The sequence below is a fragment of the Leopardus geoffroyi genome, chromosome B3 (genome assembly GCF_018350155.1).
Source record: "Leopardus geoffroyi isolate Oge1 chromosome B3, O.geoffroyi_Oge1_pat1.0, whole genome shotgun sequence".
Taxonomy (NCBI): Eukaryota; Metazoa; Chordata; class Mammalia; order Carnivora; family Felidae; genus Leopardus; species Leopardus geoffroyi.
In genome coordinates, this window is record NC_059337.1 from 63,359,512 (window position 1) to 63,647,869 (window position 288,358).

Sequence of the window (288,358 nt, forward strand, 5' to 3'; positions counted from 1 at the left end):
TTTCTGGGTCATGAACGTAAAGCCGCACTGTTTGTGTGTGTGTGTGTGTGTTGATTTAAAAAAAAATTTTTTTTTAAGGTTTATTTCTGAGACAGAGCATGAGTGGGGGAGGGGCAGAGGGAGAGGGAGATGCAGAATCTCAAGCAGGCTCCAGGCCCTGAGCTGTCAGCACGGAGCCCCACGTGGGGCCCGAACTCACAAACAGTGAGATCATGACCTGAGCAGAAGTCGGTGGTTCAACTGACTGAGCCACCCAGGAGCCCCTGTGTGTTGATTTTTATGCATCTCCACGATCTCCTGGCATAGTTTAGTTTTCTCCGCACCCCCTCCCCCATGCCGAAACTCATATCATTTGAACAAGTTAAACAAGGTCATATGACAACACCTGGGTTAACTCCTTTCGCTTAAAAATTTCAAGGGATATCATTATGTATTTAGTCTAACAAGATACTGACAAATGGGAAACTTACTTCCCCCTCGATTTTTAAAAGGGGGACATTCTCTAACTAGCACTTCAGGCTGCGAAGCACTCCACGATAGACGGGAAGAGGGAGGAAAGGGTTGTGAATCAAGGAAATGGGAAGGGAGAACATTCTCCAGTTTTCTTGATTAATATTTACCAAGGAGGTACTGAATGTCTCTGGGTTGGGCAGCTCTAGGGGGGTCCATGGTGCCTCGCAGAGAAGTGGCCTCATCACCATATACTCTTTGAAACAAGGTTTTTAAGTTAGTGGTTTTCTTTTTTTTTTTTTTTTTATTTTTTTTCAACGTTTATTTATTTTTTTGGGGACAGAGAGAGACAGAGCATGAACGGGGGAGGGACAGAGAGAGAGGGAGACACAGAATCAGAAGCAGGCTCCAGGCTCTGAGCCATCAGCCCAGAGCCCGACGCGGGGCTCGAACTCACGGACCGCGAGATCGTGACCTGGCTGAAGTCGGACGCTTAACCGACTGCGCCACCCAGGCGCCCCTAAGTTAGTGGTTTTCAAAGCATATTCATGGTTCAACTGCACCAGGACCACCAAGGGGTTTGTTAAAATGCAGATTCCTGCCCTTGACCCCAGACCTACTAAGTCAGGGAATAGGGACTAAACTGAACATTTTATTTTATTTTTTAAAAATGTTTATTTATTTATGAGAGAGAGAGAGAGAAAGAGAATCCAAAGCGGGCTCTGAGCTGCCAGTGTAGTGCCTGATGCTGGGCTTGAACTCATGAACTTGAGACCACGACCTGAGCCCAAGTTGGGTGCTCCACTGACTGAACCACCCAGGTGCCCCTATAATGAACATTTTAAATAAAACATAAAATAATCCCTATAAACAGTAAAATCTGAGAATCCATTTTAGGAAATTTATTTCATAACTTTGAAGTACTAGAAATATACTAAACATGTACTAAACTTAAAGTGCATTTTACTTTGAGTAAAAACAGGGTCACCTGCTTCAGAACTTGTTGTTCTTTTTTTTTTTTTTTTTCAACGTTTATTTATTTTTGGGACAGAGAGAGACAGAGCATGAACGGGGGAGGGGCAGAGAGAGGGGGAGACACAGAATCGGAAACAGGCCCCAGGCTCTGAGCCATCAGCCCAGAGCCTGACGCGGGGCTCGAACTCACGGACCGCGAGATCGTGACCTGGCTGAAGTCGGACGCTTAACGGACTGCGCCACCCAGGCGCCCCTACTGTTCGTTCTTTAAGGCTTTATTTACTTCCCTGTTCACGTCTCTTGGTTATGTGGATGGCACCGTGGCCAAGCAGGATTGGGAGGTGTGGGAGGGAGTGCAGTCCATATAAAAGGGGCAAATGAAATAAAATATGGACTTCTTTTCAAGTCTGCAGATTTTATATAAGTACAAAGGTATGATAACTTCAGTCTTTCAAAGTCACTAATGGTTATTTGATATTAGATAGTAATAATATACACTAAAGTATTAAAAAAAAAACCCATTCTGTTCTTTTGAGATTCAATTTTTACTTTTCCAGTTTGGATGACTATTTAAAGATGGATCCGAACACAGTTCAAACATACAGGATATTTGGGTGCAGCGGCTTCTTGAATCACACCTAAAAATCCAAGAAAAGCGAATTTCTGAGAGTTTTGTTTTTAACAGACAGTCAGCACCATCTAGTGGATACAAATAGCCTCTTTTCTTGAATTTAGTCCAGTGAGGAGGTGAAGAGAGCAGGCTTTTGGAACTGGCTTGAAAACTCAGTACCAGTCTTAGTTTCTGAGTGACCTCAGAAAAATTACTTAACCGGTCTGTGCTCTGCTTCTCAACTATAAATCTGCATAATAATAGTGCCACCTCATAGGATGTTATGAAGTGAGATGATACGTCTAAGGTATGTCCTAAATGCTCAGTAAATGTTATTTTTAAATAACACTGAGCCATAAACTCACAGGATATGGGAGCTGTTCAGCGGCACACGCTTTAAACTGCCTTCCAAAAGAAATGGCTATTGAGTCTAGTTTATAGAATGTATGATAGGAGGCTTAATGAGGTTCCACTCCCAAGTGTGCCGTCACATTTTGCTGAAGCTTATGGTAAGAAAAGGGAAATTGGGGCAACAAAGCTGGAATGGTAGCTGGGTCCCAAATGGAATACAATGCGGGCTCTCTCTCATTCATTCAAATCTGACTCCACTTAGCAGGAGAAGGTCAAGGGTAGAGAGAGATTGAAAACGAAAACCAACTTTGAAACCAACACCGCCCTAGGTCACCAACCTGTAATGAGACAGGGACATTTTAACTTAAAATATCTTGACTCTAGGAGAAATCTTCATGAATTATTGAAAGGCTTTCAATACTTTCTAGAATGTGTCTGTGCTTTTTGTTTGTTTTTTTAGAATTTTTTTTTTAAATTAAAAAAAAATTTAATGTTTATTTATTTCTGAGGCAGAGCATGAGCGGGGGAGGGGCAGAGAGAGAGGGAGACACAGAATCCGAAGCAGGCTCCAGGCTCTAAGCTGTCAGCACAGAGCCCGATGTGGGGCTCGAACTCATGAACTGCGAGATCATGACCTAGAGCTGAAGTCGGACGCTCAGCCGACTGAGCCACCCAGGCGCCTCTGTCTGCTTTTTGAACACAACACTTCAGAAAACAGCACAGGGTGCTCTCTGACGTTATCTGAATATGAACCGTTTTGAGGGCGTCACCTGCAATAGCCGACAGAAGTCAGGAAATTAACAACAAAGACACAGTGTATTGTGTACTAACACACGACATATACAATTTGTTAAAATTTGCCCTCAAGGCGCATATAGCCTCTCTGCAGTTCACAGGTAATAGCAGGAGGTAAATAAAGAAAGTGACAATGACAGAAAATGAGATGAGTTTCCTGCGAAATGAAGTCAGCGGGGACTTACTTGTAATGGTAAAGTTACAGTGAACAAACGCTGTTTCCATTGAGCCTGAGTTTTCTTTTCACTTGCTTCTTAGGTATCTCCTGTTGTATATATTTTAAAAGCAAAAGTTAAAAAAAAAAAAAAAAAGGCAGATGGGTCATAGCCTTGATTTTTCTTAAGTTGATTTTCTCTCCCCACATCCCCAAGAAATCTGAAATGTGTTATTCTCTTAAAGAGCACCATTAGTCACCAAAAATACAAATGGAAAGAATGGCCTTTATTCACAGAATATTACAATTGTGCAGACACTTGGAGTTTGTTTAGTGTCCAGCTACTCCAAGAGTAGCCAGTGGATAAGAAGCATTGGCATCACATGGGAGCCTGTTAGAATCTTGGGTCCCACCTGACACATTGAATCAGCATTTAACAAGAGCCTCAGTTGATTTATCTGCACGTTAAAGTTTGAGAAGCCCTAGAATTTTAGATTCATTTGCTCTCAGATACAGCCCCATAATCAGTATTTTATGAAATCTCCTCAGGTGATTCGAATGCAGTAGAGTTAAGAACGGTAAAACTAGTCCACATTTGGGGCACCTGGTTGGCTCAGTCGGTTAAGCGTCCAGCTGGCTCAGGTCATGATCTCGCCGTGCGTGAGTTCAAGCCCTGAGTCCGGCTCTGTGCTGACAGTTCACAGTCTGGAGCTTGGTTCAGATTCTGTATCTCCCTCTCTCTCTGCCCCTCCCCCACTGGCACTCAGTCTCTCTCTCTCTCTCTCTCTCTCTCTCTCTCTCTCAAAAAAAAAAAAAAAGCACACAAAAAATTTAAAGCAACAACAGAAAAACTAGTCTACATTTCTCAAATGAGGAAATTATGGCCCACGAAAGGTTAACAGATTAACCCAAGATAACCCAGCTATGTAGTATTAGAATACAAATGATGTCATCTCTCCTCTTTATATAAAAAAAAAACAAACAAAAACGAACAAAACTAAACACAGTCAAGGGAACAGAGGATAGGGAATGTGGAGCTGGGGCTTATTATTTTATATAGGGTGGTCAGGAAAGAACTGCCTGAGGAAACAGGTTCTATTCCTGAGGGAATAGAGGAAGTGAGCCATGTGGATAGCTGGGCAACTGTATTCCTGGCAGACGAAGCAGAGGGCTGGAGTGTGTTTGAGTGTATGTGTGCGCATGCACGTGGTGGGGGTTGGGGGAGTGGTGGGAGGTTATTCCATCTTGGAGGAACAACAACAAAAAATAGTGTTCCAAATTCCCAACATATTGATCTTTGGGATGCAGAAACAAGAAATCAAAATTTCCAGCAATTCTCAAAGGCTTAAGTTATTCTTAAAATATTTTCAACCTTCTTCATATTCTTGTTATCATGCTATCTGAATCATTTTTATAAAAGTGTTTATAAGTGGCTATGAGAACTGTAGCCTATAGCAAATATTCAAATACTGGAGAACACAGAACATGATTGGGTACCATTTGAATAACCTAACATACAAGTCTTCAAGTGAGGTTAACAGCACTTTGCAGAATCATAGGGTGGTAATTGCCAATTGAAGGACTCATTTTTGAGTCAAAACTTGCTATTTCTTGGAACACAATTCATAGAATTTGTATAAAATATACCATGAATATGAACTAATTAATATTTATTTTATTTGCAAGAATGACTCAGCAGCAGACAGGGCCGGGAACACACGTGTGGAAAATGGCACCAGTTCCACGCAAGACTGACAAATCAGATTGTGACATGCTCCAATCCAGGTTCCGAGAATGTTGACCTTAACTTCTGACACAGTGCTCACATTTCCTGCTTTTGGTTTCACCTTGACATCAGGGGATTTCTTCGGCAGCATTTCTATGTTGATTGATAAAGTTTAATTTTCATAGGAGAATTAGAATATACTTCTTCTAATTTCTCAACTTTTTTTTTTTAATTTGGAAAAACATCCACATTTGCTGAAAAAAGCTGGGAAGAAATTCCTGCGCAGAAACACTAACAAGGACAGTGACGCTAGAGCTAAGCTTACCAGGGAGATGATGGTAGGAATGGAAGTTTGAGAGAGAACATAGAGCCTGGTCATTTAGGACCCGTGGGCATTGTAAAAGCTGCATGAAGCAGAGGAGCCTCAGAGTGTCCTGAGCGGGGGAGTGACATGGTCTGCCTTTGGATTCGAAAGCATCATTCAGGCTGTGGTTTGAAAGTAGTAGAGGCAAGGAAAGTTAGGAAGAAGGTTGTTGCAAAAATCTAGGTGAGAGGTGATGGCAGTATGGACCAGTATGGAAGCACAGAAGGTGGTGAGCAGCAGTTAGACTCTGGATATATTTTAGATGTAAAGCTGGTAGGGCTTATAACAAATTGATTGTAGCGTGTGAGAGGAGTAGGAATTGAGGATGACTTCAAGGTTGTTTGGTCTGAGCCTGGCAGGAAGGAGTTACCATTTACTGAGATAGAGAAGAGAGTGGAGTGGTAGTGGGTGTGATCGTGGAGAGGTTTGTTTTTTGACATGTTACCTTTGAGATGCTTCTTACATCTAAGTGGAGATGTCATATAGTCAGATAAACGTGCGGAGTTCAGGGGAGAAGTTCGGGTTGGAGACAGAAACGCAGGATTTAGTACTATATAGATGGCATTTACCGCCAGGTTTTAAACCCAGCACTGCCCTAGATTGTAACTGTGGTTCCCTGACCAACTCACTTTACCTTTGTCTATTTGCTTCACTGAAAAGCACTCAAAGAATACACATGCTACCTACCTAAAGTAACAAGGCTGTGTATGCGGAAATGCCTTGTCAACTGTAAAGCGCTGTCCATACTAGAAAGCAGAAATTTGATGGTGCTGGGGATGAAGAAAATCAGTTTGGGAACCCATGGAAATAGTCTTTATGTGCCGAAGATGAGAGAATACCCCCCAAAAGAAAGTGCAAATAAAAATCATTACTAGTTTGGACTGTAGCCCAACTTTGCAAAACTAGTATTTTTTATTTAAATGAAATCCAAAATTTAGCAAGAACTTCACGTAATCTTTTTGGGTTGCACAACAATCTTGTGAGGAATTACTGTCATTCCCATTTTACAGAGGAGGAAACTGAGCTCAGGGAGGATGCCAGACCTACAGAGCATCATACTAATGGTAGACAGCCACATAAGTATCCAGACATCCTCCTTCCGAGTTCAAAGTGAATACGAACGATCCACTCCCCAGCCACACTGTTCTCGGATAGGCGGAGGAAACAGCAAGACTGCCCCAGCTCCCGGGACTCCCCTCAGCTTTCCTCGCCGCCCTTGGCCCCCCCCCCCCCACATCTCATTTCCGCATGGTACAGCCCTTTTCGCTTATCGCGATACCGGAAGCTTCGTGCTTCTGGTTGCCAGGGGAACAGCGTCCCTGGAGGCAGGAGGGCTTTGGACGCACAGCTCCTTCCCCTTCCAGAAAAGCTGTGGTGACGGGAAAGAACCCTCCACTTTGGGGGACAGGGGGTGACGCTGTCAGCCGGTGCGCTTCTGCGCCCGTCAATGCTTTGCTGTCTGGTGACTGGCTCCCAGAGTTTCCGCCGCGAAGGTAAGGCACCGCACCTGTTAGGACACCACCTTTCACGCCGCGCGACTGGCGGAAGAGTGAGCGAGGCGGTGTCGTGTCAGGGACAGCCCCTGGGCTGTCAGGGAGAGGGGCAGGGCCAATGAGAGGGCGGGGCGGAGTCGTGTCCGGCTGCTGGGCCCGGAGACTGGCTGTTAGCGCGAGGGGGCAGGGCCAGCAGGGGGGCGGGCTCAGCCGGGCTGGGCGGGGCCTACGGGGGCCACCCCACGGCGACACAAGCATTTGCCTCCACGAAGACTGTGTCTCCAGGATTTCCTGGAGCCTGCTGCAAACTTTTCCTGACCTTAGGACCTCGTATCAAGGACTCCCCCTGTTCTGTGCCTTCTGTTCCTTAAGAGCTAAAAGTTAGGGGGCACCTGGATGGCTCAGTCTGTTTAACGTCCAACTTTGACTCACGTCTTGATCTCAGGATCCGAAGTTCGAGCACCACATTGGGCTCTGTGCTGACAGCTCAGAGCCTGGAGCCTGCTTCAGATTCTATGTCTCTGTCTCTCTCTGCCCCTCCCCCTGCTCATGCTCTGTCTAAGAAATAAATAAACATTAAAAAAAAATTAAACGTTATAATTAAAACCAATCGCCAGTCATTTAAAATAGACCTCAAATAGCAAAGGATATACATAGGCATGCTACAGGGAAAGAAAAGGTGACCAGTAAACACTTGACTGAAGCCTTGTCTGGTAATTAAAGAAATGTAAATCAAACTCACAGATACCTTTGACATTTAGATTGACCCCAGGCCAGAATGGGGAAAAAGGAACTTTCATCATACCCTGTTGGTAGTAGTGTAATTTGGTACAGCCTTTTTGGTGGACAGTGTGGCAACCTAACAAAATTTGAAACACAAGAATTCTTTGACTCAGCATAGTTTATCTTCTGGGTATGTAAATGTAACTAAAGAAAGATTCGTACAAAGGGGTTAATTTAAAATTGTGTGTGTGCCATTTGTGTGTGTGTGTGTGTGTGTTGGGGAGAAGTAGGTAGGTAAAAAGGATAGGTTTGCATATGCCTAAAAAAAAAAGTGAGACCTCCCCCCCCCCCGATCTATTCCAAGTGGTTCTTGGGGTGAGGAACATTTTGACTTCATTTTTTTTTTTCATGTTTCTTTATTTGAGAAAGAGAGAGAAAGTGCGTGCATTCACGAGCAGGGGAGGGGCAGGGAGAGAGGGAGAGAGAGAATCCCAAGCAGGCTCCCCGCTGTCAGTGTGGAGTTCGATGAGGGGCTCGATCTCACACACTGTTGAGATCATGACCTGAACTCAAATCAGGAGTGGGTGGTTTAACTGACTGAGCCAGGCAGGTGCCCAGGAAATTTTTGACTTTAAAAAGTTTTGTATTCTGGGGCACTTGGGTGGCTCAGTCGGTTGTGTGCAAGACTTGTCTTCGGCTCAGGTCATGATCCCGTGGTTTGTGGGTTCAGCCCTGCATCTGGCTCTGAGCTAACAGCACAGAACCTGCTTGGGATTCAGTTTCCCTCTCTTTCTGCCCCTCCCCTACTTGCTCTTTATCTCTTTCAAAAGAAATTAAAAAAAAACTTAAAAATAAGTTTTATATTCTTCTATATTATTTGACTTTTTCCTTCACATGGGCAAGTCTTTCTTACATCATAAATGTATAAAGTAAAAAAAAACCTAACAAAATAATTTTTAGACATTAAAATCATGAAAATAAATATAATTCCACTTAAAAAAAAAAGCCTGGCTATTTATTATTTCTAAACAGAGGAGGATTCATTTTCTTTCAATTCTTCCTTTCATCCAAAAGTAGCAAATTATGGCAGCCATGTGTCCCCATTTTGGTTTTAAATGATCCTTGGTGGTTGCATTTCTCACAAGCCTGTATGAAAAGGTTTAAATTAATCTTGTTTGAAATGAATGTTATAAAAAGTTGGTGCGTGGCAGTAGTGATTTGTTACAATTTAGAATCTGGTCATATATCAGCCCTTTAAAGGAATATCATGAAGTGAATCATATATTTTTTTTTAATTTTTTTTAACGTTTATTTATTCTTGAGACAGAGAGAGACACAGCATGAACAGGGGAGGGGCAGAGAGAGAGGGAGACACAGAATCTGAAGCAGGCTCCAGGCTCTGAGCTGTCAGCACAGAGCCCGACGCAGGGCTCGAACTCACTGACCACGAGATCATGACCTGAGCTGAAGTCGGATGCTTAACTGACCGAGCCACCCAGGCGCCCCGAAGTGAATCATATTTTATTTTTGAAATATCTTTAATGCAGTAAGAAAATGCTCATCTTATGATGTTAAGTGAGAAACATATGAGTCCGGTTTTGGTGGAAACATATAGAGGAAAAATGGAAAAGAAATATGCTAATGATGTTAACTCAGAGTGGTGAATATTGGGTGATTTTTATTTATTTTTGAATACACTTTAATATGTTCTAGAAATTTTTCTACAATAAATAATTATGAATTCAAGATCTACTTAGTAGAGAATCTGAAAATACAGATAAGCCAAAGGTAAAATAAAAGACCAAGAATATCCATGAATCTGCCAATCCATAAGAACCCACCTCTGTTCAGTCCTTGACTTGTGATCATCTATGAGGTCCTTTTCTGTATATTCCTTTAATTAGAGAATCGGACATTTCTCTCCTCTCTTTCCTTCCTTCCTCCCTCTTTCTTCCTTCCTTCTTCTTTCTTTCTTTCTTCCTCCCTTTCCCTTTCTTTCTTCCTTTCTTCCTTCCTTCCTTCCTTTCTTTCTCTCTCTCTTTCTTTCTTTCTTTCTTTCTTTCTTTCTTTCTTTCTTTCTTTCTTTCCTTCCTTCCTTCTTTCTTTCTTTCTGAATTCCTTGTTTATGTCCTTAACTAGTTTTCTATTGGAATATTTCTTTTTCTTACTGATTGGTAAGAGTTCTTTAAGTATGTAAATTCATTAACCTTTTGTGTATTATCTGTGTTGCATATGATTTCCCCAGTTTCTCTGGTGCCTTTTAATTTACTTTAGAGTTCTTTTTAGTTTGTTTGTTTTCCATTCAAGAGCATTAAATGTTATGTAATCAAAACTATTAGTCTCTTCCTTTTTGATTTACACTCTTATGTTTAATAAGTCATTAACTTATTATTACATGAATTATCTTTATGTTTCCTTCTACTCCCTTGGGGATTTCTTATTTTACATTTATTTTTTATTTAAAAAATCAATTTTTACTTTTATTAAAATGGTATAGTAAAAAATGGCAAACTCTGCTATGACATTTACAAAGGAAGAAAAGAGAAGCAATTCCTAGTCTTACTCTCCAGAAGCAACCATTATGAACTTGTAAATATTATGTTTATTTGACGATTGCTTGGTTTTGTCAGTTTTTGGATGTACTCTTTGATTTCCTATCATGACAGATTAGATATTTTATACTCCCTCTCCTTTTACATATTCCTCCCTACATACACTCAATATAGGTAAGGCACAGTATTTGGTTAAATCAACATTTAGTGCTTCTGTAATAAGTATTTATCGTTTGATTACTTTCTCTGACAATGCTTTATTTTTCTTGTGGAGTTTCTATGGGGCTACTGTGCTTTCTTCTTTAACACTCAAGCACATCTTTAAGATCCTAATTCAACGCCCCTCCTCCACTACGTTTTTCTACATGGGCGAAGTCCTAAGATTGTTCAGTTATATACCCACCCATCCTGGGAACTGTATTTTGTTTAATTTATTATTTTCCGGAGCAAACATAATAGAACAAACCTCTTACTAAAGCAAACTGCAAGGTTTCTGGAGCCTTGTCGCTGATCCATGTCATTGACGGTTCCCTGTGCTTCTATTCCCCTTCCTGACAGGTATTATCCTGGCTCTGCAAATGCTTCCATCTCATTGCTCCCTCTGTAAGCTACAATAAGTCTCCCTTGACAGGCTGCTTATGGCATTTACAAGACATTTGGCCTTTTGGTGACTTATGCTTTTTGATTGTGACGTGATGGGCCAGGGTGATCCGTCATCCCACAATAATAATGTCAGCGCCTTCCTGAGTGAGCCCAAATCCTTTTGCAGAGTTTGCATAATGTGGAGATCAATGCCTTTTTCATTTGCTAAGATGGAAAGAGTTGACCTGCTGATCCCTTAAGCGTCAGCTTTGGCACACTGAATGGCTGGAGGCCAAATCATATTATTCCTCTGTGTGCTTTGGAGGAACATCAGGTTGTTTCTGTTTGTGCTGCCTCCTGTGTCCAAAACTTCCCTGGACTCTTCCTCTGCTGTTCAAAGAAAGAAAGACAGATGAATCATTTTGTAGGGTACAAAAAGGACATTGTTACACTTGCTTGGGCCAGAGGCCCAATTGCCTTTCCTCTTTCTGTTATGAGAGAAATGGTTTAATTCATAATTAGAAGGTTAGTGAAATTAGGCAATTTACGGAAGGATTGTTGGAAGATCTGTTTACGTGTAAAGTTAAGTATGACAAGCCAGAATCTGGAATTCTCTCTATTTCTTCCATTTTCTCAGCATGCATGATACCCCACCATTACTGAGCAAATCTGAAACGGTCCTGATCAAATGCACAGTTTGGAAGGATCAGTGTGCCTGCAATGCCCTTGTTCTCCTACTAGTTTAAGCCATCCTGCCTAATAATTCCTGCTTCAGAAAACAGCCCTGGGAATAGGGAGCCACAGTGATGACAAGCCTGTGGATGGTGTCACACGAAAAATAGAAACTGGCAATGTGTGTGGCCAGGTAATAAGTGTCTGTCCTCTGTCAGAGAAAGTAGGTTTTTTTCTCGTTTCTGAGGGCGAGGTAGAATCATGGGTTTTAAAAGTGGAGGATTGATAGGAAAAGAGCAGTGACCTGGAGATAGGTACTCCATAAAAATGTGGCACCAAAGGGGAGAGGAGAGATCAGAGCTGAGAGGAAAACCTAGGCTGAAAGGTGAGCTAGAACGGGAAGCGCTAGTAAAATAAGGTAGGCAAAACCAGAAAAAAGTTGAGGTTTTATCAAATCATTACGATGAAGCGTGAATCTAGGTTGAGAGGCATGATGCTCCCTGAGTATCTTCTCAGGCCAAGGACAAAGTAAATGTTTCTTTCTGAGACACAGGAAGCCATTGAGATAGCAGTCTGTATTCTTTTGTCCAACATCCTGGGTAGAATGTTTTTCACCTATAGTAACGTAAAACCTGTGGCCACAGACATCTTTTGATGAAATTAGGGTAGCGTGACTTTGGTAGCAACGTAATCCTTATTAACAAAGGTTCTGAGTTAATTGCGCATTAGCACTCATGAAACATTTATACATATAAGATATAACTTGCTTTAATTTTTTTGTTTGTTTCAGGATATCAATGGATATTATAAAGGGAAATTTAGATGGAATTTCAAAACCAGCCTCAAGTTCAAGAACGCGTCCTGGGAGTAGAGGTTCAAATGCTTCTTTGGAGGTGCTCTCACCAGAACCAGCATCCTTCATGGTAGTTTGCTATTTAGAAATAATGTTAAGTCCTTCTCCTGAACTCTAGCAATTGATAAACCAAGGCTGTAGTTAACATCCCATCTAAAGGATCTTCTTTAAATTATTATTATTATTATTATTTAATGTTTATTTTTGAGAGAGAGAGAGAGAGAGAGAGAGAGAGAGAGAGAGAGACAGAGCATGATCTGGGGAGGGGGTTGAGAGAGAGGGAGACACAGAATCTGAAGCAGGGTCCAGGCTCCAAGCTTTCGGCACAGAGCCTGACTTGGGTCTTGAACCCATGAACTGTGAGATCATGACTTGAGCTGAAGTTGGTCATTTAACCAGCTGAGCCACACAGACGCCCCTAAAGGATCCTCTTTAGAGGGTGTGTTCTGAGAACACTCACAGATTTCATCTTGGATTTTACTTTAGACCATTTAATGTGAAAATTCTGTGTCTTTCTTTACCTCCTGCTCCCCCTCCTTCTTTTATTTTTCTTTGGAGTGTGGCTTATTTGTTCACAGTTATGCTTTGTTAATGCTCATCTGTAAGCTTTTTTTCTTTTTTTTCATAAGAAATCTTTGTATTCCAGGAGTGCCTGGGTGGCTCAGTCGGTTGAGCGTCCGACTTCGGCTCAGGTCATGATCTCACGGTTTGTGAGTTTGAGCCCCACGTTGGGCTCTGTGCTGACAGCTCAGAACCTGGAGCCTGCTTCGGATTCTGTGTCTCCCTCGCTCTCAGCCACTCCCCCACTTGTGCTCTGTCTCTCTCTGTCTCTCAAAAATAAATAAATGTAAAAAAAAAATTAAAAAGAAGAAATCTTTGTATTCCAATATCTACTGTGCCAACATTGACTCTTAATATGAAGATGGTTCAGTAATTTTATTTTATTTTTATGTATTTTTATTTTTTTATTTTTTTTAATTTTTTTTTTATTTAAAAAAATTTTTTTTTTCAATGTTTATTTATTTTTGGGACAGAGAAAGACAGAGCATGAACGGGGGAGGGGCAGAGAGAGAGGGAGACACAGAATCGGAAACAGGCTCCAGGCTCTGAGCCATCAGCCCAGAGCCCGACGCGGGGCTCGAACTCACGGACCGCGAGATCGTGACCTGGCTGAAGTCGGACGCTTAACCGACTGCGCCACCCAGGCGCCCCAGTAATTTTATTATTTAATTTTAATTTTTTTTTACACAACAAAAACGTATTTTTTCATGGTTCTAGGAGTCCAAGATCCAGGTGCCAAGAGGTTAGGTTTCTCCTGGGGCCTCTCTCCTTGACTTGCAGATGGTCAACTTCTCTCTTATCCTCACAGGGCCTTTTTCTCCATGCTCCCATACTCCTGGTGTTTTTTCTTCTACTTATAAGGACACCAGTCTTATTGGATTCGGGTCCTATCCTTTTTTTTTTTTTTTTTCTTTTCAAATTTTTATTTAAATTCTAGTTAGTTAGGGGTATCTGGGTGGCTCAGTCTGACAGCTCAGAACCTGGAGCCTGCTTCGGATTCTATGTCTCCTTCTCTCTCTGACCCTCCCCCACTCATGCTCTGTCTCTGTCTCAAAAATAAATAAACATTAAAAAATTTAAAAAATTCTAGTTAACGTACTGTGCAATATTGGTTTCAGGAGTAGAATTCAATGATTCATCACTTACGTATAACATCCAGGCATTCATCATAAGTGCCCTCCTTAATACCCATCACTCATCTAGCCCAACCCCCACCTACCTCCCTCCATGAACCCTCAGTTTGTTCTCTATCTTTAAGAGTCTCTTATGGTTTGTTTCCCTCTCTTCCCCCACCTCCATATCTTCATCTGTTTTGTTTCTTAAATTCCACATATGAGTGAAATTATATGGTATTTGTCTTTGAGTGACTTATTTCACTTAGCAAAATACACTCTAGCTCCACTCATGTCGTTGCAAATGGCAAGATTTGCCATTCTTGTTGATGGCTGTGTAATATTCCATTGTATATATATACCACATCTTCTTTGTCCCTTCATCAGTTGATGGACATTTGGGTTCTCTCCATAGTTTGACTATTGTTGATAGTGCTGCTAATAACATTGGCATGCATGTACCACTTTGACTCTGTATTTTTGTATCCTTTGGGTAAATATTTAGTAGTACAATTGCTGGATCATAGGGTAATCCTATTTTTAACTTTTTAAGGAACCTTCCCACTGTTCGTCAGAGCGGCTGAACTAGTTTGCATTCCCACCAACAGTGCGAGAGGGTTCCTCTTTCTCCACCTCCTCGCCAACACCTGTTATTTCTTGTGTCGTTAAGTTTAACTATTCTGACAGGTGTGAGGTGGTATCTCATCGTGGTTTTGATTTGTGTTTCTCTGATGATGAGTGATGTTGAGCATCTTTTCATGTATCTGTTAGCCATCTGGATGTCTTCTTTGGAAAAGTATCTATTCATGTCTTCTGCCCATTTCTTAACTAGATTATTGGTTTTTAGGTATTGAGTTTGATAAGTTCTTTATAGATTTTGGATACTAACCAAAAAGTTTCAGTGATTTAAAAAGTATAGTTTGGGTTAAAGACCATGTAATGTATATTTCGTCGGTACCTTACCTGGCCATGATTTCCTTTTCTTTTCTTTAGTGGTCTATTTTTCTTTTCTTAAAATATCTAAACTTGATGTTTTTTTTTAAGAATCAGTTTTTTCATCTGCAATGTGGTACTAGTTTTAAGCTTGTGGTAAACAAAAATTTGAAACCTTACGGTAAAAAAAATCTTTGCAGGCTCATGAATCCACACTCATTTATTCTTTTGATTTATGGACCAGACTCTACCTTACGAAACTCTTAAAGCATTTGTTATGATTTAGCGCAGGAACTAGAGACCACTCTAGGCATTTCCAGCAGACAGGGATTAAATAATAGAAATTCAGTTTCTCAAAATCAGTGGAAGGCCAGCATCAGTGGAGGGCCAGCGGGAAAGGGAATCATGGGAAGAAACTTCTTTTGGATTGTTAGTTCCTAGGTCACACCTCCATGGCTGTAATCTAGAGATCAGAAAGCTTCTGCCTCTGACGCTGCCACAAGTCTCTCAGAACCACAAAACTGGTGACTGGACATACAGCGATGACAGCCTTTGAGATTTCTTGCTACCTTCCTATCAGGAGCTTGGGAAATGGCTTCTCCCTCACGTCTGCAGTCTAAATCTTGTGCAGATATATCAAACTGGATGATTCTAACATGCATCCAGAACCACAGGTGGCTTGTTAAAATACCATTTCTAGCTGAGCTCTCTGTTTTGTTTCATCTAATCCTGCCTCACTACTGTGGGTTAACGCTTGTTAGTTGTGTAATATTTCTTGATATCTGGTAGGATGGGTCTCTCCATCTTATTCTTTTCTAGAACTGTCTTAGCTATTCTTGGCCTTTTTGTTCTTTTTGTATTTTAGATTGGTTTTTCAGGCCTTGCAAAAATTACTCTTGGACTTTTGACTGAAATTACTTTGAATTTATAGATGAATTTGGAGACAGTTTGTGACTTTGCGATATTAAATCTTAACTATTCACACTTTCTCGGGGCGCCTGGGTGGCTTGGTCGGTTGAGCGTCCGACTTCGGCTCAGGTCATGATCTCACGGTCTGTGGGTTCGAGCCCCGCGTCAGGCTCTGTGCTGACAGCTCAGAGCCTGGAGCCTGTTTCAGATTCTGTGTCTCCCTCTCTCTCTGCCCCTCCCCTGTTCATGCTCTGTTTCTCTCTGTCTCAAAAATAAATAAACGTTAAAAAAAAAAAATCTTAACTATTAACATTGTATCTCATTGATTTTTGTTTCTAATTTAAAATTTTTATACACTGTAAAATTTATTCTTTTTCAGTGTATAGTTCTGAGTTTGGCAAATGTGTAGAGTGATACCATCACAATCAAGATATAGGACAGTTCCATCACCCCTCAAAAATTCCTTCATGCTACCTACCTCTTTGCCTCTACTCAATCTCCCTTACTCTTAATCCTGGAAACCCCTGATCTGTTCTTTGTACCTATTGTTTTTCCTTTTCCAGAAAATCATATGAATGGAATTAAAAAGTATGCAGCTTTTGAGTCTGGCTTTTGTTTATCGGCACAATGCATTTGAGACTCCTCTATTGTTATATATATCAATTGTTCACTCCTTTTTTATTGACAATTAGTGTTCCATTGTGTGGATATACCACAGTTGGTTTACACATTCACATGTTGAGCAACATTTGGGTTGAGCAGGTTCTGGTGATTATGAATAAAGCTGCTATTAATACTTGTATACTGAATTTTTTTTTATTTAAAAACTTTTTAAATGTTTATTTTTGAGAGAGAGAGAGAGAGAGAGAGAATGGGGGAGGGGCAGCGAGGGAGGGAGACACAGAATTCGAAGCAGGCTCCAGGCTCTGAGTTGTCAGCACAGAGCCCCACACCGGGCTCAAACTCAGGAACCATGAGATCATGACCTGTGCTGAAGTTGGACGTCTAACCAACTGAGCCATCCAGGTGCATCTGAATTTTTTTTTTTTTTTCCTATGGGAGAGTAGGTTTTTATTTCTCTTGGGTAAATACCTGGGAGTTAGATTTCTGGGTTGTATGGTAGGTATATGTTTCACTATAAGAAATTGCAAAATTGTTTTCTATTCCCATGAGAAATATAGGAGCGTTCCAGCTGCTCTGGATCCTCACAGAAGTTGATATTGTTAGTTTTTTAAAAAAGCTATTCTAATAGGCATATGGCAGTATCTCATTGTGGTTTTCACCATCTTCCTGGTGACTAATAATGATAAATGAGCTTTCAGGTGCTTATTTGTAACCCACGTATCTTTTTTGGAAAAGGTATTGTAGTTTTTCTTTTTTTGCCTAACTTTTAAACTTGTCTTTGTCTTCTTATTGTTAACTTTTGAGAGTTCTTTATGTTTTTGAGATAGAGTCTTTTCTTAGATACGTGATTTGCAAATATTTTTTCCTCGTCTGTAGCTTGACTTTTTGTTCTTTTAACCATGTGTTTTGAAAAGCAAACATTTAAAATTTTGTTAAGTGCAATTTGTCAACATTGCTTTGAGACTTGTTTTTTGTTTTTGTTTGTTTTTGTTTTTGTTTTTTGGTTGTATCCAAGAACTCTTTGTCTAACCCACGGTTCCAGAGATTTTTTTCCTGTGTTTTCTTCTGAAAGTGTTATAGTTTTATGCTTTACGTTTAGGTGATTTTGGCCTCTCTTGTTGTCAGTGAGAAGGCTTTTGAAAAAAATTTTTTTTTTTTTTCCTCAACGTTTATTTATTTTTGGGACAGAGAGAGACAGAGCATGAACGGGGGAGGGGCAGAGAGAGGGAGACACAGAATCGGAAACAGGCTCCAGGCCCTGAGCCATCAGCCCAGACCCTGACGCGGGGCTCAAACTCACGGACCGCGAGATCATGACCTGGCTGAAGTCGGACGCTTAACCGACTGCGCCACCCAGGCGCCCCAAGAAGGCTTTTGGAAATCCGATATTCATTACACTGTGGGCTGTCTCATTTAGATACTTTTCTCTGGTTGCTTTAATTTTTTTTTTCTCTTTGTGTTCAGTATCTACTATTACTCACCGGTGTATGGATTTGTTTATTTTATACTTCTGGAGACTAGCACTTCTTCACTCTGAGGATTTGTGTGTTCTGTTTATTTTGAAAAATATTCAACCATTGTTTTTTTCAAAAGTTTCTAGTATTGCCCACTGTTTTTTCTATTTCATCATCCTGAAAGTCACATTAAGTGTCTTTTGAAACTTTCCCTTCTATCTTTATGTCTCTCATTTTTTTTTTTTTTAATGTTTTCTGTTCATTTATTTTGCTGTGCTTCATCCTGGGGGAATTTGTAACATATATTTAAAATTTTTTGAATCCTTTCTTATGCTGTGTCACATCTACTCTTTGATCCACTGAATTTTTAAATTTAGTGATATCTTTTTAATTTCCGGAAGCTCTTTTTAGTTTATTTTCAAATAAACTAAAGACGGTTGGTGCTAATGAAGTGGGGGAATTTGGGTAAAATTGTAAAACGGGCCAAGATTGCCATTTGTTCTCCAGTTTTGTCTTTTTATTTCATTGCTTCCTGCTCATTCGAAGAGTTAGAATCATGTGGGATGATATATGTGAGAGTCTTTTTGTGTCCTGAAGTGTGCTATCCAAGTATATTGCTAATATCTAGTTATGTGTTATATATTCTCTATTTCCCTATATAAGAACCGTTCTCAGGGAAAAGTCAGCCAAATTCATTTATGCCAAGATATAAACAAGCATCAGGGCTCATGTGATCTCTTCTAGCAATTTCAAGATTTTCACAGAACTATATAGCCTTAAGGATTTACTGGTTATTATGGAATTTAAGGCTTTAACCTGGCCTTTCACAGAGTATGTTTTTGAACAGGGAACCCTCTTTAACACCTCCCAGATCACATAGAGGAGGCATTGTTTTGCTTATTTATAAATTGGGCCTCAGCTAGTTTCATTCTATGCTGGATCTAGTAACGCTTATACCATAGTGTCATTGAGGAGTGAATGAGGCCGTGTGTATAAAGTACTTAGCACAGACCCTGGCCAGTAGGAATTCCTCAGTAAATGTTGGCTCTGATCATTATACCACTGACTCAGCTCAGTTCCGCTGGGACTTATGTCCTAGTCTAGGTAAACAGAGATGCTCGCGTGCAGTCTTGTATCCCTGGCAGTTTAATTCTCCACACGATCCACCTTCTGCCGTGAAGATTCAGAAGGGGACACAGATTCCAGTGGCCGAGAGTTGACCACCCTCCAAGGGCCGAGCCCTGATGGCCTGGAGCAGAGGTTTCCTCCATTGGGAGGGGAAATGCATTCCTTCCAGAAGGGCTGAATCTCTCTGAGGTTTTGCCTCTCTCTTGGACTATGTTCACTTCTAATGTAACTCTCACTGCCACTCATGGCTGTCAGGGCACTACGATCCCTGCTTTTTCCTGATGCAGCCGTGGATGTCTTTTCTTGCTCTCTCTCAGGAAAACACAGCTGCGCCAAACTGGTGTTTTCAAAATGAGCATTGCTGAAATGGAAAGAGAAACCAAAATGACAGAAAAATTGTGAATAGCATAAAAATAATTACCAAAGCACATGGTTGTGACTTGAAGAATATCATTAGAAACACATCTCGATTCAGACTCTTTGCTTTCCAACTCTTCAATAGCCACATGTGGCTGGTGGTCATTGTATGGGAGCGCAGCTCTAGACCTTTGACTTTCCATCTGAGTGTAAGCTCCAGCAGCAGGGACCATCATGCCTCATGTCCAGAGCTGGCAGAGAGGGGTTCTGGGACGGATTCCTGACCCTTCTCCATTATTGCTGGAACTTGCCAGAGAATGGGGCATGTCTTTTTGGTGCAAATGTTATTATATTTGCGTAATTAACTTATAGTTAATTAAAAGTTCTGTTTCTAGAATAGTTTAACACTAGCGTATGTATGTGTGTATGTCCTCACGTGTATTTACGTTAGTGTTAAAATAGTCTACAAATGTTAAGGTTTTAAAACCTTACCTGTTTATGAAAGTTATTTCTTTGGAAATAATGTTTAGGTTGATACTGCAATCAAGTTGAACTCTGGTATAAAGGGCCACTCTGAGAGGAGTAATGCAGAGGAAAATGGAAACAATAGTGATGATAAAGGGGAAAATGATTCTGAGAAACCAAAATTGGCTGAAGAAGGCTCAGATGAAGATCCGAACTTGGTTCAACACCAGATAATCCCTGGATGCGCAGGTGGGATACTCACCAGGTGATAGGCTAATGATAATTACAGATATTATAGTTAAAATATTAGAGTTATATCTGTTTTTTATCAGCTAAAGAAATACTAGTGAAAAAAAGAGGTATACCTTTGTGAGCACCAGCTTTTGTTTAGAATAGTACTGAGTCCTTAAAAACACGTAGAAAAATAATAATTTTCATTTAATGAAATTGTTACTGTGGGTCATTTCACATTAATCAAGTAGGAAGTATTTCTGCCACTTATGACAGGATTTATTGATATTTTTGATGTCTCAATGATACAATAAAATTTATCCCATAATTTCTAAATGCCTTTTTCAGGATAATCCCATTTGATCTTAGTAACTTTTGGATTTTAAAAGACTCCTTTCCCACCCCCACCCCCCACCCCGGTTATTAAATTAATACTGGTCAGAGTGGAGAGCATGTCTCCAAATGTGGTGTGCAGAGCCCTGGGGGATTGCTGAGCCCCTTTTAGGAATTTTGCAAAGTAAAAACTTCTTCCGTCATAATATTGATATATCAGTAATATAATTCATTGTAATACTGAAATAATGATACCTGCCTTTCCGCCCACTACACGGACATTTGCGGTGATGGCACAATAGCGACGGTGAGTAAAATTGCTCCTGTGTTAGCACGAATCCAGGCAGCGTATCACATTGTACTAGTCGGTCATTGTGTTCTTCGTGACCAGCCACTGGGAGGGAAAAGAAATAGCCTGTGTCACTCAAGAGCATCTTTTGTCGCGCAGTAGAAATCGTTAATCTCATGAAACCTGGACTTGAAATACACATCTGTTTAATTGCCTGTGAGGTAAAATGGGAGGTATGTATGTAGCAACTCTGCTCTACACCAAAATGGGAAGTTTGTGTTGAGGAACAGTACTCGTATGATAGTTTAAGTCGAGAACCGAACTGGCCGCTTTGTAACGGAGCATCATTCTTACGTGAAAGAATGACTGACGGACCAACTAGTATCATTCAGACTTGGGTATTTGGAAGTCATTTTTTTTTTTTTTTTTTTAAGATGAAGTGAGCGTGTCATCTCAAGGAAAATAATCGACAGTATCTTTCGTCAGTGATAAAATTTGGACTTTCAAGTGAAAATTAGAATTTTAGAAAACTTGTGTATGCCACTGTGAGATTGACAGCTTTCCAAGACTTAGACTTTTCCGATAAAATTTGATGGCAGTATGAACAAATGTGATTTTTTAAAAATACTGTATCCTGAAACGTGTTAACATTTTGAAGGTCTGCGTAAGTCAGTGAACCACTATTTTCCAAATGACCAATGAAGGGTAAAAGATCCATTCAGCACAAATGATAGATGCATGGATTTTAATGGAACAAATACAAAAAGCTCACTGATAGAGTTACGTATTTCACATTACAACCACTCTTTAAGAAACCACTCCTTGTCGAGTTTTGATGTAGTATCGAAGAAGAATATCTACAATTATCTGAGAAGATTATTAAATTTCTCCTCCCCTTTCCAAATACATATTTGTATGAGGCCTGATTTTCTTCATACATTCTAACTGAAACAAGAGATTGCAATAGATTATACAAGCAGGTATAAGAATCCAACTGTTTTCTGTTCAGCTAGATATTAAAAATTTTAAACAATGCCCTTCTTAATTTTTTGGAGTCTATACTTATTTGTCATAAAAATGTTATATTTATGTTAGCATGTAATTACCAATAACATGTTTATTATTTTTAAATGAATAAATAAATATATATTTTTCAGTTTTGATTTCCGATATGGTAATTATCAATAGATATAACATAAAAGCTACTTTGGGTTCTCAATAATGGTTAAGGTTGTAAAGGGAAGCTGAGGTCATAAACTTTGAGAAATGGTGACTTAAGAGTATATTTGGGATGAGTTTCGCTCTCAAAACTGGGCCTGGTGACTCAGGATTATAGTTATCAGGAAATGAGGCATTATAGTTGCGATTAGCTATTGGCCCAGTTTACACTGAACTTATTTATACTGTTTCGGAACTGCATGAGTTACTTCCAGATGTCTGCTGTATGGACCACCTCTGTATATGGAGTGCAAGGATTGGCATTTGGGAATTATAACTAAAGGCTGTTGCATTTGAAATATGTAAGCAACAAGATCTCTAGAGCCTCCTTATCAATAAGATCAGTATTCTTTTTGGATAAGCTAGTTCCCTTCTGAAAATATCCCCTTTTCCTTGAAGAGGAAGTGATGTACATTATAGGGAAACACACTGGACTCTTTGGATTTTAAAAAGTTGCAGAATTTGGTCTTTCTTAGCATAATATGCCACTTCCTAAACTGGAGTGGCTGAGACTTCAGTATTTGAGCATTTATGCTCATTGCCAGATTAACATCTTTCATCAGACTTCACAGAGGACATATTACCTGGTGGTGAAGAGTTTTGACTCTCAAATCAGACAGATCTGGGTGGAAACTGGCCCTGCCATTTACTACTTATATCATCTTGGACGTGTATGTAACTCAGTTACAAATTATTCTCAGTTTACTAATTTGTAAAATGGGACAATAACTATACTCCCTGACAGGATTATGATGAGGATTAAATGACACAATGCCTGTAAACAAAGCCCTTAACACTGAGCATATCAGATAATTCTATAAATGTTAGCTGCTATTATTAACATTATCATTAATCATAAGTTAAAACTTGAGTGAAGAAAGTTCTAAAGAGCACTTAGCTTTAAATAAGTTACTACCAATTATCCATTTTTAGGTACTTCAAAAAAAAAATAGAACAAATGGGAGGGGCATAGATTAAAGCTGTCTAGTTACATAGAGTACTTTTCTGAATTTGTTTCTCTGTGTTGGAATCATTTCATTTCTTGACATGTTACATTTTACTGCATCGATTTCACAAATAGCTACATGCCTTCTCTTTTTAGTCTGAAGCAGTTTTAGGATAGGGTCTTTGTCTTATTCCTTATTCCTTACTTATGAATATAGAAGGTATACCAGAATGAAGGAGAAATATTTTGGGATTGAAAATGAGATAAGACCCACCTATGAGTTCAATACCATAATTTATTAGCTATTTGAAAGAACAGAGTTCTTTCCAAGTGTTGGCGGGGATGTGGAGAAAAAGGAACCCTTGTGTACTGTTGGTGGGAACATAAATTGGTACAGCTACTGTAGAAAACAGTATGGAGGATTTTTTTAGAAAATTAAAAATAGAAATACCATATGATCCGGGAATTCTAGTACTGGGTGTTTACCCAAAGAAAATGAAAATGTTAGTTTGAAAAGATATACACACCCCTATATTTATTGTAGTGTTATTTACAATAGCCAAGATATGGAAGCAACTCAAGTGTCCGTCAATAGATAAATGGATAAAGAAGATGTTGTATACATTTTCTCTCTCTCTCTCTCTCTCTCTCTCTCTCTCTCTCTCACACACACACACACACACACACACACACACACACACAGGAACATAAGGCAGCCATAAAATGATGAGATCTTATCGTTTGTGACAATATGGATGATGGACCTAGAGGGTAGTATGCTAATTGAAACAAGTCAGACTGAGAAAGACAAATACCATATGATTTCACTTATATGTGCAATCCCCAAAACCAAAAATGAATAAACAAACAAACAAACAAACAAACAAAAAAGCAGAATGAGACCTGTAAATACAGAGAATAAAGTGATGGTTGTCAGAAACAGGGGGTTAGGGAATGGGCAAAATGGGTGAAGGGGAGTGGGAGATACAGGCTTCCAATTATGAAATTATTAAGTCATGGGGATAAAGGGCACAGCATATGGAGTATAGTCAATGACACTGTAACAGCATTGTATGGTGACAGACGGTAGTTATACTTGTGGTGAGCATAGCCTGCGACAGAGTTGTTGAATCACTGTGTTATACACCTGAAACTGTAGCATTGTGTGTCAACTATACTCAAAAAAAATTTCAAAAAGGAAAAAAAGAAAAGATAGTTATTTTAGCTGTAAAACCGGTTGTTAATTATATTTCATAGGTTGTTCGATAATCATATGAAAAAATATGTGTGAAAGCACCTTGTAAAATATGTCAGTTATTCTCACCAGCCATAAACACTTGTTGAATGAAAGAACAAACAGTAAAAACAAAACGAAACTTTCTGGTTGTACTAAACTTCAGGCTCATTCCTACTTTCAACACAATATAGATGAACCTGAATTAAAAGAATTAGATTCTCAACTTCAAGATGCTATTCAGAAGATGAAGAGGCTTGATAAAATATTGGTGAAGAAACAATACAGAGAAAAAGAAATTAAGAAGCAAGGTCTAGACCTGAGAATAAAGCTGTGGGAAGAACTTAAGGTAAGAGTTGTCTCACCATTGCTGATATGGAAGAAATAATTTCCTCTAAGATGAGTAAGACAAGCATGGACTGTGGTAGTATTAATGTGGTCTGCCTTTATTGACTTATTTTGTAGAAGTAGGATGGTGGTGTGTATATGTATGTGTGTGTGGGGGGAGGTGAGGGAGATCGTTTTCTGGAACTAGACAAGGTAACTTTGCAGAATTCCAGATTTCAGGCACCACACTGCCATGTTTGTTTTCCATGGGCAGCACAGCAGACCTCTCTTACCAGTGTCAGGCTGGGGTTCCTCTGTTTCTGGAGCAGAAAGTGATGTGGTCCCTACTTTCATCAAGTCTGTTTGCTGCTTCTTCAGCAAGCTTACGGTGTGGAGATAAACACATAAATATACACAAATTTAACCCCCTGGTCGCCATTATTTTTTAAGTAAACTTTTGTGACCAAGAAGTGGGGTGTTCACTGTTTCACATGCTGGTCAAGATCTCTTAGAAGCTGTAAAGTGCTTGTGGTCTGTGACCATGCTCTATTTGCTTCTGTCTCAGTACATCTCTAGTGCTCGATTAACTTTCCTTGGCCTTCTTGGACCTTTATTCTCTGTAGTATTGAGGGGTGGAAGTTGACCATATATTTGCTCTGACTTGACATTTAGCCATTGGTTCATATTTGAACTTTGTCCCCTAAAGGAGAGCACTTTTAGGTAAGGAGCACTGTAATAACAGATGAGTTGTTTTTGATAAATTCTTCCTTCCTCAGTCGACTGACTTCAAGGACATTTCCTAGATGATGCTCTGCATTAATAATGAAGTGACGAAGAATACATTTTTACGAGATTCCCAGGAAGACCATGGAGTAGAAAGCACCATACACAATGCAGTGATTTAAACTAGAGAAACGATTTGTATAAATTTGTCATAAAAAGTTAGCCTATCACTTATTCCTGTTGAATCTCAAAGCAAAGTTTTACTTGTTTGGAAACAGGAATAATAATTGGACCCATAATAAAATATAGTATCAATCCTGAAATGTCTGAAACTATAATTTCATGATGGACCTTTAGGCTACTCATTAGTTATGGAAATATTAAACAGAAGCTGAAGAAGATTTAAGTGAGATAATGATTATATAATGATAGACATATATTACAACTCTGTTTGGGACTATTCATTGCTAGAATTTGTGCAAACAGGGATATTAATAGATTTCCTATTTAAAGGGATAGAAATGACCTGTCCCTTTTTGTTCAGGTCAATTGTGGAATTACAAATTACACAATTTGTAATCCATGTTGAAACTGTACAAAATATTGAAGAGTGTAGTTGCCTTCTTTTCCTTGTTTCTCTTTTATTAGTCTGCAAAAACTAGTGAAGCTTTGCAAAGTAATGAGGAGATGGAAAATACAAAAAAGTTTCTAGCTTTGACTGCTGCATCAGAAGAAACTGTCGGTGAGTAAAATTTATCTTTTTTTTTTTTTTTTTAAATCTCAGAGTCATAGAATATTTGAATTAAAGTAAAAATCCCAGTTAAGTTATTCTTTCTTTTTCTTTGTGAGTTTAACTCTTCTCTATGGGAAATGATCACATTAGGTAGGATTATATGGAACTTTCCTGAGCATCGGTAAGTTTCAGAGGCTTCTCGGGTTTGTACCTGTTCAAGAGTGAGGGGGACAGGGCAGTGAAAAATTGGGAAATAGACACAATATGTCTTTGCCTTTACTTCCTGTGCCTCTAAGAGGCCTTGAGACACCCAGTCTATGCAGTCTCCTAACTGCCTAGAATCCTCCCACGATGTGTCACTCAGGCTTCTGCCATCCCTTTCATAAAAATCCGTCCTATTTCCTGTCCTCTTCCAGTCTTGTTTTTGAGACCAGCCAAATCATTATGCATGTTTCTAATTTGCCATCTGTGTGTATGTATATTTATCATTCTTCCTTTCCTCCTCTTCCTTCTCCTCCTCCTTTATCTTCTCTTCCTCCTTCTTCACCCAAAGAAGTGTGATAGAGTCATGTAGCCTTTAGCTTCCTTATACAGTGGTGAAAATTTGGGGGATTGGGAAGTGGTTGCTAGGTTTTTGGCAGGACGCTTTGGAAATCCTTTAGCCTGCATCACGTAAGTGGTTATCCAATACTGTTGGGGGGTAAAACTGACTCTAAGCAGGGGCCCCTGATTTCTCTGAGACTCCTGGGATCCATTTGTCTTTTGCAAAGTGAGTGTCTAACATTGCAGAGCCTCAAGAACCTGACTCAGACTATTGCTGCTGGTTAGCATGAGTTTTGATGTGAATGAAATTCCTTGAGGTTTGTTTCTTTCTGGACCCAGCGGTGAGAGCTCAAAAGCTGATTGGGCCCAAGGGATTTGGATTTAGAATGCACCAAATGTTTCTGTCCAGGAAGTGGGTGCCCTATCTGGGTTGTCCTTTCTATGACTAAGGACTTAAAAAAAAAAAATGAATCTGAGTTTCTCCTAGACAGATGTATATCTAGATTGGCTTTGTTGAAGTTTACCATTTATATATCCTAATTGAAACACCAAAAACTAAGGGCACCTGGGTGACTCAGTTGGGTGAGTGTCTGACTTTGGCTCAGGAAGGTTCATGAGTTCGAGCCCCACCTGGGGCTCACTGCTGTCAGCACAGAGCCTGCTTTGGATCCTCTGTTTCCCCTCTCATTCCCTCCCCCACTCATGCTTTCTCTCTCAAAAATAAATAAAAGGCATTAAAAAACCCCCCCAAAATGATTTGCCTATTAAAATAATAGATCATTTACTTTCTACTTCTTCTATTTGGTTATAGAAATAATACATGCATAATCTGTATTAGAAAATATTGATAAACTGGAAGAAAAAAAATCACCTTAATTCTTAACTTGCAGAGATAATCATTATTAATATTTTTGTTTACTCTTTATCTTTTGAGACATTTTCCATGCAGATATCTATATATATTTTAAAAATAAAAATGAGATCAAATTATATATATGGTGTTTTGTAATCTGTTTCCTACTAATTTTTATCTCACGGGCACCCTTAGCTGTCAGTAAGGACAGAGCTGTGTGATAGTTTGTTTCCAAGATGTTTGCCATAGTTCCTTCCCTCTATGATGTTCATTCCAGTCCTCGTATAGGGATGGGGTCTCTTTCTTCCTGTATTTTCAGTCTGGGCTGGGCTAGGACTACACTGACTGATAGATTACAGCAGAAGTAATCCTACACCACCAGTTCCAGCCCTTGCCGTTAAAGGACTGGCAGTTTCGGCTTCTCTTTTTAGAAGGCCCACTCAGAGGAAAGCCAGCCATCCTGTAAGGAGTCAGACTACCCTGAAGCTGCCATGCTGTGAGAAAGTCCAAACAAGCCATATGAAGGCTACCCAGAGGACGTGATGCTGGCCAGTTCTGACCTACAGTGAGTTCAGTAGTGTTCCACCAGAACTCACGTCTACCTGGAGCCTCAGTATGTGACCTTATTTAGAAATAGAATCTTTGCAGGGGTGCCTGGGTGGCTCAGTTGGTTAAGCATCTGACTCTTAATTTCAGCTTAGGTCATGATCTCATGGTTCCTGAGATTGAGCCCCATGTCAGGCTCTGCGCTGACAGGAGCCTGCTTGCGATTCTCTCTCTCTCTGCCCCTCCCCCACTTGTGCTCTCTCTCTCTCTCTCTCTCTCTCTGTCTCTCAAAAATAAATAGATAAACAAACAAACAAAAGGAAATAGAATCTTTACAGATGTGATTAGTTAAGATGAGATCTTACTGGATTAGGTGGGCCCTAAAGCTGAAGTTTGGTGTTCTTGTAAGAAAAGAAGACACAGAGACACAATCACGTGGTTAAGAAGAAGGTGATGTGAAGATAAAGGCAGAGCTTAGGATGATGTAGTTACAAGCCAAGGAATGGCAGGGGTCGTTGGGAGCCACCAGAAGCTGGGAAGAAGCAAGGAAGGATTCTTCCCTAGAGACTTCAGAGGGTCACGGCCTTGCGGACATCATCATTCCAGATGTCTAGCTTCTAGAACTGGGAGAGAATAAATTGCTATTGTTTTCAGCCATCCATTCCACAGTTACTTGTTACAGCGGCCCCTGGAAACTAATACACTGACTGGTCAGCATCTCAGTGCCGGCACCAGAGATGTGAAAGAAGGAGCCACCTTGGCCATTGCATTCCTAACAAATGTCATGTAGAGGATAGCCAAGGCCAGACACATGGTCTCAGGTGAGCTGCCACAGACATCTCCAGCCCAGTGCAGCCCCCCAGCTGAGGCCTCCTTCATGGTGGAGCAGGGGCATATCATTCCTGGTGTGTCCCTCATATTACTGACCCACAGAATCATGAGCATAATAAAATGGTCACTGTTTTGTGCCACTAAGTTTTTTTGTTTTTGTTTTTTTCTTTTTCTTTTCACTTTTTGTTGTGGAATAATGTTAAACTTACAGAAAAATTTCAAAATAGTACATAGAGTTCCTGTTTGCTCTTTACCCAGCCTCCCCTGATGTTAGTATCTTGTGTAACCATAGTACAGTTGGCCTTTGAGAAACATGGGTTTGAACTTCATGGGTCCATTTATATGTGGACTCTTTACAGCACAGTACTATAAATGAATTGTCTCTTATAATTTTCTTTTCTTTAAAAAAAGTGATTTTAATGTTTATTTTTGAGAGAGAGGGTGGGACACAGGGTGTGAGCAGGAGAGGGGCAGAGAGAGAGGGAGAAACAGAGTTCAAAGCAGGCTTCAGGCTCTGAGCTGTCAGCACAGAGCCCAATGCGGGACTGGAACCCATGAACTGTGAGATCATGACCTGAGCTGAAGTTGGTTACTTAACCGACTGAGCCACCCAGGCGCCCCTCTTACGATTTTCTTAATAATATTTTCTTTTCTCTAGCTTACTCTATTTAAGAATACAAGATATAATACGTTTAACATACAAAGTGTATGTTAATCGACTGTTTACATTATTGGTAAGGCTTCTGGTTAACAGTAGGCCATTATGGGGCGCCTGGGTGGCTCAGACTGTTAAGTGTCCAACTTTGGTTCAGGTCATGATCTCATGGCTCGTGAGTTCAAGCCCCACATTGGGCTCTGTGCTAATGGCTCAGAGCCCGGAGCCTGCTTCAGATTCTGTGTCTTCTTGTGTCTCTCTGCTTATGCTCTGTCTCTCTCTTTCTCAAAAATAAATAAATATTTAAACAAACAAAAAAAACTCAGTAGGCCATTAGTAGAGTCTTTGGGAAGTCAAAAGTTATGCATGGATTTTCAACTACATGGGGATTTGGCACCCCTAACCCCCATGTTGTTCAAGGGTTGACTTTACAGTGATCAACATTAAGAAGTTAACATTCGTATAATTCTATTAAACTACAGACCCTCTTAAAATTTCACCGGTTTTTCCTTTTTATTTTCTAGTATCCAACCCAGGATCCCCTTTTGCACTTGGTTGTCATGTTTTCTTAGTCTCTTCTTAGTCTCTTTTCTTTCTTAGTCTCTCTCTTTCTAAGTCTCTTTCTTAGTTATTCTAATCTGTGATAGTTCTTTGATCTTTCCCTGTCTCTCATGGTCTTGATGCATTTGGAGAATACTGGTCAGCTATTTTGTAAAATATCCTTCAGTTTCAGTTTGTCTGATGTTTTCCCTTGATTAGATAGAGTTAATGCATTTTTGGCAAGAATACCCCAGAAGTTATGGGTTCTCGATCAATCATGCTCAGGGTACCTAAGGTTAAGTTCTGATGTTACTGGTGATAGTAACCTTGAAAACTTGGTTAAGGTAGTGTCTGCCATGTTTCTATATTGTAAAGTTACTAATTTTCCTTTTATAATTAATAAATATCATGGGTGAGATACTTTAAGATTATGCAAATATCTTTCCTCAAACTGTTGTCCATTAATGTTAGTATCCATTAGTTGATCTTGCCTGCAATAATTATTACTGTATGACACTAAATTTTGGGTGATTCTTTTCATGTAACAATAGTAACTGGAATGATTTGCATCAGCATTTTAAAAAAATTTGAGTTGGGGCACCCGGGTGGCTCAGTCAGTTGAACGTCTGACTCTTGATTTCAACTCCGGTCATGATCTCATGGTTAGTGAGATCTAGCCCCATGTTGGGCTCTGTGCTGACAGTACGAGGCCTGATTGGGATTCTCTGTCTACCTCTATCTCTGCCCCTCCCCTTCTCATGCTTTCTGTCTCTCAAAATAAGTAAATAAACATTAACAAAAATAAAAAATAAATTTTGAGTATAGTTGATACAATTTTACATTCATTTCAGATGTACAACATAGCGATTCAACATGTCTATACATTATTATTATTTTTTTAAAGATTATTTTGAGAGAGAGAGAGAATGAGCAGGGGAGGGATAGAGGGAGAGGGAGAGAGAGAATCCCAGGTTGCTTTGTTCAGATGATGTGCGTCTGACACAGGGCTTGATCTCACCAACCACGAGATCATGACCTGAGCCAAAATCAAAAGTCAGACGCTTAGCCAACTGAGCCACTCAGGTGCTCCCTACATTATTCTAAGTTCACCACAAGTATAGCTACCATCTGATCTGATACATCACTATTACAATGGCGTTGACTATATTCCTTATACTGTCAGCATTATCTTTAATGACTGTATATTCCCTACATAGATGTACCATAATTTATTTAACTAAAATTCTGCTATTAAACATTTAGGTTATTTCTTTTTTTCAATTTTTTTCAGTTATACATAATGCTGCAATAACATCCTTAAGTAATTATTCCATTGTTACCTTCTGTGGTAATTGAGAAGCTAGGTTGTGGGGAACCTGGGTGGCTCAGTCGGTTGAGTGTCCACCTCTTGATTTTAGCTCAGGTCATGATCCCAGGGTTGTGGGATCAAGCCCCAGTCTCACTTCTTGCTGAGTTAGAGCCTGCTTAAGATTCTCTCTCTCTTCCTTTGCCCCCTTCCCTGCTAATACTCTCACACTCTCTCTTAAAAAAAAAAAAAAGAAAAGGACAAAAGCAAAAACAAAAAAAAAGAAAAATTAGGTTGACAACTAGGTTGAAAAAGAAAAAATGCCTCCCAAGAGATATCCATGTCAAATTCCTAGAAGCTGTGACTGTTACCTTATTTGGAAAAAGGGTCATTGCAGATGTGATTAAGTTAAGGATCTTAGGATGAGGACATAATCCTGGAATATGGAAGAGAGCTCTACATGAGCTCATAGGTATCCATCATAGGTATCCTCATAAGAGAGAGGGAGAGGGAGAAGAGGCACTCAGAAGAGAAGCCACATGAAGATTGAGGCTGGGATTGGAGTGGTGTGGCCTACAGCCAAGGTGATGATGGCAGCCACCAGATACTGGGAGAGGCAAGGAATGAAATCTCACTGAGGGCCCCTGGAGAGAGCGTGGCCCTACCGACACCTTGACTTTGGACTAATGGCCTCTAGAATTGTGAGAGAATAAATTTCTGTTGTTTTAAGTGACCAAGTTTGTGTTAAACTGCGACAACAGCTACAGGAAATGAATACAACTTCAAAGAGAAATCACTTAGTCAAAGGGCTTGGGCCTTTTAAAAATTTTATCCGTATATAAAAATATTTTTAATTTTTTTTAATGTTTATTTATTTTTGACAGACAGAGAGAGAGAGAGACAGACAGAGCATGAGTGGGGAAGGGGCAAAGAGAGAGGGAGACACAGAATCTGCAGCAAGCTCCAGGCTCTGAGCTGTCAGCCCAGAGCCCGACGCAGGGCTTGAACTCACGGACAGTGAGATCATGGCCCGAGCTGAAGTCAGATGCTCAACCAACGGAGCCACCCAGGTGTCCCTAGATTTTTATTCATATTGACTTAATAAAAGGTTTTGCCCATTTAGAAAAATATTGTATCAAATACAAATCAAATATTGTATCTGAGAATTGTTTTTGTATACCCATGATAACAATGGGTTTAATAGTTGTTTTAAAGATTTTTTTAAAATGGAGTCGCAATTTATACCTCTGTGATAATCAAGGAGGTTGAGTATTTATTCTTTTAGCCATTTTGTGAATTAATTGTTCTTTTATGAAATGAAGTATTCCTTTTTATTGTTTAGAAGGACTCCTTTACATATCAAGAATACTAATATCTGACAGTCATAAATATAAAAAACATTATTTCTAATTTATTTTTAGTTTTGTGGTATTTCTTGCTCTCCCAAACTGAATATTTTTTTTATTTAGCTAAATCAGTCATTTTTTTTCTTTTAAAAATTTTAATGTTTATTTATTTTTGAGAGAGAGAGACAGAGAGAGAGAGGGAGAGAGAGAGAGACAGAATATGAGCGGGGGAGGTGCACAGAGAGAGGGAGACACAGAATCTGAAGCAGGCTCCAGGCTCTGAGCTGTCAGCACAGAGCCCGGCATGGGGCTCAAACTCATGAACCATGAGATCAAGACCTGAGCCAAAGTTGGAAGCTTAACCGACTGAGCCACCCAGGCACCCCAGTTATTTCTTTTCTTTTATCATTGACTGTTGTTCCCCTTAAAAAGTCCTTTTCCAGTGTAAGATGACATAAAAATGTACAGTTATTGTTTTATGAAAATTAAAATAGTCTACTTCGAACTCATTTTGTTGTCATATATGAGGTAGAGAGTTGATTTGGTGGTCCCCCCCACCCCCAGTTTGTTACCTAGCATCAAAAGATCACAAATAACAGAAATAAAATCAAAGAGTCACTACGGTAGTAATTAGTAGAAGTTTATCATGCACGCGTGAAAAAAGTCAGCTTGCAAACTGGGAACACTGAAGCCAAAACATGGACTGAGGCTCAGGAGTATTTTGTTATAAATCAGAATGGTTACTTCATATCAATTTTGGAAGACACTAAGTTTTACTTATGATTTCTAGAGGCCTAAGCAAGAGATGATCCAGGTCAAGTTACTCTTGCAAAAGAAGCTAAATTACGTTTTATTTGTATGACTAAACTGGTGTTGTCTGATCAGATCATTTCTAAGGTTTCTCTCTATTTGTTTTTGATTTTAACACTGGTTACCTCAGTACTTTTACTGCATAATCCATCATTCCCTCATTTATTTGGAATGCTAACTTTATCATGAATTGGGCTTGTTTCCAAAATTTCTATTCTCTTCCATTATAATATTTCTGTCTGTTCTAATGTTAGCATTGCACTGTTCTTACTACTGTAGCTTTATAATACGTTTTATTAGGGCAGGTAGATTGTCTTTTTCGGGAAGTTTTTTTGCAAGAACATGTTTTTCTTAAGCCTGTTTTTCTTGTTGAGAGTTGTTCAGTTGTGAGTACACTAAGAAGAAAGACTGCGAAGCACCTCTAAAGTTATGGCTATTTATAGAATGCTTTTTACTCCCTTCAGTGTCTGAAGGCTATGGTATGAATATAACCTGTCTTGAAAAGTACAGTTTCTTATATTTTCCTTCACATCTCTCAGTAATTCTGTATCTTCATAGAAGCAGGACTTCCAAATAAAGAACATGGATTTCCAAATAAAGAACTGGATGTTACAGTATCTCAGCATCTATATTTCAGAAAGCTGGAGGTAAATGCTGATTTCTCTAATGGATGGGGCATTTGTAAGAGGCATATGTACCTCCTGTGGTTGACTCTGGAGCAGGGACTGTAAAATAGTAAGGGGGGCTTTTGACATGAACCTTTCAGGCATAGAGTTCACTATTAAAGGAACTTTTGGCCCTGCAGGGCAAGACTTTTGTTATCAGTTGTCTTTTCTTCATTTTTTATTTTTTTTAAGTTTATTTTTTAATTTATGTTGATACAGATATAGAGAGCAAGCAGGGGAGGGCCAGAGAGAGAGGGAGATGGAATACCAAGCAGGCTCCGTGCTGTCAATGCAGAGCCTGATGTGGGGCTTGAACTCATGAACCATGAGATCATGACCTGGGTCGAAATCAAGAGTTGGACACTCAACTGACTGAGCCACCCAGGTGCCCCTGTTGTCTTTTCTTCAAAATTAAAGCAGAACTATCAAATACGTTTCATTTTTTTTGAAAGTTTGTTTTATTTTGAAAGAGAGAACACAACCGAGTGAGTGGGGGTAGGGCAGAGAGAGAATCCCAAGCAGCCTCCACTCTGTCAGCCTAGAGCCCACTGTGGGGCTCGATCCTGTGAGCTGTGAGATCATGACCTGAGCTGAAACAAAGAGATGCTTACCCACATGAGCCACCCAGGTGCCCTACCAAATACGTTTCGTTTTTAAAGCTCATGCCATGTACATTTGGCTTAAACCTATAGAGCTCACATCTCTGGAGTCACATGACTACTATAGGCCCTGAAAACATTTACAGTGATGTTAGATTAGTACAAATGTTCTGACATGGAAATTAATTGGATTTTATGAGCTGAAAACTGGAGTTACCAGGGACCTGAAACCTATGTTCAGGGAGAACCACTGGTTTAAACATTATCATGTTAGAGTTTCAGTTCTTAGATTTTGAGTTCTTAGTCAATTATTGTGTACTGGCAGTGTTTATCGTGCTCAGAGCAGATAAGATGCAAAAGTAGGGTTGATGTAAAAGGAAATGGGAATAAAAGATACTATTAGGTGAACCAAATGCCTATTTCTTTTCACTCTTGCTACTTACTGTCTTGAGATCACGCCAGACTAGTACACCAGTGAAGAGATGATATTACTATGTTCCTGGCTCTTGAGATTTAAGTAGATTCTTTTTGCTTTTTTGGTGACTGGTCTTTTTTAGAAGGCAGATTCCTTAATGAAATTTCCTGGTGTTTTTTTTTTTTTTTTTGCATCCTAGGCATAAGTTTAACAGTCACATATTGATTTGATTTCTAACTATCTTAAAAACCATAGGAGATATTTACTTTGGACTGCATCATTAACCTGATTACATGCTTTTTCTTCATATTTTACATAACATAGTTATTACTTCATTCTAGAAGAGGAAATTTTTGGAATCCTCAGTTTAAGAAAGGTATTATTAGTAGAATATTTTCACTGCACGTATGAAAGAAATGAAGAGAAATGCAAGAGTCCAATTTGACCACATAGCAGTGATTTTACAGTTTCAAATTCCTGCTATTACAACACAGCCACATATTATAAAGTGGTGCAAAACTGCTTACATCTGTTCTATTTTGAGATTAGTTTCTTTCCCATGTTATTCACTGAACTTTGGCTATCTCAATTAGAAATATAAAATTGAAACAAGTAATTATTTTGATCAAGTCTATATATAGCTCTAAGTTTTAAGTTTTCAAGTAAAATGTTTCTATGAAAACAATTCAATTCTTTTGCCCTGTTCCGCTCCATAAGTTTTTCTTTGTTACCAGGAAAGCACAAACCCTTGTAAATTATCCAGTAGGTGGCAGCATCTAGTTAAAATATGCACTTTAAAAGAGTGGACTTTAGAGCCAGACTGATTTAAACTTGAACTTTAAACACATATCTACAAACATACCCAGACCTCCTTTCTGCCTCTTTTCCCTTTGGAAAAAGGGAGAAATTCTTAAGATAAGTGTTCTTTTTAAAAATTTTTATTATTCTTTTGGTGGGCAGGAGCAGTGAGAGAGAGAGAGAATCTCAAGCAGGCTCCACACTCAGAGCAGAGCCTGACATGGGGCTTGATCTCACAATCATGGGATCATGACCTGAGCTAAAATCACAAGTCAGATGCTTAACCGGCTGAGGCACCCAGGCACCCTAGGATGAGTATTCTTCCTTGTCTCCCTAGTCCTTTGCTTAGCCTTTTATTTAAGAGTAATTTGAGGGACTTTGGGCAGGTGGAACAATGACAATTTCCAACCTGTTTTTCAGCTCCCCCAAACACCAAATACACCCTAGCCTCCTGCTAACATCATAAAGAACCAACAGCAAAACAAATGAAAAGATACTTATTGTTGACTTGTATATTTAGTTTTATTGATAGGTACTAAACACAAGTGGGGCCTTGATGCCAAGAGAAAGATAAAAACCACATTAGATTTTTTTTATCACATTTTGACTCTATAATCCAGAGTTAATAACTTCAAGTTTAAGTACTGTTTGAAGTAGACAATAAGTAGACAATATTGCACTTGTTAGAGATCTTAGAAATATTTTACAAGTCTTTCCACCCCATTTTTGAGAGAACTCTGGTGAAAATCAAAACTCTATCATACTCGGAGTTTCCCCTTAGTTTTTAGAATTTCTCTGATGGATAGAGATAGAATTCATACTCTCTGAGGCAGTGATAGGATTGTTCCTCATCAGTGTTTTTAATGGAGGTCATTGCTTCTTCCTTTGTTACCCTGACCTCTTGTGTTTCCAGCTCCAAATTTGTAAGTGCATGTAAGCACAACAACAGTGGCATCTTAATCAATCAGGCTTCTAATGGCTGGTAAATACCTCTGTGATTTTCTGTGAAATACAGGTATATGCTACTTCTGCTCATGGGTGTTAACACTGAATATTCTAAGAAAATTCTCCAGCTCTGATTTGCAGAGGATTGAGGGAGAAAATCACTTGCGTTAACCAGTATAGCTAAGGAGTTTTGGCTTTTAACCTCTGCTACAGTCTCAGTATTGCCTACTGATGTCTTTTGCATTCTCCAAAGTGGCTATTGCAAATTATTCTGGTTGTTTAACCTCCTACTGTCTTCTGCAAGTCCTTCACTTTGGCCTGCTTACTGTCCAGAGAAAACAGTCACCTCGGTGGGAATCCCTTTCACATTCTATCCTTCTGTCCGTAAAGTACACTCTGACTATACTCCATCCCCCATCTTTCTTACCTCAGAGTGAGACAAGGTGCTGTTCTCCAAGGCCAAGGTCAACGATGTCCCATCCCTTTCACTCTGCCCCTGGCTCCTGATCCATCCATCATTCTGTGTCTCATGTAGAGCTTCTATCTCTCCTTCTCTGTCTCCTTGTCTTCAGTTTACTATGTTTGAATCTTCTGGTCCTAAAACAGAAAAGAGCCATCAAACCAGCCAAAGATACAGATAGAACCTCCTCCCTGGGTTCTTCACCCTGCTCCCAAACAGGTACCACTCACTTTCCATCCTCTCCTTAAAGGTCAGACTTCTTGAAAGAATAATCCACACCTACTGGGGCTACCTGGTCAATTTCCATTTACTTCTCAACTCCTCGGTGGTCTGTATTTTCTCATTTCACACAACAGAAACTACCTCATCAGGAGTCCTCTTAGATTCTAAACCTGGTGGCATATTTCCAATTTTTATCCTATGTGACCTCTCTGTAGCATCTGGCACAGGTAGCCAGTCATGGACCTGTAACATTTTTACTGGTATCGTTATTTCCTTCTGGCTTTCCTCTTTTTCTTCTCCCCTCTCCCTTACTTCCTAGTGTTGAAATCTGTTCCTCCTTTTGTATGTTTCTTCCTTCTGGATTAATGGTTTCATCATCCATCCAGTCTTTGTGATGGTTAATTTAAAAAAAATTTTTTTTTCAACGTTTATTTATTTTTGGGACAGAGAGAGACAGAGCATGAACGGGGGGGGGGGTGCAGAGAGAGAGGGAGACACAGAATCGGAAACAGGCTCCAGGCTCTGAGCCATCAGCCCAGACCCTGACGCGGGGCTCGAACTCCCGGACCGCGAGATCGTGACCTGGCTGAAGTCGGACGCTTAACCGACTGCGCCACCCAGGCGCCCCGTGATGGTTAATTTTATGTGTCAACTTGACTGGATCATGGGATGCCTCGATGTCTGGGTTAAGCATTATTTCTGGGTGTATCATACAGGATGTTTCCAGGAGAGACTAGCATTTGAACTGGTAGACTGAGTTGCATACATTACCCTCCCCAGTGTGGGTGGGCATCAGCTGATCTGTTGAAGGTCTGACTAGAACCCAAAGATGGATGAAGGAAGGATTTGCCCTCTTCTGCCTGACTGCTTGAGTTGGGACATTGATCTCTTCTGGCTCTCAGTGATAATGAAATTACCTGATCAATTCTAATTATCTTTAGTTGTTTGCTTTGAGTCTTGTTAGTTTATGATCACCTGGAAAGTGTATGAATTTTTGTGTCCTTTTCAATAATTATTCCTATTCTGATAACTTCATAAAGACTTAGTGTTGAGGGGCGCCTGGGTGGCTCAGTGGTTAAGCGTCCAACTCCGGATTTCGGCTCAGGTCATGATCTCACTGTTCGCGAGTTCGAGCCCCACATTGGGCTCTGAGCTGACAGTGCCGAGCCTGCTTGGGAGTCTCCCTCTCCCTCTCTCTACCCCTCCCTGATGTGCACTCTCTCTCTGTGTCTCTCAAGAATAAATAAATAAATTAAAAAAAAAAAAAGACTTAGTGTTGAAATTTATGAATGCCTTTTATTATCTATTTAAACAATCATAAAATTTTTCTGTCTTGACACACTAATGTTTAAAAATCAATGTATTTAAATGCTAGGAAAGTCTTTTATTTCTGGGTCAGTGTTTCTTGGTTAGAGAGGATTATTCTTTTAATTTAGTACCAGATTTCAATGGCTGAATTTATTCAGAATTTTTGCATCTGTATTTATGAGATTTATAATGAGATTTTCTGTGTGTGTGTGTGTGTGTCCATGTGCACGTGTGTTATGGTGTTGACGTTAGAGGTGGGGTTAGGAGGTGTGTGCCTATGCTTTGTTAGGTTATGTTCACTTCATAAAATGATTGGGGCTGGGTGTTCATTTATTTCTATGCTTTGAAATAGTTTATATAACATGGGGATTATCTGTTCCCTAAAAACTTGAAAGATTTCACTGGAAAAACCATCTGGTTCAAATAATTTCTTGGAGGCAATTCACCGACGCTTTTCTTAGCTTCTTTCATATTTACTATTATATTTCAGTTTTCTCATCTTCTGAGTCAATTCTGGCAATACACCCATGTCTGGGAGATTCCAAAATATCCATTTCACCAAGATTTAACATTTTACTAAAAAAAATTTCATATTGTATTTTATTTTATTTTATTTTTTTTAATTTTTTTTTTTTCAACGTTTATTTATTTTTGGGACAGAGAGAGACAGAGCATGAACGGGGGAAGGGCAGAGAGAGAGGGAGACACAGAATCGGAAACAGGCTCCAGGCTCTGAGCCATCAGCCCAGAGCCTGACGCGGGGCTCGAACTCACGGACCGCGAGATCCTGACCTGGCTGAAGTCGGACGCTTAACCGACTGCGCCACCCAGGCGCCCCTCATATTGTATTTTATAAAGTATTTTTTTTTCAACGTTTATTTATTTTTGGGACAGAGAGAGACAGAGCATGAATGGGGGAGGGGCAGAGAGAGAGGGAGACACAGAATCGGAAACAGGCTCCAGGCTCTGAGCCATCAGCTCAGAGCCCGACGCGGGGCTCGAACTCCCGGACCGCGAGATCCTGACCTGGCTGAAGTCGGATGCTTAACCGACTGCGCCACCCAGGCGCCCCTCATATTGTATTTTAAAAGATTAATTCTCCTTGTTTATTACGTTCCGTATTCTTATTTCTAATTTCATTTGTGTTTTCCTTCTCTCCTTTTAATCTAAAATGTTTTCTTTTTTAAAATTAACTTTTTATTTTAGCACAGTTTCAGATTTACAGAGAAATTAGGATGGTAGTATAACGATTTCCCATATACGTGCAGCCGGTTTCCCCTATTATTACCAGAGTATGGTACGTTTGTTATAATTAATGAACCAATATTGATACATTATTATTAACTAAAACCCACACTTTATTCAGACTTTAGTTCTTACCCAATGCTTTTTCTTCTGTTCCAGGGGCCATCCAGGATGGCACATTGCATTTAGTCCTCCTGTCTCTCTGGGCTACTCTTGGCTGTGCACTTTCTCAGACTTCCCTTGTTTTTTGTTTTTTTTTGTTTTTTTTTTTTAAGCTTTATTTATTCATTTTGAGCGAGAGAGAGAGTGAGCGAGTGAATGTGGGGTAGAAACGGAGAGAAAGAGAATCTCAAGCAGTCTTGCACCATCAGCACAGAGCCTCTTGTGAGGCTTCTGAACCGACAAACCTCAAGATCATGACCTGAGCTGAAATCGAGTTGGATGCTTAATTGACTGAATCACCCAGGCACCCCCTGACTTTCCTTGTTTTTGATGACTTTGGCAGTTATGAGGAGTACTGATCAAGTACTATGTGGAATTTCCAGAAATTGCAATTTATCCATGCTTTTCTTATGGTTGACTAGGGTTGTATGTTCTTGGAAGACTATAGAGTTAAAATGCCATTTCCATTTCTTCACATCATAACTGTCAACATGACTCATCACTGTTGATGTTAACTTTGATCACCTGGCTGAAGAGGTGTTTGTTAGAGTTCTCCACTGTGAAGTTCTTCAATTTTTCCCCCTTTCCATCCTGTCTTCTCTGGAAGGAAGTTACTGTGCACAGCCCTTACTTGAGAGGTGGGCAGTTATGCTTCACCTCCTTGAAGGCAGAGTATTTACGTAAATTATTTTGAATTATTCTGCATGGGAGAAATGTCTTTTCTTCCCATGTATCTGTTTATTCAATCATTTATTTATATCAATATAGACTTGTGGATATTTATTTCATACACTGGATTTTAATCTAGTATTACTTTATTTTGCTGCTCAAAATTTTTCAGCTTTGGTCATTGGGAGCTCTTTCAGTTGACTCCTGTGTCCCTTTGATGTGCCTTCAACAACTGTGGGTTTTGTTTTGTTGTTGTTGAACACTTCCTTACTCTCTGGCACTACAGGAAGCACCAGACTCAGCTTGTGTATTTCGTATCTGAGACCTAGAATCAGTTGCTCTTCAAGGAGCCCTGGTTCCTCTGACTGGAGAAAGATATTAGATACCAAGATCTGGATGCTGGGTGTGCTTGTTTCTAGTGGGGAGTCACTGATTCTGAGCCTCTGAGAAAGGAAATATTTGTGGGTATACTAACCTGTTGTATGCATTATTTATAATTTTTTAATGTTTATTTAGTTTTGAAGGAGAGAGAGACAGAGTGTGAGTGCGGGAGGGGAAGAGAGAGAGAGGGAGACACAGAATCCCAAGCAGGCTCCAGGCTCCAAGCTGTCAGCACAGAGCCTGACGCGGGGCTCAAACTCACAAACTGTGAGATCATGACCTGAACGGAAGTCGGATGCCCAACTGACTGAGCCACCCAGGCACCCCTGCATTATTTTTAAATAGTACTTTTTTTATAAACTACTTTTTTGAGGGGGGGGGGGAGAATGAGCAGGGGAGGGACAGAGAGAGAAGGAAGAGAGAGAATCCCAGTCTGGCTCCACGCCCAGTGTAGTATGACTATGAGATCAAGACCTGAGCCGAAATCAAGAGTTGGACGCTTAAGCCACTGAGCCCCCCAGGCATCCCTAAATATTTCTATGTGTAACCATCTGTATCTATGTTAAGCTAAACATGAGTTTATACTGAGATCTCCAACTTTATTATTTTACCACATGAATCATTCTAGCCATTTCCCCTTCGTTACCTGTAATCTCCACTCCCAACAAGGGGAAATCTGGCTCTCACCATTGGCCCTTCATTCACCCATTGCTCACTTCTACTATACGTGTAGTGATATCAAAACTGTTCACCTGTACCCCTATAGGAAACAATCAGCTGGAGTCCAGTGCTCAGGTGCCATCTCTACTGCCTTTAGGCTTGCAGACTCCACTCATTTCCAAAGTTACTCAAGGTGAACACCTTTTTCCTCTGCCCTCTGACATTGCTTCAGAGATTTGTAACATAGTTAGATTGTTTGGTCACATTCTACATTCCATCCTGGGATTCTATGACATCTAATAAGAGTTCTAATTCTAATTCACATTCTAATAATATTTTGAAAACTTTCATGCCTTAAGATTCACTCTTTGTGCTGTGAAGTTATAGGTTGTCAAACGTGCAGTGTCATGTAACCAGTATTAGACTATCGTGCAGAATAGTTTTACCCCTGTGAAAAATCCCCGGTGTGACTTCCCATTCAACCCTCCCTCCTGCCCCTGCACCCCTAGCCATTCTGGTCTTTTCACTGCCTCTGTAGTTTGCCTTTTCCAGAATGGTATGTAATTAGAATCATACAGCATGTAGCCTTTTCAGATTGGGTTCTTTCTCTTAGCACTCTGCATTTAAGATTCATCTGATGTCTTTTTGTGGCTTGAGAGCTGCTTACTTTCTTTGTCCCTGAATAGTATTTCATTTTATTGATGTACCACAGTTTGTTTATACCTTCACCTATTGAAAGGAGTCTTGATTGCTTCCAGTTTTTGGTGATTATGAATAAAACTGGTATGCACATGGTATGCAGGTATTTTTGTGGACATAAATTTCCATTTAGGTAAATATCCAGGAGCAGGATTGTTGAAACATATAGTAACACTGTTTAACTTTGAAAGACACTGCCTGTCTTTCAAGTTAGCTGTACAGTTTTATATTCCTATCTGCAAACAGTGAGAGTTCCTGTTGCTTTGCATCCTTGGCAGCAATTGGTATTGTTTTTTGTATGTTAGCCATTCTAATAGGTAGATAGTAGTATCTTATTGTTGTTTTAATTTGCATTTCCCTAATGACAAATGATGGTATCTTTCCAGATGCTTATTTGCTATTTGTATATTTTCTTTACTGAGCTGTCTATTCAGATATTTTGCCCATTTAAAAAATTGGATTATTGTGGGGCTCCTGGGTGACTCAGTCCATTAAGTGTCGACTTCGGCTCAGGTCATGATCTCATGGTTCGTGAGTTCGAGCCCCATGTCGGGCTCTGTGCTGACAGCTCAGAGCCTGGAGCCCGCTTCAGATTCTGTGTTTCCCTGTCTTTCTGCCCCTCCCCTGCTTGTGTGCTGTCTCTGTCTCTCAATAATAAATAACTGTTAAAAAAAGTTGAAAAAATGGGATTATTGTTTTCTTCTTTTTAAGTGCTTTGTATATTTTGGATATGTGTTTTGTAAATAATTTCTTCAAGCCTGTGGCTAGTTGTTTCGTCCTCTTTACAGTGTCTTTGGTAGAGCAGAAGTTTTTAATTTTAATGAAGTTCAACATAAAGAATTTTGTTCTTTCATGTATCATACTTTTGGTGTTATATATGAAAACATATCCCCAAACCCAAGATCACATGGCTTTTTCTCCTATATTTTCTTTTAGACGTTTTGTAGTTGTGTATTTTACATTTAGGTTTGTAATTCAATTGAGTTAGTATTTGTGAAAAGTGTAAGATGTCTACAGCTGGTCTGGTCTTGTCTGGTCTTGTGTGGCCTTCTCTGTCTTCTCTTCTCTTCTCTTCTCTTCCCTTCCCTTCCCTTCCCTTCCCTTTGTTTTTGTTTTTCTTCTCTTTTCTTTTCTTTTCTTTTTTCTTTTTTCCTGTTCACATGGACATCTAGTTAGTTATTACAGCACCATGTTAAAGAGATCATCCTCTCTCCATTGAATTGCCTTTGCTCTTTTGTTAAAGATCAATTGACTATATTTTTGTGGGTCTATTTCTGAACTCTCTCTTCTGTTTCAGTGATCTGCGTGTTTATTCTTTCATCAAAATATGTCATCTTCATTACAATTAGTGTTTTCTCTTTTTAAAATTACACTTGTAGATTTTTCTACCTTCAAGAGCCAGCATTGAATTTCTTTGCTAATTCTGGCTCATTTCTTTCTTACTTCTTTTTTTGACCTTGCTATTGCTTTCTCTAGCTTCTTTAGTCAAGTTAGTTAAACTTATTTTATTTTTCCTTAAAATCTGTCTATTAGTCTGCTAGGGCTGCCATAAAAAGATACCACAGGTTGGGTGGCTTAAAAACAGCAGAAACTTATTTTCTCACAGCTCTGGAGGTTAGAAGTCAAAGATCAAGATACTGGAAAATTCATTTTGTGGTGCGGTCGCTCCTCCCAGCCTGCCAATGGCCACCTTCTCACTGTGTCCTCATGGCCTTCTCTCTGTGCTCCAGAGAAGTGGCGGAAGTGGTAAAGGTTATCTCTGGTGTCTTTTCCTGTTCTTGGAAGGCCATAAGTTCTATTAGATTAGGGCCCCATGCAGTGACTTCAGTTAGCTTTTATTGCCTCCTTAACAGCCCTCTTAAGTACAGTCACATTGAGGGTTAGGGCTTCAGCCTACAGATTTTGGAGGGATACAATTCAGTCTGTAACAATATGATAAAAGCATCATTGCTATGAATTTATTTCTGAAAATAGCTTTATCTCTCAAGTGCATTCTTTATGGTGTTCTCACTATTCTCTATTGTTATTGTGTTCTTGTTTCCTTATTGATCTAATAGTTCAGTGGAAAATGATAGTGCCTTTCCCTTGTTCTCTAGAATTTTTTATAAGCCCTATATTTTAAAAGCTAATATAGCGACGTATAATATTACGGTCATTGCTTTGATCTTTTGAATTTATTGAAATGATAGTCTAATAGAATAGTTCTCAATTGTAAGGGACATTTGGGTATGTGCAGTTTTGGTTGGCATAATGATGTGCAATGGGAGAGGGCTTCGTCTAGTTCACAGGGGTAAGTGAGAATTTCTAGATCTCCATGCCATAGGCCAGCCATGAGGAAGTGTGTGTGTGTGTGTGTGTGTGTGTGTGTGTGTGTGTGTGAGAGAGAGAGAGAGAGAGAGAGAGAGAGAGAGAGAGAGAATGAATTTTAGGCCCTGTCTCCCTCTAAACGTGGCACACTGCCTTTGCTGCTTTGCAGCTGTCACGTTTAAATGTGGAGCACTGTGTGTGGAGTCTTCTTTCAGAGTTCCAAGTGTGCAGTGAGGCACCTGGCTTTCCTCGTTTTCTTTGGGTGTGTGTGGGGAGGTGTCTCAATCCAACTTCAGGATTTCACCCACCTCGAAGGGAATGCGTACCAGGAAGCAGCTTCACACTTGTGTCACTTGTATCTACTCTAAACTCATTTCCTCCGGTGCTCTTCTGGGTCCTTCTGCACCGTGTGGGATGGGCTTTGATTTCTTCCTTAGGAGGCAGGAAACAACTTAAAATCACATCCTGCAATCTTTCTCTTGTAAGGCTCTTATTTAAAATGTGCTCAGTCCCTCACACTCTGGCTCTTGATCTCCGAAGGGAGACTCCCCCAACTCCCCCCGAATAAATGTTTCTAGTGAGGAGAGGAATTATTAAAAATTTCCTATTAAATTTAATTTTGATATAATTTCAGACGTCAAGTCTCAAGAAAAGTACAGAGTTTTCAAGACCCTTTATCCAGATTCTCCAAGTGTTAACATTTTACCACATCCTCCTCTGTCTCTGTCTGTCTCTGTCTCTCTCTGTATAGATTTGTCTCTCTTCACACGAGGACACATGTGTTCACACACACATGCACAAATCAGGTAATTAATGTTGATTCAATACTATTATTCAATCTACAGGCCTTATTCATATTTTGCCAAGTGTCCCGCTAAAATCCTTTGTAACAAAAGAATTTAGTTGTCATGTCTCTTTGGTCATTCTTTGTGTTTTACGACACTGGCGTTTTTGAAGACCATAGGCTTGATATTTTGTAGGTTGTTCCCGAGTCTGGGTTTGTTTACATTTCCACAAGCTTAGGTTCATGTTATACATTTTGGGCAGGAATCCCACTGTGTCCTCCAGGGATCCTAGCGGAGAGTGCATGATGTCGATTGTCCCATCACCGTAAGGTTAACCTTGATCACGTGGTTGAAGTGGTGTCCTCCAGGTTTCTCCACTGCAAAGTTAGTATTTTTCCTTTTTTACTGAGTAAGTTCTCTCGTGGAGATATACTCTGAAGCTATTCTGTCATTCTTCAAAGTTTCAGCTGCTGCTTTTATCATCTATTGGTGATTCTTATCTGAATCTAGTATTATTATGATGGTTACCCAATGGCTCTTTTCTCGTCTTTTCTTTTTAAAGTTTATTTATTTATTTTGGGAGAGAGAGCGAGTGCACACATGCATGAGCAGGGGAGGAGAAGAGAGAGAGGAAGAGAGAGAATCCTAAGCAGGCTCCGAACTGTCAGTGCACGACTTGGGGTTCTATCCCATGTACCGTGAGATCGTGATCTGAACCAAAATCAAGACTCCGACACTTAACCGACTCAGCCACCCAGGCACCACCCCCCACCCCCAATGGCTGTTTTCTAGTTCTGACATTTCCTTCACAGTAATCAGTTGTTTCCTTACTGTAAGGAAGAGCTTTCTAAAGGAGGAATTTGGAAATTCAGAAGATGCTTTTTGTTTTTTTCTCTTGAGGAGTTAAGCTTCTGCAATTGAATACCAGACTTCCAAAACTGTTGTCTTTTAAACTCAAAGCTGAGCTATCAGGCCTTTGTTCTAGGCTGTACTGACTTTCTCTCTGAAGTACTGAATGTACAGAATACTGCTGAGAATATGGGTAAAGAGCCACAGAGTCACAAGAATAATTTTAGCCTCGGAAAAGGCCTTAGTTTAAAAATCTCCAAATATCACTTTGCTGTAATAGTTTTTAGTATTGCAAGATTTCATAGTTTTGCATCTTTATAGATCCTTCAGTGTAAAAGTGAGTGAAACTCCTATTAAGAAGGAATTATGGGATCAAAAATAAATATACTACCACTTGACAAGAGCTTTAAACCTTTTTGTCTTTTCCACAAAAGTAGCTTATCCCTCTTCCACTCAAGGCTTATACCACTGATTTGCTAGATTAACTCCTCTTGAAAGATTGTGTGGGATTAAAGTTCGAATGACAATTCCAACAATGCTACATTATTATGAATTCCAAATTAGGGAACTGGAATTGATATATTTCTTTTTACTATCAGAAGTTGTATGTTTTGAATTTGGTGATATTTGTATGTTGGGGTGAATGTATCTTCTGTGTACTTCCTTTGCCTGTATTATCTCAAAGAGGTGCTTGAATCAAGTTTGCTTTAAAGATAGGTGGTGGATCCTGTAATATCTTTAAGATTTATCATGTTTCGGAAGCAAAAATATTTCTTTGCCACAACCTGGCAGTTTCTCACATTAAGACATAGAAAGAGACTTAAAAAAATAGGATACTTATTTATGTTAGCAGTTTCTTACAAATATCTAATGTCTCAATTAGCTAAATAGGAGAAAATAAAATAAATTACATTGAAACAAGAGTTGAAAAACACAATTTCCTAATTTCTTTATGGGTGTAAGCCCAAGAGTGTAAATCCTAAAAGGAAGAAACCTAACTGCTAAGACTCTTCTGGTTTTCTCTTTCAAACACATGCTTTTATCTTTTTTTTTTTCTTTTTTTAATTTAATTTTTTATTTTTTAAAATTTACATCCAAATTAGTATATAGTGCAACAATGATTTTAGGAGTAGATTCCTTAGTGCCCCTTACCCGTTTAGCCCATCCCCCCTCCCACACCCTCTACAGTAACCCTCTGTTTGTTCTCCCTATTTATGAGTCTCCTCTGTTTTGTCCCCCTCCCTGTTTTTATATGATTTTTGTTTCCCTTCCCTTACGTTCATCTGTTTTGTCTCTTAAAATCCTCATATGAGTGAAGTCATATGATATTTGTCTTTCTCTGACTGACCAATTTCACTTAGCATAATACCTTCAGGTTCCATCCACGTAGTTGCAAATGGCAAGATTTCATTCTTTTTGATTGCCGAGTAATACTCCATTGTATATATATACCACATCTTCTTTATCCATTCATCCACCGATGGACATTTGGGCTCTTTCCATACTTTGGCTATTGTTGATAGTGCTGCTATCAACATGGGGGTGCATGTGTCCCTTCGAAACAGCACACCTGTATCCCTTGGATAAATGCCTAATAGTGCAGTTGCTGAGTTGAAGCATAGTTCTATTTTTTAGTTTTTTGAGGAAACTTCATACTGTTTTCCAGAGTGGCTGTACCAGCTTGCATTCCCAACACAATGCTTTTATCTTGATGACTAACCCTATATCTGAAATCTTTACTTTGGGGACCTAAAACAAAAAGAAAAATACAAAGTTACTCAGTGTGCATATTCTCTATAATATGAATGTTGGGATTTGGATACATCAATTCCAGGGAGTTAAAGCGATATTTTAGCACACACTTGTACATCTTCTTTGCACAGAAGTTCTAGGGAAATGCTTTTTGACTATCTGGATTTTCTCCTGTTCATTTTAATGGCTAATGTGTACAAAGATAATTATAATTTCTACTTGGAAGTGACATTTTAAGAAATGTATATGTGGAGGGGATTGAGGAATATTGCAGAGAATATTAGATCTTACTTTTAAACAATTGTTCATGTAGACACTTTCCCACTTATTTTGTGTATTGAACAAGTGAGTTTTTAAATCAACAGATCCTTCTTGCTATGAGCATGAAGACACCTTTTTCTCAGTGTTTCACACTCAAGTCCCTCCAGAAGAATATGAAAACCGTAAACAGAATGTCAATCAAGGTATGTTTTAATTTGTGCGATTTTGCATATTGTCACAAGAAATATAGCTATATATAGAAATATTCACAAATGAAATGATTTGATCTGATTTAATCCAGAGGCAGGTGAAAGTGACTGAATGAATCAAGATGAAACAAGATTGGTCATGCATTAATCATTGTTGAAGTTAGTTGTTGAGGGTTTATCATAGCATTCATTCTACTTTTGGATATTTAAAATTTTATATGATAAAGAGTTAAAGAAAAGCTGGCTGCAAGTAATGGAAAACTAACTTAAGCAAAAAAGAAAATTTATGGAAACAATCCTGGAGGTAGACAGCCTTTTTGATTCCCAAAAGCATATTCTGTGGTTAGTCATTGAGAGGGAAACTCAGTGCCAGAATTGCAGAGAAGATACCAACTGATCCAGCTTGGGTTAAATGCTTATCACCGGTCCAACCAACTCATCAAACCGAGCAAGGGTTTGGGTTACTATAGAAACATGGAAACTTCTGTTCCTGTTGATCACCACCAGGATGGGGAGAAGAGGACATTTCTAGTGAGACAGTTCTGACCAGACAGTCCAATGTTTTTACTATAGTTTATTGAAAGTGTATTTTAAAGAAATCATTATAAATGTAAATGTGGATGCATTTAATATGAGTTATCTTAATATTGTATTTTTAAGAGTATATGAAATTTTGACGGAATGAATAGACTTTATATTTCAGCTCAAAAGACTATATACAAGTTGTAATATGGGGAAAAGTTCTGTTTTGTATCTAAGGAGGCCATGCACCAAAAAAGTAACTCGTACTTTAACTATGGGTAGTTGATTAAGAAACATTATTGATTAAAGAAATAAAATCCCAATTATAAAGCCCAGATTTATTTGCCTAGACACTTGTAACTTAAATTTGAGTGAAACTTTTTTCTTACTCAAATTTATTTTTCTTTGAAAAGAATTTAAATCCAGAGATCTTACTCTCTTCCCGGTTCTTTCTAGGTATTGTTATCAAAATATATTCTTTAATTATTAAATTTGTGTTGAATCTTTGATAATTAGCTACAAATATGCCAACTTACTAGCTCCCTTGGTCCTTTTTATTGATGTACCCTCTCGTATAAGGCAGAGATAACTTTTAAGTAAACCTTGTCTGTGTTGAGCTACTGGTTGGTGTTTTTCCCTCTTGGACTTTCATGTGGCCATTTGTCCTGATTTGTAGGGTAGATTCCATTTGTCACTTAAGAAAAGTCTTCCCTATGCCTGTTTTTAGAGCTTTAAAGAAGCTTTCACATGATCTTGCTTTAAATGCTTTGAACATGACGACAGTGAAGAAAGATATTTAGTGAAGGGAATAAGAGTCCATAAGTATTTTTCTCACCCTTGTTTTGAGCACCCAGGGTCAGAAGGTGACTCAGGCCTCTTTTCAAAGGTTGGGAAAAACTGACAAAGTGAGATGAGCTGTAAGGCTTTGTGCGGATGGGATGTGGAACATCCAGGACACTTATGCCCAGACCTTGCTTAAAAGACAGGTGTGAACAAACACTTACTGTTCAGAGAGGGTGCTGGCATATTAATAGAATCACAGGATAGATGACTCTAGTCTTTGGGGGAAGTTTTGTTTCATATAAAGACTAAAATAAAATATATTAATTAATTAATTTCCTCTGAGTATAGGTGGCACACATGTTATGCTAGTTTGAGATGTACCACATAGTGATTTGACAGGTTTATATGTTAATCCACACTCACCACAAGTGTAGCTCCCTCGGCCACCATGCCACACTATTATGATGTCATTGACTCGATTCCCTACGCTGTGCCTTTCTAAATTTTTTTTTTTTCAACGTTTATTTATTCTTGGGACAGAGAGAGGCAGAGCATGAATGGGGGAGGGGCAGAGAGAGAGGGAAACACAGAATCGGAAACAGGCTCCAGGCTCTGAGCCATCAGCCCAGAGCCTGACACGGGGCTCGAACTCACGGACCGCGAGATCGTGACCTGGCTGAAGTCGGACGCTTAACCGACTGCGCCACCCAGGCGCCCCCGTGTGCCTTTCATCCCTGTGACCCATCCATTCCATAATTGGAAACCTGTATCTGCCACTCCCCTTCACCCATTTTGCCCATCTCCTACCCCCGCCACCCCCTCTGGAGACCATCACTTTGCTCTCCATACTATAGGTCTGATTTGGCTTTTTGTTTGTTTATCCATTTGTTTTGCTTTTTAGATTCCACATATGAGCGAAATCATATGGTATTTGTCTTTCTTGGTCTGACTTATTTCACTTAGCATAATTCCTCTAGGTTCATTTGTGTTGTCGTAAATGGCGAGATCTTACTATTTTTTATGGCTGAGTAATACTCATGCGTGTGAGTGTGTGTATGTATTATATCTTTTGTACCCATAAGAATAAATCTCCATATATATATTAGGTTTCTGGATTTGGAGTTTGGAAGTTTTTCTATGTGTGTTATATATTTTAAATGTGTGCATAAGGTAAAATTGTAGCATAACGGACAATTATAATTATGAAAAATTTTGAACTTTTTTTAATATTAGATTTTACCTATGATGTGGAAGGAAATGAGTCATTGATCAGAGCAGAAAAGAAACCTTTCTCAAATACAGAAAAGATTAAGCTCAGGGGTAAACACAGCCAGGATTTTATTAAACGAAACATTGAGGTATGTACTTAGAAATTTAGAAACCAGAATATGGGATTAAATGAGTTATGAAAATGAAAATAGTTGTGTTCAGTGTCTTTAAATATATTTTTTTTTGATCATGACACATATGTATGTAATTGAAACAGTCTATATAAATGAAAGAAAAATTTTATGGACCAGTACTTAACTTTACTAGTTTTAATTCCATCCTATCTTATTCTACCTCTTTTAAAAATGCTAGCTGCAACTCAATACGTTTATTTCACTACCCAGAAATGAATCCGGTTCCTGCAATTTGAAAAACATTTATTTAGGTAATAGCGTCAGACAATGCTTCCCAGATTTTAAATTGCATATAAGTAAAATTGGCTTTTGAAAGTAATGAGACTGATGTTATAGCTGGTGCATTTAGAAATTTGCATGGAAAATGCTCCTGGCACAGCTGGAGAGGCCAGTTGGTTGTCTGTCCCCTGACCCCTCCAGCTGAGCCTCCAGGAAGCCTATCACTTGTCACTTGCCTTGATTATTTCAACCTTGATCTTCCAGACCCTACAGCCTGACTTGGTGTCCTCAAGGCAAACTAACCAAGGGAAAAGGGGTTCCCCTATTAGACCAGAATGCTGATTAATTAATTTACGGTAAGAAATGTAGGTGCAGTGGGCAGAAGGCTTGTGGCAAACCACTCAGGCAGTCAGGTTACTAGAAAACTGCATTGGTGAGTGTAAAATTATTCATAAGAGTAGAGAGTTAAATAATTCCTCCCAGTTCAAGTCTGGCCGTGTCATTTCCAGGTAGACTAGATTTGTGGGTCAATGTGCCACTGCCAGGACTGGCCTCTGGGCCTCTGGTTTTTCTCTTTATGTTTGTCTGATCTGAAGGAAACCTCCAACCCGATCTCTCTGTGCTGGCCCGTTTTATGTTGATTTATTTAATTTGCCAAGAGCAGTAGCATTTTCCCCACACCCGGGGTTCTTGCTGACACAGCAGCCCCCCCATAGATTTCCCTTTTCCCCTTTTAACAACAGTCGCTGAATCTTTGTTCAAATTTCCTATATGACGCTCTTGAAATGTCAAAGCAATTTCATTTAGGAGACAGCAGGATGTGCAGCTTGCAAGCGGGCACTTCTTTTTGGGTGCGACGAAAGAGTGACTTTACAATGGATGATGTTGTGAAGGGCAAGAAGAACTTTGTTCAGTAGCGTGCCCAGTGCCATACCATGGAAAGGGGAGGGACGCATAAGAATGAGACAAGCGCCCATGGTCTGTTTGGGTGAGAGACAAGTCAGGCCCCTGGAGTTTCTTACACGGATGCCAACAAGAATAAAGACATCACCTGGGGAGAGGAGACACTGATGGAGTAGTTGGAGAATCCCAAGAAGTACATCCCTGGAAGAAAACTGATCTTTGCTGGCTTTAAGAAGACAAAGGGAGAGGACAGACTTGATAGTTTATCTCAAAAAAGCTACTAAGGAGTAATCGTTGGCCACTGCTTATTTATTACAGAACCAAATGTCTCATGACTTCTTTTATGTGTACCATATTTAAGTTAATCTCAGGCACCAGAATTTGGATCAGGAATGGCTGACAGACTATTCCTTTTGGACAGTCCTGATTTAAGTACGATTGGCTTGTGGTTAAGTGAATCTGATCAGCTTTTTGAACTTGGATAGTAATCCTGGTTCAGAATTACCAGAATTACCAGTGCTGTCCCTGTTTTCCCCTTTGAAAGATAGGGTTGGAATCGATTGGTAATGTTCAACTTTTCACAGAGATGGTAACTGCCATCTCTAAACCTGTAGGAGATGGGTTTAATACTTAGAATTCTATAACTTGTTATATTTATTTAAATACTGAGGAAATCCCTTTACTCTCCCAACAGATAGCAAGACTCAGCTGGGTTTTAATGTTGTGTTAGTTAGCCTGTAAAAGGCCAGGGCTGAAGCTGGCAACGTCCACTTTATCTTTTTGGTCCTAACTGCCGATTTAATTAAAGTTCACGGCATCTAAAATGCTACCTTTTGCTTAATTAAACACATTTTCATGTGGCTTATGTATAATACCAAACAAAGAATATTTAACACTTCTCACGTTTTATAGATGAGCTGTAAGGCCAGATATTTTTAAAATTTAGTGTGACCTGTCACGCTATAGTAGCGAACTTTGTTTGCGAATTCTTCACTCAGTCAGACTAAGTTATAATTCAGGATTGTCTTTTAAACAGCCCTTCAATAACGCAACTGTAGAAATACCACATATGTGTGATTGCTAATGGTGCTTTTGCCAACTCATTAGAAGGATTAAAGTAGAGGACATATGCCATCAGCACACATGTGTAAATTATGTAGTAAGGCTTGAGATAATTAAAAATCACAGATAAAAACAAATAAATAAAAGCAATTTCAGTCAGTAGATATATACCACATAGGAAGTGGCAAGATCCTTCCAAATACCTCAGCAGATAAGTTATTACATTGATATATAACGAGAGGTTTGCAAACTTCCCATGTTTTATTGTTTTATATTTAAAATTTTTTTTTCAATGTTTATTTATTTTTGGGACAGAGAGAGACAAAGCATGAACAGGGCGGGGGGGGGGGGGAGGGCAGAGAGAGAGGGAGACACAGAATCGGAAACAGGCTCCAGGCTCTGAGCCATCAGCCCAGAGCCTGACGTGTTTTATATTTTAAATAAAGTGTTGTTGAAATGGCTAACATGAGGGCCTGCTTATAGCTGGAATGTACCTCACAAATGAAAAATGCCTAATCTCACAACTTTTACCTTAATGTGTCTGTACTATAGAAACCTCAGGGCCCACTTTTATTTTCCTGAACATGAATTGCTTTGAATATTTACTTTTTTTTTTTATTAATACATTCTATAGTTGGCTAAGGATTCAGGAATGCCAGTGCTTATGATTGACAGAGAGAAGAAAAGGCTGACTGAACTTTTGAAGGACTTAGATGACAAAGATTCGGGGCTGTCCAGTCCTGAGGTACGTAAGCTCTGATATTCAGTGACTTCTACCCTTCTCCTCCTTCTCCTTCTCCTCCTTCTCCTTCTCCTCCATCTCCTTCTTCTCCTTCTCCTCCTTCTCATTCTTCTCCTTCTCCTTCTTCTCCTTCTCCTTCTTGTTGTTGTTCTTTTCCTTTTTTTTTTTGTAGTTTCAATTTTTTATTTAAATTCCAGTTAGTTAACATACAGTGTAATATAGTCTCAGGTGTAGAATGTAGTGATTCAGCACTTCCCTACATCACCCAGTGCTCATCACAAGTGCCCTCCTTAATCCCCATCACCTGTATAACCCATCCCCTTAACCCCCTCCCTTCCAGCAACCCTCAGTTTGTTCTCTATAGTTAAGAGCCTGTTTTATGGTTTGCCTTCTCTTTCCCCCCTTACGTTCATTTGCTTTGTTTCTTAAATTCCACATATGAATGAAATCATATGGTATTTGTCTTTCTCTGACTGACTTATTCACTTAGCATAATACTCTCTAGTTCTATCCACTGCAAGAACGTGCCTGATTTCGTCTGATCTCTGAAGCTAAACAGGGTCTGGCCTGGTTAGTACTTGGATGGGGGACCTCTACGCTTCTTAATTTTTATTTCTTTTCTTTATCATGTCACTGACATTAGCACACATTTACAATAAGTTTTTAAATTTTTTTTTTTCTCAACTTTTTTATTTTTGGGACAGAGAGAGACAGAGCATGAACGGGGGAGGGGCAGAGAGAGAGGGAGACACAGAATCGGAAACAGGCTCCAGGCTCTGAGCCATCAGCCCAGAGCCTGACGCAGGGCTCGAACTCACGGACTGTGAGATCGTGACCTGGCTGAAGTTGGACGCTTAACCGACTGCGCCACCCAGGCGCCCCTACAATAAGTTTTTAAATTATGGGACAATGTTCTCTGTCTTTTAAAAAATCCTGTTTTACAAATTTATTTTCATTAAAATTTTCAGATTTTTTTCTTGGTCAATTCATTACTGACTCTGAAGAGGATTACTTTATATTATTATAAGAGTCACTACACATTAGCTCTCACAGTTATAACCGCTACCTGTGATGTAATGGGCTTAGTCATTAATGACATAAAAATATGTTTCCCTGTCTCTTTTTATTTTGAATATTTCTTATTATCCCTACACTGGTGTAGTCCTCAGGACTCCTAAAGAGCACCATCATGCTCCTGCCCAGTTAACCTTGAGCATCCAGGTCCCTGAAGAGTCTGGAGGGAGCACAGACTCAGTTCAAGGAGGGGGAACAGCCTGCAATCCAGGGTGCAGGTGTGGGTGTTTATAGGGCTTGGGCTGGTCATCTAAGGGGTGCGGTGGCTCAGCGTTTGCACTTGTTTGCATACTAAACTTACAGCAAGATTCTTTACTTCCACAAAGAAATGTATTCTCCTGTGTACCTTGAAGCCCATAGCCCTGTCATCTAGTTCTTCTTTCCCTATGTTTATGGAGGTGAGGTGTAGTGAGTGCTGCTGGCACCCTGCCCAGATCCCTTTTACCTAGTCCCTTCCGTGCATCCGGCCCCCTGCCCTGTGCCAAGGGTGCATAGCTGCCTTTTTCCATAGAGTATTGCCATGGGCTAGATGGGGGCTGAACTGCCTAGGATGGCAGCTTCTCTCCATCTCCACCCCCTCCCAACTCAAGATGGGATTAGCTCTGTGCTGCAGTTTGTCCCTCAGAGCTTCCCCAGGGGTCAGCTGGGCTTCATCCGACACCACCTCCTTGCCTGGTTTTGTTTCTCTTGTCCTAGCCTGCTTCCATCATCCCCTATCCCTTCTCCTGAGGTGGAGTTCTCCTGGGAGAACTCCAGTCACCCTCTCTCTTCTGAGAGCACTCCCTCAACAAGTCACCTGAACCAGAATCCCTAGCTCAGGTTCTGCATCTAGACCAACCTCAGAGAGGTAGGTGCAGAGGGTAGTTTTGACTCTAGGTCCAAAAACTGCTCAATTGCAGCAATGCCTGTGGCTGGTGGGGGGTGGGGCGTGCCATGTTTCTTCCTAGAAATGATTTAACAAAATTTTTATTATTAATGTTGCCTTTTAAATATTATTTCTGTTAGTATTTATGCCTTGTCCCTCCTTTATTAAATTTTTTAAATGTTTATTTATTTTTGAGAGAGAGACAAAGAGTAGGAGCAGGGGAGGGGCCGAGAGAGAGAGGGAGACACAGAATCCAAAGCAGGCTTCAGGCTCTGAGCGGTCAGCACAGAACCCGATGCGGGGCTTGAACCCGTGACCGTGAGATCATGACCTGAGCTGATGTCAAAAGCTTAACTGACTGAGCTACCCAGGAGCCCCTTAAACTCTTTTTCTATCATTTACTTCTGTTTTTAGGTAGATTATTTACAAATTATCGTACAGCTGGGTTTTTGTTGTTGCTGTTGTGTCCGTAATTGTTTCTCTATCTTTTGTTATTATTCCCTTATTCTTAATCTTTTAATGAGGATATTTAATTTATATGTTTATTATGACCACTGATAATGTTTGGGCCTTTTTTGGACAGTCTATTTGACATTTCATTGATTAGATTTATTTTGTTTTCTTAATTTCTCCCCATTTTCCTCTCATGGTTTGAAAAATTCCTATTTCTTTTTTTTTGTTTTTAGCAAATTATTGATACATACAATAACTTCTTAAATTCTTTTAATGTTTATTTACTTTTGACAGGGAGAGAGAGAGAGACAGAGCAAGAGCAGGGGAGGGGCAAAAAGAGAGGGAGACACAGAATCTGAAGCAGACTCCAGACTCTGAGCTTTCAGCACAGAGCCCGACGTGGGGCTCGAACCCAATGAGCCATGAGATCATGACCTGAGCCGAAGTCGGACACTCAACTGACTGAGTGTCCTTCACCGCTCACACTCCGTCTCTTTCTTGCAAGATTAAATAAACATTAAAATTTTTTTTAAAAAAAGCAAGTAAGGAGTGTATTTTGCTTCAGTAACAATTTTGCTCCAGGTGTAAGTAGCTAGTGTCTTTCTTTATTACTGTTCTGTATTCTTGGTATGGTTTTGTTTTTAGGTTTGCAAGATTGCTGCTATATCTGTAGATAATGTGTCCATTTTCCAGGCAGAAAGAAGAGGGAAGGGGGAAGGGGAAAAGGGACACTCCTCTGAGGCTTTGTGTTTCATTTGGGAAGGGATGGTGTCCCTGGGACTTCCACCTGCGGCTCATCAGCCAAGATGTGTCATGTAGCCACATTCATTTCATACATCACTGCAAGTGACACTGGGGATTCAGGTATCTTACTTTCTTATTTTAATAGCAGAGAAAGGCAAGGAAAAAGGAAATTGGAAAAGGGGATCAGATCAGTCAGTGTACAAGCATATAGGTGGGGAGAGAACCTCCTCTATCTCTCCTCCAGGTCCAATAATATTTTTCTCATAACCTTCATCTTTTTTTGTCATTTTGCTTATATAAGCTCATTTCATAGTTTTCCAAGTTGGATTTCAACCACGTCTATTCTGCTATTTAGCTATGTAGCCTCTTTTGAGGTTGTTGTTATTTTTACAGTTTTTTTGTCTTGTAAACTAATATTTGCTGAGAGTTTTTTCTGTGCATCATCTGAGGGGAAAGGTGGCGTCTTATTATCTGGTGTCAGGGATAGACATTTTATACAGCAATTTTATAAAACCAGATAGATTGTGGCACATGTTGAAGCAGGTTCAGAGGAAGAAGTTAGGAAGTGTGGCAGGAAGAATTTAGGAACACTTTGAGGAAGGGATCCATCTACGATATTCTTAAACCATACCAAACTTCTTGCCCTTCCTCAGATTTGCTGTATCTTTGACACTGTGTGTCCTTTTCTTTGTTCCCCCATCTCTGATAAGCCGATGCACCTGAAAGATGATGACTAGGGTGATAATTATGTTTTAATTCTCCAGAACTCTTGCCCTTGGGTGGTTCTTTATAGTTGCATGCTTAATTGTGTTGGTGAGATACTCTCTTGAATCTCTCTAGGATACTTAAAATTTTTAAAAGATTTCCTTCTGTATTGGGAATTTACCCTTGCAATGAATGGCACAAAACCAAATGTCTCTACTGCCAAAATGGGTTTTACATCATATCTCAAATTACTCATATCTAAATCAGTATTGAATGTGTGAGTTCGGTTGTAGATCCTTGGTTACAAACCTGAGCCCCTCGCTGTAAAGGAAGGTGGTTAAGAGCATTTTCTGGGTTCTGTCTTAGGGAGGTAAGACTTCTAAAAGCTTGAAATTTCCCACACCAAGCAAGGGTGTCTAGAAAGTGCTAGATGGAAAAACATGATGCCATCTACTACATATTACATATAATTTCCCTCTGTAACAGCATAGTGCATGAAACATTTACATTTCTGTTGAATTTAATTTGACATCCTTTTTATTCCCAGTGTCATTAAAAAAGAATTCCATTCAAACAAGAATTTAAAATTTATTAACCAATGTTTAGTCATTGGTTCCATAGTTTTATTTTTTTGTGACTCCCTATTATTTCTCACTTAGATCGTACAGTATTTATATCCCTTTTATTTAGGAAGAATTAACTGGAGTTTCTTATTTATGACCAATTAAGTAATATATTTTCTTATAATTATGTATAGCTTTCATATCCCAGCTTATAAGTGTATTCAAAATGTTTATTACTGTATCATATCCTTGTATGGATAGACTACAATCTGTTCACTTTTCCCTATTTTTAGACATTTGGGACTTTTGCAATTGTTCTTTATTGTAAATGACATGCCAAAAAACATTTGAGTCCGTGTTCTGGGTTGCGAGGGACAGAGGTGGACTTCGTTGAAAAAAAAAAAAGGAATAAATGTATTGGGAAACTTGGATAGCCCACAGACTCGGTGGGAAGTTTGGAGAAACACACCTCTAACCCGGGTAGATATCAAGGTACCCAGAAACATGGCTTCAGAAACTCCTTGGAAACAGGCTGGTTAGGGGCTGCCTCACAGCCACGAGACACCCCTGCTAGATGATCACCATTGCCACCCTCACTGCTATCAACACTGGGTCCTCCAGGTCACTGCTGTTACCATCAATCACTGCCTCACTTCCCCTGTATCTTTGCATCTCTGTCTCTCTCTCTCTCCCTCGGGAGTCCAAGTCCAGGGCATTCGCTTCTGATTGGTGATTCTAGGTCATTTGCTTGTCTTCTTGATGCCAGTGGGTGAGGAGAAGGGGTGTCTGATGAGGCTTTGTCTCCTACCAAGTCTCATGCAGTGTTTGGTTAGAAGGGACATTGGATGCTGGGGTCAGGGGGAGACACGTAATTCTTTCTGCATAAGTTTTTGCATGTATCTCTTCTGATTACCGCCTAGGGATTGATTCCTGGTATTAGAGTCATGAAACCAAAGTGTATGAAATTCTTAACCTTCCTTACCCTCCACTTGCCCCTTTATTCCTAGTGTTTTCATGATTTTTCTGTCCTTGTATTACATGTTTCTCTGTGTGGCCTCACCCATTCCCATGGTTCAACAGTTTGAACCACTATAGATCGGTGGGTGAGTCTAAAATATTTACATACAATCTACGTCTCTATTTTGATATATTAAACTACCTAACATAATCTGTGGATATCCTAGGGACATCTGTGAATATCAGAAGTTCTCAAACAGAATTCACCATTTTCTTCCTCAAACCTATTATGTCTCATGTATTCCCTAGCTTGGTCAATAGGACCACTATACCCCTAGTTCTCAAAATCCAGAATTTGGTTTTTATCTTTGATCCTTACTCCTCCTTCCACGCTTCCATCAAATTATCTCCAGATTCTGTAATTTCTACTTTGTAAGTATCTCTGGAATCTGCTCTATGTTTTGTATTCCCAGGAGATATTCCTTAGTTTAGGAGCTTATCACTTTTGTTCCAGATTATGGCTTTTGCTTCTTAACTGGGTTTTCTGTTTCCAGTCTTGCCCGTGCAAATTCCAGTTTTAAAATGCATAGCCAGCCATGTTATTTCCTTGATTAAGATGTGATTAAGATTGATTATCTCCTCCAGGAAGCCTTCTCCAACCACTTTGTCTCTCTGCTCCTCATGTTCTTAAAGGTTAGTTGACCCTCACTGGTCCCCATGGCGCCTTGGCTTCCCAGCACTCTTCATACCTTGTTAAAATCTTTGCTACCAGAAGACTGAGAACTCCCTAAGGGCAGAGCTTGTGAGATTCCTACTGAATCACCAGTGCCCAGTGCAGTGTCTATGTTCAGTGGGCACTGAGCACAAGATGTTTGAGTGAATGTTATGAGTGGGTTTTAACCCATTATGACATGAATATTAGTTGATTAAGGAGTTAGATGATAAATAGGCTCGTGAAACCCAAACAACTGCATTTATAGACCCTATGTTACTTTTCAGGGACAAATCTTGAAAATACCATGTCGATTATAGGGTAAACATGATTTATTCCTATTTAACATATCACAGACTACTTTTTCAAAATGGAGAAATGAGAATGTTATAAGAACCAGACTGCAAGGCCAAGAGATTTATTCCACAGGGGGAAAAAAAAACCCCACACAATGTAGAATATACTTTATACAGATTTGGCAGATAATGAAACAATAAACTACTAATTTTTTTCTTTCACTATCCCAATGTTAATTTTGTGGATTTTTTTGTAATGTGTGTGTTTGTGTGTGTGTGTTTGTGTATGTGTGTGTGAAGTCCTGAGCATTGATGTAGCAGTCTGAAAGGGATATTTTGGAAAAAGTGTAGCATGGGCGTGACCCGGTGACTCTTGTTTCCTTTTAGGGCGATCAGTCTGGCTGGCTGGTCCCAGGAGAAGGATACACATTTGCAGTCACCCAGCACCAGCAGCTTGCCGAAATCGACACAAAGCTCCAGGAACTTTCTGCAGCCTCACCAACAACTTCCGACTTTTCTCCAAGACATGGAAACCACAGCGATCAGGTAGATTTAATTTAAGGATACACAGACTATTCAGGTTCGTGTGTTAAAGCTAGTTCACATAATCTGACAATTTGCTTGTTAACTAAAGAGGTTTCTTCCCAGTTGTTTTTTTCGTAACTCCGAGTGCAATGATAGTAATTTCTGTAAGTGCGTGCGTTGTGTGTGTTTTCCTTTGGTGACTTCCCTTTCTCTTCATTTTTCTTTCAGTTGATAATTTACTGGGAAGGGTCACTTAGGAAGTATTTATTTTACTGTTATTACATCTTTATGATTTAAGCTAATTCTTGATCACGATGAGGAGACAGGATAGGGAAGAAAATCAGTAAAGCACTCATTCGTCCTCTATTTCTCTTAATTCCTCTGGTTCAAAGTATCAGCAAAGGCAGCCGTTTGTCCCTGATGCTGCCATATTCTTCCAACTCTTTTAATTTCACATCAAGCAGTGAAGCTCTCACTATGCTGATGACTTCTCTCCTGTGAGGATTTTGAAAGGAACATGTTTCCTCCCTGGAGAGTTTCTGAAATATTCTTTTACAGTTTTCTGTTTAGAAAAACAGAAGAGTAATGGCAGCTTTGTAAAAAGAAAATTCTTTTTTTTCACCCCCATATCTCAGTACTTCATGGGATCTGGTTCAGGATTGGGTGGTAGTTTTCACCTAAACAGAAAATGGCCAGCCTTTTGTTATTCTGTTAACCCTCTACCAGTTGTGTAGACATTTCACCGAATCATTTTCTGTACAATCTGAGATGCATGTGATTTTTTTTGTTCCTAAAAAAGGTTTAAAAATAAATATCCTATAGGTAATAATTCTGCTTTATATTGAGTCCTTAAGCCATCAACTGAAGGTTGGGGTTCTGGCTTTGGGCCAGTTGAAACTGCTTCAAAGGGAAAGAGGAGTGTTAAGATATTGCGAAGAATATCTTCGCACTTGGTCACTGGCAAAACCTTTATGGAGCCATCTTGGCTTCCTTAGGTCATGTTGGCAAGGCCTGGGCACAGCTGCTTCTGAGCCCTTTACACAGCAAGAGTTGTGGTAACAGAAACCACTAGTTTCTGGATTGGGGTAAAAGCGGAAAACAGAGCATTGGAATCTCTGTCCCTACTCAAATGTACCCCAGGACTTTGACATTAGTTGCGCTGCTAGTTTATTTAAGTTACTAGGTGCCATTTCCCAAAGGGAGGAAGCCAAGAGGTGGAAATAAAATTGTTCCGGGATACTCTATGTTCTTTTTGCGTTACACCTGATTTTTTTTTGTTATTATGTTGTTGGATTTTAAGAGTATCTGAGATCTCAAAGCTGAATAGTGATTCTAAAGACAGAAAATACCTTTTTAATGGCGATCAAATGTCATTCTTTAAAGAGAGGCTGAGAATTCAGAAATTTGTTTAGCCATTAGGATTTCAATAAAGCAACTATGGTGAGATTCTGTCATCATCATTTAAATCATACTTTCAGAATTCACATTTATAGTTCAGATAAAATTTTTTTTTAAATACTAAAAGGGAAAACCAGTATGTTACTTAGTTGTCACGTACTGAGATAATATATTTTTATGTGAGACAACATAGTTTTAGTGAGAAAAGAGAAAACCGCATTTTGAGATTCCCATTGGATGCAGAAACAGAAATGTAACATCGTATTTGATGAAAAGAAATAATTAATGCCTCTTGAATGCAAAAAAAAAACAACAAAAACTCTTTAAATCTTTTGTTCAATTTCTTCTTGGCGTTTCCTCATTTCTAACTAAAGCCAGCACTGCACATTGAATTTTCAAGCCAGAAATGCTAACATGGCAAATTATTTTGCAGATATTATTTTTGGATTGGAATTCTTTTTGGATAAATACACTGAAAAGTATCTTGGTTAAACCTTGCGTATCTGTGCAGTTGATGAATGGGCTCCAATCTGTTGCTGAACCACAAATATTCATAGCACATATTCATATTATTTTTATTTTTAACCCTTCTGCAAACCATTAACTCATCAGTAATTTTTCTTCATGCTCCTTATGAAAGAATGTCTTTTAAGTAGAATGTGAATTCTGGTTTTCAGCAATTGATTCAACAATATTAATCAAGTGCTTACTGGGTAGGAATTGTAGGGCGCTGAAAGACAAGTCAGGCCAGTGTAGAACTATGGAGTCAAAAAGCCTCACTTTGAGTTCTGGTTTGAGTTCACTTCCACTTACTGGTTCTGAGGACTTGGGCATTAATTAGAAGCACCCTGAACCCTAGTTTCTCTATTTATAAAATAGTAATAATATTCTTTTTTTTTTTTAAATTTTTTTTAGCGTTTATTTATTTTTGAGACAGAAAGAGACAGAGCATGAATGGGGGAGGGTCAGAGAGAGGGAGACACAGAATCTGAAACAGGCTCCAGGCTCTGAGCTGTCAGCACACAGCCCGACGCAGGGCTCGAACTCAAGGACAGCGAGATCATGACCTGAGCCGAAGTCGGCGCTTAACCGACTGAGCCACCCAGGCGCCCCAGTAATAATATTCTTTAGGGCTCTTTTATCTTTTACTATTTTTTATTAAAATTTTTTTTTTCCTTCCAACATTTTATTCAAATTCAAATTAATTAACATACAGTGTGGTATTGATTTCAGGAGTCGAATTTAATGATTCTTCACTTACATATTAGGGCTCTTTGAAAGGGTGGATGAGTTGATTTGTGGAAAGTGCTTACTTAGCGCGTGTCCGACACAAAACTCAACCGGTGATGTTATTGTTATAATAATAAGTGACTTGGGGTGCCTGGGTGGCTCAGTTGGTTAAGTGTCTGACTCTTGATTTCGGCTCAGGTCATGATCTCACGGTTCATGGTATCGAGCCCCGCATCGGGCTCTGGGCCGACAGCATGGAGCCTGCTTGGGATTTTTTCTTTCTCCCCCTGTCTCTCTGCCTTTCTCCCACTCTCTCTCTCCCCATCTCAAAAAAATAAATAAACATTAAAAAAGATAATAAGTGACCTTAGGAACACATTTTCTTGTGGGAGGCACAGGATATATACGTAGTTAAATGTGGTACAAGACAACATAGATAAGCACAATAGAAAGGTATAAAAGCAAAGTGCAGTGGGGTTCAGGGGAGAGAGAGAAAGCACATCCAGAAGGAATATCAGGAAAGTCTAGTTCCACAAGTGAGGGACACGAGGTGGAAAAGGAACTGGTAAATAAGGCAGAAGGAGTTAGAGGCCCAGAGAAGGCTGCCATGATACAGCATAACGTTGAAAATTGGTGGCCTGCAGGGCAAAGTTGATTCACATGTGGATTTCCTTTAGCCCACACAGGGTTTACAGTTTTTTTAGTCCATGTGTAAAAATTGGGTGAATTCATATAGATATCTAAATGCCATCTAAATATCTAGTTTTTCTTGAGAAAATAGAACATCTGGCAACATCAGACCTGAATCCTTGCTTGGCAAACTGCAGAACTCATCCGAGTAGCAACTCCTGCTTTCCGTGGAGCACAAATTCTCCAGTTTGCCACAGTTTTCACGACTCCATATCGTATTGCTAGACCCTGAGGCCTACTGCACGCATTTAGGTTACTGATCCAGCCCCTGTACAAGACATCAAAACATCTTTGAAAGCCCGCTTTCATAGGAGATGCTGTGGTGGTTGACCTTGAATATTCAGATTTATGCAGCTTCACGTTTGACCTTAAAGCAGCTTGCAGGGTACTGGAGGATACGTGTAGACCTAGAACAAGTTGTCGGATGACCGCACGGTGGAAGTAGTACCACAATATGGAAATGATCGTATGAAAAGTACAGGAAGTCTGTGGTAGCAGAGAAAGGAAAGGTTACTTTCTGAAGGCATGATGTTTAAAAAATTCCTTTGGAGATTTTTAAAAATTTCGGTCAAGAAAACAGTTTCCCAAACAAGTTGAAACACTCAGACTTCCTCACTTGTTGGCTGTGGCAACTAATAAGGTGCGAAGTTGGTAGGCACATGAGCCGAGGATGATAAACGTACTTGAGTCAGAATAATTTGAGGGACTCCAGAAATGTGACTCAGAGCTTAAGGAAGTTGTGAAAGGAGCAGTTAAGAAATCTTCTTCTCCTTTTGGGCTTGCTGATTAGGATATTCTCATAGGATACCTTGGCCTGGCTCTTAACTTTATGGCAATATTTTAAAAGCAGAAGTTGGCTTTCACATGTCTGATTTCCTTAGTGTAAAACAAAGCACGTGGTCACCTTCAGAAGGAAGAATGGCGTATCACTGCTGTGGCTGTAATGTGAATAATATCACGTGGTTGCAGTTTTGACATCTGCTTCTTATTTTCATTTCATCTTAGCCGAAGAGAACGAATTGAAGCCATTTTTTCCTTACAATCTGTGGTTTAACTCTGCATACCTTTCCACATCCATCCCCTAACCCTCCAACAAATCAGTTAGTTTTTTCCTCATGTTGTAAATCCCACCATAAAATTGAGCGATGTTCTATAATTTAGTTACTGTATTTCTTATTTGTAGCTGTATTAGGTTCCAGCTTTCTCCAGAAATATCTAAGATATAGGAGTTCTGTAGGTATTCAGTTTCTTAAGTCCTTAGCAACTGGATTCAATAACAAATTCTGTTCAGTTTGGCTCTTGTAAAGAAGTGTAATTTATTCATGTTTCATGCAATCAGTCTTACTAAATCTAGAATTCCAGTTCATGCTTAGATTTTTTTTTTTCTGGTTGGGAGAAGGTCTTCAAAATTGTACTCATTTTAAGAGGCATTTCTTGGTTCTTTTTTAAAAAAAATTATTTAATTTTATATATTTTTAAATTTACATCCAGATTAGTTAGCATATAGTGCACCAATGATTTCAGGAGTAGATTCCTTAATGCTCGTTACCCATTTAGCCCATCCCCCCTCCCACACCCCCTCCAGTAACCCTCTGTTTGTTCTCCCTATTTATGAGTCTCTTCTGTTTTGTCCCACTCCCCGTTTTTATAAGATTTTTGTTTCCCTTCCCTTATGTTCATCTGTTTTGTCTCTTAAAGTCCTCATATGAGTGAAGTCATATGATTTTTGTCTTTCTCTGACTAATTTCACTTAGCTTGATACCCTCCAGTTCCATCCACGTAGTTGCAGATGGCAAGATTTCATTCTTTTTGATTGCCGAGTAATACTCCATTGTATATATATGCCACATCTTCTTTATCCATTCCTCCATCAATGGGCATTTGGGCTCTTTCCATACTTTGGCTATTGTTGATAGTGTTGCTATAAACATTGGGGAGCATGTGTCCCTTTGAAACAGCACACCTAAATCCCGTGGATAAATGCCTAGTAGTGCAATTGCTGGGTCATAGGGTAGTACTATTTTTAGTCTTTTGAGGAACCTCTATACTGTTTTCCAGAGTGGCTGCACCAGCTTGCATTCCCAGGCATTTCTTTGTTCTTAAACCAACTGGTTTAATTGAATATAAAGGTCTTCCTTACATTTGTTTGTTTGTTTGTTTTTGTTCTTAAAATGTTGGTTCAGTTGTACACATTTTGGTAAGGCCAACAAAAAACTAACAAACGTTTGACTGAGGAAAATTGTAGTTGTATTCATCTTTTTTCTTACCCAAAGCATACTATTGTTGACAACAACAATTAACAGTTTTTTGTCTCTTCCTGTTTCAACATTAGCTAAAGCTGAAGAAATATAAAATGTAATCCTATAACATGTTTTATTGCTGAGTCCAGGGGTTTGCAGAGTTCAGGTAATGGCTATCTAGTCTACTTGATGTCAAATTACTTAATATGATGGTTGAGGGCAGGAATCTAGGAATTTTTTATGTATGCTAGTCACAAGCACAGAAGTCTTATTGACCATTGTGTCATTTCCAAAAACTATAGAAGCATGCCATAAGAGTATGGATTTCTCGATTGGGAAGTGAACAAGAAATTACTTCAAATGTCCTTGCTAACTTGTCAAACATTTCCCAAATGAATCTGTGGAGTTCTTCTTACCACCTGTGTTTTACAGATTAAAGTTTATATTTATATTTTTTTATTTTTCTGTGTTAAGTCTCCTGTGTAGTCAAGGTTTCTTTCATTTCATGACAATATTCTAAAATGGTAAAAACAATTTGGCTGAAAGATTTTTTCCCTACCTCTACTACTGCTAGGCAAATGACCCACCTGATGACAGAAAATAGCAATTGCTTTTGGAAAAAGATAGCTTTTGTTTGATAACACAGGGAAAGCTGGCTTTATTTGGGCAGGTTTGTATTTTTCTGTTTAGTTAGTTTCAAAGACCCCTGTTGGCTCAGCCAACACCACAGATATTTTTCTAAGGTTGAACCTAGAATATGTTGGCAATCAATTAGTCAAATCAATAAATATTGATCTCAGGGACAGTTCTCATTTTGTGGCTCCTGGGATATTCTGAGAGCTTTTATTGAACTGAATTTTACTTCTACTGAATAAAAACATTTCTGTATGCCTGAAAACCAGAAATGATATGGCTGGTCAGAGAATCTGCTCAAAACATTCCTACCATAGGAAATCAAGATATTTCCTTAAAAAAATTTTTTTTAATGTTTATTTATGAAAGAGAGAGAGAGACACAGAGTGTTAGTTGGGGAGGGGGAGAAAGAGAGTGAGACCCAGAATTTGAAGCAGGCTCCAGGCTCCAAGCTGCCAGCACAGAGCCTAATGCGGGGCTCAAACCCACAAACCGTGAGATCATGACCTGAGCCAAAGTGGGACGCTTAACCGACTGAGCCAACCAGGCGCCCCAAGATATTTCCTGATGATCATGAAAATGCATAGTACTGGTTGGCACTTTGATTTGACAAGAGAACCTCTCCTGGTACCAACAGAGCTTCTTGAAAATGCCAGTGGGATTTTTGTTGCTGTTGTTAGAATCAATGATTATCTTTTTTTGCTCCCTGTTGGCCTATCTTTCACTGCTTGCTATCCTTCAAATATTTGAACTATATGGTTATGCTATCAGATTACAACTGAGGAAGGCTGTTACATATACTTGGGTCTAACAGTAGAGAATTACAGAACTCATAAGATATGAGAGTTGGAAGAAAGTGTTTTGGAAGAGCTTGAGACAGAAAGAGAAAGTGACTTGCTTAAAAGTATATAGCTGGTTATACCAGCAGAACTGGGGCTAAAACCTAACTTTTGGGCCAGTACCTTTGGGTACAGAGAGTCACATTGTCAGAGCAGAACAGAAATAGCCTTGCTAGAATAATATTTCTGTTTTCTTAAAAATCAAATATGACTTCTGCTTATGAAGTTAATATGTGTTTATTATGGAAAATTCAGGAGTTACAAAAGCATCTAAGAAAAATGAGGTGAAAGAAACAAGATTTTTACCATCAGATTCAATTTCCTTTGAATTTACTTCTCTGCAAACACACACACACACACACACACACACACACACACACACACACACGGTATACCAGTTAGAATTTTGAGCAAGAAAGAGAAAACAGCCAGCTTGGATTTTGAAGATAAGTAAGTTAAGGAACTATTTATGGATTTAAAGGAGCCAATATGGGACATTAGGACACATAGGGACTAGCAACAGTGGGTAGGGGAAGAAAAAGTGTATTGGAACTTAGGGAGAGCTGGAGCTGTGGGAGAATGATAAACAAACATTTACAGTTTTGCCATCCAAAACTGTAATCACAGAAGGTGTAGGCAAAGGATTAACCAATCCTTCCCCCTTCATCATGAGAATTTGAGCTGTAGTTAGCTTTCTAACTGCTTCCCTGGCAATACGATGAAAGTTGGAAAGTTAACAATGTTAGGAGGCAACTTTGCTCATGCTAAAGATGACCCAGGGATTGGGAGAATTATAAAGGCCTGGTGGAGAAGCTCTACTTTCAGTCTCACTTAGTGCAGTGTTTCTTGAGACTGGGCATGTCCCTGGCTGGGACACTGTGGGGGTGTGCCTGTGGGATCATTTCAAGAGATGGTGTTCTTATGAGATATATAGTTTTTGAGCCACAGTAGCTTCCTTGCCCTTGTACCTATACTGTCATGACACAGACTGTGGCAAAAACTCCCATTGACCAGGGGTACCTGACACTACCCTGCCGTGTTTCCTGTCCTATGTTCATCTAAGTAGACTAGCTCCACCTGTGGCCTCTGTCTTTGCGCATGAATATTCAGTTGAATCTAAGATAATTCTCCTGATGGGCCCCTTAGGGATATATTGCTGCCAAAACCTTAATGCCAGAGCAGGAAGGAAAAGGGGAAGATACTGCAAGCTCTCTTTTCTCCTGCTCTCCAGTTCATTGATTGAACCTACCCACAAGACAGCGGTCAAGGAGAAAGAGTCTGATTGGCCTAGCTTGAGTCAGGTGTTCTCCCATAGTTTGTTTATCATTCTTGTGTTGATGGACATTTGCCTCTATGCCTAAAGCTGCTGTGAACATTTGTGTACAAGGCTTCAGTCATACATTTTCATTTCTCTTGGATAGAGTCACCAGGAGTGGAACTATGGGTCATAGGAAAGACAAACACTGAACTCTTTAAGAAACTACCAAACAGTTTTCCAAAGTGGTTGTACCATTGTATACTCCCATCAATAACACTTGAGAGTTCCTCTTGGTCCCTACCTTTCCAATATTTGGGGTTAACAAAATTTTTCATCTGGGCCATTTTTGTGACTGTGTAGTGATATCTGATTGTGATTTTAATTTACATTTCCCTGATTACTTAATGATGTATAGGACTTTTTCACGTGCTTATTTGTCATTCACGTGTCTTCTTTTATGAAGTATCCAAGTCACTTTAAAGCTACACTATCTTTTTTAGTATTTATTCTTCCTTATTTTATTATTGAATTGTGTGAGTTCCTTACATATTTTGGATACAAGTCCTTTGACAGGTTTGTGTGTTATAAATTTTACTCTCAGCCTATGGATTGTCTTAATGGTGGCTTTGAATAAGCAAAATTTAAAATATAAATGAAGTCTGAATTAGAAATGTTTTTCTGTGTCTTTTCTTCACATACCCAAAAACTAAAAATAAAATCATAGTTGTAGATTATTAAAATGCTGTCTCTTAAAAAAAAGATTTCCATTTAAAAATGAAATCCAATTTGGATGTTTTTCATCTCACTATAATTTATAGACTGAATGTTTGTGTCCTCTCAGAATTCATATGTTGAAATCTGATCCCCAGTGTGATGGTATTTGGAGGTCAGGACTTTGGGATGTGATTAGGTCATAAGGGTGGAGCCGTCATGAAGGGGATTAGTGCCCTGATAAACAAGACGTAGAGAGCTCTCTTGTCCCTTCCACCATGTGAGGACACAGCAAAGAAGATGGTCCTCTAGGAACCAGGAAGCAGGCCTTTATCAGACATCAAGTCTGCCAATGCCTTGATCTTGGAGAAATACATTTGTGTTGTTTATAAGCCACCTTCAATGTGGTCTTCTATAATAGCAACTCAGACGGACTAAGACACTGTGTATCCTACTTCATGGTAGATATATCTTTATAAAAGTTGATGAAATGCTGGATGGTTAAAGCTTCAGAGAGACCTAGGGGTGCCTGGGTGGCTTAGTCGGTTGAGCGTCTGACTTCGGCTCATTTCATGATCTTACAGTTCGTGAGTTCAAGCCGTGCATCAGACTGTGCTGACAGCTTGGGTCCTGGAGCCTGCTTCAGATTCTGTGTCTCCCTCTCTCTCTGCTCTTCCCCTGATCACACTCTGTCTCTCTCTCAAAAATAAATAAAGATTAAAAACAAATTTTTTTTTAAAAAGCTGCAGAGAGACCTTTATACCATCTTTTTCAAATGCCTCCCTAACATTAGGTTTTGTTCTTAAATATATTCCTGATAATAATTCAGCCTCTGGATGCTTCTAGAGATTGAGAGCTACCAGAAGTGTGTCCCCTTTTATGGAAAACAAAATGTAAAATAATCGCTTCTTGAAATTGAAATACTTTTTTAATAGTGTCTTCATTAGAACTTTATACAATATAGGGGCACCTGGGTGGCTCAGTCAGCTTCTGACTCTTGATTTCAGCTCAGATCATGGTCTCACAATTTGTGAGATCGAGTCCTGTGTCATGTTGCGTTGACAGTATGGAGCCTTCTTGGGATTACCTCTAATCCTCTCTCTTTGTCCCATTCATAGCTCATGCTCTCTCTCCCTCTCTCTCTCAAAATAAATAAACTTAAAAAAATAACTTCACAAAATATAAATTTCATTGAAACATTAGTGTGAACAGAGTTCTGAGAACCAGATTACAGTTGACTTTTGAACAGTGCAGGGATGAGGGGCGCTGACACCCAATGCAGTGTAAAATCTGCGTTCTTACTTCTGACTTTCCATAAGCTTAACTACTGTTAACTGGAAACCCTACTGATAGTGTCAACAGTTGATTAACACATATTTTGTATGCTATATGTATTATATACAGAATTCTTACAATAAAGAAAGATAAATAAAATGTTATTTAGGAAATCATAAGGAAGAGAAAATACATTTATTTATTTATTTTTTAATATATGAAATTTATTGTCAAATTGGTTTCCATACAACAGCCAGTGCTCATCCCAAAAGATGTCCTCTTCAATACCCACACCTACCCTTCCCTCCCTCCCACCCCCCCCCCCCATCAACCCTCAGTTTGTTCTCAGTTTTTAAGAGTCTCTTATGCTTTGGCTCTCTCCCACTCTAACCTCTTTTTTTTTTTTTTTTCCTTCCCCTCCCCCATGGGTTCCTGTTAAGTTTCTCAGGATCCACATAAGAGTGAAAACATATTGTATCTGTCTTTCTCTGTATGGCTTATTTCACTTAGCATCATACTCTCTAGTTCCATCCACGTTGCTACAGAAGGCCAGATTTCATTCTTTCTCATTGCCACGTAGTACTCCATTGTGTATATAAACCACAATTTCTTTATCCATTCATTGGTTGATGGACATTTAGGCTCTTTCCACAATTTGGCTATTGTTGAGAGTGCTGCTATAAACATTGGGGTACAAGTGCCCCTATGCATCAGCACTCCTGTATCCCTTGGGTAAATTCCTAGCAGTGCTACTGCTAGGTCATAGGGTAGGTGTATTTTTAATTTTTTGAGGAACCTCCACACTGTTTTCCAGAGTGGCTGCCCCCATTTGCATTCCCACCAACAGTGCAAGAGGGTTCCCATTTCTCCACATCCTCCCCAGCATCTATAGTCTCCTGATTTGTTCATTTTGGCCACTCTGACTGGCGTGAGGTGATATCTGAGTGTGGTTTTGATTTGTATTTCCCTGATGAGGAGCGATGTTGAGCATCTTTCATGTGCCTGTTGGCCATCCGGATGTCTTCTTTAGAGAAGTGTCTATTCATGTTTTCTGCCCATTTCTTCACTGGGTTATTTGTTTTTCGGGTGTGGAGTTTGGTGAGCTCTATAGATTTTGGATACTAGCCCTTTGTCCGATATGTCATTTGCGAATATCTTTTCCCATGCCGTTGGTTGCCTTTTAGTTTTGTTGGTTGTTTCCTTTGCTTTGCAGAAGCTTTTTATCTTCATAAGGTCCCAGTAATTCACTTTTGCTTTTAATTCCCTTGCCTTTGGGGATGTGTCGAGTAAGAGATTGCTACGGCTGAGGTCAGAGAGGTCTTTTCCTGCTTTCTCCTCTAGGGTTTTGATGGTTTCCTGTCTCACATTCAGGTCCTTTATCCATTTTGAGTTTGTTTTTGTGAATGGTGTAAGAAAATGGTCTAGTTTCATTCTTCTGCTTGTTGCTGTCCAGTTCTCCCAGCACCATTTGTTAAAAAGAGTATCTTTTTTCCATTGGATATTCTTTCCTGCTTTGTCAAAGATTAGTTGGCCATAGTTTTGTGGGTCTAGTTCTGGAGTTTCTATTCTATTCCATTGCTCTATGTGTCTCTGTTTGTGCCAATACCATGCTGTCTCAATGATTACAGCTTTGTAGTAGAGGCTAAAGTCTGGGATTGTGATGCCTCCTGCTTTGGTCTTCTTCTGCAAAATTACTTTGGCTATCCAGGGCCTTTTGTGGTTCCATGTGAATTTTAGGATTGCTTGTTCTAGCTTCGAGAAGAATGCTGGTGCAATTTTGATTGGGATTGCATTGAATGTGTAGATAGCTTTGGGTAGTATTGACATTTTAACAATATTTATTCTTCCAACCCATGAGCATAGAATGTTTTTCCCAGTTCTTTATATCTTCTTCAATTTCCTTTATAAGCTTTCTATAGTTTTAAGCATACAGATCTTTTACATCTTTGGTTAGATTTATTCCTAGGTATTTTATGCTTCTTGGTGCAATTGTGAATGGGATCAGTTTCTTTATTTGTCTTTCTGTTGCTTCATTATTAGTGTATAAGAATGCAACTGATTTCTGTACATTGATTTTGTATCCTGCAACTTTGCTGAATTCATGCATCAGTTCTAGCAGACTTTTGGTGGAGTCTATTGGATTTTCCATATATAATATCATGTCATCTGCAAAAAGTGAAAGCTTGACTTTATCTTTGCCAATTTTGATGCCTTTGATTTCCTTTTGTTGTCTGATTGGTGATGCTAGCACTTCCAACACTATGTTAACCAACAGGGGTGAGAGTGGACATCCCTGTCGTGTTCCTAATCTCAGGGGGAAAGCTCTCAGTTTTTCCCCATTGAGGATGATGTTAGCTGTGGGCTTTTCATAAATGGCTTTTATGATCTTTAAGTATGTTCCTTCTATCCCGACTTTCTCGAGGGTTTTTATTAAGAAAGGATGCTGAATTTTGTCAAATGCTTTTTCTGCATTGATTGACAGGATCATATGGTTCTTATCTTTTCTTTTATTAATGTGGTGTAGCACGTTGATTGATTTGCGAATGTTGAACCAGCCCTGCAGCCCAGGAATGAATCCCACTTGATCGTTGTGAATAATTCTTTTTATATGCTGTTGAATTCAATTTGCTAGTATCTTCTTGAGAATTTTTGCATCCGTATTCATCAGGGATATTGGCCTGTAGTTCTCTTTTTTCACTGGGTCTCTGTCTGGTTTAGGAATCAAAGTAATACTGGCTTCATAGAATGAGTCTGGAAGTTTTCCTTCCCTTTTTATTTTTTGGAATAGCTTGAGAAGGATAGGTATTATCTCTGCTTTATTTTTTTTTTTTAATTTTTTTTTTCAACGTTTATTTTATTTTTGGGACAGAGAGAGACAGAGCATGAACGGGGGAGGGGCAGAGAGAGAGGGAGACACAGAATCGGAAACAGGCTCCAGGCTCTGAGCCGTCAGCCCAGAGCCTGACGCGGGGCTCGAACTCACGGACCGCGAGATCGTGACCTGGCTGAAGTCGGATGCTTAACCGACTGTGCCACCCAGGCGCCCCTATTATCTCTGCTTTAAACGTCTGGTAGAATTCCCCAGGGAAGCCATCTGGTCCTGGACTCTTATTTGTTGGGAGATTTTTGATAACTGATTCAATTTCTTCGCTGGTTATGGGTCTGTTCAAGCTTTCTATTTCCTCCTGTTTGAGTTTTGGAAGTGTGTGGGTGTTTAGGAATTTGTCCATTTCTTCCAGGTTGTCCAGTTTGTTGGCATGTAATTTTTCATAGTATTCCCTGACAATTGCTTGTATTTCTGAGGGATTGGTTGTAATAAGTCCATTTTCATTCATGATTTTATCTATTTGGGTCATCTCCCTTTTCTTTTTGAGAAACCTGGCTAGAGGTTTATCAATTTTGTTTATTTTTTCAAAAAAACCAACTCTTGGTTTCATTGATCTGCTCTACAGTTTTTTTAGATTCTATATTGTTTATTTCTGCTCTCATCTTTATTATTTCTCTTCTTCTGCTGGGTTTGGGGTGTCTTTGCTGCTCTGCTTCTATTTCCTTTAGGTGTGCTGTTAGATTTTGTATTTGGGATTTTTCTTGTTTCTTGAGATAGGCCTGGATTGCAATGTATTTTCCTCTCAGGACTGCCTTCGCTGCATCCCAAAGCGTTTGGATTGTTGTATTGTCATTTTCGTTTGTTTCCATATAGAAAATACATTTATTTATAGCACTGTACTGTTTATTGAAAAATAATCTGTGTGAAAGTGGACCTATGCAGTTCAAACTCATGTTGTCCAAGGGTCAGCTGTACAGTCTATTGGCCAGTGCTTATACAGCTTCAGGGTTATAGTTTGTGTTGGGATACAGAGTAGGATTAGTCATGGTCCCTGTCTGAGCAGTGACAGTGTGGTAACTGCGATGAGGGAACATGTGGCATGACCCAGAGAATAACTGCCCTTCCTAAGTATGTTAGGGAACATTTTATAGGGGAAATATATTTGTGCTCAAAAAGAGTTGGAGTCTTCACGAGGAGCTGGAGGAAAGGGGCATGGAGTAGTGGAGAACTAGTAGTAGTAAGTATTGCCATGGTTTTGGGTCTGAGACCCAAGCAATGGGAAGCGAGGCTGAAGAGCTAGTCAGGGTACAGACCAGGAATGATCGAGGACTTTGCTCAGTGACTTTGCTCCATGGCATCTCTGCACAGGGTGGAGTTAATGGGAGACTGGTGGCCCTCAGATCAGTTAAGAGGCTCAAGCTAAGTGGATAGTTCTCAAATTTTCAAGTAGCTGTATTCAGGCTGTCCGTCCCCTATTGAATCAGAATCTCCAGTGTGGAGGCTGGGCCTTTGAAAGTTTTCCCAGGCTCTGTGGGTGAGTCTGAAGGCCACTGGAATTTGAAAACCATGGTTTAGGTGAATGATGAGGCAGTAAGAGAGGAGGGCCTTAATTAAGAGGTATTAGGAAGTGATATGGTGACCCTTCAAGAAAAATTGAAGTTAATGAGACATTTATCCCAGAGGCTAAATATTTTTAGCTTCCAAAAAAATTATACTTTTCCCGTCATTTAAAAAAAAAACGGAATTTGTAATAAAATAGTATGGGATTATATTGATTTTGAGGAACATTTAATGATATAGAAAAATAATCAATTTGTATTGATAAGTGAAAAAATTCAAATTGAAAATGACAATATGGTGTGATCTAAGTTCTATGAAAAAGAAGCAGTCACACAAAAAAATATGCTAAGTAACCATTAATTCAAAGTATATAACAGGGCACCTGGGTGACTCAGTCAGTTGAGCGTCTGACTTTTGATTTCGGCTCGGGTCATGATCCCAGGGTTGTCAGATAAAGCTCTGCATTGGGCTCTGTGCTGAGCATGGAGCCTGCTTAAGATTCTCTCTCTCTCTTTCTCTGCCCCTCTCCCTTGCTTGTGCTCTCTCTCTCTAAAAAAATAAAAATAAAAAATAAAAAACTAAATAACAAAACAAGTTACAAATTATTTAGAGCTAAAAAGTAGTGACAATGTCACATATTTTTTTTTTTTTCAACGTTTATTTATTTTTGGGACAGAGAGAGACAGAGCATGAATGGGGGAGGGGCAGAGAGAGAGGGAGACACAGAATCGGAAACAGGCTCCAGGCTCTGAGCCATCAGCCCAGAGCCCGACGCGGGGCTCGAACTCACGGACCGCGAGATCGTGACCTGGCTGAAGTCGGACGCTTAACCGACTGCGCCACCCAGGCGCCCCGACAATGTCACATATTAAAATCACACGATATAAAGTTTAGGTAGAAGGTAAAGTGTAGCTTTAAATGTACTTTTCTTCTTAAAATGAAACTGTATTATTTGAATTTTCTGTTTCATTTATGAATCGCCAATTAACAAAGTCCCTGACATTCAGTGTCTTAGGAATGTTCCAGCTTCATCTTAGGTTAACTGGAGAGAGTGCTGCTCCTATCGCTTCAATAGAAAATGGCAGGTAATCTGCATAATCAATACTCTTTCTGAATCAGTGTTTTTCATCACAGAGCTGAGGTCTCAAGGCACCAAAATAACCCCAAATACAAGAAATGCAAGCATCTTCAAGGAGACACTGGTTACAAGTACTTCTTACTTGGGCTAGATAATGGGCATGATACAAGCTCTGTAAGGGATGAGAGTGTTGGAGGGTTCTGGTTTGAATAACTTCAAACACAACATTCATGACATTATGTCAGTTACCTGCATGGCAGCACAGAGTAGGAGATCTGTGGGAGAAAAGATAGGAAGTGAAGTTATAGATAAAAAGCCAACTTCCTGTCAAATACTATTTTTATACCCATTAATTTTGAAAGATTATGGTTCTGTCCATTCAAATATTGCTGATAATAGTGAACTACTTCCATTATTTAATCTTTATTCCTTTCAGAGGACATATTTAACTCATATTTGTTAGCCACCAAGATTTGTTGCATACCTACTACCTACTGTGATGACTTTGGGGCCGAATGTTATTATCATTTTGCAGATGCTAAAACTGAAGTTCAGACAGGTTAGTTGATTTCCCTAAAGCCATCTTAGTCAGGAGCCAGGTAGAGCCAGGATTCAAAACTCCTGACTTTGCCCATTCCAGTTCACTAAGCAAACATCTGCCTCTCATAGTATGGATAGGCAGGATTTTTTTTTCTTGTTATTTATATATGATGAACTTGGAGTCCAGAGAAAGTGTGATTTGCCCAAGATCTTGGGCTGATATGTATAGAGCAGGGACCAGAGCCCAGGTTGCTGCTTCCTGGCCACTTCTCTTTTCACTCTAACTTCTTGATTTCCAAATGATTGAGTTTATTTTCCTACTTGTTTTATGTATAGTTGGACCCTTCTCCTTCAAAGAGGAAGAGTTTAGGGAATTATAAATATAATTTGTTTTAAAAGTAGGCTCCATGCCCAGTGCAGGGCTTGAACTCATGACCCTGAAATCAAGACCTGAGATCAAGAGTCAGACACTCCACCAGCTGAGCTACCCAGGTACCCCTGAATATCATTTTGAAGGGAAGAAATATTGTTTGAGAAGCAAAGCCAAACCTTTAAAGTTCATTTGCTTTGGGGCGGCATGTAATGGTACATTTCCAGCCTGTGTGTGAATTTTTTTTTTTTTTTTTTTTTTTGATTAGGAACCTGACCTTAATGATGATGATAAAAATATGGAAATAACTCCAGGAGAAAAGGTACTTCGGAACATCAAAGAGCAACGGGATCAGCAAAACCGGCTGAGAGAGATAGATGACAAACTGAGAAAGATGAAGGAAAATGTGGTAAGTCTTCTTTATTTAAAGTTTAGCTATAACCAATGATTGTATTTAAAAAAGCCTCCAGTTTCCTTTGACTGTTTATGACTGGTTTTATATGTTAAGTCCATCGAGGAAACTGACATGGGAATATGTCAGTAAGAATTTGAATAAAAGCTAAAAATATGATTCGTAGAACTTAAAGTAATATTATGCTTACTTTATGTGATATAATAAATCTGTGAAATCCTATCTGAAGTCAGAATGATGATCCATATGCCTAATATTCTGTGCCTGACAGTGACATAAATTTTTTTTTAATGGAAAAATCTGGTAGTTATTCTCCACAAAATCATCTTTATATATCGAACTTGTGCCTTAAGTAGTCCCACTTTTTGTTCATAATTCATAACATATTATTACTCAGTTTTAATTCATTCTAAATCCTTCGTGTGCCTATTTCATGTTTTAATTGATTGTCATTGAAAGACATATCACTGCGGGTGAGAGAAAGCTCTTAAATTAGCACAATTGTGAGTTGGTTGATATTCTGAACCCATTAGAAATGCTCCATAATATTCTGATTTTGCAGCTACCCGTAGTATGCTTCCACCTGGATACTTGCTTTTACCTAAAATTAAACATGACAAGGCTAAACTTGTGATTCCACCTACATCCTCTCTCCCAGGGCTGGTCTTGTCCTAATTGCCAGCAGTACCTACTTTCTGTCTCCTACTAAATCCTGTTATCTTGGGTGATCTTCAAGCCTCATTAAGTTTTAACCAGTATGTCTAATTTGCTGTCATATCTTGCCGCAGTTCTTTATGACTCTTTGGAATCTTCTCTTTTTTTTTGTCCTTGCTTGTATCACCCTTCTGTCAGCACTGTCCCCTCCTGTCTAGCCGCTTAACCCTGGTCAGTCTCTTCTCTTATTATTTTATTTTATATGCTGTTCCATGGGAGTGAGCGTCAGGTAAGTGATTTTGATTCCATTCTGATCTCCTTAGAGCTCTCCAAGAGTGTGGCCCGGTCCTGACTGAGATTCTTCACCCCTAATGACCGTGTCCTGCTGAATTGCTCTTAACCTTTTGCCAGCCATGGACAGCTTCACTGACTCTCAGCCTAAAGGACAGCTAGGTCTACCTAATGAGAGTCAGGCAACAGATCTAAGGGGAATACATGCATTGTGCTTCTCTTTAGAATTCATTTTTGTTTACTCTTCATGGGAAATTAAATGGGAATTATGTTTCACGGAGATCTTCATTTTTATTTTCTGAGGGTTTTTTTTTTTTTTTTTTTTTTTTTTTTCTCCTTGAGTCTATTGATACGGGGAGGAAGTGGAAGAGGTAAGAATGGTTAGGGAGTGTAAAGAGGCTCTTGGCCAATAGTTGTGGTGGTAGTGATAGGGCATTGCAAACTTGATGCGGTAAGTAAAATGATTGTGGTTTGACTCATTTTGAAAATGGTTGGCACTTCTCACCCCATGCCTGCCAATCCAAGGCAGGCAAAGCCTGTCATTCTCCCTAATTCAGTTCTCCTGATTTCTCACCATTTGTCTTATGCCTTGGACTTGTATCCATTATTTTCTACCATGTCTCTATTATTATTTAATTTTTGACTCAAAACCTGGGTCCTTTAGGAAATCTTGTATGTTTTTCCAGTGTCATATGAAGGTTGGATAGATTTACAGAAGTATGATCAATACTAAGAGTTAGTCGTTATCTAAGTGGAAAAGAATCATATGTAAGTAGAGAAGAACAACGACTGTGGGCCTACAGTGGCAGGCACCGTTCCAAGTACTTTGTAACTTATTAACTTACCTAGTCTTTATAACCACTCTGTGAGGTAAACACTACTATCCTCGTTTTCCAGACAAGGAAATAGAGACGTGGAGAGGTTGAGTAACTTCCTCAAGCATAGGTAGCTACTGAGTGGAAGAGACAGGATTGAAATGATTAACTTTCAGCTTTATTGTTTTACAGTCAACACTTTGAGAAACTTGTGTGATAAAGGCATATGAGTGTTGGCATATGAGTCTTTATGTTTTGACTGCTTAGAGTTTCACAATATCCGATGGATCACGTTGTGTCCCACGTGTGTGTCCTTTTCAGGGAACATACTATGTCTGTTTAAAACTCTGCGAAGCTCATGGCACCTCATAGACTTCTGGGCACTTTGTGGATTGGGAATCTGGAGACCTGACTCCTTGTTTCAGAGTTGTCAGGGGCCTACTCCGTCACCTTGAAGAAGTCACTTAGTCTTTTGAAGACTTGGTTTTCTTACTTTAAAATCAAGAGAGTAGGGCTAGATGACCTTCTGCCTGTGAATGTTGGCATATTTTGGGCGAGAAATAATGTCATTTATAACATGTAAAGCTTAGTGTGTGTGCTTCCTGATTGTTCAGTAGTAATTGGTTTAAATATTCTATTGAAAGTTACTTTTGGAAGTTTAGTAACACTTTTTGGGAGAATGTGAGATTGTCTTTCACATGTATAAAAAAAGTTAGCTTGCTACCTATAGAGCAAAGAATATGTTGTCTGTATGATAGCTTCCGGAAACGGCTAATTTTACAGTTTTGTCTTCTTCTTCCTATTACAAGAGAACATTGTTTCAGGATCACTGATTTGGGTGAAAGCAGTAATCTGTGGACATTGAATTGGTGATTTATGGGTAAAGGCCATATTCAATTTTAGGGATGAACTGGGGAAAGAGTGAGGAAAAGGGCAATGTGGAGCCCTGGGGGTAGTCCTGGAACCACCTGAATCCTAGGTTTGATCTGTCAGCAAGGGCTGGAAAAATGACTTAATTCCATGTTTCAGGTGGTAGGCTGAGGCTGCAAATGCACATTCGCTTCTTCGGTCAAGCTTAGTCGAGGCAGTGGGATTTGGCTAAGCCTGAAGGTGGTAGTAGTTGTATTGGTGTCACCGGATCTTGCTATTAGGAGCTGTTAGGAGCGAGGCAAAGTAGGCACGATGACATGGCGGATGGGGTTTGTGCTGAGCCACTTACTTCTCGCCTGGTGGGCTCCCGTGGGGTTGGGAGTATTGGCTTCGACCATGGATGAGAGTTCCTCTGTCAAGCTGACTCCTTGTATGGAGATGATTTGAGATGATAGCATCAAGAGAAAATGAAAACAGCTATATTCATAGAACAGGCCATACAAGACAGATCCCACAGACAACCTCTCCGTCATTTGCATACAGTGGTCTCTGGTACCTGTCCCCTGATTTTCCCACTAGCTCAGAGAGTCACTGTCTGTTCTTTTAGGTGCCGTACGGGCTTCTTTGCCCATTGACTCTTTTCAACCCAGTCTGCTCTATATTACCTCCCTGCGTTGTAGTTTTGTTATGTAAGCTTCTATACATGGGACATAGTGGTTAAGAGCCATACACTGGAGCAGCCTGTTTGGGTTTGAATCTCAACTCTGTACTTACTAGCTGTGTGACCTTGGACAGGTATTTTGACCTCTCTGTGCTCTAGTTCTTTGATCTGTAGAATGGGATAGTTATAATTAATATCCCCTTTATAGGTTGTTATGAAGATTAAATTAGTTAGCATGTATATAAAGTGCTCCGAACAGGGCTTGGCACGTCTTAAGTGCTATCTAAATGTTTATTATTAGTATTGTTATTTTTATTATTAACATTATTAAGATGGCATTTACATATGCTTGTTTCTATGATAACAAAGGGAAGGATATAGCAGAGAGGATGAAATTGAAGATGGAGGTAAGCCTTAGAATCAAGGGGCGCCTGGGTGGCTCAGTCGGTTGTGTCCAACTTCAGCTCAGGTGATGATCTCGCAGTTTGTGAGTTCGAGCCCCACATCAGGCTCTGTGCTGACAGCTCAGAGCCTGGAGCCTGCTTCGGATTCTGTGTCTCCCTCTGTCTTTGCCCCTCCCCGCTCACACTTTATCTCTCTCAAAAATAAACATTAAAAAAAATTAAAAAAAAAGAAAAAATAAAAATTAAAAAAAAATTTTTTTGAATTCCAATACAGTTAATATACAGTGTGATATTAGTTTCAGGTGTACAATATAGTGATTCAGCACTTCCATACGCCACCCAGAGCGCATCACGACAAGTGCACTCCTTAACCCCCATCACCTATTTCACCCATCTCCCTACCTACCTCCCCGCTGGTAGCTATCAGTTTTTCTCTATAGTTAAGAGTCTGTTTTCCTGGTTTGTCTCTCTTTTTAATCCTTTGCTTATTTGTTTTGCTTATTTGTTTTGTTTCTTAACTTGTTTTGTTCACATGTGAGTGAAGTCATATGGTGCTTGGCTTTCTGGGACTGATTTATTTTGCTTAGCATTATATTCTCTGGCTCCATCCGTATTGTTGAAAATGGCAAAATTTCATTCTTTTTTTTTATGGCCGAATAATGCTTCATTGTGTGTGTGTGTGTATGTGTGTGTATATATATATATATATATACATACCACATCTTCTTTATCCATTCTTGTATCGATGGATACTTGGACTTCTTCCATAATTTGGCTATAAGCATAGGAGTGTATATCCCTTTGAACTAGTGTTTTTTTAAAAAATATTTTTATTTTGTTTTTGAGAGACAGAGGGAGCACGTGAGCGAGTGGGGGAGGAGCAGAGAGAGAGGAAAACACAGAATCCAAAGCAGCCTCCAGGCTCTGAGCTGTCAGCACAGAGCCTGATGTGGGCCTCAAACTCACAAACTGTGAGATAATGACCTGAGCTAAAGTCGGACACTTAACTGAATGAGCCACCAGGCACCCCTGAACTAGTGTTATCTATTTTCTGGGTAAATATTCAGTTATTGGAAACTTTTTAAACTGGTTCTTTTTCCCACGAAAAGCAGTTTGTCAATTTTTATGACGATGGCTATGACATTATTTATATTTTTGACCTGCACAATTCTACTTTTAGGAATATGTACAAAGCAATAACAGCCAAGGAAAACTAAACCGAACAAAGTAAGGAACAGCTTAAATGCTCTCAAATAGAATGCCAAAGCAATTTATACAGTCTTATCCATTTAATACTCTAGTAGGATAATAAAAATGACAAATACAAGGATTTTGTCAATAAAGGACTTTTAGTTGGAAATGAGTGATCTGAAACCTAAAAATAAAAATTCTAGATACACGGTTAAGGATCAACTATAACTATGTGATATATATGTGTGTATACTGACAACAATCTGAAGGGAAATAGCATATAAATGTTAACAGCTTAGTTCTATTATTTTCCACTTTCATTAAATTGCCTTTATTCCTTGGCACCTGGGTGGTTCAGTTGGTTAAGTGTCCAACTTCAGCTCAGGTTGTTATCTCCTGGTTCACGAGTTTGAGCCCCACATTGGGCTCTCTGCTGTCAGCACAGAGCCCACTTGGGATCCTCTGTCCCCCTCTGTCTCTGCCCCTTCCCTGCTCATGCTATCTTTCTCTCAAAATAAATAAATAAACATGAAAAAAATTTTTAAAAATTGCCTTTATTCCTAAAGAAAGGGATTCATCATTGAGGTAATTGTATCATTTCATTGTTTTATTTACATACATTTTAACCCTTTAATGTAATGATAGGCTTCTTGAGTAATTTACATAAATAGTAATAATTCATGTTTGGTCTAATTTTTCAGAGGTATTGATAATAAGACTAAGGGGATGTTTTTCAAATAAAGAACATCTTGAGCTTCTAGAAATAGGTAAAAATGCCATTAATGAAGTGGCATAATAATCCTAGCTTTCACAAATCAGAAGAATTCAATTTTAGTTTTTGCATTTTCCAAGAAAGAATTATCACGCTGATCTCATCTCATGGACTCCTTTAATGATAAAATATTCTCAAAGATGTTTTGTTAGTATTGTTAGCAAAAGCTTTCCATGGTTCTAATCATTCTAAATGCATTGACCACACTTTTTAGGTCTTTATTGTGTCTCTTTTGATTCTCAGTTTGAATTTCATTCATTTTTTTTTTTTTTCATCATTTGAAGTCTCTACTATTTCTTTCCACATTCTTTCCCTTTTCGGTTTCCTGGAAACCACTGAGCTTGGCCTTGTTTGGTGAACTGCATTGTCATTATTGCATCGAAATGTTTAGCACTCTAAGCCTTGTTGCTGAGCATTGTGGATAAGAATGTGGTTCACAAAGGATGATAAATTCTTGTGTTCCAATTCCTATTTCGACATGCTCTTGCCGTTTAACCTGGTATAAGAATACATGGACCCCAATCAGAAGGCTGGAGATTTCTTCTGCTCAGTGAATGGTGGAGGGCCTACCTTCAATTACTAAACATGCCATAGAATCAGAATTATAGAATGTGAGAACTGAAGGGTCCTTACAGGTCACGTGGGCCAGTTCCATGGATTAGAAACCAAGGTCTTGAATAGCTAAATGATTTTTCCAAGACTCACAGTTAGTTAGTGGTAGACTTGGGCCAATCCCCAATGCTTTTGACATTTTAGCTTGTGAGCATTTCATTACATTCAGCCTCTTTAAGTCACACCTACTCACGTCAGCCAATTTTCAGCTAAGTTTTGGGGCCACCAACAAATGTGGGCTTCATTCTAAAGCCTTTAAACTGTTACCAGCCATTTATACGTCTTACCCAAATGCACTGGAACTCCAAACAAACCTGACATGTTTGTGGTTAAACTGGAAGGCTAACTAGTATGTTTTGGTATTCATACATTAAGAAAGTCCTGAGTTGGAAAAGTAATTATACTCTCTCTTTGGTGTCATTGTTCAGAACTGTAGATATTATTTAATCTTTCTTTGTCATTTGTAACAGCTTTCAGGAAGGCAGATAAAGTTATAACATTGACACATAAATTATTGGTATTTTTATAGGGTTCACAGCCTTACTTTTTCCTTCTGTAGGTGTTGGTAGGTGTGTGCAATGATGGTGCAAAATATTTGATTGTGAAATTGTGAGAGTGGGATTTGCACATTAACAGTAGAGCAAATCTTACAAAATCCATTCTAGAAATCATAGGTAGAAAGAAACACATTTTGAAACAAGTAAGTAGAGCACAAAATTTTCAGAAGCACTAATTTATTTCTACATCATCTGATGCATCTTGGTCAAACTTTTTGCAGCTGAATAGTATCATGTAATGGTTGTGAAACAGAATGTAGCAGTTATAGGTACATGGCTGGTGTTCAGGAATTATTCTAGAATGAATGGAGCCAGTAACCATTTTAAAGTCAGCAACTATGTATAGTATTCAAATATGTTGCAGAATAAATTGAAAGCACAATTAGCTCTATTGCTTTGGGAATAACATATTAAAGGTAATTGGATGGTTTTTTTCATTAACTTATTTTGTTTCAACCATCATATTAAAAACGTTTGTAAAATATGTTAATAGATTTCAGTTTAAAATATATAAAAAATAAATATTTTATATATATTAAAAATATATATAATATATTTTGGGACAAGAGGGGTTATGTACTTTGTATTATGCCTATATAATAAAATATTTTTAAAAATTTTAAGGATATTTTCTTCTGGATTATGATTCTTCACATGTAATTGTAATATATGCATTATTATAATGCAGACTTGCTATTGTTATAGAAGGTATAGGTATTGTACTATTTCTGAATGATAATGTGCAAGTCTTGAAAGTCATCTTAAAAATGAAAATTTTGGTGCGCCTGGGTGGCTCAGTCGGTTAAGTGGCCGACTTCGGCTCAGGTCATGATCTCGCGGTCCGTGAGTTCGAGCCCTGCGTCAGGCTCTGTGCTGACAGCTCAGGGCCTGGAGCCTGTTTCGGATTCTGTGTCTCCCTCTCTCTGACCCTCCCCCGTCCATGCTCTGTCTCTCTCTGTCTCAAAAATAAATAAACGTTAAAAAAAAAATTAAAAAAGAAATGAAAATTTTGGTGGCAACTGTGTTTTAGAATACTATCTATTTTCTTTTATTTTTTTATTAAAAAAAATTTTTTTTAACGTTTATTTATTTTTGAGACAGAGAGAGGCAGAGCATGAACGGGGGAGGGGCTGAGAGAGAGGGAGACACAGAATCGGAAGCAGCCTCCAGGCTCCGAGCCGTCAGCCCAGAGCCGTCAGCCCAGAGCCGTCAGCCCAGAGCCGGACGCGGGGCTCGAACTCATGGACTGTGAGATCATGACCTGAGCCGAAGTCAAGTCGGACGCTTAACCGACTGAGCCACCCAGGTGCCCCAAGAATACTATATATTTTTTAAAAAGCTTTATTTTTGGGCAGAGTCTCTAGAAATAGATTACAAGGCTAGTTAGATTTTATCATAATTCACCTTTTGCTTTCTGGATTAGTTTTCAAAGTTCATTTGTTGAGGCCATGTGCCATGGATGTGGTTACATGGAACAAGGGTGTGTGCATACCTCAAGAAATAAACAAATAATATACTATTAAAGGATATAATTAAATATAATTATATAAAGTTCAATAAGTGTTGTAAAGATTATGATATGCCACACCCTCACATTTAACCAGTCTAGCATTTATGGACATAAAATTAGAATGCATACATAATTAAAACTTATGACAATTTTAGAAGTTGAGATTAAGCCTATTATTTGGTTGTTAACATGTGACTGTAATACTACTTAATTTCTTTTCCCATACTTAAGGTCATTTTTAGTTTCATTTAGTGTAATAAATTCTTGAATTTATTCCCAATGGAGATGATGAATTCCCAGTAGAGATGTTATTTGTATTCATATGTAGTCTTTAATCCTTTAATTTTTCTTAACCAGCTACAGCCAGTAGGTTTTCTTTTAACAGACCTTCAGGATTCTGGATCTACTTGTTACCATCTAAGGCTACCTCTAGCCAAAGCAGGGACTGTCTAAAGCAGTCATTTTAATGTGGATGGTTAAGGAACTGTTTGTTATTGGGTAGGGGACTTCTACCAGAACGTAAGTGCATGTATTTTTACTTCATCAAGAAAAGTTTTCTTGGTGAAACAGTTGATTTAAATTCTGGCATAGGTTCTTACTGCATGGCAGATGTATTACAAATGGTTTGAGGACTAGCACTGGTCCGCAGACTGTACTTGGAGTAGTGAGTGCAGGCCCGTTGCTGATCTGTGATGTTGAGCCCACGGTTCTGAGCACTGTAGCTCATGGGTCTCAGTCACCAAGATGTGGCTGTCTTCTTCCCTCTTTACCTTCACCTTGTGTCTTCCAGACCTATGTTCCTACTGCATAGTTATGTCTTGGTATCACTGGGTTCTGCCCTGGTCTTTAGTTTCTAGCCCTTTGGCTCATGTATATTATAGCGAACTATGGAGACCTCCATCTCTAGTTTACTGGGTCTGGAGATTTTTTATTAAATTCTTATTCTCTATATCTTTCAGTATGGCTAAAAAAAACCCCACGAAAAATAGCAAGTAGTGGTGATGTGGAGAAAAAGGAGCCCTTGTGCATTATTGGTGGGAATGCAAATTGGTATAGCCATCATGGAAAACAGTATGGAGGTTCCTCAAAAAATTAAAAATTGAGTTACCATATGATCCAGTAATTCCACTACTGGATATTTAAAGAAAATAAAAACACTGATTTGAAAATCATGCACCCTTATGTTTATTGCAGCATTATTTATTGCAAAGATAGCCAAGATATGGAAGCAACCCAAGTGTCCATCTATAGATGAGTGGATAAAGATGTGGTATATATACCAATGGAATATTACTCAGTCATAAAAAATGAGATCTTTCCATTTGTGACAACATGGATGGCTCTAGAGGGTATAATGTTAAGTGAAAGAAATCAGTCAGACTGAGAAAGGCAAATACCATATGATTTCACTCATATGTGGAATTTAAGAGACAAGACAAATGAACAAAGAAAAAAGAGACAGGCAAAAAAACATGGAGAAGAAATGTGGGTTACCAGACAGGAAGTGGGTGGGGGGATGGGTGAAATAGGGAAGGGGATGAAGGGTACACTTATCATGACGAGCACTGAGTAATGCATAGAATTGTTGAATCAGTATATTGTACACCTAGAAAAATTCTTGTTCTCAACATTCTGTCTTATTAACATGATATCATTGGCCACTGACCATAGATGCTAAGTGTTTTAGGAAAAAACATATATGATCCTCAAAAAACTTCCCATAAAATTTGACCTGAAAGTTCTATTTGAAAAACATAGTTTAATGTCGATTTCTTGTCAAGATCATGTATTAACCTAAGTTTATACTTACCTTGGCTCCAACTATATAGAAAATTTGAGAAAACAGTATAATAGCAAAGAAAGATGTCTATCTCTGTGGAATGCAATAGAACACATGTGAAATGCAGTAGAAACCCAAAACTTAGCAGACCTGAAGCTGGAAATTTGACTGATGTGAGGTCAAATTGATCCATGTGAGGCCAGGGACCAGAACCAGATTCATTGTGTGCAACTGGCATTTCTCTGGCCATGGGGGAAAGTCAGAACAACCTGAAACAAACTGAAAAATACTGCCTGGGGTTATGAATTATATAAAGTTTCATACTTAGAACAGTAGGAGAGTTCTACTTCTAGCTATATGGCAGACTAGGGATTTAGAGAAGTTCCTCTTAGTAAAGTCAACCTAAATATGGTATAAGATGTATTTTTGTAAAGTAATTTTTTAAAGCATGGCTGAGCTGGCAGAAAAGGGAATTTCTGGGAGGAGAGAAATGACAAGACAATAAGGGGTAAGTGGCCGCTGGAGCCAACATTTGTCTCTGAGATATGTGTTGATCTTCAATGGCCTAAAGCCTGGATTTCAGTAGATCATGTGTAAGGGTCTGAGGAGACAGGGCCCAAGGCTGAGGTCAAATCAGAGCTCCTGCACAGAGTTGGTTCACCAAGTTGTTAAAACCGAAGTGGGTGAGCAAGAAAAACCTGCTGTGGAGAGGGGATGGTGAAGGTGGGTGTAAGCGGTCTTTGCTTTGGTTGTGGGTGAAGTAGGAAAGAAGTCTCCCATGAGAATATCTAACTGTAAACCTGCATGGAGGTAAGTTTTGAGTTTGAGTTCATACTACTTATGGGGCCTGAGAAACCTCAAGTTGAATGTTTAATTGAAAGTGGTCTTAGGTTGGCAGTACTCCTGGTTTCTGGTCGAAGGAAAAGGAAGTCTCTCTAGAAGAACACAGTTTAAATCTAGACCTTAGAGAGGCCCTACAAATAAAGTTTAAGGACCCCGAACTCACAATAAAGAACCCCCCTCTCCACACATGCATAAGGACATAAGGCACCACAAGCGCGAGTTAATAGAAAAAACACATTATAGAATCATTTCCACATAGACTGCAGCTTGGAACAGACTGTTTCGGAATGTAAAATAAGTCTGCTTAACATATTTAAAGAAATAAAAGGGGCTTTTGAAAGTATGGCAAAGGAAGATTTGAAATGGAACCAATGAAATGAAAATATAATAAAAGTGGAAATTCTTGGAGTTAGACCTTCCCTGATTCCTATACAGGATTCTGGCATTTACACTTATTTTCCCTGTCACTTTTCTGTAACTTTTCTAAAGCTTTCCATCAGCCCTATAATGAGAACATCATCAATATTTTCAAATCAGCTAGAGGAAAATTGTTATGTGGCTTTTCTAGAACAGCTTATCTGCCTCTGAATCATAGGGCAGAAGAAAGAAGAGAGATAGAGTGTAATCACATACAACTGACATTTGCAAGACTGCATCTCTGTTATTTTTCTCCCAGTTTCTACAAGACCTCCCCCCCCACCGCCCCAACTGTTAATCTGCCTTTCTTACTGCTTCTCTTAACTGTCGCTTTTTAAAGTGTTAGCTCTTATTATTTGAAATGTGAACATTGAACAGTTTCTTAACTGGAATCCGTCCCAGATTTAATAAAGAAGTATCTTCCCTGAAACGTTTAATTTTTTAAAAGACTTTATTTTTCTAGACCAGTACTAGGGTTAAAGAAGAATAAAATATGTAGACAGTACAGAGTTCCTCTACACCCATCCTAGTTACCCCGATTGTGAACATCTTGCAATGTTAGTGTGGTACATTGGCTACAAGTGATGAATCAATCTTGATACCATTAAGTAATGCCCATATTTTATGTTAAAGTTCACTTTTTGTGTTGTTTAGTTCTGTAGATTTTAACAAATATGTGATGGCACGCTTCTACTATTACAGAACATATTACAGCATATTTCAGTCCCTAAAAACCCAGCGTTCTACCTATTCATTCCTCCTCCTATCCCTCTGAACCCCTAGCAACCACTGATCTTTTCTCTTTGGTTTTGCTTTTTCCAGAATGTGTTAAAACCTTGGTTTGTGAGCAGAATTTGTTCTGGAAACATGCTTGTAATCCAAAGCACTCGTATATCAAAGTGAATTTCAAGAACCATTGGCTCAGGTGTGATCATGTGACATTCGGCATCACGGACTACTCGTATGGCAAGACATCGCTTTTTTATCAAGTTAAAATTTATTAGAAATGTTTGCTTGTCTTGCAGAACACTCGCAGAACAAGTTACTCACAATGCAAGGTTTTTGGAATTATATGGTAGGTAGCCTTTAAAAAATTAATAGACTGGGGCGCCTGGGTGGCGCAGTCGGTTAAGCGTCCGACTTCAGCCAGGTCACGATCTCGCGGTCCGTGAGTTCGAGCCCCGCATCAGGCTCTGGGCTGATGGCTCAGAGCCTGGAGCCTGTTTCCGATTCTGTGTCTCCCTCTCTCTCTGCCCCTCCCCCGTTCATGCTCTGTCTCTCTCTGTCCCAAAAATAAATAAACGTTGAAAAAAAAAAAAATTAATAGACTATTTTTGAGCAGTTTTAGGTTTACAGAAAAAAATGAAGCAAAAAGTACAGAGAATTTCCATATACCCTCTCACCATTACTCCCTGCTTCCACTTCCGCTATTATTAACATTTTGCTTGGCATCTTGGTTATAACTGATGAGCCAATATTGATACATTATTATTAACTATAAAGTCCATAGTTTACATTAGGGTTCACTCTTAATATTGTACATTGCATGGCTTTTGACAAATGTAGGACAAGTACCCATCATTACAATATTATACAGAATATTTTTATTTCTCTAAAAATCCTCTCTGTTCCACCCTATTCATTCCTTTCTTCCTTTCCATAAATTGCTGGCAACCGCTGATTTTTTTTTTTTTACTATCTTCATAGTTTTCCAGAATGTTATATTTTTACTGTCTTCATATTTCCAGAATGTCATATAATTGAAATCATATGGTATGCAGAATTTTCAGATTGGCTTCTTTCACTTTGCAGTATGTATTTAGGATTTATTCATGTATTTTTGTGGCTTAATAAGCTATTTATTTTTATTCCGAGAAAGAGTATGAATTGTACGGATGTACCCCATTCATCTACTAAAGTGCATCTTTGCTGCCTACAAGTTTTAGCAATTATGAATAAAGCTGCTATAAACATTTGGGTGCAGGTTTTTACGTGGACATAAGTTTTCAGCTTATTTGGGTAAATACCTAGGAGTGTGATTGTTGTATCCTATGATAACCCATGTTTGACTTTGTAAGAAATTGCCAAACTTTCTTCCAAAGTGACTCTACAACTGCATTCCCACCAGAAGTAAATGACAGGTCTTTTCCTCTGCATCCTTGTCAGCATTTGGTATTGTCATTGTTTTCGATTCAAGTCCTTCTAATAGGTGTGTAGGGGTGACTCATTTTAATTTGCAATTGCCTAATGACCTATGAAGTTGAACATGATGCTTATTTACCATACGTAGATTTTCTTTAGTAAGGTGTCTGTTTAGATCTTTTGCCCACTTTGAAATTGGATTGGTTTCTTCTTGCTGAGTTTTAAGAGTTCGTTGTGTATTTTAGATACAAGTACGTTACGAGATGTGTGTTTTGTAAGTATTTTCTTCTGTGGCTTGTCTTTTCATTCTTTTGATCCCTGATCTGTTTTTTTTTTCAACGTTTATTTATTATTTTTTTTGGGACAGAGAGAGACAGAGCATGAACAGGGGAGGGGCAGAGAGAGAGGGAGACACAGAATCGGAAACAGGCTCCAGGCTCTGAGCCATCAGCCCAGAGCCTGACGCGGGGCTTGAACTCACGGACCGCGAGATCGTGACCTGGCTAAAGTCGGGCGCTTAATCGACTGCGCCACCCAGGCGCCCCCCTGATCCGTTTTTAAGGATTATTTATGTATTTTTTGTTACAAATCAAAAATTTCTAGAATATAATTTTAAAATAACATGAAATACCGGAGTTTAAAAAATATTAGTGTGGGGGCGCCTGGGTGGCTCAGTCGGTTAAGCGTCCGACTTCAGCCAGGTCACGATCTCGCGGTCCGTGAGTTCGAGCCCCGCGTCGGGCTCTGTGCTGACAGCTCAGAGCCTGGAGCCTGTTTCAGATTCTGTGTCTCCCTCTCTCTCTCACCCTCCCCTGTTCATGCTCTGTCTCTCTCTGTCTCAAAAATAAATAAAACGTTAAAAAAAAAATATTAGTGTGAGCTGTATGTAACTGCACTTTTCATAGGTCAAAAATGATAAGAGTATTGGCAATTTTGTATGGTTCAATATAATAGAAGCCAAAGCTTTTTCTCTGTAGTTTTCTATCCATCCATAGCAAACCATTAGTATGTCTTTGGGATGATTCTAGGCAGAAATTAAGCTCATATTGGAATCAAAAGAAGATGTAGGTACTATAATCACACAGCTTCAATTTTCAAACACAGCTTTGGTTTCAATTGCTCTGATCACCAAGCACTGAGATATCCTAGTTATTCTAAAACTTCTTGCTACTTAAAGATACATTTTAAATGGGAACTCACCTGGGATTGGCACAAAATTCCTGTGTCCTGATTTTTCTTTCAGGAGATCTGTTCATTTTTCTGCAGAAGCTCAAGCAACTTTGCTTTACAGGATTCTGCTGCTTGAATCGAGTGGGGGCACCAGTGGGCTGCAGAGCAGAATAGTGAATGCCTGGTGTAGGTACTTGTGGACAGTCATTCTTCCCTCCTCAGAGCCATCCACTCAGATATATTTTAAGACTTTTCTCTGGACCTCCGAATGGAAAGCAATGGGCTACTTATTCTTTTGAGGGTCATAGTTCACGATCACATTTTAAAAACCATGGTGGTCTGGGCACCTGGTTGGCTTAGTTGATTGAGCATCTGACTATTGATTTTGGCTCAGGTCATGATCCCAGGTTCATGGCATTGAACCCCATGTTGGGCTCCATTCTGAGCTTGGATCCTGCTTGGGATTCTCTCTCTCTATCCCTCTGCTTCCTCCCCTGCTCACATGTGTATGCATGTGCTCTTTCCCTAAAAAAAAGAAAAGAAAAGGAAGAAAGAAAGAAAGAAAGAAAGAAGGAAAGAAAGAAAAACTATGGTGGTCAATAATGGTGCAAGATTAAATTGTTCTGTGAAATAAGAAAAGAAAATCCTGATTTAATTAAATGAAACAAATTTCTGTGTATTTAGTATGTATAAAAGTCAAACGTGAGATAGACAGTTCAGCTTTTAATCTCATGGAGAGCATAGAACTAGTAAACAAATATAATATAAAACAGAATAAAACCAGTGACAGGTGACAAGAAGTGCAAAGAAAGTACTATATTTGTTCAAATTAGAAAATGATTGTAGGAAGAGATCCGGAAAGGCTTTGTGGAAAATGTGAAATCCGCGTTGAAGCTTGGGGAAGAGGAGGGCTTCACTCTGTATAGTGGGGAGGGAGCATTATAGAAAGAAGATACTTTGTGGAAAAGCGCCAGATGTGGGAAAGTTAGGGCCATTTTAGGGAACAGTAAACAAAATCAGCATTTATGGAGTAATCATATAAAGTTTTGACTTAATGCTAATTACACAAAGATACATGACATTTTAGAAACTCGAATTTTGCTGAAGTGAGAATCTGAGCCAGGCTTTCTGCAGGGCTCTTGTTTGGGAGTGAGTCACTTAGTATGTGCCTCTAGCTGCTGGCTGAGCATCCACGGCCAACACAGCCCAGCTAACTCAACCCGGCATCACAGGGACCTTAATGCTTACGCGGTATCGAAAGCTGTTTCTATGTTTATTATTAATTTGTAAAAATACTTATTTATTTTTGAGAGAGAGAGAGAGAGCATGAGCAGGGGGAGGGGCAGAGAGAGGGAGACCCAGAAGCCGAAACAGGCTCCAGGCTCTGAGCTGTCGGCACAGAGCCCGAAGTGGAGCTTGAACCCACAGACCACCACACCTTGACCTGGACTGAAGTTGGACGCTTAACCGATTGAGCCACCCAGGCACCGCTGCCATGTTTATTATTAAAAAAGCTCTTCCGGTGGTGGCGAGTAAGATTCGCAAAGAGGAAAAAGATAGTGGCGTACAGTGACAACAGTAACTGTACTTCAGATGAATGTAATAGTGGAATGCTCAATTTGATATTCAGTCAGATTGTGACAGGAGGTTGGAATTTTACAAATGGCTGGGGACAGAACTCTTTCTGTTATGAAGGGTCTCCTTTTATCCCGTCTGACGGAAAGGGAACAAGGCAAATAAAATTGTACAAGTGAAATGGGGTCATATTTATTAGCAAGCCATTGCAGGCCGATGAGGTTTTCTGAGCAGTTGTTTGATATGATATGAACTGAGCTTTTAGAAAAGTTTTTGTTGGTATGTTGACTGAACTTTTGTTGTTTGAACTTTTATGTTGAACTTTTACTATCCACAAAGATAATGCTTCAAACAAGTCAGAGTTCAGTAAAAAGACAGGATTCATATAATAGACATTATATTCTCCAGGCTTCTCTTTTTGCACTTTTGTACCCTACATTGAGATTGTGGATTGTGTTGGATTTTTCTGTAATCTCAGTCTTTCTAGTATTTTTTTCAATCTCTCGGAAAGAATTACAATTGTATTCATTATAAAAGATATAGCTATAGTAGACATTACCAATGACCTACCCCAAATCCATTTAGCCTTCTTCCTTATTGATAAAACCCTGGGACAGCGAGCGCCTAGCTGAAAATACTTGCCATCCCAGATTCCTTCAGTATCTACGGGTAGCTACGTAAACCAATTGTGGCCAATGGGATAGAAGTCGACATGTCCTCGTGAAAAGAGAAAGAGAAAGATGCTGACATATGCCTTTTGACCTTGATCCTTTCCCTTCTTCTGGGTTGGAGTAAAGCAATTTTGCCTGGCACTTCAGGTGACATCTTGAGATCACAGGTAGAGGGAGGTGGGGCAGTAATGACGTCCTGAAGCCATCAGCTCATCCCTTGTCTACTTGCCTCTGACCTCTTTGTATGTTTGATTCTTTCTTTTTTTTTCTCTTTCTTACTTTGATTGAAGTATAGTTGATACACAATGTTGAATTCGTTTCAGGTATACAACATAGTGATTCAACAATGCTGTATATTATGTTATGCTCACCACAGTAAGTACGGCTGCCATCTGTCACCATACAACATTATTACAATACTATTGACAATATTTCCTATGCTGTATCTTTCGTCCCCGTAACTTCCTCATTCCAAGACTGGAATCCTGTACCTCCACTCCTCTTTTTTTTTTTTTTTTTAATGTTTATTTATTTTTGAGACAGAGAGAGACAGAGCGTGAATGGGGGAGGGTCAGAGAGAGGGAGACACAGAATCTGAAATAGGCTCCAGGCTCTGAGCTGTCAGCATAGAGCCTGACGCGGGGCTCGAACTCACGGACCGCGAGATCATGACCTGAGCCGAAGTCGGACGCTCAACCGACTGAGCCACCCAGGCGCCCCTCACTCCTCTTTATTCATTTTGCCCATCCCCTCATCCACCTGCCCCTGGCAACCACCAGTTTGTTCTCTGTATTTGTGGGTCCCTATTTCTGTTGGTTTGTTCATTGTTTTGTTTTTTAGATTTCACCTATAAGTGAAGTCATATGATATTTGTCTGTGTTTGACTTATTTCACTTGGCATAATAACCTTTAGGTCCATCCATGTTTTTACAAGTGGCGAGATTTCGTTCTTTTTATGTCTGAGTAATATTCCATTATCTATCTATCTATCTATCTATCTATCTATCTATCTATCTATATCTATATCTATCTATCCATACCGCATTTTCTTTATCCATTTACTTATCGCTCAACACTTGGGTTACTTCCATATCATGGCTATTATAAATAATACTGCAATAAACATAGGGGTGAATGTATCTTTTTGAATTGTTTCCACTTTCTTTGGGTAAATACCCAGTAGTGGCATTATCGGATCATATGGTAGTTCTATTTCAAATTTTTTGAGGAGCCCGCATACTGTTTTCCACAGTGGGTGCACCAGTTTGCATTTTCACCTACAGGGCATAAGGGTTACCTTTTCTTCACATCCTCACCAACGCTTGTTATTTCTTGTCTTCTGGGTACTAGTCATTCTGACTGTCGTAAAGTGATATCTCATGGTTTTGATTTGCATTTTCCCGGTGACTAGTAATGTTGTGCATCTTTTCTGACCTAGTTCTTAATTTAGAATAGCAAACTAAACTTGGTGATATGAGGAAGGTTGTGTGTTTTTTAATTTTTTATGAAAGCAGTTTTAACTGATACAGTAGCCTACTTCCAGTCGGGTGTAAAATGGTTAACATTACATGCTAATGCACGGGAGAGATTAATGAGTTTTGGTGGGGAATTGCCCTGGCGCTTCAACGTGTCTGTCTGCCTTGTTTGACGTGAGTTTGAACCTCAAACGTGAGTTTGAACACCTAGCACCAGTAGAGGCAGACTGTAACCTCTCCCATTGCTAAAGTGTACATGGCAGAGGGCAGGACGTCAAGGGGGATAACACTGATGGCAAGAAGCACTGAGTGCTCAGATGAATGTTGCAGGGGAAGTGCAGTAAACACAGAAGTCATTTTGGAGGAAAACGAGTAATTAGCAATAGGCATTTTACAGAATATGGTGGAGGGAGCAAACCTCCTGCAAACTGCCCCTGGTGAAGACCCATTATTTAAAGGAAATATCGAGTGTTTGCAGAGTTATAGAAATGGTAATAAGAATCTTGAGGGGCGCCTGGGTGGCTCAGCTGGTTAAGCATCCATCTGACTTCGGCTCAGGTCATGATTTCGTGGCTTGTGGGTTCAAGCCCCACATTGGGCTCTGTGCTGACAGCTCGGGGTCTGGAGCCTGCTTCAGCTTCTGTGTCTCCCTCTCTCTCTGCCCCTCCCCTACTCACACACACACACACTCTCTCTCTCTCTCTCAAAAATAAACATTAAAAAAATTTTTAAAAAAATAAATAAAGAATCTTGAAATGATGAACCAACACTGTAGACCAGCACTGTGCAAAGAAATACAGCATAAACCACTCATGTAGCTTTGATCTTCTCATAGCCATTTTAAAAAGGTAAAAGGAAACAGAAGAAATCATATTTAACCCAATATATCCAAAATATTGTTGGTTTAATATGTAATCCATATAAATTTATTAATGAAACATTACACACATTTTTCATATTACATTTTGAAACCCCTTATGTGTTTTATACTTATGATGCAGACTAGCCACATTTTAGGTGTATATGTGGCTGGTGACTACTGTGTTGGACAAGGCAGTTCTGGAAAAGAACAAAGTAATTTATGTGCTGTATAGCTATATCGGTTCTAAAACAAAAAGGAAAAATTTTCATCAAAGTTTCTAGTTTTCCAGGTTGCGGAAGAAATAGGCATTACAAAATTTCTAGGAGACTCTAACAATGGTGAGGAAAAAGGTCTTCTGGAAAGTGTCCAACTATATTTTTGAAGTGAGTCTGACCTGGGCTGTTAGATACGATCTAAAAAAAGTATGGCCAACAAATGAAAATCAAAATGCAAGATTTATTGAAACCGCATGTGTAATCTTGGAAACAGAACTAATACTCTCAATTTCACCTCTTGGGTATTTTAAGGAGTAAGACACTATTTGTGTCTTTTTAGAATTGTCCCTAATGTCGATCAAAAATGGTGGGGATTTACTTAACCTGTTTTACCATTCTGCTGTTACAGGCCTTTGTTCTTCCTTAATTTGGGAAAGATGAGTGAAGACAAATTTGGGGAACACAGGGAAGACTTTATTAGTTCATTTTTATAGCTGTTGGGCTTGATATCAACTGTTTGCTATTGATTCTAGAAGTTAGAATATCACAACAATCTTTTTTTGGGTGTTATTTGCTAATGTGATTATTATTAATCCCAGTTCCCTAATGTTATTCCAAAGGATATCTAGTTCTTTACTTTCTTTTTTGGCCAGCCAGCATCATATACTCTATTTATGAGTAGCAACGCTCTGACATCTCAGTTCCTGCCTCCACTGAAATACCTATCACTGGGAGTGTTAGAGCATAGTAAAAAAAAAAAAAAAAAAAATTAATTAATTAATTAATTAATTAATTAATTTAACATCCAAGTTAGTTTATAGTGCAATAATGATTTCACTGATTCCAGTGAAACCCACTGATTTCCAGATTTCAGTGATTCATCCCCTGTGTATAACATCCAGTAAAGCACATTTTTAAAGGGTCTCTGTGGACATACAAGAAGTAGAGACATATTTTGTCAAGACAAAGGAGTCTCCTGTGCCCAACTAGAAAGAATATATGACTGCCTCTGAAGATAAAGGAGAATTGTTGAAAGAGTCCTCTAATAATGAAGTAATTGTGCAGACCTGGTTATGATTTAAATTTAGCTTCACAGTGAAAATGGGTCTTTAGGGGATTCGGGCCATCTGAAAAATATAAAGAAGAATGGAAAAATCACCCATAATGTCACCTACAAAGGTGACCTATCATGCAAATGTAGACAACCCTTGGCCATTATGCTGCCTGCCATTTTTTCCTGTTCACATACTCCCCACATACTCACACCTCCACCTACAATACCCACCCCCCCAGCCTCCTTTTGTTTCTTGGTCTCTTCATAAAACTGTGATCATACTCTGCATACATGTTATAGCTGCTCTTTGATTTAACAATGCATCATGGGCAAATTATCATGTTAAGAAAGCATTACCAACCTCATCATTATAAATAGTATGCTACTGTGTGTGTATATTTGAGCCAGTCCTCTATTTGTTCATGTCTAGTTATAATTAATATTTTTAAAATTATAAGGCAAAATGCAGCGAGCAACCTTGTCTATGCATTTTTTGAATTACTTTCTTAGGATAAATTCTTGAGTGGAATTGTTAAGTCAGAGCATATGTGTAAAGAATTTAGCTATATGTTGCCAGATTACCCTCCAAAGATGATATTTAATTTATACTTTTAAACTAACTGTGATCCAGAGGGCTACATCTATGCCAATATTATTATCATTTAAAAATGTTTGCCAACCTGATAGTTTAAAAATGATATTGTTGCTTTAACTTGCATTTGTTTGGTTAGTAATGAATTTGGACATGTTTTTATATGTTAATTAGTGGTTTGTATTCCTTCTTCGTATCTTTTTTTTATTAAGGTGTTTCACTTCTTTTACTGAAAAGCTATCTTTATATATTTAGAACATATGCTCTTTGTCACATATGTTACAGATTTAGCTGTTTCCAAAATGCTAACTCTACTTACTGTTTTCCAGTATTTAAAAAATTTGCAAGGTGCTGTTTCTCTAACTTATTATCATATGGAGTCACTTATGAGAAATACATGTTGGCTGTTGTAACTTGCTTTGTGTTTCTTGAAATGATCCATCAAAAGTATTTCTATCCTTTCAGGTCTAAGCCCTGCATCATCTCTAGAGTATGTTTTGAGTAAGTAATGTCAAGGAAATCGCCATCTAATTATGCAGTTGCTAAAGTGCCAGGCGCTAGCTTTGAAGTTTTCTGCTAATAATCTCTTCTTAACTCCATGTCTTTGGATCTACATTTAGATAAGCAGTGACAAGTAAAAACATAGAAGAGGGTACTTTCTTGAGGGAGTCTGCTTTTAATATTTTAATTTAATGTTAACAGCCGAGAATGAACAAATGCAGTGTTTCTTTTTATTCAGTCTGTTCCTACATTATCTGAAAACACATATAATCAACATCAATGTTCTAAGACTATCCTTCAGAAAATTTTGAGACAGTTCCTCAAAGCAACATCCAGCAGTCAGTGAACTCTTAACAGATATTAACATTTCAAATACTTGCTGCCCAATACGGAGATGGAATCATGTGCTTGAATGTTGTGTGTCCTCACCACAGAAAAAAAATGGAAGCTATGTGATGGGATAGAGGTGGTAGCCAATGTTTTTGGAACACATAAACATATCAAATCAACGTGCTGCCTACCTTCAAATCACATCATACTATGTGTCAATTTTATCTCAGTAAAGCTAAGGGTGGAAAAAAGATTTGAAATACCTGTTAAAAATAGGGCTTTCTGGGGCGCCTGGATGGCTCAGTCAGTTGAGGGTCTGACTTTTGATTTCAGCTCGGATCATGATCCCTGAGTCGTGGGATTGATCCCAGCATTGGGCGCTGGGCTAAGTGTGGCTCCTGCTTACGTTTCTCTCTCTCCCTCCCTCTGCCCGTCTTCCCTGCTCACATATCTCTCTCTCTAAAAAATTAAAATAAATAAATAAAAATAAGTAAAATAAAATAAAATAATAAAATGCTTATTTAAACATTTATTAAATAATTTAAAATTTAAATTATTCATATATTTAAATTAAATAATTTAAAATTTATTAAAATATTTGTTAAAAATAAAATAAAATAATAAAAAATAGGGCTTTCCGTAGTGTGGAAAGTCTACCCACCAAGTGATGTTTTCATCCACTGTCGTGCTTTTGGACATGAAAATAACATGGTAAGATTGACTATAAAATATGGTAACATGATAAATTCATGTCTCTAAGAATTTAAAGTCAGAGAGGGGACACAAAACAAATACATATATAAATAATGGGAGTACCTGAACAATAATTTAAAGATCCTGAAGGATAAAGTGTATAAGGACATATTTGATAGTTTGGCAGATAGGAAAGAAAACAGGACAGGTAAAGCTTGAGGTATTCAGAGAGAAAGAGTGGAGTGAGACAAGCAGAGCGGGGGACAATCGGGTACTGGATGCCATGAGGAAATGAATGGGGAATAGATGGCCTTGGAGGGCAGACTGGCAGAGAATGCCAAAGGCATAACCAGCATGGTGTATCCTATAGTAGAGGTCAAGGACCAACTCCGGGAGGGCAGCTAGGACGTTTCTTAGAGTGGGCGTGGCTATTTTTTGCAGTTTAAGAAAACAGGTAACATGTTGACATATACAAATGTTAGGGAAGCACAAGCCACAGAAAAGCAAGACAAAGTGTTCTAAACCCTATGGTTCTCTAATTCTGTATGCTGAGAAAATGTAAGCCCCGCTGACAGTCCAACTTTATTACAAAATGGGCTAAGAAAATAGATATTTATTACAATATTTTCTAGGGTACCTAACTCACATGAGGTATATTTTAACTCTTTGATTAGTTGGATAAAAATGCCTTTGAAGAATGGGTCATAGTGTAATTCAAACCTTGCGCATAAATATGTATTAAGACATGAACTTATGTAGTTATTAAGAATTTTCATATGTATATAATTTGGATCTTTTTAAAGTTGACTTTGTTTTATAATGCTTGCTGTTTTGTAGCCATCAATTTTAAACCATCTATTCCATTTAGACAAATTTCATAACTCTTAAAAAACTTTGATATTCTGATTTCTGTATTTTTGACAGAGTTAGGGAACTCCCAGTGATAACTCATAGTAAATGGAGTGAGGTCACAAGGCCTCAGTGGCTAAGATGACTACATATTAAAGTCCTTAAATCAGAGTGCAAAACAAAAAGATCCCAACCTGTCATGATAGTTTGCAAAGTGGTCGTCCCTATAGTTTGGTTCTCTGAACTTCATGATAACCTTGGAGTTGGTGGTGGAATCATTACTACCTCTGTTGTTACAGGTTAGGACACCAAGATGTGGGACTTAGGTGGTTTGCCCATAACCCACATTTCCTGACTTCTAGGAGAGTTCTGTAAACATATATGGCCTCTACCATCATTACATGCTCAGAGCTCCTCAATTAGATAATAGGAGAAGGCAGTCCTTTTGATTTTCCTCTTTGTATATTGCCGTACTATTTCAGGCTTAGCAGAGTCGGTGTTCAAATACTTGAATAAATGAATTCTTTTTCCTGAGAAAGGTAATAATACGGTCCTATCTTAAATAGATGGTTAAAATACTGAAATCTCACTCTGGCAGATGTTTAGAAAAAATTAGATATAGGGGTAGGTCAACAGCTGTGCCCTCAGCTTGATTCCTCCCCAGAGATTTATTGCAGTAGCTCAGCATGGAGAGTAAAGTGGACAAATCTTTTAATTAGCCCATGATCATGGAGCTCGCCCCGTTCATTTAATGGATCTGTGAGGGCACAAAGAAAGGCTGTTTCAAATCATTTTTATACTGCTTTTGTGACATGTATACTTGGCTGTTCAGGAGCTACTAGACCATAAAATCCAGCCAGTGAGAGCATTGGAAGGCACAGAGCTCAAAGGTTTATTAAGTGGTGTGAAACTATTGTTTTGTGCATGTGTTAAATAATTGCTGTCAGTGCAAGACTGTTAAAAATTCCCGGCTAGTAATAACACGAATAGTACTTTATGGCTTCAAAAGGAGATAAAAGAATTTCCTTAGTCAGCACTTTGGCGATATCACAGCATATGTCAGTTTTGTTATTGTGGGGACTTTACTTTTGGCAGATGCTCTCCCTTCTGGCAACAGAGCTCTAATTACCATATCAATTAAGCCGGGAAGTGAGCGGAGGGCACCGAGCCCAGCGCCTTCTGCTGGCACCCACGCCGGGAGAGCTGCAGGCAGGGTGGGGGCTGATGTGATGGAAAGGGCTCCCACTCCCCCTTCTTTCCATTCACATTGATTAGAGGAACATTAAGCTGCTTAGCTGCTGTGCAAACACAAGGATCATTCTTTTCTTTTTCTTTTTTTCTTTCTTTCTCTTAAAACCCAGGGTCGTCTCTCCAATAGCTTTCTGTGAATTAGCCTAAGCCATCCTGCTTTAATTCGTAGGCACTAATTATATTTCAGCATACATTCTTACACACTAAATTATAAGTATCCTTACTTTAATCAGTTGTAACTAGTCCTTAAATTAAGGGTTTAGTGCTTTCCTTTTATAGGTTAACAGGCTTTGCTGTGTTATATGATGGGATTAAACCCTTTATTTAGGACATGGAATTGAAGATGTCGATGATGCATTATTTTTTCCCTAAACAACTCTGAATTTTTTTTCTAGCCAAAATGTAATTCAAAACTTTATAATGTCCTTTTTAAAATGTGTAAAATAGTGTTTAATGCTTAGGTAGATTTGGGATGTGAACTAATAACCACAATTTGTAGGGACATAATTATAATACAGATGAATAGTGGTTTATAGTTGCGAATCATTTTCTACACAAACTATGTGTTTAAACAACCCTCAACACCGGGCAATTTAGAGATTAATATGAGGTGGTTGCTGCAGGCCACACAGTTAGCTTGTGGTGCAGCTGGTGTTGGAATGAAAGTCTCATCTTCCTTTGGGGGAACTCTTTCCTTCCACTTCATGTCACTTGTTCACTGGACGTTCCCTCCACTGTTAAGCTTATGTACTTAGCAAGCTCTCGATTAAATTATCTTTTCCTGTCAGCATTCTTTATATTTTTGGTAGATTCTATAGAAAATGACCATAATTCGAAGCACTTAAAGAGAACCACTCGCTAGCATTCTGCAAAATTTAGCATTTTACTGGCAGCATAAAATAAAAAACGATTTTTTTCCCCCTTTTGGCAAATAGTTGGTATTCTAGTTCCTTAAAACAACATGCCTTCTAGCGGGAACCTGGTGGCTCAGTAGGTTGATTGTCCAGTGTTGACTTCAGCTCAGGACATGATCTCGTGGTTCCTGAGTCTGAGCCCCATCTCGGGCTCTCTGCTGTCAGTGCAGAGCCCAGAGCCTGCTTCAGATCCTCTGTCTCCCTCTCTCTCTGCCCCTCCCCAACCTGAGCTCTCTCAAAAATAAATACATCTTTGGAAAAAAATGCCTTTTGCCTATCTATCTATCTATCTATCTATCTATCTATCCATCATCTCACAGGGCTTTAAGCCTGTTGAAAGAATTGTGAAAAAGTGGTCTGATGACTGCCCCCTTGAGAACTGGCTATGCACAGTGGGTGAGAGAACTACAGAGACTTTCTCTTTTCAGAGCAGAGCTAGGTAAGCATCACATCCGTTGGGAGACCTATCAACACCAGCCCCCATGAAAACACTGCACACCCGTTCGTCCTTTCTGCTGCCCCGTCTTACCTTATTGAGATTACTTCTTTTTAATGGATGAGCCTGGGGAGAAAGGACCCTCACTTGCCAAGGTCAGAGACTCATCCCACAACTTCACTTCTTGAAGAAGAATATTCAGCCATGGCAACCTCAGGCAGGGCTCCTGGGTCACGGTGCACCGCCCGGAGGTGTCTGGCTAGGGGACAAGAAGGGGCTGAAATCTACTGTGCCCATTTGGTGAGCCCTGCTCACTGGCATGCTCCCGAGTTCACCTGAAGGAAGGGGAGACATTCTCTTTACCTATAAGGCTCTACTGGCCACGCCCTTCAGCAAGGTTGCTTCCACCCAGATGGGCGCCTTTTCCAATTTGCCCAAAGTCATATCCTATATGTAGGTGCTGCCCTATTGATGGGACTGACTGAACAGGGGCAGTTGTATCACCACCTGCCTGGTCACCAAGGCTAGACACTTCACATCTTCTCTTCCGTTTCCTTTTTTAAGTTGAGTAAAATGTCTAGGCACATTGCTCTTCAGGTGGATGTGGAAAGTCACTTTTTCCCTAAACACTTGAACGGACCCTATTAGCTTTGCAAATATAAGGCATATAATACCCTCTTTCTAGGAGAAGAGCCATTGGAGATTGGCCGCTGGACAAAGTCACTGTGGCTAGTATCCCTTACTGTGCACTGCTGGTTGCCAGTATAGGAGCCAAGGACCCTCCTGAGAGGAAAAGGAACCAGACTCTAACCCCTTTCTCTTTCCTGGCTCACGTCTACCAGAACCTCCCTAAAGGACTGTTGTTGCCCCAGCTGTGGTCCCTCGCAAGGAAATATTCCAAGGAGCCTAAAGGAAAGATCACCGTGGTGGAAGGAGGAAGTTGAATTGGTGACCCAGACTTAACATTAGGGCCTCTGGAGGCTCGTGGGGGAAGGTTCTACTGACTGAGCCTGGTCCTTCCTACTGACACGACTGGTCCTTTGACCGAATATGTGAGTGAAGGTAAAACAGCAGTACACTGGGGTCCCTGATATGAGGCACTGCTGTAATCTCTGCAGGAATCTGGGACACGAGGGTTCATGGCAGTAGTGGACAAAAATGGCAACTCTGTGGCTTTACCAGGGGCCATGGCAACTGGAAGGGTGGACCCATTGTGGCCTGATCGAACTTTCCATTCTCTTTCAGCCTGGTGTTTGGAAGCAGAACAGACCACAGAGTTCTTGAACACTTTGAGGGGAGGGATGGGCAAGCAGCTTCTAGGGGGAGATACTGGAATTGCGGCTAATATCATAGATCTGTGGGGTCTCAAAAACAACAAATTGGAGAAATAAGAGATGGGACTATATTTTCCGACCCCACAGTTATGAAGGGAGTCCTGTCAGGGGATTCTTCCTCCTCAGTGCCTTTCAGATCCTTTTCTGCCTCAGCAAATTAATAGGCCCTCCTATAGCCATCCCTCCAGTCTATTTCCACACTGCTACAAGAATGGTCTTTCTAGTGTCATTCTCCTGCTTGCCCGTATTAGAATAGCCCCGTAACCTTTAGGATAATATCCAGATTCCCTGGCTGGGAACGTATGGGCCTTCACCCCTTAGTCACAGCCTCTCTTCCAACCCAGCTCTTATAGAGCTCCCCATCTGCCCAGTGCACCCACCACCATCAACTCCTTGCTGTTCCCCAAACACATAAAGATTCTTCATGCAACCAAGTCTGTGTATATGTATTCCTCGCCCTGTATTTTACTATCTTACCCTTAAAAGATGTATCCAAGTGTCATGTCCTTTATCAATCTTGCTCTGCCACATGTCTGGCTTTTCTATAAAGCTATGGACAGGGACTATGTCTTATTTAGTTCAGAATGAATATACCTGATACCTAACCTCTGCCTAGAAATAGTAGATGGTATTAACTTTCTGAAATGAAGAATACATGTGGAGACTAAGTCTGTGGCAGGAGTGGAACTTTCCCAAGTACCTTGGAAATCATGCTAGGTAGATTTGTCCTCAAGTCTGAGTCCAAGACCTCTTCCCTGCTCCATCTAACAGTCTAGGGCAAGATACCCCATTCCCAAAGAGGAGGAATACTGTTCTACTTTGAAGCCCTGACCGGACCCCATTTTCTAGGGGTGAAGCTATCACACGTGAACATACCCCGTTTTCTCTTTTTTTCTTCTTCCACTGGCTGGAGTTGGGCAGAATGACTTCTTTGGAATGGAAAGTGGCCTGGCCTGGTCCCTCCCTATTTCTCTTTCTATTCCAGTCCTCTTCCTCATCCAGAGGCAGGTAGACTCTGGGGCAATGCTCTGGCCAGAGGTGGCCGGGAATTAGTGGCAGTAGGCTTTGGGTAACTCTTCTCTTTCTTGTGGTCTGGCTCTATGGTGTCTTTTCCTCCCCTCCTGGTGAGCGTGCCCTTTTGTCCCCATGCAGTGGGGAGTTTCTCTGAGGCTTGGATTGGGACATGGCAGAAAATAGGGTAGCTTGGCTTGCGCTGTTTGGAAAAAGTCCTTTCTCATGGCTTCATTCACATCTCAGCTAACATTTGCTCAAGGGTCTCTGAGACTGGGCCAAGGCAGGATTTTATAATTCATCAGAAAAACTCCACTATGAACCATCTGAATCTAACCCTGCCCCCGAAAGCTTAGTACACAGGTGCTGGCCTCCTACCTAGAAGGTTGGTTTTGATTGATAGTTTAGATGTTGGTTAGAGGGAGAGTGGAAGAGACTATTTCTGACAGGAGAAATGAGTGACTTAACAAAACCCATACTGGAAGATGAATGGTATAAACAAAATAATAATGTACCCATATGATGCCTCATTTGCTTCCAGTATTTTTCCCTTGGAGGACTTTGGTGATATACACCATTTGTTTGGACATTTAAGGAACTAATCTTTTTGTTATTATTATAAATATAATACTTTGATTTCAGTATGGCTTTATCTTTCTGATGAGAGGGTTTGCTGTACATATTGTCTAATCATTATCGTCTGCCTATAGCTGTGGTTTCTTTAAAGTGCTTATTTTGTGACTACATATGGTTGTAACAACCTTGGAACCAACTGGTCTGGTTTTCTTAGTAGGGACAAGTTGGTCTATGTTGTATTCAGTAGACATCATCAAGGAGCAAAGTAGGTAGCTGCCTAATAAGATGGTTCTGGGGGTGGTGGAAAGGCCCCTGTACCTAGTAATACGCCTCTTTTCTGATTTCTTACACCTAAAGTTCTTTAGCATAGTTCGGTTCTGAATTTTTGGAATTAGAGACCTCTTGAAGAACCTGATGAAAGCTGTGAAGCTCTTTCCTAGGAAAATGCTTGCATACATGTACAGAAAAGCTGGTTCTTGAACTCTAAAATTAATAACTCTTGCATCAAATGGAGGTAAAGTCTTTCTTTCCGCAGAAAAGAGGCTTAAAATGTAAATAGGGCAAGGCAAGAGGATACCTCCATTAAACAAGCATTTTTGACAAAACTTATTTACAAACATATAGTAGGTTTAGGGAATGCTGATTAAGACCCAGTCTTCTTTCTTGACAAACTTTTATCCCAGTGGAGGAGACCCTCTTGTAGAGAGTTACAGTGGGAGGTATTATGGGCTAAAATAAAGGCAGGTAACAAAGGATGGGGGGACTACATAGGAGGGAAGGACCCACTCTGCAAATGACCAGCATGTATTTGCTTTAGAATGGAAAGGGCTCATTCTACCCCTTTTTGATTAGTTTGAGAGGTGAAAGGGCACTGAGTGTCAACAGCGGGAGGTGTTATCCAGCAAGAAGCTGACAGGTAGAGGACACAGGTTGGGTAGGCAAAGGAGAGACTGAGATTTACAAGAAGCCACACGTAACTTTTACCTTTACTTGAGAGACAATTTGCAGCCATCTGAAACTGAGGGGGTATTTTGCAAATAAAAACAAAAAAATAGAACTGAGGTGATATTTTGCAAATACAAGTAAATTGCACCATGCCAATGAACACAATTTTAAAAATTTCAACTAAACAAAATGCCCATTACTCAGATTTCCCCTTTTGAGCTAAAGGTGCCACCCAGGTCTTGAGAAATTTACTAATTTTTTTGTGAGTGCTGCAGGGTCACAGCCTAGACCTATTTAAAAATGTCTTTTAAAATGGAAGGAGAAATGATGTACATTCTACCCTCGGTGCTGGGTCACCTGGCATTTGCCATCATCTGCTGGGATTTGAAAAGTAATAGAGGTCACTGTTTATTGTATTTTATTTTTCTCATTTAGACACGTGTGTTAGCCACCTTACATGATGGAGGGGCAGAAAGGATTCTTGTTATACATGTGTAGAAGCTATTTATGACAGAAGAGAATGAAAATAAATTTATCCCATTTCTATATTGTCATATTGGAGTGATACACTGCCAAAGAGAGAGGGAGACAGAACATCAAATTACAATTAGTTTGGTGAGATAGTCTTTTATGATTACATACCAAAGCGTTATATGCAGAAAGTTACAGGGAGCATGTTTCATTAAAAATATGTTTTCTACATTTGTTTTCTTTGTTAGAGTGAGACACTTGCCTTTTGAATCTTGTGGGAAAGCCCTGATAGATGGTGTAAGGATGAAAGAAATGGTGTGGACATGCCACCTAGTGGTCACATTGTCACGTCTGTATTTTCTTGCCAATGGCGATTTGAGTATCAGAGGTAGATTGCCTGTAGTGCTGGGGTTTCTGGCAGAATCCTTTTCAGATACAGATGGAGAATTTAGTTAGCATAATGTTGTCCTTGATAGGACAATGTTTTTACTTCTGCTTTATGGTCACTAAAACTGTTCTACTTCTAATTCATTCTTTGAAATTAATTTTATTAGCTGGATGTTTTTTGCTATCCTTTTTGCTAATTTTGTCAGCAAAGATTTGAATTGAACTTAAAAATCCTAGCTTAGTAGTTTACCATTTCATTGAAATGAGCTCACATGTAAATATACAGAAGACATGCACAGTATCGGGAGTGTATTGTGGGACCTCACTAAATTTTGAATGATGGCCAGGTGCAGTGAAATTTCATTAAAAGCCTTTCTTGTTCTTTTAAGCTAAGTTTTTCTTTAGTAGGATAGTGTTGAAGAAAAAGATCAATGGGAAAACTCATCTGAGAAAAAAAAATTTTTTTTCAGATGAGCTATGTTCAGCAAGCACATACTTCATTAGAACCATAGATAGTTGACTGTAATCATTTCTTAATCCTTAAACCACATGTAATCCAGAACTGTGTCAAATATTGAGGTTTTCCAAAACAAACTTAGTGAGAGATATTAAGAAGGATCAAGGAGTGCCTGGGTGGCTCAGTGGGTTAAGCAACTGAATTTAGCTGCTGCCAGGATCTCACAGTTGGTGAGTCTGAGCCCCACATTGGATTCTGTACTGTCAGTGTGGAGCCAGCTTCACATCCTTTCTCTCTCTCTGCCCCTTCCCTGCTTGTGGTCTCTCTCCTCTCTCTTGAAAATAAAATAAACATTAAAAAATGATCAAAATTCCCAGAGGGAATTGGGGAGTTTATGTCCTCAGTGACAAGAAATCTTTGAAGGCTCCTCTGTGTGTGTGTGTGTGTGTGTGTGTGTGTGTGTGTGTGTGTGTGTGTTTAGGGGACATGGGTGGGGGAAAACATTGGTAGTAAAGGACTTAAACTAGGTTATAAAATAAATTTCCCTAGGAGGATTTTTACTAGTATTATTTTGGGGTTCATTATGGGCAATGTTTACATAAAGAACCTTTTTTTTTTTTAAGTTTATTTATTTATTTTGAGAGAGAGAAAGAGCATGAGTGGGGAAGGGGCAGAGAGAGAGGGAGAGAAAGAGAATCCCAAGCAGTTTCCACGGGCAGTCAGTGTGCAGAGCCTGATATGGGGCTTGAACCCACAAAACTGTGAGATCATGACTTGAGCCAAAATCAAGAGTCAGTCACTTAAATGACTGAGCCACCCAAGCGCCCCTTCATAAAGAATCTTAACGTCTGATTAAGTACTAACATTTTGTCATCTCTCTCTCTCTCTCTCTCTCTCTCTCTCACACACACACACACACACACACACACACATTTTTATATATGTATGTATGTGTGTGTGTATGTGTGTGTGTGTATATATATATATATATACATATATACATATATACATATATACATATATATATATATATATATATATATATATATATATATATAATATGTGTTATATATATTTTGTCCAGGGAATTCTCATGGTGGAATTAAATAAAACATAAAGAAACTACAGGAGATCTCTTTAGAACGATGCAGACTTTAGCTAAAAATTTTCCCTAAAGATGTTCTCTGAATTTGCAAGAGCCTGCATAACACATTAATCATTTAGATTGTAAAGTGTCTATTTTCATGCCCAATACTGTGCTAGGTGATAGTTGCTGAGAAGAATACAAAAATATGTATTGTGGAGGCTGGGTTCTCAAGATCCTTGTAAGAGGCACTGTTGAGACAGGTATGGAGCCAAATTGCCTATGTTGAGTTCTCTGCTCTGTTTCTTACTAGTTGTATGACCTTGGAGAAGTTACCTGACCTCTCTATGCCTTAGTTTCTTCATCTGTGAGTGCAGATAAGGATAACTGATCTCGCAGGGTTGAATGCACAGTGTTTAGGACAGTGTTTGGATGTGTGGTGAGGACTCAATCCAGGGTAGGTATTTTCATTCTCATCATCTGATGAGAAAGCCAGAGCTCAGACACCATACATAAGAGGACAGTTCAACACTGTATTTTATTTACTAAAAAATTGTTGAGATCATTTACTATAAGGGTTCACAAAACAGAAAACTAGTGTGGGCTGAGATATTTTGGAAGGGAAGGAATGAGGGATGGATCTGGATTTTGAACATTTCAAGAAAGATTTTCAGCCAGTTTCCCCTATTTGGATTTCACTTAAGGAAAATAATTCATTGTGATTCTTGGTGCTATGTGCTTCTACAGGGCTGAAGTTGACCCTTTGTTTGCTTACCATTTGTTTTTCATTCAGCAACAATTTATGGACTGTGTCCTATGTCCTGTGTGCCAGGTATTGTGTTTGGCATGAAGGATACAATGGTGAGTGAGGCAGACAGGAATCACAGCCAGAATTTCTGTTCTCCAACTTTTGAATAATGTTGCCCATACACCTTAATGTCTTCTCTGAATCACGTTTGGTTTATTTTTTAGATTATTATTGTTATTATTTAGTTGTTTTTTAGTTTATTATTTTTTTTAATTTAGTTTATTTAAAAAAACGATTTAGGATGGAAAGTTCAAACACAAACAACAATGTAGTCAGAAGAGTGTAATGAAAACTTAGGTACCTGTCACCCATCTTTAGCTTCAACAGTTATCAAGGTCATGTCCCCCTTCCTGACCCTATCCCACTTGGAGTTATTTTAAAGCATACCTAAGACATCAGTTCATTTCACCCATAAATACTTTAGTGTGAGAATCTGTAATTGATAAGGAATTTTTAGAAATATAATCACCATGCCATTATCCACCTAACAAAATTAACAGTAATTTCTTAAGCTTAAATGATGTCAAGTGTGTCTTTAAAGGTGTTTAATTTTTAATTAACATACAGAAAAACATTCATAAGGTTCTATGAATTTTGTTATGTTGTATCTTCCAGTCCATCAACTTGATCTGCCTTTATGTTTATTTTGGTCTTTTTAAAGAGATTCTTTCAGCAGGATTTTGTAGTCTTTAACATACAGATCCTGTACATATTTTAGATTTATACTTAAGTATTTCATCTTTTGGAAGTTTTGTGAGTGACATGATGTTGGTTTCTAATTGTGCCTTGCTGGAGTATATAGGAATAGGATTAATTTTTATATGTTGACTCGTCCTGTTATTGCTAAAATCACTTCTTTGTTCCAGGAGCTTTTTCCCCGCCCCCCCTCCTGATTCCTTGGGATTTTTTCCATAGCCATTCATGTTGTCTGTGGGTAGGATTAGCTTTATTTCTTTATTGCAAATTTGTATGCCTTTTATTTCTTTTCCTTGCCTCTTTTCTTATACTGGCTAGAACTTCCCATACAATGTCAAATAGGGGTAATGAGAGTGGATATTTTGGCTTTGTTTCTGATCTTGGGAGGGAACCATTCAATCTTTCACCATTAAGTATGATGTTAGCTGCAGGTTTTATCAGGTTGAAGAAGTTCCCTATGTTGCTGAGTTTTTATCGTGAACAAATGCTGAATTTTGTCAAATGCTTTTCTGCATCAGTCAATAGGATCATATACATATTTTCTCCTTTGGACTGCTAATCTGGTAGATTACACTGATTTTTGCATATTCAACTAGTCTTGCATTCCTTTGATAAACCCCACTTGGTTGTGGTTTATGTACGGTTTTGAAGTTCCAACTGGAAACATGTACTAAAGGAACAACTAGCAGCTTATGTAGACTTGTGTTTCGGATGTGTTGGAAATCATTTGGCTCATTCGACTGTTAACCATCCCATTAGCTTCTGCTGACCTGTTCTCCAAGAACCCACTCAGACCAACCAGGCCTCTGCTGCTGATTTACTTTGCCTCCACCCCCTCCTATCTAGTTATATCTACTATCTACTTACACTTAGTTTCATTCTTTTTCATCCCCTAATCATGGACCAGGATTAATTTTTATACGTTGACTCATCCTGTTATTGCTAAAATCACTTCTTTGTTCCAAGAGTATTTTCCCCCCTCATTTCCAAATGTCAGAGTTACTTCTGACTATCTCCTTCATCCATTTGTGCTTGACATTTAATTTATAGCAGGAGAGTTGGGGTTACATTGTGTTTTAAGAAACAAATATTCATTTCAATACATCTGTGATTACAGTGCTGAACTTTAAATGATATTAAATAATTGGTTTCACAAATTTTGTCCTCTCATGAGGCATGAAAAGGAAAAACTATGGATGTCTTGTCATATGTAGTCTTCTAAGATCTGATTTTAAATTGCAATTTCAGGGGGAAGGTAATGGAAATAAACCGGAGAGTAATATAAATGTTTGCATGTGGTTAACATAATTCGCTTGCCTCCCCAGAGGCTAAATTCCAAAGAATTTGTTTCTGTATTCTTGAGACTGAAGACACAACGGTACAGAGATGCCTGTGAAAGCAGGCCCTCATCCGGGGAGCCTCAGCAGGCATGGCCACCCCACTCACCCCCTTGCTGGGGAGCAGTGAGAATACCACGGGTTGTGGCATGAGCTCAGAGTGCTGCTTTCTGTTAAAACATAGTCTCAGTTTCTTTGAGCAACCCATTAATAGATGTCAAGTTCACATTATAGGTTTTAGTTCCCAAGCAGTGTTAAAAGCAAATGTGTGGGGTTTTATATTTCCAGCTGCCTTTTTTTTTTTCAAAGTAAAATATGTGGGTTTTGGTTTTCAGCAGGCCACATTTCTCCTAATAAAAACAGTTGGAACAAAATGTGTTTTATAAGCCTATAAAAATGTCAGACCATAATGATTTTAGTGCTGCATATTTAAAAATGGGTCACTAATATTTAGGATATTAGCATCTGCAAGGAAAGTAAATTATGGAAAGTAAATTACACTCTATCATCTATATAAAGGAGAAGGTGGTTGGAAACTGGTCCGGTAACTGTATCGGGACCATTTTATTTCAGCTTCTGTGTAATGTGCATGTCTTTCAGCTTTAAGTTATTCCAATTTTGGCCTTAAAATTATTGAACTTCTGTATTTGAAAATGGGCCCCACAGTTCAAGAATCTTTCATGTGTTTGGAGACACAATTCATTATGTGAAAAAGTACCTTCCTGCTGTGGACTTGCCAGAGAGGCATCTCAGTGGGTTCTGGTGCCAAAATGAGTTGTGCTTCCTTCTAATGGCTCACTTTCTATGATCTGATTGACATTCTGAGCATCTTTTTGCCCTGTCTTCTAGGAAGCTCAGAAAAAACCTTTTAGCCCATCTCTAGCCCACACATTTTGTACATTTATCACACCTCTGTAATTCTTTTCATGTGATCTCTTTTACCTTTATATTTTTTCTGCCTAATTTTTCTCACTTAACTTTCTTCCCATGTTACCCTGTAGTTAGTGTTGTAGGCTGCTGTATATCCATGTTAGTATAATATGGCTGAAAATTGATTTTTAAAAATCTGAGTTTGTTTTTCTTAGAACATTTCATCCACATCATTACATTTCTCTAGCACTTTGGCACTTTTTCTTTATAACTGACAATTACAGATTTTTATTTTTATTTGTTTAATTTTCATTTTAATTAAAAAATTTTTTTTAATGTTTATTTAGTTTTGAGAGACAGAGAGAGAGAGACAGAGCATGAGCAGGGGAGGGGCAGAGAGAGAGGGAGACACAGAATCCAAAGCAGGCTCCAGGTTCTGAGCTGTCAGCACAGAGCCAGATGCAGGGCTCGAACTCACAAACTATGATATCATGACCTGAGCCAAAGTCGGACGCTTAACCAACTGAGCCACCCAGGCACGCCTTCAATTACACATTTTTAAATTTCCAAACAGGAAAATTCCTGGGCTGTGTTTAAAAAAAATCTTTACCGCCCTGCCAATATCATTATTATACTATGTGTTAACTAACTTGGATTTAAATAAAATTTAAAAATTTAAAAAATCTTTACTGCCTTTTCAGATAATAAAAGTAATGCTAGCTGGTTATAAAAAACATTATAAGATGTTCAAACATTATAAAAATATATAAGGCAGAAAATAAAGGTCCTCCACAATGTCCTGTTTTCTAAACAAACAAACAAAAAACTACTCCCAAACCAAAAACCAAAAAAACTCTTAACTATTTGGTGTATAGTTTTGTCTTTCCAGTTTTGTTGAGAAATTCTTGACACGCATTGTACCGTATAAGTTCACCGTGTGCGTCATGATTTACATACAGTATGAAATTATTACCATACTGGGTTCATCTAACATTCACCTTCTCATATAGATACAATAAAAAGAAAAGAAAGGAGAAAAAAGTAAAGCAAAAAAAATTCTCGAGATGAGAATTCTTAGGATTTACTTTCTTAATGACTCTCCCATAGATCATACAACAGTGTTAGCTACGGTGATCATGTTGTACATTACATCCCATTATGTATCTTACAGCTGGAAGTTTGTACCTTTTGACCACCTTCCTTCAGTTTCCCCTCCCCACCCCCACCTCTGGTAACCACAAATCTGATCTCTTTTTCTATGAGTTGGTTGTTATTGTTTTAGATTCTACGTGTGAGATCATACAATATTTGTCTTTCTCTGACTTATTTCTCTTAGCATAATGCCCTCAAAGTCCATCCATGTTGTTGCAAATGGTAGGATTTCCTCATTTTTTATGACTAATATTACATTAATATATATATATATATACATATTCCAATGCATATCTATTCTGTATACTTATGTATACAACATACATTTATCCATTCATCCATTGATGGACACTTGGACACTTAGGTTGTTTCCATGTTTTGACTACTGTAAATATTGCTGCTATGAACATGGATTGCAGATATCTTTTCGAGTTAGTGTTTTCATTACTATATTCTCAGAAGTAGCATTGCTGGATCGTAAGATAGTGCCATTTTTAATGTTTTGAGATTCCTCCATACTGTTTTCCATGATGGCTTCACCAATTTATGATCCTACCAAGAGGGTACAGGAGTTCCCTTTCCTCCTCATCCATACTAGCATTTATTATCTCTTGTCTTTTTGATGCTAGCCCTTCTAATAGGCTGAGGTAACTCCACTGTGGTCATTGTGGTTTAAATTTGCATTTCCCTAATGATCTGTGATGTTAAGCATCTTTTCATGTGCCTGTTGGCCTTATGTATATTTTCTTTGGAGAAATGTCTATTCTCCAAAATGCCCATTTTTATATGGGGTTATTTGGTGGTCTGATATTGAGTTGTATGAGTTCTTTGTATGTTTTGGATATTAGCCCCTTATCGGATATATGGCTTGCAAATGTTTTTTTTTTTTTCTCATTTTACAGATTGTCTTTTTATTTTGTTGATGATTGATCTCTTTTGCTGTGCGGAAGCTTTTTAGTCTGATGTAGTTCAACTTTTTTTTTTTTTTTTATTCTGTTGCTTGTGCTTTTTAAGTATCATATTAAAAAAAATCGTTGCCAGGACCAATGAGAGTATTATAGAGTTTTACTTCTGCATAGTCTTGAAGATATGCCAGTCAAATTTGAGGGACAAACTCAGTGTGCTTGAGATGCTTTGTAGGAGGGGACCATGGTTGCTCTGGATATCAGACAAATGGAATTTAGAGGGCAGAGGGTGGTAGTTCAGAGTCTGGCCATGGCACCAGCGTCACATAGGCCTGTGTCCAAGCCCTGGTAGCTGAGTGACTTCAGACAAGCTGCCTCTCCTCCATAAGCTGTCTCTCCTCCATAAGTACTCCATAGGTGCTTTAAAGTACTATTTTGAGTGAGTGAGAGATTATGTAAAGCACTTAGCACAGTGTCTGATATGTAATAAATGCGAAATAAATGTTAGCTGTTATATTATTTTGACTGATGGCTGTTTATTTATTTAGTTATATTTTTTATTTAAATCCAAGTTAGTTAACATATGGTGTAATAATGATTTCAGGAATAGAATTTAGTGGATGGCTATTTATAGAGAAACCCTGAAGAATCATGGTGCAAACAAGATAGAGTTTATTTCTCTGCCACATGTATGTCTAGATGGAAGGTCCAGGGCTGACTATCATTCCGTAGTTATCAGAGACCCAGGTTCTTTGTACCTTGATGCTCACCTGGTTTCCAGCCCCTGGTCTAAGATGCCTGCTGTTCCTGTCACCATCGCAACCATGTTCAAGCCAGGGGGAAGGTCATAACTCAGAATTTGCATATAGCTTCTATACTCACAACCGACTGGCCCAAACTTAGTTATATGGCCATTCCTAGCAGCAAGAGAGGCTGGGAAATGAGTCTTAAGTTGAGTGGCTATATGGCCAACTAAAAACACTGATACCATGTCAAAGTCTTTGAGAGGCAACTTGCGGTCCCTGTCACGGCAGCTACAGCACTGTCTCTGAGGGAAGGCAGGTGTCCTGCATATGTCCTCTTTAAGAACTGGCTCCTGCCCTGTTGTATGTGTATTTATCAAACACCCTTGTCAACTTGTCAACTGGTTTATATTTTTATCTTTTGCTAATTCTTTGTCAACTTGTTTATGTTTTTATCTTTTGCTAATTCTTTGGGATAGTGATGTCAAATGTTTACTAGCTTTTCTATAAAGAACTGTTTCCTTTTATACTAAAATTACTTTTTTTATGCTTTAAGACTACCCTGATGATGTAAGGTTCTGGGCTTCATTCTTAAAATTTCCCCACTTCTCTGTTTGAAGAAGTACGCTTCAGGGGCACCTGGGTGGTTCAGTCATTGAGCGTCTGACTTGGGCTCAGGTCATGATCTCACAGCTCGTGAGTTCGAGCCCCACATCAGACTCTGTGCTGACAGCTCAGCCTGGAGCCTGCTTTAGATTCTGTGCCTCCCTCTCTCTGCCCCTCTCCCACGTGCTCTGTCTCTCTCTCAAAAATAAATGGAAATATTAAAAAACAGTAAAAAAAAAAAAAAAGAAGTACATTTCATTCATTTAAATTAGTCTAGTACCTAGGGAGCTTGCTTAAGAGTTTTACTCTTTCAGATTACTGTGGTATAGACTTCACTTACATGATTGTAAACATTCAGGTGGATGCTGAAAGATTCAGAGCTGGAAAAGCCGAACATTTATTATGACAAATAATAGCTTTGGTACCTTGTGGCTATTACAAATATTAATGTTAAAATTTGTACCCGTGACAAATGGAAAATTATGTAGCCAGGGAAACACGTGTGATGACACTGTTGGGTTAATCCTTTTAATAGATTAATATTTCTTAGCACTGGCTAATCATTAAAATGCTTTAACATAAATATTCTTCTTGGTATCTCTGCTTTTCTTGTATATGGTGGTAAAGTAGCCTGTTCAACTGGGTTATCTTTGTACCAAGCTCTGTGTCATCTCAGATATAGAAGAGCTCTTATTAAAAAAAATTTTTTTTTAACATTTTATTTTATTATTGAGAGACAGAGACAGAGTATGAGCGTGAGAGGGGCAGAGAGGGGGAGACACAGAGTCTGAAGCAGGCTCCAGGCTCTGAGCTGTTAGTACACAGCCCCATGCGGGGCTCAAACCCACAAACTGTGAGATCATGACCTGAGCTGAAGTCAGACACTTAACTGACTGCACCACCCAGGCGCCCCGGAAGAGCTCTTATTTTAAAATTAGATTTCATGGAGGCACCTGGATAGCTCAGTCTTGGTTTTGTCTCAGGTCATGATCTCACGTTTTGTGAGATCAGGCCCCATGTCAGGAGCAGAGCCTGCTTGGGATTCTCTCTCTCCCCCTCCCTCTGTGCCTCCCCTGCGCGCTCTCTCTCTCTCTCAAAATAAACTTAAAAAAAAAAAAAAAAAGGAAATTAGATTTCATGGTTGTCCCAACTGAATAGTAGCTGAGACTGACCAAAAATTGGGTGTTACTTGGGTTGGAAGTTCTTTTTTCCATATCAGTTTGGCGGGGGAACAGTTCAGAAAAATGTACAAGGCTATGTGATATTTGTCCTGATCTGTTTGGTTTCTAAAGCTTGATTGAATATATTCAGGGGTCCTGGTTACTTAGTTTTTAGCCTACCTGGACTCCCAGGCTCTTGCAATAATTATACTGAACCCTTCTCCATCTTTCTTTCTTTCTTTCTTTCTTTCTTTCTTTCTTTCTTTCTTTCTTTCTTCTTTTTAAAATTTAAAAAAATTTTTTTTATTTAAAAAAAAATTTTTTTTTTAACATTTTAAAAAAAAATTTTTTTTTCAACGTTTATTTATTTTTGGGACAGAGAGAGACAGAGCATGAACAGGGGAGGGGCAGAGAGAGAGGGAGACACAGAATCGGAAACAGGCTCCAGGCTCTGAGCCATCAGCCCAGAGCCTGACGCGGGGCTCGAACTCACGGACCGCGAGATCGTGACCTGGCTGAAGTCGGACGCTTAACCGACTGCGCCACCCAGGCACCCCAAACATTTTTAAATTTTATTTTTGAGACAGAGAGAGACAGAGCATGAACGGGGGAGGGGCAGAGAGAGAGGGAGACACAGAATCGGAAGAAGGCTCCAGGCTCTGGGCCGTCAGCCCAGAGCCTGACGCGGGGCTCGAACTCACGGACCGCAAGATCGTGACCTGAGCCGAAGTCGGACGCTCAACCGACTGAGCCACCCAGGCGCCCCAATTTTTTTTTTTTTATTTTTGAGAAAGAGAGAGAGAGACAGAGACAGAGACAGAGTATGAGTGGGGGAGGGGCAGAGAGAGGGAGACACAGAAGCTGAAGCAGGCTCCAGGCTCTGAGCTGTCAGCACAGAGCCTGACCCAGGCTCAAACCCACAACCTGCAAGATCATGACCTGAGCCAAAGGTGGATGCCCAACCGACTGAACCACCCAGGTTCCCTTCTTTTCCATCTTTCTTAAAATCCAGTGTTGGCTGTCTGAGTGTAGAACCTCCTAAAATGTCATGAGAATCTACTGAGCTTGTTTTAACTAACAAGGAGAGAAACAGATTCAAAGACAGAGTAACCAGCTGAGGACGCTCGGCTTAAGAAGGGACCTGCACATATGGATAGCCTAATACCCTTGCTTTTGAATTTTTCTGAGACCTTTATAAAAGTGGGCATGATTCCTAAATTAAAGAAAAAAAAAAAAAAGACAACGACAACAGAACATATCCGAAGAATTAAAAAACCTAAAAGCATGTCAGTGAACTTAGTCTCCACTGTTTCATTTTAGCAGGCCTTGTGGCTTGGTATGGACAGAGGATAGAGGGAGGCAGACTCAGCCATGTGATTTCAGATTGCCTTCCTGTGGGGTTACAGCGTTTCCACTGCATTTGTCCACAGTTCGCATTTTGTCATTGACTTTAGGCAGCAATAACATAAAACACTATTAAAAGAGGAAAATCCCACACCCTTGATAAGACTTGGTAGCTGAATTTATATTTTTAGAAAGCAAAGCTTGGAAACAAATGTATTTATTATTTTAAAAGACTTTCGAGCGTTTTTGTAAAGTGTGCATCTGTTATCATTACTCTAAATATGAATTCTTCTATATTTCAAACAAAGTGTTCACTGATATTTACCTTTCCGATGAGATATTTTATGTGTGTGACTATTTTTAAAGCATGTGCTCATTTGGGTGGAGCTGCTCTTGTGGTGTTTAACCTGTATTTACATATTTTCCTCTTCCTTATGAATGTCTTGTTTCTGACTTTTTAAGACTAAATCCCAAATGCTTCATTTTGGTGATTATTGGATAGCTTACAGATAGAACACACACAAGAAAGAGTGTATTTATTATTAGCTAAATTATTTATTTTTCATTTACTAAGTATAACTTTAGTTACTTTTGTAAGTTTTTAAATATATGGACTGCTAAGTTGTATTTATTAGCAAAATGTGTTAACTACTTTTAGCATTTTGGAGTAATTCTCTTTCTACAAGTTCTTTTTCTGTATATACAAATATACCCATGCATACCTTTGCAATAAATTAGAATCTAGGTGTATATAGATGTATATACACATTATTTAGATTGTACATATAGTGTTATCTTATGAAAATACCCCTTGTCAATAATTACACTTTGTGAATATGCTTTTAAATAACTACCTAATACTATATTACATTGTGTGATACAGCACATTTTACCAATTTCCTGGTTGTTGGACACTTAGATTTTGTGTTACTAGAAAGAATGTTGCGACAAACATTCTTATATATTTCTCTTTCTGTCTTTGATAATTTCCTTAGGATGAATTCCTAGGAGTAGAATTACTGGTCTAAAGGAGTGTGAAAAAATTTTAAAGGTTCTTGATACATAATGCCAAGTTCATTCACTCAGTCAAAAATGTTTCCCTAAGCACCATGGATGTAGCAAGGAAGAAGACAGTCCTTGCTCTCAATTCATAGTCTAGTTGGGGGAGAGATATATGTATGATTAAACTCAAGTTCATGCTTTCCAGAAAGGCTGTGTTAATTTGCATGTCACTGACATTGTCAATGTATGCAAGAAGTTTTGGAATGTGTATATGTGTTCTTTGGAATTAGGGTGTCAGAATACTTTATAGGAAATAAAAGTATTTGTGTTTTGGTTACTGCATATCATGAATCACATCCCAAATAATTTTTGACATTATCGATTTAGAAAACCTAACGCATTTCAATATCCCCATTTCTGTCACAAAGCATTGATCTACATTTGTAGAGTGTTGTCATTTCCATACTTTTATGGGGGCTTTCCTACTGTATTCTCCCAGTCTCTTGATACTTTCTGCCACTGACGAATAGAACACCACTCTGACACATGGAAGGGTTGATAAAGAATACTAAATGCACAGTGCTTAAAACTATCTTATCAGTATTCTGTTCTCCTTTTCAAAGGAGAAAGACCCTTATTTTATGTATAGTCTTTATAAGTGTGGATAAGGCATATAAGAGTGGAACCTAAATATCTATGGTAATAACAACTCATGGTAATGCTATTACATTTAATTTGCAGATTCTCCAATACCTATTAAGCACTGGTTTAATATTCAGGACACAAATAGCAGTTTTCAGGACAGCAGGTTAATCTGTTGTATTCATATAGCTAATATATTACATATCTGGCAATGAAAAGCAATTATTTGTCATCAGAACAGACTAATGACATTAAGGTGCGTAAAAAAAGAAAAGAAAAGAAAAGAAAAAAAGCCCACATTTTTAGTTTGCCTGAAAGTTAGTGGGAGGGCAAATGTGGCTTTCATGGAGCACTGAGCTGCATTTTTATGTCCAGAACACTCAGTCCTTGGGAATAATTATTCTATTCACTGCTCGATAGGTTTCCCACATGTGAAAGCTGCCAAGCTTCTCTGGCTTCTAATTTAGGAGCTAAAAAGATTTCCTTACCGGACTTAAAAGTGATCTTTAGGCAAATGTATGGCCTTCCCTCTTCACTCAAAACTGGCTACAGATAGGCACTGTATATACAAGTAGCCTTGCCAAGTATGGCGAGATAAATTATGTGACTGAGCTGTTTTCCAAAACATGCCTTTTCACAATAAAATACCATATTTTTCTGGTTTACTCGAGTTATTAGTATGATCTCCATACTCAAATGAGCAAGCAAACTATGCCTAATAAGTGATGAGAGATGGTGTAATGTCTGCCACTGTATACTTTCAGTTTTATCCATTTGTATTTCATTTGATTTTGCTGAAGTGTACGATTTTTTAATTTACCAAATGAAATAAATGGAGTGGTTTGCATATTATGCCATGGGAATTCTGAAGACTTGTATGTCTAGGATGAGTTTTTAGAGAGGTAGAGGTTTCAGTTTGTGGACGTGGAAAACTGTGGATGCCTGGTTCAATACATCCTTGAATTTTATATTTGATAGAAGGGTGTCATAGCATTGGTAATCTTTTGGCGCTTAATTCTTCAGTCAGTATCACGCTGCCAAGGTCTATCTATATTTTTGCATGGATCACTAGTGCACTCTTTTTGCGGCAACGTACTATTCCATAGTGGGAATATACCTAAATTTATTTACATATTTTCTTGTATATAGACATGTGGGTTATTTCCAGCCTTTTGTTATTATGAATGCTGTTGCCGTGGACATTCTTGTATGTGTTGTGTGTTTTACATGTGTAAGAGTTCCTCTGGTTTCTACTTTGGAGTAGAATTGATGGGTCATAGAGTGTCTGAATGTTCAGTTTTATAAGATAGTGCAATCCTGTCTTCCAAAGCAGTTGTACCTAAGTTTACATTCCTACCAGAAACACTTTGGAACTCTTGTCATCCATATTCTCTTTAAACACTTCATGCTATCGGACTTCTGAATGTTGCTAATTATGTGGGTTTAGAAGGGTCTTCATTTGTATTTTTGCTGATCACTAACGAGGTTAAATATTTATTCAATACTTATTGCCATATGTATTCCTTCTTTTAAAAAAGGCCTGTTCATGTTTTTGGCCTAGTTTTAAAAATCGCATTGATTCAGCTTTTCTTATTAGTATAGGAATTTTTAAAAAAATATATGTTCTTGATACTAATCCTCTGGAAACTTTATGGATAGGAGATATCCTCTCCTGGTTTGCAACTTTTTCCACTTTTTCTGGGGTGACTTTTAACGATTGGATGTCCTTGCTTTTTAACAGAGTCAAATTCATGAATATTTTATAATGAACTCTTTTAAAGAAAACCTTCCCTGTCAAGATCAGAAGGAATTAGAAAATATACTCCTCACTAAAATTTTTATAGTTTTGCTTCCAGTATCTTAAGTTCTGATCCATCTGGAATTAGGTTTTGTATGATGTGAAATAAAGGTTCAGTTTTCATTTTTATCATATAATTCACCACCTCTGTCATATATTAAGGTCATATATGTGCTTGGGATTTTTTCTGAGCTTTCTTCTGTTCCATGCATCAGTATGTCTATCCCTGCCCTGAGTCATAGTCAGTCAGCTTTGTAAGTGGTCCTAATAACTGATAGTGCACAGCTCCCCTCCTGGCTCTTCTTTTTCAGGAAGACTTGCCTTTTCTTTGCTTCTCTGTGTGAACTTACAAATCAGCTTCTTAAGTTCCATAAACAATTCTCTTAGGATTTTGATTAGCATTGTATTGAATTTTTAGATGAATTTGGAAAGAATGTCATCTTTATGATATTAGGTGTTCCCTAGGAACCTGATATATCTCTCAATTGTTTAGGTATTCTTTAGTGTCTTTTAATAAAGTGTAAATATTCACATGTTTGAATCTTGCATCTTTTTTTTTTTTTTTTAATGTTTATTCATTTTTGAGAGACAGAGAGACAGGGCCTGAGTGGGGAAGGGGCAGAGAGAGGGAGACTCAGAATCTGAAGCAGACTTCCAGGCTCTGTGCTGTTAGCATACAGCCTGACGGGGGACTTGAACCCACGAACTGTGAGATCATGACCTGAGCCGAACTCAGATGCTTAACCGACTGAGCCACCCGGGTGCCCCAAATCTTCCATCTATTTAAAAAAATATTTATTCCTAGTTGCTTGATATTTTTAATGCGATTATACATCATGTCTTGTAAATCATGTATTCTAGCTGCTTATTCCTGGTGTATAGAAATGTGATTGGTTTTTGTATATGGATCTTATATCCAGCTATCTTGCTAAACTCTCTTTTTAAAACATTTTTATTTTAAATGTTATTTAAAATTTAAAATTTATTTTAAATTTTATTTTAAAATGTTTATTTATTTTTGAGAGAGACAGAGTGTGAGCTGGGGAGGGGTGGAGGGAGAGGGAGACAGAATCCGAAGCAAGTTCCATGCTCTGAGCTGTCAGCACAGAGCCTGATGTGGGGCTCAAACTCACGGACCATGAGATCATGACCTGAGCCGAAGTCCGACGCTTAACCGACTGAGCTCCCAGGTGCCCCTCTTTTTAAAAAAATAATAACTTGTTTGTGGATTCTTTTGGGCTTTCTATGTGTATAATCATCATTGACGTTTTTATTTTCTTCTTTTCCATTATTTTTGCCTTTTTTTCCTGGTACTGTTAAGAACTTCATGACAGTGTTGAATAGAATTGATGATAATGGGCGTTCTTTTCTTGTTCTTGTTCTTTTTTTTTTTTTTTTAAATGTTTGTTTATATCTGAGAGTGAGAGAGAGAGACAGAGCAGGAGTGGGGGAGGGGCAGAGAGAGAGATGGAGACAGAATCTTAAGCAGGCTCCAGGCTCTGAGCAGTCAGTGCAGAGCCAGACATGGGGCTCAAACTCATGAGCCATGAAATCATGACCTGAGCCAAAGGCGGATGCTTAACTGACTGAGCCACCCAGGTGTCCCCATTGTTTTCTTGTTCTTGATTTCAAAGGCCATACTTCTAATGTTTTCCAATTAAGTGTGATATTTGTTATAGATAAAAAAAAAAATACACCAGGTTAAGGATATTCCTTTCTCTATTCCTAATTACTGTTTTTATCAAGAATTTGCATCAAATTTTATCAAATGCTTTTCCGAATCTACTGATATATCTTTTTCCCCTCATTTAAACTTCTAATATGTTAAATTAAAAATACTAAAACTATAAAAATATTCTTTTCAGATATACATGCACAGGGTAAACTATGTATTAAAAAAAATAGTCAGAGGTGTCTGCGTGGCTCAGTTGGTTAAGCATCCAACTCTTGGTTTTGGCTCAGGTCATGATCTCATGGCTTCATGAGATTGAGCCCTGCGTTGGGCTCTGCACTGACAGCCTGGAGCCTGCTTGGGGTTCTCTCTTTCCCAGCTCTCTCTGCCCCTCCCTCCCCAAATATGTAAATCTACTTAAAACAAAACAAAACAAAACAAAACAAAAAGCAGTCAATGGCAAGTACATGATTCAGGATAACAGTTAACACAAGTGGGTAGGGAGAAGCACTTGGGAGACATCCGTTGTTGCTAATGTTCCAGTTCCCATGTCAGGTGGTGAGTTTATGACCATACAGTATAGTATCTAAAGCATACAAATATATGCATAAAAACACAAATGATTAAATACAAAAGCTGATCATGCATAGACCATTAAGGAAAGATAAGCCTATGTGTTATGAACTAAGAATTATGATTAATCCATCACTTCTCGGCCTTTTGGCTAAGATCAAGTGAAGAATTATGATTAATCCAATTGTATGATTTAAAAAAAATAAATTCTTATTTGTCTATATCAGACTGTATTGCATTTATTCCTGGGTTGGTAAAAAGTCTTCTTCAAGTGCTGCATTTTTCACTGCTATTGGTTAAGTTCCTCCTCTTTAGATACCTTTTGGCTGTTTGTGGTTGTGAGATTTAATATCATGGCTCACATGTGCTTTAGGGTCTGCACATCCTGAGAGTGAAAAGTTCTGTGATTATCCTGTGCTCTCAATTGTTTAGTCCCCACATTGCAAGATGATTGAATGGCCCTCGTTCTAGGTTGACACTTTGTGTGGAATGCTCTGCAGTGTATAGAGAGCCTGACCCTTTCTTTTGGTTACTTAGACCACACACTTCTGTAATGAACATGCCATGAATTTCTATCCCACCCATCCTAACCATCTCATCCTATCATGTAGGGCTGGGGCATGAGGTTTGTAGCTTTTGGGGAGGACACTCGGAATGTATTTTAGTGGTTACGGACATTTGGAATGAAACAGACTTGGATTTGAATCTTGGCTCTTCTTTTTACCAGCTGTGTGGTCTTTAGAAATTTGAATAACCACTCTGAGCATCAGTAATCCAAAAAATTTGCCTGATATTTTTCTCCCAGGTTGTTGTGTTATAATGTTGTCGATTGTTATTACTATGATGATCATATCAGCATCGTGTACAATTAATTTTTATATCTCCATGCAGCTGGATGAAGTTTCAAGCTACTGATCTGGATTTTCCCTTGAGTGTGCTTAGAGGCACCAGTCGTTTTATTTCCTAAGTTCTGAAAAGAGGCCTAGTGCCAAAATACCCTTACCTTCCTTTTCAACCAGTGCTTTTTCTCTTCTGTCGATTAATGGGGGGAGGGGAGAGACGGGCAGTCATGTCATTCACAGCCAGGCCCTTTCTAAGCAGATACAAGTGTTTGGACTGATCTCAGTGCTGAGAACAATATTAACAGTGATCACCCCAGTACCGAGCACCCCCACAGCAGCTACCGTACTGAATGCCGGACCCTCAGAATCTCCCTAGGTTCCAGTCCAATTTCCTAAAGCAGATTTTTTTTTTTTTTAAATTTTTTTTTTCAACATTTATTTATTTTTGGGACAGAGAGAGACAGAGCATGAACGGGGGAGGGGCAGAGAGAGAGGGAGACACAGAATCGGAAACAGGCTCCAGGCTCTGAGCCATCAGCCCAGAGCCTGACGCGGGGCTCGAACTCACGGACCGCGAGATCGTGACCTGGCTGAAGTCGGACGCTTAACCGACTGCGCCACCCAGGCGCCCCTAAAGCAGATTTTTAAAAATATTTATTTATTGAAGGAGAGAGTGCAAGTGGGGGAGGGGCAGAGAGAATGAGGGGCGGGGCAGAGGATCCCAAGCAGAGTTCTAGCTGACAGCAGGGAGCCCCATACGAGATGCAAGATGATGCGAGATGCGAGGAGAGCCGGCTGGGGGTTCAAACTAATGAGCTGTGAGATCATGACCTGAGCTGGAGTTGGATGCTCAACCGACTGAGCCACCCAGGCAACCTTTCCAAAGCAGATCTTTGATCTTCATCTTCACACCAGGAAGTCGGGGGCTTAGGGAGATTCAATAACTAGCCCAGTGTCACACCATTAGTAACTGGCAAAACCAGGAGGCACCCCCTGGTCTCTGTGACCAAAACCTACATTTGCAGCCACTTCCTATGCGGATGCGATTGCCTGGACAGTGTTTACATGTCCCTAATTTTTTGGATTTCGGACTTGGAAGTATGTGGAGCCCAGAACTCAGTGGGACCTGGGTGGTTGAATCATTGGATTCTCTGTGCCTTTTGGGGAAGCCAGCTCCCTGCCCATGCGAGAGATGCTCTGGAAACTTTGGATGCTCTTTAGCCATTTTGAGAGAGAAAGTGAGAGAGGGAGTGGGAGAGAGAGAGAGAGAGAGGATCCCAAGCAGCCTCAGTGCTGTCTGTGCAGAGTCCAACTTGTGGCTCCATCTGGCAAACCGTGAGATCATGACCTGAGGCGAAGTCAAGAGTCGGACAGTCAACCCACTGAGCCCCCCAGGTGCCCCATTTTGGCCATTTTCTACTAAAAGTTGAATCTAAGATGATTCAGTGCTCCGATTGGTAGTTTCTAGAAATTTTCGCATTATTCACTTTGGGTGCGGAGTATTCAGATATGTGGCATTCATGACTATATTTTGGATTTTTAAGTCAGAAAACTAGAGCATTTATAAAAACCTTGGAAAATATCTGTAGTATGCTGAAATAAAGTGAGAACTTAGTAAAAATATGCATTAATGCAGGAATCCACTGCCCTCACACTAAGCACAAGAGATGTCTGTTGAACCTTGGGAAAAATAAACTTACTCCCTTGGCTTTTATGGGGGTGGCACTAAATTTTGGTAGCTGTGCCCAGGAGTGGGGTAGTGGCATCGAATGAAAACAGTCTGCGGGAGCCTTCAGGTTCTTTAAAACACAACCAACTTAAACATTAACATAGTCTTTAGAGAATGAATCCTGGATTCCCTAATCCCACACAGACAGTCGAGTTTTTGAAAAAGAGGTTCAACTTAAAAAGTTAGTTTACTCTTCTACTTACCAAGTATTTAATTAAACACAATTAACCAAAGGGTGAGGGAATAAAATTTTCTGTTTAATATTCTTTCCTTCTTCAGCACACCCCCCCAATGACACAAGTTTTAGGAAGAATTGTTAAATTTTAGTTTTTGCCCTTGTGCTAGTTCCCTATTTTGATCCAGTTAATATTAAAATGCTCACAAAGCAATTATCATTCATCTTTCAACTTGATGAACAGATTTTCATTGCAGATGAAGTCTGCCCTGTAAATGATTAAACATTAATGAAAACAAGAATCAACCTGATTTGTTTCAACACCTCCATTTCTCTGCGGGAGGTGACATTTTTCTGCCAGTTTGTCCAAGTGCTGCTTTTGCAGCCTCCCTCTTGCTCAAGTAGCGTGTATTTGGCTTTGTTTTGAATTCAGTCGAGAGTATGACTGAGCTTAAAAATGAAAAACAGTATCCTACTTCTCAGATTCTGTTTGTAAGGATGTGGCAGAGTGCTTACAATACATTTGGAAGCTTGCGACTCCCGAGAATTTCTCTGGCATTGCTCAGCATTCAGTATTTGCAGTGTATTTAATTCATTGGTAGCATTGAATAACATGCAGGGTAAAATGGCAGCCCTGTTAGGCTTTCCATTTGAACAGCCTTACTAGGATAGCAGCTGACCAAACGCTGACAGCTCTTTCTGCCCATAAAAGAAGTTGGGTTCAGCATTCCAGCTGAACCAATTGACCAATTGACCTTTCTTCAGTCTTCTTTTGTACACCCTTAGGAGAGGAACCATCACCACTCTTTAGTTTACATCCACTATATGGTTCCTTAATTTATTCCTCATATATGGGAGTACATTTCTTTCCGTGTTCATGTGTGGGGCTTTTGGGCCAAATTTGTTTCCTGTGTTTCTGTTTCTGTTTACCAAACAAAGTAGTCACTACTGGAACAGATTTACTCACTCAAACATTGACTGGCACATAAGTGCTCAGTAAACAGTATTTGAATGAAGAAATGCCGGGCAGTGAATATGGGGACTTTTGGCCTCTCTGCATATCTGATTAAGTGGTCATATATTTAGAGATTTGATTTCCTTTCATATCACTGCTATCTATGTAATGTTTTAAGAATTTCCTTTACCTGGATAGTTTAAAATTCCAGCATTTAAACATTACCTCCAGATTTAGATAAAGGTAAAATTATAGCATTGGCTATAAGCAAGCAGGGAAATATTTTAATTTCCAGTTTCCAGGAAGGTTGGAGGAAAAGACTTTCTTAGGATGAGCATGATTGTACTCTGACAGGAGCACTGAAATTAAATGGCTCTAACTGCGTAACACCTTGGCAGTCACGCATAAGTGCATCTTCTTTCTCTTATCGATTTTATGTATTGTGCTTTGCTGGCAAAAATGCTGATTGTTTATTCACTGATGTCAAACAGCTATAGAACCAGCTTTGTGTCGTGCATTGAAAACCAGACTGAAGAATATCACATTTTCTGGTTATTGTATTTGTTTTTGTATTCTTTTAATTGCACGTGCACATATAACAGTAACCCTATTGACAGTATGAATTCCCGTTTTCTATTTCGGAATTGATCTCGCAAGAGACAGTTGAAAGTTTGTGCTCTGTAAGTAGAGAACGATAAGTCCTTTGAATAACAACCTGAAATAATCTATCATCGTGAGAATACATGCTTTATTGCTTTTTTTTTTTTTTTTGACGTATAGGTTTTGTTTTGATATGATATGTGATATGAAGGGAAATGTTCCCCGTAAACTCCTAAGTATAAGAGTTGGGTTTGCAGAGAGGCCCCTTCTGTTTTGGTTACAGGAGGAATATCATCTATTTTTAACACAGTCGCTCTCTGCCATACAGTGTGGTGACACGGCAGTGCCATCGCACGACACTGTCATTTTACTAGAAATGCCGCTTTAATTTTATCCTTTTATTTTTAGCTTCATAACTTCCTCACAAAGCTATCTGGAATAAAGAGTCAAATGTTCAAGCATGCCATTTACGTTCACTTGAGATTTTTCAAAAGCATCCGCCAGGACTTGATTTGCTTAAAACGTGAAATAAAAATATACCTCTGTTAATTAAGAGAACAATTTCAAATCTAGTTACTCCACAGTAACCTGAGTTCTTGGCATTTCAAATATGCAGTTAAGTTTTGTGTTGACCCAGTTAATGTTCCCAAAGTCAATGGAGTGAGGCAACTTGGATTCTCTAGAATCGGGTGTGGAGATGGAATTTGGGGTGCAAGATGGTTACTAGGAATTGCCACCTATAAAAGGGAAGGGGGGGCAGGGAAGGTTTAGGTAGAGGGAGGCTGATGTTGGCTGATGTTGGCTCAAGTGACCGGCCTTGCTCGGTCACCAAAGGCAGGCCAACCTGGAGAACCTGTGGTCTCCAGCAAGAGGCTCTCGGCTGCTGAGGCCCATGGAAGAGCCGCCTGCTGGAGACTGTCTGCTGACCACACTCACCACAGCTGGGCAGAAAGTCTTTCTTGACGTGAGGGACTGAGCTCCACCACATGGGACTCTTATAACTATTATTAACAACAGTACATAGATTTTATATAGTCATATCGTTGTCTTCATCTGATCAGTGAAAAATGGAGGCCAAACAATTTGCTTAAGATCTTGTGGTTAATTCAGAGCAGAGCTAGGAAGACTAACTTATATGTCCTATTCTCTTAGCCTTTGTGGTAAACTGACATCACGCTGTGATGGCTGTATTATTCTTTCATAAATAATTTCTTTTAATGTTTATTTAGTTTGAGACAGAGACAGAGCGTGAACAGGGGAGGGGCAGAGAGAGAGGGAGGCACAGAATCCGAAACAGGCTCCAGGCTCTGAGCGGTCAGCACAGAGCCCGACGCGGGGCTTGAACCCACGAACCGTGAGATCATGGCTTGAGCCGAAGTCGGACGCCCAACCGACTGAGCCACCCAGGCGCCCCATGGCTGTATTATTCTTAAATGGGTGTCAGTGTATGTGAAGAAAAAGTGAGCTGCAGGTATGGTAGGACTCAAGAACTGGTATGGCCAACAAGAAGGGGCACAGGTTTTAGATTCCAGCTGGCTTGGCCTTCCGGTCTGTGTTCTGTCTGGCTCTGTGACAGGCAAGTCTCTCATTCATTCTGAACTTCAGTGTTCTGGTCAGTCAGTCAACAAAAGGAATGAAGTTGATTTGTTGACCGAACAGGGTAGATGAAAGCACATAATACACTGGTGTTCACAGCAGGAAACACCGTACATGCTAATTTTCTTAAATGTCAAAACCAAGTCAACCTGTAAAATGTCAGTAGAGAAATGAAGATTTGAACTTGAAGACAGGGAGAACTTTTCTCCCTCATATTTTTCTTTCATATTTCCCCCATACCTGTAGTGTTAATATATTAGGAAATGAATTGACAGACTTTTCTGAAGAACTTGCTTCTGCAGTGTGAGGCCATTCCAGACAGACATGGGAAGGGCTATTATTAAAAAAAAGGAGAGGAAGGGGGCACCTGGGTGGCTCAGTCAGTTGAGCATCTGGCTTCGGCTCAGCTCGTGATCTCACTGTTTGTGGGTTCGAGCCCCATGTCGGGCTCTGTGCTGACAGCTTGGAGCCAGGAACCTGCTCCGGATTCTGGTCTCCCTCTCTCTTGCCCCTCCCCTGCTCATGCTCTGTCTCTCTCTTTCTCTCTCTCAAAAATAAACGTTAAAAAATTTGAAAAAAAAAAAAAAAGGAGACGAAGAAGCACGGAGTGAAAAAGACAGATTAAATCAACAAATATTCATGGAATGCTTATTATGCAGAGCTTTTTTTGAATTTTAATGGTGCCGCTCAATATAGAAGGTGAATGGAAGTACCAGATCTGAGCTCATTAAAAACTGCCGCTTCTCCCTTTTCCACTTCTACTAGCCTTTTGGTTTAGTCTCGGTTATTTTTCTAGGTTTACTGCCGTCGGCTGGTAACTATTTCCCACCTGTCTATGTTCTATGTTAGGCCTACCTTCAGCCCTTTCTTTATGGAAATTCAAGCCTATTATTTCCTACTTCCAATTACTTTCATAAAGGTCAAAATACTTGACATTGATGGTTGCCGGGAGCCCGCCAACCTCATCTCTCACTATTTACATTTCCAAACCCAAATCTTCCCCCTCTTTCTGCCTCACTAGGTCTCCCAATAGGCTTTGGCCCTTTTGCTTTGGGCCTTTGCCCATACTGATTCCTAATCTGGTAGTGCTCTTTCTCTTTCCTTCTGGTTAACTGCCACTTGGTGTATATTTTTCTTCCTTTGGGAAGGCTTTTGCTAATCCCTGGACTAGACTGGGTCACCCTCTTACTTTCCTCTAATACTCCCTCTTAGGATTGATCACAAGAGGTAATTACTTGCTGTGTGCGTGTGACGGTCTTCTCTCCTATCAGGTTTAGCTCCACATGGGCTCCGTACTAGTTCTGTTTTGGCTCCGCCAAGCTCAGTCCTGGCAGGGAGGGAGTCATTGAACCTTTTTGAGTGAAGGACTTAGAAGGCTCACATAAGTCTCTCTTGTTCAGCCTGTGCTTCCTACCTCACTGTTTGGGCTCTCTAAGTTGTTTTTTTTTTTTTTTTAATTTTTTTTTTTTTCAACGTTTATTTATTTTTGGGACAGAGAGAGACAGAGCATGAACGGGGGAGGGGCAGAGAGAGGGAGACACAGAATCGGAAACAGGCTCCAGGCTCTGAGCCATCAACCCAGAGCCCGACGCGGGGCTCGAACTCGCGGACCGCGAGATCGTGACCTGGCTGAAGTCGGACGCTTAACCGACTGCGCCACCCAGGCGCCCCTGGGCTCTCTAAGCTTAGACGTAGGTCAGTGTAAATCCCCCTACATTAAGCTCCACATTTCCTACCACAAAGACTAAGAATGAAGACTTTGCTCTGATGTCTCCAATTAAAAAAAAAAAAAAAAAATCCTTACCGTTTCTTAAACCTGGTATGTTTTGTTTTATTTTATTATTTTTACGTATATTTTAGTGCATGTCACTGTGTCAGGTTAAAAAACCATGGTACTTTGATTTATTTAAAAAATTATTTTCCTTACTCGAGCCATTGAATGATGAGAAATGAGATCTGTGAGAGAGGGAGAATCAAGCCCTTCATCCACATCCTACAAGCTTTGCTAATCTAATGTTTTTCCTTGGACCAAAAGCTCTTTTTACAGTGCCCGGTGTTTTATAAGTAAGAGCTCGAGGGGAGAGTGGAAATAGGTGGTTTGCTTACAACAAACAGCACATGTAAACGTTCTCGTAATAAGTGCATTTCTTGGCCATTTTATGCTGGTATGAGTTCAGGCTGGGCTACTTTAAAATGGACATCTTCTATTTTTATAGGAAACACATGGAATGTCTGGAATTCTTCTTAGAAAAAGGAATCCGTGCATCCTGCTGCGAAGCAGCCAAGTACTTGCTTTTTGTTAGTTGTGGTCTTAGACTTCAATTCTAAAGGCATCCTGAAAATCAGACATGATTGACTGAAGTTCAGTATTGCTTCTTCAACTGAAAATGAGAAGGACTATACATTTGATTTGAAAAATTTGAAAATTTGTGTTTCGTTCACTTTGGTAGGTAGTCTGTTCAACTGGCCATTTTGTCTTTGCGTTTTATTTTGAAACCATTTGCTTTACAAAGCTCCCCAGGTGGATATTTATTTTCATTTTGAATAAATTAACACAATGGGTAATTTAACTTAAGCTTTGTGTCTTTGACATTTCAGTGGTTCCTGTATATGAATGGCAGGACTCGTGAACTGAAAAATAGTTGTGATTCTTCATGCAAATAATAATATTGAAATCATAATAAGAGTAACTTTATTTGGAAGCTTTCGTATCTTTTTTATCAATATTAAAACTACTTCTTGCAAATTGCAGGCTTACCGGTTTGCAGATAATGTTAGTCTGAGTCTTGGCCATGTTATTCTGCAATATATGTCAATGGTACCAGAAACGAGACTGGCTGAGTTTTTAGTCACACAGACACTGCTTTATTTTATTTTATTTTATTTTATTTTATTTTATTTTGTTTTGTTTTGTTTTGTTTTGTTTTGTTTTATTTTCAGTACAGCCTATGATAGATCGATAGAGTTGATTATCAAAGTTGATTAAGGTAGAGTTTCTTCCTTCACTGTTTATTCTTTTCATGATTAACCAGAAGCTCCAAATTGCTGATACTTGATTTAATTTTTAAATCTACTGGTTAATAAATATGTGAGATTCATCTAAGAGCATCCGTTTTCACATTTCACATTTCACAGAGTGGAACCTCTCTTGGGAAACACAAGAATTTAAGAAAAAAAGGGAATTCAGTGTTTTTATTGCATAATCATGATCTTGTAGGAATCCACGTGGAAAAGTAGCTGTTGTATTGTGAGGGTTTTTTTTTTTTTTTTTTTTTTTTTTTTTTTTTAAGAGTGGCTTTTGTTTAGCCCTATGTGGTATGACCCAGGGGGGAAAATTCTTGTTTGTTCTTATTAATCGCTCCCCCCTTACATTTTTAGTATAATTAATTAATTAAAACTTTATTCTGCTTTTGTTAACAGACTAAAGTTATCGTCCACCTTCACAATAGCAAAAAACTTGAAATCTAAGGGTGTGGATTGGTGGACAATGAAAGGTCTTCTAGGTCTTGGTGAGATAAAGACTAGTTAATTGACTTCACCATGGTCTTAGTCTATGGCATTGGGGGAAAAACATTTTCAGTTTTCAGTGTTTTCATTACAGACTCAGATGATCTTTCCGGTAAATTAAGTGGTCCTTTACTTGTCAACTTTATGTCTAAATGACATTTGTTGCAAATAAAGAAGAGTCTTTTTTTGTTGTTATTCATTAAACAGATATTTTAGCGTACACATTTCTTGTGAAAAAACAGGAGATGAGTTGGAACTTAACTCATAAAGGAGTTTTGGACTTTACCCCCAATATAGTTAAAGAAACTTATGAACTCATTCAGGCATGGATTTGGAATTCAACAAGTGGTAAATAATAAGGCACAGCCTCTCCTCTTAATATCTTGTTTTGTAGTTTTGGAATGACAGTCAAAATAAGGGAGAGTATATATTTTTAAAGTTCCTCCTCTGTTGTGGGAGGGATGCAAATGTTATACAGTGATTAATTTTCCCTGGATGTAGTGGGGATCATGCTACTTGGCTAGTGCTGGTGATAGGAGTGGCAGGAGAAGAGGATGTAATTTTCAACAAATATTCAAGGAATTTTTATGGCACACTTACTGCATGACAGCACTCTGTGTGTTGGAGAGCCAGTGTGAACAAGGCAATATCTCTGCTCTCATGGAACTTATATTTTAGGGAAAGGAAATAGTAGTACTTTTTAAGGTAGAGTGGAGGGAAGTTATTTCTGGATGTCTCTGTGCTTTCTCCCCTTGGACAAGTCAGTGATGCCTTCTGGAGGGTCAAGAGTACATGCGGAGGTGAGGAGCTTAGCTTTGATTGGAGGAGGAGCACCTCTCCCTGGCAATAGCAGAGAGAAAGGGAAAATGGGAATTGATGGAAGGGTTAGGAATCTGATGGTGGGACGTTCTTCTTTTTTTTTTTAATTTTAATTTTAATTTCTAAAATTTAAATTCAAGTTAGTTAAACATACAGCGTAGTCTTGGTTTCAGGAGTAGGACCCAGTGATTCATCTCTTACATATGACACCCAGTGCTCATCCCAAAAAGTGCCCTCCTTAATGCCCATCACCCATTTAACCCATCCCTCCACCCACCTCCCCTCCAGCAACCCTCAGTTTGTTCTTTGTATTTAAGAGTCTCTTATGGTTTGTGAGAGTGGGACTTTCCAAAGCTCTTCTCTGGAATCTAAAAAAACAAGAACACAAGACACCAAATGAATACACAAACAAAAAGCAGAATCAGGTCTGTAGATACAGAAAACAAACTGATGGTTGCCAGAGGGGCGGGAGGGGAGGACGGGCACAATGGGTGAAGGGGAGTGGGAGATACAGGCTTCCAGTTTTAGAACGAATAAGTCTCGAGAGTCAAAGGCACAGCATAGGCAACACAGTCAATGGTACTCTAAAATAGCAGAGCATGGTGATAGATGGTAGCCACGCTTGTGGTGAGCAGAGCATAATGAACAAACCCGTGGAATCACTGTGTTGCACACCCCAGACTAAGGTAACACGTGTGCCAACTCTACTCAAATAAAAAAAAAAATAATAAAAAAAGAAAAAAAAAAGAAAAAAGAGAAAAGAGCTCTTACCTAAACGCTTTTGTTTTCCCAGCAAAATCGAGTGAGGTCATCGGCCAAGGTGAGGTTCACGTGTGTGTTGGAGTGGTGGAAGGAGAGAAGAGCAGGTGTGAAGTAGTTGGTTGAGACAGAGCCAGATTTCTGGGCCGTGTTGGGGTGAACGATCACGAATCTAAAATAAAGTAATTCTGCTTACTTTGATTTTTCTGTATGAATAGGCTACTACTATTTGGCGCCTTGGCTGCAGGTTGATGTTTGGGTTCATTCAGGACTGAAGTTTTGATGGACTACAAGTCAATTTGATGAATGAATGGATTATTGACCCATTTTATGTAGGTCTTATGAATACCAAATATTTAAAAAAAATCCTTTAAGATGTGCCCATTTAGCCAAAATTATAACAGATTTCTTAATTCTAATTCTTTTTAAGCATCAAGACTTTTGCAAGTTGACATCAAAAAAAATACCTCACCCTTTTCCAATGACATGTCAACTCATTAGCCTGCTTTTAAATGAAATAAATTACATCAGGTAAGACCATTACTGCTGAATGATTTTTAGATTTTGAAGAATAATACAATTTTAGTAATACAAAAAATCTGCTTACTGCCAAGGCTGTCTCAATGTGAAGACCCTCTCCCCCAACTCTTGCATGTTATTTCATGGTTGCACTCCTCTGCATTTATTTCTTTTAATAATCCTTTAACGTTTTCAATTCCCAAAGCTTTTAGTTACCCTTAGGAATGGATCCAAAATCAGCGACAGAAATTAATAGACGTTACCTTTGAACAATACTTTGTTACATTCCATTGCACAATATCTATCTCCATAAAATTCTTTTCTTGCCAGTGAAGTACAGTTTAAATAGCACATAGGATCACCGGATAATGCCTGAAGAAACATTCTTAAAGCCTAGTTATCCCGTTAAGACTTTTGCCTATTTCCTTTTTATCTCCCCTTGGACAATGTTTTATCCTGGAAATTAATTCTGCAACCCCTTTTGTTTCATACCTTATTTTTCCAATACGTTGCACATTGTTACTTCTGCTCAAGTTACCTTCAATGAAAATGGTTTAGTCCATTTTCATTCCTAACCTTATATTATAAGGATGTATTATGAGTGTGCCAAGTCCAGTTCCTATTGTTTTGATTTGAATATAACTGCTGCTACCATAGAGACCTAAGTGTGAATTTTCATTACCTTCCCTTTCCTCTATATCAGAATTTAATTTGCACTGATTTTGGATTGGATATATTTGTCCTAGGTAGGAACACAAATAGACAAACTGACAGATATAGAGATTGTAGCTATTACAAATTAAATTTATATATTATATTCTATTCTCTGGGGAATCAGTTTCTTCTGTTGCGATATCAATTGTTTGTAGTGTATTTAGAAATTCAACGTGTTAGTGGACCTTTGGGTTTTGTTGAAGAAATATGCACAAGTGTTAGTGGGTGTTGTGCTGTGATCTACTTATTTTCAAGTGGGAAAGACTTGTATTCAGTTTAGTCACTATTACATGGTGTTTAGGGGATTTGAAAACCACAGAGTAGGCCTATAAGGAATCTTTATTTTACACATCATGAATCTTTCAAGTCTGGGGCAGAATTAATTTTATCAAAACATATTTTTTTTTTTTTTTTAATTTTTTTTTTTCAACGTTTATTTATTTTTGGGACAGAGAGAGACAGAGCATGAACGGGGGAGGGGCAGAGAGAGAGGGAGACACAGAATCGGAAACAGGCTCCAGGCTCTGAGCCATCAGCCCAGAGCCCGACGCGGGGCTCGAACTCACGGACCGCGAGATCGTGACCTGGCTGAAGTCGGACGCTTAACCGACTGCGCCACCCAGGCGCCCCTATCAAAACATATTTTTAACACGAGAGCTTGCTTGAGTTCAGCAAGGATGTTTTCTAAGGTTATATTTTAAATATGTCATTTTTTTTTTTTTTTTTTTTTTTGCTGGACAAGTTTTTCTTTGTCAGTGAGAAAATGGACAGGGTACGTGAGACAGTAATCTTTTGGCCGTATTTTGAGTCATAGTATCTTATTCTGTGCCATTAAGCAGATTTGTTTACATTTGCAACTAGCAAGGAATTGTTTTGCTTTTCTAAGTGCTGTTTAATAGTACTGGCATTTTTTTGTCAATTAATGGACCTTTTTAAGAAAGTCAATTAATACAAAGCATTAATTGTACTGTATTTTTCCTACCACTTAATGGATTTTTCTTAACCTTATATAGCCTATGCTGGATGTTAAGCTAATCATCCCCGTCTCACTGGGGAGATTGGTTTAATTTTCCAGTACTGGTCAGTGTAGAAAGCTGGAGAACACCTCACTGCTTCCAACTCATTATTCAGCTGCGAGTAGTATTGTGCAAATTAATTGGGAAGAGAGTTGTAGGACACGTGACCACATATCCTTAATTTCTGAAACATCTGTTATTGCAGAATATCTTACCTGCTAAGATATCCTCCTTTTCGGGTAGACACTCATGACAATCCATCTCCTAAAGAACCTTTTAGATCCTGGGTTTTCAACTTTTCTAAATTTTGTATTTATAGCTCGTATTTTTTGGGCTTGATTTGCTTTATTCTAGGCATTTGACACATCTGAACTCCTGCTAACCCGTATAACTTTATTAAAATTTAAAACCTATACAACTTGCCTACATTTTTTGCTTGAGTACATTTGAATGATGATCTTCACTCCCTCCTCACACCCTTTCTTCCATCCCCTCTCCAGCCAGAAAGAGAGGTAAGCAATTGAACATTAAAGAAACAGTCTTTTAGTGTTGTAGTTAACCTTATTTCTGAAGATGGGATACTAATTTTCTCCCAGGTAGCCCTATGACTCATTCATTTGGGTTGCAGTAGCTTTAAGGGGGTGATCTAATAATTTCCAAGACATCCTGGCCTGTCCAAGAGCATAATCTTTACAATGCTTATGCTGTATTAGAAGCTGTTAATGGAATGTGGGAGAGCAGGCTCCTGAATGGCTGATTAAATAATATTTTTATATCCTGAAGTACTGTTAAAAGCAGGCATCTCAGTGGAAAAAATGATTGATTTCCAGCTGGCAGAACTCTATTAGATACGACCTAAAAATTAATGTTGGTGGTTAGGAAGCTGTATCTCTTACAGAGTCAAATTTTCTCTGGTGTGTGACTTGAGGGAAAGACCAAGGTAGTAAGTTAATTAGTTCTGGCGTCTGTGACCAAACCTATAGTGCTTTGAGTCTACCTTGTCTCATTTTAGCAGTTTGGGAAAAAGGAATTTTGCCAATATTGCCTCCCCACCCCCCCCAAAAAAAGGCCACTTCGAAGCTTAAGGTGCATGAACACAGTGCTTGTGGAGTTAGATTCTGATCTTCATATCATTCAAATTTTTCTCAGAGTAATCATGTAATGAGATCCTAGTGTGAAAGATACCCAAGTAATAAGATTGTGTAAAAGAATATGTGATTGATTTAAGTGGGAAATTTTTTACATTAACTAAAGTCACCTCAGAAGAATCAAAATTTGTAGCAGAGTCTTAAGTTCCCAGTCACTTATTGTCTAAAAAAGGCCATCTCATCACTTGGATATAGCATCACTAGGGCTTTACCCCTGTACTATATATTGAAAGAGAGTTTGTAAAGAAAACTGGGAGGAAAAAATCCCAAGGGGAATGTTTAGCTCCTTAGTGTTTTGAAAGTCCCTAACCTACATACCAACAATCTAGTATGGTTTTCACTAGAGACGCCAATAGGTCTCCAGATGCTTCATTTAAAAAAAAAAATTTTTTTTAATGTTTATTTATTATTGAGGCAGAGAGACAGAGCAGAGCGGGGAGGAGCACAGAGAGAGGGAGACACAGAATCTGAAGCAGGCTCCAGGCTCTGAGCTGTCAGCACAGAGCCTGGAGAGGGGTTTGAACTCACAGACCGCGAGATCATGCCCTGAGCCGAAGTCAGATGCTTGACAGACTGAGCCACCCAGACACCCCAGATGCTTCATTTTCTTAATTATTGCTTTTGGATTAAAGTATCCACTTTTCACAGAACTCACTGAGACTTAGGATGCAGCTGTTAAAAATTTATAGAAGACTTTTCTTAGGTCAAATAAATCAAATTTTATTCTAAGTTAAATACTCTTTTGTTTTAAGCCAGTTGGTTGTTACTGATGTAGTGTATCTTTTAAAGACTTTTATCAGCCATCTTTCATTTAGACGAGATCGTGTATTACTTTTACTAAAATATCCCAAAAGTTACTGTTTGCTAGAAGAAATCTGATTACAAGACTTACAATCAAGGAATCGGCTTAGAGTCAATCAAAACTATTATAACATCATGAATTACCCAATGGTTCCTTTCCTCTCGCTCTCCCCCCGCTTCTTTTTTCTTTTCTTTTTTTTTTTTTTTGAGTTTAATTTTTTTCAATGAGTTCAACTAATTTCTTAGGAGTCATTAAAAGGGTCACAGTGAACTCTATTTGCACGATGGATGGGGTGAAGAAAATCGAAAAATTTCTGCTATTTACTGCATGCTTTCTTGGGTCGGGGAGCAGATGTTCTTTATCTCTCCCAAACTCGGCAAAACTTAAGGACGTTTTGCCTGGCTCCTCAGTCTCTCTCCAGTTTTCCCTGAGGAGGCTGGGGCTGCAGTCGGACTGGCCAAAGCTGAGGACAACAGTGTGCTGGTTTTGACTTGGCGCTGGGCTGTCAAGGCAGAAATGTAGGCCCTTCCTTCTCTCTTTCCTCTCTTGATCCTGGGGCTGCCTGGTCAGTCTTGCCCTCGAGGTCGTTTGGGGGTTGGTGAATTTTCCCTTTCCCATAGATGGGTAGAGGTTCTATGGGGGTGGCGATGGGAGATGGGGTCAGGGGGTCCTACATTAACTTGTGTATATCTCATGTTTTGAAATAATCTTTGGTCTTAGAGATACTGCGTATTCAGAACACAGTTCAGAATTACGATTAAATTTTTGCTATTGTAAGAGGACCTGGGGACACTGAATTTTCTACCTTATGGGATTCCAATTTTGGAAGTAATCGTGCAGTAAAAACTTCAGAATCAGAAAGTTACAATGGTATATATACTGACAAAGCATTCACATTTATTCACGTAATGATTTTTGTTCATTACATAACGAGGAAATAAACTGGCTATTCTGAGTAATGCTGAGTAAGGCTATTTCTGAGTAATGAACATCAGTATTCAAGTGTTTGTTTGGACTTACCAGTTCTTTTTTTTTTTTTTTTTAATTTTTTTTAATGTTTATTTATTTATTTATTTATTTAATTTTTTTTCAACGTTTATTTATTTTTTTGGGACAGAGAGAGACAGAGCATGAACAGGGGAGGCGCAGAGAGAGAGGGAGACACAGAATCGGAAACAGGCTCCAGGCTCTGAGCCATCAGCCCAGAGCCTGACGCGGGGCTCGAACTCACGGACCGCGAGATCGTGACCTGGCTGAAGTCGGACGCTTAACCGACTGCGCCACCCAGGCGCCCCAATGTTTATTTATTTTTGAGACAGAGACAGAGCATGAATGGGGGAGGGTCAGAGAGAGAGGGAGACACAGAATCCGAAACAGGTTCCAGGCTCTGAGCTGTCAGCACAGAGCCCGACGCGGGGCTTGAACTCACAGACAGTGAGATCATGACCAGAGCTGAAGTCGGACGCTCAACCGACTGAGCCACCCAGGTGCCCCTGGACTTACCAGTTCTTTTGGGTATATACACAGAGAGTAATTTCTGGGGTCGTATGACAACTCTACGTTTAGCTTTTTGAGGAATCCATTGACTTTTAATATAACTTTTGAATAAGAAGTGGCTGAATATAAACAAGATTTTGGAATTAGATTAATTGGGGTGAGCTAAGTATTGCTATATCTAACTTAAAAGCTGATTATTTAAAAATATGTTTTGAATGTTTATTTATTTTTTAAGAAAGCCATTTTTTTTTTAATGTTTATTCATTTTTTAAGAGAGAGAGAATGCGTGCCCAAGTCGGGGAGGGGTAGAGGGAGAGGGAGACCCAGAATCTGAAGCAGGCTCCGGGCTCTGTGCTGACAGCTCACTGGAACAGCTGACGCAGGGCTGGAACTCATAGACTGTGAGATCATGACCTGAGCTGACCTGAGCTGAAGTCAGATGCTTAACTGGCTGAGCCACCCAGGTGCTCCAATGTTTATTTATTTTTGAGAGAGAGACAGAGCCGGAGCATGAATGGGGGGGCAGAGAAAGAGGGAAACACAGAACCTGAAGCAGGCTCCAAGCTCTGAGCTGTCAGCACAGAGACTGACCTGGGGCTTGAACTCACAGACTGCGAGATCATAACCTCAGCCAAAGGTGGATGCTTAACTGATTGAGCCACTGAGGTGCCCCTAAAAGCTTATTTTAATGCAATATACCTATTTTGCAATTACAGATAATTTGGGGGAGATTTGTTTGTTTGTATAAATTATATTGATTAAAGGAATAGATGCCATGTCTGCTGAGGCTGAAAGAAGAATGAAATTTCCTAGTAGAATATTGGTTAATTTACATTGATCCTTAATATTTCATTACCTAAAATGGTATTCCGATAACCAATGTTAATAGATGCCTCATTGTTTTGAAGAATGGAAGTAAAAGAACACAGCCTAAATGTTTAAAGAGTAGAAATGCATCCACATGTTTTATTTTATTTAATTGCAAAATACATAGTCCATACTCTTTGGCTAAATATCAAATTAAGTTAACCTATGTCCCAGCGTGTTTGTGCTCTCACTGGTTCTACTAAATAGATACACTATTCTTGGATGAGTGGCCAAAACCCTGATAGGGTTTTCAGAATTTTTTTGTTGGTAAAGTCTTTCTTATGAATTTGTGTAGTCATCTATTTCTGTGATAACTTTTTTTTTTTTTACCCATAATTCTTTATTTTTGGCACTTTCTTGTACTGTCATCTGAAAGCACTTCAGCCAGTATCTGCTGGCTGTGATTTTGTATTAATATTAATTTTCTGATCAGAGGGCACAGACTTTGGTTGTCTTCACTTCTATGTCCCCTAGGATTAACATAGGACTGACAAGCTGTGGGTGCTCCCAGTGTTTGTTTTATGTGTAAAGGAAAGAATTGATAGAATTTGGTACTGTATCATTTTAGCTTTAAGAAGGAGGAATGGTGGAGTAAAAATTTTAATGTTTATTTTATTTTTGAGAGAGAGAGAGACAGAGCACCAGCAGGGGAGGGGCAGAGTGAGAGGGAGACACAGAATCCGAAGCAGGGTCCAGGCTCCGAACTGTCAGCACGGAGCCCGATGCAGGGCTTGAACTCACGAACCGTGAGATCACGACCTGAGCCTAAGTCGGACGCTTATCCAACTGAGCCACCCACACACCCCCGTTTGCTATTTTTATAAACATTATTTAAGCCTCCCCAAACACAGGAAGTTTACTACTGAATTCAAGGTGTGCAAGTTTTTCTTCCAGAACAGAAAGAATAGAGTAAGATTCTTTTTTTTTTTGCTTAAGGTTAATAAAAATGAGTTATTTTTGTTTGTTAATACTCTTTTGTCATATCAACTTAACATGATGACGATGTGGATTAACTGTGGTGTGTGTAAAACCACTTTTGTAAATTGTGCAACCTCTATCTGCTTTTTCATTTGAACTCTTCTCTGAGTTGAAGTCGTGAGACCCTTCGTATAAAACTGACCTACATGGAAGACTTCTTTATTTAAAAAAATTTTTTTTGATGTTTACTTTTTGAGAGAGAGAGAGAGAGAGAGAGCGAGCAGGGGAAGGACAGAGAGAGAGGGAGACACAGAATCTGAAGCAGGCTCCAGGCTCAGAGCTCTCAGCACAGAGCCCAATTTGGGGCTCGAACCCATGAACCTAGAGATCTTGACCTGACCTTAGTTGCTTAACCGACTGAGCCACCCAGGTAGCCCTACAAAGAAGACTTCTTGGTTGATCATCTTTGTTGATCTTGATTCAGGTTACTACTGCTCCCTGTTTCTTCACTTAGATGAGATTTCTCACGTGGTAAACATTTTGTGAACTTCCGGACTTACTCTGGGTTTGAAAACCCAAATTTTTTACTTCTTGATGATTTTATTACTCAAACTCTCTTTTATTACTTTTCATCATAGGAGAAGCTATGATTATAGTTTTGGTTTTGCACTTAGGTCTTTTTTCCTTGTGGCTGAGATACTCAAGAAATGTATTTTGGGGGTGCCTGGGTGGCTCAGTTGGTTGAGTGTCTGACTTCGGCTCAGGTCATGATCTCATAGTTCGTGAGTTTGAGCCCGGCATTGGGCTCTGCTGTCTGTCAGTGCACAGCCGGCTTCGATCCTCTCTCTCCCTCTCTCTCTGCCCCACCCCCCACTTGTTCTCTCTCTCTTAAATATAAATAAGCATTAAAAAAAGAAGAAATGCATTTTGTGTTAGGCTCCTCCAATTTCCCGCCGGTTTCGTCTCAATGGTCACGGCAATTGCTTCGCCATCTTTCCTTTAGTGGATACCCTGGGCTCTTCACTGGACTAGATTGCAGAGAACCCATTCTTGGATTTAGCACCCGTGCCCATTATTGCCACGTCTCCCCCTGCTCTAGAGTCTGTTACGTGATTCTCCAATGAGAAGAGCTGATAGCTAAGGAATCGCTGTCACAGCCACAGTGCTTGAAGAAGCATGGAGTCACTGGTGAACAGGGAGCGGGTGACTGACTCATTGTTACTATGTTAACAGTCGGCCATCCCCGCGGGAAGTACCGAGATCCAGATGTGAGCACTGCCGTGTGTTTTCAGGCACTCCTAGTGCACGGCCCCTGTTCTGAGTACCTGTGCCGGGGGCTTTTCACAGAGATTGCCAGGTCCACTTGGTCCTGCATCTGGGTGAGGTCTGCGGCAGGGGCCAGCCAAGCGCAAAGACCAAACCTTAGGCCGCAGATTCGGTGCCGGGGACTCCTCTTAGAGATGGCTGCATGAAGTAAATAAATAGATAAAAATTAAAAAGCAGCATTTTTGTTTAAACTTTTTTCATAGTCTTTCAAAGTTGGCTTTTAAGTACAAAACTTACAAAAAATAATATATGTGTGTGTGTGTGTGTGTGTGTGCGCGTGTGCCTATGTGTGTGTGTACACAATGTAATAGTTCATAGGATTTAAAAAAAATTTTTTTTAATGTTTATTTATTTTTGAGACAGAGAGAGACAGAGCATGAACGGGGGAGGGGCAGAGAGAGAGGGAGACACAGAATCGGAAGCAGGCTCCAGGCTCTGAGCCATCAGCCCAGAGACCCACGCGGGGCTCAAACTCACGGACCACGAGATCGTGACCTGAGCTGAAGTCAGACACTTAACCGACTGAACCACCCAGGCGCCCCAGGATTTTGGAAAGTATATAATTTCATTGGTGCTAATCACTCTGCTTTCAAAGGACTTCTCTTTGAAAAAGAATGGGAAAGAAAGCCAATGTTTACAGAGATATAAATGTGATAAACTTGGCCTGAGACATTGTTCTGGAAAAGAGAGTTATAGGAATTTGGGGACAAGCATAGCATCATGCTGCCTAACAGATCAGAATGTGACAGACGCGAGTTGACATGGAGGCCTAGAGAGGGTACTGTTTTGCATTGTGTTTTGTGTTGTGTTCTGGGGTGAAGAATGAGCTCTGAGCCAGAGCACTAGAGAGGGTCCTGAGGCACAGTGACTCTTCACCTTCCCCGGAAACTGCTGAATCTGCGCTGAGACCCACTTTAGCCCATGGTGGAGGGTGCGGAAGGGTCTTGATGATGCCTTCCACAATAAGGTGCTGCTTTGCTTTTTCTCAGCGTTATTCAGGAGCTGTCTTCTTCAAATTGGTGAAGAATTGCGACCCAGGAGGCCTGGGCTCAGGTTGCCTTTGTTACCAATACAAGTGGGCCCGCGACCTGCCCGCTTTCTTCTCTGTAAATGAGGGCAGACGGTCCCCTGAATATAAGTAGTTAAAAATAAGTGATTGTCTCTTTCCCAGACAAATGTCAGTTTTGATTATGATCTCCTAATAGCTCAGAACACTTACAAAAATGTCACTTAATTCAGCAAATTTTGTGGGTTTTTGTTTTTTAGGTTTTTTTTGCCTATTAAAATAAGTCCACAAGATAGTGACAGTAAGAACTTCTTAGAAGATACTTTGGTAACGGAGCACTTTCCACAACTCTCTTTTGATTCTCACAAAAACTATCTGAGGTCGGTTACTTTGCTTACTTGATAGATGAAGAAATTGAGGTTCACGTGGATTAAGCAATTTACCCAAGTCTCCAGCTAAGTAAATGGCAGAGTCCAAGTTTGAACCCAAGTCCTCTGCTTCATGTGCCACACCCCCACATAGTTGGTCGCTTCACAGGGAGGACATTTGAGATCCTCAGGAAGTGTCCACTGGCAGACAGAGGCCAAGCTTTAGAACAAGACTGTCTAGGTTTAGAACTTTTGGTTTTTAGTTTCATAGGAGTTATAGGTATAAGGAATTTATATCTAATTCTTTTTTTTTTCAATTTTTTTAATGTTTATTTCTGAGGGGCGGGAGGGGCAGAGAGAGAGACACACACAGAATCCAAAGCAGGCTCCAGCGTCTGAGTTGTCAGCACAGAGCCCGATGGGGGGCTCGAACTCACAAACTGCAAGATCATGACCTGAGCCGAAGTTGGACGTTTCACCGACTGAGTCACTCAGGCGCCCCTGTGTCGTACACATTTAAGTAACATTACAATCATAATAATTTAACTTAAAAAATTATTTCCTAGCAGCCTGTGCAATAGAGTTAAGGCTGAGAAACATTGTGGTAAATAAAGCATTATGCTGTAAAAGCCCCTTCCTTCCTTGTGCTCCTTTTTAAAAAATTTACTTATTTTTGAGAGACAGAGGGAGAGAGAGGTGGACAGAGAAGGAGAGAGAGGGAGAGAGAGAGGTGGACAGATGGACAGAGAAGAAGCGGGGGGAGAGAGAGGGAGAGAGAGATGGAGAGAGAGAGGGAGAGAGAATATCAGGCAGGCTCCATGCTATCAGCATAGAGCCCAATGGGGGCTCAAACTCATGAACTATGAGATCATGACATGAGCTGAAATCAAGAGTCGGACATTCAACCCACTGAGCCACCCAGGTGCCCCTCCTTCCTTATGCTCTCATCGGAACTGTTGTAACAAACTCTTCACTGGCTTCCTTGCCTCCATGCAGTCCATGCCCCAAGCCAGTCTACTTGGTGCTAATAAAGCATCTTTATAGGGCTCAAAACCTATTCATGTTCTCCCTTCCTCTGGGTGCAGATGTTCTGGTCGGGCATTTACAGCCCTGGGAATATGCCCAGGTGCTCTTTCAGCCTCTCTAATCTGTACTTCTTATTGTGGTCATGTAACTTTGTCCTGAACCGCTCCCCCGCCCCAGACAGCCACCAGTTAATTACCCAAGTGCCTTTACTGGCACTTTCTGTCTTCCCCATTTCCTACTTCTTTTTGTCCAGTGCCCTCCGGCTGTCAACATCCTTCTTCTCTGTCAAGCCTTCCCGTAAGACTTCACAGAGAAACAATTTCTCTCCCCCATTGTTTTTCTTTTTTATGGTGACAAAATACACATAACATGATATTTAGCATTTTAACCATTTTTTTCAGCTTTGTTGAGGTCTAATTGATGAGTAAAATGGTAAGGTATGTGAGGTGATGGGTGTGTTAATTAGCCAGATGTTGGGACTCTGTTCACAATGTACACATATATCAAGTCAGCCTGATGTGCGCTTGAAATATCTTACATTTTAGCCCTTTTGAAGTGTGCAGTTCAGTAGTATTAAGCACATTCACATTGTCGTATGATCACCACCGTCCATCTCCAGAACTTTGTCATGTTCCCAAACTGAAACTGAGTACATTACAATAATAATTCCCCAGGTCCCCCTCCTTCCAGACCCTGGCAGCCACCATTCTATTTTCTGTCTCTCTGAATTTGACTACTCTTGGTACCTCATGTAAGTGGAAACATACAAGATTTGTTCTTTTGTGTCTGGCTTATTTCATTTAGCATAATGTGCCCAAAGTTCATCCATGTTATAGCAGGTGTCAGAATTTCCTTCTTTTTTAAGGCTGGTTAATATCCCATTGTATATGTATATGTGTGTGTATACATATATATGTATGGTATGTATATATCATATATATACATATACATACACATATGTGTGGTATATATATATGATACATATACATATAAATATATAAATATAAATAAATATATATATATATATATATATATATATATATATATGATGGATACTTGGGTTACTTCCATCTTTAGGCTTTTCTGAATAATACTGTCATTAACATGCATCTGTAAGTATCTGTTGGAGTCCTTGCTTTGAGTTCTTTTGGGTGTTCACCCACAAGTAGAACTGCTAGGTTATATGGTAATTCTGTGTTTAACATTTTGAGGAACTGCTATTTCTGCAGTGGCTGCATCATTTTACGTTCCTATCAGCAATACCCAAGTGTTCCCCGTTCTCGTCATCCTTGCCAACACTTGTTCTTTCCTTTTCCTTTTGAAAAGAACAGCCACCCTAATGGGCATGAAATGGTATTTCATGGTGGTTCCCATTTGTATTTCTCTAATGGTTAGTGATGCTGCGCATCTTTTCGTGTGCTTTTTGGCCATTTGGTTATCTTCTTTGGAGAAACGTCTGTTCAAGTCTTTTGCCCGTTTTTAGATTGGATTTTTGTTGTTGTTGTTGTTGTTGTTGTCATCATCGTTGTTGTTGAATTGTCCCCTCTTGTTTTTTTTTTTTCAACGTTTTTTTATTTTTATTTTTGGGACAGAGAGAGACAGAGCATGAACGGGGGAGGGGCAGAGAGAGAGGGAGACACAGAATTGGAAACAGGCTCCAGGCTCTGAGCCATCAGCCCAGAGCCCGACGCGGGGCTCGAACTCACGGACCGCGAGATCGTGACCTGGCTGAAGTCGGACGCCTAACCGACTGCGCCACCCAGGCGCCCCCCCTCTTGTTTTTAAGCACTTAGTTTGTGTTTGTCTTGTGACACTTAACATAGTCCGGCTGACATTGGCATTGTTTATGTGTGCCTTTGTCTCCCTCCTAGGCTGGCCAAACCCCTAAAAGATGGTCATGATTATTTATTTCCTTTGTCCAGTAGTACCTAGCACAGGTATTGCTTTTCACATAGTAAGGCTTAAAGAAGAATTTGTTAAATGGGTAGTAGAAGACAGTATAGTCACTTATTTGTCAAATAAGTGTCGACTGTGGTCAAGACTCTGTTCTGGGCATGCTCAGATCCATCTGAGCATGGGGTGCATGGCCAGAGTGGGTGGAGGGCAGCAGTGGAGGTAGGGGGAGAATGGACAGAGATGTATGGATAGCACAGTATGAAGTCCTTCTGTGAGATCATGCCCATTAAAAAATATTCTTATGCAATAAGTAGAATTATGACTTACATTTCAAATATACATAGCTGATTTGATATTCTCTTACCTTTCTGTCTTGTTTCTGACCTTTTCTCCAGTCCTTTTCCTTTTGGGGGTACAGCTGATTAGGGCATTATCTGGAAGGCTCAGATGTTATGTTGGGGACATTGGGAGCAATCATGAAGGTACCAGCTACTTTCCACCTTCTTCCTATCATTAGGAAGCGTAGGTTTCTGAGATTCTGTGGGTATTCTAGCTTTGTTCAAAATTTTCAATTTAATATCAACTCAAGCTGTGGAAAGTGACAGCTTTAGCAAGGCATTACAAAGCTACACTACTCAGCGTGTGCCAAATCATGTATGATAACTAATGATCTTGTAACCTGGTTGCTGTGATGTCTGGTAAATGAGTCTTCCGTATTTAATGTGACAAGTGGGTAAGGGTGTGTTGTAGTTTCAGGAAAGCTACCTATGTCTGGAGTACGGCAGTTCAACCTTGGCTTTCCACAGTCACATCTGTTTACCTTAATGAAAGAAATTCTTGAAGTTTTAGTAAAGAAGTTATAAATTGTGCTCTTGAAATATTCTTGAGCCCCTTTACTTATTTCCATGGCAAATACCTTTTATTTTTTTGAAGTTTATTTATTTTGAGAGAGAGAGCGAGCAGGGAGGGGCAGAGAAAGAGAGGGAGAGAGAGATCCCAAGCAGACTCCATACTGTCGGTGGGGAGCCCAATGCGGGGTTTGAACTCACAAACTGTGAGCTCATGACCTGAGCCAAAATCAAAGAGCCAGATGCTTAACCGACTGAATCTGACAGGAAGCTAGAGGTCAAGGAGACTCATACAAGTCAGCCTCCCAGGGTGCATAGAATGCAGGGAAGTGTGTGGAGTGGATCTCTAAGGGCAAATGGAAAATATCCATCCCTTAACAGGAACCCATGGGGGAGGGGAAGAAAAAAAAAAAAGAGAGGTGAGAGTGGGAGAGAGCCAAACCATAAGAGACTCTTAAAAAATGAGAACAAACTGAGGGCTGATGGGGGGTGGGAGGGAGGGGAGGGTGGGTGATAGGTATTGAAAAGGGCATCTTTTGGGATGAGCACTGTGTGTTATATGGAAACCAATTTGACAATACATTTCATATATTTAAAAAAAATAAAAAAGTAAATAATAAATAAAAAAAGAAAATATCCATCCCACATTCATTCTTCCACGTCCCTCCCATTTTTTGCTCCCTGTTATCCTATCATTATAGGATAGGATATGTGTTAGGTCTCTAAAGAAGACATCTAGCTGTCTAGCTGCCTGGGCAATATGAACTATTTAACAGTGGAAGTTCTGGATGCTGCTTCCCCAGAGATCCTGAGCAGCCCAGATAAAAAGTGACATTGAGCCTGGTTGGTTCATAGTCTGTTTCTTCTACAGGAAAAAATCTCAGGGACTACCTCCAAACAAAGCTCAAGCACTGCTTGCTCTCCTTTCCCTGATTTCACACTGGGGCTTCTTCAACAGGACTGCTTGAGCATTGTAGAAAATCAAACACCTCCGATATGCTACGCATGGACGAGGTTCTGGAGTCACAAAGGCAAATAACCCAGATCTCTCTTTAGCTCACAGTCTAACAATGCTACTGGACCTTTAAAAATTACATACTATAAAAGGTTGTAGGCAAGGAAGTCTTCATTCAGGAAATTAATCTTGAAAAATGAATACTTTTCAGGTGAAATGTAACTATAGCAGCCCCAACAAAGGTTCGAAATGACCTGACATACTTCAGTACTTAAGCAGGACAGTTTGGGACCAAATGTCTCTTCCAAGCTAATGAAGACAATTCTGTGTTTAAAGACACAGAAGTTAAATTCCTGCCACGTGACTCTTCCACTTGGGGGTCTGTCAGTAGCAACAGGCAAGAGTGACAGAACCCCACCTTCCTTTCACTCCTGCAACCAGCTACGGTATTCAGAGGCCCCCGGGATTTTTAGGCACTTCTGTTGTATTATATTCAATTTCTGCCTCTTACTGTCTTCGTGAGCAACTTCCAGCAACAGAGTCATGTTCGCCTGGACACTGACGGTGATTGATGCTTTCAGAGGCCTCTGCATCTCAGCCACTGTCTAGGCCTATGGCTCCTCCATATGCAATAGAAATGGTTGCTTTTATTGTTTCAATGACTGATCCTATTGTTGGACCAGTGGAAGGGTAAATTGAACAATCTACGTGAGATTGTAAGTTGAATCCTAAAAGCATTCCGAAATATATCATTGTCTTCCTCTAGGTTGGTCCACGTAGCCCACTCCCATCTGAGTAAGGAGGATGGTGCTTCTCTGGCTTGGCTCTTAAAGGGTAATTGCATACCACCAACCAGAATTTAAAAAAAATTTTTTTTAATGTTTATTTTTGAGATAGAGAGAAAAAAAAAGCATGAGTGGGGGAGGGGCAGAGAGAGAGGGAGACAGAGGATCTGAGGCAGGTTCCGAGCTGACAGCAGAGAGCCCAATGTGGGGCTTGAACTCACAAACCATGAGATCATGACCTGAGGTGAAGTCGGACACTTAACCAATGAAGCCAGCCAGGTGCCCCACCACCAACCAGTATTTTAGAGACAGAGACACTGAAGCTTGGGGGTTTAAGAAATTTATTTGAGGTTGCACAGGTTTTACGTTTCAAATCCAGGATTTTTAGACCCCGTAAAATGATTCCTACATGAGCTTTGGATAGGCATTCACTAAAGGTTTATTGCATGAATGAATGCATGGTCAGTCTTGTGGGGATGTTAGATCAGCAGAAGAAATAGTTGGGTGATTGCATCTGAACAGAAGAGTTACATTTTAAGGCATGTTTTTTTTTTTTTTTTTCTGGAAAAATATCTAGAATAGAAATGCCCTTTTGATATATAATAGGTCTCTAGATCAATATTTTGGAGTCTGAAAGCCAACTGCTGCTGGGGCAAGGGGATGGCATATATCCATGAAGACCTGAAAAAAAAGACTCCCCGTAAGTTTAAATTTCTTTTCCAGAAGGACAAGTTCTCATATAACATAGTCACTCATATGTCCTAAATTTCTTTTTATACACTTTTCCTTCTCACATTGCTAACAAGGAGAAAACAGGTGCTCAGAAAACTGTAGCTTGAAGAACATAAATGAAGTGGAATTTCCTTGGGATTTTTCTGTATTTTAAGTTTTACAAAAACTCCCATACCCTGATATACTTTGATTGATGACACTGATGAAGGATAGGGAGTGTCCACTTAAAGTAATAGCATGTGATCATAAATGTCTTGATGTTTTTCACTTATTATTGGAGAAACCATCTTTTTATCAGCTAGCGTGTCTTTTTCTAGAACATGAGTGGTTTTGTGATTCACCTTTAAGCCTTTGGGCAAACAGCCTCCCTTTAAAGGAAAGGAATTCGCATGGTCAGAATAGGCAAGTTTTTTCCTTGTCATTCATCATTTACCATACTTGGGGGCCATGGAATTTTGTTCCCTGTTTAGGCCATTAGTCAGGAGAGCCGTTGGTCACAGGTCTTCCCGATGGGTGTGGGGTCCTTTTGGACTAGCCCCAGTGAGGCTGTCGTGCCTGAGACTGGTGAAAAATTCATACACTTGTATGCCCGAGAGAACATATGCTCTGGTCTCCTCTCTTAACAGCGTCTGCAGGGGCTGTCTTGGGTCTGATTGGGCGGACTGAACTGGATTTATTTTATGTCAAGGGGCTCTAGCAGTTTTGCTCTGTGGCTGATGTGTTTAAAGTTTCCCTTCAGTTGTAGTATTTTAGGCCTTCGGTATTCTCATTTAGTGTTCTTTTGAAATTTTCTACCTTTGTGGGCAGCAAATACAAGAGAAAGTCATAATTTTCCAATCTGATGAATGACAAGAGCTGCCCTTCTGGTTTAACCTTAAGAACCATGTCTTCCAGACAATTTGTGTGACTTTCAGACCATTTCCTGGGCCCATGGGCACGTGAGCGGACAGCTTCTTCTTTCTTAGGCAACCCACGAAGTTGGGCTTAAACCACCGAGGTAGAGCAGATGACTTTGTTATCTGTTGCACTAACTAATTTAGTGGTTTATATAATCTCTCTACGAGTGGTAGAAACCTTTGGAATTAGTAAGACTTAACCTCTTATAAATATGAATGAGAGGAAAAAGCAATAGGAAACACATACCTGAAATTATATACTGGTCGCTAAGCACATTCATTCTTGACATTCCCACATATACATTCTTGGACTTCTAAAATGCCTTTAAAGAATCTTGAAGTGTTTTACATATGTGATCTTCTTAATTTATATACCTATATTCAATTTGAAATGAGAGTAGGAAAATTGGAAAAATGGAAATAGCTATACACCATACACGGAAAAATAAAAATACACTATTGAAAAAGTACAAGTTCTCATATTCAGAATCTGAAATTTATAACCCTCACTAGGTGAGCTTCTGGAGACCAGAAGCTATACTTTCTTTCTTTCTTTTTCTTTTTTTTTTTTTTTCCAGAAACTACACTTTCAATTCTGTACCATTTTTAGTAATCTCCAGGATGCTGTTTTTCGTATCAAGTTAAAAAGAATGGAATATTCTGAGCTCCATTGTGTTTCTAGTCTGCATCATCCACGTTACTCAAATTGTTATAGATCGTGGAGGATGGGGAGTCTAAGGAGCCTTGTTCCCCCAGAAAATCTAGCACAACACACAGTTAACGCTTAATAAATTCTTGTTGTTAATCAGTTAGTTGTGTTTGAGCTAATCCAAAAGAGGATAGTGTCTGCTTGAGGAACTCCTATTAGTTAATAATTATTAGATATTATAACACATGAAATGTGCTGAAGACGTAGAAAAAAAGGCATGTGACCCATTTCGTAGAAAAGCTTATTTTTCCTTTGGTTTCTGAAGTTATTTAAATGAAATCCAGTGGAAAGGGAGACTGCTTAGAGAAGTAGGATCCAAGATTTTTAAAAAAATGGGAAGAAAGGTTTAAGTAGATGAAATCTTTTGATTGCTAGCCTGCATGTGCAAAATCTATGACAAATTTTTATTTCAACATTCCCTGGTCCTCTATAAGTAGAATTTGCTTCTGTAAACACAGATGCAAGCTCGAAATCTAGAAATAACACTTTGTTAGTAACTCCCAATGTAGCTAATGTGTAGAGTTAGCTTTTAACCAATGCATCCCTTTGTGTCATTTTAATCTGCCCCTGAAGCGTGTCTCTGAGCACACAAAGTGAGACTTTAGGCCTCAGGCTGGAGTTATGCTTCCTTCTTGAATAGCACTGGGCTTCTTTTTAAAAAGATAGTATTTACACTGATCCTCCCCTTTAGGCTTGACTTTACAGAAAGCAACAGTGTGGCCTTTGAGGCTGACTCCGATTTGGAAAGAAACCATGGAGATCATCTAGTCTAGTGGTTTCTTGACCTGCTTCCAGTCACACAGCTGGTTATTGACATTATGGGAATACAATCCATGCCTCCTGTCTGGTGAGAAAAAAATACCATCTCTTCTTTCACCCCTTAATTCATCCTCCAACCTGGGTATCAAGAGTTGAGCTGACTGTTTCAATCCAGTTTCATTCAACTTCATTCTACTTCTTTCCCCATTTAATTGTATTAAGCTTCTTGGATGGCATGGCCTGGGGCAGACAGATTGGTCGAGCGGTGGAAACTGTGAAAGGCAAAAAAGATTTTCTGGGCTTTTCCAACTTGGATCTAACTATTTTTGTGAGTTGATTTCAAACAGTGCAGAAAGATTTTGTATTTCAAATCAAAGTAATGTAATCTCCTCCAGAGGCTTAATAGAATCCTTTCTTTTTTATAATAATAATAGTAATAATAATAATAATAATAATAATAATAGCAATCAAACAAAAATGTAGTGAGCATAGCATAACAAGTGGAATTGTCAAATTACTATGTTGTACACCTGAAACTAATGTAACAGTGTGTGCCAATTGTACTTCCATAAAAAACAAACAACGGTAACAGCAACCATACTAAAAACAACAACAATAGCGACAATGATGTGTCAGGCGTTTGGAATGCATCCTTTTCCTGAATATTGACGACAACCCTGTGAGTTAGGTATTATTCTAACTCTAACTTACAGATGAGAAAACCGAGGTACAGAGAAGTTAGCTTGCCCAAAGTCAGACACGTTAAAGCTTCTTGGAGGAAATAATGCTGTTTTCATTCATTGGAGCTTGAACTGAATGTAATGTTTATCCCGTTTAATGATAGTTGAAAGAAAAACAGGCAGTTTTGAGTTGTATGTCATTTTGCCTTAAACGTTGTGAGAAAACCATACTAGTATTGCAAAATTCACTAGAATAATGGAATAGAGATTGTTTCATCAACTATCATTTCTGGAATCTTGGATTTATGTTAAGAATTTTTTTTTAAGGGCTCTTGAAACATAAGAACTTTAACATCTGTTGATTTAGAAATCCCTAAGTTCTCCGATGAACTAGTTAGTTGTTGAGCCACTAGAACCTGAACTATAAGTAGACAAGGAGACTTACTAGAGTGTTTTTCCTGGGTACATGCCCACCTTCCCCCTTAAATGAGTTCCTCTCTCTGTGGCCAGTGCCCTCTATGACTCCGTGGGACCAATTACCAGAGATGTATATTGTATATTAAAGAGCACAAGAGTGTTCTTACTATTATAGCTGTGGGGCATTCCATTCCTCGTCTGGTGAAACTTTTGTTAACTCAAATTCAAATCATAAGAAACCTAAATTAACAGGAATTGTTTTTATTCAAAGGAGGGAAATAAGAAAACTAATGTTAGAATAGTAAGAAAGCAAAGTGCAGCACAAAGACGTCTTAAGAATGTTCTGGGAATGATGAATTCAGTGTAATATCTGATTGTTTTGCTCTTATCTATATAGGGTTGTACAGTGAATACTCATTTAAGGAATCATAACAGAGATGCTAGAAGATAGACCATTAGAACTAGGACATTCCCCTTATTATTTAGATGAGGACACTGAGGCCCAAGGGGGTGGTCTGCTTGAAGTCATTTTTAAGAATGGTGCTATTGTCATTTTTATTATTTCATCTTGCCTCAGTCATCAAAGATTCACTCATTCGTTTAGTTGCTTACCAAGGCAGGGAGACAAATTAATGCATCTTGGAGAAATTTTACCAAAGGTTGAGACAGATAGCATTTTATGCTTTACCTCTTTGTTGTTAGTAATAAGGGAGAATAACTTAGAATTTTGGATTTTTGAAAAGGATTAATATGTATAGAAAGGACAGGAATAACAAGATACTGCTGTAGAGCCAACAAATCATGTGGTAAATCATGTGGTCCCAATTTTAGATAACAATGAATATTTCCCAAACAAGATTTCCCTGGGGTATCAGTAGTTAAGCTGTAAAAAATTATTAAGCTCTATGCCCAAGTAAACTTGTGAAATCTGACTACTATATACCCCTCTTAGGAATTCACAACTAATGTTAGCTTTTTAAAGGCTCTGATAATTTCTACAGCAGAGAAACAAATTTAACTTTGTTTAAACCAGGGTTAATAGGGATGCCTGGGTGGGTCGGTCGGTTAAGAGTTCAGTGTCCGACTCTTGATTTCGGCTCAGGTCATTATCTCGCAGGTTCATGGGATGGATCCTTGCCTCGGGCTCCATGCTGGTGGTGTGGCTCCTGCTTGCACTTCTCTCTCTCTTCCTATCTCTGCCCCTCCCCTAGTCATGCACGTGCTCTCTCAAAATAAATAAACTTACAACCAAGCAAACAAACACCTCCCCCCCCCCCTGCCCCCGACCCCAGAGTTATCAATTTGAGTTGAAGAATGGAATCTCTGAAAGTGTCCTAGGACCATGCTGTGTGAACTCAGATTGAGAGATGATGATTTAGGACTCCTGAGGGTACAGAAGCTGAGTGGTGGGTTAGCATAGCTCAGAAGAGCTTTGTGCAGGAGGGGGCGCTTGAGCCAGCCTTTTAAAAGCGGCTGAGGTACGAATGTATAGATAGAAATAGGGATACACGAAAGTGTGGAGCCAAGGATGAGCACCATACCTGGCACTCATTTGAGGCTCAGCAGAGGTTCACCGAATGAATGGGTGAGTGAAAACACGGTTTCCATGGAAGGCAGTTAGGATTTTGGCTTAATTAGAATGAAAGATTTGGGAGAGATGGACACAAAATTGAAGCAGTTGTTGGGGAAGAAAGCCTTTCCTGTACACTTTGAAGTTCTCCTAGCTGGTCTAAAATTAAGTTGACATCGGACAGATTAACAGGAGAAAATCTGATTTAATTACATACATATGGGGAATGCATACATGCATGAGATTCTGAAGACAGGCGGGAAGGGAATTTCAAAGGGAAGGAAAGCAATTCACAAGAAGAGGAAAAATGTTTGGTAAACAAATATTTGCTAGGCCATACAGGAGTAATAGGACATGGAGAGGAATTTTAGCAAACAGACTTTGCTAAATTCTTTCCTGTCTACCACACCTAGTTCATATTAAAATGTAGTTATCTCTGGTAATAGCTCTCTTCTGGAGCAGGTTCTCTATCTAAATTCTTTTAGGCCGTTAGGGAGAAGGTCAAAGTTTCTGACCGGGTCTTTTGGGGCTTGATTGTTTTCAGCTCAAAATAATCTGCCTGCCAAAGTGGCACATCTTGGGGCAACTTGCCCTTGGCCCTCGCAAGACAAAATCATCAGATCATGGAGGGTCACACTGAATATTCAGGACTCCATTCAACAGGGAGCTCATGTTGGTGCCTGGGTAGAGGATGACTCCGTAGAATAGTGGTTTGGGAAGAATAACCTGAGAGTGGTGTGGAGCCAGGTAGGGATGGAAGAGACCAAGTGTATGGTGAGAGTCAAGGAGCCACAGAAAACAACACTAACATCTGTGGGTAGAAAGTAGGTCACATTCTGGTTTCTAAACATGTGTAAGTAAAAACAAAAACAGGAAACCCTTTTTAAACATAAGTAATGAGCTAGAGTATTCATCATAGCCATCTTTGATATCTTGAAGGACAAAGGCATAGGGAAGTATTATCATAATAAGTAGGAAAAAATGTACTTGGAGACCAGAAACTGGAAGTATGTTTTACCCAGAAACCTATGTCTTTATTACCAAGATGTATTTGTCCTTTATTGTGCCTGCAGGTTGTGAAATTCAGTATGAGTTATTCTGTCAGGAAACGTCACCAGCTAGAGTCGCTGGAGGCGTTAGACACTGGCTTTCCAATAAAACATCTTCCTTTTGGAAATCTGTTTATGTGTGTAAGCATGTGACTTCTCTTTATACATATTTTTGCTGCTTAAAACTCTTAGGACTGTTGACATAATTCCCTTTCTTAAAAAAAGAGGACTAAGGGTTACCTGGATGATTCAGCCGGTTAAGCATTCGTCTTCGGCTCAGGTCGTGATCTCGCCATCCGTGATTTCGGGCCCCGCATCCGGCTCTGTGTGGACAGCTCAGAGCCTGGAGCCTGTTTCAGATTCTGTGTCTCCCTCTCTCTTTGCTACTCCCCCACTCACTCCCTGTCTCTGAAAAATGAATAAAACTTAAAAAAAAAAAAAAAGACTAGAATAGTATTCAGTCAGATGCTTACATACTTGTCTTCATTTTGTAGTTGAGTTATTGGTTATTTTCTGCTTAGTTCTCTTTCATTCACTCTTAGGCCAAAGAGGTCAATTCTCTTCGGGGTGAAATATTTTCCAATTATAAACGATTATAAAAATCCACCAAAATAAATAAAAAACTTCCCATAAAAAGTCCCAGTCTTAAATAGCATTCCTTTTTATTCTTTTTTTTAAAAAAATTTTTTTTTAACGTTTATTTATTTTTGAGACAGAGAGAGACAGAGCATGAATGGGGGAGGGGCAGAGAGAGAGGGAGACACAGAATCTGAAACAGGCTCCAGGCTCTGAGCTGTCAGCACAGAGCCCGACGCGGGGCTCGAACTCACGGACCGTGAGATCATGACCTGAGCCGAAGTCAGACGCTTAATCGACCAAGCCACCCAGGCGCCCCAAATAGCATTCCTTTTTAAACAATTATGTAAAAATGAGATACATTCTATCCATTATTACTCTGTGGCTTGAATGCTCAGATTATTTTAAGGGTTTGTCTTGAAATGCCCGCCCCTTTATTCTGTGATTCATTGACCATTGACCTTTCTAATTAAATGTATAATGTATCTTTCCTAGAAGTCTCCCTGATACACCCTCAAACCACCTACCACACCACACATTCCATGCTTTTCAGTCTACTTTTACTTGTGAGTGCAGATTTTGTATTTTACCCAATTAGTATTTTGTATTTGTTAACTGCTCTTCCTGGGTTCTTAGTCACTGCATATGTTTTTTCCTAAGAAGGTAAGGTCTTGGAGGTCACTGGTCTGCATCAGTGGTTCTCAGCCACTGAAGATGAGAAGCATCTGGAGAGCCTTAAAAGATTCTGATTTATAGGGGCACCTGGGTGACTCATTTGACTCAGGTCATGATCTCGTGTTGGTGAGTTCAAGCCCTGCATTGTGCTGTGTGCTGACAGCTCACAGCCTGGAGCCTGCTTCAGATTCTGTGTCTCCCTCTCTCTCTGTCCCTGCCCCGCTTGTGCTCTGTCTCTTTCTCTCTCAAAAATAAATAAACATTTAAAAAATTAAAAAAAAAAAGATTCTGACGTATAGATCTCATCCTCTAAGATTATTAAATTTGTAGAACCACTGATGTATATCAAACCTAAATTATGAAAACACTATATTGTAGTGAGTGTTACAAAGCCGTGAACCCTGTGAACATATGGCAAATGTCTTATATTAAAGAATTAAAAATTGTCTAGGAAATTTTAAGCTGCCAGTGCAATGCCAAGTTTCTCTCTTTCCTTCTTTTGTTTTGGATAACAATTTTATATAGATTACTATGTGCATTTAATGGTGCATTTAGTGACTAACTTCTTTTAGTTAACTCAAGGGTAAAACATAGTGATGATAAATTCACTTTTGGATTCTGGACTTTAGATGCCATTCAGTATTATCATCATTTTATGAACAATATACTCGTTCAGTATCTGTATGTTCTACGTAGCAGATAGTGTTAGAACATTTAAATATGCATTTTTAAATTAAAATTAAAAAAGGAGTCTTTTAAAAAACATGTCTCCCTTCATTCTTGGTGTGTATGTTTTCAGCCTTTAAGTGATAATTTTTTTTGAACCACTGTTCTGAAATTTTAGCTATAAATTACTGTCCCATGGCCTGAGGCTGTTCAAAAACACCACCCAAACCAGAGTAACACACGAGTTGAGTCATGGGTTCTGTGAAAAGGTGTGGAAAGGGTAAAGGTGTAATGAGTCCAGGGATGGACATCTGAGCCTCACTTAACCAGAAGACAAAGCCACATGTTCAATATGGAATAAATCCTAAATTATGCCTTCAGAGAGCTATTCCCATACCTCTGAACAGCAGCTTTGTTTTGAAAAGCTTCTTTTGCAAGGACTGCCTGATAATTATGCAGCTCACTGATGCCTGGACGAGAAATGGAATTATATCGTGTTACATGAGCAATTTGAAAACGTGAATTAAGTAATTTTATTTTGTCAACTGTTGAGGGCAGCCAACCTCGAAAAGGAGTTTCCTGAACAAAGAGAGGGTAACTATAAGATAGTTTTACCTTTAGTTACATATTCAAAACATCCTCTCTGCTAAGCTCACTTTTCAGTCTGTGCTTGTAAATCACGGTGCCTTTCAGGGTGGATTTGAACATTCTGTATCTAGAGGCTGCTTTTCACCTCTAGTAGAAATACTCTTCTCAGCTTCTGAATTTGAAACTACTTGGCAAAACGTCTCTGGAGTTCTCGGAGCCGATAGAGCAAGTCATGAGCAATTAAAACAAAGGTCCCTCTTCTTGTGTCTCAGATGCGCGCCTGAAAAGAATCATTTTGGCAGATTTGACTGATAAATGAGCAGTCGTTAGAAAGGGGATGATATGCTGCTTCAGCAGGACATCTTGACTGGTGGTATTAACAGAGGGTCTGGGGTGACCTGTCCCCAGGGAAACGAAAGGGCTGCGCATTTCCAGTCATTAATCACCTCTGGAACAGCTGTTTGAGACCCTCAAGCCTAACTGGTAGGGACATGGAAGGGACATGGCACAGTAGGCCTGGCGGCTGGAGGTTAATGCACTTTCCTGTAGCGAGGGGAAGTGTTGCGGATACGTGCGTGCATTGAGCATGAAATGAGCATGAAATCCAGGAGGGGCACTTATACGCACGCGCATTCAGCCTGAAATAAGCATGCAATCCAGGAGGAGGTGCCCTTGTAGGGCTCACGTGTATAGGGAGATTTCAGAAATTGAGTGTTTAAGGTACTAAAACCTGACAGGAGGTCTACATACAGATGTAATAATAGGGTATCTTGCAGATTATTTTAGGTGACAGAGTTTTAGGCGAGGAAAATTACTGTCACCAAGGTTTGTTACTCATAAACTTCATGACACTAGATCCTTTGTAGGCTTGTAAACCGTGTAGTTACATTCTGCCCCTTCAGACTTTATTTCCATTTATGGTTGGCACACTTGCTTAGCTTTGCAGAGTTTTCCAAGCATACCATACTAAACCGGAAGGTTGAAAAATGTGACATTGATTTTTGAAGCTTAGATCCAATTTAAATAACTTGCCTATGAAAGAATATTTATGTCGAAGCATAACTTGCAAAAGCACTTTGGTAAAGTATGGAGTAAGTTGCAGGCAAATCCAGAAATAAGGGCCAGACACGGTGTTCCCACTTGTAGGTAACGTCTACTGTGTCTTACAAAAGGTAAGAAGCAATTTTGTCCAGCTTTTTCAAGATATATCCAGAAGTCCCAGAATAATTTCAGGCATTTTTGAGACTGATAAGCATTACCTACTTTCTCATGGGTAGTGGGCAGGCTTGTCTCTGATCAGAAAGCAGGCTATACTGTTTTTCTGTTTATCTGGTTCTTCATCCCTTTTTTTTTTTTTTTATGTTTATTCATTTTTAAGAGAGAGAGAGAGACAGAGAGAGAGAGCACGCTCACAAGCAGGGGAGGGGCAGAGAAAGAGAGAGACATAGAATTTGAAGCAGGCTCCAGGCTCCGAGCTGTCTGCACAGAGCCCGACGCGGGGCTCGAACTCACGAACTGTGAGATAATGACCTGAGCCAAAGTCGGGTGCTTGACTGACTGACCAACCCAGGCGCTCCACCCCTCCCCATTTTTTTTTTTTGTCATCAATTTTTTTCAAACCACTCCTTTTGGATACCTCACTATTTAGTAATGCACAAATTAATCTAGTTGGGCCTCTCCACATAGGAACATCATCTGAAATAAGGTTAGGGTTTGTGTGGCCAGATATTTTCCAGAAGTACCCTCAACACTTAAAAACTCAGTTTTAAGGCCTCCAGTTATGAAATGAATAAGTCACTGGAATAAAAGCAGAGCATAAGGAATATAGTCAATGATATTATAATAGCAATGTAATAGGACAGATGGTAGCTATACTTGTGAATATAGCAAAGTGTATAAACTTGTCAAATCACTAAATTGTATATCTGAAACTAATGTAACATTGTGACTGTACTCAAAATAACCAAAAAACCCGTTTTAACTTATTCTAATGACTTCTGCTGTGTTGAAACCCATAAGAACACAAAATTCTTGCTATTTCATTGTCAACTTGCTTTTTAGGTATTTTCTTATACATATAATCCCTGTTCTAATAAAATAGCAGTCACTTCATTTATTGGACCTTTTTTTTTCTGTTCTCTTTCCCACTTGATAATTGAACTTTGCTCTGCCAGCCTGACGTGATGCCTCATTTTGCCACATTTCTGACCTCAGGTGCAAAGGATTAATTATACTGCCAGGACTTTCTCCAAAGGCAAAGTCTGAATATGAATGTATTGATTTAATATTATGACAACCACCTAAGAATGAACTACTTTAAGGACTAAGCCAATTATGTAAAGAAATTGTCTCCATTAGAGGAATTGTTTAAAAAAATTTTTTTTAACGTTTATTCATTTTAAGAGACAGAGAGTGCAAGCGGGGTTGGGGCAGAGAGAGAGGGAGACACAGAATCCGAAGCGGACTCCAGGCTCTGAGCTGTCAGCACAGAGTCTGATGCAGGGCTCGAACCCATGAACCGTGAGATCATGACCTGAGCTGAAGTCAGACACTTAACCAACTGAGCCATCCAGGCACCCCTCCATTAGAGGACTTTTATTTTCTATCCCTGGGAAAAAAAATTATAGTATAAAAAGTTATTTTACAGATATGCTCAGTGGAGGTCAACAAGTGAAATGAAAACAAACGACCAATTTATGCACTTTACCAAAGGAATCAACTCATATGTTATTTATTTTAGATGTACTTAGTCTTAAATTTTTTTTTTCAACGTTTATTTATTTTTGGGACAGAGAGAGACAGAGCACGAACGGGGGAGGGGCAGAGAGAGAGGGAGACACAGAATCGGAAACAGGCTCCAGGCTCTGAGCCATCAGCCCAGAGCCTGACGCGGGGCTCGCACTCACGGACCGCGAGATCGTGACCTGGCTGAAGTCGGACGCTTAACCGACTGCGGCACCCAGGCGCCCCTAGATGTACTTAGTCTTAATGGGTGTTGTTTAAGGATTCTTAGCACTACTTAGAGAAATCTACATCATTTTGATAGTTTATTCTCCATCTCCCTTAAAAAAAGGGAGTTTTGGATTTTCTTGAGTTTTCTTACTTTTAATGAGACATTTTCCCCCAAGAAATGAAAAATGCAAGCTGAGTCACAGCAGGCCTGAATATAAAATAGCTGAAAACGTGTGTGCATTCCTACCCCAAGCAGCATTCTTTATTCCATAGATCACTGTCACTAAAGAATTCAGTGAAGTAAAGCCCCTCAGGTAGAAATGGGCTGTTGAAAGCCGCCCCAAGTCTGTAAGTCTGTGAGTGAGCTGGAGAAAGCCACTCATACGTGTGAGCCCTGCTGGAAAGGTCATTAGTAAATGCCTCTTACTCCGGGCTAGGAATTGGTTTCTTGGCCCACAAGCAGGTTAAAGACAATAAAATAAATAAAAAATAGAGGCAAGGGGAGGGGAGCTTGCATTAAGATACTTCTGTCTCATTAAAATTAGGAAGCGTGCTTATTGCTTTATTCATTATCATGAAGGGATCAGCGGCTGAATTACTTGGTCCTATGGCATTCTGCTTTTGCACCATGAGTACTTGCAGAATGGTATAATGGTGATATATTAATGGAGTTATAGTATCTATGAGTCATTTCAGTTTCACTGACTCTGACGAGTGTAACATTAAAACTGGAGGCTTTAAAGCCAAACATCAAATGTGAGGTTGAAGAAATGAGGGTTGATTTCAAAGGTCTCAACCCACATCTTGTGATCGCCATTTGCATTTTTTTAGCACCCTGTAATCAAGAACGGATCAATCATTTGGTGAATATTATTAAGGCTTACGGGTTGCCACAAATTTGCACTAGCAGCTGGGTGATCTGTTCGGAGCTCTGGATTTTTCCTATTTTACGTTTGCTGGCTGCTGCAAATGCCCTGGAACACCATTGGTGAGGCTCGTGTTTTAACCCTGTGAAATTTTGTCATTGCCCAGGAAGGAGAGCAGACTTGGGTCCTAAATCATGTAAATGGCAAAGTGGCAAACAGACTGGAAGCCATGACTCATAGTTCTTCCATTGGAAAGGCAAATAGAACACCACGATGCTTTTATATCATTTTTATATGTCATATTTTACAGTATTAGTCATAGTGCTTATTCAATTTCAAATACCATAAACCCTGTTAATTGGAGTCAGTAAACAGTTTTGAGGATTTTTTTTTTTTTTGCCTAGTTTAGAACTGGTTACTATAGATGACGTGATGACAGGCAGGTGACAGCGTTTACTCATTGGTGCAATTGGCAATCGTCATCTACCCATGTTGATTCTATAACCAGGGCCTGAACCTTGCTTCTGTGCTCTGATGGTGGGAATAGGCTGATACCACATCTTAGGCTGCCGAGATGTATCCTGTAGAGAGAAACTCCTGCTTTCCTCCTTCTGGAGGATAATGGGAATTAAAAAACATTTACAACGTTTTCAGTTTGAATTAGAAAAATTTTGTGTACGTATTTGTGTTATCTTCTTTACTCCTACCCCTCTGTGGCTATTTGAGGCATCTTTGTCTCCAAAGATTTCCACGCGTGTAATAGATCTTCATTTGTAGTAACGAATCATTTGTGTCCGTGATCCCTTTTGGGGGTGAAGAGACTCAAATAAGGTGATGTGCACTTCAGTGTTCTCGCGGTACCCCAGTGGATGACGTCCAAATGGTTCTCTATGATGCCAACTGGAAAGAGGAATTTTGGAGGAGGATGTTTTATGAATGAGCTCTGCCAACTTTATTTCCTCTCATGTAGCTTTCCTTTCTACCACTTTTTAAAGACTCCTGTGAGCATCCGTTGTGGAAATTGATCACCTGCCCTTCTTCCAAGCATTTGGTTCCTGCCACTAACCAGCTGGATTTAAGGGGGCCTGGTATTATCATTTAGACAGTTTAACGAGTTTGCCTATTAAATTTTACCTGACCGTAGGGTAAAAAGTATGCCAGAGAGGGAAAAAATGGTCTAACTCATGAGTGGGAAATGAGAGACTGGAAATCTAAATATTTGTTATCGAGCTATTTCTGTCTATCCTGTGTGAGTTCTGATATGGCTGTGGGGCTCCGTCAAACCATGAGTTTTGTAGAGAATGAATGTGTCACATTGCTGTTAGAATGGAATTAGAGGCGGTCCAAACCAAGAAGTGGTTTGAAAAGTCTTGAGTTCCTTATGAATGGTTAAAAGGGTGGTTGATGCAAGCTAACAAGACTGTGCAAGGCTTTGGGACTGTGCAGAACACAGGCTCCAGTTTCCACCCTGCTGCCAGGACACTAGGGCAAGGTGCTCAAACCCTCTGGGAAATTCCCCGTCTGTGAATCAATGAGGTTGAATTAGATGGTTCCTATGTCTCCTTCCAGCTCTAAGGTTTCTCTCTTTCTACATCATTACCACAGGTCCTGAAAATAATTGCATAGCCAGATGAGCCTTTATGTTATGAGGCATAATTATTAGGATTTTCCAAAGGCAAATGATGTTTCTCTCTCTCCCTGTCTCTCTCTCTTTTTGCCTCCGTGTTTTATTTTCTCACCTTCCCCACCTCTGCTTATCTCTTAATTGACATTGTGTGGGGACTTAGTATATTTTAGTATAAGTAATGTATGTACATGAGGTCAACACTTAAATATTCATTGAATTATTGTTCCACGTGTTGAATATTCATTTATTTAACCAACATGTATTTTTTGAGCATCTCCTCTGTGCTGGCACCCTACTAGGTGCTGGGATTATGACGCTTGAAAAGACTCACTTGGCCATTGCCCAAATGGCTGCAGTGAGAATAAAATACACTTCCTTATTTTAATTTTGAGAAGGGTTTGGAACTACCATTTTATGACTAAATTAAGTTGCTCTTGACTTTCTTTTTTTTCCCCTTCATAAATTATTGGGGATTTGCATTAAAAAATCATACCTCCGTGTCCCTGTGATATAGTCGCCAATATCTAGAGTATGCTATTGCATATACCGCCCTTTACAATGTGTCCCTGTTTGCATTTGTGATTTCAAAACAGGAAAGGTGCTCGCCCTCTGCTGGCTACTTTGAGAGCCAGTGGAGTTGGTAGGAAGAAACACATCAGAAAATCATAGGACCCCATGAGAAACCCTAGCGTATTATTCACTGCATTGCAAAGTTCTGATATGAAAATCCTGTTTGTCTCGTTCCCGACTCCAGCCTTTTCAAACGCATTTATAATTGTAGAGTTTTGTATAGCAACTTTGAATTCATTTTTGTTGTTACTGCTTTTACTGCCTTTAAATGAAACTGTTCGTTTCATTATGGACCAAGCTTTTTAGTTTCCTAGGTTTCTTTTCACTCACTGGCAGACTTAGGACAGCTATGTTGAAACACATAAAAAAAAAAAAAAATTGTTGTCCGAGGCATGAGGTAAACACTTTCTCCGCTTCATTGCCTCCGGTGCTGAGAATCATTCCTCTTGAAGCCCTCTGGACCCCCGCAGGCCTTGGAGCTTTGGCAACAACCACTAGAGCTTTGACTTCAGAAGAAAGTAAAGTGGTACACTTTGGGTTTTGGTGTCACTTGGGAACCACGAGGATTTGGTAAATTTTTAATCTCATATTTTGAAGGCATTTGCCCTTTTCTTCCCCCCTTTCCTTCCTTTTTTTTTCCTCTCCAGTATTGTGTCACAATATCCCTCTGACTTCATAGACTACATTTAAAACCTAAAGGTGCACCCCCTACATCTTTCTGAATATATAGCTTTGGGTCTTAACTTGGCATTTGCTCTTCCCCCTCAGCTTTATTGAGATACGATTGACATACAATATTGTGTATGCTTAAGGTGTACAGTGTAACAACTTGATATACGTGTACGTTGTGCAATGATTGTCACAGTAAGTAGTTGACATCTCCATCACCTCACGTAATTGGATCTTGTCTCGGCAACTTTCAAGTATATAATACAGTGCTGTTAACTATAGTCACAAGGCTGTACATTGGGTCCCTAGCACTTATGTGTCTTATAACTGGAAGTTTGTATCCCATGAACAACATCTCCTCACCTCCGTCTGAACCCCCCAGCCCATGACAGCCACCATCATACTGTTTATGTGAATGTTGGTTTGCAACCTTGGGAGCTTCCTGGGTATACTCTGAAACCAGCCCCCATACAAAGACAGCAAGGAGAAACCAAAGAAAGAGGCAAGCAACTGTAGTTTGGTAGGTGCCAGTTAAAAATTTTTTTTAATGCTTATTTATTTTTGAGAGACAGAGAGAGAGAGTGAGAGAGAGAGCGTGAGCGGGAGAGGGGCAGAGAGAGAGGGAGACACAGAATCTGAAGCAGGGTCCAGGCTCCGAGCTGTCAGCACAGAGCCTGATGCGGGGCTCGAACTCATGAACTGTGAGATCATGACCTGAGCCAAAGTTGGATGTTTAACTAACTGAGCCACCCAGGCACCCCAGTAGGTGCCAGTTTTAATAAGCAAGAGAGCTTGTCTATAAAGCTTGTTCTGGTCACCCGCAAGATGTCTGTGCCCATCTCGCAGAATCTTAAAGTTTGTACAGAAGCCTTAACTAGGTTCAGTCACATGTTACTGTCCAGATGGTCTCAACAACACCTTCGTCTCTCAAGGCTATGTCCTCGAAACAGCTCCCACTGTGGGAATAATGGGAAAAGTGTATATTCTGAGAATAAAGATGGTGGGAAGGGGGTGAGGAGACACTGATTGCCTGGGTCCAGCCCCAGGGTCAGCTGGTGGCCACGTCCTTTTGATTACCTCCTCCAGCAATGAGTTTGGCATTTTTAGACTTCGTGTATAAGTGAGATCATCCAGTATTTGTCTTTCTCTGTCTGGCTTATTTCACTTAGCATAATGCCTCAAGGTCCATCCATGTTGTTGCAAATGGCAGGATTTCCTTCTTTTTATGGCCGAATAATAGCCCATTGGATACCACATTTTCTTTATCCTTTCCTGTATGTATGTAGACATTTAGGTTATTTCCCTGTCCTGGCTGTTGTGAACAACTGGTATTGGCTTTTATACTTAGAAATAAGAAAAAAATAACAGAGTTATGAAGTTTAAGGTTTCAATTGAAATGGAGTAAATTTGCTAGTCAAAACCACATACATGGGCATGCACACGCACACACACACAAACGTACATCCACAGAGGAAATACTAAAAGAGTATAGTGATTTCACTTCCCTCTTTGTCTCCTTCTTGCTACCTCCTTTTCCCTCTTTTCTTTCACTTCTCCTTGTGGTCCATCTAACCACATTTTTATCAAATGTTTTGTCTTCCAGATGTCTATAACCAAAACACACATAGTGAAATGAATGTAATTATTTAAATGCTACCAAGCAGATAAATTAAAGTACTTATATAGTGCTCAGGTGATTATAACAGGAGGGGGGAAACACATTCCTGCCCAAGATGAGAGCTCCCTGTGTATTTCTGTACCTTCCATATCTTTTGTTTTCTTAATATGGAGAAAAAAATGCCCTGCTCCAATGCCAATGTATAATCACCCAAGTGCTCAGCACTTCATTTGCTCTGTCACTTATTTCCTCCTCTGCTTCTCCAGTAAGATTTCTGGTTGTCCGTTTTTGCTCTGTTATTTCTACTCTTAATTGTACTTCTTGGAGGGCAAATTGCTTTAATGTGCTCTGCTATAGTGTGCTTTAAACACGTTTAAAGGGAAGTGGAGAACCAAATTATTATCAGAATTTTCTCTTCCTTGATGTTCATATCCATAACAAATTGATAGCAAATATTTTCCTGTAGCTCCTTGTGAAAATTTAAAACATCCTTGAGAAAATATTAGTAGATTTTTTAAATACTTTTCATGAATCAGCCTTAGTGAGACCTGACAAAAGAATGAGGGGTCAAGAGCATTATTTCCAGATCTTCTAATTTGCATAGTTAAGCTCAAGGGAACTTTGATTTTTTTTTATTCTACCAGCTTTCTCTTTCTTCACCATGAGACATTTTTCTTTTTCATAGATGCCAAACACCCACAGGTAAATGAAACTTTTGCAACACTGTTTTCCCCTTAGCATGGAAAATTTCCAACTTTGGGTCACATAAAAATCTACCTTCTTTTGTTGTAGTGATGTTTGCTCATAATACAAAGAAGATACTTGTAGGGGATACTTATATGTGTTTTTTAAAAAATCTGTTTGGCTGGCATATGATTCCTTTCTCCTTGTTTGGGAAATTCCCCACTTTGCGAATCTGAGCAGGATTCAGGTCTTGCCTCTCATCATAGAATCTGGGAAGCCCCACGATTCAGTTTCCCAGCAGCCTTTGCCACAGGACGTAGGCTACACCCAGCCTATCATGCATACCCACTCTGAACTAAGGGATGGGTCAGGGAGCATGGAGAATCCACTCAGTGTCAGCAGTGGTGATAGAAATGTCCGTTTCCTGAGGCAGTGGTGGCAGCAATTCCAGAAGTGACATCCTGTCTCTGGTGGTGTGATGTTGGTCCGTTAGTTAACTCAGCTAGCTGAGTGGTCCGGAGGAGGTCACAGCCTGGAACCATGCCTGGTGACTTTGGTTGTGGTTGGTAGCCTCCTATTGTTCCTGATTGTTTTCCAGAGCCCTTCTCTAGCCTTCTCAGTGATTATGTGAGAATAGCTAACATTGTTTCAGGTAATTTGATTTCTGCTTGAAGCAGCCGGTCTCAGTTTTGTTATTTCTCTTATTTGCGACCAAGAAAGCTGATTGGTATGAAATTTGACACCGGGAATGGCTGCAGGAAATGGAACCACGGAGGAATGAGGGGAGTGGGGCTGGGACTGGTTGTCTGGCTTAGTTGGAGCTGAAGGTAGTGAGAAGTGGCAGCCACACAAGGGATGAGACTCTTGCACGCCATAACATAAAGTGGCAAATCAGCATATTTGCTGTGAACTTCTAGAAAGAAGTACTCATTGAAGACAAGAGGCTTTTGGGAACCAGGTGGGAGCTTCCATACGTTGTGGAGGGCTGAGGATTTGAAGGGCTGGGCTGATGTGGTAGCTGCATCTAACGGTGTTGAGCAGCTTAAAGAAAGAATATGACCTCAGATTCGTAAATTGTTTTCTCTAAGCATGGATTACAAACTAGGGGCTTTGCTGTGACTGCACTAAAAGGTATCTCATATCTTTTGTCATTCAGGGTTGAAAAGGTCAAAAGCCAAATGTGGCTTGCCCAAATTGGAGTGTCAGTTGAATTCACAGCCAGATCCTTTATGTTGAAGTTTGGGCATTCAGAGAGAAAAAGTAGGACCCTGAGAACTAGAACAGGGGAATGGTAGGGTAAACTTAGGGCACCCTGGATCCCCAGGGTCGTGAAGCCTACCCTTGCCAGCTGATGCAGCATCTCTGCCCTCTCCGATGAGGGTATTCCTGCCTTGATTGAATTTTCTGTCACGGCAAGGAGTTGCATGACAAAGTCAGTTTTCCTTATGCCCCTTACGCCCCATGAACTTGGATCCCAGCATACCTCAAAACGCCAGTGACAAAGTCAGAGCTAGGAAGAGGCTTATGGTGGTAAATGACTGCAAGATTTTGCGAATTAATATTGAAAAAATCTGGGAAACATATCTGAGAATGGATTTTGAAGATTCTATGTCCGAGAAAGAAGAATAGAATTTTAGATGGGTTGAATTTACTGCTTTGGGAGCACTCAGCCAGAGGTCGTGGATTTAGTTTACTGGCATGAATGGGTGGCACTGATTCTACTTGTTTCCTTGATTGGTTGACCACAACTTGGACTCGAATCCCACTGAGATGCTAGAAATTCCTTTACAGACTGCAGAAGCAAGGAATTCAAATACTCAGGGAGATAAGATTGTTGGAGGGGATGTATCATGGGTATTGAACCCCATATTTTAACTATATCCCTTGAGAGGATCTTAATGAAACTCTCTTCATTAAGGACTTGAGAGATACAGTGATGAGGGGCCTAGGGACCTCCTTGGGAAAAGTGAGTGGCCATCTCTGTAGGCCAGGGTTGCTAATGGAAGATGCTCAAGTTGGAGTGGGAGTCTCTGATGGTACTAGGGATATTAGGGTCCCGGGATGACGGAGCCTCAGTAGGAGCACCTCACCATCCCAAGACAAGGTAGGCAGCTTGGCCACCATGATAGGCAGAAGGACAGGCGTTTTCATTGGAATGACCAGCAGGGGGTCTTTAGAAATGGCCATTGATAATGAGATCCCTGTGACTGAAATAGATAGGCACTTAGTTATGCGACTTGATTTTTACAACCCCAAACTCTGGATCTTCTGGCAAACAGGCTTGAGTTTAGCTATTATAACAGGAAATCATAGCCCCTCACCTAATTCCCAGAAAGAGATTAATTCATAAGCCCAACATCCTTTATTTTTTTATTTAATTAAAAAAATTTTTTAATGCTTATTTATTTTTGAGAGAGAGAGAGAGAGAGAGAGAGAGAGAGAGAGAGAGGAGGGGCAGCGAGAGAGAGGGAGACCCAGAATCTGAAGCAGGCTCCAGGGTTGGAGCTGTCTACACAGAGCCCGATGCAGGGCTTGACCTCAGTAACGGCGAGATCATGACCTGAGCTGAAGTCAGATGCTTAACTGACTGAGCCACCCAGGCACCCCAAAGAAATGTTTTTAAGCTTATTTATTTATTTTGAGAGAGAGAGAGAGAAAGAGAGAGAGAGAGAGAGAGAGGAGAGAAAGCCCCGCATGCACACACGAGCAGGGGGTGGGCAGAGAGAGAGGAAGAGAGAACCCTAAGCAGGCTCCGTGTTGTCAGCACAGAACCTGATGCAAGGCTTGAACCCACAAATCATGAGATCATGACCTGAGCTGAAATCAAGAGTTGGACACTTCTGACTTCTGCTCAGGTCATGATCTCATGGCTTGTGAATTCGAGCCCTGTGCCAGGCTCTGTGCTGACAGCTCAGAGCCTGGAGCCTGCTTCAGATTCTGTGTTTCTACTTCTCTCTGCCCCTCCTCTGCTCACAATCTGTCTCTCTCTTTCTCAAAAATAAATAAACATTAAAAAATTCATTAAAAAAAGAGTCGGACACTTAACCAACTGAGTCGCCCAGGTGCCCCAAGTCCAACATCCTTTAAATGTAAGCAGGGTCAGGGGCGCCTGGGTGGCTTGGTCGGTTAAGGGTCCGACTTCGGCTCAGGTCATGATCTCACGGTCCGTGAGTTCGAGCCCCGCGTCGGGCTCTGTGCTGACAGCTCAGAGCCTGGAGCCTGTTTCAGATTCTGTGTCTCCCTCTCTCTCTGCCCCTCCCCTGTTCATGCTCTGTCTCTCTCTCTCTCTCAAAAATAAATAAACATTAAAAAAAAATGTAAGCAGGGTCAAGAACTTGCCAGACAGAGTCCTGCAAAACAGACCTGAGCAGATTTATTAGAGTAACTGGGGAAAAAGAAATAGTAAGACCTTACAGAGATTAGTAGACGCTTGCTCTGTTCAGGATACAATCTCTTTATTGGAGCAACTCAAGATATGACTCAATATTTGCTATAATTTTTTAAATCTGACACATGCTTTTTTCCTCCAGGCAAATAAGCAGAGAAAACAGTTTGTTTTTATCTGGTAGGAGCAGCAGAATATATTCACGGCTTTGCCTTAGGCAGTGGCTCAATGTCACCATTTTGTCTACAAGTTTGTTGGCCATCACCCAGGGCACTGTTCTAGTCCAATATATTGTGACATGCTAATAAAACCTGGAGAGTAGAATATAGCAGATACTACTGATGTCCTGGTATAAGATACCTGTGTGCTAGCAGGAAGGAAACAAACAATCTAGATTGTCTCCCAGCGTCCATGCAACAGTGAAGCTCCATTCTCGGTCCTTCGTCCTGACACAGTGATGCTCACCATATTGTAGATGTTTTATTTTGTTGTAAGAAATAGTCCTGAAGGGTCAGATGCTAACGTGGTGATGAAAATGAATAAAGGGAAACGTAGTAAGAAAGTTATGCGTCTTGGGCAAAAAATGGAATTGCTGGATAAATTCAAGTAGAAGGCTGCAGGGCGTTGGGGGGCAGTACCTGGGTAGCTGTTGGTTGGGCGTCCGACTTCAGCTGAGGTCATGATCCTGTGGTTCATGAGTTTGAGCCCTGCATTGAGCCTGCTGCTGTCAGTGCAGAGCTGCTTTGGGTCCTCTGTCCTCCTCTCTCTGCCTCTCCCCCACTGGCACTCTCTATCTGAAAAATAAACAAACATTAAAAAAAAGTAGAAGGCTGCATTTGGACGTGGGGCTGTTTATGAAATCTATAATATGCTTTATGCAGGTGTTGCCAAGTGAAATTCCTTCAGAGACCAGGAAGGGTATATAAAAGGTATGAAATGGATGAGGGTAAGACCATAGAGAGAAAGCTTGTTCTGGGTGATTAGAGAAATATACATATTCCTCGTAAAGGCATTAAAGAAGAATTTTAAAACACTAAACTGTCAAAAGAAGTGTATTGGTTTGTGACACTACTATATGATACTAAAGGCAAGAAAAAATGATTTAAGAAATTATTTGAGCAAGGATTCTAAATAGTGCAAATCTTAATCATCAGGTGGGAGATAAACTTTTACCAGAGAATAAAAAAAGATGCACATACACGTGCAGCACGTAACTCTCCAAAAAAAATGATTTCATCCATTAACCAAGTCTTTGTTAAGTTCCTACTAGGTCAAATGCTTTTCTGGGCTCTGGGGAGAGAGTAGTGACGTGATTAGTCAAAATCTCTGCCCCACGGAGCTTGCCTTCTAGTGGGAGGAGTTAGGCAACAAACCAGTGAATTGGGGAGTGTGTGGAAAGGGGCAAGTGCCACGTATGGAGAGAAATAAAGCAAGGAAGCCTTATATGATGTGCAAGAACAGGTGGACGCTGTTGTACTTTTACGTAGGGAGGTCAGGGAAGGGCTCGGTGAGATGACGTTTGAACCAATGCTTGAAAGAGATGAGGGGACGAGTCGTAAAGATGTCTGAGTAAAAGCGTTTCAGGAGGATGAAAAGCAAGGGCAAAGGGCCTAAGACAGCAGAATGCCCATCAGATTCAAGGGACCTCAAGGCAGTGAGCTTGGTGGGAGGGAGTGAATGGTGAGGGACGCAGGCAATAAGGACTGAGAGGTAGTTAGGGGAGCCAAACCCCAAGAAGTTTGACTTTTACTTTGAAAGAGCTGGGGACCATTGGAAGATTCTCAGCAGGAAAGCAGCCAGTGATTTAACTTACATTTTAAAAAAAAGTTTTTTTTAACATTTATTTATTTTTGAGACAGAGAAAGAGCATGAACAGGGGAGGGTCAGAGAAAGAGGGAGACACAGAATCTGAAATAGGCTTCAGGCTCTGAGCTGTCAGCACAGAGCCCGATGCGGGGCTCGAACCCATGGACCGCGGGATCATGACCTGAGCCGAAGTCGGACACTTAACCGACTGAGCCACCCAGGTGCCCCTTAACTTACATTTTTAATGTGATCATCCTGGGTTGAGAAAACTCAGTAGGGCAACAAAGGGAAGCAGAAAGAGTAGCTCGGAGGCTATGTAGCCATCTGGTGAAAAATGATAATGAGTAAGGGTGGTAGCACGGAGGAAGTGGGAATGAATTAGATTCTGGATATATTTGGAGGTAGAACAAAAAAGATTTGCAGATATAGTATACAGATATATAGGTATGGCATGAGAGAGAAAGAAAGGAGCCAGGGATGGCTCCACGTTTCTCACCCAAGCAACCGGAAAGCTGGAGTTGCTAGTAACTGGAATGAAGACTTTGGGAGGAGCAAGGTTAAGGGTAAGATTGGGGATTTGGTTTAAATTTCAGGTGTGTATTTCATACCTAAGTGGACATGTTAAATAGGAAATGGGGTATCGATTGGTTTAAAGTTAGTGGAGCGGTCCAAGCAAGAGCTATAGATTTGGGAGTCAGCCCTGTATAGATGCATGAGATCGCCACAGTAGTGTGAGTAAGTAGAAAAGAGAACCCATCCAAGGACTGAGCTTTGGGGCATCCATCCACAAGGTTGGGAAAATGAGAAAAAATTGGCTGATGAGATTGAGGAGGAGCAGCTAGTGAGAAGGAAGAAAATCAGGAGAGAGTCATCAGCTATGTCATATGCTGCTTGGGGTCTTGAGAGATGGGGACTGGGAACTGACTGCTGTTTCAGACCTGGGGAGGACATTGGTTCCCTGGACAAGAGCAGTTTCAGTGTGGCTTAGTGACTAGGTCCTGATTGGAGTGGGCTTAACAGAAGATAGAGAGAGAGGGATCTGATGACGGTAAGACCATTTTAAGAAGTTTTATTAGAAAGAAAATGGTAGAAATGGAGTGGTGGCTGGAGGGGGCATAGGTAGTAACAAACTTGAGAGTTTCAGCTGATCTGACATTTTAATATCTAGCACTTAAATATGAAATGTATGTTGAAATAAATTAGATCGAAAACATGCTATGGTTTCAGTTTTGAAACAATATTAAAACCTCCAATGAATCTTCCATTTCATATATTTATTAGAGTTATTAAAAACATTTAGATTTTCATCTCCACTGGCATCCCTGTCACATGTTGTTAGTTTTAATATGGTAAGTTAGTTATAACACAGTAATTATGCTATGGAATGATAGATTCAGGGTAATTTATAAATGCACAATTAATTTTAACAAGTTATGAAAAAGTTAACTGGCTTAGTTAACTAGTGAATTCATCTAAACAATACATTTTACTAATAATAAAAACCTAGATTGATTAAGTTTAATCAATTGTTTAGGCATTTTACAAGGATAGTCTATGTGGGGAAGATTTTGGACATTAAAAAATAGTGATTAGGGGCACCTGGGTGGTTCAGTCAGTTAAGCGGCCGACTTCAGCTCAGGTCATGATTTCGCGGTTCACGAGTTCGAGCCCCGCGTCAGGCTCTGTGCTGACAGCTCGGAGCCTGGAGCCTGCTTCAGATTCAGTCTCCCTCTCTGTCTCTCTGTCCCTCCCCTGCTCAAGCTCTGTTTCTCTCTGTCTCAAAAATAAATAAACATTAAAAAAATTTTTTAAAAATAGTGATTATAGTTTGGGAATTTACATCCAGCCAGTGAAGCACTTCTCTGAATCCATTTCTCTCTGTGTTTTTGTTTTTATGCATTTTGTATTTTTCAGCCTGTCATACTTAAATTAATCGCTATTAAGTGGTAAGTGATTTAGGGGAAATTGTGTTTGTACCCTGCATACCTGAAGTTAAAACATTAATTTGAAATTTGATTAGAAGAAAATAAAGACTGGTCGTTATTTTGTCTCACTTCCAGAGACAGTATTTTCTATATTATGAAGTCAGAAAGCACAAAGGTTTAAAGTTCTTACTGCTTTCCTTTCTATTTCTTGAGCCAAAATATTTTAGCATATTTAATTAGGCAATGCTTCCAACAACACCACTGCTCTGAACATCGATCGTACTTGTCAGTCTTGATACGATCCACATTCCATTCAAAATGAGTGACTCAGCACCTCACCTGGTGCAGAGACCAGAGCCCTTCCTAGCTCATCCCTGGAAATCAAAAGAGAGACTGTTAATGTAACATGATTATGATTTATGTCCCATAAAAGGTAGGGACCTTACTTTGGCTTGTTTATTTGAAGTATTTATTTACTGATAAAGAACCTTTTGAGAAGGCTCTTTCCCTATGGACACTTATGGAAAGAAATGGTTTTCTGCATCCTTGTGAAGCCCTCTTCTATAAGCCCGTGAGTAGTTTTCCATAATTAAACCTAACCAAAAAGACCGATTAGTATTTGTTCTATTTCCATGGCAGACCAAATAAAACCTCTATGTCAGACTTCTAGTGACTATCACAGCAAAAGGCCCCCAATACAGGCTTTTGATTGCACTTGGAATTTTCATGAATCTGAAGCATTTTTCCTTGGTCAGTGGGCACAAGGTTGGTGGGGTGTTGGGGGCGGGAGAATCCTTGTTAGCATCATCTTTGCACACAAGTCTGGTGAGTTGTTGCCTGTGGAGGGAGAGATGGAGAGTACCAGAAGTATCTCCTCCCTTTGACCAATTTGTCTGTCTCTCCTTGTTGGGATCTGAAATGTTAAGAAACTCTTCAGGAATTAAAGTATCATTATCTGGTCTGCCCAAATCATAAGTGAAGGCTCATCAGTTGGTTAAACCATCTCCTTCCAAGGCTGTGTGGGGAGAGCGGGGCCCGGCAGGAGCAGGATTCATGGGAGAGAAGAGGGACTGGCCCACATTCTAGGACCGCTGGCTATTAAGGGCACAGAGGAAGACCACGGAGTTTGGTTTATAGGAGCATGTCGCCCCTGCAGAAGGTGGCGGGACACCCCCAGGAAGTTTTCATGTAGCCAACAAACCTTTGCCTTGTGTGTCCATCTTACATGACAGGCCGGGGGACACAGAGATGAGGAGGACCTGATTCCAGCCTTGAGAAATTTGCATCCATCAGGGAACGCAGACACAGAGGGTGCTGTGCTGATGTATCCTGGCAGTCCAGGTTTGGGAGTGCAGAGGGCAGCTGTGACTCACTGGAGAGGGCCTCTTGTTCACACTTCGGCCTCGCGTTTATGAATTACTTTTGCGGAGGCAATTCTGGCTATTAGGCTGCTCTGCTGTATCACATTTTCAGAGGTGAAATAGAGTGAAAGGGCATGTCATGGACCCACGCTGCTGCCAGAGTGCTCCCCACCCCGGAAAATGGAAGCTAATCAGCTCTTCTGAGCATCTGTGTGACGACAGGAGTAGGAAAAGCCTTAGCTTTATAATCTGGCTTCATTTTTTTATTAGTTCTGGGCCTTGGACCAAGACCTGTAATTTCTCTGAGCCTCATCTTCCTTGTCTGTTTGACGTAGAGAATGCTTTCCCAGTTCCTCCCGTTGGGGAACTGGGAAAATGAAATGGGATAATGTGTATCAGCATTCCTGGCATATGGTGGATCGTCCAGGACTGTAAACCCTGTCCACTCCATGGCCCAAGCCCAGTGCAGCTGACTAATGACCAAGCGGGTCCGGACCCCTGCCTAACATGGGGGCCGACAACCAGTGGACCAGGTGGAAAGCGTTATCTCTGCCGTCGAGCCTCTGGCTCTGTGGAAGGGAAAATTAAGTGCACCATTTAAGAGAGAATATACATCAAGCTATTTAGATCTTTCTGAATTCAGATCCAAATGGCTTGCCAAATGGCTTTTTTGTTTGATTTGTAGAGAATTTAACTCCCACAGTTTGGGTCACAGCAAAACTTGGAAGTTATTGTTCACAGTAAATTATCCTTATTCTCAGTGGTAGCATGGCTTCACTTCCAGATTGGCAAATGTAAAAGGACAGTTCACTGAGCGGCAATATTAAGAGAGAGCTTCATGTTTATGTAATAACGTGGGGCTTTGTGTGCTCTACAGAATGTACAGCTGTAATTAGATGTTTCGGATACATGTCTAGACAGGGTAAAGCTTCAAGAGCACTTGCTCAATCCTGGGAAAAGCTACAGGTCGCCTGTTGGTGACCAGAAAAAGCTCTCCTTGATTAGCAAGTTAAACGTGGAGTTAACTCTCTGGCGCTAGGTTCATACCCAAGAGGAAAAGCAGATCTGATGAGATTTGACAGGACCAATCATTTATAGAACTCACCCAGGCCTAACTTTGTGACCTGATTCGAGGGTGCTAAAAATGGTGTCTCCCACGTAAATTTCTACCAGCCTCCTACAGACCCACATTCCCATTCTTGGTATCACTCCTTTGATGAAGTCATTCTGATTTGAAGAGGCTCCTGTAAAATTCGAGCTTGTCCCTTAGGAAGGTCACACAATGACCTGGATTGCTCAGTCTTAGGGAGAGTAATGAGGGAACGCATCTCGGGATAGGTAGGTTTTGATGTGAGGGCAATAGGACATTTGAAAAGGTTTGGAATCGAGGACGCTTTTTGAGGGGGGTGTGCCCAGATGGTGAGGGCTGAGGGGGCAGCATGAGATCTTAGGGTAACTTAGGGAAGGGGGCAGGAAAAAGAGGGGGTTGGCGAAAGGGAGGGGGTTGTCCTGTGTGTGTCTCTGTGTGTGTGTCGCACAGGAAGCAAGGGACAAACCCGCTTCCCCTATATCCCTGTTCTTCACGACTCATCATGAGCCCTGACATTGATTATTTCAAGCAAAGATAAAAGTACCTGGAAACCAGCCCCTTTCTGGGTCCTTTATGGTCACTGTATTACTCTCTGGTACTGAAGACTTAATAGGGTCTGCCCTGCAGTGTAAAACTTCCTGCCGGGATGACTGAGATTCATACTCCAATCTTTCCTTCTTGGGTGTCCTCTCCCAGCATCCAATGGCCGCTGTAGCCCCCACACTAATCCCCAGAGTAGGCATGACAGTTGACGCACGGCAAACTGTTTGTTGTTAGATAATTTGCGAAGCCCCATTCCTGATTTCCCAGAGACACCCTCAAAGGTAGGGGCCAACGGAACTTGGAATTCGCAAGTGCAACGTGCAGACTTCAGTCTCTGACTTCCTAGAGGTCACTTAGCCACTTACTGCAGTCGGCTCCTCAAATTGAAGCCTAGAGCTACTATCTATTTGGTGGCTTTCCCTGGAACTCTGTTTACTCTGCATCAGGCAGGGTGCTGGCTTCACACACAGTATCTCATGCTCGTTGCAAACCGTTAGTTGTGAGGATTCCTCACCGCTAGTCGGGAGTCAGCTAGTCGTTAGAGTTTATATTTTACCATTTAGAAATTTGAGGTTTTGAGGGACGCTGGGGTGGCTCAGTGGGTTAAGCCTCCAACTTTGGCTCGCTCAGGTCATGATCTCGCGGTCTGTGAGTTCAAGCCCTGTGTCAGGCTGTGCTGACAGCTCAGAGCCTGGAGCCTGTTTTGGATTCTGTGTCTCCCTGTCTCTCTGCCTCTCCCCTGCTCGTGCTCTGTCTCTCTTGCTTTCAAAAATAAATAATAAATATATTATAATATATAATTATATTAAACATAATATAATATACATAATATATAAAATAAATATGTAGTATATAAATAATATATTATGTATTATATATATGAGGCTTTGAGAGGCCAGGTAATGTGTCCAGTACAGAACAGCTGAGGAGTGAGAGACCTGGGATTTTAACCTGGAAACGTCACCCTCCGTCTCCTGCTCCACGCTGTTGTTCAGGGTACCTCCTCTCCATCTGGGGGTTTCCATCTTTTCAAAAAGATGGCATGCAGCCTAAGGGACACATAACTTGTCAACTGGAACACAAATGGTCATGGGAAAGCAACGTGGAGAAAGGACGCTGAGGCACATCTAAGCTATAGGGGAACGTCACCTATTTGCACACTGCCCTAGCCCTTCACTGGACGCTGACATGGTAGGGTCTGCTCCTGCCTAACTCCCTCAGACCCCAGGCCTAGTCTTGGACTCTGCCCACATGGAATGAAGGCAGGCCCGCCTTGTTTTTGTAGCAAATGTGCCTTATTACCGAACACCATACCATCACGTCTTTTATTTTTTATTTTTTATTTTATTTTATTTTATTTTTTTTAAATTTTTCAACGTTTATTTATTTTTGGGACAGAGAGAGACAGAGCATGAACAGGGAAGGGGCAGAGAGAGAGGGAGACACAGAATCGGAAACAGGCTCCAGGCTCTGAGCCATCAGCCCAGAGCCCGACGTGGGGCTCGAACTCACGGACCGCGAGATCGTGACCTGGCTGAAGTCGGACGCTTAACCGACTGTGCCACCCAGGCGACCCCCATCACGTCTTTTATACCTGGTGTTTGTCATTTCTCTTCTGTTTATCTTGATGCTCAAACCTAAGGTATTGACCTTGGCCTTCTCTCCTTAGCTCCACGTCAGAGTCTCCCTCCAGCCATGCTACCTCCGACTGTCCTGGGCAGAAGTCCTCCCAGGACTCCAAAGGATTTTTCTCCTTTGACGCGGCCTCTTGGCCTCCTGCTCTCGTCCAGCAGTGCCAGTAGGAACCAGCTGTGAAGCCATGAGCCTCGAGGAGGCATCACTTTTCTTCCTATGGCCTTGACAGTGTTGGCCCTAGCTCTGCAGTCCCTGCACCAGGCTAGCACTGCCCTGTGAGGCTTTGACCAATTTGCAGAGACTGAGGTGGAGCTCTTGGCCCTGTGCTCCTGGGCTCACCCTGTACAGCTCAACCCGTCACGTCCAGAGACCTGCCGGGACTTGGGAGCTCTTGCATATCGTGGCTGTCTCAGTCTGGAACAGCACAGTCAGAGGCAAAAGCTTATATGCTCCCACATAACTTGTGAAAGCAACCATAGAGAAGAAGTGGGGAAAAGGAGCGAGACAAAGAAGGAGGGAGGATGGAATGTACAAGATGTAGTATTGGTCAGGCCGCTGTTTCCTGGCAAGTGTAGCTGCTTGTCTGATCTTATGCTCTCTGATCTTATCTTCAGAGAGAATCCATGATAGTGACTACATTTCATGGTCATCCTTCCACAGGGAGGAGGGGACAGGGTTTTAGTCAGTGGATCCTCTCTCCTCTTGGTCAAAGTCTGCCCCAAGGGCTGACCTGGACATCCAGTTTGCATAAGCTCAGGAGTGGCCAGCTGACCAGACCACACCTTGCTAGCAACTCACACCTCAGCAGCAATAGAGAAGTCGTGGATGGCAGGCCAGAGGGACGTGATGTGCTCACCGGTGACACGAGGAGCCGTGGCATTGACATCAGTAGTGATATCTGGATCTGCAGCTGTTGGGGGAGCACAAGCTGTGTTAGGTCCGTTCAGCATCAGGAAAGCATGTAGATCTGGATGATGGTTAAACTGAATCCGGTCACACGGAGCACTTTGATGTCAGTGCAGGTTGGTTTCTGGGCTTGCTCGTGCTGCTAGGAAGCTTCTTGTCCATTCAAGGAAATATTCAGTCTCCCTTTCCAGTTCCTAGGGCTGCGCATGTCTCTAAGGGGTATCTCTTATGGGGGCGGGGTCCAGATGAGGGTTCTTTCTGATTGGAGGGAGGGCCCAGATAATGCTACAATAGTGAGATACTTCTCACAGCAAGAGGAAGAGCTGTCCTTGGAGCAGCTGATGAATGTGGCACTGATCACATACTGAGGGCCCATGTCTCTGGAAAGAAGTACTTATGGTCAGAGTCCGGAGATCTTATCCAATCCATCGATAAAGCTGTGTAGGGCCGGTAGGCCATGCCATATCTCCACCTTGTTTCAGCTCTTGTAGATGGCCTCCTCCATGCCCTTCTGGACTGGGTGATCATTTATTTTTCCTGACACCTGTTGGATGTACTCCCTTGGCCTGGCCTTAAGTGAGCTCCTGTAGTGACCACAGCTCACCCAGAAAATGCATGTTGAAGATACCAGAGATAGAGTTCTAGGGTTACCCTTTCTTCATTTGGGAAGTTGATGTCAAGAGAAGTGCTTGTATTTCTAGAGGGGGAGCCCTGTGGGCATACAGAGGTTCTTTAGGTTTTCATTATACTGAATTAATCTAATTTGACTCATCTTTCACGTGACCTCCTACAATGGGTGAGGCTTGATCTGGACTCTGGCCCAGGTTAAAGCATTTAACTAGCTAATGGCCTCTTTGACTTCTGACCCCATCATGGCCTCCCTTGACCCAGTCTGTCTCTCTAACATAGTAAAAATAGGCTTTCAAACTGAAAATAGGGAAGACCATGCAAATCCAAATGATTTTCTTTTTTTTTTTAAGTTTTTTTATTTTGAGAGAGAGAGAGAGAGAGAGAGAGAGAACGAGAACATGTGTGTGTGAGTGGGGGGGGGGGTGGGGAAGGGCAGAGAGAGTGGAGAGAAAATCCCATGCAGGTTCCGTTCTGTCAGTGCAGAGCCCAAGGTGGTGCTCAATCTCACGGTGGTGAGATCATGACCCAAGCTGAAATCAAGTCTGATGCTCAGCAGACTGAGCCACCCAGATGCCCCATGAAAATGATTTTCATAATCGTTATTATCCAATAAACCAGCAATCTTGCATAGTAGGGGGAATTAGTTGCTCTAAAAGTGACGTACTGGATATATTTCCTTGGAGAATGGGGGTGGGTAGGTAGTCCAGCTCACCAGAAAAAAAGTGCTCTGTCTACAAACTTGGTCTCTTCATTTTCAGCAACCCGCCAGCCAAGCTTCGTTTTGCTGGGAGTATGAGGAGCAAGGGTGCCAGGCTCCTTGCCTCTAGCTGCAGCGCTGGAACCCGAGCCTTGTTTCTGAACAGGAAGTTGTAGATATGTGACAGAAGGGCCATTCCAGCAACTTGCTCTGAACAAGGGGAATCTGATCTGAGCAGACTTGCTGTCTCTACTGCTAGAAAACAGCCGCTTCTGGCAACCCTCGAATGAAAAATTCCCACCAAATAGAAGACTTAGAGCTCCTTTTCAGGTCATCCTTTTAGAAATCAAAGTAGTGAAATTGGTCTAACTTTCCTTTGAACACAACTGCACCCTTCTGACTATGTCACCCACTAATGCGGAGTTCCTGGCCCCTTTTCAAGTTGCCGGAACTGAGGATTCCACTTCCAGCTTCTAGCTCTTCCCATCCATGCTCACCGTTACCGCACACGCTGGGACCACGCTGCCATCCCACCCCTCCCATCTTCGAAGTGACACAACAGGAAGTCTGCATTCCTGATGCCAGGGAGACCTGCTCTGGCTGCTGGGCTGTTGAAGAACCATTACAGAATGTTCAGGGGGCATGGCAGCCTTTCATGAGGCAAACCCCTCGGGCAAAACCTTCCAGGCCCTGCCTGGCCCAGCTGTTCAGGGAAGATCAGTGGCCTGAGCAAGGGCGGTGTCCTGTTCTGCATGGTTACTTTGATATGCCAGGCCCCACATGCAAGCAGCCTTCCAATACCACCACATCATTCACAAACTCATCTCAGAGCCACTTGCCTTGACCTATTTCACACTCTGTGTTATTCTAGCCACGGATCCTCCCGGCTTCTGACCTGGGGGCTGACTCACTTTCCTGTTTACAGCCTTGCCTCAACCCTCATTCCTAATGTTTTACATAGTTTCTTTGGCAATGACCTTTGCTTCCCTTTTGACTAGAGTTCAGATTCTCCTCTGGCCAGACAACCTGTGACTATTCTGGGTAGAAGTATGCCAGAGCTTACCTGGCTCCCAGCACCCTTGGTCCCTGGTGTGGCCTCCTAAGAGTGCTGTGTCTGCCAGACTGGCCTTTGCATGATTGGGGTAGCCTCAGTGAAAGAGGGGAAGGTGGAAGAATGGAATAGGGAGGGAAGGAGCTAGGAAGACAAGGACGAATAAGCGCCTTCCTTCTGTGAAAATGTAGCACTATTGATGCAGACATTAAAAGGAACACCAATCATTTTACGCCCATGACTTTTAGATTTGCTCCATCTCAAAGAGGCACAGCAAGTGATATGAACTTTTTGAGTCTGTATGGGCTGATTGGGAGCAGATGGGTAGCGCTTGATAGTAGGGTTGCTCTGTATTCTAACTGGAAGTCCAACTTACCATTTTATCCACAAGTGAATATTTCCCAACGAGTAATTCTACTTTTATTTCTCAATGAACTATTCAGTGCGTACTCAGATTGAATGAGACTGGTGAAGTTTGAAAACACCATGATTTCTAATCAATGAAGTTGGCCATACAACTTCATTGAGTGTCAAGTTTCTTTCTGATGCTCTACATATGGTAGATTTATTTCAGGGATTCCTGCTCTGTTCACATCTTCTTCTCTGAGAAATCCCCCTTACCCACAGCACTGCCAAAAACATGGACTTGGGTGACCATGTTCATACCATGGGACCCTCACCACAGGTGAATGGACTAGTGATGGACCCTTGAAGCTGATATCATCAGTTCTTCATTGAGTCAATGACCAGCCAGGCCATCTTGCTTGAAAATTTGAGCCAATGGGCATAAAGATCATTGTCAGTCATTGGTGGGTGCTAGACTCTTAAGGTTATGTTGAATAGAACCAGAGTCAATTCATGCTACATAGGCAAGCTGAGGTTGTGAGACAGCAGAAAGCATTAATAAGCAGAGAAAGCTTGTTTGCAGAGAGGAGGATGCATCAGACAAGCAGGGAGTTAAGGGACTCCCTGAGACAGGGACTCAGTGAGAGAAAGATGAAGCACATGACCTAGGTTCCTGTGGCTTCCCAGCTCCCGACCCCAAAAGGTCTCTCTGTCCTTCATTTCCTACTTGTTGGTATCCATGAGATGATTTCTTAGATCCAAGACCAAATGATCTCTACTGCCTCAGAGAGTTTTCCAGACAAGAGAAAAGTTGAAGGATTAGATCATTGCTTGACTTTTTCTTCTCTCTTCCCTTCCCTTCCCTTTCCTTTCCTTCCCTTCCCTTCCCTTCCCTTCCCTTCCCTTCCCTTCCCTTCCCTTCCCTTCCCTTGTCTTCTCTTTTCTTTTCTTTTTTTAGATAAGGATTGCTGTTCCTTCTGGCTAAAAAACCTTGCTAAAATAAACTACTACTTATGTGTTGCCAGCCAGTGGCTGCAAGGGAAAGTTGTAAACTTTTGACAATTAAGGAAAGGGTGGAATGTTTTCTACTTGCTTATTTTGAAGTAGAGCTTGATGTCATTGGAAGCTATTTTTTACATCCATATTCTTGTTGTTAATCATTTAGGACATTCTGGCTTTTAACTGTTTTCTCACTTGTGATAACCACATTGACTTTATAGGGTGTGTCCTTAGGAACTCACCATTTGTGGAAAAAAAAAAAACCCACAGAAAGCCCAACATTACACATAAGCTTACATCAAAGGACGAGATAGCCTCTGCTCATTTACAGTAGTGGGATTTCTGATTATCTGCACCAGAGACAAATTCTTGATTGCCTTGTCAACAAATTCAGTGCCCAAATAACTAGGGATTTTTATGGCTGGGGAAACTCCAGATATATAGCATAAGGGAAGAGGCAGGGATGAGGGTGGGGTAATTGAGGCCGTGATCTATCTCCAGCAATTACAAGTTGTGCTCCTCATCAGACTTAGCTCCTACGCCAAATTGGTATTTATCTGGATGGAGAAGTGTAAATAGTGGGCACCCTGGGAGTAGAGTTGGGGTTATCCCCCTTTTTTTTCTTCCTGAGATGAGCTGAAAGAGAGGGCAGTCTTAAGTTTGCATAAGACACTAAGGTAGTCTGGGTGATACAATTCAAAGTTCGGTAAAATCCTCTACAGGAAGAGATTTCATACCTGAGGGAATGGACAGAAAAATGACTGCCAGTTGGGAAAAAGATACTTAGGGAATGATAGAGGGAGAACTCACTTGCAGTGAGAGGCTATGGAGCCTAGTAGTTAGGCACGTGAGCTATGGACCCAGACTACATCGATTCACGGCCCGGGTCTACCACTTAGTAGCTGTATGACCAGGCACAGATTACTTAATTTCTTGGTGCCTCACTTTCTTCATCTATAAAACAGAAATAACAGTAGTACCCACCTCATCGGTTTGTTGTGAAGATTAAAGGAATTGATGCACATCATACGCATAGAGCAGTGTCTGGCCCAGAGTAGGTGCTTAATAAATGCTAGTGATTACTGTTCTGTAAGACAGCACCAGGTATGTCAACAAGATCAGCAAGATGCACGAGAACTAGCACCACAAGTATTCTATATTCTTGTTCCGTTGAGAAAATCCAATGTATTTCCTCTTTGACTGTGGAATGTGTGTGTTTTGGCTAAAACAAGAAAGAAGGTGCACGAAAGGGCTACTGAAACGAAGATGGGAACAGAGGGGCTTTCACATAAGGAGGATAAATAGATTGGGTTCTGGTCTGGAAAAATGAAGACTGAGATGCACTAGGATGAATTTTGTGAGAGACAGGAATAGAATGAATAATAACTTGTTTATGAAATACTGGAAAATTAGAACTGGCGTGAAAGACGAATACTTTGAGGTGAATACTTAAACAGATGGTTACTTGACTGTGCTTGCTGGGAGTCGCTCAGTTATGGAGCTCGTTAAGCTCGGGAGTTTCAAAGTAATCCTAATGATGGGGGTGGGTTATGGTCCTTTAACTATCAAGGGTCATTAGGGATGTTTGTGATAGGGTCCAGTCCAGCATTTGTAATAACTTATATTAATGTAGTATGTAGCTGTTTCAAAACACTCAGCAACCTTAATTCACTTGATTCCCACAACAGTGAGCTCCTGAGCTTACACTGTGGGCAAGTCTCTGCAGGGAATCAAAAGGTGAGAAAGATGACTCCTGTTGAAGGTTCTGATCTGTGTTGCCACCCAGAAAACACTGTAATTAAATTAACTTAATTTGAAGGTTTCGTGTAGTTGGTTCACTTTTACTTACTTGTAAGGTCTTGAGACCAGGGAATTTTTGCTTACTTTTTGAGTTCAGGATTGGTATTGTGAAGAAATTAGGGAAATAAAAGTTCTCTTTTTGTTATTGTTTTGCTTTCATGAATTCTATCAAGGTGATACGCTAATGTCAACAGAAAACTTATATTTATTTTTATTATTAGAGTAGTTACTCATAAATATCAATTTTAGAGCTCTAGGTTAATTTAGAGACCCTCTTCTTCAATTCCTCCTTTTGCCACTGAAGGAGGTGGGCCCCTTGGGTGACTTTTACAAGGTGGCAAAGCTTGGACCAACGCCCAAGTTCTAGTCTCTGGTGTTTTCTTTCCCATCAGGCTGCTTCCCCCAGAGGATCAGTGTGATTGTAGTTGAGCTTATTTCTGTGTACACACAGACTCAGATGTGTTATGATTTATCTTGGAGCAGACTTATTATGAAGCCAATGAAGCTTAAGCTTCAGGGCCCCTCACTTGAATGAGCCTTGAGTGGGGAGAGGAAGCTAGGTTGCAATCAGGAAACATTTCTATATAAACGTTTCTGGTAAATGACCTAAAGAGGTAATGTAAGAGATGGACTTGGCTTTCCAAGGCTCCAGTCATTTGTTGTGACCTTTCTCACATTCTAAGAAAAAGAAACTCCTCTAGTACCTATTTTCTATTTGCAGTTTTGTATTCCTTTTCTTAAAGAAGTACCCCTTCCCTGCTGCAAGATTATAAATTTCAGGCTCTGTGAAACCTGATTTGCTTCTGATGCCCAAAGATGTAATCAGTTGGAGATTTCATTGTAATATTTCAGATTTTGATTTTTGAATTAATTTTTATTAAAAAAAATTGAATAGATTTAAATTACTTCTATTTTTATGTTTCATTTTAATTTTAGTTTTTGTTATAGTAAGAAAATAACAAGTTGTGTTAAAATTTTGTAAGCAAAAATGGTAGCTCCCTGCCCCAGCCTTCCCCACCCCTTACTTTTGTTCTCCAGAGTCAAGCACTCTTAATTCTTTTAGATATTTTCCCCTACTGCTTACCTCTATGTTGTTTTTTTAATAACTTGCTATCTTAGTTGATCACTTTTATGTCAATTTACAATAACATAAAATTTTATATCAATAATACAATAGTATTGTATTACTATATCAGTTGTATGTTGACTTCCTGTAATGGTAGCTAAGGATTTAACTTTAACTCTTAAAATTCCTTCTCTCTCCTCTTATTTCCCCCAAATAGTCACATCACAATTTTTGGTTACCTCTATCATCACTATTTATATTATGATGGCCATGCAAATATTATTTACAGCAAAAGCAAGTAGAATCCTATGGTATCCTTTCTTGTTCAACTTTTTATTTGTCCTAAAGTAAATTATCTTATTTTCTTTTGCTTAATTTTCTATTTTAATCTATCTGAGACTAACTCTCCTTTCTTTTCATAGAGCTTTTTGTTTTCCCCAGAGTCTGTCCATAATTGCTTTGTTGTTCCTTTTACTTAATTTTCTGTGTATCTTGCCAAATACATCATCAGAACTACCAAGCATCTATTTTATCAATATTATTTGTGGAAGTGGTCAAATATATCAGATAATCTATCTGTCTTCTACCTCCTCTTTCTCCCCTCCACCCCCCATCCCTGACCCCAGACCTTCTTGCATAATCCTTCGTCCTCCTCTAGTATGGAGTGTTTTTTTTTTCTTCCCCTACTGTCTGGAAATTTCATATGATAAGCCTTTGGTGAGGATGATTTGTGAAGGTGACAATGGGCCCTTTCTAAATCTCAGGGAATTGTCTACCCATTTTAAGCAATTTTATGTAGGGCACCTGGGTGGCTCAGTCAGTTAAGGGTCCAATTTTGGCTCAGGTCTTGATCTCGTGGTTCATGAGTTTGAGCCCCATGTTGGGCTCTGTGCTAACAGCTCAGAGCCTGGAGCCTGCTCGATTCTGTGTCTCCCTCTCTCTCTGCCCCTCTGCTGCTCGTGCTCTGTCTCTCTCTCAAAAATGAATAAACCTTAAAAAAAAGTTTAAAAGTAACCAATTTTATGTAACAATTTTAAATAAGCAGATTTTGAAAGTGTATTTTAAATATCTACTACCATTCAAGGACTGCCTTTATTTTCTGGATGACTAGATTTTCATAGTAGGGTGAAGGGAATTCTCCTAATAATGGATAAACTACCACATCTGGATGCCTAAAGTGTCTGGTAATTAAAAGAAGCATTTGCTAATGTATAATCCAACTCCTATTTTCTGACATGTATATTCATCTTAGGGTGAGTTATCTAAATTTTGAATCCCAGATAATTATTAAGAATATATTCTCAGATAATTTCTTGTGTACTTGTCACTATGAAAACTAGTTTTTAATATATGAAGTTAAATGTAATTTTAAGGCACAAAATATGTTTTAAAAGCTTGTTTTACATACTGTTTTTTGTTAGCTGCCTTAGAAGCATTACACGATAATAGGGAATTAACTATCCAATAATACCTTCCCTCCTTGATACTTTATACATGTCGAATATTTGGTTAATTCTCCTGGATCCTAAGTAGGGCAATAGCATTGTTTTAGTTTACTGAAGTAGAAATTAAGGCCATTGCAATTCATGATTAGGTCTTCTTATGCGGACTTCTTATTCTCAGATAATGCATTCTCCTGTAAAGGAGGATACATGTTTTCCTAAATAATCCACTATATAAATCAGGAATGGTGCTGACTCTTCAGAGAAGGAGAACTTATTTTCAGTGTTTTTCAGCATATTTTAATCCTATTCCTTTTGAGATTGATGCGATTCAAGGGGCATGCTATTCAGTTGAATTCTTGTGAAACATAGCTCTATACTTTCATTTGATTTTTTTTTTTTAATTTCCTAAGAACATCACTGGAAGAAAACAGTGTTTCTGAATCCTTAAGATCTTAGTTGAAATGCTCAGCCCTGATAGCCTGTACATAGCCTGCAATGTCTGTGATCAAATCCTCCTCCCAGAATGCACTGCTATTGGAATGCCCCTGGCCTCTGTCTAGATCTAGTTTTGAAACAACTACACATCTCAGGATGCATCACCCCTTCACCCTTCCTTTTCTGTCTTCAGTCATATTGTCCACTCAAAGTTGTGGACAGACATAGGAGTGGTAAATCCCCAGGGGCAGGTGCAGTTTGACCTGTTTGCCCGAGATTTTCCCCCCAGATTTTTAAGAAATTGGGTGGTGATGGGGTTCACACTGAGGAGTAGTAGAAAGCAGAGAAACACCTACTGTAGATTATGGCAGGATTCCTAGCTGGTTATCAATGGGCTGGTTGCTTACTTCCCTACTTGATGTCCTAAGACTTATAAAATTGAAAGTGCTTTTCTAATATCTCCATTTCAACTTACTTCCACATGTAGAGAGAGTGTTAGTGGTTAATTTGGTGTGGTAACTTATTTCCATCAGTTTTCAGGGATTTTCCCAGGATTTTAGTAGGCATGACGGATTCTAAAGCTGTTCTCTGGGGATGCTGTACGTTTCTCCTGAAATTGTGGATACTTTAAAATGAATGATTTTGCTATTTGAGTGTTTTGTGTAAGGGATTTCTTGGCACTTACACTTATACTGTATTACTGGAAACTATCAAAAATAAATGTGTTTACTCAATCACCTAACTATGAAAACATTTGCTTTGTTTCATCAGTTAGATTCAACATCACCTCTCTCTGAGGAACGGTTAAAGTGTCTTCTGGATGAATGCACACTCAGACAAAAATCCATGATTAGACTTTCTTCAGAAAGAGAAAAGGAAGACGTAGAGGATTCAACAGCCCAGTCCCCCCATCTTTCCAGATCTGTCCTCTCTGAGCTACTAAATGGGTCTGAAACAAAAGTCACCAGCACAGAGGTAAAAGATGCAAATATGTCTGAGAATGCAGAATGTGAAACATGTACAGGTTACTATCTCACCAAAGCCTTGACTGGGCATTACATGTCTCAAGCACTTGTCATCGAAGCAGAGAATTTGAGATGCCTCCAATTTCCCAAGGACAAGGTTATTAGTGACACAAAGGACTATTTTATGTCGAAGACTATTGGCATTGGGAGACTGAAAAGGCCCTCTTTCTTGGATGATCCACTGTATGACATCAATGTGAGCCTTTCATCTGAAGACCATCATCTGGAAGTCAGCTCTCCAGAGAAACCAAAAATGGGTAAGGCGTAGAAGATGTGTATTTTGGTGAATAATACTTAGCATCTCAATATAAAGGTGTTATAGTCTAAGGTAGAACAGGATAGGAAGTCATAGATGGTGTCAATATCATGCAACATAACAAACTTATCAACGTTTGTATGAGATCAAGTTTGGAATTAGTGCTCTTATGAGATATATTATTCCTAATGGTAATTAATACATATTCTGGGTGGCTATACAGGAAACGGTGATGATTTCAGAATGAAAGAGAATTTAGTTTGGACAGATACAAATAATTTGGATAGTTTGCTTAGTCTTTTAACTTCCAAATTTCAGTGATGAGAATTTATTCCAAGGGATGAATTTGTAAAATGTGAAATGCGTTTTATTAGTGGTTTTATTAGTTTCTACACAAGTTCACATCCCAGCTACTTGTATGCACTCAGGCATTTTGTCTTGATCCGGTGTTGCATTTTACAGTGGTACAATGGTACAGGTTATAAACACTACGGATATTTTTTGACATAAACAAATATTTAATTATTTATCTAAGTTAGAAGTCTAACATAATCTGTGTTGTATGTGGTAAGTCTATTTAAATAGCCTCAACTTTTCCTCTAATGTACATAATGCTATTGATGATATATTTTCTATTAAATCTATATCTTTCTATAATTATCTATATATTACCAATGAAATCTGTAATCTATTAATTCTGAACTAACTCCCCAGTCCCATATTTCTAACTGCCTGCTAGCCGGCTCCATGAGGTTATGGCCTCAAACTGATTTCCTCATCTTTCCTTTTCAACTCAGATTTTCCTCTTTTCTTTCTGTTTCCTCACTCACCCAGGTTCTGTTTGAGTCATCATTGAATCTCCTGTCTCTTTTGCTCCCCACCTTCAACCTTCAGTATTGTTTGCTCTACTTTTGCAGTGTTTCCCATGCTCATCCTTTCTTTGTTCTTCCTGCTGCCTCAGCTGGACCAGAGTAAAAACCCTCTGATCTGATCTGGTCCATCCTCCCCTCCTCTGATCTCTCACCTCCTCCAGCCCCTGCTGACCCCCACTAAACAAACCCCTCCAAAGTACAGCTTTGATAGCCACACCTCCCAGCTCAGAAAACTTCTTGAGCTCTCCATTGCCAGCTGAATGAAACCCGAATTCTTTCCCTTGATGTTCAAGGCCTCCACAGTCTGACTTCAATCTCTTTGTAATCACTCTCTACCTAGTTCTCTAAATGTTATTCAGGTTATGGCTAATCTGGTCTCAGGATTTCCAGTGCTTTCCTCTGCCCCTGTATTAGCCCCTACTCTTTTCTTCTGAAGAATGTTCAGGTACCCCTTCAATGGCAGATGAATTCCAACCCCATCCTTTCTGAATGTAACCTTCCTTGTTTCTCTCTTTTAAACGTTTGATTTCTCCTCTGAACGTCCAAGAACATTGGTCCCCTATCAGATCATTTCACACATACTGTCGTGAAGTTGTTATGCACACACACACTTTCTCTTCCTTAGAATTGTGTAGTATTTTTGAGGACAAAGATCCTATCTTTTGATTTATTGTTACTTCTGTGATGTCCAAAGTGCCATCCTCAACCAAGTGCTTATTTAATAAATGAAACAATTTAAATTATCCAGTTTTAGAATAATATGCTGAAAATAGAGTTCACGCTTATTCTTCACAGGGTGAATGAAAGCAGGTGCTATTGCTTAAGAGCTATGTAAGCCTTGGGGCACCTGGGTGGCTCAGTGGGTTAAGTGTCCAACTCTTGATTTTGGCTCAGGTGATGATCTCACAGTGGTGGGATCGAGACCCATGCAGACAGCCCAGAGCCTGCTGGGGATTCTCTCTCTCTCTCTGCCCCTCCCCCCCACTGTACTCTCTCTTTCACAAAATAAATAAATAAATAAAAAAGGAACTATGCAAGCCTCACATTCTCTATAAATATTTGGAACTTTCCCCCTTTTTTAATGAAATTTTACAAGCTATGAAGTTTTTACCCAACAGCAGAGTTCGTTTTTACAATATGCAATTCGATTAGACGGCTGCATATCCCCACTAAGGATCTTCATTTAACAAATGAACTATTAAAACTTTGTTCTATTCTCAAATTGTAGTATATTTTCTTTCTTTTTGGATAAAGGGTTGTCATCAGAGAAAGTATCTCCTCTTTGTCTACTGTAGGCAAACCTGCTAACTTTGTGGTGATTTATTGTATTTGGGATCCCATTCCCTTGGTAAGGGGGTTTAGAACAGCACTTTGCTAAACTATGTCTTTGCTTCTATGGGAACTTGAGTCACACTGATGTATATCTGCTTCTGAGCAGAACATAACAAGATGGAATGAACTAGAACTTAACATGGCTTGCTGGGAAGAAGCTGTGAGGGTTTACCTACAACTTCATGGAACATACCTCTGAAGGCACCAGATAACCCTAATGTACGATTAGCACAACTCTTGTGAGTTTGGAGGCTTGAGATGGCCTACATGTGAATATGTGAGCCACATTTTATTTTCTGTTTATTACATTTTTGTTTGTTACATTTCTGTTTATTACATTTTTGTTTGTTACGTTTCTGTTTATTACATACTGTAAGGCATAGGTTCTGCACGATCATTTTGAGTGCCTGTCAGCATATCAGAGGTTGGAGTTTTTCACTTTACTAACCTCAGTGTTCAAGATCGAAATACTTTGCTAATCAATTTTATTCTAAAATACTAAGTGGAAATTTTATGCTTTCTACCAAAGTGAACACCAAAACTGAATGCCAAACCAGTTTTCTTGGCAAAAAGCCCTTTACAGACGTAACTTTAATGAGGAATAGCAGTGTTTTCAGCTGCAACATTATATTCAGGTCTTTCTTAGGAAATAGACACACGTGAATGTGATTCAGAGCAGATTTCTAGAAACAGGCAGGAGTGAATGAGAAAAACCATTTATCATTTTCTCTTTCAGTAGCAAGTACTATTGTATGTAGTAGTCTTTTTCTTGATGAACCGAGGTCTGTCACAAGTATTAAAATTCTTCTAGAAGGCAGAGTCAGATACAACTTCAAAAAGAGAACCAAACTGAATGCCATTGAGGTCCAGTTTAAATCGTGGTATTGAAAAATAAGGATTTGCCTCACAGCTGTATTAAAAGTTCCATTTTTCTTGTGCTTTCAGCTTAGCGGTAACTACTGATAAAATTTGACTTTCTGGATACAAGGTCCAGTGAATTCAGTGTTGCGCTCACTCACTGTGGGGGCTTGAGGGGACTGATAAATAGGGTTTTCTCTTCCCCACCCAGGTCGGAACCAACTTAGAGATAGATGGACTGTGACGGATGCAGAATAAGGAGGTTGGCTTCATTGCTGATGAAATGTAGGGCGTTGTCGTGACCTGTGTAGGCAGCCAAATGGTCTTCCGAATGCTACGTCCTCCAAGTGAACTCACACACCCAGTCACTGGCAGAGGTGAAAAGACTCAAGTCTCACCTGTGGAAACCTGTCCATGTGGAACCAATAGCCTGGAGGAGTCAAGAAGCACCCTTGGTGGGGGAGGGGTGGCGTGCTAACTCCTGTGGACGAAGGGGCTGAGCTGAGCTCTTTCTTCCCCCAAACTCACTGGTCAGAGAACTGGCTCTTTTCCCTTGTGGAGAGTGGAGGAGGCTGGAACGAGGCTGGATGTTTCCCCAGCGTAAGTTTTTCCACATCCAAGTGTGAGGAGAGCAGGGAGTAATTGTTCTTTGGTACCACCTAACCTCAGAGGCACCATGGAGTGTGCTGGCACTTCAGAGAAAAAGTCCTTCAGGTCTATGGTTAGTCTAGTATTTGATCAAATTATCTTTTTTTAAAACTGTTTATTTTTGAGAGGGAGTTTGGGGGGGGGGGTCAGAGAGAGAAGGAGAGAGAGAATCCCAAGGAGGCTCTGCCCTGAGCCCTATGTGGGGCTGGAACCCATGAACCGTGAGATCATGACCTGAGCCTCAACCGAGAGTTGGATGCTCAGCCGACTGAGCCACCCAGGTGCCCCTACTCAAGTTCTTATGTTGACTTGCTTTCCAGATAATCCAAACCAAAAGGCATCTGTGCATGGACAGCATTCTCTTTTTCCCACTAAGTGTTTGAGCTCCTTGTCAACAGAAGTTCATACAGTAAAGAGGAAAATATGAATGACAAAAACAAAAATAATAGAATAGGGCAAAAAGGGACATGAAGCCTGTCACGTAGCAAAAAAAAAAAAAAAAGGGTCAGAACTATACTAACTCTTCAAGGAAAAGAAAATTCAATTTCCTTCCCATAGGACCCATATGATGAACAGTGCTTTTAAAAATTTCTGTAACAAATGAGTCAGATAAGGTTGTTTTAAAAATAACAACCCTAAATGAAGACTAGGGCCACTGTTTTGGTTTGCTCAGGAAGTGTCCTGGTTTTACCACCGAATGGTTCTTGTCCTTGGAAACCTTTAGTCTCTGGCAAACTGGATGATTGGTCACTGTAAACTGAAAGTGAGAACAAGAAACCAGAGAGCAAATTAATGAGTTAAAGCTTGTAGTAGTGTGGGTGAGTAGTAGGATCCCAGACTAGAACATAGAGGAGCAGAAGGAGGGCTGCTGTGCCCACCCACCTGCATGATGTCACCTAGTGGTTGGGAGTGCGGACTCTGAGTGAGGCAGATCTGGGTTTGAATGCTTGCTCTATTAGCAGTGATCTTAGGCAAGTTACTTAATCTCTCTTCCCTACACCTTGGTTTCCTTATCTAAGATAAGACGGCTTTAATACTTACAATAAGGATCGAATGAGAGAGTCCACATAATTAGGTCAGTGACTAGACTGAGTTGGCTTATACTGGTCCCTCCTTATCTGTGGTTTCAGTTACCTGTGGTCTGCAGCATTCCAGAAGCAGGTGATTCTTCTGACAGTAGGTCAGAAGGTTAACGGTAGGCCAACACTATGTCACAATGTCTGTGCCATTCACCTTCATCTCCTCGTGTAAGCATCTTATCACTTCACATCATCACAAGAAGGGTGAGGACAGTACAAGACATTTTGAGAGCGACCATGTGCACAAAACTTTGATCGCAGTATGTTACCATTGTTCTATTTTATTGGTTATTTCAATCTTGTATGTGCCTAATTTATAAATTAAACCTTACCAGAGGCATGGATGTATAGGAAAAAATCCTAGTATATGTAGGGTTTGGTATTATCTATGATCTCAGGTATGCGCTGAGGGTCTTGGAACATATTCCTTGTGGACAAGAGGGACTAATGTATTGAACATTTAATCAGGAGATTTCCCATAAAAGCCTGGGCTTCTGACTTTCCTGATAAATCAGCAGGAACCTACTAAATCATAATTTACTAACAAGATCGCCCAACGATACTCACTGTGAAGTTTGAGAAGCACTGTTACAAACCATGGAGCATTACTTCTAACCGCTCTGAGCATCAGGATCATCTGGAAGTTTTTTGCTGGTCTGTTTTATACCTGTGTCCGGGGCCCGAATCTGACTTACTGAAATTAGTGTGCCCGGTGTGGAGCGTTCAGTCTGCCGAATTAATGCAAGCTACAAGATTTTGCCTTGCATATTTGAGAAATAGGTGTTTCGGTTTAGTTGTAACAAAGCTCATTTATGTTCTCTGTTGGGGTCCTCAGAACAAGTTCTACCAACAGTGGTAATGTACCATCTGAATATGCTTCAAGTTTACTTGATTGTAATTTTTACTTAGGTACCTTTAAATTTTATTTTAATTCCAGTATAGTTAACGTACGGTGTTGAATTAGTTTCAGGTGTAAGACACAGTGATTCACCATTGATTGTAACTTGATTGTATCTTGAGGTGGTTGTAGGTGGATCGGCTTTTGTGAAGGATGTTGGGGTGATTTGAAGGGGGTGTGTGTTAGTATACGTCCTTACTCAGACCACCTGAACAGTTCCCAAGGAACTGGATTGTTTTGAGAAAGTTTTCTTTGTTGTCACACAGGCTTCCCAGTTTGTAGTGGAGCCCTGAGATTCTAGAATAGTAACACTATTAGCTAACCTTTTTTTTTTTTTTTTCCCATTAAAAAATAGTTTGGCTTGCTCTTAGGGAAATACTTGACTCATCCTTGCCTTGATGAAGTTCTGTTTCTCTCAAACTGTGAGTGCCTTCGGGCTTCCTAGTTATTGTTTGCTAAATTACTTTTGCAAGGCTACTCACTGCTTTTCAGATGCTCTTAGTAACTTAACCGCCCAAATTTATTTGATCAAAATATCAGAGCTGCTCTATTGCAAGTGTCCAGTGTTAATCACCTTTTGATGTAAAACTTGAGGATATAGTAAGTTTATATTTGTTAAGCTTCTTTTCAAGTTACTTTCACCTAATTTTCTTTCAGCCGGTTCTTGATTTGAGGTGGACTTTTCATATAAATATGTGCCACTGATTATTTTCTGTATCTACTGATAAAATACCACTTGATCATTTTGTTTAGTAGTGTAAACAATGGCATGCTGGAGTGTTTTGATATTATAATGTATTACCATTTTATCAGTTAATGAGAACTTGTGATTCCATTGCTTCATTCATATTGGGTAAAATGAAAAGATTAAGATCGTCACTGCAGACTAGATCTATGGACCAGAAATACTGGCATCACTAGGAGCTTTTAGAAATGCAGAGTCCCAGGCCCTACTCCAGACCTACTGTATTAGACTCTGCATTTTAAAAAGATGATCCAGTAGGTGATATATGCTTGTTAATGTGTGAGAAGCTCTGGTCTACTAGTCACTCTACTCCAGGGTTGTGGAAAAAAAAAAAACAAACAAACTAATGGTGAAAATAATGTCAATTTTTTGATAATGTGCTCAATCCCTACTTTTTCTTCTTAAATTTCGTTTTAATGGAGATACTACCTTCTCCAGATTGTTTTACCTCTCTGAACATCCCTCCTGTACTGCTTTTGGGTAACCTTCCCATTTGACACCCAGAGCAAGCATATCCTAGCTTGGGTTCTCTCCTCTTGCATGGCTTTATTTGGAGACAGAAATAGCCAGTATGGGATCATCTGTGCTTTGTATACTTTTGGTTTTCAAATCTCTCTACTTGGCGTCTGCCTCAGAGCTGTCTGGCATTTTAAGCTATACCGAGTCCATCCCTCAGGCAATGCTTCTTACCTTTGGTAACATATTAGAATGACTAGGTGAGATTGAAAACAGACTAATGTGCCTGGGTTCCATCCCAGATGAATGAAATCTATTTCTAGGGGTTGGCTCTGGACATCAGTATTTTTTTTTTTTTTTTTTTTTTTTACGGTGGTTGACATCTTCATTGCTTTGGCAGTGAGAGGTGGGTGCTCAGAAGCTCTTCGTGGGGTGGGCCTGCTTTCTCTTTACTATCATGGGCTTGTGGCTGCAGGGGTTGGCGCTGACTCTGCCAATGGCAGCCATGCGCAGATCTGAGCGGCACTTGTACTTGCGGATCATGTGCCTGATGCTGCTGAGGGGGGCCCAGGCATTCTTGTTGACGGTGGTCCACACGTAGGATGTGGCAGGTTTTCACTGGCCAGATTTCCGCTTCATGACCACCACTACTACCCTTTTGCCCTTGGCTGCCGGCTTCACGCCCACAGTCTGGCGGTGCATCAGCCCCTTGTAGCAGAGGGAGTTGTGAGCCTTCAGCTTATTGGACTCTGGATGTACACCTGCTGCTTCCTCTTGATCAGGAAGCTGGAGCAGTTCTGCACGACCACCCATTGTAGGCGGGCAGACATGGCGGCAGCTCCTTTCACTATGGCAGCCAGAGGTGGAAAGACTGGATACCAGTCTTTTTGCAAGTCCGTGATGGAGGACTCAGTTGTGTTGGGTGATTCAGTTGTGTAGCCATTGCTTCGAAATCACTGTGCCAGGGTTCCACTGTGCTCATTGTATTCATTCATTAAGGACATTGCTCTAGGATATAAGGAATAAGACATAATCACTGCTCTGCATTATTTCATAGTCCATTGAGGAAGGCAGGAACTTAAGCAGAGAACCACAGCAGGGGTGAGACAAGTGTAGTAAGAGCTTCTGGACAGGTGCACAGCAATACCACAGACAGGATGATGAACGTGGGGAGATGGGGAAGTGGCATTTAAGTTGAGCCCCCAAGGATGATGATCTTTTACTGGGTGGGCGAGAAGCGGAACACTCCAGATAGAAGAAATAGTATTTGCGGAGGCCTGGGTCACGGTCTTATCCTTATCTCAGGGGTGGGATATTGAGGTCTGTTTCTCATCTATCCCACCTTCCTCCCTGCTTAATATTTCTTCTCCGTGTGTTCACAATATCACTGCATTTCTCACTTCACTCTCTGAAACTCCAGATCATTTGTCATTAATTAAAAGATTAAAAAAAACATTACTGACATATAATTTATATACCTGTATTCATTTCCTGTGGTTGCCACAACAAATGATTACAACAGAAATTAATTGTCTTGAAGTTCTGGAGGCCTGAAGTCTGAAACTAAAGAGTCAGCAAGGCCATGCTCTGCCTGGAGACTCCAGGGAAAAATGCCTCCCTGCTTCTTCCATTGTCTCAGGCTATTGAGAGGCTATTGCTTCTTTGGTTTCCTTGCTTTGTGGTCACATCATGCCAATCTCCGTCTCTGTTTTCACATTACCTTTTTTCTCTATGTGTGTCTCTCCAATCTCCCTCTGCTTTTCTCTCTTATTAAAGGTTATTTTTTGAGAGAGAGAGAGCTCGTATGTGTGCATGTAAGAGTGGGGAAGAGAGAGAGAGAGAGAGAGAGAGGGAGAGAGAGAATCTCAAGCTGTCAGCAAGGAGTGGACTTGGGGCTTGAACCCATGAACCGTGAGATCATGACCTGAGCTGAAATGAAGAATCGGATGCTTAACCAACTGAATGACACAGGCATCCCCATACCTCTACTTTTCTCTTCTAAGGATGTTATTGAAAACAGGACACATCTGGATAATCCAGGATGCTCTCATCTGAAAAATAGTTATAGTTTTAGTTATATCACCTAAAAACTGTGATTATTGTTTTCAATGTGCAGATGAAGAGGAGACTGAAGATGTGACAGAAGAATGGAAAGAATCTTGAGCGATGACTTTCTGGGCGTGCTTGCTTTGAAGGAAGTTGGTAAATTAAACTGTTTTCTGAATTCTTACATTCATTGACTGCATCTATAGAGACCATTCCTCAAATACTGATTTTTAATATTTGGATTCTCTCTTCCTAGGTTTTGCTTCTTTGATATTTTTGAGACATGGGGTGCATTTGGTCAGTGATTTTTTTTTCTTCACTGAAATGCCTGGTGAAATTGTGTTTTATTGCTAATCTTGCAACATCAGGGATATGTTATAAAACCAACATTTTATGTATGTGTGTGCTTTGTTAAAACTAGTTGAAGTACTATGATGACTTTGTATTTGATTTTATATGTTACAACTTCATTGTGATTTAGACAGATGGAATCACTATGAATTCTTATTTGGGCCCTGATTTTCCAGCTTTCTTCCCGTCTGGTGCCTGTTAAGTACAACTTGCCATAGAAAGAAATGAATTTTCTCAACAAAACAATGTTAGCATGGACTTTGCTTCCTTACTAGCAGTGGTATTTTGCTCAAGCAAGAGTTTGATTTACTTGAATTACTTGATTTTTATTACCATTTATCATCTTGCAGAATTTGCCTTTTAGAATGCAGCAAATAAATCATCCAGATTGGAAGGAGTTTATATGTCAGGATTTTGAGCAGAGGTTCTGTGCTTCACTTTAATTGAACTGCCTTAATCACATTCTCTCTGAAGCAAATTCTGTGGCTGCGGGATGGACTCTGATGATTGCTATAGTCCAGGATTCATGCTTACTGTCCTAGATGGAAGTTAGGTTAATCTCCCTGGAATAACCTCTAGAAACTAGGGGCAATCGTAAAGAGTCAGCAGTAACAATGAGTGTTGAGGAGGAAGTGAACATATATCCACTGCAATTACTAACTTTCTACTTTCTCCCAATGAGAATACTATGGTAAACCCTCTAAATTTAAGTAGCTAGGAGACCAGAGGGGATAGATACTAATTAATTAGTAAAATATTAAATAATTTGTTCTTGCTCCTCTCCATTGGACTTACAGATGTCATAGAAAGAGACCACCACTTTCTAGGTGTTAACTTAATACACAACTATTATGAAAGGACCATATGAAGAGGTCTCCTATGACCTCTTCTATGACCTTCTTAAGGTCATACTTATGCGGCAGGGATGGATGATATTCTTAATCAAAGCGCCATAAGCACCACATAGAGAGGGCAAAGGGAAGACACTCACACTTTTTTCTCCAGAGTGCATTAAAAAAAAGAAAAAAGTAGAATGCAGCAAATAAAGATGAGCTACTTCAGAAATGTTCTGGGGTACTATTGAGAGAGAGAGAGAAGTTTTGTCTAGTTACAAGTCAGTAACTTGGATTCATGAGAAAATTTTATGTCAACACTTTATACAATGAATTAGCACTAAGTCCAATTTATTTCTGATGAAAAAAATGAGTTAACTATTGTGCTACCTTTAATGAAGGTTGGGGTAATAGGTATGTAGCATGATTCTTTTTTGCTCACACACATTTTCATCTGCTGATAGTTGAGGATGTTAATGATTGCTTATATCACATTTCCTTGACTTTGGAAAATAAACTCTATAGCTATTACATTTAGAGGAATGGATAAGTGATTTCTTTTTTGAGCCTCCTTTTTCAGTTTACATTAAACTAACAATGGTTCATATTGATGTCAATGTGTGACAGTGCGATTTATCTTGTCGCTGAGTTTTGTTGGGGGAGGGTACCAGCAGATGTTAAAGTCGTGCTGTTGGACGCTCCTAAAAATGACACATGCATTGTAAAGTTTGGGTCAGGGGAGGGGTGTTATGGGTGGGAATTTGCAATGGTGACAGAGAGGAGCCATTTTTGCCCATCAAACTTTATGAAGAGCTCAGGTTTCTAAATCTCTGTGCTTCTGGTATTTGAGTGTGTGCAGTGGGGCTGGTTGGGGGGGGGAGTTTTGTTGGGGGTGGTGAGAGCTTATGGCTTTCTAATGTGTTTCTGCAAATGGTATTTGAGGCATACTGAGCTTTTCTGTTATAGGAGTTTAAGAGAAGGGAAGGAATACAGAATGATCTCAAGTAATGGATTTTTTTCATGAAAAGAGGTGACACAGTTCATTCCTTAGCATGTCAGCTGAAGGTACTTCTAACAAGGATTGGTAAGCTAAATTTAGAATACAATTCAGATGAGATCAGGTGCATTCAAGGGATACAATATAATTCAACGCAAAGGTTCCAGAATTTTTTAAAAAAATGTTACCCTGATAGGGAAAGTGTTCTTATTAAAAATCAGTGTTATTATTTTAAGGTTCCCTCTAGACCTGAGTCTTTCCCCCAGAACAAGATCGAGAAGAAAAACTATGAAAGAGCAAGAGCTAGCTCCTATTAGAAACAAATTTAGGATCTTAAAATTGAAGTTTTTTTGCTTATGATTTGTCAGGAAAACTACCCGCACCACCTTTATTGGAAATCCCCACAGGACCTAAAGTTTATTGCCCTTTAATCCAATTGTTTCTAAAACACATGATCGTAAACTCTCTTAGCAGGAAAACTCTCTTAGCACCTTGATGGCATAATCTTAGTTCTTAACAAGCCTTTTATTTCCGTACAATCTACCGATTTGAAGGTCAGTCTCAGAGTAAACACGAAGGATACCTGGGAAAATAGCTCCCGTTCCTGGACACTTTTTGTGTCCTATCAGGATCTTTACAGTTCCTGTAGGTTTGCTCCTTAAAAAGTGAATTGGGGTTGCCTGAGGGGCTCAGTTAAGCATCAGATTCTCGATCTCAGCTCAGTCTTGATCTCAGGGTCATGAGTTCAAGCCCCGTATTGGGCTCCACGTTGGACCTGGAGTCTACTTTAAAAAAAAAAAAAAAAGTTAATTAGAATTCTCTCCTAAGACTTGCCATGTTTGTGCTCCTCTGAGAAGGGATGATGTCCTGTTTCAAAGAATTATCTTTCAGATCAGTTTTCCAAACTCTGTAGCCCTTTTTGATATCTTATAGTTCTTTATTCTTTACCTAGGCACCATGAAATGATTTGGTAATTTATACTTCTGTATGATTATGCTGCCTTAGATGGGAGAAGTATTTTTTTTTCTTTTAATGTTTACTTATTTTTGAGAGAGACAGAGACAGAATGCGAGTGGGTTAGGGGCAGAGAGAGAGGGAGACACAGAATCCGGAGCAGGCTCCAGGCTCTGAGCTGTAAGCAGAGAGCTTGACCAGGGGCTTGAACTCACAGACCACGAGATCATGACCTGAGCCGAAGTCAGACGCTCAACTGACTGAGCCACCCAGGTGCCCCGGGGGGAAGTGTTTTTAGAATGAGAGGGAAAATCAACAAGAATCTGTCTCAGCCAGTCATGTGTGGTGTTTCATGGACCCCCAAAGCCAGACCTTTAACCTACTCACAAGATTTCTGATTGTACTTGTTGTTATTAAAACTGGAAATTAGTCAATATTTTGCTTTCATTGTTAGCTCACCCATACTCAAGTTCTGCTTATTGTAATGCTTTGGTCTTCTCTTTAAAAACTTGATACTTGATGTGTATTTTTTGGAATTCTTCCAAATCCTTTTAGTCCTGTTTTTGACCAAAGGTAAATTCATCTTCTGACAGGGGATGTCTATAAAGTTTGGCACAATTTGGTAATGCCGGTTCCTCCCTCATTCACACTTCTAACGCTTCTCGACATGTAATTGTGTGCTACCTATCCAGTGCCGTCATGCATGGGCCAGAAAATGTAGCCGTGAGCATTGTGTGCACCTCGCTTAATTTTTTTCCCCTTGTTTTCATTGTTCTTTTTAGAAACAGAACTGTACTCTGAAATGGACTCAACGTTTAATTACCTTTCTAAAACATAAAATTGTATCCTATTGGGGTCCACCTTTTGAGTCCTTGCTTTGTTTTCAATAGGGCAGGCTAATGTTTTGTTCTTATTCCACAAATGCAGCAAATGTGTTTTCCAAGCAAATCAGCCACCTTCAATTGGATAGAAACTGTCAATGTTACTAATATTTACTGTAATGTCTTGTGTATGTTGTATTGGTTTAGGAATGGAGTTTACCCACACCTCATAACAAAGCCAGTAGAGAATAAATAAACATGGATACAGTAAGTATAAATATAAATTTCCATATGATTTATTGTCGTTCCTTGTACGTAACAGTAATATACAAACTTACACTGCTTTTAGAATGTAAAATGGATAAAAATGTGTACAAAAAAAGCACATTCCTAGAAAAAGGTATTGGTAAATAGTAAAAACTGGGGGGTAACAAGCGAAAAACAAATCAAAAACAAAACAAGAACCCCAACAATTCTTCAATTCAGTGTGCAAACATTTTATAAAAATAGAAATACTAACTCTACAGGCAGTATTTCCTGATAAATTATTTAAATAGCGTATCTACACAATCTGAGATCTATTCCAAAGGCAATGAGAAAATAATTTATAAAAATAAAGCAATGGTATATAAGATAGAAAAAACATAACTTTCAGAAAATGTATTTAACATTTCAATGCTATTTCCTTATTGGGAATACTTTTCTGCAAAGAGTTTTTATACTATGTACAACATTGACTTTTTTTTTTTTTAAGGTACTACAGTAGCTTTAAGTTTGTAAGACACTTAAACTCTTTCTGCTTGATCCAAAAATTCTTTACTCAGTCACACAACAAATGAGGTAATATTTGTATATAAGTTTCACTTTTTTTTTTTTCTTTCCTCTTTTGGAAAAATGACAAAGTGTAGATGCTTTTCTTCTCCCTGGAAATAGGCACAAGGGATAGGGTACAACAGTATTAAAGGACTCTTGGCTTTCTTTTTCAAAGTTACAAACACTAGCAAATGGGCAACTGATTCCACTTGAAAAGACAAAAAAATCCCAAATCATTCACTCTGAGCACAAAGCAAAGAGCAGCCTGCTCTGCTGATTTTCCTTGTGCCGTTCTTGTGAGAGATTTGCTGATAAATCTCCACTACCTGCTGTCAAACACTTTCCACGTGAAACCTAGATTCCAGGTAGAACAGAGTTAATAAATAATCTGTATTTACAATCTTACAGTCATGAAGACTCCTAACGAAGATGATCCAGATAGTCCTTACGCTTCTTCCTGTTCCATGAATAGTCTTTCAGACAGATCCTCCAGAGTAAGTAAAAATAAATATTTTATATTGTAAAGTGTTTGTAAAACAAAAAAACCCAAAAAAACAAAAAACAAAAAAAAAAAAAAACTAACAAAACCCCCAAAAAACAAAAAACCAAAAACTACAGTCTAAGATAGTTGGAAAACTCCATGACACTCAAGAAAAAAAGAGAAAAGGAATGTTTTAGTTGAGAATTTTGTGCCTTTCTAACCATAAAAATACAAGCCCAGCTGCCCGTCTCTTTGGAGGCAGCCCGGTGCTGAGATGGTAGGTTTTGTTATTTTCCTGCTACATCTGCACAAGCTACGTCTGGAATAAAACCGACAATTTCATGGTAACCAGGCAGTGGCAGCCAGCACAGCCTTACAATGGTTTAATTCTCATTCCCTAGTTTGGTCACTGCAGGTGATGTCTAAGGGATGGGGTTCTGGGAGGGAGTCCCAAAGCCAGTCTTTCCCTCCCCTCCCTGCTTCTATTGAAGTGCCTATGTACGCGGTTAATCAGCTAACACTGGTCAGCATCATGAAATCCAGCAAGTCTTTCAATCCCCTGAAAATGATTTAGTACCGAACATGTAACAGCTCCACCTTTTCTTCATACAGTCATCTCTTGGGGCCACGCCCTCCCCTTAGGGCTTTGGCCCCTGCTCCTCCTCTTTCTAAGGGTCAAGCATGGTGGTTTGCCAGTTCTAGTGAGTCCTCCCTTCTCCCACACGCCTGAAAACGCTTTGGAGTCCACTGCTCAGAGATGGCCTCACGCTAGCACCCTACCCTGACAAAAACAGAGTGGGGCAGCCACCTGCCCACTGACGCGGGGGATGCTTTTGCTTTTTGGAAAGCAAACCAACGTAATTATTTCTGTTCTTGGAAGATTGTCTTTGCATTCAGAGGCTGTATGCTGAGTCTGATTTGGAAAACGGCATTTTCTTGAGACAAGTCCCATATCCTAGGAGTCCACAATGATACGCAAGCAGAGAAAAGGCAGGGAGGAGTGATCCTAGGGGTTTTCTTAAGCCCGTGGTTCCAGAAGGTGCAACACCAGCATTGGTTAGGATCAGTCTTTTGATCAACAGTCGGATGATTAGGAATCTGTTCAATAAACAAACACATAAATAGATAAGCCAATTGATTCATGAAGGCACTAGCGTTAACAGTTAACAAATGAACCTTAGCGTAGCTCTACTTTTATAGTGACAAAAGCTTAAGACTGTCAACTTATTAAATGTTAATGAGCTTGACGGAACAGGACCTTCCAGAGTGTATACACTATGCTTTCTAAAGCCTTCAGTGTTTAGGGAGTGTTCCACGTTCAGACTCAAAGATTACGTCATAATTTAAATCTTGAGTAAAATCCGTCTTTTTACTGACTGATCCTGGTAGGCATCAGGTCTTGGCCCAGTAAATATTAGACATTGTGTGGTAGGCCCAGCGCTGGACTGGAGGCTCAAGTAAGCACAGAGAGAAAAAGACTAAAAATAAACTGAGGTTCTAGTGAGAATTAATTGAGCCCATCAGTCTGACGGTAGTATACCCTTTCTACCCTTAGACACAAGGAAAGACTGGGCAGGCCCTCTTATGCTGGAATGTTGGGAATAAAACTAAGTAGTGTGTAAGGCACAGAAACAGGTCAAACTTGAAAGTAGTATTCATGGGGTCCAAACTGTACACAAGTTTGTCCACAGTTTATCTTTCTACTGGGAATGAGAGCACAGAGACTGCTACGCAAACTGAGGTTCTTAACAAGGAGTCCAGATTTCATAAGCCACAGCCTATAGGCCTTGTTTTTATCGTGGTCTTCAACAGCAAAATAGAAATAACCCGGTCTCTAAAACCATCTTTTAAACAGATGCTCCCAATGGGCACTCTCAATACTAGTCTTAATTAGAGATGTCAAACATGGGTTCACTGTATCGTTGCTCCTACCTCTGCATTCGTATTTCAGGTCGGAGAAGAACACCATTTCTTGAGAGAAGACAAACAACCCCAGTCTACCTCCAGCATAGGTTTTGTCGTAGATGGGTCCTGAGTCAGCCATGATTTTCTTCCCTTCGTACATCACCACTCTGCAGGGAAGAGAAAATCTCGTTAGTGACACTCCTAATTTTTGACCACCTCCTCCTTCCCCATCAGTGTGTGACTAACTGAAATGTAATCAGCACCATCTTACCTAATGAAACCCGTCTTCGGTCGGTGGCTGAGACGCCATCTGTAGGCAGTGAAATCTTTCCAGCCTATGTGACGAGGGTCATGCCACAGAGTGCGCACCTGAAGGAAAAGAAAAAGGTTGAAACATGGCTGAATCAAGATTTCTATTTCATTCTATAGGAAGGAGTACTTGAAGGGTACCAAATGGGCCTAAATTAGAGGGCTGCAATGTTGGATTTTTTCCAAGACCTTTCATTTGATGTGTGGCCTTGAATCAAGGAATCATGATGCGTTTCCTTGAAACACAGGAAGCAGAAAGAGGAAGGAAAGTTTGGTTTGAAGAGGCTGAAACGGTCTTTGGATTTGAAGGGAACTCTTGGTTACAGGGAGCTCCCCTCCCAGAGGCCGCCATTTGGTTTTTACAAAGCAAAACTTAATGCTGGGGTTGCTGGGGCTGGGAACTTGATATCTAAGACTGCCTGGGGCTAGTCTTGGCCAAAGCACAGGGTCCCTAGTGCTTGTCCAGCACCTTCCTTGGGGTCCTTGTTCTCACCTGGCCGGGGGTGTTTCCCGTGTGCCACAGGGCGTTCCGTAGGTGCTCGCCTGGCCCTGTTGTGGAGTTCACCACTTTCACAGAAAGGCCTGAGTATCCCTGAGCCCTAGTGGGGTTGGTGTCCCAGTAGGACTGGGTGACTTGCTTCCACATCACCACATAAAAGCGGCTGCTAGACTGGTAGCCAAACACAAATCCAGCATAGTCATCATCCCTCTCAGTGTTGATGAAGAAGGTGCCACTGAAGTCCACTGCATTAAACTCATCGTAACCTAGAAAATGAAAATGAGGCCAGATGTGGGTTAACAGCTGCAGCCCTTCAGAAGCTCCTGGGTTACATTCCCAGACATCCATAATACTTCAGGGAGACACCTAAGTGCCAGGTTTTACATTTGCTTCTTTCCCGTGTATGCACTTGTGTTTTGTTTGGAGAACTCCTTACCTACAGCAAGTCCTGGATCGCAGTTGACAGTCTGGACGAGTTCTTTACCCTGATGGCGCACCACCCAGTTAGGGTCATTTTGGGACGTCCCTTTGGGATCTAGAGGAATCATCTGGAATCGGCGGAAATCGGTCTCACTGATATCAATGTTTTCGGGACAGATGTCATCGATGTCTGGCACATTGTCATGGTCAAAATCATCTTTGCAAGCATCACCTCGACCGTCACCTAAGGTCAAAAAAGGCAAGAGTTCAGTGGAATTTTGAAATCTTGCTGGTGTCAGAAATTCACTCTCTTGTCTAAGTTGGCATATAGTGTTTTCATCCTCGCAATTATCCATTTGGTTTTGCTTTTATGGTCTCTGAGAGAGCCATGGTGTCAGTCTCTTAAAGTGGCTCCCCTAACTCACCGTCAGAATCCTTCTGGTCAGGATTGGGCACGAGTCTGCAGTTGTCCCTATCATCAGGAATGCCATCGTTGTCATCATCATGGTCACAGGCGTCTCCCTTGCCGTCCTTGTCATGGTCAGCCTGGTTGGCATTGGGCACATAGGGACAATTGTCCAGGTTGTTCTGGTGGCCATCTTCATCAATATCCTGATTGTTGTCACAGGTGTCTCCGATGCGGTCTGAGTCAGAGTCGAGCTGAAAGAGACAGAAGCCAACGGTAAACTGAGGTGTAAGTCATGACTGTTAAAGATGATTTACAGAAGATTCTCCCATGTTTAATATGGCCAGTGGGGTTTCAGGTCTGTAAGTTTCTGCCAGAAGAGAGCCAACCCTTCCAGGAGATTAAACGATATTAAAGAAATAAAATTTATGGTAAGACCCAAACTCCACAAACAGTGGACCCTCCGTGCCATTTGCTCTGCAACGTTATCCCAAAGATCCAGAACTTTATTGTTCTGGCCCCAAAGCTATTTATCCTATTGCTTTTTGTTTTCCAGGACCTCATAAGAATAAGCGCTATGAAGAAAAAGCTCAATCTATCATTTCTATAATCTTATACAATTTTCATTTTTAAAAAGCTGGATTCTGGGGTGCATGGGTGGCTCAGTTCACTGAGTGCCTGGCTTTTCATTTTGGCTCAGGTCATGATCTCATGGTTCGTTGGGACAGGGCCCCACGTTGGACTCTACACTGACAGCCCAAAGCCTGCTTGGGATTCTCTCTCTCCCACACTCTGTCCCTCCCCTGCTCGTGCTCTCTCTCTCTCTCGCTCTCTCAAAATAAACTTAAAAAAAAATCTGGTTTCTAAGTTTCTACAACAAAGCATTTGAGAAAAGAAATGCCTTAGCTTACATTGCTAGAAAATTATGGCCAATTACACATGAAAAGAAATATTTTCAGACATGGAATCTGTTCTGGCTCATGTATATTTGTAGCACTCTCTCACATAGGTAGAGAACAGAACGATCTGTGTGTCAGTCTTCAAAATTATCTGGCTTTTGCAAGTATTTTTAGTTGGAGGTTTTTTAACAGCCAGATTATATCCTTAGCCATGAAAATGGACATTAATTTTTTAAGAATCTTGTCTTCCATCTCAGTCTTAGAAACGATTAACATTACCAGAGTAGTCAGGTTTCTGCTTTGTGTAATTTATGTTGACCCTGGTAGATCACACAAAGTAAGTCACATGGACCTCACAGAAGACCAGAGTGAAGTTACAAGATGGTCACAGGGAAGATCTCTGGGACTCTGCAAGGAGCTCTCATCAGGCAAACTGTGTGTATGAAAATACCACAACTGGGCTAGGAGACCTCAAAGAGCCATGGGCACAAAACAGTTTGAACTCTTTAAGTGCTGTTTTCTTAGAAGCCTAACACGAGCTATTCCTGTACTCGCCTGGGAGGCTGTGCAAGGGGTCCACCTACCTGATCTGGATTGTGTTCCAGGGGGCAGTTGTCACACTGATCTCCGACCCCATCCATATCCGTGTCCCTCTGGTCCACGTTGTAGACGTACTGGCAGTTGTCTCGTTCATTGAGGATACCTGCAGGGAACGGGTGACCAGTAAGGGCTGGAATCTCTAGCCTCTGACGTTTTGATAAGCCACGCCCCCATATCCAGGCCTGCAGAGAAGATGGCCCCTGGCGCCTTACCATCCCCGTCGATGTCAGCGGCGCAGGCATCTCCTTCCCCATTGTTGTCTGTGTCAGCCTGATCTGGGTTGTGGTTGTAGGGGCAGTTGTCACAGCGGTCTCCCACGTCATCCCGGTCATAGTCATACTGGGCTGGGTTATAGTGGAATGGACAGTTGTCCTGAAAAAAAAAAAAGGGAGTATTTTACAACACTGTCCATGCAGCCAGCTCCAGCCTCAAACCGTATGTGTTATATACAATTGCAAAAATCTAACATTTTCTACTTCACGATCACTGTAGAAGTTAAAAACCCGGGCATAATGAATGAAAAACAGGTTCTCGTTTGTTGTGCGTCAGTGAAATGGAAATATAAGGACACCATCCCCGTTCTTTGTAGGCTGAAATAAATTGTCCTGCAACTCAGGTAAGAATGTGAAACATACCTGGGGAGCAGAGGGTCCTTGTTTATATATTGTCATTTCTTGTTCAAATTGGTGGGGGTGGGGATGGAAGGTCGAGATGAAAAACCAAAACCCTCATGTAAATATTCTCTTGGCAACATCTAGGCATTACAACTACCAGCGAATGACTATTAGCTTCTATATACACGTTTGGTTGGTTTTTCCTAGTACACGTACTGTAGTTCCATTGAATCCTACTAAGTAGAAGGAGAGAAGGACGACTGGAAAGCATCCTTACCCTGTCATCTGGGATTTTATCATTGTCATCGTCGTCATCACAGGCGTCGCCAATTCCATCCTTGTCATAGTCTTCCTGCCCGGAGTTGGGAAGGTTGGGGCAATTATCCTGGAAAGAGAGGACCCACATGACAGCTGCAGACCGTGTGCCCGGCTCTCGGCTCACGCGTGGGGCAGGGCCCCCAGAAACAGCACACCGAGAGCGAGTCGAATGCTGTGCTCCCTGATGGGGTGTATTTTTTAACAGGAAGACAAGAAATTAAGCATTTTCCTGGGGGCATAGATCATTTGTAGAAATGCTGTGCGCTTTATGCGTGCTGGGAACGCAAGTCCCGCTCCACTGGCGTCTGGGAGAAACATGACCAATTCTGGAGCACACCAGCCAAAAGGGTCTGCCCTGTGCACGTACTTGGCACCAAGTGACTTCATGTTAAGGATTCGTGCCGTTCTGCCTTTGTGTAATTTCATCTGTTGGTTTCATTTGCAAACTTCAGGCATTTAAAATTGCGTGGCCTCTTCTGCGGATCAGGGGAATGTGGATTCTTTCAGGAGGCAGGCTGTACCTTTTTGCAGTGGTAGGTGGCATTGGCCACGCACACCAGGTCCTCGTTGGGCCAGCCGTCCAGGTCCGTGTCCTCACCGCAGATGATGCCATTGCCTGCGTAGCCGGGCTTGCACTCACAGCGGTACATGGGGTCACTGTAATGGCCCAGGTAGCTGCACTTGGCGTTCTTGTTGCAGTCGTGTGTCCCATCTGTGCAGGGGTTGCGGGGCTTGCATACCTGGGGGCGACAACATCCTGATGTGCATATGCAGAGCCTTCGAGAGTCCCCAGATCCCGCTCCTCAGTGAGGAGGAGTGTGGGGTACTCTGTCCGTCCCTCTTCCCTGGCCCCTGCGGGTGTCCTAGCCCACCAGCTCACAACTTGCTCCAGAGCAGCATTTTCAAACACGACGGACGATTTTTCCCCTGCTGCCTTTACAATGGGGTTGTCCTGTCCTGTTTCTAAAACCTCGACTGGACACTGAGCCTTTTCCCTATTTCTTTGTGGAGGCTGGGAAATGCCATGCCCGCCTTTCCTGGCGGTTTCAGTGAAGCTCACCCCCCCCCAACACACACACACACACACACACACACACACACACTGGTCGTGTGGTCTCGTCTACCTGTTTGTTGGCGGTAGCATATTCCACACCCCGGCCGAAGGGCTGCGGGCCAGTGAAGCGTGGGGGGCAGGGCAGACAGTTGTAGCCCGGGTCTGTGTTCTCACACCTGTGCTCCCCGTTGTGGTTGAAGCAGGCGTCAGGTACTTCTTTGCACTATGGGAGAAAATGACAGTTTGCCTACTGTTCAGGGAACGCCACCCGAGGGGAAGACTGCGAATTCAGCCGTTTTTCTTAGATCTAGGCACTCGGCCATCGCTTCCTCACCTCATCGATGTCTTTGCACTGGATGCCATTTCCACTGTAGCCGGGGGGACAAGCACCACATTTCCAGCTGCCGTCAGGGTAACTGGTACACTTGACCCCAGCAAAGCAGGGATTGGACAGGCATCCATCTGGGATGAGAGAGACAGGCAGATGGTGGGTATAAGCGGCTGTTACTGCCACGCTCCTCACAAAACAATACGGTGTGAAACACTGTGGGGAACATGTCACTGTTCACTTGTTGAGGGGACTCCGAAACGCCAGGTGGACAGTGTAGTCAAAACACTCAGGGCCATTCACAGCGGGAGCATCCCCCGAATGCTGACCGTGGGTTTCAGTTACACAAAAAACCCAGGGTGGTTTTATCCGGGGCTGCATGACTCACCAATTGGACAGTCCTGCTTGTTGCAGATCTGGTTTTCTGTCGCATCACCAACGCAGTCCTTGCCTCCAAACTGGGGTGTGGGGTTGTTGCAGAGCCGGCTACGTGTCTGCACCCCTCCTCCGCAGGTGACAGAACAGATGTCCCACAGTGACCAGGGACCCCAGCCTCCATTGACTGCAAGAAAGTGAACCACATGCCAAAGTGAAGGTCCATTTTCTGACACCTCACCTCTCCTAGAAGACTCTCCTCACTTTGTCCGAGAAACCTCTCCTACTCGGACATAGGAGGACCACGTTTGTGAAGAGGGCCAGTTTGAAATGGTTTTCTGTTTTTTTCTTAAAAGAAGCTGCTGAGCATGCAGGACTTGGCTTCTACTTGTTCCCCAGGAAGTAACCTTTCCCCCCTTCATGGCCTGGCAAACAGGAGGCCATGGGTGCCCGGTCTGCAGGGGTGCGGCACGCTCTCACTCACTGGGGCACGCGTCTCTCCTGCAGGCCTTGGTCTCTCGAGCTTCGCCTTCACACGGCTTCCCGTTCATCTGGGGGCTAGGGGAATTGCAGAGTCGGATCCTTGTGATCACACCGTCACCACATGTCACAGAACAAGACGACCACGGGGACCAGTGGCTCCAGCCGCCATCCTGTTTAACTAAAATGCAAAGCTGATGGTTACAGGGTGTTTACCAGGGGTCAAGCTCTATGCTAACCGTTTGAAATGCATCACCTAGGTGAAATCCTTAAAATAACCCTATCGAGAGCTATTATCCCCAATGTGCAGTTGAGGAAAGAGCCGCAGGGAGGGGAAGCTGTGTTCAGGGGTGCACAGGTGGGCAGAGTTGGGGTTCAGATTCAGACCATCTAGAAACTGTCGCCTTAACCTCTATGCTCTGGAAGCGGACAAGGACAAGTCAGCTCTCCACACTCCTAAGGGGCCACGATGCTCACATCTCTTGTCACACTCCTGAATGTGGCAGGTCCGCGTCTGGACGGAGGAGCCCTCGCAGCGGTTGTTGAGGCTGTCGCAGGAGCGACCGCGCTGCTGGATTCCATTGCCGCAGGTCACAGAGCAGGAGGTCCACTCAGACCATGGAGACCAGCCATCATCTGCAGAGTCGCTGGCTGCAGAGGAAGCGGGGTCATTTAGTGTGCGATCACCAAGATATGCTGTTGTTTAGACTGTGCTCCTCAGGACCTCCTTCCTTTGCCAGAGGGTGAAAGGCAAGGGGTTTCTTAGGCCAACAGCCAAAAGGTTTACCCCCTGTCATTGCATTACAGCACCGGGGTCAATGAAGGCTCAGCCTGGGTCAGCACCGCGAAGCCTTCTCCCAGTAGCATATGTTCACCTATTCATGGGGTCTCCTTTCTCAGCATTTCCAGTGGCTTTCCCTTTCCTGACTGAAGAGAGCTGAGTAGGCATTTCTAGTCCCAGGCTTCCAAGACCAGGAGATCTGCAGGCAGCTTATACGAGTCACTTTGGACATCGGGGGAGCCACAGACCATGTGTCTGGCAGGTGAGCTGGAAGCAGCGTGGCTGCTCTTGGCTCTGCCTCCAACTCGGTCATGAGGTTAATCAGTGCGCGGCTCCTCTTACCCTAGCATGTGGGGCCTGCTCTGCGCAGATTTTCACAAGACAAGGGGTGTGTTTACCAGCCACCCAGGCACCAGGACTAGGATCGCATGTAGCTGTATCAGACACAGGATCGAGAATTTGTTTCTCTTGCCATCAGCTGGAAGTCTTCCTAGCAATCCTGGACTGAAGTCCAGGACTCCACGAGTCTCCAGCTGGCTTTGTTCCCTTGAGCCCACACCTGAAGTGTATGCTGAGCAGAAGCAGTTACCCAAGCCATCATCCCAGTGTCAGTATCGTTAACACAGCCTCGATGAGGCTGCTTGTCCTGAGCTGTGGCCAGTGTGGAGTGTATACGTATAGGGGTGTGTGTGTGTGTGTGTGTGTACGGTGAGTGCTACTTTCCTGCTTTATTTCTTAGTTGTGATGAGGTCATTTTTATGACCTGTACGTACTACATTCAATATTGACTCAGCAAAGTGATTAACTTATACTGCCCACAAAAACCAGGGGACAGGGTGTCTGCCGTGGAACAGTATGGTGTCTGGGAGAAGCTCCCAGGGCCCCGAACCTGCTGTCATTCGTAGGCCTCCCTCCTATTCCTGCAGGTAAGACAGATGCAACTTTCAGACCCAATTAAGTCCAAAGCTTGCACTACAGACCGTCTATTTCTCTGCTGAGATTTTTCTTAACTCTAGGCCATCGTGTGGAATTCTAAAAGGCAGCCAATTCAGAGCTAGTGCTGCTACAAATTCATCTCTCCTTTCTTCAGAGCATCAAGTCAAAATTAATAAGCTATACCAAGATCATTATCGCCTATATGGCAGCCAAGCCATCAGTTAACCAGATGCTGCAGCAAGAAACTGAATTAAAACACACAATGGAAATGGGGGTGGGGCTCTAGTGTCCTGTTCAGCGGTCCAGGGTTTATGGAGAACTGAGCTAGTCACTAAGGAACGGTTATGAGGTTTTAAGAACTTACGCCAACACCGTGGGCAGCATTCTCCATCGGGAACTGTGGCATTGGAGCAGGGCATGATGGGGCAGGACACTTTTTTGCAGATGGTAACAGAGTTCTGGAAGGCAAGAGGGAGAAATGGGTTACTAAGTGTGTGGCAGGCAGAAGTTTATATACTGTAACATTTCAAGATGAAACACAGTCCTGGGTATAAATGCTCTACTGGAAGGGCTTTAGTACATCTGTCTGTCCTATTTGTAGCCACCATATTGTGGAGACCATTCTATTGCTAGCTACTTATCACTCCATGCCCTAGAGAGGTCTTTCTTGATTGCTACGTAGTGGTAGAAGTGACAGCACAAAGAATTCATCCGAAGGGAACCACTGAACATCAGGAGCCAAGTCTTTCCATCTGTGTCTGAAAATGAACTCAAAACTCAGCCAGGGCTTTTAAATTTTAAAATGTTCTCTTTATAGAGAAGAGATCAATGAGCATTTTTCCCGCTTCACATACAGATCTGGATTTGCATTTAAGCTCGGCTTTGCTCGGTGAGTCAGGCAAACCCTCCAAGTGGCTTCCGGTGGCACTCGGGACAGTTAGTGACAGACACCGCCAACAGTGCGGAGGTAAGTAGACAGTTACGTCCTAACGGTGTCGGGCCAAGTGATTTGAACAACCAGTACTGTACTATGGGAATCTCGGGGTCATTGCTGAATACAGGTCAGGGGCTGGGAAAATAAAAGGAATGTTCCAACCAGGTCTCATTTACCTAACATTCAACACTTAGCCTTTGCACTAAACCGGGCAAATTAGATCAGATGTCTTAGCAGACTTATCTTTCAGATACTTGGCCTGGGGTATAATTAAGACTTTGAAAAACATTCTGAGAGTTTCAAGATTTTACAGAGGTCACAACTGCGTCTGGAGAACAATCCACTTTGGTATCAGGCCAACTGGGTATTTCCCTAGAGACTGGCCCCAAACACATGCCATCAATTCGTATTTCAGTCTGTAACGATCCCCACCTGACAGCGACACTCCGTGCAGCTATCAACAGTCCATTCCTCGTTATTCCTGTACTGAACTCCGTTGTGGTAGCAGAGGGGAGGCCTCCTCAGCTCATTGGCCAACTCCTTGTTCTCTTCAGTCTAGAAGGGAGAGACAGGCCATTAGTGCCCAACTTCATTTTCAGTCACTTGGGGTCACCTGCGATACACCTTCAGCTGCTCATGCTAAAGGGCTGGGGGAAGGGGCACTGACCACTTTGCGGATGCTGTCCTGGAGCGTGGTCACGATGGTGCGCAGGCCCCTCAACTCCAGGACCATGCTGGACAGCTCATCGCAGGAAATGCCACAGATGGCTTGCAGATCCTTTGTCTTGTGGCCAATGTAGTTAGTCCGGATGGCAGGGCTGGAGCCGTTTACCACGTTGTTGTCGAGGGTGAGAAGGACGTTGGTAGCTGCCAAGGAAGAAAGCAATACAATGAGGAAAGAAATGGAAGGTCTTCACACGGCTGCTCTCACCAGCCAGCCCCTGGAGTTCCTACTTGTAAAGACAGGACACCTGGGGTGAAGGACACAGGTGGAGGGGAGGCACATGTGTAAAAGGGACCTTCAAGAGTGATCTACATGTATCTTTTAACCAGGTCACCTGGGGTAATTTAAGCATGACCACCATTACTTAAGTTTCTCAGCTTGGTTTGGGTGGCGCTTCCCCAATTTCCTCATATGCCCCCCCAAAACAGAATGGTACTCACAGCTCGAACAGCCTTTGTTCCTGAGGATAGCTTCTGGTGTGGTTCCGAAGACGAACCTCACATTCTGCAGCACCCCCTGGGGGCAGAGGACACACATTACTTGTCGAGTAGTGTTGAGTGGGGGCGGGGGAAATGGGTGGGAGAGAGGGTTTATGCCAGGAAAAGCACACAAAGGAGGTTCTAACAGTTTGAAAGAGCGCGCTTTAAAGATCACCATGTCAAAATAACACGCCAACATAAACTGCCAAACAACTTCACCATCTTAATTGGGCCTTCTGCCAAGTCTTCAGTATTTTACAAGGAAATCAGTTTTCAGCCCACTTGGATACACAGGAAATGGAATCGGACACCAGGGACAGAGGATATAACGACACTCTCCAGTGTCAAAGAGTTAGATGTGGGAGTTTCAAAGCCCGGGTTGCAAAGATCGAGACGTTTAAGCAAGGAAGAAGCCGTGGCAGCAAATAAGCACTATTTGAACCTTTTTGAGAGCGGCTCCTGGGACTGGCTACATTCCCATGAGGAATCAAATGGCAAAGTGGTAAATACCATGCTCACACTACCCATTACGAGCTACATTACGGTTGGTAGAATGCATGTAAAGTAAGCCCTTTCCTTGCGAATAGCATATGAAGGATCTAAAGCTTGAACGGGCAGTTCTAGGAAAACCATTGCTTGCTTCTGTCAGTGGTTTACGAAGTGTGGTCCCCAGAACACCAACATTAGCTTCACTTTGAACTTGTTAGAAATGCAAATGATCAGGCCCCATCACGGACACACCGAAATCTGAATCTCTGCGAGTAGGGTGCAGGGTGCCGCAGTATGTGTTTTAACAAGCGCTTCAGGTGTTTCTGATGCGCCCTGAAGTTTGGGAACCACTGCCTTGGTCCCCAGGCAGTATTTCCTATACTGGAAACCCTGCCTCTCCTGCTATAGCGCTCCTGACAAGTCAGCTGCCTAGCAGTCGAACCCAAGGACCAGGAACTGGAGAAGAGGCCTCACCTGGAAATTGTCATTGACACCTCCTTTTGCGATGCGGAGTCTGGCAACGTTGGCCAGGTCCCTGGTGAAGATGCTTTGGATGGGGACATCCAGCTCGGCGTTCTCCATCTTCTCACAGTCGATGTACAGCTGGGCCCTGTCCTCCTGCACAAACAGGGTGATGCTCTTCCATTGGCCGGTCGCCAGGAGCGCTTCTTCCACCGACACCACATGCTGCATCCCCTGCACGGTTAGGCTCAGGTCCAGGGTGCCCGCCTTGCCATTGGAGACCACACTGAAAACCTGGCCAGAGTGGTCTTTCCGTTCTATGGCCAGCAGTGTGCCTCGGGTCTTCTTCATCTGCCTCAGGGAGGCCAAGAGAAGGAAGCCTTTCTCTGCCCGCACGGCATCCACCAGGTCTTGGAACTTGTCATCAGGCACAGGGGGGATCAGGTTGGCATCCTCGATGCGGAAAGCTGGGCTGGAAGAGTCAGGACCCTTCACCAGCCGGCGCCCAGAGCCCTTCCGGGCAGCGCCCGTGAGTTCAAAGATGTCGAACACGCTGTTGTCTCCCCCGGATTCTGTTCAACAGAGGACATACAATGAGCCTTCTAGGCTGTGGCCAGGATTGGGGACAAAGGGACAGGGCGAACACTCTGGGCAACCAGTGAAAGCACTAAATAAACGCCATGGTCAGAGGAAAACTGCGTTGTGATGTTCAATCAGGGCTCTGGGGAGAAACAGCTAGCAGTGGAGAGCATGACAGGGAGGCACACGTGGGGTAACCAGCACCTTCTCATCTTCCCCCCCCATCAAAAGGTATCATACAGACTCACCTGGAATACGGTTGGAGCCACATACATGCAACAGGAAGAGGACACTGAGTCCCCAGGCCAGCCCCATAGTGGAGCTGTTTGTGCCCAGCAGGGAGCCTGTAACAGGAAATACAGATCCTCAGAGGCAGCCAAGCAGGGAGGGTGGGCAAAAACTGGGGGCTGGGCTTGGGGCCAGGGCCCTGGGGGATCCCCCTTTGGCCCCACATTTGCTGGAATGAGGGACAACAGTATTTACTTTGGACAGGACATCAGAAAGAAAAAGAATCAAGGGGAGGAGACAACGGTTTTAAAGTTGGGGGGTGGCACTGGGGCAAAGACCAACAACTTGGGGACTTTCCCTTGGCAAGGCGAGGGTAAACAGTAGGACAAGGAGCCGCAGTCTCCGGGGTGCAGGGAGGCACAGGGAACTAGAGGTCTAGACGAGTGACAAAAAAGGTGTAGGGAGCAATGGAAGAATCAAAGAAAATCTTGTGGAAGGGGCGTCCTGACGAGTTGGTTTGTGAACCCCAAGCGGGAAAGAATAGCTCTGGAGCCCTTCCACGAGAAAAGTCTCCCATCAGCTGGGAGAGACAGCGGGGAAAGGCGAAGAGGTATGAGATCCGGGGTCCTTGAGGGGCTGAAGCCTCGGAGCTCGAGGTGTCTGGCCAGGGCAGCACCCGGTCCTCGGCGGCCACCTGGGGACTCCTTACCTGTGTGCACACGGGTGCAGCGACCCGGAGCAGCGGCTAGGGAGCAACGACAGGCGGCGAGTCCCGGAGAGGCGCGGGGCGAGCGGGGCGAGCGGGGCGCCCGAGGAGGAGGAGGCCGCCGGAGTCGGAGGCAGCGCCGGAAGGGCTCGCGGGAGCCGGGACTCTGCGGCCGGCTCGAAGGCAGTGGCTGGCGAGGCGGCGGAGCGGCGCGCTTTTAAAGGCGCGCTCACATTCCTGGGGATTCCTCTGGCCAATGGGAGGCGGCGGGGCAGGAAGCGGGAGGGGGGCCAGTCTGGGTTCCTCTCTCCGCCCCCCGCTGCCTGGCGCATAACTTTCCAGCTAGAGAGTGAAGGGAGGGGGGAGGCGGGGGTCGGGGCCGAGGAGCGGTGGAACTTCTCAGAAAAATAGGTGCCCGCCCACGCAGCCTTGGCGCACTAGCGCTCGGCACTTTGGATTCTGTAGTCCGGTGTGAGCGCCCCGAGCGGCGACCCGGCTTTGGCCGCCCCCGGGCCCATAGTGGTGGTGGGGGCGGGGGGGGGGGGTCGTCGGGCGGGATTTCAGGCAAACGGGTCTCCTTGAATACCTGGGCGACGTTTGACACTTGTGCACCGAGACCCTTTGCAAAGCCAGATGAGTCCGACGGGGTAAATGCGGCCAAGAGAGAACCAGTCGTTAAAGAAGTTCCCTCTGGGGGTATTTGGGGGCCCTCTTCCATCCACCGGGGGGGCGGGGTGTGCGACCACGCGCTCGGCCTCGCCTGCCCTTCGCCCGCCCCCCTACGGGCGCTGGGTGCGGGGCGCGTCGGCCAGCCGGGCGGTGAGCGGAGCTCGCGTTCCCGCTGCCCGTCGGGGCACATTTTCTGCAGCTGCCTGGCGCGCAGAAGGTCGCTTCTCGCCCCGGCTACGGCGTTCCCACGGCTGGCCGCTTGGGGGCGGCATGCGTATTCTGATGAAGGGCACCCGCGAGGACGGCTTCTTTCTAGTCAGGAATGTTAAGGAAACTTACTCCTGTCCTCTTCCCCCAAGCCAAAACTGAAATTGTGTCTTGAAAAACAGTTTTTATGCCCACTCGTGCTTCTTAACGTGACTCCCGGTTGGAGGATTTGTGGAACCATCTGGCTCTGGGGTCTTAAACTATTTACAGAACAGACCCAGAAAGTAATACGTTACCCTCTGCCTATCATTTTATTTCCCCTTTTCCTCCCTCAACGTTCTTTTCATTTTTCAGCTCCCGAAACCGAGGTGTGGGTTACATTTCTGCGGGTGCACCAATTGCCATGAGCGCGGCTGCTTAATGCTTCTGTCATTGGAAGTCTGGTCTCCAAACCACCGTCTCAAGCCAGCATGACTCCAGCTGCCTGGAATTCCATTCATCTCTAAGGGCCGGGATGTCAGCAGCCACACTTCCCCTGCTGTGGCCCTGCACTGTCAGGCTGGCCCTGAGACACAGGACGCAGGTAGTAGCCTCACCAAATAAGGAGCTGTGCCACAGGCTGGGGAAAGCCCTTTGGTTCACCTTCCTTCTCAGTCCTCACACCTGGCAGGACTCCTAACTGCTGGAAACGCCCACGACTTTGCCTTCATCACAAGGGCCCTGTCGCTTTTCTTGTGTGGGAGTGTTGTGTGACAACATGCACGTGTGTGCGGATTGCGGTATCCGTGTTTTCTAGTTACTCAGTATACATCAAGTGCTTCTGGAAGATGACAAGTATGTTCCTAAGACACATGTTTGTTGGTTGCTCGAATAATAACTAAACCTGACAGATAGATTTCACGTGTTGAGAGACAGAAATAAAAGTTTCTATCAGATGATTCGTCAAATCAGATTCCTATTGTGGAAGTCATACGTAATGACTCATCCAAATAGATCTGAAGATTCCAGAGGCAGCAGCCATATATGTCCCTTTCCTTCCCTAGCTAGCTAGCATCCTGTTTGCTCCTGGAGAGGCATTTTTTTTTCTTTACAATTGCCAATAATTCTTCATAATATCAGCTACTTAGGAACAGTGTTTGGAGGGATAGCATGCTGATGCCCCCCCCCCCCCCCATTCCTTTCGCCCACTTGCTATTTTTATACAGATCAGCTGGGGGCTTCAGGTCTACAAGAAACCCACAGAAGCAGGATACATCTTTTCTTTTATAAAACAATCATCTCCCCTGGGCTTAGCCACAAGGATAGAGTAAAAGCTCCCTGGAATGCTCCCTCAGGGCTAGCTGCTTCCGTGACTAAGGGACCTTAGGAATCCCTCTGGATTTTTCTTGGAACTTGGCTTCTTTCAACAAAACAAGGAGAAGAATTTCATCCTCCAACATGCTTTACAGCTAGGAAGGTGCCCTGTATGGTGGCAGGGAAGAGCTGTCTTGTCAAAGAAAGCTGACAGAGGTGTAGGGGTTATTTATCTCAAACACAAAGGCCTTCCTCAGGTCACAAAGGTCCTTCTGTTGGAAGGGACCCATCACGGTGGAAGAGGTGTTTGGGCAGCTGTTAGAAACTCACGCACATTCCGGCTGCTCCGTGTGTGCTGCACATATTCCCTAGAAACCTAAATAACCTCTGGGAAGCTTTGAGAGAAGCAGGAATGAAAAAAAGAGTAAGAAAGCCTACACCTTTAATTGGGGGGATATTGTCCCTCTTGTATGTGTATATCCACATTTACAAATGCTGGGATTTCAGGCCAGTAATCTGACATGGACCTGAGTGATGGGTGTTCCAGGGAGACGGTCCAGTTCTCTCTTTGCCAAGTTGCCATCCTTGAGGATTATGTATTTAAAATTAAATTGTAAGGCATATGGTGTTTTGCTGTAGGATTTCCTTTTTCCAAGTTCCCCTAATTGGATGTGGGATTGACCTAAAAACACTGCCCGTAAATAGGAGGAAAGGACTGTCAGTAATACCTAGTTTAAAAATGACATGCGATTAAGGAGAGCAAGATAACTGAGAAAAAATTTTGCTTCTCTAGCAAAGAACAGCAAGGTGGGCTGTGATTTTGTGCAGGGATTCAAAAAAATACACTGCAGGTGTTTAGCCGTGGAAAATTTCTTCGAAGTGAGCAGCACCCAAAAATCGTGGAATTCTAGAATAGACCAAAATCATAGCATCTCTAAAATGAAGACATCACAAATTCATCGCCTCTGAATATTTTCCCTAGCTCATAGCTCAAAGTTGTTTCAGTTCAGCTGCCTTGATGGTCAGGGCCAGAGGGAAGTTTCCAACGGATTTTTCTTATTCTTCAGTCAAACAGCCATCCCCCTCCTTCATGAGATGTTCTCCAGTGGCTTTACGTTCCACTGTTTCTTCTTTCTGTGAAACTTTGAAACATGCATTATGTCTGCCATGTAACTCATCTGCTTACGTTCTTTAGTGTTCAGTTTTTCCGAATAACTTTTATTTTCTTATGTATAAGGACTCTATTGTAAGTACCCAAAGGCTTGGGCTTGGGCAGGGCTGTAATAGTTGAACTGCCAAATCCCTTTGTGCGCACGTGAATTTATGGCACAAAAGGACTGGACTACCCACCACCTCCCTAACCACTTGTGCCATTTCACGTAGATATGCCGTAGCTCTTGGGGTGCATGAGGGAACTCCCATACATTGCACCCCTCCCCACAGGACTGAGGCTGTACTCTCTGGGAACTGATCTCAGTAAGAAGGAGTAGAACTATTGGCTTCAGGATAACTGCCTTCACTTGATCTTAGCCAAAAGGCCGAGAAGCAGTAAGGATAACTGCCTTCTCCACGACCATCGTCCCCTTCCCAGACAGTGATTGATTTTGGAATTTGCATGTTATCCAATTCTGGCCAATGAAAAGTTTGCTGAAGGCTTCTGGGAAAAGTGCTTTCTTATTTTTGAGAAAGAGCTCTGTGAAATCAGGCTTTCTCTGGTTCCATTTGGACGTGAACAAGAATGCGATAAGCGCTGTTGGCCACTAGGGGAGCCAAACTTAGCAAGAGACCAACGCTGGAGAAGAAAGAGCAGAGACATAAAAAGAATGTAGTATGTTAGAACACATTTTTGAGCTTCTAAGGCTACCAGTCCTGAAGGCTGTCATATCTCCAGATTTCTCTGGATATGTGCTGCTTATTTAAGCCACTTTGTTCCTGTTACTAAGAGCCACAAACGTCCCAACGCGTGCAGCTCTTTTCCATCTGTCCGAATTGCCTTTTCACTCATACTTTGCTTGCACCTCTGCTGGCTTCTTTAGGATAAGAGAAACGAGAATAGGTCATAGGATAAAATATTTTAAGGACTCTGCACAGACATTATTCAAATGCTTTCTGGAGAAGTTGTGCCATTCTCTCTTTTCCTGTGCCTTTGCCAGCAGCCCACTAATTGCAGATACCCGGCACTGCTGAGATACACACAAAGGAAAGGCTATTGGGGAGTAGCTCACCCCGAGGGAAGGAGTTAGCAAATGGACCTGCTAGGAAATCGAGGACATGGGGTGAGAAGATGGAAAGACGAGGTGGTGAGATCTCTGCCTCTGGGCCCAGAGATGGAAGTGGGGAGGATTAGCAAGAAAGGGATGTGAGGGGACTCCTCTTAGCAGAAATAATGACAGGCCTCCAATGCCATCTTTGACAAAAGACCCGTCGGTCCTCTGGGCGGGGGTGCAGGGCTAACTTGGGTGGATGGTGAAAGCCTTGTTTCGCAGCAGCCTCTTCAGCTCCCCTTTCACACTCTTGTCTCTGTCCAACTTTTATTTTCTGCTTTCTTGAAGTAAAACTGACAAGTGAAATGGTCAGATATTGGCAATACATGCGCAACGTGCTGATTTGAAATATGTGCATATTGCAGAAGGGTTCCCTCCATCGAGTTAATGAACACATCCATCAGGCCCCATGGTTACCTTTCTGGTGCGTGTGAGAATACTTACGTTCTATTCTCCTAGCAAATGCCAATTATATAATATCATAGCATCAACTGTTGTCACCATGTCATGCATCAGATCCTCAGACCTTATACTCTGCGCAACTTTTATGCTTTATCATCTCAATGTCCTTCCGGAGCATTCATGAGTATGGGCTGGTTTGGGTTTCAGTGTGGGAACTTTTTCTTTTCTGTGTTTGCCACCTCACAAGAAGGGTGCACTTCCAAAGGCAGCCTCACAGATAAGGGGAAGGGAAATCACCGGTCGATGTAAGTGTAATGCATCCGAAGAACACCTCCTCCCTCCCTGTCTCTTCTTTCTTTCCCAGCACTTGAAATTCCTCCAAAAATAAAATCCTGGAACTTTTTAAGTCAGAAAAAAGAGCCATCTAGTCCAGCCACTCAGTTAATAGATGAGGAAGTTGGTTCAGAGAGGTGAAGTGACTTGAGAAAGGTCACAGAGCCTGTCGGTGGTGGAAATCCAGAAAACAGCTCTGGGGCCCTGACCTCCAGCTCAGTCTTTCCCTTGATAGCACTCTGCTGTTCGAGATTCATTTCATATGGTTTCAAAGATGTTTCAGTATTAAAATCAGCAGAAGAGCTTTCCAATTTGCCTTTTACGAACAGGGTATGAGAGGTGGGAGACCAGGAGGTGAAGGGAAGAGGGAGGAGGGAAGGGCAGAGCAGAAGATGCTGAACACATCTTGTTGACCAAAGCTGCGTCTGTTTTTCTTTCTGTTCTCCTCAGAGTCCCTGACTCTTGTGGTTTCCTGATTCTCTCCCTTGACTTTTCTGTAATACTTACTTCTGCTTCTGGGAGAGGTGCTACATTTTGGCTTGATGCTGGGATTGCCAAGTGCTTTAGAAATGCACCATCACTTCAGATTTACCCAGCCTTGGACACGATGGAGAATCACTTTTTTTTTTAAATTTTTTAATGTTTATTTATTTTTGAGACAGAGAGAGACAGAGCATAAACAGGGGAGGGGCAGAGAGAGAGAGGGAGATACAGAATCTGAAACAGGTTCCAGGCTCTGAGCTGTCAGCACAGAGCCCGACGCGGGGCTCAAACTCACGGACCATGAGATCATGACCTGGGCCGAAGTCGGATGCTTAACCGACTGAGCCACCTGGGCGCCCCTAAGAATCACTTTGATTCTTATGGAACTAGAGGAACTCTGACCTGCAGGCTCTCCAGGAACTATGAAAGAATCCTTCAGCCCATCAGCAACCAAAGCTTTTGTAGAGTGAGATGTTTAGTTGTTCTGCTCACAACTGAAGGGCCCAGGGAGGACCTGGGTCATGTCTGAGAGCCTCACAGGTGGTTCAAGGCCTGGAAAAAGAACAGACCAGTTAGCTTGCAGAGGAATAGAATGTGCTTTAATTCTGTACCTTTTTTCCTTATTGAGGGTGTAAAGGTGTTGGTCTATTTATTTTTACAACGTGTGTGGAGTAATAGCAGTATCTTTGGAAATAACGATTTCCTAAAAGTGAGGATTATGACACTTTGGAATGTTCCTGGGATGGGTTGTGAAATGTTTTCTGGATGTCTTTACCAATGGCATGGATGGTAGTTGATCTGGAAGTAGGTGGCTTCCAGGGGTCCCTGTCACTAAGGAAGTCTATGACACTGCAAAGCTATGGAACGATAGTTTCCAGGACTTCCGTGAGGGAGTTTGTTCCTGATGCTGATTAAACACATTTCTCCCAAAGAATTTAACTTTTCTGAGGTTCAACATGCTACTTCAAGCCACCCATTTATAAATTATAATTTTTCAAATTTTCTGAACAGTCTTCACATGTGTAGTCCAGATTAAGTGATCTTTCCAAGTTTTCTGTTATTTTTTCTTTTTTCCTGGAAGAAAATTATGAGAGTCAGTTAAAAGAGTAAGACAAGCAAACATAAAGAAAACTCCAACTATTGTGTGGAGAAATTTGAAGATTGCATATGACATGGAGATTGGTGTCCAATTTCAGTCTGGATGAAAAACTCACATGCCACTGGGGAATGTGGACACTGACCAAATGGCAGGGCCACCAGGCATTTGTTTTAAGTGATATCAGTCTCTTGGGAGGTGGTTTTTTCCCCCTTTTCCCCCTTTTTTATTGGTGAGATCATGACAACTGGCATTTTGCAGAGCCGAGCCAAGAGAACTCTCCCTCTTTCTAATTTAAGAGGATGAGTGTATAGTCTGAAGAAAGCTTGTAAATGTTATTATGACACACAGATAAACACTGCTGCTTCCCAGGGAAGAGGTGTACACAGAAGAAATGTCTTCTTTTTTCTCTTCTCTTCCTCCCTTTCTTCTTTATTTCCTTCCTCTTCCCTTCTTCTCTTTCATTTTCTCTTCGTCTTTCCCCTGCCTCCTCCCCCTCTCTGCTCCTTCTCATCTTAATGAGTTAGATGCTCATTACCCAATGACCTTGAGTCCCCTTGCTTGAGTTTGAAGTCCTGACTTCCATCAGAATTCAACCCGCTGCCCCCATCCCTCTTTGTCCCAAGGTGTCCCAAGGCAGAGGGCACCTTCTGGCTTCCCCTTCCTGTGTCCCTTGTCAGTCTGTCCGTCCTTCCTTAAGGCATGGGGCTTGGCACCTTGAGCCTCATGGTCTTGTCAAACCTGGGAGGTAAGGGTTGGATTCATGGTAGGAGGTGTGGGTGGGGGATGGAGGGGATTTATCAACAAGCTGATGGAACTTTAGTTTCAGGGCTCCTCCTGTGCCTGGGCTCCTTCCAAGGCCCTGGAGAGGCTCTAGCAATGACTCACGGTTGTACGTTCACTAACATGCACAAAAGTAAGATTTTGAGTGGCTCAGTTGGTTAAGCGTCTGGCTCTTGGTTTCAGCTCAGGCCATGATCTCACAGTTGGTGGGATCAAGTCCCTCATCTGTCACTGCAGAGCCTGCTTGGGTTTCTCTCTCTCTCCCCCTCTCTCTGCACCTCCCCTGCGCGCTCTCTCTCAAAATAAATAAATAAACATTTGAGAAAAAACAAAAACCAGAAGTAAGATTTTAACCACAGCGCCGCCGACGTTTTCACCGTAACTTGCCTCTGTCATACTTCTCATGTTGGAGAGTTACAGTGGCCACAGGCAGGTTTTGGATCTGGTGAAAGGGATGTGGTAGAGAGATATATTTGTGTAGTGAAGTAATTGCTAGCCCTCCTTGCATTGGAAGAGCTTCCATGAACGTTGCTATTGCCTACCTGGTGTCCTAGAATGAAGGTTCAGGGTTAGAGGCAACCTCGTGGCGTGTGTCCTATAGTGTCTGACGTGGGATACATGTGTGTAATGGGGCAGAAACAAAGGTTTAAATGTATGGAGGTAGTCTGTAGAAAAGCACTGCAGAAGTGTATAATACAAATACTCTATTATTTTTTCTGGATTTCGTGATGTTTGTGGTATTTGTGAAGTATTTTTTAGTTTGCTGTGACTTTACTCATTGCAAACGAACATCCGTTTTCCCCTGATTTTGAACTCATAAGTTGGTAATACTTTTCCTACGTAAGACTTCCCAAACTATATACGTTTTAGGCTCACCTAACTTGACTCTTCGCCTGGAGGAGACGCATCTGAGAGGGAATGAGGACGGAGGGAGAGTGGGGAGCACTCCCCAGGATAACAGAGGCAGGCATGTCAAAGATCATCAGGACAGTGGGCATAGGATCTCCATCTTTTGGTGCCTGTGCTTATGTGTATGTGTGGTAGGCATTGCTAAGTGCACGATGTCAGGAATACCATAGACACTGACCCTTCTACAGACATTGGAGAAAAAAATGAAGCCAGAAGGGGGAAAGGAAAGTATGACCTGGCTTTGCTAGTTATTCTAATAATCTACATGAATTGCTTACTGCCGATACCTCATTACTGTAGAGCAGAATAATAATTACGTAACCCAACTAATGTTGCAGATGAACTTGTCTAAGTTTTCATTATAACGTCACAGGTTTTCTACATGTGATAGTCTTGCAAAGTTTGAGGAGTGAGCTCCATCAACACGAGCTTTAGCTGATCCAAGATTTCAGTATCTCAAATCATGGTGCCTCCAATGTGCATGTGTGTACGTGTCTCAACATCCTGTTCTTAAATGCTCCCTGCTATTAAAAACAAATGGGCTCTATACTCTTAGTGATCAGAGTTGAGAGTTACCTTTAGGCTAATTACCTCTCTTTCGGTAATTTGGAAGATGTGGCAGGTTACGTGCACCCTGTGAGATACATTGTTGTTGTTGTTGTTGTTGTTGCCGTTTGCCAAATCTTTTCTATTTATGGATATAAACCACATTTAACGTAGTGTTTATTATTTCAGTGTGCACAGAGAGTGTTTGTTTATGTTTTCCTGTACATACATGCTCTGAAAATGTATTTCATTACCTATGTATTATGTATCATTTTTTGAGTGCCTGCTATGTGCCAAAGACCCACCATGTACCCACCAGGCCTGTGAAGGAGAGGGACCCACAAATACCCAATGCTTACTGCAAGGGTAAGCATGAATGTGTGGGAGCGCTGAGTAGGGGTCTGGGCTGGCTTGGTTGTGTGGGGAGGCTTGGGGGTGTGGAGGTCACAGAGATGTATAAGCTGAGTCTTGAAGGACTCTGTTCAGAAAGGCTTGGACATTTCCATACAGAAGAAAGACTAACTAATATATTAGCATTCACACCTAGCCTTTTTGCTTCCACTAAGCCCTTTTAGGATCTGGGCAAGAGAATCTGACCAGTCATAAGGGTCCCAGAGAGACACATCGGTAGTTTTGATTCTCCCCAGTGTATTTCGGAAGGATTGTTCTTTCAACTCTTTCTTGCCTTCTCTTGCCTTCTGTGTTAAGATAATACCACAGAGCCAGGTGAGCAATTAACCAAAGCCAGTAATTAACTTTCTCCTTGGACGGGTATAATGAAATGATCTTTCTTGGCTGCTGAAACTTACTGTGGATTGTTCTGTCCGATAACTCCTTTGTTGGCAGTTTTGCTGGCAACATAGATACCACTTTTCCTGAGCTTTAATTAGTCAAAAATCGCAGAAGCTCAAATCAGGGTACCTTCAATTTGTTTGTACATCAATATCCTGCTCTTAAATGCTCCATTTCTCTTAGCACAGTGTCTTGAACTTGATAGGTACACAGTCAACTTTCGTGAATGAAGGTGTGGATGAATAAATGAATGAATATCCAGGATAAGCTTTATTATCAACATAAGTAAGTCTCAAAGTATGGGCGGTATGGAAATAGTTAAATTTTTGTTCTTTCTTTTCTTGATCTGCTTCATTATGCTACTCCCTCTGCACCCACCCCCAAAAGAAAAATCGATACCCACTCACAAAAACACTTTAAATTCCAAAGAGAGAGGAATCAGTTAGTTCTTGGTCTATTTTTAAGCTCACAGGGGTTTTAAGACTAATTCTCTGTGAAAATGCATCTAATTCAGAAAACATGCTTTGCAGAGGCCCAAGAACAACACATATTTTCTTTGAACAGTTTAGGTTTAAAACACACACACATACAAAACTCAAAGAAAAAAAAAAAAAACTCTCCGACCACAGTTATGGCTAAATGGCAAACACAGAGGAATGAATTACCCCGGATGACATCCATAAAAAAACAACAGTGCCTCTCCTGGCTAGCTGGGCCTGGTTGGGGAGGACATGTGGGCCAGGTTCAGGTACAAGCGTCTTGTTCCCCTTTTGGTCCCCCAACCAGGGAAGTTTCCACTGCCTTGCATTAGGATGCTGATCTTAATGGCCTAGCTGAGTTGTTGTGTGAAATGGAGATGGACAGAGCAAGACATGCCCAGATGACCCTCTGATGAATCACTGCCAAGGCTGGGGGATCCCTGCCAAGGTGAAAGGTTGCACAGGTAGCACAACTTGGCCCAGGCATGTCTCTAGTAAAGGCCCAGCTGTGTTTTCTTTTCTTGATACCTCTCTCCACCACCATGGATTATGAGTCTAGAGTGAAACAGAAAATTGTTGTCTCCTAACTTAAAGCCCCAACAACTAGGAATACGTATTGTATTCATCTTCCAGTGTGACATGAATAGGTTTAGAGATTCAATCTAAAGAAAAAGAATTCTTACGCTGAAAATTATGGAATGAATTATAGGAGTTACTTAAAAATTTTTTTAATGTTTATTTTTGAAAGAAAGAGACAGAGTGTGAGTGGGGGAGGGTCAGAGAGAGAGAGACACACACACACACACACACACACACACACAGAATCTGAAACAGGCTCCAGGCTCTGAGCTGTCAGCACAGAGCCCAACGTGGGGCTCAAACGTGGGAATGGCGAGATCATGACCTGAGCTGAAGTCAGATGCTTAAGCAACTGAGCCACGCAGGTGCCCCAGGGGTTACTTTACAACATCCATTTGGTGGTGAGGATGAACATGAGTGTGATCTTGAGAAATATTTTTTCTCTAGAACTCTGTTTCTTCACCTGTATTAGATGATTGCTACAGTACATTCCAGTTATGATATAATATAAATCTCAAATTCCTCTCTTCCTTGCTTTGGGTCCAAGATGCCTAAATGTAGGCTGGCCAGCTGGTCAACCTGTGATTGATTATGTAAGAAAGGAGACGACTCCGCTGTATGTGCTTTCTGGACATCCGAGAATTGGTAGATGACTGTAAAGCAACCAATTCTGACCACTTTAAGCATAGACGGGAATTATTTCAAGAATTATCTGTGAGGTAATGCACCAAATCTCTGGGAGGCAGACGACCACTTAAAATAATAAAATAAACGGGCGCATGGGTGGCTCCATCGGTTAAGCATCCGACTTCGGTTCAGGTCATGATCTCACGGTTTGTGAGTTCGAGCCCCGCATCAGGCTCTGGGCTGACAGCTCAGAGTCTGGAGCCTGCTTCGGGTTCTGTGTCTCCCTCTCTCTCTGCCCCTCCCCCGCTCATGCTCTGTCTCTCTCTCTCTCTCAAAAATAAATAAACATTGGGGCGCCTGGGTGGCGCAGTCGGTTAAGCGTCCGACTTCAGCCAGGTCACGATCTCGCGGTCCGTGAGTTCGAGCCCCGCGTCGGGCTCTGGGCGATGGCTCAGAGCCTGGAGCCTGTTTCCAATTCTGTGTCTCCCTCTCTCTCTGCCCCTCCCCCGTTCATGCTCTCTCTCTGTCCCAAAAATAAATAAACGTTGAAAAAAATAAATAAATAAATAAACATTAAATAAATTTAAAAACTAAAATAATAAAATACAGCCACACCCCACTCCAGGTTGCTCCAGTAAGGACCCTGCTGAGTTTAGGGATAGCTGGAGCATTTGTTTGGTGTTGCATCCTGAACGTTGCTGTAGAACCAGCCCTGAGTGTGGCTTCTCTACCGATGTAATTGGCTGCCCCTAGAGTTGAAGCTGGCACACCCGTGATATCGTACTGCATATGCTGCAATATGGGGAGCAATACAGATACTGCAAAGAAAGAGCCCAGTTATATAAGTCCCCACCTCCCAGTGGAAAAGCCAGAAACTTATTTCACCAGCCTCCCTTGCTAGTAGCTTCTGTCAGTTGGTGCCCTCGTACCTGACTGATGGCAAAGCCAGTGGTGTAAAGAAGTGGCAAAACTACTGATTAGCATTGTAAAAATCAGTAATGGGTCCTTCCTGTGGAAATTAGTGACTTACGAATTAACAAGATGGACGTTAGATATGCCACTTTGATGCAATCAGCAATTAGGATGTTATTATGGACTGAATCATGTTTCCCCAAAATTCATGGGTTGAATCTCTAACCTTTAGTGTCTCAGAATGTGGCTGTCTTTGGGCACAGGGCCCTTAAAGAAATGAGTAAGTTAAACTGAGGCCCTTTAGAGTGGGCTCCGATCCAATATGACTGGTGTCCTTATAAGAAGAGGGAATTTGGACACTCGGTGGGACACCAGGGATGTGCATGAACAGAGGATAGAACGTGTGAGGACGCAGCAAGCAGGGTGGCCTTCTGAGGATTCAGGAGAAACCAAACCTGCTGACATCTTGATTTTGGACTCCTAGCCTCCAGAACTGTGAGAAAAGAAGTTTCTCCTATTTAAGTCTGCCAGTTTGTAGTACTTTTCTTATGGAAGCCCTAGAAGATTAATATAGTTACATAGATTGACTAAAATATTAGAGCCATTCTGTGAGCTGTAATAAAGAGAACATAAAAATCCAGCAAAGCCTGTAGTCTTTCCCTTAGGGACAGTGCCTGAGACTTGACTCCTCAATTGTCCTGTATCCAGCCACTTTGTTTTAATTTTTTTAATGTTTATTTACTTTTGAGAGAGAGAGAGAGATAGAGCCCGAGTTGGGGAGGGGCAGAGAGAGAGGGAGACACAGAATCTGAAGCAAGCTCCAGGCTGTGAGCTGTCAGCACAGAGCCAGATGCGGCGCTCGAACTCACGAGGGGTGAGATCATGACCTGAGCTGAAGTCAGACGCTTAACCCACTGAGCTACCCAGGTGCCCCTCCAGCCACTTAGTTGAAGGATTTCTAGTTGAAGGATGTCTGATATGGACTCTGAGGTTTTTGGAATCCTTCCTCTGGAATGTTGTCAGGTGCGCCTTGAAGAAACACTTCACTCAAGGTGCTAGTGACAGCATCTAAAAAGACAGAAAATTAGGACTTCTCTGGCATTACCTAACATGCTGTAAGAGCTGTTAATAAATTTTTATCTAATAAATGCCTGCATATGAAACAGAATTTGGTCCAAGACTTGGTTTCATTACAGTTGGTAGTATGATAATGCTTAAGGGTCAATTTACTACAGGTGTTTACTTACAGGTGCTGAGAATCCCTTACAAGGACAAATCTTAATATTAGCGACCAAATGGAGAAATGGGCTCCATATTAGGTATGAGGAGTTAGTTTCCCGTGATCCAAATGGTGGCCTTCCCTTCATCTGCTCATTTTAAATGAGGTTGTCTTTTCAACTAAACACTGATTTATGTTTTTCTTTCCCTTAGAGAGTCCCAAAATATGTGTCACAAAAGATTTCTCAAAAAATAGGGTTCTGTGATTACATACATTTGGGAAACAGCTAAGTGCATATTTAATATTGCATTGGAGATTCAGAATGCATATTAACATCATGTTAAAGATATAGTGAAGTCTATATAAAGAACATAGTTTAAACTTATTTAACTTAGCATAGCTACATGACCACAGATCTTTTTTTCTCTTTTAGGACGCTTGTTAGTATCCCAAGGAACTGTTGTTCCATGGACCATGCTATCTAAAGTGCGGTTCTAGAAGGATATTTATACCTGTGATTAGATTTGCTCCCTTTTTCTTCACATGACAGAGAGAGCTCTTTGGCTATTCACATATGCAGGCAAATGAAGGCCGGACATGGTTTTACATCTACAGTGAACCAAAAAACTGATAGAATTAATTGTATATCATCTCCTCAGATTTGGTGGTTTATTTTGAGTGGCCGAGAACTTGTTTGGGAGTATCAAAATGTTTGATGTTTTGGAGCCTGGACAGACATCCCTGCAGAGCATACTGGAAAGGCTTTTCTGGGCCCTTTTGGTCATGACTCAAATGGTCATCCCATGCTGTGTTTAATTCTACCCTTTAATTGTTTGAGTTCAAATGCTTATTCTTTGAAATATCCATTATTTCCTAAAATTTAAATAAAATGACACAAAAAGTTATAAAATTAAAATGGTACAAACCAGACATTTCCAGACACAGGTCAAAAACACCAGTGAAGGAAAACAGTGAAGGTAAAAACAATAGAAGACACCTTATGATAGTTAGGAACATGCATTCAGAATTGTCCTCTAAAACGGGGCACTTGCTCAGCATTAGTAAAATTCTGGGCTGGCAAAAAATAGTTGGGTTACAAGTGAGACGTGTACTCCAAGGGAGAACAGACAAAGAATAGCCTTTTTAAAACAATGCTAACTTAGCTGAGTGCTAAGGCTAATAGAAACCAGACGAGGGGTGGGTCCATTCAAGGGTGGTTTGGTGCTAGATTTCTCCTCAGCATTGTGTGCCTTACTTTAACAGACCAAATCGTTAACTAAACCACAAACAAACAAAATCCTCATGATTGAGGGTCTCCTGTACTAGGACAATATGAAAAACAGCAAGTGAAAGAACATTCTCCTCCAGGATCATGTTTAAAGAATGTATATATGCATATGTGTGTATTATATGCATTACATGTATTACGATTATAAAGGGTTTTTTTTTTTTTTTTTTTTTTGGGTGGGGCACATACCAACTTATTTCTCTTCCAATCTTCCTCATGTAAATAAGTGCCATCATCATAGTACCGAAGCCAGACTTCTGGTAGTCATTCCTGTTTGCTGCTGCTTCTTTATCTGTTACACTCAGTCTATCAGCAATGCTGTTGCTGTAAAGTGTATCTCAAATTACCTCCTCTCTAGTTCCACTGTGGTGACCTCCTGCAAGCTCCTGACAGTTTACGACATTGCAATTCCTCCTAACTGGTCTTCGTGCTGTCTGACTTTGGTTAAAACCCTTACTCTCTCTTGGGGCGCCTGGGTGGCGCAGTCCGTTAAGCGTCCGACTTCAGCCAGGTCACGATCTCGCGGTCCGTGAGTTCGAGCCCCGCGTCGGGCTCTGGGCTGATGGCTCAGAGCCTGGAGCCTGCTTCCGATTCTGTGTCTCCCTCTCTCTCTGCCCCTCCCCCGTTCATGCTCTGTCTCTCTCTGTCTCAAAAATAAATAAAAACATTAAAAAAATAAATTAAAAAAAAAAAACCCATACTCTCTCTAGCCTCAGTGCACTTCTGGTAAAATAAAAGTAGTAAGTAGTTCCTACTTCTTAGGGTAGATGAGAGCTTCAGTGAGAAGGTGGGGCCCGTATGTAGCATGATGTATGGGCTATGGTCAGTTCTTACCAAATGTTATTACCACAGCTGGTACCCTCCATACCAAGAACTTTTACTGGGGATTTTAACGTCAATAGATAAATCTCTTAAGGAGTGCATGCTATAAAAATACGCAGGTTTTCTGTGTTACTAACCAGTGATTTGAAACCATAATTGTATATTTGCCAGCTCTTGATTCACAGACATGTTTTGGGGGATTCCTAAGAGAATGTCTATGTGATTTCATGTCTTAGGTATGCCAACCCCGTGGGCATGATGGAGGCCATGGAAGTGGAAGATCCTGTTCTGTTTGGGATGGTGAGGATTGAATGATTCCACTTTCCTCATGGCAAAGAGTTGCTTGATATAATAAATGCAATTAACCTCAAATGAAGAAAGATTAAATAATATCTTTGACTTAGGCACAATTAGAAATGATTTATCAGGCTGAATTATTTAGTAATTACTGGACGGTTATGAATACGTGATCATCTGTTGATCAGTGTCGTAAAGCAATGAACTTTCTAGAGCATGGGTTACTCAAATTTTCTGAAATGAGTAATATTTGGAAGCAAACTATAACCTCTTAGGGATTACTTGCATTTATAATTAAATTACTAGCTATGCTGTACATGATTATGAACCTAAATTTGGAAATCAGCCACCAGCAAATTATAGTAAAATTTAATTAATTTAGACTCTCTAAGGAGAAGGGAAGAAATAAGTAAAAGCCCCAACAGTTCATCAATTTAAAAAATTCAATCTTTGAATTGGAAGGCGAGCATTATTGGATTAGAGAGTCTATATAAAAATCATCTAGTTTGTTAGTACAATTAACATGGATTACTTCTGTCACCACCCAAACCCCAAGACATGTTAAAAACTATCATCAACAGTGAAGAATCTATTCACATACATTTGTGGGTGTGTATATAGATGTGTGTGCTTTAGACTGACATAGTAGTTTGTTAGTGCTGTCCACTCATATTTCCAAGTTGTTTTCCTTTAGGCAAATTGTAGGATAGAATTTCTATGTTCTTTTCAAGCAGCCATGGTTATATGGCATGATTTGGCCAATAAAATGTGATTGGAAATGGAATGGGGCCTGGAGTCTGGCTCACACAGAGCTGAGCTTCCCACGATGCATGGTCATGATTTCTCTAAGTGAGAGAAAAACCTTCATTGTTCTAAGCTTTTAAGATTTCATGGTTGTTTACTAAAGCAACATAACTTACCCATCCTAACCAATATAAATGATAACAGCACCTCCAATGGCATTGGCCATTATCTTTGAGAGCTGTAAAAGATTCTTATGATTAAAAATCATAAGTAGTATTATAAGTTATACTTATAAACTTACACAAAGAAACATGGTGGTTTATTTCAATATAACAAAATAAGAGTTAGAGTAAGAATATACTGTGTGGAGGTAGATGACATTATCAATATAAATTTAAAAAGTGATATGATCGTCTACCTAAAAACCTAAGACAACAAACTGACAATTTATTCAAAATTCAACAAGATGAATGTATTAAAAATAAATGTTCAGAAATCAACATTCTGATATTAATCATAACCAATTAGAAAATTTAGTGGAAAAACACAATCCTTTTCAATATGCAATGCTGCCTATTAATTCCAGAGGATCAAATAGATAATTGTTTTAAAGTTTGCAAAAAGGGTGCACTGGAAGGGTAAACAAGGCAATAATAAAAATGATAACCTCCAGAGAATGGGAGTGAGGGGCTGAGGGAGGCAAGGGTAGAGTCAAGACCTCTGAGTGTATATATAAAGCTATAAATTTGGCCTTGTAATCATGTAAATGCATTATTTTTTTTTTAAATTTTTTAACGTTTATTTATTTTTGAGACAGAGAGAGACAGAGCATGAATGGGGGAGGGTCAGAGAGAGGGAGACACAGAATCCGAAACAGGCTCCAGGCTCTGAGCTGTCAGCACAGAGCCCAACGTGGGGCTCGAACTGATGGACCGTGAGATCATGACCTGAGCCGAAGTCGGACGCTTAACCGACTGAGCCACCCAGGTGCCCCAAATGCATTATTTTTTTAAAAATATAAAAATCGAATCATAAAAACTTGAAGAAAATGAACCTGGATGGTGGATCATGTGGGGAAGTTGTTTCTATACTTAAAAACAGGAAGAAACTGAAAAGGAAAATATGGGTAGATTTGACTATACACAAACTAAAGATTCTGAGAGTTAAATGGCACCATGAACCAAGTCAACATCAAATGACAGTGAAGATATTTGTAACATATATATGGCCAAGGAGATAATCGTATATATCCCTAATCTTTTCAATGCCAAGAAAACTACGAATACTCCGGCAGAAAAGTAGGCAGGAGACACAAAACATAATTCATATATATATATAAAATACAAGTGGTCATTAAATCAAAGGAAAGCAAAGGCCAACCTCACTAGTGATCAGACAAATAAAAATTAAGACGAGACAATTTTTGGCTTATCAACTTGGCGAGGATTAAGAAGAAAGCTAATAAACACAGTGTTGATGACATGGTGATAAAATGGGCAACTTTATAGTAAAAAATGAAAAAGCGGATAATAAAAATGCTTATATCTTCCAATTAAAAACCACATGCGTATATTTTTAGAATAAAAAACTTCGACAGAAGTACCGTGGAATGTTAACAGCAGTTGCATCCTGCTGGCCGTGTATAATCTATATTTTTTACTTTTGATTTTTAATGTGCTTTTCAACATGTTCAACATTTCCACAACATGCATGATTTTTTATCAAGAGGAAGTGTCATTTTTTTTTAAAAGCATGTGAGATAAGAATCTAAAGTCCTTCTGAGTCCAGGTTTCCTCTTCCTTTTTATAAAAATCTCCTCTTTTGGGGCGCCTGGGTGGCGCAGTCGGTTAAGCGTCCGACTTCAGCCAGGTCACGATCTCGCGGTCCGTGAGTTCGAGCCCCGCGTCGGGCTCTGGGCTGATGGCTCAGAGCCTGGAGCCTGTTTCCGATTCTGTGTCTCCCTCTCTGTCTGCCCCTCCCCCGTTCATGCTCTGTCTCTCTCTGTCCCAAAAATAAATAAACGTTGAAAAAAAAAACATTAAAAAAAAAAAAATCTCCTCTTTTTCAGCAAATTCTGATGAAATGTTATTTCCTGAGGCTGTCATCATTAAAGATAACTTTTAAATGTTTTTAAAAATTATTTGATAAAGTTATAGTATAATTTTTCATTATAAAGTTAATGATAATCATGTAGCAGAAATGTTTTCCTTGTTTTCACTGCACAGGTATAATTTTGCCTGCACTCTGACTTCATTAGGTTTGGACCCTATACCTGCTGAGGATTGGTAACACTGTCCCTTTGGACGAATGTGTTGGACCTCTAAGCGATGAATTAAAAAACAAAAAATGACAACAACAAAAACTTTGGGATACAATTCCTTTTAAGTAGCTAGTGCTTTCAGATCTTGTTATTTGAATTTCTGATCATACACTGTTCTTTAAAATTCCACAGGGGACTTTACGGGTGTCTTCTTATCTCGAGTAGGATGCTGGCCACTGCCCAGGTATACTCACGTGCACTGGGCTGAAGGGATCGGTTTCCTCCACTTCCCAGAGTATCCATTAGGCACTCAACAAATGCCAGTTGAACAGAATAGAAAAGATTCTTGGTCTAGAAGAACGTAGGGCATCAGGTTGCTGCAGAGAGGAGAGCCCTATGCTGACAGACTGCATTCCAGCAGTTTCCAGGTGAGGGCCTGGCATTGTCTTTCTGGTCCCTTCGCCTGGATCAGTGGGCAGATTGCATTTCATTTCGGTGGATTAAGGTTAGCAGTTTAGCTTGCTAGTTCTTTCTCAGTCCTGTTTCGTTTCTCTCCCTCACACACACCTGGTGAGGCATTGAACTCCTGGTCCCGGGAGGGGCTGTTTCCTCAACTCTTGAATTTTGTGTGTCTGAGACCCAAGGCTGCAAGCAAACACCCTCCAAGACCAGTTGGCTTTCCCGTGGAACATCCCTCAGCTCTGAAGTCCCACTCTGTCTCTGTCGGAGGTCTCAGGGGAATGCTCATTATTACTTTGTTCCTCTTAAAAATCTGCCATTAGGAATTAAGCCAGTAATAACATAAAATTAAACTTTTATAATGTTTTGCAGGATCCTGAGCTCTCAATTTACCCACATTTTATCATAATGGAGGGATTGACCCTGTCTCCTTTCTAAAACTAAGCAATAAAAACCTCTATGTTTTCCAGGAATTTTCTTTCCTGGGGACACATGCTTTCATGCAGAAGGCTCTTACTTCACGTGACAGGAATGTTAGTGGGGCAGGGGCTGTGGTTCAGACAATGTTACTCCCCTTTTCTTGCTGCTCGTCCCCACCAGAAACTCCTCATCTGGCTAACCTGAGACTTGTTTGCTGATGAATGGACTTCCATGCCATCTCCTCTGGAACATATCTATCTGCATTTAGGTTTTGGAGGCTGTGATATCCACACATTGTTGAGATGCTAAGGAGTTCCTATGGGGAAAAGGTGGCTAACATTCAGATCATCTTTGAAGCTCAAGGTAAGGCTACCAGTAAAGGGGGACCTAGAGCAGTTGTTCCTTAGAGTATGAATCACAGACCACCCGGTTTGACATCACCTGTGGAACTTGTTTTAAAAAAAAAGGCAAATTCCTGAGTGTCATCCCAGAATCTCTGTTCCTGGGGAGTGGAACTCTAGGATTTGTCTTAAAAAAAATTTTTTTTTAAATATTTATTTTTGAGAGAGAGAGAGAAGGAGAGAGAGAGACAGAGCATAAGTGGGGGAGGGGCAGGGAGAGAGGGAGACACAGAATCCGAAGCAGGTTCCAGGCTCTGAGGTGTCAGCATAGAGGCAGATGCAGGACTCAAGCCCACAAACTGTGAGATCATGACCTGAACCGAAGTTTGATGCTTAATGGACTGAGCCAACCAGGCGCCTCTGGGATTTGCCTTTTTAACAAGAGCCTTGGGAAATCCTTTCACACACTACTCTTGAGGCTGGACGCCAAGTCTGGTTCTCTCTGTCCCATGCTGGGATGCCTCTTAATCATTGCGTGCTCTGTTTAGCAAAATGCTTTTTCCCTATTTCTGGGAGTGGATTACAGTGACCTGGCCACCCTTGCAGGCGTTCTTTGAGTTTTTTCATCCTGCAGATATGTTTTTAGAACCTTCTATGTTCTAGACATTGGAAAATCTCAAGAAATCCAAAGATGGCATCCAAAGCTGCCTTTGGGGCCAGTTGCTGAAGTAAAACCATGTACAATATCATTTCCTTGTTCCCTGCGTTTTCTATTGCTCATGTTGGAGGCTGTGTGCTAGGAAACTCATGGGAGACCCACGCCCCTGAGTAAGCAGGGGGCCTCGTCCAGTCTTCTCACCTTGGTGGCAGAAACAGGACCAGCTGTCACAGCAGATGGTTTTTGAATGGTGTAGTAAGAAGAGGCACCAGCAGGCTTGTTTGGACTTCTTCATCTGTTTTCTTTCTTTCTTCCTTCCTTTCTCTCTTTCTTTCCTTCTTTCTTTCTTTCTTTCTTTCTTTCTTTCTTTCTTTCTTTCTTTCTTTCTGCTTGGGTTCAGGCACCCTGTGTTCAGATTGAAAATTTCAATATCTCAGCAGCTTCTCAGTTTGTTCAGGTGGTCCCAAATATAAAAGCCTTATATAAAGTCAGCAAGAAGCATCTGTTATTGCTGGAGATGTTGATTGGGCATTTGGGGATCCAGCTTCCTGATCATTTCTCCTTTCTTCTTTTTGCCCAAAAGGACCCGATGACGACAGCCACCCAGCTTCAGTGCACCCTTTGTTTGCTGGTTATTTCCCATTTCACTTGGGATAAATAGTTATAAAAACAACTTGAGAGGTATATTGGTCTACACAAAACAGGAGAAACATGGAATAGTCACTGGAGAAGTAAACAAGGAAAGTAAGTATGTGAAAATTCTTCATTGAGGGATGTTTAGAATGTATTTTGAGACTTCTGGAATCTTTGCCTCTGCTCCATTTTTGTTTTCCTAGCATCTAGGAGCATTTCTGAGTACTTCACTATGAATGTGCCTACAACCCATTTTACTGATGAGGAAAGTGAGGCAGGGAGAATTGTTCAAACTCCTATAGAAAATGTTGGAGCCAGGATATACACCCAGACACTCTAGCTCCAGTGTCTACCCTCTAAACAGCTCTAGCTACCCTTCTTAAGGGATCCTGCATTTCCCTTCATGTCCTTTTAAATGCCTAACTACCATATAGCTCCTTTTTAATGCCTTCTGCCAGATTCTTTTTTGTTGCATGTGTATTTATTTATTTTGAGAGAGAATCCCAAGCAGGCTCTGCACTGTCAGCACAGAGCTCTACATGATGCTTAATCTCATGAACCGTAAGATCATGACCTGAGCCAAATCAAGAGTCGAACACTTAACTGACGGAGCTACCCAGGCGCCCCTTCTTCCGCCTGATTCTTGACCCACTGGGCCAGAAGGTGACTCACTAGAATTCTCCATGAAACATTTCCAAGGAGTAGAGGCACCCCCAGAAGAAGGGGATCTTTGTCCTCCTCCCTGGCATGGTAGTGAGCCACAGGGGCCATGAGATTGGTGGGAACCATCAATATATACATAAAGGAAAAGCTTACTCATTGGCTGAGCATCAGTGAAAGGGTTGGTGTGCTAGTGTCCAACAACAATCCAAAGGCTCTAGAGACAGAGGCAGAGAGGTGGAATTGAGGTCAGGACTAAAACGGGGGAGGAGCCCTTTTAAAGAGAACAGTGGGTGACTGGGCAGCAGAGGGAAAGAGCACAGACCCCGAGATCAGGGGACAAAATCAAATACAGCCGATTGCACGCACCCTATGTGTATTCGCACGCAAGCCGCTTAACCTCTTCAGCAGTATAAACAGCTGCCTCACAGCTCTGCTGTTGTAGTAAACGGAGCGATGTGAATTACATGTCTAATACGGGCTATGGCCACAGCAGGCTGTCAGTCCATGGCAGTTTTTGAGAGCCCTTTCTCCCCTTGACCAGCCAACTCAGCCTCCCTTTTTCCTTCTTAGATCAGGCTGCTGTAGACGGATGGAAACTTTCTAGAGTTTGGCTATTTGCACATGCTGTTCCAAGTATGGCAATGGTTGGGAAAAAGATCTTGGGGTGGGTTATTTTTGGTCATTAGACATATCTTGTAACATTTTATTTTTCTAGCAAGAAGCCACCTATGGCTGGTAATCAATACAGTCAGCATGCTTTCCCTTTGTCCATAATGTGGCTGATGCTGATCTGAAGGATGGGTCAGAGGGGTGGGGTGGGGTCAGCTTGCTGACTCCTGCACAGCCTGACCCTCCCTCACCAGGGTGCTGGCCACTCTTACCTCTGTCGGTTTAGAGACTTTTGTGGTTTGGGTACTTTTGTTTCTGCAGGATAAGGGGTTCTGATTAATGTCCCTCCAACAAGCTAGTTTGCCTTTTTATAAATAATCTCAGCTTTATGCTGTTTTGTCCATAGCTTAAACCTTGTAGGCTCATCCATCTGAATTTGTTCTTCTCCCTGGAGTTTGCCAACATCTTCATTTACAAGTCTTCTTCAGATTTCTTTCAGGGGTCTTTTGTTCTCTTTTCCATGTTGTTAGCTAGAACGTAAAATTAAATCTAAAGTGAGCAAGCAGTGACCCCAGGACACCCTGCTGAGCACCTCTTCTGGCAGGAGGCTTGCCAGAGTCTCACCTTTCCTTCATAATCTTTGGTTAATATTCAACCCATGTGACTTGCTCTCTCTGGCCATTTCAACCCATGTGACTTGCTCTCTCTGGCCATTTGAACCACGTTAGCAATTAAAGTGTCGTGAGTTGCTGTGCAAAATGCCGCAACTCAAGTCCAAAAATGCAGTGTCTGCTGTGTTTCTTTCCTCCTATCATACTTACCCTCCCTAAAACAAAAAATAAGCTCTCACGTCCTTGTATGCTTTGTCCTTAAGCAAGCCTTTTTGCTTCTTGCCTGAGATTTCTACTGTCCTAGATATATTTACAAATTATATCTTTACTTATGACTGTTGCTAAGTACAGACCTACAGGGGCTGGTTAATTTCAGGACAAATGTCCAGGCATTTTCAGTTTCCGCTTCTTTCCACCCCTCTGCTAGCCAATAAATCCTGAGAAATAATGAAACCTTTCATGGATTTCTTACCCGGGTCTTTGGACATCCCAAACTATTTGTTACCTGGCTCCTTTGATTTGTAAATGTTCAGGGTGTCCAACACCTGCTTTTTGTGTTATTTTCCATCAGCTCTGTTTGTAGAGTCTTTGAAGTCATACCATGGCATCCAATTTCTTTTATGTAGAACAGTCTTTATCTGAGAGCAGTGATTTTTAGCTAGCGCTGCACATTAGAATCCAAGGGGGAGTCATTTAAAAATACAGATGCCCAGGCATCCCCTCCCCGCAAGGTATTCTGATTTAGTAGGTTTGGGGTGGGCTTTGTCTGTCTTTATGTTTTTTAAAGCTCCTGAGTTGGTTGTAAGGGCACCCTGGTGTAGAGCCACATACCAGAGTAACTCCCAGGTCAGCGGTGTGCACAGCGGCACCCTGGCTGGCTCCAGCTAAACCCTGGGCTCTGGGCCACAGACACTCACCCTGGGCCCTGGCTTCTATTACCTTACTCTGACTGGAGGAGGGTCGGTCTGAGCTGGAACATGTATATGTGGGGAAAGTGAGGGGCAAATGAGAAAGGAGGGCTGTCCAGGTGGAGAGAAGAGCAGCATGATGGGCACAGAGACAGGGAAACAGAAGCTCGGCAGTGGTGGGGGAATAGCCGGCTGACTTGGGACGGAGCACAGGCTGCCTGGTAGAGAGTACCAGGGAGCAGTGGGGGTAGGCCAGCCCTGAGGCGTTGCCAGGCAACAGGCAGCGAATCCGAGTGACATCACCTGTGTACATAAAGCCGAGTCCTATTTTCTTCTCTTCATGATGGCCAAGACCGTCTATTAGAACATAGGACTTTTTGAAGCAACTGAGAATGCATTTTGCTTTGTATGCTATTTCTTGGGGGGGGGGGGCTATAATACTGACAGCTTCCTCCACACATTTTGTCCAGAGGCCTGGCTCCTGCTCGGGTGATGCCCTGGACCTCTGCACCAGGTCCCCTCTCCCACCTCTTGGCCAAGGTGACCAACAACAGCAAACACAGGTGGGCCTCCCTATCTGGGTGGGGTTGCTGCCAATGCCTATTTTATTTTATTTTTGCTGAGATTTATAGATTTCCCTCACAAGAGGAGGAGGGATACGATAAGGAACGAAGAGCAGGTTTGTATTTTAATTTTTCCCCAATGCATACGAACAGGCATTATTATCCACAGTTTATGGCCAAGAACATCGAGTTTAAAAGAGGTTAAGTAGCTTGCCTACAGTCACAAGATAGTGAGTGGTGGAACGAAGGTGGAGAACCAGGTCTCTCTGGCCCCACACCTCTGCTTTTTCCATTCTACCACTTGTGCCTGTCTGGGTGGAGGATTGGCTGGGGGCTGTTGAGGCATCCCCGGTGAGGTTAAACCTCATTTGTATTTTTAATCAGACACTCGTGTCTTACGGCACGTCTGGGCTCATTGGAGGCTTTGGGGCATATTTGAGGCAGCTTAAGGTGGATGTAGCGGATGGTTACAACTTTGCTTCTTGTGCAGGTTTGCCCAGGGCTGCCACTCAAGCTGAGTTTTCAGCTTTCCTTTGGCACCTGGAACATCTGCTCTCACCAGTTCCATCTTGTCTCCCTGCTTGTGGAGCAGGAGAGGGAAACAGGTGCAGCTCTGAAGATACTCTTGAGTTGTTTCAGGTGATCCTTTTTCTCAGGATGTTTTTGGCTGGTATTTCCCTTTCTTGGGATTCCTGGGAACATCTAAGGGATGGATGAGCCCACAGGACTGCTGTGTCTGGTGGTGGCGTTCTGTATGCCAGGTTTGGAGGGCAATCTCCTAACAAATCTCTGAGCTGCTAGAATATAGTTTCCGTGAGGGCAGAGTCTGGGTCTCCATATCCTTAGCACCTAGCAGAGTGCCTGACCTAGAGCCAGAGCTTTAGAAATAGGTGTTGAATAAACATAGGTGCTCCGGTTCCACGTGGAATTTTCTTTAATTGATGGCCCTGCAGCAAAGAGATTTCCCCAGGTCTATGAATGGAGAGGAATGAAGTCCTCTGTACTACCCTTATTTTTCAGTTGGTTTGCTTGTTTCGTCATGCAGTTACTTTAGGATCCCTTCATCCCTTTTAGTTCTCTAACCAGTTCCCCTGGGCATAGTCCTGCCTTTTAATAACACTACAGAGAACAACCTGGTGAAGAGGGAAGGAAAGACTGTCAGCACGACCTTGGCCACTTACTGAGAATACCAAATCGTGGGCTCCGTTTGCTTTGAGGGACCCCTCATCCACGGCCAGGCCAGGACCTCCTTGGTTAGAAAGGACAAGGAGGGCAGCAACAGGGCCTGATGCTTCTCACTAAAGGGAGGGCACAAAGAAGACGCACAAAGGGCTCTTCTCTCCTTGGAGCATGAATGGAGTCTCCTCCTTCCTCAGAATAGGCTGTCTTCATGGGAATTTGGAGTAGTGGTTACGGATGATGTGTCTGCCTTAAATCTCACTCCTTAAAACCTTCAAATTATGCATTCAGGTGCATTCAATTGAACTATCTTGAGGGTGGGGGTAAAGAACTGGGAAAATGAGAATGTTTGATTTTTATTTAGACCTAGAAAATGTCAGGGGATTGGCAGTGGAATGGGGTCAGATTCTCTGAATGGCCCTGTTGTGGATGGGCTCTACAAAGTGAGACACTATGCCCAGCGGATGATTTGAACATGAAACATAACTTCCCATCACTGTTAGTTGATCCAAATATAAAATCGTATTTTTAAAAAGCATTCCCTCCCCCTTTAGTATTAGGGTTGGGTCACTCCTTCCTATTGCCTAGAAATTCTTGGTGCTGTCATCTAAGTGAATTTCTTTTACTGGAATTCTTTTCCTCTAATGCTTGTGATAAAGGCCTGAGGATTATAAGGTTTTGAGGTGGGAATGATCAAGCAAATTCCTTCTCCCTGAATTGTCGAAGTAAGCCAAAGAAACCAGACATCTTCAAGAGTTAAGTTGTTAACTAAGAAAAACCAAGCAAATCAAAGCAAACCAAGGGAAAGCAAAGGAAAGCAGACTAAAACCACTCATCTCCAAGATACTTCCCCACCGTGGAATGGCATTCCAGATGGCCGTAAGGTTCCTTCAAATTTTAAATTAATACTAAATTCCACTCTACATCAAGCTTGCCAAGCAGTCATTTATGCCATTCTTGAAATATCCAGTGCTGGAGATCTCACTGTATTTTATTTTATCTAAAAGTCAGTCTGGCTGTGAGATAGAATTTTACCCAAACAAAATTTGACTGTGTTCTTGGATTTTCCTCATACATGCACCATGGGGTCATCTAATTTCTCTTACACTTTATAGTTCTTTAAGTGATATGTTTATGAACCATTTATAATTTTATAGTTCTACATTCCACTGTTTTCACTTAAATTATATTGTGAACATTTTCCCACATCACTACATGTGTTTCAAAAATATGAATTGTAATGGCTACAAAGGATTCTCTATCATTATTTTAGTTATCCCCTCTTATTGAAGATTTAGGTGTTTTATAGTTTTTATAATGTCACAACAGCAAACTCAGAACTCTGATTTCACCTCTCATTATTTACTTAGACTATCTTGAATGTGAGACTATGGGGTCAACGTGTGTGAATGCTTTTAAGGATTTGTGTGCGTATTGTGTTTCGGATCATGCTCCAAATAAATAGACTCTAAGCTAGAGATTTGTGTGTAGGAAATTTACTAGGGAGTGCCCTCAACATCTGTGAGACAGTGAGGGGAGAACTTGGGTAGAGGAAGAAGTTGAACTATGGTGTATTATAATAATGACTTCAGCTGATCCTGGGGAGATCTGGAGTTTAGAGGTCCCTTTAGAATTGTCCCAAACTGAGGCAAAGGGGCTGAGCCTTTGAGGCCTGACCACTCATTGGTTGCAGGTGCCTCTTGTAAAGAGGGAGCAGGTACAACCTTAGATGAGGTATCTCCTTTTAGCCAAGGGCAATTCCTAGAGAAGGACTCAACTACTAACATTCAGCAGCTAATGGTCCTGGCAACTGGGGGAATAATTGCTCAGAACGGAAGAGGAGAATCAGGTAATGTTATCACAGCATCCACTGAAGTGGATAACCCTTGCATCTCTTGAGGTCACTGGTTTCTTATAAAAAATCCACTCTATCTGGGAACAGATCCTTTAGAATTATGGTCAATCTCTTTTCCTAGGGAGATGTGCAAAAGGAAATTTAATGGGAGAAATTATAGTGCTCATTGATGCATCTGTTCTCAGGCATACCTGACACTCATCAAATCCTTCCTCTACAACCCATTGTAGATTTACTCCCCCCTTAGCTAGAACTTTGGCTGATCCAGAGGGTTACCTGGTGGGTGACCCAGACCTTCATCCTTGAAAGAGAAGATCATCAAGCTCTGGTCATCAAGCTCTTCTCAAGCCGTGACTCCTGCTTTTATCCATTTATCATTGAAGTTGGTTAGGGGATTACCAAGAGAGGCCCCAGAGGTCCTTCTCATTGCCAAACATAGTCTTCTCTACTCTCATTGTGCAAAAACAGTCCAACTTCCTTCTGATGACCATGGTCAGTTGCCTCTGCAAGGCTGATAATGTCTTTCCTTGCCTGTTGATTTCTTGGCACAAGAAGTCCAAAGTGCCTGGGTAGCAACCCAAGTTTTAAGTTTAATGGGATTCTTGCAGTGCCCCTGGTGGAAGTATTTATGTTCTTGAAGCCAGAATTTCTATATCCTGAGAGCCAGGAATTTATGGAGGGAATTCCCTGGGTAGATCATTGGGTGGTATGGTAGGTGGAACTACCATACTTTTATCTGGAACGATGTACTCTATATAGAGAAGACATGGTCCCATGTAATACTCATGGATTAAAAGGGCTCACTGCATCCTAAAGGATGATGCCCCATCCTGAAGCATGAACTGTAATATGCTTCAGTAACACCCTAAGAAGACTGTTTCTTCATCCTGTAAAATCAAAAGCTACTGTGTATGTGACAAGACCAGTGGATCCCATGATCGTGTGCTCACTACTATTCTTCCTTTGTTTTAAGTGAGTTCCTTGGTGTGATGGGATATTGTGTGGGATCTTGTGTTAGTGAACTAAACATGAGGTAAGCCCTCAGATAGTGATACTGGATGAGGGTCTTTGGGCAGGGAAGGCAAACCTATACCCTGAATAGGTTCTGATTTCATTCAAATTAGATTGCTGACCCTCTCATGTAGGAAAGGGTTCAATGTAATTAGTGCACCCCAGAGCAGCTGGTTGGTGTCTTTGAAAAATGGTTCTGTATACCAGGGACTTGGCAATGATCTCTGTTGCTATAGTCTGGACATTCAGCACCAACAGTAGATATGTCAGCTTTTATTGTAAGCTGGATTTATGCATAGCCTGTATCCTTGCCACCATGAACTACCTTGTTCACATGTCTGTTTTGTCAGCTCTGGGGTGGCTAATGAGGGAGGCTCTCTGACATCAACTAGCCAAGTCATTCTGTCTACTTGACTGTAAAGTGCCTCACTCATGGTGAGTGCTTTTTGGTGGGCATTAACATGGGATACAGAAATCTCTGCACTTCATGCCTGGTTCCATATTCCTCTTCCCCAGATTGACTTGTTCCTCATCTTTTAATTTTCCTCCTCTCAGGTCACTAACCAACCAGCCAAGTTGCTTACCATTGCTTATGTGTTTATATGTGTTTCACAAAGTGAGTGACCAAGTGCATCTCCAGAAGTCCATTGGGAGGATGTCCTCTCACTACTATCTGTCAGGGTCAATCTTGGGTGGGCTGAGAACACTAAAGTCCATTTCTGGCTTGCATTTGTCATAAGGCTGACCCATCTGTGAACAAAGCTCGGTTTTTTTTTTTCTCCTCCATCAGCTATACATCCAGGACCCCCATGCCGCCATAGTAACAGTGGTGAATGTCTCTGCATCAATCAGTCTTTAAAGTGTTAGGAGATTCCCTTTTCCTCAGGTTATGGTTACTTGAGTAAATGGCCATAAGACCCTTTAGAGAAGACTGAGGTAATCAGCACCTCACACACTTGCTGTGGCATTGCAGGATCATTCTGTTTGGGTACCTGGCCTCTCCTACAGTCAAAAAATAGATCTGAAAACTGGTTTAGCTCCGGAAACTGGGCAAGAGATCACAGCTTTTTGCCCTTAGCCTCCTGATCATCCAGTCTTGGTTTCTTTCGACAATACAGGTTGAGAAATATTTGCATTGACAACTCCTCTTTCTTGCCCTTAGGGATTCCACATTCTATTAACTATTCCATAGCTCCCTCTGTGTTGGGCATCCTGGCTGTCACTCCAGTTTTGCTGCTCAAGACAATTACTGACTTCTTCTTGTTCCTGACAGTTAAGTGCTGTTATTTGGCTTGTATTGTGTTTATTGTTTCCTTTCATCTCCATTGCTTTCAGGGAGCCCAGTTCTGTAACAGCGTCTGCATCTGCTCTGGTCAGCCTAACCTACAGAGGACAGTCACTGTGAAGCTTCTCACCGCTGCTTCTGCTCTCCACAGTACATTTCTCATCACTCTGGTAAATGCAGTGTCCTCCTGGCCACCTGCAGAACATAATCTCCTCCTAGGTTTTCTAGCTTCCATTGTATACCCCACCTCATGCCCACTTCTTTGAATCTGAGATCTCTTCTTCCATAATGTATCATGGTAGTCTGACTTTTCTGTTTTACTTACTGTGAGCCATTGCTTTTACCTAGTTTGCAAGTGCCATTCTAGTAAATGTTAACACCACCAGCTTGGGTGCTTACCAGGGTTGATAAATCCTACGTCAAAGGGAGTGCTTTCATAGCAATGATCTCTCCCTTATTCAAATTTGCATTCCACTCTCTTTGATGCTACTATCTCAGGATCCAGTCCCAGTTAAAGTTTGCTGACTCCTGCTGGTACATGTTGTCTGGGACCTGCAGCTCCTTTAGGGTATGGTGGCTTTCCTCTCATTGCAGATTTAGCACTTTCCTGGCCAGGTTAGGTTGTAACTTGACTCTCTGGTGGCCAGCGGGAGAAATGAGCTAGATCCTGAGAGAGACCATGTTATCTTGCCAGGCAGAGACTCCTGCGTTGTCTTGAAGTAAGGGAGGAACATTAGCTTTAGCAGGAATGAGGCTCATGTCTGTTGTGTATCTCTAAGAAAGAACTTCACTTCTATGCCAGTTTCTTTCATTGATCATTGTCCTGTCTCTGGTTTTGAATCCCCCTTGACTTCTCAAAAGTTTGACTTCTTATGTTCCTGATGTATTATTTTATCCACTGCAGATAGTGATTCTTCCTCCTATAATTAAATTACAGAGAACAGAGGACTTTCTCAACCCTTTAACTTCTCCTCCAATCGTATAGCCTATCTCCATATGTCTCTCTCTCTCTCTGTCACACACACACATGCATTCTCTCTCTCTCTCTCTCTCTCTCTCTCACATAGTCCTAGTTAAAACAAACAGCATATAACCTGGCAAGTTGCTGGAGTAGTTTCTCAGCACCACTGTTACCTAGAGTCGGCTTTTCTAGCGAAATTCCTATCCTTCGCAGCTCTCGTTGATACCTCCCTCAGCTCATTTCCCTAGTGCAGTAGCAAGATATATTTTAGCTGTGCTGTCCACTCTGACCTTAAATTGCCAAGGGCACCAATAAATCATTTTATTTTACTTTGCCTCCCTTCTTACTCTATTTCTACTACCTCCCTCCCGTAGGCCATGCATAGTTATTTGGAAATTCTTGGAAAATAGCTGCCAGCAGTCTAGCTCCTCCTAAGTTATTGGTTTGTTGTCTATCCAGTAAATAGAAAACTTGGAAACATTTTAGAGAATTTCTCACCTTTCCTACCTTCCAGCCTCTGTAGCAAGGCCAAACTGGGATTCCACTCCAGAATCTGAACGCAGGAAATAAGCTTAGGAACCACCTAGGTCTGTTGGTTCCTGGGCATTCTTGGGATTGGAGAATGTTTCTGTCTGGCCAAAAATGCTCAGCTGGCTTCAGGCTTTGGAGGGCAAGGCAAGGACAGCTCTAAAGACAGAAGCAAAACTGTACCTTGTGTTCTGAGTCTGCAATTAAAACAAAACAGGAAAAGACACACATCTTTCAGGCCCTGGGTCAATTCTGTATAAGGATGAAGTATAAAAATGCTGTAAAGGTCACACATTCATGAAGGAACTTTCTCCATGAGCTGCCAAACTTCTTGTGGTTGTCTTTCCATTGAGAAAGTTAAAACTTCATTCTTGGGGATTTTTGGGTGGCCATTCAGCTCAACAATGCAGAATCTTTGTTTCTTTTATGTTTGACCTTATGGCCTTTAACCCAAAACAAGGCAACTTTCTCTGCTCTCTGAGATCGTATCACACCTGATTTGCCAAAATGGCAGGTGCTTTTCTCCTTGAGAAAATGTGATATTTGGTTTCCTCAAATTGTTTATGGGACACAAAAAACTAGGGAATCAGAAGACTGGCTTTATAACCTTTTTTTTTTTTTTTTTTTTTTTACCCCAACACATTTTGAATAAATGTTTTTCTGGGGGCAGTCATCTATTTCTGTATTCACAAAAGACAAACTATCAGAGAAAAATTTACCAGGAAAGACAATAATATTTTAGGGTGAGGATGTTGGTTCTCTCCTACTTAGAGGGCTTTCTGTTCCCATAAGGTTTTCAGCTAAACCTTAGGAATCTGGAATGCAGTGGGATTGGCCCAAACCCTGGACAAGCCCTGATGAAAAATGTCTCCAGGGATCTCTCATTCTTATGTAAAGGAGACAGACCCATAAACCTGTGAGTCTTCTCCCAAAGTCTTTGCTGATATCCAAGAAGGGGGAACCTGCTATGGTTGACTCATTATGAAAAGTGAAGAAAACAGCAGGGACCCCAAACCTACACTTGCAAATCTTTACCAACAAGGGGTTCTTGGGGGAGATAAATAATGGCTTTTCTACAGTTTGATAAAATGAGTAAAACTGATAATTCTTGTCTATCCTTACTTGCCTAACTACTGCCACTCTCTCCAAGCAAGTTATAGGTCTAGGCTACAAATCCCTAAATCTTCAATGGTTGGACTATGGACAGGGACTACTGCTTGGCCATAGATGCTCACTACCATGTAAACTTGGCAAGAGGTTAAGGAGATACAAGGCCTGAAAAGTCTCTTTTAGTCCTTTTGCTTGATTGATTTGGGCCTATGAGGACAGATGGGCATCTGTGGGATGACATTCTTATGAGAGGGACCCTGGAGATAATTGTAGTTGGCATCCTTCATGGATCCTCCCATGGTCAGATTATCAAGATTACTGCTTATTTTAATATAGTGAATCCTGCTTATTAGCATGGTTTTTAAAGGCCTACTATGTACAAAGTATTCCCCAGGAATTATGGAACATAGAGTATGTTGAATAAGGAACAGTTCTTGATCTTAGGCAGTTCAAAGTTGTGTGTGCGTGCATGTGTGTGTGTGTGTGTGTGTGTGTGTGTGTGTATGTGTTTGTGTAAGAGAGAGAGAGAGAGAGAGAGAGAGAGAGAGAGAGAGAGAGAGAGAATGAGAGTAAATAAATTCCCTAGAGCATCAAATTTGTTTTCTATCAGTCATATTGCAGTGGGGTATTTAGTATATGGGTTTTTGCATGGGACATAATTTGTTCTTTGATCACAAAGCCAGTTGGGGGATCATGTGGAGCCTAGTGGAGACTAGACTTCAGAATTCCTACTGGTTCTAAACGCCAAAGCTTTCGAACTACAGGTGAAGCTAAGCAATAGTACGACCTCCACAGCCCATTTCTGGCCCACTCCAAGGAAATGAAGTTCTTCCACTAATGGTCAACTTTGTAAGACTTTCTTTTACATTTCAGTTATGCTGCAGACTCCACCTTCCCATGTAGTTCCATCAAGATGTTAGAGAGTATGCTTGGCTATTGCTTAATGCCAAAGCTTTTATTTGATTCCAGAAAAAATCAGTCTCTCATTTCCCAACAGTATTTGGGATTTGGTAATGTTCTGATTGGAAGGAGGATGTTATCACTGACCTTGAAATGTGGACTTTTCTCTCTGGCTACTACTCCTTATCTGCCATCTATCCTTTCTCCTTCTAAACACACCCCACTTACTCTTTACCTTCGTAAGTATGTGGATTCTCCTCTGGAGCTGGAAAAATCCCATGGGACTTCTGCACATGTAGCTTATGCCAAGGTACAAGAATGCAAAGATCTGGAGCTGACTTGGACCAGGGTAGGCATGTTTACCTGTACAGGTTGGCAAAAGGCAGGGTGGCTGGAGGGAATTTGCAACTCATCACTGTATTGAGAATGGGAAGAAAGGGAAGCAAAAGTCAAAACTGGCATGGTATCTAATGTCAGATTCAAGAGCATGGCAAGACCTTAACAAGGAGGATGGATTGTTAGATGTTAAGAAGAGTTGGAACGGGCAAGAAGCCAAGTGTGGGTCCCAAAATGTGCAATAGCTAATGTGATAAGGAAAATAGGGAGCTGAGGTCTATTTTCATACAGGTTCAACTGCATAAACAGGGTCAGGCCTGGTGGAAGTAGCAGTCAAACAGGAAAGGTAATTAAATCACTTAGTCCTGATGCTCTGCCTGCTCTATGAGCTTCTTCTTGGCTTCACTGGATCCCTTTGTACTCTGGATTATAGTCAACTACTAACTTCCTTTTCCAGGCAGGCAGTACAGGGGTTGAGTCCAGGAATATGGATTTTAATAGCCTCCAGGTAGGTTTTTGTAGATACTAAAAGTTTGAATAACGACCTGTTCAGCCCTGCCATTTTGGTATGGCTCAAAGACTTTGCTCCACAGGCTTATCTTGTTCTTTAGCTACTAAGGACCCAGCGTTGGAATGCCCTCATCATGATATGCCAGACACCCCTGATCCCCACCTGTAAGAAGGGATCCTAACACTGTGGGTGCCTATTTAGTTTGCTCCCTTGTCTCTGGTCCCACACTCTATCCTCAATCACCCTTTGGGGGGACCCACCCTATGCTGGAATGTATGTCAGCTGCTTTCAGAGGGACTAAGAGCCACACTAGAACTGGAAAGCATTAGCTATTGTTTCCTTCCATGCAAAAAGGGAGGTAACCATGCAGCATTCAACAGGGTAATTGAAAACAGGTTGAGCTTTCTGCAGCTTTGGTCACAGCGGGAAAAATGTCTAGTGTCCACTTCCTAATAAAGAGCGGGGAAAACTAGAGATGCAGCAGCCCAGTTGTTGAATAGAGTAGATAAACAAGAAATCTCCTAACTTTTTCCTGCTCAGTTTTGTGATTTTAAAAGGACCATAAAATATAGTGATTATAAAAAAAAAGGCAAGCCTTGCCAGTCCCATTATAAAAGAGCCTTTACAGTGTTTTATTCTGATGGGATCTCAGCACAGGAAACAGAAGGTGAGGAAGACCTGGCTCAGCCTCCAGGTCAGAGGTGGGAAGCTCCCCTGTGCTGTCTACTTGGAGAAGGGAGAACATATCCCTCTGTGAGTTCCTGCTGGTAATAAGGCAATCTGTGTGGGCAGACATTGTTCATGCACTGACTGGAGGGAACACATGGCTCAATGCACAAGGTGTTCTTCACCTTTGTGTACAGTGTGGCTTGGCAGGCAAGCCAAGGCCAGGATTGAAATCCTGGTAGAATTCCATGTTTCAGAAACCCACCCAAAGGTGGAGCTTTGTGGATCTATTGGAGTGTCATCAAATCTAAGGTTAACCTTGTTGAGAATGTGGTCCCTCCTTCATATCTCTTTGCCTATCTTTATCCAGTCTTGTGAAAGCAGAGAAGAACTAGAAGTCTTTCCTCAAAAGGGGCTTCTGAGAAAGAGTTCACAGAATCTTTGCTCTGTGCTCACTCATGTACTCATTTTTCAAAGGCTGCAAATTAAAAAGAAAAAAAAATCATATACATTCAGGCAAGAAGGGACAAATAGGCCTGTGACGTTGGATGGCTACTGATGGTGAAGGAGCTCAAAGGGTGGGAAGGTAGCACAAAATGAGGGCTGGATCTGGCCTCTCAGGGTGTGATAGCCTGGCTCATTGATCCTAGAAACTTAGACTGTTGGGCAAGGATTTTAGGGCCTCTGTGACACAGCCTGAGGAAGGATGTGACCTTAGCTTGCATCTCCTGCAAATCTACCATGGTTCTTACATTTGTTTGGTGCTCAAAGTATAATCACTGAATATCTGCCTTTTAATGGGCTTTTTGGTTCATTTGCCAGCACAGAACTATGCCCTCTTTGTTTCATTCATTCACTCATTTGGCAAACATGAAATATTCGTTGGTAGGCATCCTACTCTTTCCTCCTTGTATTGCTGAGTCAGAGGTACCCCAAGGACAAGGTCTCCTGGCCTCTCCCCAAAAGGATGTTTCCCTCAGGTTCATGAGCATGTTTTTCCTGTGCTCCAAGTGAATGAATGAGTTAATGTGCCTGAGACAAAAACCAGTTTTCTCTAGAGTATTGTCTTGTTCCTCATAAGTTTCTATGAATTTTGAAAAACATGTTGCTTATTTAGTAAGTAGCAAATATCCATCTTTCTCTACAAAGAAAGCCTTAAAAAAAACCAGCTAGCCTCAAGATGGTTTCTATCCTTCTTATACTAGGAAAACAAATCCCTGCATCTAGAGCATTTCTGGCCATTCAGGCTTACTTGGCATCCTGTAGCAGGGAGAGGTCAGGGCTGGAGACGTAATGTTGGGAATCATTAGTAGTATTAAAGTCACAAGACTGGTGAGATCAGCAGAGGAGTGGATGTAGAAGAAAAGAGAAGAGATTGAAAGACCACGGGCACTGTAACATTAAGTGGTTGGGAAGACAGGGAGAACAAGTGGAGAAGACCAAGTAGGAGCAGCCAGAGAGGCAGGAGTAAAATGAGGCATGTGTGTTGGGGGTTGTCCTGGAAGTCAGAGGAAGAATATATTTCAAGGATAAGGGAGTGGTCAACTTCAAGGAATACCACTGGGAGGTGTAGAAAAAAGATAAGCTGTGCCGCCACTCAGTCTACAATGTGAAGTTATTGGTGACCTCTGAAAGGGCATTTTTGGTGGAGAGGTAGAGGTGACAGCCTGATTGGAGTGGGCTCAAAGAGTTCATTCGTCTTTGCTGCTTAATAAAATGGAATAAGTCAAGAACTTCAAAAACATGTGGTCAGGGCAGATAGTAACTCATGCTGCCTGTATTATCTCCTTTTACATCTTATCGGGAATTTTCTACACATTCCTAGTTGATGGGAATACGGACCAAGCTCCAGCCATCAGGAACCATGTCATCAAATTTTGAGATTGTAGCAGTTAATACAAGGCTTTGGAATGAAAGCTTCAGCCTTTAGAAGGACATAAAATATTTACATATGAAGTTAGAGATCATCCAAATTGAGCCCTATTTTTACATATGGGGAAATTGAGGCCCCAATCAGGGAGGTGACTTATCTAAGGTGACTTATCTAAGGTCACACAGCTGCTCTGGGTCACACAGTTGCCTCTCTTCTTCCACCCAACTGTACCTGGCAAATGAATGTCTCTACTTTTAAAAAAGATTACTGGGGACAGATCTCTTCTTTCTACCATTTCCACTGGATACCCATTTCAGGACTATAAAATTCTTTTTATAAATGAACTACTCCGATTGCAATGTAAGCCAGTTTTCCATTTAAAGGATTAAGCCTACCAAGCTTCAAAAATCTGGGAAGGCCCTAGTCAGGCAGCCTATTCCCTGAGAAAGGAGAGGAATCCTCTGGCCCAGTATGGACTCGGAATCAGAAAACCTTGAGCTGGGTCTTACTGTCTTCTTCCTTGCACTTTTCTGTGATGTAAGCAGAGTTCATTTGGCCAGCTTCCCCAGGCTTATTCCTTCATAGATGGTGGCTGGCTATCTCTGCCTCCTGCCAGTTGGTGTTGTCATTCTTGGAGAGGACCCAGGTTGGACTATGCTCATGTGATTAGAGCTTCCTGGTGGTAAGGGTGTTCATCCAAAGTGCATTACCTACTGGGCCTAGATCCAAAGGGAGGGAAAGAGCTCAGATCCTCCTTTCAAGAGTTATAGATTCTTAACCAGGAACAACAATGAGCCCATTAGGCTAGTCATCTGCCTGATTTGTCCCTGGATTCTGTTTCTGTCTAAATATGAAAGGACAAGTCCTTACTCTGCCTTCTGAGAGAATTTCAGGTTGTGGTTGGAAAGCTGTCAGTTACCAGGCTGAACTTGTGTCTGAGCCCCCTTCCCTAGCCCTCCATGCCCAGGGAAGACGTAAGATACAAACTTGGGACTCATTAGAATTAGCAGTGCCAAACATTGATTTAAAATCTACTTATAACTTAATTATAAACAGGGATTATTGTTTTGTTCAATAGCTGGATATTGGATGAAGGAATAGAAGACCCAATTGGAGAGACGCTAGAGCAGTGGTTCTCAAGCTGTGCTTTCTATTAGAGTCATCTGGGGGAGATTTTGAGACCCTCAGTGCCCACCTCACACCCATAACCAATTAAGTCAGAATTTTGAGAAGTGGGACCTGGAGTCATATTTTTGGTTAAAACTCCCTTAGTGATTCCAATCACACCCACTTTGACAATCTGATAAATTAGTCCTTCTCAAACTTTCCTGTATGGAACAATCGCGTGGGGATCTTATTGAAATGTGGATTCTGATTCAGCAGTTCTGAGGTACAGCCTGTATTTCTAACAAACTCCCAGGTTTTACTGAGGCTGCTGGTCCACAACTTGAGTAGCAAGGTGCTAAGGCTTGAACAATAAGCTGAGGTGCTTGCTGCTAAGTGACAAAGGAGAAGCAGAGGTGGAAAGAGCTATAATAGCTTCTGGAAGGACTCAGTCCCTCTGCTGAGCCCTGAAGGAAAGGCAAACCCTAGAGAGAGAGGGAGAGAGGAAGTTTCTCTGCTGCTGCTCAGGTCTGGGTGTTTGAGGCCCTGGAATATAAAACACATTGGCTTACTCAGTAGAAACCCTGAAGAAAGCTGATTGATGAGGACAAATCTGTTTCTGCAGTACTACAACCTCAGGACTTTGGTGTTGGAAGTCCCTGGGATGATGATCTGGTTCAACCCCATCCTTTCATTGCAGATGAGAACACTGGGGTCCCTCAGACTATGTGGCCTCAGCCACAGAGCCCACCAATCAAGGTGAAATGTATGACAGGTGGTAGTGGTGGGGGGGGGAGGTAGAGAGGGGTCACATAGTAGCAGAGGCATCTGAGCTTGCTGTTTGGACCTCAGAGCACATTTGTCATATAGAAGGCTATGTGATGTGTCAGCTGCCTAGGCCAGTGAGGAACACCTGCGAACCACACAATGCTAGGCCTCTGAGATCAGAGATGAACAAATCCCCCTCTCCACCTTTGGGTTGCTCCTCTGTGCTAGAGAGGAGATGGATGAATACAACAGCATTTAAATGGAGATACAACATTGGAGGCTAGGCTGTCTGTGGGCACAAGAGTGAAGTCTGCCAAATGTCAAGGGGCCCCTTCTTGGTTTCCTCTCCTCTAGTCCTCTGGCTCTCTGTCGCTCTTGTTTCCTCCCCTTTCGTTCCCTGTGTTCAGGCCTAGTGGGAGGTGGTGAGCATTAGACATTGACTCTCAGGGCCAGATATATGTGGATTCCACAGAAGTGTCCTCCTGCCCCTCAGTCCCCAGTGCTGTTTACCAGAGAGACCACTGGGGCTTTGGCAGGGAGAGAAGACTCCGCAGCTGCAGGCTCTCACAGCCCTTGCCACAAGGGGCCCAGCAGGAGGAACCCTGTTTGAAGGGAGAAGGCTCATGTGCTCTGGAAGAGGTGGGAGTGACAGGCAGGGGCTATACTCCTCCCAGTCCACAGGTTCCACATCTGTAAGTAGGGAAGGCTCAAACATGCAAGGTATAAGCCAACACAGACACAGAATTAGTTAAGTGTTATTTTAAGTCCTCTGTTAGAATGGGAGGAAAAAACATCAGGCATGAACAAGGTAGAAAGTTGGAGCTTATTTGTGCTCCATTGCCTTGGAGGTGAGTGCTCACGGAGGTGAGTGCCCATGGAGGTGGGTGCCCCTGGGCACTGTCTTCAGAACTGAGCTCAGATACTCACAACTGCCTCCTTGTTCTCCTGCTCACTCGCCCACTGGCTTCCATTTGCTTTTCCATAAATGGTGCTCTGTGGCTTGAGGACACCAGTGCCAAAGCAAACACATAGTCGCTTTAGCCCCCTGGGGCTCTCTGCTGAAATTTGGCATGATCTCCATCATCAAATCCTGATATCATCATTTCCCCCAAAGCTATTGCCTGCTTAGCTTTTGTGCTGAAAGAAAGCTCCCTTCCAGAGCAATGGACTGGTTCAAAGAAGTCATTTGGAGAAAGCTTTCAATATGCAGTTGTTTTAAGTGAATGAGGATTGAACTCTTAAAAGAGTGAATGCAGATTAATGGGGAATGACAAAAATCCAGAGACAGGTTGGGAGGCAGGAGGAGAGGTTCAGGAGGAAGACCACAGTGGACTTGGGATTTCACAGGAGAGGTGGGATGGGGGAAATTGGCTGGTATTGTCACAGCCAAGTAGTTGAGACAGTATGTAGGAAACTGGTCAGGGTGAAGATGTGGTCTCATGTGTACTGAAACAATGTCTTGTAACATCTGCACAGATGCTCCCAGGCTCTAAACACTCACCCACCTATCATGGGTGCTCCTCTTACTCTTGATTTCATCTTTGCCTCTGCTCAGGGACTAGATTTTCAACTGCACCTCAGAAGTTTCCTGGAGGAACTGGAGAGTGTTATGCTAAGTGAAATAAGTCATACAGAGAAAGACAGATACCATATGTTTTCACTCTTATGTGGATCCTGAGAAACTTAACAGAAGACCATGGGGGAGGGGAAGGAAAAAAAAAAAAAAAGGTTAGCGAGGGAGGGAGCCAAAACATAAGAGACTCTTAAAAACTGAGAACAAACTGAGGGTTGATGGGGGGTGGGAGGGAGGGGGGGGTGATGGGTATTGAGGAGGGCACCCGTTGGGATGAGCACTGGGTGTCATATGGAAACCAATTTGACAATACATTTCATATTAAAAAAAAGTTTCCTTGCTTAGTCTGTAACTGCTTTCCCCTCTGGAGGAACAATGGGAGTTGGCAATTGCAAATTATGAATTGGATGTTCAAAGAAAACATAGTTTGTAATTTTTTGGTAATGGATCGAATCTTGATCCAGCACCTTCACCCAGCTGGGTAGGAAAGAAAAACTTTCTTGGTAGTTCAACTTGCCAACTAAAGCATCTAAGACTCTTCTGGTTTAAAAGTGTCTCTTAGTTTAAAACAGTCACCTTTGGGGAAACATTGCTTTTGGGTAAATACTCAGTCTTTCAGATTTTGACTCCTATCTTTTCTCCTCTCCAGGAAGGTGGTTGTGGGGCCTCCCAGGGGTCAGGAGAAGGCCTCAGGTGCATGTGGGCTTGCATTGAGCCCTGGGTCCTCTCTGCCGTCTGCAGCCAGGTGGTAGATGGGTATGGTCCCCCGGTCCTTGTGCACAGCCTGCACCACAGCTGATTCTTCCAGAATTTTAGGGCCACCCATTGATGAAGTCCATTGCTCTGGCAATTTGCTAAGCTAAATCATGCTCTGTTGGAACCCAGAACTTCTGTTCCCTCAGTAGGTTATATAGGACCTTCTTCTCTGACCGGATTTTTTTCTGGAGCTTATCCTATTCTCTCTGACTTATTCCCTTCTTTCAGCACCCCAAACTCAGGGTGCCGTGTCCATGAAAACACATCAATCCTGCTGCTCTTCTCCTTCCTTTGGAACCATGGAGCTGTCTTTTATGAGGAGAGAGGTGTTATGGGTTTAGTTGTATCTACCTCCAAAAAAGATATGTTGGGGTCCTAATCCCCAGTACCTCAGAATGTGACCTTATTTGGAGATTGGGTCTTAGAGGTAATCAAGTTAAAATGAGGTCATTGGGATGGACCCTAATGGTCCATGACTGGTGTCCTGATGAAAAGGGGGAAAAAAGTGGGAAATTTGGAACAGAGATACATCTAGAGGGGAGATGGTGTGAAGTTAAAAGGGCATGGCAGTCATCTGGAAGTCAAGGAGAGGGGCCTGGGACAGATCTTTCTCTCATGGCCCCTCCCTCAGAAGGAGCCAACCTACTGACATCTTGTTCTCAGACTTCGAGCTTCCAGACTGGGGAAAATCTATTTTTGTTGTCCAACCCACGCAGTTTGTGGTGCTTTGTTATGATGGCCTAGGGGAACTCAGACAGGGGAATTGACTTTTTTTCTTTTTCCTCAAAAAAGTTTTTTTTTAGTTTATTTTTTTTAAGAGAGAGAGAGAGAGAGAGAGAGAGAGAGAGCAGGGGAGGGACAGAGAGAGAGGGAGAGAGAGAGAATCCCAAGCAGGCTCTGCACTATCAGTGCAGAGCCTGACACGGGACTCAAACCCATGAACTGTGGGATCATGACCTGAATCAAAATCAAGAGTCAGCTGCTTAACTGACTGAGACACCCAGGTGCCCCTTTTTCTTCTTTTGACCCCGAGTGAGTAAAATCGTTCTTCAAATTCTAGTAGTCAGCTCTCCTGTCAGTACTGGGTGCTGAGGATGCTGAATCACAAAACTCCTTGGAAACTTTGCTGGTTGGGATTGATGTCTTTCATATGTGTTGAACAAAGTAATTTAAAAGGGATTAGGAAGGAAATTTCCCTTTCCATTTCAAGGAGGATGTATGGTTCCAGGCCCCTCCATGAAAATGAAAACTATTTATCATTGTTTTGGCTTAGAATGCATTACACTTAATCCAGGTTCTGCTTGATCAGATCAGGCCTCTCCCAGGATGGCAGGACCACGGGCCCCCTGTCTCAGCTTGCCTGCATGGCTGAAGCAGTGTTTCTCCAGCTTTCTGCAGCTGGCCAAAGGGGTACTAAGTGACAATGTGATACACATCAGCCTCCCTATCATAATGAGTGTTCAGGCTTTATCAAAGTCAGGGGATCACTGAAATGTGGACTTTGGAAATACTCTCCCAGGAGTGGCTGCGGGACAGTGGGTGCCCTCACATGTGACAGCTGTGTGGCCGCATCTCGCCATCCAGGGTAGTGCTTATTCTGCTGGAGCGCAGCTCCTTCTACCAAGACCTGGCCTTAAGCTAGTTTCCTTCACAGGACTTCTGTGGCCCTTGAGCCTTGCCGAAGATTCCTGCCGAATCTTGCTGGAGGAGAAAGAAGGTAATGCTAAAACCAAACCACAGATGGAGACTTGAAAGAGGGAGAGGATGAAAGAGGGAACTCTAGAAAAACAAATTTGTCAGTAGACGATGTATTAGCAATCATGTGGCCCCACCATGCAATTCTACTGATGCCAAAATGAGGTGTCAAGTGAATAGCCCAGAGCCACACAGTGGGTTAGAGGCAGATCTGCGTCCCCAGCTGAGGCTCCTTCCTCGACAGAAGAAATGAGATGAAGCATGGGGATTGTTGATCGAAAGCTCAGTAGCCTCTCAATTTTGCGATCTTTTTCCTGTGCCCAAACTAGTCTTTTTTCCTGATAGGTGAAAACCTTGAGGCTCCTTCTCTCCTTCCTGCCTCTTTCAGAGTCCCCTCCACCTCCTCCATGTATGCCATTCTCCCAGGTTCTTTGAGTCATGGGACACAGTTCCGACCATGCCTCCTGCTGGTATTTCCCAGCTTTGAGCATTGGCCAAGATTTTCCAGAAAGCCTGTGAAGACGTAGATTCCCCAGCCTGCGTCTCAGCCTTCAGACATTCTGGATCAGGAATATGAAGTTTTAATAGGAATCCTGTGTGATTCTGATGCAGGGGAGCCAGAAATCACACCTTAACAATCACTACCTCATAATCCCCCACCTCTACTGGGGTATTTTTGCTTGTGTAATTGACGTCTTGGGAATTCCCACCTTGCCAATTACTAGCTCTTTTGAGCTTGGTCATTGAACATTTGTTCAAGCTGATTTCGCATCTGCCAAATCTGGATACCAGTCCCTATATTCTACGGGTGTTGTGGAATATTAAAAACACAGCGTTTAGAGTAGTAAACAGGAGTTCTGACCATGGTAGTTGCAGACTCGGGCATAAAATTTTCTTCTTTTTGCATAGGTATGGTCTAAAAAGTGGTCTAGAGAAGACCACAGAGTTCTCAACGTTAAAAGAAATTAATATCAAAATATTAAGCAAGAGGCTACATAGAGAAGAGGGTGGGATTTTGATCGAGACTTCTGCACAGTCCCCGTAGATCCAGGGGGCTGAGACACAAGCCTGTCCCCAGCTACGTGACCTAAGGCAAGTCATAGTGCTCTGTCTGAAGCTCAGTTGCTTCGCCTGTAAAATGGGAATGATAATAATGCCTGTCCTTACTGCCCTCGGAGACTGTGGTGCAGATCAAATGGGATACACCTGAGCATTTTGTGAATTATAGCTTCTTTGGAAATATATGTACACTCTTTTCACATCAAAGATGCAGCTGCCTCATCCACTAGATATTTCTCTCAGGATGAGAATAAAGGGACCAATTACAAAGCAGATTTTCAGGAAAAACACTGACCAAAGATAGAACCAGAGTTGGATCAGTGCCTCATGTGGTCAAGAAAAGTATTCAATTTTTGTCCCTTAATTTGCTTGTTTCTGGGAGTGGTGGTGCTGCTCTATCATGTGAGTAAGGCTTTGGAATTCCTATTCTAATCTTTAGTAGCAACTACACAACCTGTAATCTCTTCTATGTTTCCTTTCTGACAACCCTATCAAACTCAAACTGTAGGGACCTGAAGGTAAAGCTTATGGGAAGTAAAAAGCACCAAAAACAAAACAAGGCAAAAAAAAAAAAAAAAAACCAAAAAAACAAAGAAGTGAAACAGTCTACTAAGATTTCCTGGATTAATTCTCATAGATGGTTGATGGAAGCTTCATAAAGTGGCATCTGATTTATACTTGAGGCACACAAGCCTGGCTTATGAGACTTCTGTGGTCTGGACCTTCACTTACCCTCTTGCCTTCACCTCCTAGGTCTGTCCTTTGTAAATTCTTTCCTCCTACATGTGAGGGGCTGCTTTAGTTCTGCCATCCATTGTGCACTTTCCAACCACCAGCTTTATGTGAATTGTCAAACTACCAACCCCAGCCATAAGTGTCTTCTGCTGTGCTGTCATTGGCGGTACCTCTCTCTGCTTTAAGGGCACAGGCTTCCTCCAGCAAGCTTTCCAGAAGCCTCAGCCCTCTTTTGAGGAACGCTGCCTGAACCACGCATGTGCCCTGGGCTTAGGCTGCCTTGCGCTTCTGCATGTTGTCTATTTGGACAGCTGTTCTAAAGACTATAATGCCCTCATGCCTGTATTTTTCCCTCTGCATCCCAGAATCTAGCGCGGGTCCTGTAAACAGGGGAACACAATCATTATTTATCATTGTTGATAAAGGTTCTGAAATAATAGTCTCCTTTGATGAGAACAAGTAAACAGGAATGAACACTAACTTTTGGAGAGCAACCTGATGTGGGACAAGAATGTACGAGGGGGAATGGCTACTGTGCGTGGGCTCTGGAATCTGACTGTGAGCCCATTTATTGCTTCCAAACATGTGTAAGCATTAATTAAAGACATGAAAATGTCAGAAACCCCACCTCTCTAATAATACCATTTTTTTCCTTCCTGACTTAGCATTCAAGTTATCATGTTCACTGGCTCATGAACCAAAATGTCTTTTCATGTAGGCACTGGAAACATACAGGCAAATATTGCGCCCGTCTAACAGAATTTGGAACAGCGGCTCTTTTGCCAAAAAGCTGTATTTTAATCCAGCAAGAAATGATATTCCTTCAAAGGCAGTAGACTTGTCTGTTTCACAAAGAGAATTTGTAAGTGGTTTTGTTTGTTTGTTTGTTTGTTTGTTTGTTTTTACCAAGGTGACCATAGTCACATTTAAAAGTCTGATGCCATCTGGGCTTGTACCATAGCCACATTTAAATAATTTCATCATATCAAGGAAGTTTCTTATGAGACAAACTCCAGGCACTTAGCCTGGTGCTGTGGTGAATTTGCCAAGGCAGGCCAAGTTTTTCAGGTATTTGGGGCTCAGGAACTCAGATATAAATGTACTAATGGCATGAATTTCTATACATAGCCCTTTCACAATCCAAGTGCAACTTTACACTTTATAAATTATGGATTACTATTACCAAAAACTTATCTTTTTTCTCAAGACGTTAGAGATCTAAATTAAACTGAACACACACATGCATGCACACACGGTAATGCCGCCCAGCTACCCCCTATTTTTTAAAAAAATTATTTGTTTTATTTATTTATTTTTTTTTTCAACGTTTATTTATTTTTGGGACAGAGAGAGACAGAGCATGAACAGGGGAGGGGCAGAGAGAGAGGGAGACACAGAATCGGAAACAGGCTCCAGGCTCTGAGCCATCAGCCCAGAGCCCGACGCGGGGCTCGAACTCACGGATCGCGAGATGGTGACCTGGTTGAAGTCGGACGCTTAACCAACTGCGCCACCCAGGCGCCCCTATTTTATTTATTTTTGAGAGAGAGAGATCGAGAGAGAGAGTGAGCGAGCATGTGCTCATGAGTAGGGGAGAGGCAGAGAGAGAAAGACAGGATGTGAAGCAGGCTCAGCGCTGACAGCAGCAAACCCAATGTGGGTCTCGAATTCACGAACTGCAAGATCATGACCTGAGCTGAATTCGGACGTTCAACCAACTGAGCCACCCAGGCACCCCAGCATCCCTTATTTCAAATGAGTATCATGAGACAGCAGACAGACGAAAGACAGAGAACGATGCCACCATGGACGAGGCAGCTGCTCATCACCCCTGCCACTAGTGATAGATGGACGCCGGGATTGGAATTCCGACCGCTGCTGTGGGCTAGTAGGAAGTGCTACAGAGAGACACCCGAGGGCTCTCCTACCTTCTAAGTGGCAAAGTGGTCTAGTCCAGACCCAGACCTGAGGACAACGTGAACTCCCGACTAGCGTGTAATGAAACCTAATGACCGTATTTGACCCGGCAGCTCTTCAACATTCATGAGCCGCATTTCCAAGGCGATCTACCAGGTGAGGGTGGATGGAGATTAATGAAGCAATGCTGAGGTAGGGCTGCCATTGGTGGGATCGTCTCTGACTACCTAGAGCCCGTTTTGATGTGTCCCCAGGCAGCAAGCAGGCTGGGACCGTGTGCCTTAGCAAATGACGAAGGACTAAAAATGGATCATGGAACTGGATCGTGAATAGTTTACCTCTCAAATACTGAGAAGTCCCATATAGAATATTTTCCCTGTCAGTCTGATCCTGGGGCAGAATGCCCAGGAGTTGGCCTGGCTGGGCTGTCCGAAAGGCATGGAGTCTCGTTCTTGGCTCTAGGAGTGCACCAGAAGGAACACCCTGGGCAGCCACCGAGCTCTGTTAGGTGCCTCACTTTCTCCTTCCATGCACTGAGTATTTTAGGCTTTGGAGAATGCAGTGCCTTTGTTAAAATGAAGTTGACCTTGAGCTGCCTCTACCGGTGGCTGGAGTTCTTCGTGATGCGGGAGAGATCTTGGTTTCCCTTTCCTTGGCCTCAAAGCTGTGTGTTGCTGGTGGGTGAGAATAACATAAAAAAGGATCTGGGAAATTTATCCATGGTTTATTTTTAAGATCTAGAAAGTTAAAAAAAGCATTTTACTGTCTTTGAATTTACAGTATTAAATTCACTTTCAAACATTTATTCATATATTTAGTATTGTGATTTTCAGATGATACCATATGCATAATATAGAAATGTTTGTTTCTGTATTTGGTTGTCTAAATCTTTAGATTTTAGAATTAATTCAATATCCTACTTTTGAAGTGCTTACTGTCCTAATAAGATCCCAAGGTAGATTGTGCTATTTCATGCATTCTTCCTCTGCCAGTATGCACCTTGTAACAAAGAACAGAGATGCCTCTTTATTGTGTATTTTTGAGAACAAACACCATTTAAGAAATATTTTGCAGATTTCCTGGCACTGTGAGATTGACTGGCAAAAATTATTACAATTCAATAATTTAAGAGATTGAAGTATTTTTTTGTTATTTGCAAAATTATTCACCAATTATTTTTCAAATGACGTAAAATTGCATATGTTGTCAAGTGGAGGGAATTTGTATAAGTTTAAATGTGGGAAAATGTACCATTTGAAAGTGGTTATTAATTAGCAGTAATGTGTTTTTTAAAAAATGTTAGGCTGACTATACAACTCTGTTTCGACTTCTAGTCTTCAGTAGTTCAGATCTGGTGCTGATCCCCCCTATTCAGAGAACCATCCCCGAAGTTTCTGCGTCCAAGGCTTGGTGAGAAATCCAACAGTGTGTGCTCTAGGGAAAGCCTTGTTTGTTTGTTTGTTTGTTTGTTTGTTTTTTTAAGTACATTTGAGAAAGAAACCACAGTGCTTTTCCTGCTCCTTTTCTCTGCTTCTCCCACCTGGCCAAGGAGTGAGGGCTCTGTGTTTTATTCCATGCCCCTCTCCGGCAGCTGGAAAACAGCTGAAAAAATTCAACGGCAGCTCCGGACAGAGTTGCGTACAGCTGTCCGAACTCCGGCCCGCAGAGCGTTTTTAAAGCCGGTGATCCTTGGCAGGAGCTGGTGAGATACGTGTTGTTGGGAAATTTCTGAGTTTAGTTCTAAGTCGGCCTCTCTTACTTTCTTCCCTTAAGGGAAGGAACGCAATAGGGGAAAGCAAATTTGTTTACTTTCCTGACATTCCTTCATCTGCAGAGCATTAGTGGCCTGTTTGTTATGGTCCTGGTTTGCTACTGGGCCAGAAGGGAGGAAATTGGAGATATAGGCAGAAAGATGCCTTGACCTAAAAAGACAATAATGTGGCCAAACCGAATCCACAGCCAAAGCCACAGGCCCGGTGTCTATTGGGCAGGACTCTGTAAATGAGGACCCAAACTGCTTGCACCCCAAGGTTCCTGAGCTCCTCTCTCCCTCTGAGAGGCATGGACCAGCAGAGGAGGGAAATTAGTGTTCTGTGCTTGGCATCTCTTTTAACCGTCACATATCCTCCTGGTTCTGCCCGACGAGCTGGGAGAGCTCAGGCACCCTGATTTCCCCTGATTCTTGGAGCCTCTCTATATGCTACGGCTGAGTTTAGTGAGAGAAGGTAAGAGCATAAGCCATGCAGCCCAAACATCAGAGTTCATGGAAACTCTCCAGCCTCGGACCAGGATAATTGAGATTGCTACCAAATCTGCGAAGCTATGTGTGTGAATTGGCCATGCTAAGCTCGTGCGTTTTCATATGGGACGGAAACTCATTTACGGCAGGAAACATGTCCCTGATGTAGGTAGCACTATCAGGGCATATGTCTCTCCCCTCCAGCGTATGCATCCTGTAGCAGGGAACCATTCTTTTAGTTTCTCATCTGGGTCACACCTGGGAATTAAATATGATTTGTTTGGTGCCAGGTCCCCGTCAGTGGAGATTTGGGAGTGCCTGGCATGTGGTAAGTGGGCTCAGACCCATCTCTTGACCTCTGGGCACACTCGGGACTCCCCCAGGATGATGGCTCCTCTGGGTTTGTGAACTTCCTCCCAAAGCTTGGATAACTGACAGCTTGGTTGTGAATTAAATTTTGACCGTGACTGGTAGGTTTAAGAGTCACAAGGCTACCATGTTTGGATTCACAGAATTTCCTTTTTAATTAAAAGAGAAGACACTACTCACAGTTGGAAGTTGTTACTAGTAGGAGCTTCTGTTTGCTTTGTGACAATAACTTTAGTGTCACTGGGAGGATTCTCCTTGACACTCAGGACAAATCCAGGCCCTAAGTGATGATCTTGCCTAATAAGAAAAATGGCAACCTGTGGAGGGGTGATAGGGTTCAAGGAGCCCTCCACTTGCTGTCTAAAGATGTGGGTTCTTGGAATGAGGCTGTTCCTTATTAGTCGTGTAGGTAGCAAGTCATAATCTCACTCAGGCTCTGCTTCCTCATCTGTCATGTGTGGGTAATAACACTCACCCCAGGCACTTCTTGGGGTAGTTCTGAAAATTGGAAAAGATAAAGAAAAGCTTCATCTTATGTGTGGTTCAAAAGCTGGCACCTGTGATGCAAATTAAGTCTAGCACAATTAACCTTGTGACTGGGGAGATTCCAGCTCAATTACAATTCTCTCTGATTTGGGGCACCTGGGTGGCTCAGTTGGTTGAGCTTCGGCTTAGGTCTCGATCTCGCACTTGGTAAGTTCCAGCTCCGTGTTGGGCTCTGTGCTGACAGCTCTGAGCCTGGAGCCTGCTTTGGATTCTGTGTCTCCCTCTCCCTCTGCCCCTCCCCTGCTTGCGCGCTCTCTCTCTCTCTCTCTCTCTCAGTAAATAAATAAACATTAAATTTATTTTTTAAAAAAGATAAAAAAAATAGAACTCTCTCTGATTCTAGTTCTGGGACAGGCCAATGTTGCCTCATCTGAGTGTAAGCCAGAATGGTTGGTTTGCACTTAGAGGCTGTGTCGTACGGAAACGTGTGGTTTAAACCCGAGAATTCCGCGTCAAATGATGAGACTCCCCTAGAATGAGAGACAGGTGGACAATCTGGGGGACGAGTACAGTCCCTTCACCCCCCTCAGACTCTCGTGGGCTGGAAAGGTGCAGGGAATCACTCGCTGTGTGCACTGTTTCTCTACTTGTAAAAACTGTAATTGCTTTTCTTATTTTTTTCTTTCTCTTGGAATTTTATTTTATTTGATTTTACTTTTTTGTAACTTGTTCAAGTTAGTTAACATACAGAGTAGTATTGGTTTCAGGAGTAGAAACCAGTGATTGGTCACTAACATAAAACACCCAGTGCTCATCCCAGTGCCCTCCTTAATGCCCACCACCCATTTGGCCCACCCCCCATCCCTTGAGCCTATAATTGCTTTTCTTTATTACCTCAGGTCTAGAGCGGAATTCTTATAGGTTAAATGCACGCATGTGCCTTCGCTGTAGTAAAACCTCTGGAAAAATCAAAGGGCTCTAGGGATGAAAGGCCTGTTGTAAGGCAAAGAGCAAGATAAAAGGGGCTGTGTGGCAGGGTGGGCCAGGGCGGCTGTGTGAAGTCGGGGGCCGCTGTGGAGGAAGGGCAAAGTAGGGTGCTGCGGGGGTTGCCGTTGCTGAATGGGTCCCAAGACCAGGAGCTCAGCAAAATGGTGTTTTTTGTTTTTTTTTTAAGCAACTTTGCAGATGTGTTTAGTGTACAATTTGGTAACAACTGACAAATGCATATGCTCATGAAACCATCACCACAGACAAGACAACCGACATTTCCATCAGCCCCAAAAGTTCTCTCGGGGCCCTCTGCCACCCCTCCCTCCTTCCTCGTTCGCAAGCAACCGCTGCTCTGCTTTGTGTCACTGCATGTGCTTTTGGGTTTTCTAGAATTTATATAAATGGAACAATAGGGTACGTATTCTTCTTTGAGGGGGGTTTGTCATCTTTTATGCTGCATAACGATTTTGAGATTTGTCCTTGTTTTGCGCGAATACGTATTTTGCTCCATTTTATTGCCAAGTAGTATCTCATTGGAGAGAGAGGCCGCATGGTGATGGACATTTCCAGTTTTGGTCATTCCACATAAAGCGGCTATGAACATTCACATAGAAGTCTTCATGTGGACGTGTGTTTTCATTTACCTTGGTAAATACCTAGGTGAGGAAAGGCTGGGTTGTGTCGTAGCTTCACGTTTAATCCTTGAAGAAACCGCCAGATTGTTTTCGGAAAAGCGTTGTGTCATTTTATATTTCCACCTGTAGTTTGAGTTCCAGTTAGTCTGCATCCTCACCAATACTTGGTATGGTTGATCTTTTTCATGTAAGCCATCCCAGTGGATATGTACTGACATCTCATTGTGGTTTGTTGTATTTATTTATTAGCTTTTATTTTGTTTATTTATTTAATGTTTGTTCATTTGTGAGAGAGAGACAGAAAGACACAGCACAAGCCAGGGCAGGGCAGAGAGAAAGGGAGACGCAGAATCCGAAGCAGGCTCCAGACTGTGAGCTGTCAGCACAGAGCCTGATGCGGGGCTCGAACCCACGAACTGCGAGATCATGACCTGAGCCGAAGTCGGATGTTCAACCAACTGAATCACCCAGGCACCCCTCATTGTGGTTTTAATTCAGAATTCTCCGCTGATCAAAGACGCTAAGCATTATTTTTAAGTGTTTTCGGCTCTTCATGTTTCCTCTTTTTTGAAGTGTCTGTTCAATTTTCTTTTCCCCTATGAAAGAAAATAGATTGTCTTCTTTTCATCGAGCTCTGAGTGTCCTTTACATATTCTGGGTACAAGTGCTTTGAAAATTTTCTCTGGCCTCATGGCTTGCCGGTATGGTTTCTTAGTGGTGTTTTTCAAAGAATAGAAGTTTTTTTTTTCACAACCTTTTTTTAATTTTAATTTTTATTTTTTGAGACAGAAAGGTAGAGAAAATCTTAAGCAGGCTCCACACCCATTGTGGACTAGAACTCGGGGCTCCACCTGGGGCTTGATCTCACAACTGTGAGATCATGACCTGAGCTGAAATCAAGAGTCGCATGTTTAACTGAGCCACCCGGGTGCCTTAAGAATACCCATTTTGGGGGCGCCTGGGTGGCGCAGTCGGTTAAGCGTCCGACTTCAGCCAGGTCACGATCTCGCGGTCCGTGAGTTCGAGCCCCACGTCGGGCTCTGGGCTGATGGCTCAGAGCCTGGAGCCTGTTTCCGATTCTGTGTCTCCCTCTCTCTCTGCCCCTCCCCCATTCATGCTCTGTCTCTCTCTGTCCCAAAAATGAATAAACGTTAAAAAAAAAAAAAAAAAAAAGAATACCCATTTTGGGGTGCCTGGGTGGCTCACCTGGTTAAGCCAGGTGATTTTGGCTGAGGTCATGATCTCACAGTTTGTGGGTTCAAGCCCCACGTTGGGCTCTGTGCTGGCAGCATGGAGCCTACTTTGGATTCTCTCTCCCTCTCTCTGCCCCTGCCCTGCACGCTCTCTCTCTCCCTCAAAATAAATAAATAAACATTAAAAAAAGAATACCAATTTTTAACGGTGATGAAGTAGCATTGATCCAAAAACATTTCTAAAGAAGGGTCCATTCTTTTTGTTGTCCATCTAGGAAAACTTTGCCTACCCTAAGGTCACAAAGTTTTTCTCCTTTATCATCTCTTGGAAGGTTTATAATTTTCGGTCTTACATGAAAGCCTGTGACTCATCCCAAGGTACTCTTGGTGTACAGTGAGAGCCAAGGGCCAGTCTTCACTTTTTCCTCCATGACTATCCGCTGGAGGCAGGACCATTTGTTGGAAAGGCTGCTCTTCCTTCACCGACTTGCACTTGTGTCGAAAATCAGTTGACCATGTATATGTGGGCTTTTTCTTGGCCTCTCTTCTGCACAGGGTTTGCAGTAGTGAGGGGAAAATGGCCTCTATGGGACTCAGCCTTTCATAAGGGTACCAGACCCTTAAAATGGATTTTTGACAAAAACTTTATATTTACCAGCATGAAATTAAAGTATTGATTCCTAAATAAAATCAGGAAGAGAGCAAACATGTAGAAAGTAGAGGGGAAAATCCACTCATTATTTCAATCTCTGAGGAAAGCCACTCTTAACTTGAAAAGCACATATTCTTCCAGCTTTTTCCCCCTTCTGTGAATATTTAAGGGACAGAATCAGAGGCAGAATTGCTCAGTGGTTCAAAATACAATCTGGAGTTAGATTACTCAAATTCCAATCCCGACTCCTCTACTCACTGGCTCTGTTATCTTGGGCAAGTAACTTAATATCGCTTGGCTTTGTTTCCCACATCTATAAAATAAAATCTATAACACATGCTTGTTTGGTGGCTTGAGATAATGTGAGGCACTTCTTATAGTCTCTAGAACACAGTAAGTGCCACATAATTCTTGGTTATCCCCATCCTTACCTTCGTTTCCACCATTCGTGTCTAAACTCTGCTCGTTCTTAGGACCAGGTAAGCAGATTGAAGCAGGGCCCATGAAGAACCAACCCAATCCCACCGTGGGTGTGCTTTCATTTTAACATGGTTATCGCCTCACTGGATGCATCTCTGCGTATACTTAACAGATGAAGTGAGCCTGAAGTGGGCTAGCATGTGTTCTGGATACCAGCAATGTGTTCCATGTCCAGTCGGAAGGCCTTGGTCCCTGGCCAATGTTGGGTGGACGGGCTGGATGCCAGTTAGCAAGATGTCCTCCACCCCCCTCACTCTGTGGTTTTGGGAGAGTAGATGCGGCTAATCTTCAAAGACCCGGTGGTCTCTGCAGAGACCTTCTGGTGGCTCACATGGCTCACATGGTATATCCCCTTCCATTGATATATCAGCGTCTCAAAAGTGAGCTAATTTAGTTCCTCCAGTCTAGGGCATGTTTAAGTCTGGTTACAAATACAACAGACGGCATGCAAATGTGGGCAGATTAAAAACATTGCATATATTAGCAGAGCTAATTTTTATTAAAGAATCACCCAAGTGTTGCAAACATTAACAAATAAATTCACCTGTGGGTTATTTATGCCTGGATTCACCTTTCATTTTTTTTGAAGCACAGCGAGCCCATTGCTAGATTTTACATGCAGACATTTATAGTATGAGGAAGGGCAGCAAAGGCACGGTACAGCTGTGGAGCCGACTTCATGGAACAGGTGGGCCCCAGATGTCTAGACTCCCCCAACAGGAAGGGATACAAGGTGAAATTTCAAACCCTCCTGTTGGCCCCTGTTTTTGGGGAAAAGATCTTGTCTTTTGTAGTACAAATCTGCTCAAGAACCTATGTAGATTAGGAAAGACGGACGTGAACGAAACCCGTTGGAGATTTCATGGGTGTCCTGGATGTTCTCCTTTTACACCACTGGATGCAGTCCTGCCTTCTCCACTCAGCTCTGTGACCTGCGTGGACGTCATCAGGGAGCACTGTGTTTGGCCATTGGGAGGCATCAGCGGGAGAGCAGAGGGTGGGGTTTTCATTCTCCCATCTCTCTTTGGGCTCCACTCCTCCACTGAAGCATTTAATTTCTCTGGGGCTGCCCCCTCAACTATGGCTCTCTCTCAGGTTTCTAGTAGCATTTCCCCTTCAGGTTTAGGGGAGGTGGCATTCTTTCTGTTGCTGCTAGCTCTGAAATGTTGGATCATTCCCGGCTGGGTCCCTTAATCCTGCCCCTACCCCTCCAAATGGTTGCTTCATTAAGCTCTCCTCAACTGGAATGCACCATCTGTTTCCTGTCAGGACCCTGATTGATTCAATGGCCAAACTAAGTTCCTCCGAGTGAGGAGAGGCAGAAAATAATAAGGAAGATACTGCTCTCCACTTACTGCAGCCTTCTATGTGCTCAACGCCGGCAAAGCATTTTGCATGCCTCCGGTAAATATTTATTTAGTGCTTACTACAGGCTGAGTACTCAGATGAAGGGGATTCTGCTCTCAAAGAGATAGCACAATTTAATTCTCATAACAATGTTGTTATTGTTATCATTACTTCAAACACGGGTAAGCTGAGTCTCAGATAGATTAAGTTACTTTGCCAAGGTTACCAGCAACTAAATGCAGAGCCAGGATTTGAACCTTGGCCATCTGATTCCAAAGCCCATGCCCTACTTGCTCCATTGCAACAACGGCTGCTCAAGTGCCCTCTCAAGTCAGCAGCTAGGTGAATTCCTGGGAATGGGCATGTTTAGTTCTGTTTGGGGATGAGAAAAATTCAGGAGAAGTCTGGAGGCTTCATGAACTTGCTTAGGGACGTCTGCGTCATGGATGGGCCGGTGGAGGGCCGGATATGATGGGTGCTGAACAGATGTGACAATGCTGGCCCCAAGTAGGCTGGGGGTGAGGCATTCAGACTCTCACTCTGGCCCTTCCCAGTTTGCCATGAGCTGACTGTTGTTGACAGCAGCTAGAGATAGGTCTTTTGTTCAGGTCCAGGCATTTCCCTCTGCCCCGGTATAGGCTTTTGTGTGCCATGAAGGGACGGGGTCTCACATGTGCAGGAATCTTCACGAGTTCATGTTCCTTTGCAGTTTCCTGAAGGACATATTAAGTCCCAAGAGGAAAATAAATTGTTGGCATGTTTTTGAAGTCAGGACTCAAACTTTGGATCCCCCTCCATTTTTCTGAGGATTGCTCATCAAATTTGGAAGAGAATGACCTTGGAGTGAACCAGCTTCCTGAGGGCCAGTCCCGACCAGAGGCAGGAATGGACTGAACGCCCACAGCAGATCCTCCAAGGGCCCCTCTGAGCAGCCACACGGGGAGTGAGGCTCCTGCCTCACAGACATTCAGGCCTGTAGGCTGAGAACCAGGTGGCTGCCTGGTTCTCCTCAGTCTTTTTTTTTTTTTTTTTTTTTTTAATTTTTTTTTTCAACGTTTATTTATTTTTGGGACAGAGAGAGACAGAGCATGAACGGGAGAGGGGCAGAGAGAGAGGGAGACACAGAATCGGAAACAGGCTCCAGGCTCTGAGCCATCAGCCCAGAGCCCGACGCGGGGCTCGAACTCCCGGACCGCGAGATCGTGACCTGGCTGAAGTCGGACGCTCAACCGACTGCGCCACCCAGGCGCCCCTGGTTCTCCTCAGTCTTGAGGCTGGTGGGACCAGGACACAAATCGGGGGAAGCAGGGAGGCTTTTTTCATTCTCTTTCATTTTCAGAGGAACCAGGTTTCATATCTTTAGACTTACTAGTAAAATCCAAGGGACTCCTGACTAGCCCGGGCTTTCTCCTTTCCTTTCCTCCTTCCTTCCCTTTCTTCCACTTGGCTTTCTTTCTCTATCTCTTCCTTTCCTGAACAAGCCACCTCAGCTTCAGTCATCAGATGAGGTGCTGCTATTTGGTGTGTGATGGGATTCCTTCATTTACATCTTTCTATCGTACCCACGTGAGTGTCCCTGAGAAGTCACCGAATCAGGCAGATAAACACACGGCTCTTGACATAGAAAAAGCTCAACCCTAAAAAGATTCAAATGAGGAAAGTCTGGGGAATTGAAACATGGGCATCGAACTAGAACCTTCTGAGGAGTCCAAAGAGACACATGGGTTTCATTCACACCCACTTTCTATCTGTGATGAGCAAGCGGGGTACAGTCAGGCCAACTGTATCAGCAATTGAACAGCAATGCTAGCAGAAAAGCTCCTGAAGGAGCTCAATATACACACTGGAACTCAAATACACACTGATTTTGAACCCTCTTTGTCTCTTGGCTTTGGAAAAAAGCAGGGTAGGGAGCGGGGAGCCCAGCTGGTCAAACTCATTGCGGGGCCTTTTGTCCTGTTTAACAGAATTCCGCTTACGTTACGTTGAGCAAATGAGCTTTCCTTGAGCTCTTCAACTGTGTCCTCATATATGACCGACAGCGCAGGATTTTCCGTGATCCAGAGAATAGCAGTTGATGATAGAAGAGAGAGGAAATTGCCAGGAATTTTTATTGGTAGGGAACTCTCTAGAGGAGCTCTTCTCCATCCCCACCCTATTCCAGTATCTATTCCATTCTGATTGGCGCAACATCCATACAACCCAGTCCAAGAAAATGGGCGAGTCTGTCCCCCAAAGGCCTTTTATAACTTGAAGTGAGGGAAGGTCTAGAGCTGGATGTCCATCTCCCACGCCGCCATCTGGTACAGACTGAGTGGTGTCCCATGAATGAAACACCTGCAGAGTGTCAGAAGTGCCAGGACACTAATTCTGACCTCACCTGGCACACACATAGAGCTGGGATCCCTGGAGTTGTGAGCTCATTCCGCAGGGCGGAAAGAGGTAGATTATTTGTGTGTTTTCTGTCTAAAGATGGCTGCTCCAGGCTTGACCTTGTGGAGGCTTCTTGGCTTAGGGGGGAGGTGATGTCACTCAGTGCTTCCTGCAGCTGCTGGAGCATGAGGAGCAGCTCCCACCCCAAGGCGGGCCCCAGAGAGGAGCTGCAGTTGAGAGCCAGTGCGTGTGGGCTTCATGACCAAAATGTCACTCTGGTTGGGGAGGTAGGGAAAAAAACCATATCGCACATGACAAGTGGGTTGATAGAGAACCCATGCGACCTTGAGACATACCCACATCTCCTCCCTGATCCTCTGGGGTGTGACTCACGCCAGGCCAATGCTAAATTCTCTTTTGTATCCAATGGTCTACATAGATCTAGTGAGTGGTTCTTAGAAAAGGTCAAAAGCTCTTGAGTACTAGGACTGGGTTAAGGTTAAAGTGTTTTTGCTTTTGTTTTTGTTTTTAAAATTATTTTCTTACAAGTAGTGACTAAGTCAAAGATCTGATATTCTGGAGCATCATGTCTCCCAGTTGGATATCCATGCAATCTCAGTGTGCAGAACAGTTGGTGAGCATTAAACAAACCAAAACACAAATCTACACAAGTACATTTAACAAATGCTGAAAATTATTTCCTTTTGGACATTTGAACTATAGTGAGCATATTAGAGGATCCAAATGACCTGCTTAAGTTTTTAAAATCAAGTGTCTGTCAAATATATCTGACTATGCCACTTTCTAGCACCTCTGTTTTATCATATGGAATATGTTTCCTTAGGCTATTTTCCAGCATATTCTATTCTAGAAGAGAAGAAAAAACCATGCATAGCTTCTCCTCTTGAATATATTTTTCACCTTAATTTGTTAATAATTAAACAGGCATTACCTGAATACATTTATTCATTCATTCACTGATCCATACATTATATTAAAAAATATATGAAATACCTCCTGTAGTGGCGAGCCTTGAGCGATACATGATGGCAAATGAGACGTCGTTCTTATTTTTGAGGACCTAACAATCCAGTGAATAAACCAAGGCAAACACTGGAGATAAAGCAGCTGCAGACACAGAACCTGAGGCCCAGGAGAGAGATCTTGCCTGGTCCGTAGATCTGGGAGGTGTGAGCAAAGAGATGTGAGCCACGGCACAACATGTAAGGTGGGAAGAAGACTGGGTGAAGGATGGAATCCCAGGAACCAGTCATACTAAGGACTGGAGAAAAGGAGAAGAGTTCATGAGTCAGAGGGTAGAAGGAAGCATCCTCACCTTTAGAGCCAGCCTGGGCTCTGAGCAACATGGTGAGGCATTCAATTACCTCCCTGGGCAGGGAGAGAGAGGAGGACTCATTGTGTATCTGTGTGTGTGTATGTGTGTGTGTGTGTGTGTGTGTGTGTGTGTGTGTGTGTGTGTGGTGGGGAGGGAGGTAAAGGGATGATGGCAGGGAGGGGGAGGTGGCAGTGAGTGAGTAGTTGGGAGGAAACTTTTGTTCACAAAGTATAAACAAATGTGTAAATTGTTTGGGAATATGACTCTAGAAGCTGAATGGTTTGGTGTTTAAGAGCATGGAGCATAAAATCAGACAGATCTGGGTTGAATCCTGATTCTGCTAGACAACAAAACTTTTTTTAACCCTACCCTACTCTACCCACTCTCCCTCTTCCCTTCCTTCCTTCCTTCCTTCCTTCCTTCCTTCCTTCCTTCCTTCCTTCCCTCCTTCCTTTTCAAATTAGCAACTTTAAAGAGAAACTTCACTGAATCTGGGATGTAATACAAATCATGGTGACTTGCACATAAAGCCTGACACCAAATTTGGCCTTGTGGGAATATGTGTATACAATGAGATGTATTAAAATCTGCACCAGAACTTCACGCAGTGGCTGACGGCTCTTTTAGGAGTGGCTCTGAAAGTGGGTGAGGATTCCCCTCAGATTTCAAGAGATCATTGTAGTTGTTATGGAATACACTTTGCAAATCTTAAGTTGGTCTCAATGGTTTAGAATAAGATAAGAACATTTCTTTCCTGCCTTCATTTCAGCATCTGTTGAGTGTCTAATACACCCTTGGCAATGTGTTAGGTGTGCTCCTTACATTATTTTGTTGGTTTTCAGAGCAACTGTATGTGGTTGTCATGAATACCTGGCACCGCACAGGTGAGGAAACTGAAGGTCACAGAGGTTAAGTGACTTGTCTAAGGCATCTAGGTAAGAAATGGTGGATCCAAATTTTTCCATAGTTAGGCATAAAATAATGTGCTCTGAATGGATGAAAGGGCAGCTATAAAGAGTGAGCTATTAACATCCACAGTAGAAACACAAAAACCAGGAAATATCTGGAACACTGGTCTTTTTGCGTCTTTTCACACAACCTTTTCACGTTGATGCGTGCATTTTGCACATCTGTGTTCAGGCGACCAATTCAGCAGTAAACTCCACATTTTTCTGCGCTAGGCTGGTGAAGTTTATTGTTTGCAAGTCTCTTAAAGCTTTTATTTTCCACATAGGCATCATATTCTGATTCCAAAAAGGGGACCTACACCAGTATGTTTTGATCATTGTACCTATAGAAAACATGGTTCTTATAATATATATATATATATATGTATATATATAATACATATATATATATATAGGCATGTATACAGAACTCTTGAGGAGATAATGCAAGCTGTGTGCCTGTTTTCCAGTAAAAGTCACACACTGATTTTTCATATTATTTCAGAGTCCCACTTCTCTGGACTGTGCAGCACCCAAGTTAAGTACCCCTAGCCTCTTTGGAAAGTCTCAGAATTCATTGCGTGGGTATTGACCGAACACTAAGCATCTAGCAGGGTATAAGATTGAGCACTGAAAATGTCTGTAATTGAAGAATTATAGACTATGCTGTATTAAAGAATTATCGACTATTAAAGGGAAAGGGCCCTCAGATCTGATTTAATGTCACTATCCGAGTGTTGGACTAGGTGATCTCTGGGATGTTGATCTAGTTATTTCTGGTTCTAAAGTTCTGGGAAAATGCTAAGTAATAACCTTTTCTTTTTACAAAAATTTTTTTTTAATGTTTATTTTTGACAGAGAGAGAGAGAGAGAGACAGGGCATGAATGGGGGAGGGGCAGGGAGAGAGGGAGACACAGAATCTGAAACAGGCTCCAGGCTCTGAGCTGTCAGCACAGAGCCCGACGCGGGGCTTGAACTCACAGAGTGCGAGATCATGACCTGAGCCGAAGTCGGACGCTCAACCGACTGATGGAACGTATACCACAGTCAGGCAAAAGTGCTCTCCCGCAAGCAAGGAATTTGGTAGAGGTTTTATTTTCATATCACTTAATCCTCACAACCTCCCAATAATCTTAAAGAAGACGGCCAGTGCCTTTTGACAAATGAGAACCTCCTGTGACTTGAGAAGTTAAATAACTTACCCCAAATCACACACCACCGAGTGACACCATCAGAATTCGAGCTCAGGCTTTCTGGCCCCTCACTAGGCTATGCTGCCAAGAAGCAGAGACCTCCTCCCCGTGTTTGCAGCTTCAGGAAGGCAGGGCTACCAAGACCCACGGCGCAAGCTCAGTTCAATTCCTAGCTCTGCTTTCGACCAGCTATGCGACCTTGGACATGCTACCTAACCTTTCTGTGCTTGTTCTTCCCGCTGCAGAATGAGGCTAATAATAGTACCCACTTTATGGACTGTGAAGACTACATGAGTTTATATATACATATGTTTATATATATAGTTTATCTATATGTATGTATATATGTATATATTTATACATATATATGTTTTTATATACATATGTTTATATATGTAGTTTATCTTGTATGTATATATGTATATATTTAGACATATATATTTTTATATATACAATATGTATGTATATGTATGCATACATGTTTATATATACATATGTTTATATATACAGTTTATATATATACATATGTGTATATATGTATATGTATGTGTGTGTATATATACACACACACACACACACACACACACACACACAAATGTATATATAAACTGCCTGGAATAGTCCCAGGCACACAAGCCCCTAAAAATTAACTATTATTTATTGCCTTGAAGTTCTCTGCCCATTTCCTCTAAGCTCCCACTCTTCTGCTGCACAAGGCCCATTTTTCTAGGCTTAGAACACAAGAGAAACATTTTGTTCTTGAGTACAATCAACTTTCAAGGGAGCTGTGGCCTAGTTAATCACAGACTCTTTGTTTTCTGAATGCAGGATTTTGTAACGGTTTTGTGGTGAATTTTCTTTCCCACTAGTGTTTAATTTTCATAATACCACCCCCCCACCACCACACACACAAAATTAGCTTGCTTTTCTTTATTCTTGCCAGCAGATGATAGGGCTTGGTAATTTCCAGGAAGACTTTTTCTTCTCTTTCGCCCCTTCCTCTCTCTTTCTTTCAAACCTCCATTTTGAAAAACCCAGTGGCTAATTTTCAGCTTCTCATGTAGGTGAAGTGTACCTGTTTTCAGGCCTACCAAGTGGTCAGTCGTCTCTTCTGGTCCTGGACTCTGAGTTCCTGAGGACAGACAACATTAGTTTATCTCTGTAACCCCCATGCCTGGACAGTAATGGCATACGGTGGATAAAATCAGAGAATGTTTCTGGAATGAATCGGTGAATGAATGCACATTTAGGGCATCCCAAAACGAATTCTACTGAGGGGGCATGAGCTGCTCTGGTCTGGAGTGGAGACAGGTTCTGTGCTTGCTAAGCATTCCTTTTGCTAAGGATTTTGACAACGAGGGAAAGCAAGGATTTTGACAATGAGGGAAAACCAGTAACGCCCAGTCTCCCGGCTTCCTCAGCTCATTGCCAGTAAGTTATGAAAGAAGCTCTGGTGAACCTGCCTGCTTGCTTCTAGACCCCAGTGTGGATTTTTTCTTTTTTTTTTGCCAGGTGGACTCTAGAGCTTTCTTTTCCCAGCCGTCTACCCCTGGTCTCCTATCACTACAGACATTACATCCTGGCGGCATTACATTCTGTCCCGTGACATCAGCATGACTCATTTTTTTTTTTTCCTGGAAAAATGTTGCTCGCCTTAAGCAAGTACTGACTGGGGATTGGGTCTAGAAGGGCCCTGTACTGGATTAAGCTAATGATGTTACTGTCTTATTTATAATACCTTCTTGTGGGTGGTTATTTAGTTTCAGCTTTCTCTGAGGAAGGAATAGCTAAATTGTCTGACAGGAACATTCTGTTTCCCAAATAGGAATTCTGCAGGCACAACTGATCTTAGCAAGAACCATATATTTGTGACGACTTGAGCCAGATCTTCATGCTATGTCATTTTATTGGAATTCTCTACAATCCTGGCAGTAACTTAATGCTGACCTTATGTTTTTCTCCATGATGATACCCTACACCCTCCTTTTTGAGCTTGGATGTTGGCTGATTAATATAGGATGAAAGTTGGGGCGCCCGGGTGGCTCAGTCGGTTGAGCATCCGACTTTGGCTCAGGTCATGATCTCACAGCTCGTGAGTTCGAGCCCCGCATCAGACTCTGCTGACAGCTCGGAGCCTGGAGCCTGCTTCGGATTCTGTGCCTCCCTCTCTCTCTGCCCCAACCCACTTGTATTCTCTCTCTCTCTCAAAAATAAACATTTAAAAAAACATGTGTATATATATATATATATATATATATATATATGTGTGTGTATATATATATACACATATATATATATACATATATATACATACATACATATATATACGTGTATATACATATATATGTTTATATATACATATGTTTATATATATAGTTTATCTTATATGTATGTATATATGTATATATTTATACATATATATGTTTATATATATGTATGTATATATACATATATATAAACATATATATAAACATATATATATAAACATATATATATATATGCATACATATATATATGTGTGTATATATATATATAGGATGAAAGCTTGTAAGTGGGAGGAAGTCCTCACTCAGAGGTGAAAAAACTCAGAACATGTCTGTAGAGTAGGATGGCAAAAGCTCCTGAAATACTACAGATTGAGTTCACATAGACCATTTGGACTTGATTTACTTATATGGAGGATGCCCATAGGAATTTGGAACCTCATTTCAGGGGACTCACGGACCCACACTGTTGGTCCACATATGCCAGATTAAGAACCTCTGATCTGTCAGTGGCTTGTTGTACAGATAAAGACATAGGTCGTTAGAGCCAGAATGAGAATCCAATTCTTAGAACTCCTAGGTCCTTTCTGCCAAGCCCTGCCCTGGGAAGCCGGCCCCCCTCCACCTCCGTGTGGCTCCATTACCACGGACTGCAGTGGGATATCCAGCCCAGACAGAAACCGCCTACATCTGGTGCATGTTTTATCTAGGGGCCCATCCCCTCAGTTCCATTCAGGATTAGGTTCTTCTTGGCTGGAGGAGGCCAAGCGTGTCATGATCCCTCCTTTCTCATTAGTCATCTCCTCGACCTCTCTCCCTTTCCCAGGACCCTAGTGCTCAGGGCCATCCACATCGATTTGTGTGAGCAGCCGAGTCCAGCTGACTTGAGTGCTGGTCACAAGGACAAGCTGGGTCCACTCACAGGAAAAGAGTACTCGGCTGGATGAAGAGTGGGGATTTGAACACAGTGTGAGCCGGGAAGACAGAAAACGACACAAAGTAGAACAGGCCAGCTACGTCCAGGTCAAGCGATGGGAGCAGCAGCACTGTGATGTCACCTTTTCCAGTCGGGTTGACAGACAGTGTGGCTTAAATACCCAGATATGACGCTCCTGCACATACGAGTCGTGTTCGGCACTGGCTGGAATATGGAGCCTAGAAAGACCGGTCCTTGGGGTAGAATAATTGAGGTCAGGCATGGTATCTGGGTGACTGCCCCACCCATAGGCCTGGAGAGAGAGGACCAACCCAGGCCTCAGCAAGGCCACACTGAAGCCTGAGCTGAGGGCAGCCTCCACTGCTCTGATCCTTGCGATGGGATCTCTCGCCCCCAGCCAGAGTTCCCAGCCACAGAAACCAATTTAGGTAATAAAGCTTTTTTTTTTTTTTTTTTTTTTTTTTTTTTTGGTTTTGTTTAAAAAATAGAGCTAAGCCTAAAAAGCTACACAGGCTCAGGATAAACTGGCATTTTTGTGAAACTGATGACTCAAGTTAGGAGTTTCATTTTTGGGGGTCACAATCTAAATGCTTGAAAAAATGGTAAAAGGCGTGGTGCTGATTGTGCTACGTCTTTCATGATAATCTTCACAAATCCAAGAAAAAAATGCCAGTAATCCTCGCAAAAATGTACTTTCACTGATGCAGACACTCCAAGTCGGAGAAGGTAGGTGATTTCCCAAGTTAGAGGCAGAGCAGGGCTTGAAACATAGGCCTGTTCGCTGAGACCGTTCTTTTTGGGATGCGGAAGTTCCCTCTGCTGTCACCCGCCATTTGCACTGAGCACCTTTAGAAGGAGGAAGGATAGGGGCACCTGGGTGGCTCAGTCCGTTAAGTGTCTGACTTCAGCTCAGGTCACGATCTCACGGTTTGTGGGTTTGAGCCCTGCATCTGGCTCTGTGCTGACAACTCAGAGCCTGCAGCCTGCTTCAGAGTCTATCTCTGGCTCTCTCTGCCCCTCCCCTGCTTGTGCTCTGTCTCTCTACCTCTGAAATAAATAAACATAAAAATTTTTTTTTTTAAAAGGAGGAGGAAAGGTACAAATAATACAGAATTAGCATATGGATTCAAAATTGTTAAAAGTGTATCACACCCCACCATTTCAATGTGGTTTAATTTTATTTGTCTCATGGTATTCTTTCCAACTAAATCACTGCGCATCCCTGTTATAAAAGTTCTTATTTTAAGAAACTTGGGAGGTCACTTGCCTGAGGCCATTCACTAATAGCAAGAGGCAGAGAGTAGGCTTGGATCTCACCATCAGCTGTCCGTCCCACTTCCCTCTCCATTATGTCAGATTGTTCTTCCCTGTGACAAGCAGTCTAGAGCAAACTATAAAAAGTGGCCCCGCGAGGGACCCCCTTCCCTAGGTTCATGCCCTGTGCAACATGCCTTTGCTGCTCTCTTATCAAGAGCAGGGCTTCTCTCCCGCCCTCTGACTCCAGCTGGCCTTGGGACTTGCTTTGACCAATGGAACATGAAGGAAATGATGTTCCGGGGGCTTCCAAATTGAGACCTTAAAGCGTCTCGCAGCTTCTACTTTTCCTATCAGAACCTGGCCAACATGTAAAGAAGTTCTCTCTATCTTGCTAAAGAGGAGGGGTGGTGGACAGAGGCACCAAGAATTCATCACCCCAGCTAACAGCCAGCACCAAGACCCCAGACATGTGAGTGAGACCATCATAGACCCTCCAGCTCCAGCTGATTTGCCTCAAACAGTACCATGGGGAGTAGAGATAAGTTGAACCTGCTGAGTCTTGCCTAAGCTCCTGACCTACGTGCAAGGGCATGCGATCATACGGTTCTTATTTTAAGCATTTTGGGGTAGTTTGTGACATAGCCATAGATAAAAGATGCATGCTGGCTTTGGTACTCTGAGACTGTAGAATGACTAAGATATAAGATAAGAATTCATCTTACTTTAAAAAGAAATCTTTGCAGCTGTCCTAAGATGTTATCAAACGTAATATGATCCTCGCACAATCGTGAACATTTTCCTTTCTGTCTAGCTGCAAAGCGAGTCAATGTCCTGTTACTCTGTGCTCAGGAATGACGGTGCCAAGCTGCCTTTCCTCATCTTCCTGCACTATCTCCAGGGGCTAATGATGGGAAGG

The 288,358-nt window shown here is 41.3% G+C and overlaps 2 protein-coding genes, 2 long non-coding RNA genes and 3 pseudogenes across 5 annotated transcripts; 4 read left to right on the top strand and 3 right to left on the bottom strand.

The window, feature by feature from the left end:
* Positions 1–6,738: 6,738 nt before the first annotated feature.
* FSIP1 (fibrous sheath interacting protein 1) lies at positions 6,739–204,072 on the top strand. 2 transcript variants are annotated; one of them, XM_045450074.1, is made up of 13 exons: positions 6,739–6,918; positions 12,238–12,370; positions 19,909–20,092; positions 24,289–24,443; positions 25,793–25,886; positions 48,594–48,692; positions 51,237–51,361; positions 54,225–54,335; positions 61,089–61,247; positions 78,144–78,284; positions 192,834–193,344; positions 202,348–202,433; positions 202,534–204,072. In XM_045450074.1, exons 2-12 carry the CDS (start codon positions 12,245–12,247, stop codon positions 202,392–202,394), a joined length of 1,752 nt encoding a protein of 583 aa, XP_045306030.1. In that variant the 5' UTR covers positions 6,739–6,918; positions 12,238–12,244; the 3' UTR covers positions 202,395–202,433; positions 202,534–204,072. The 2 variants fall into 2 exon arrangements, with proteins under 2 accessions (XP_045306030.1, XP_045306029.1); XM_045450073.1 differs by having other exon boundaries at positions 202,348–204,072.
* Positions 20,562–42,049, bottom strand: LOC123583192. The gene is made up of 3 exons (XR_006704768.1): positions 41,929–42,049; positions 37,157–37,326; positions 20,562–20,801 (listed from the first exon to the last, which is right to left on the bottom strand). It is a non-coding gene; the product is annotated as an uncharacterized LOC123583192 (long non-coding RNA).
* LOC123583189 lies at positions 51,471–53,851 on the top strand (annotated as a pseudogene).
* Positions 126,099–126,231, top strand: LOC123584742 (annotated as a pseudogene).
* LOC123583191 lies at positions 200,763–201,076 on the bottom strand (annotated as a pseudogene).
* A 2,433-nt stretch (positions 204,073–206,505) lies between the features above and the next one.
* On the bottom strand, positions 206,506–222,246 carry THBS1 (thrombospondin 1). The gene is made up of 22 exons (XM_045450072.1): positions 222,056–222,246; positions 221,367–221,462; positions 220,552–221,111; positions 219,550–219,625; positions 219,053–219,252; positions 218,818–218,940; positions 217,816–217,909; positions 216,212–216,385; positions 215,739–215,915; positions 215,268–215,441; positions 214,886–215,013; positions 214,622–214,774; positions 214,019–214,237; positions 213,457–213,564; positions 212,778–212,937; positions 212,550–212,668; positions 211,086–211,320; positions 210,677–210,904; positions 210,235–210,506; positions 209,704–209,801; positions 209,460–209,599; positions 206,506–208,625 (listed from the first exon to the last, which is right to left on the bottom strand). Exons 2-22 carry the CDS (start codon positions 221,431–221,433, stop codon positions 208,618–208,620), a joined length of 3,513 nt encoding a protein of 1,170 aa, XP_045306028.1. The 5' UTR covers positions 221,434–221,462; positions 222,056–222,246; the 3' UTR covers positions 206,506–208,617.
* A 100-nt stretch (positions 222,247–222,346) lies between these two features.
* Positions 222,347–223,860, top strand: LOC123583193. The gene is made up of 2 exons (XR_006704769.1): positions 222,347–222,699; positions 223,283–223,860. It is a non-coding gene; the product is annotated as an uncharacterized LOC123583193 (long non-coding RNA).
* The last annotated feature ends 64,498 nt before the right edge of the window (positions 223,861–288,358 follow it).

Coding starts and splice junctions, on each gene's coding strand:
- FSIP1 (XM_045450073.1), top strand. CDS start 12,245: ATGGATATTATAAAGGGAAATTTAGATGGAATTTCAAAACCAGCCTCA. Junction 20,093..24,288: donor GATAATCCCTGGATGCGCAG/GTGGGATACTCA, acceptor AACACAATATAG/ATGAACCTGAATTAAAAGAA. Junction 24,444..25,792: donor AGCTGTGGGAAGAACTTAAG/GTAAGAGTTGTC, acceptor CTCTTTTATTAG/TCTGCAAAAACTAGTGAAGC.
- THBS1 (XM_045450072.1), bottom strand. CDS start 221,433: ATGGGGCTGGCCTGGGGACTCAGTGTCCTCTTCCTGTTGCATGTATGT. Junction 216,386..217,815: donor ATGCTGCCCACGGTGTTGGC/GTAAGTTCTTAA, acceptor CTTCCTCTGCAG/CCAGCGACTCTGCAGATGAT. Junction 212,669..212,777: donor CGCTGACATCGACGGGGATG/GTAAGGCGCCAG, acceptor CGTTCCCTGCAG/GTATCCTCAATGAACGAGAC.